General features: G+C 56.2%; 11 protein-coding genes and 1 pseudogene across 26 annotated transcripts; 6 read left to right on the top strand and 6 right to left on the bottom strand.

The window, feature by feature from the left end:
- Positions 1 to 2,838: 2,838 nt before the first annotated feature.
- Positions 2,839 to 43,641, bottom strand: ARHGEF10L (Rho guanine nucleotide exchange factor 10 like). 5 transcript variants are annotated; one of them, XM_054517137.1, is made up of 28 exons: positions 42,908 to 43,641; positions 37,257 to 37,317; positions 34,469 to 34,711; positions 33,608 to 33,635; positions 32,953 to 33,038; positions 32,688 to 32,771; positions 31,278 to 31,456; positions 29,779 to 29,895; positions 27,869 to 27,977; positions 24,128 to 24,234; positions 22,629 to 22,706; positions 22,375 to 22,554; positions 20,837 to 20,953; positions 20,645 to 20,737; positions 19,653 to 19,826; positions 18,384 to 18,529; positions 17,001 to 17,188; positions 16,027 to 16,142; positions 15,220 to 15,347; positions 14,271 to 14,371; positions 12,818 to 12,939; positions 11,891 to 11,977; positions 11,187 to 11,407; positions 9,754 to 9,908; positions 6,762 to 6,904; positions 6,035 to 6,209; positions 4,576 to 4,698; positions 2,839 to 3,796 (listed from the first exon to the last, which is right to left on the bottom strand). In XM_054517137.1, the coding sequence occupies exons 2-28, from the start codon at positions 37,282 to 37,284 to the stop codon at positions 3,306 to 3,308; spliced, it is 3,819 nt and encodes a 1,272-aa protein (XP_054373112.1). In that variant the 5' UTR covers positions 37,285 to 37,317; positions 42,908 to 43,641; the 3' UTR covers positions 2,839 to 3,305. The 5 variants fall into 5 exon arrangements, with proteins under 5 accessions (XP_054373112.1, XP_054373111.1, XP_036252096.1 ...); XM_054517136.1 differs by lacking the exon at positions 42,908 to 43,641 and adding an exon at positions 40,846 to 41,033; XM_036396203.2 differs by lacking the exons at positions 37,257 to 37,317; positions 42,908 to 43,641 and adding an exon at positions 40,846 to 41,039.
- A 5,430-nt stretch (positions 43,642 to 49,071) lies between these two features.
- RCC2 (regulator of chromosome condensation 2) lies at positions 49,072 to 78,988 on the top strand. Of its 5 annotated transcripts, none has more exons than XM_036396235.2 (14): positions 49,072 to 51,756; positions 56,268 to 56,342; positions 58,158 to 58,471; positions 60,974 to 61,067; positions 64,025 to 64,168; positions 66,636 to 66,767; positions 67,896 to 67,984; positions 68,988 to 69,102; positions 70,679 to 70,845; positions 71,863 to 72,043; positions 74,285 to 74,390; positions 74,478 to 74,550; positions 75,585 to 75,662; positions 78,036 to 78,349. In XM_036396235.2, exons 3-14 carry the CDS (start codon positions 58,160 to 58,162, stop codon positions 78,138 to 78,140), a joined length of 1,596 nt encoding a protein of 531 aa, XP_036252128.1. In that variant the 5' UTR covers positions 49,072 to 51,756; positions 56,268 to 56,342; positions 58,158 to 58,159; the 3' UTR covers positions 78,141 to 78,349. The 5 variants fall into 5 exon arrangements, with proteins under 5 accessions (XP_036252128.1, XP_036252124.1, XP_054373118.1 ...); XM_036396231.2 differs by lacking the exon at positions 49,072 to 51,756 and adding an exon at positions 55,647 to 56,073; XM_054517143.1 differs by lacking the exons at positions 49,072 to 51,756; positions 78,036 to 78,349 and adding exons at positions 55,647 to 56,073; positions 77,742 to 77,795.
- LOC118694912 (protein-arginine deiminase type-1-like) lies at positions 78,324 to 93,412 on the bottom strand. Its single transcript, XM_036396230.2, has 16 exons — positions 93,171 to 93,412; positions 89,182 to 89,362; positions 87,903 to 87,975; positions 87,493 to 87,554; positions 86,843 to 86,960; positions 85,699 to 85,824; positions 85,279 to 85,457; positions 84,632 to 84,732; positions 84,442 to 84,553; positions 84,255 to 84,362; positions 83,469 to 83,617; positions 82,397 to 82,541; positions 82,217 to 82,310; positions 81,897 to 81,976; positions 81,129 to 81,257; positions 78,324 to 80,316 (listed from the first exon to the last, which is right to left on the bottom strand). Exons 1-16 carry the CDS (start codon positions 93,260 to 93,262, stop codon positions 80,083 to 80,085), a joined length of 1,983 nt encoding a protein of 660 aa, XP_036252123.1. The 5' UTR covers positions 93,263 to 93,412; the 3' UTR covers positions 78,324 to 80,082.
- A 1,244-nt stretch (positions 93,413 to 94,656) lies between these two features.
- LOC118694970 (protein-arginine deiminase type-1-like) lies at positions 94,657 to 108,829 on the bottom strand. The gene is made up of 16 exons (XM_036396328.1): positions 108,738 to 108,829; positions 105,970 to 106,144; positions 105,026 to 105,095; positions 103,557 to 103,630; positions 102,674 to 102,791; positions 102,471 to 102,596; positions 101,471 to 101,646; positions 101,288 to 101,391; positions 100,628 to 100,751; positions 99,779 to 99,886; positions 99,545 to 99,696; positions 96,612 to 96,756; positions 95,991 to 96,084; positions 95,500 to 95,579; positions 94,970 to 95,095; positions 94,657 to 94,890 (listed from the first exon to the last, which is right to left on the bottom strand). Exons 1-16 carry the CDS (start codon positions 108,827 to 108,829, stop codon positions 94,657 to 94,659), a joined length of 1,998 nt encoding a protein of 665 aa, XP_036252221.1.
- A 4,848-nt stretch (positions 108,830 to 113,677) lies between these two features.
- LOC118694907 (protein-arginine deiminase type-2-like) lies at positions 113,678 to 126,470 on the top strand. Its single transcript, XM_036396226.2, has 16 exons — positions 113,678 to 114,025; positions 115,812 to 115,998; positions 116,077 to 116,146; positions 116,296 to 116,357; positions 116,436 to 116,553; positions 117,110 to 117,235; positions 119,410 to 119,588; positions 119,765 to 119,868; positions 120,026 to 120,137; positions 120,210 to 120,317; positions 122,633 to 122,784; positions 123,141 to 123,285; positions 124,059 to 124,152; positions 125,008 to 125,093; positions 125,214 to 125,342; positions 126,126 to 126,470. Exons 1-16 carry the CDS (start codon positions 113,919 to 113,921, stop codon positions 126,357 to 126,359), a joined length of 2,013 nt encoding a protein of 670 aa, XP_036252119.1. The 5' UTR covers positions 113,678 to 113,918; the 3' UTR covers positions 126,360 to 126,470.
- Positions 126,471 to 127,686: 1,216 nt separating this feature from the next.
- On the top strand, positions 127,687 to 146,821 carry SDHB (succinate dehydrogenase complex iron sulfur subunit B). The gene is made up of 8 exons (XM_036396227.1): positions 127,687 to 127,770; positions 131,314 to 131,438; positions 133,569 to 133,654; positions 138,216 to 138,352; positions 138,718 to 138,834; positions 141,666 to 141,767; positions 142,937 to 143,059; positions 146,611 to 146,821. Exons 1-8 carry the CDS (start codon positions 127,696 to 127,698, stop codon positions 146,686 to 146,688), a joined length of 843 nt encoding a protein of 280 aa, XP_036252120.1. The 5' UTR covers positions 127,687 to 127,695; the 3' UTR covers positions 146,689 to 146,821.
- A 1,693-nt stretch (positions 146,822 to 148,514) lies between these two features.
- On the top strand, positions 148,515 to 173,640 carry ATP13A2 (ATPase cation transporting 13A2). Of its 4 annotated transcripts, none has more exons than XM_054517156.1 (29): positions 148,515 to 148,534; positions 154,449 to 154,522; positions 155,419 to 155,586; positions 156,773 to 156,831; positions 157,135 to 157,243; positions 157,332 to 157,411; positions 158,515 to 158,592; positions 159,119 to 159,188; positions 159,842 to 159,976; positions 160,152 to 160,218; positions 162,131 to 162,262; positions 163,311 to 163,466; positions 163,558 to 163,668; positions 163,784 to 163,830; positions 163,917 to 164,105; positions 164,713 to 164,919; positions 165,613 to 165,729; positions 165,840 to 165,996; positions 166,386 to 166,506; positions 166,700 to 166,824; positions 167,429 to 167,589; positions 168,644 to 168,754; positions 169,164 to 169,243; positions 169,716 to 169,868; positions 170,184 to 170,280; positions 170,807 to 171,030; positions 171,699 to 171,850; positions 172,101 to 172,273; positions 172,383 to 173,640. In XM_054517156.1, the coding sequence occupies exons 1-29, from the start codon at positions 148,525 to 148,527 to the stop codon at positions 172,551 to 172,553; spliced, it is 3,534 nt and encodes a 1,177-aa protein (XP_054373131.1). In that variant the 5' UTR covers positions 148,515 to 148,524; the 3' UTR covers positions 172,554 to 173,640. The 4 variants fall into 4 exon arrangements, with proteins under 4 accessions (XP_054373131.1, XP_036252211.1, XP_036252209.1 ...); XM_036396318.1 differs by having other exon boundaries at positions 157,329 to 157,411; positions 168,653 to 168,754; XM_036396316.1 differs by having other exon boundaries at positions 157,329 to 157,411.
- LOC129046924 (uncharacterized) lies at positions 151,346 to 152,690 on the top strand (annotated as a pseudogene).
- Positions 173,641 to 179,748: 6,108 nt separating the features above from the next.
- On the top strand, positions 179,749 to 184,859 carry MFAP2 (microfibril associated protein 2). Its single transcript, XM_036396322.2, has 8 exons — positions 179,749 to 179,834; positions 181,863 to 181,949; positions 182,944 to 182,970; positions 183,060 to 183,146; positions 183,806 to 183,847; positions 184,006 to 184,093; positions 184,192 to 184,265; positions 184,649 to 184,859. The coding sequence occupies exons 1-8, from the start codon at positions 179,798 to 179,800 to the stop codon at positions 184,750 to 184,752; spliced, it is 546 nt and encodes a 181-aa protein (XP_036252215.1). The 5' UTR covers positions 179,749 to 179,797; the 3' UTR covers positions 184,753 to 184,859.
- Positions 184,860 to 186,193: 1,334 nt separating this feature from the next.
- On the bottom strand, positions 186,194 to 211,998 carry CROCC (ciliary rootlet coiled-coil, rootletin). 4 transcript variants are annotated; one of them, XM_036396239.1, is made up of 34 exons: positions 211,889 to 211,998; positions 208,997 to 209,136; positions 207,644 to 207,823; positions 207,482 to 207,565; positions 207,315 to 207,406; positions 206,927 to 207,092; positions 206,188 to 206,294; positions 205,905 to 206,111; positions 205,143 to 205,239; positions 204,974 to 205,069; positions 204,483 to 204,647; positions 204,149 to 204,327; positions 202,314 to 202,475; positions 201,794 to 201,938; positions 200,707 to 201,072; positions 200,253 to 200,446; positions 200,006 to 200,133; positions 199,092 to 199,243; positions 198,406 to 198,507; positions 197,954 to 198,088; positions 196,778 to 196,909; positions 196,466 to 196,704; positions 195,663 to 195,822; positions 195,415 to 195,582; positions 194,593 to 194,911; positions 193,755 to 193,876; positions 193,555 to 193,675; positions 190,876 to 191,027; positions 189,595 to 189,777; positions 188,994 to 189,146; positions 188,400 to 188,618; positions 187,978 to 188,112; positions 187,211 to 187,321; positions 186,194 to 186,821 (listed from the first exon to the last, which is right to left on the bottom strand). In XM_036396239.1, the coding sequence occupies exons 2-34, from the start codon at positions 209,129 to 209,131 to the stop codon at positions 186,771 to 186,773; spliced, it is 5,157 nt and encodes a 1,718-aa protein (XP_036252132.1). In that variant the 5' UTR covers positions 209,132 to 209,136; positions 211,889 to 211,998; the 3' UTR covers positions 186,194 to 186,770. The 4 variants fall into 4 exon arrangements, with proteins under 4 accessions (XP_036252132.1, XP_054373121.1, XP_036252133.2 ...); XM_054517146.1 differs by lacking the exon at positions 211,889 to 211,998 and adding an exon at positions 211,750 to 211,794; XM_036396240.2 differs by lacking the exon at positions 211,889 to 211,998 and having other exon boundaries at positions 207,315 to 207,379; positions 208,997 to 209,639.
- Positions 211,999 to 212,052: 54 nt separating this feature from the next.
- On the bottom strand, positions 212,053 to 216,702 carry NECAP2 (NECAP endocytosis associated 2). The gene is made up of 8 exons (XM_036396241.1): positions 216,560 to 216,702; positions 215,611 to 215,711; positions 215,427 to 215,531; positions 214,538 to 214,619; positions 213,895 to 214,003; positions 213,382 to 213,544; positions 213,187 to 213,262; positions 212,053 to 212,892 (listed from the first exon to the last, which is right to left on the bottom strand). Exons 1-8 carry the CDS (start codon positions 216,658 to 216,660, stop codon positions 212,844 to 212,846), a joined length of 786 nt encoding a protein of 261 aa, XP_036252134.1. The 5' UTR covers positions 216,661 to 216,702; the 3' UTR covers positions 212,053 to 212,843.
- Positions 216,703 to 217,562: 860 nt separating this feature from the next.
- On the bottom strand, positions 217,563 to 234,064 carry SZRD1 (SUZ RNA binding domain containing 1). 2 transcript variants are annotated; one of them, XM_036396372.1, is made up of 4 exons: positions 233,966 to 234,064; positions 223,188 to 223,237; positions 220,951 to 221,205; positions 217,563 to 219,552 (listed from the first exon to the last, which is right to left on the bottom strand). In XM_036396372.1, exons 1-4 carry the CDS (start codon positions 234,014 to 234,016, stop codon positions 219,450 to 219,452), a joined length of 459 nt encoding a protein of 152 aa, XP_036252265.1. In that variant the 5' UTR covers positions 234,017 to 234,064; the 3' UTR covers positions 217,563 to 219,449. The 2 variants fall into 2 exon arrangements, with proteins under 2 accessions (XP_036252265.1, XP_036252266.1); XM_036396373.1 differs by having other exon boundaries at positions 220,951 to 221,202.
- Positions 234,065 to 236,508: the final 2,444 nt, after the last annotated feature.

Raw genomic sequence — 236,508 nt, 5'->3', positions numbered from 1 at the left:
AGATTCCAGAGCCCAAATCCGGCAGGAGAAGGAGGGGGAAGGCGAAGCCATCAGCGTTTCCAAGTGGTTCCTTCAAACCCAGCGCAGGGAACACAAATCCGGCTGTAATTAATCCCATTATCTTGGGAAGAGGGAGTTGCAGAGCGCTGAGAGGGTTGTCAAAAACCAGGAATCCGGCCGGGATAAGCCTCTGGGGGAGTTTAAGCTTGGACAGGCACCAGCTCTAAGCTGGTTTTGGGGGAGATGGGAGTGACAGGGAAATAAAGACAAGAGGACTCCAGCCTGGAGCAGGAAAATCCAGGAATGATTAATCCATCTCCCTTTTCCTTAAGGAATGAGATGAAAATAACCCAAAAAAGGCCTCAGCAGCAGCAGCTCCATTGAATTCCCTGCAAAGCCCAAGCCAGCGGGCAGGAGTGGGATGGAATGTGGGATAGCCAATGGAATGTGGGTTGTCCGATGGAATAAGGGATGTCCGATGGAATGTGGGATAGCCAATGGAATTAGAGATGTCCAATAAAATGTGGGATGTCCAATGGAATGCGGAACGTCCGTGTGTCTCCAACCCAAGGATCCGCATCCTGCCCCGCGGAGCTGCTCCACATCCAAAAGATCCTTCAGGAGAGAAATTTTGGGGCAGGAAAGGCTTTTCCAGCAAGCCCAGGAGATGAGGTTGGATTCCAGAGCTGGAGCAGGATCTGGAATGTTCCCAGCTCCCTCAGCTTCTCCCCTTGGCACCCTTTGCTGGCAGAGCCAATTCCCAGGAAGAGCAGGGAACAATGATCCCTGATTGAGGCAGCTGCCTCGGATCCGGAAACTTGGAAAACTCTTCCCAGCAGCTCCAGATCCCAGGAACAAAACCCGGAGCATTCCATGTCCATCTTTTCCATTCCCAGTTCCCACCAGCACACAGATGGAGTCAGAGAGGCGTTCACATGGAAGTGCTTCCTTGGGAAGAGCAGCCAGGAGGAAAACCCTTGGAATTTCCTCTGCATCCCAGGAGAGCACGGACAGCTGGGGTGAGTTGGGATGAGTGGGACAGGGACCTCCTCAGCAGGGACTGGAAAACTTGGGAAGGGCAAATCCTGCTCAAGGAAGGGGAAAAACTCACCTGAGGGCAAAATACTCCTGGATTTCTCCCCTGAAATTGCCTCTGCTCCCTAGGAACCCATACTGGAAATCCTGGGAATGTTTTCCAAATGGGATGAGCCCCCACAAGCCCCAGACACTCCGGTTTCCAACCTCTCCTTGTATGGAAGCTACACAAGTTCTTCCATAGCCCATTCTGGGGGTGAAATATTCCCAGATTTCTCCCCTAAAATTGGCTCTGCTCCCTATTTACCCATACTGGAAATCCAGGGAAGGTTTTCCAAATGGATGAGCCCCCACGAGTCGCAGATTCCAGCCCCTCCTTGCATGGAAGGCAGGGAAGCTCTGCCCACCTTGGGGGGGAAATATTTCTGGATTTCTCCTCTCAAATTGGCTTTGCTTCCTGTAAACCCACACTGGAAATCCGGGGAAGGTTTTCCAAAGGGGATGAGCCCACACAAGTCATGGACACTCCAACCTCTCCGTGCGTGGGAAGTATGGAATTACTCCTCCTTGCATGGAACACCTAGAAGCTCTGCCCACCTTAGGGGTGAAATATTCCTGGATTTCTCCCCTAGAATTTGCTCTCCTCTCTATCTGCCCACATTGAAATCCTGGGAAGTTTTTCCAGAGGGGATGAGCCCTCACGAGTCCCATTTCCAAGCTCTCATCCCATGGAATTCCCAGGAGGCGCTGCCGCCTGCAGAGCTCGTCAATCAGCCCCGAATGCAGCCAACGTTGATTATTTTTAGCCAGGGCCGCTGCGGTGTTTGTGCGCAGGAATCAGACCATGAAATCCCTGGATCCGGAGCATTCCCAGCTCTCCGGCGCCCGGAGCAGCTGAGCCGTGCCGGGGTGAGGCACCAAAAGCCTCCGAGTGTCACTCGATGCCACCTGATGTCCCCAAGGCGGGCGGCGCAGCCGGTGTCGAACACGGGAGCCCCGGGGCAGGCAGGAGCGGGGCCTGCCCTGGAATCAACCCCCTGACCCCAATTCCCACCTGGAATGGGAAATGTGGGAAAAGCAGCGCTGGCCTCGGACAATCCGGCTCGGTGCCTGGCTCAGAGGGAGTGGGAGCAGCAAATCCCCTTTTCTTTGGGATCGTTTCAGCCCCTGGAGCTGGATCGGCCCCGCGGGGACTGCGGCTGCTCTGTGGATTCCAAGGATGCAGCAAGGGTTGGGACAAGGAGAGGGGAATATCCCTGAGAGGGTTGGGATAAGGACGGAATATCCCTGAGAAGGCTGGGATGAGGTTGGATGGAATATCCCCGAGAGGGTTGGGATGAAGATGGAATATCCATCAGCAGCTCCCATTCCAGGGCTCGGGAATATCCATCCCATGACTGGGATGCTCCCCATGGAATTCCTGTTACAGGCGGGAATGGATCCAGTCCCAGGATGAGTTCCCGACTCCCTGGGCTGGGATTTTTCCGGTACCGATGGAGAGGGCTGAAGTAGAGGAAGGAGGGATAGATTTTCCCTCCATCCCACCCCATTCCTAGTGGGATAAGAGGAAATTTTGGGGGTTTTTACCTGATTTTTAGGATGTGCAGCTCCAGGAGGGTGCATCAGAATTCCAGAATTCCAGGATGGGACTGAATCATCCAGAAGCTCATCCCATTCCATTGGAACCTGCATTCCCAGGCTGCTCCAAGCCCCATCCTGGAGCATTCCCAGGGAAGCAGAACCCTTGGAATGCTGCTCCCAAATCCCAGAAAAGCCCCGAAGCCACAAACCAAGGAAACCACGGCCATTCCTATGGGATTTATTTCCACGCTCCCCCTGTTTTCCTTTCCTCGGGAAGCCGAGCGGGCTCAGCTCCCAAATCCAGGGGATTTCAGTATGGAAGATCCTCAAATTCCCAGTCGGGAACAGGAGCGGATATTGCAGCTGGAGCCGCTTTTTCGGGAGCTGCTCCTGCTCTTCCCGGCATTCCCAATATATACAGATTCCTTCTTTTTACAGGTAATAATTTACATCCTATTTATAATCCAGGGATTTCTATCTCTAGGGATTACCCACACACACACACACACACGCAGGGAAACCAGGAAAACCCCGCCGCTCCCAACTCCAGATCCGCTGGATCTGGTGGAGAATCCCGCGTTTTTCCCAGTTTTTTTTTTTCCTCGCAGCGGCCCAAGCGCCCAGGGCGGCGCCGCTCCCGGGAATTCGGGGGACTCCTGAGGTAGGAAATTGGGGAATTCCGGGCGGGCTCAGAGCGCCAGCGGGAGCTGCCAGATGAGCAGGGAGCTGTCGGCAGCTCCGGAGCGGCGCGCGGATTCTGCCCGGAAATCCCGGTACCCGCGGCCTCCGGAGACGATGGCCACGGAGGAGATTTCCTTGCGGGAAGAATCCCGGGAGCAGGGCCGGCTCCGCACCCACACGTCGGGATCGTCGGCCAGCTCGTAGATGGATCCGTCCTCCTCGGCGTGTCCCGGCGTTCCCGGCGTTCCTGGTGCCGCTTCCCGCACGGAGAGCAGCTGGCCGGGCAGGTGCGCCGTGGAGCGCAGCCGGTATTGTAACAAAATCCCTTTTTTCCGCATTTCCCGCGGCTGGAGCCCCTCCGGATCCGGGGATTTCTCCTCCTCGGCCTCGTCGGGCTCGTCCTGCTCGGCCCGGAGGGCGTCGGGGGCCAAAGTGCTCAGAGCCAGCGCCAGGAACTGCACGGGGCCGGCGTGGCCGTTCAGGGACACCATCCCCTTCCCTGGAAAACAGCGGGATCGGCTCGGAACGGGAACAGAAACAGCGGGATCGGGATGGGAATGAGTCTGGGAATGGGCTGGGAATGGGCCAGAAATGGGCTGGGAACAGAAACAGCGGGATGAGAACAGAAACAGCGGGATTGGGATGGGAACGGGAATGGAAAGAGCAGGATGGGAACAGAAACAGCAGGATTGGGATGGGAATGAGTCTGGGAATGAGACTGGGAATGGGCCAGGAACAGAAAACAGAGGAATCAGGGTGGGAATGAGCCCAGGAATAGGCTGGGAATAGGAACAGTGGAATTTGGATGGGAATGAGCTGAGAATAAGATGGGAATAAACTGGGAATGGGATGGGAATGGAAACAATGGGATTGGGATGGGAACAAACTGGGAACAAGCTGGAAATGGGCTGGGATCAGGCTGGGAATGGCACTGTTTTTTGGGAATGGGTGCTGTTTTTTGCTAACAAAGCCATTTTTTGGGAACAACGCTGTTTTTTGGGAATGGTGCTGGTTTTTGGGAATGCCACCGTTTTTTGGGAACAACGCCAGTTTTTGGAACAATGCTGGTTTTTAGGAACGGCACTGCTCTTTGGGAATGGCGATGTTTTTTGGGAACGGCGATGTTTTTTGGGAACAAATCCATTTTTTGGGAATGGTGCTGTTTTTTGGGAACGCCGCTGGTTTTTGGGAACGGGCGCTGTGTTTTGGGAACAGCGCCGTTTCTCCGGGACTGGTGCTGTTTCTCCAGGAATGTCGCCGCTTTCCCGGGAAGCTCACCGGTGATTTTCGGGATGCCCTCCAGGCGTGGCACGGGCAGCAGGACGATGATTCCCAGATCCGTGCCCACCCAGAGCGAGCCCTGGCACAGCAGGAGGCTGGTGACGCGCACGAGCTTCTGCCCTGCAGCGGGAAAAGCCGGGAAAAGCCAGGATCAGGGAAAACCCCACGGCCCAACTCCCGGCCGGCCGCGGGGTTTCTGTAGGGATCGGCCTCGGGAAGATCCCGGCAGATCCGCGCCCAGAGGGGAGCGCTGGGAATAGAAAGGAATGAAGAGAGGGAAAAGAAGAAGTGGGAGAAAAGCGAGACTCCAGCAGGAAATGGGGATTTTATGGGAAGGAGTCAGCGGGAGTTGGGAAAGCAATAAATCCAGGGAAAGAGGTAAATCCAGGGAAAGGTTATCTCAGGGAAAGAGAGAAATCCACGGAAAGATGAGTCCAAGGAAAGCGATTGATCCGGAGAAATCGATAAATCCACAGCGCTGTGGCTCATGGAGGAGCTGCCACATTCCAAAGGGTTTGGGAGCAGGAGTTCAAATGGATCTAATCCCAACATTCCTGCCCAGGAATGCAGGGATGGGAAGGATATCAGGAGATCGGGATATCAGGACATGCCCAGAAAAAGAGGGAAAAGGGGAAAAACTAAGGAATTACACAAGTCTGGTGCTCGGAACTATTGAAGGGATTATGGAGCTGTGGAGTGGGAATGTGGCTGGGATAACCGGAGTGGGACAGGGATGGGGGACGTGGATGGGATCATGGAACAAATTTGGGATCCAGGGACAAGATCATGGGACAAAGTCAGGATCCAGGGCTGGGATCATGGGACACAATTCCTGCCCAGCTCCATCCCTGCCCTGTTCCTTGGGAAAGCTGTGGATCCTGGTGGGACCCCCTGGGGTGCCCCATTCCTTGATTCCCCTTGGATCCTTTAATTAATCCCCCTCATTAGCTGTTAATTAGGATCCCACTGGGCAGCGGGAAGGTCCCATTCCCTAATTCCCTATGGATTCATAAATTAATTCCCACCCCTCGTTAGCGCCGATTTGGCTCTCACTGGGCAGCAGGGTGGTCCCATTTCCTGATTCCTCATGGATCCATTAATTAATTGCCCTAATCAATCATTAACTGCTCACCAGGCAGCAGCAGGGTGGTCCCATTCCCTGATTCCCCCATGATCATTAATTAACGACCCTAATCAATGGCTAATTGCTCACCGGGCAGGAGCAGGGTGGTCCCATTCCCTGATTCCCCCATGATCACTAATTAATTGCCCTAATCAATGGCTAATTGCTCACCGGGCAGCAGCAGGGTGGTCCCATTCCCTGATTCCCCCATGATCACTAATTAATTGCCCTAATCAATGGCTAATTGCTCACCGGGCAGCAGCAGGGTGGTCCCATTCCCTGATTCCCCCATGATCACTAATTAATTGCCCTAATCAATGGCTAATTGCTCACCGGGCAGCAGCAGGGTGGTCCTGGTGGCCACGTTGATCTCCTGCAGGTGCTCCTGGGTCTCGGTGTGGAACAGGCGGATGGAGGAGCCCTCGGCAAAGGCCATCCAGACCCCGCTGCCCGCCCGCACCATCAGCGTCACCGCGGCCGCGGGGTCGGGGTGCGCCTCGAAACAGTGCTGGGGGATTCCCAACATTCCCGGGATTACCAATATTCCCAACATTCCCAGAATTCCCAGAATTCCTGCTCTGGGAGCACAGAGCTCCACCGGGAATTCAGCTCCCAGCCCTCCCCGCCAGAATCCAGCCCCACTCCAAGCTCCTTCCAGGGCATTTTCCCATTCCTCTTCCCACTCCCGTTTCCCTTCCCATTCCTGTTCCTGTTCCCATTCCCACTCCCATTCTTCTTCCTGTTCCCATTCCCATAACCATTGCTGATCCCATTCCTGTTCCCACTCCCATTCCCCTTCCCATTCCCACTGTTCCCCTGTTCCCGTTCCCATTCCCACTCCCATTCTTCTTCCTCTTCCTGTTCCCATTCCCAATCCCATTCCTGTACCTGTTCCCATTCCTGTTTCCATCCCCATTCCCACTCTTCTTCCTCTTCCTGTTCCTGTTCCCATTCCCATTCCCGTTTCCATTCCCATTCCCATTCCTGATCCCATTCCCGCTGTTCCCTATCCCCACCCCTATCCCCCCCGTTCCCGCTCCCGTTCCCGCTGTTCCCGTACCTGGCTCTGCAGCTCGGGTGTCCCCAGGACGCTGACGAGGTTCTGGGAGCTGGCCCAGAGCGACTCCTCCAGCACCAGCAGCGCCCGCACGGGGCCCGGCCCCACCCGGAGCGTCCGCACCGAGCCCGCGTCCCATAAACCCTCTGGGAACGGGATCAGCGGGAATGGGGTCAGGAATGGGGTCAGGAATGGGGTCAGGAATGGGCCCAACCCCACCCGGAGCGTCCGCACCAAGCCCGCGTCCCATAAACCCTCTGGGAACGGGATCAGCGGGAATGGGGTCAGGAATGGGGTAACGGGGAATGGGAAAACATGGAATGGGAAAACATGGAACAGGATAATGGCAAGAGAATAGAGGGAATGGGATAACGGGGAATGGGATAATGAGGAACAGGATAACTGAATAGGATAATGGGGAATAGGATAACAGGGAATGGGATAATGGGGAATAGGATAACAGGGAATGGGATAATGGAATGGGGTACCAGGGAATGGGGAACGGGATAACAACAGGGCACGGGATAACGGGGATTGGGATAAGAGGGAACGGGATAACAGGAAAAACACAGAACGCTCAGCACACATGGAACAGGGTAACAGAAAACAGGGAATGCTGAGCACACGTGGAATGGGATAACAGGTAAAAGGGAAAACAGGGAATGCTGAGCACACGTGGAATGGGATAACAGGGAAAACAGGGAATGCTGAGCACACATGGAATGGGATAACAGGGAAAAGGGAAAACAGGGAATGCTGAGCACACGTGGAATGGGATAACAGGGAAAACAGGGAATGCTGAGCACACGTGGAATGGGATAACAGGGAAAAGGGAAAACAGGGAACTCGGCACAGCCGGGAAGCTCCAGGTGCGGCTGAGCTCCCCCAGGAGTCACCAGGAGGGTCGTTCCCACCTCCCAGCATTCCTAAAATTCCCTTTTCCCACCACACATGGCACTGGAGCAGGGAAGGAGCCGCCACCTCCACCCTGAGGGCTCCTTGGAAAAGCCCAAATTCCATTTTTTTAAACAGATTTGCTCTGGAAGGGCCACTCCAGGCCCAATCCCGAGGATCCGGGAGCAGCTGGATCAGGATGAATCCAAGGCCAGAGGCTTGGATTCATCCCGATTGTCACGTTCCTTCTTTTTATTCCCAATCCATGTTTTTGTATCCAAACCCTCAGATCCCAGGAATCTGGAGCCTTTGGATGCTCCAAGCCCTGCTCCCAGCATATCCCAATTTCCAGGGAAAAGGAGTGATTCCAGGGAAGCTCATTCCTCCCAAAAAAGTCAGGATGAGGTTAAGAACTGCCCCCCGTGGCTGCTGTTTAATCAATTAAAATTAATTAGATCCCTTTAATTGGCTCCCAGCATCGCCACCATTTGGGAGAGGGGATTGGCACAATCCCAAAAATCTGAGTTTAGGGGGATTGGGTGGCTCGGGATTGAGCCAGGTGCTGCTTCCTGCAGCTTTTCCTGGAGAAAACCCGGAACTGTGTCCGAAAATTCCGCCGGATTCCTGGCTCTCCCCAACCCCCTAGTGATGAAAACAAGGAACTTCCCAACCCAGGAATTCCTGCAGAAGAGGGATCACAGCAGGATGGGACCTCAGCCTGAGCCAAATCCTGGGAAAGTTACCCCAAAATCCAGGGAATAAAGGGAATTTTCCACCCGGGGGGGTTGGGGGGGACCAATGCCATTTCCAGCCCTAACACTGGGAATTTTGGGAAGGCAAAAATTCCCATTCCTTGTGATCCCACCCTAGATCTTGCAGCAGCCCCTCCCCAGGACCATTTCCCCAAGGTTTTCCCCCAAAACAAGTTTGTTTGGATCCACCATGGGAAAATGGGATTTTCCTGCTCTGGGGCTGCCAAGGGAAGGGGAAAATACTGGGAAAACCAAGGAAAAATGGGGATTTATCCAAAATGGGAAATCCTAAATCAGATTTATACAGAGGAGACATCCTAAATGGGAATTTATCCCAGTCCCAACAGGATATCCTAAATATTGATCCTAAATATGGATTCATCCCCATGGGATATCCTAAACAGAGATTTATTCTAAACAGGGATTTATCCTGATGGGATATCCTAAATATGGATCCCAAATAGGAATTTATCCTGATGGAATATCCTAAATGGGGATTTATCCTAAACAGGGATTCATCCCAATTCCAATGGGCTTACATGGGGATTTATCCTAAATGGGGATTTATCTTGATGGGATATCCTAAATATGGATATTAAATAGGAATTTATCCCAATGGGACCCCCTAAATTGGGATTTATCCTGATGGGATATCATAAGTGGGGATTTACCCCAATCCCAACAGGATATCCTAAATATCAATCCTAAATATGGATTCATCCCCATGGGATATCCTAAAGGGGGATTTATCCTAAACAGGGATTTATCCCAATCCCAACAGGATATGCTACAGGGGAATTTATCCTAAAGAGGGATTCATTCATCCCAATCCTGACAGGATATCCCAAACACGGATCCATCCCAATCCCGATGGGAAATCCCAAACATGGATCCATCCCAATCCTGATGGGATATCCCAAACAGGGATTCATCCCAATCCCAATAGGATATCTTAAAGAGGGATTGATCCTAAAGGGGGATTTATCCTAAAGGGGGACTTATCCCAAAGGGGGATTGAACCCAATCCCGACAGGCTATCCCAAATGGGGATTGATCCCAATCCCAATGGGATATCCTAAAGAGGGATTCATCCCAATCCATGTGGGATATCCTAAAGGAAGATTTATCCTAAAGAGGGATTTATCCCAATCCCAATAGGATATCCTAAAGGGGGATTTATTCTAAAGGGGGATTTAGCCCAATCCCGACAGGCTATTCCAAACGGGGATCCATCCCAATCCCAGGGTATCCTAAACGGGGATTCATCCTACAGGGGGATCCATCCCAATCCGGACGGGATTTCCTGAGCAGGACCCACCCCGTTCCCGTGGGGCGTTCCCAGCGCTCACCGTGGTTGCGGGGGAAGGCGGCGACGCTGCCGTCCTGCAGCCCGGCCAGCAGGAATGCGGGGCTGTTCCGCAGGCACAGCACGGGCACCGCGCCCGGCACGCGGCAGCGCTGCAGCACCGGCGTCCCCGCCGCCACCGCGCCGAACACCAGCAGGCTGCGCGACAGCGGCACCGTCAGCGGCAGCAGCGGCATCATCATCATCATCGGCATCATCAGCATCATCATCATCAGCATCATCCATATCATCATCATCCACATCATCATCAGCATCATCATCATCAGCATCATCAGCATCATCAGCATCATCATCAGCATCATCATCACCCGCATCAGCATCATCATCATCAGCATCATCGGCATCATCGGCATCATTGGCATCATCATTGGCATCATCATCATCACCCGCATCAGCATCATCATCATCGGCATCATCGGCATCATCAGCATCATCAGCATCATCAGCATCCGCATCATCATCATCATCAGCATCATCATCATCATCATCATCATCATCATCGGCATCATCAGCATCCGCATCATCATCATCATCATCATCAGCATCATCATCATCAGGATCATCATCCGCATCATCAGCATCCCCATCATCATCATCATCATCAGCATCATCCATATCATCATCATCCACATCATCATCAGCATCATCGGCATCATCAGCATCATCATCGGCATCATCGGGATCATTGGCATAATTGGGATCATTGGGATCATTGGGATTGGCCGCAGAGCACGGGCAGGGACAGCGGGGTTGGGATAATTGGGATCAGGATCAACCCCGCCGAGCAGGAAGAGAATGGGATCGGGATCATCGGGATTGGCCCCAGAGTACGGGGAGAGAACAGATCAGGATCGGCCCCGCAGCATGGGGAGAGAATGGGATCATAGGGATCATAGGGATCATGAGGATCAGGATTGGCCCCGGAGTACGGGGAGAGAACAGGATCGGGATTGGGATTGGCCCCAAAATACATGGAGAGAAGGGGATTGGGATCGGCCCCGCATCGCCAGGACAGAACGGGATCAGGATCATCAGGATCGGGATTGGCCCCAGAGTATGGGGAGAGAAGGGGATCGGGATCGGCCCCACAGCGCTGGGAGACAGTGGGATCAGGGCTGGGATTTGGGATCAACCCTGGAGCGTGGGCAGGGATCGGGATCGGGATCAGCCCTGGAGCACAGGGAGAGAGCGGGGTCAGGGCTGGGATTTGGGATCAGGATTGGTCCTGCAGCACCAGCAGAGGGTGGGAGCAGGATCAGGAATGGCCCCGGAGCACAGGGGAGAGAATGGGATCGGGATCGGGATCAGCCCCAGAGTGCAGGGAGGGAGCAGGGTGGGAGCTGGGATCTGGGATCGGGCCTGGGATTTGGGATGGGAGCCGGGATTTGGGATGAGGGCTGGGGTTCGGGATCTCACCTCCCGTCCTGCAGCCCCAGGCACACTGCGGGGTGGGGGGCGTTGGGGGTCGGGTCCGGGGCCATTCCCTGCTCCGCGGGATCCTCGGGATGCGGCTCCGGGATGAATTCCATGCACAGCACCGGGGCCGGCACCGGGAAGGATTTGACGGTTCGGGGCACGGAGCGGTTCAGGGAGAAGATCTCCACCTGCCCCCCTGCCCCCTCCTGCCCCCCTCCCACCTGGGGAAAAGTGGGAAAAGTGGGAATGAGCATCCCGGGATTCCAACAGAGCCGTCCCAAATCCCAGTCCCAGAACCAAAACCCCAAATAATCCCAAATCCCGGGATCCATTGGTGTTGTGCTCACCCAGAGATCTCCACCTTCCCTCCTGCCCCCCTCCCACCTGTGGGGCAGGAAAACCAGGAATGAGTATTCCAGGATTCCAGCCAGAGCCATCCTAAATCCCAAATAACCCCAAATCACCCCAAATCTTGGGATCCATTGGAGTTTTCCTCACCCAGAGATCCCCACCTGTCCCCCCACCTCCTCCTGCCCCTCTCCCACCATCAGGAAAAACAGGAATGAGCATCCCTGGGAAGAGGATTCCGGCCAGAGCCATCCCCAAATTTGGGATTTTCCAAATCCCAAACCCCAAATCCCCAAATAACCCCAAACCCCAAATAAACCCCAAATCCCAACCCCGGTATTCCGGGCTGTGCTCACCCACAGGAAGCCCTGGGGCAGGGAGGTGCTGACAGCCGAGAACCCCAGGAGCGAGGAATGGACGGGATTGTGCACGGCAGCTCCGAGCTGTGGGAACCAAAATATTGGGATTGGGACCCGGCCCGGCCGCAATTCCCCAATTTCTCCCTTGCAATGCTCCAATTCCTGCCTTTCCACTATGGGATTTGTACCTTTCTGCCCCGAAATCATGGATAGGAAGGGAAAGGGGATGGAGAACCCAAATCACCCCAAGCAGGCAGGGGATCAGTGGGAACCCCAAAATTCAGGATCCGGCTGCCATTCCCAGTTTTCCTTCTTAGATTCCATCAATTCCTTCCTTTTCCAGCCACTCCACTGTGGGATTTGTGCTCTTCCACCCCAAAATCATGAATATGAAAGGAAAGGGGATGGAGAACCCAAATCATCCCAAACTTGCAGAGGATCAGTGGGAACCCCAAAACTTGGGATCCAACTGCCATTCCCAACTTTGCCCCTTGGAATGCCCCAATTCCTGCCTTTTCCAGCCCCTCCACTGTGGGATTTATGGGATTTGTGCTTTTCTGCTCCAAAATCATGGATATGAAGGGAAAGGGGATGGAGAACCCAAATCACCGCAAGCAGGCAGAATGTCAGCACATTCTCCAAAATTTGGGATCCAGCTGCCATTCCCAACTTTCCCCCTTAGATTCCATCAATTCCTGCCTTTTCCAGCCTCTCCAGACTGGGATTTGTGCCTTTCCCAGCTGGATTCGGGATTTTCCATCCCCTCCAGGATGGGATTTGTGCCTTTCCTGCCTGGATTTGGGGTTTTCCATCCCCTCCAGGGTGGGATTTGTGCCTTTCCCAGACGGATTTGGGGTTTTCCATCCCCTCCAGGGTGGGATTCGTGCCCTTCCCGGCCGGATCCGGGGTTTTTCCGGCTCTCACCTGCAGATCCAAGGCTTTGGAGGAGAAGGCTGGAATGTGGCAGGACAGGATGGGGCACCAGAAGGGCGCTCGGCTCTTCCTGTCCTCGTCGGGGCAGAGCCAGCCCGGCTGGTTCTCATCCCCTGTGGAAAACCGGGAGCGCCGGGATCACCCCCACCCCAAACTCCCCCTCTGGGATCCATCCCCACCCCAACCCACCGCTTTCCATGGATTTGGGATGTGCCTCATCCCCTTCTCAGAATCATTGCAGTGTGGAGGGGGAAAAAATCCCAAAAAACCAAATTTATGGGAAGAAGTTTCATCGTAAGGCATTCCCTGACATCAGGTTGGGATGGGGGTTCTGGCTTGTGGGTATGGGATTATCCAACCTCAAAAAGCTTCCAAACCTTCTCCAAAACCTTCCCAACCTCCTTCGAAACCTCCCAGATCTCTCAAATCTCCCCAACCTTTTCCAAAACCTCCCAAACCTTCTCCAAAAACTTCCAAAAACCTTCTCCCAAACCTCCTCCAGAACCTCCCCAACCTCCTCAAAAAGTTCCCAAACCTTTCCCAGGACCTCCCAAACCTTCCCCAGAATCTCCCCAAACCTCCTCCAGAAGTTGCCCAAAACCTTCCCAAGATTGTCCAAAGCCTCCCAAAACTTCCCCAGAACACCCAAGCCTTCCCCAAACCTCGCAAACTTTTCCCAAAAACCTCCCCAAGCTTCTCAGAACCTCCCCACAACCTTCTCCAGAACTTCCCCCAAAACCTTCTCCAGAACCTCCCCAACATTCCCCAAACCTCCCCAAAACCTCCCAAACCTCCAGAACCTCCCCAACCTTCTCAGAACCTCCCTAAAACCTTCACCACAAGCTTCCCCAAAGCCTCCCAAGCCCTCTCCAGAACCTCCCCAAACCTCCAGAACCCTCCCAACATCCCCCAAACTTCTCCAAACTTTCTCCAGAACCTCCCCAAGTCTCTGGAACCTCCCCAACATCCCCCAAATTTTTCCAAACCTTCTCCAGAACCTCCCCAACACTCCCCGAACTTTTCCAAGCCTTCTCCAAAAACCTTCCAAACCTTTTCCAGAACCTCCCCAACCTTCCCAGAAAATTCCCAAACCTTCTCCCCAAGCTTCCCCAAAGCCTCCCAAGCCCTCTCCAGAACCTCCCCAAATCTCCAGAACCTCCCCAACATCCCCCAAACTTTTCCAAACCTTCTCCAGAACCTCCCCAACGTTCCCCAAACTTTTCCAAACCTTCTCCAGAACCTCCCCAACATTCCCCAAACTTTTCCAAACCTTCTCCAGAACCTCCCCAACATTCCCCAAACTTTTCCAAACCTTCTCCAGAACCTCCCCAACCTTCCCAGAAAATTCCCAAACCTTCTCCCCAAGCTTCCCCAAAGCCTCCCCGTTCTCCTCCCTCCCCTGGCTCCCGGTTTCCCCCGGGGTTTCGGGCAGAGCGGGACTCACGCAGGCCGATCTTGGCCAGGTGCAGCCGGTTCACCCAGGAGATCTTGCTCAGGGGGCTGGGGGTGATGAACACCACCATGACACTGATGGGGCGCCCCGACCTGCGGGCACGGCGGCCTTCAGCCTCATCTTCATCCCCACCCCCATCATCCCCATCCTCCTCATCTTCATCCTCCTCCTCACCATTGTTATCTTCATCCCCATCATCCTCCTCATCTTCATCCTCACCCCCATTATCCCCATCATTGTTATCCTCATCCCCACCATCCTCCTCTTCATCATCATCTTCATCCTCATCCCCATCATCCTCCTCCTCATCATCTTCATCCTCCTCCTCACCATCGTTATCCTCATCCCCATCACCTTCCTCCTCCTCATCTTCATCCTCCTCCTCACCATTGTTTATCCTCATCCCCATCATCCTCTTCCTCATCTTCATCCTCATCCCCATCATCTTCATCCTCCTCCCTCCTCACCATCACTCTCATCCCCATCATTCTCCTCCTCGTCATCTTCCTCCTCCTCTTCCTCATTCTCCTCATCCTCTTCACCTTCATCCTGCTCTTCTTCCTCCTCATCCTCCTCCTTTCTCCTCTTCCTCCTCCTCTTCCTTATCCTCATCTTCCTCATCATCATCCTCATCCCCATCATCCTCCTCCTCACTGTCATTATCCTCATCATCTTCTCCCTCATCCCCATCATCCTCCTCCCCATCATCTTCCTCATCATCCTCCTCATCATCTTCCTCCTGCTCTTTTTCCTCCTCCACCTCCTCCTTTCTCCTCTCCCTCATCCCCATCTTCCTCATCCTCTTCTTCCTCATCATCATCCTCATCATCTTCATCCTGCTCTTCATCCTCCTTATCCTCCTCTCTCTCTTCTTCTTCCTCACCCTCACCCTCATCCTCCTCCTCCTCCTCCTCCTCCATATCCCACATTCCCGCCTCACTTGTCGGGTTTCCCGGGCAGCAGCAGCCGCAGCCGGCACTTGTTGGCCGAGTGGATCTCTTCCTCCTTGACCTTCATCATCCTCTGCAGGGCCAGGCACCAGTCCTGTGCCACCGTCATGTTCAGGTTCTGGAGAACACCAGGAACGGTTCCTCAGAGCCGGGACCAGCCCGGATCCCGCCCGGAAGAGCTGCGGCAGTTCCCGGGAATGCGACGATTCCTGGGAATGCGGCGATTCCTGGAAGCGCAGCACTTCCCAGGAATGCAGCGGTTCCCAGGAATGCGGCAGTTCCCAGGAATGCGGCGGTTCCCGGGAATGCGGCGGTTCCCGGGAATGCGGCGGTTCCTGGGAATGCGGGCGGTTCCCAGGAGCACAGCAGTTCCCAGGAGCACAGTGGTTCCCAGAAATGCAGAATGCAGCAGCTCCTGGGAGCGCAGCGGTTCCCAGGAATGCGGGCAGTTCCCAGGAATGAGGCAGTTCCCGGGAGCACAGCGGCTCCCGGGAGCGCAGCGGTTCCCGGGAATGCGGCGGTTCCCAGGAATGCAGCGGTTCCCAGGAATGCAGCGGTTCCCGGGAGCACAGCGGTTCCCAGGAATGCGGCGGTTCCCGGGAATGCAGGCGGTTCCCGGGAGTGCAGCGGTTCCCAGGAATGCAGCGGTTCCCGGGAATGCAGCGGTTCCCAGGAATGCAGGCGGTTCCCGGGAATGCAGGCGGCTCCCGGGAGCACAGCGGTTCCCGGGAATGCGGCGGTTCCCGGGAATGCGGCGGTTCCCGGGAATGCAGCGGTTCCCAGGAATGCGGCAGTACCTGGTAGGTGCCGTGCAGGGTGCTGACGAGCAGCGTGATCTGCTCCACCACCGCCAGATCCTTCTGCAGGTCCTGCAGCTCCTGGAAGAGCCGCGGGGGGCCCAGGTAGACCTTATCTTCGGGGAGAAAAACCGGGATTTCAGCACACGGAGCGCCACGGGATCCACCAGGCTGGAGAAGATCCGAGATGGAGCCCAGCCCGTGACCCAACACCACCAGGGACGGCCCCAAGAGCCGCGGGGTCCAACATCTCCATGGATGGGGACTCCCGGAGTGGTGAAATCCCCCGGATCCAGCCCAGGGAGGTTCTCCTGCCAGGAATGAGGCTGGAGTGCCACATCCGTGACTGCATCACCTCCCAGAGTGGCGAAATCTGCCTAAAATCCCCCAAATCCCAGCCCGGGGAGGCTCTCCTACTGGGAATGAGACTGGAGCTCCACATCTGTGACTCCACCACCTCCCAGAGCAGTGGAATCCCCTAAAACCCCCCAAATCCCCTAAAACCCCCCAAATCACATCCCACCAAGGTCATCCCACCAGGAATGAGGCCCTGACCATCTCCCAGAATGGTGAAATCCCCTAAAACCCCCCAGATCCCTGCCCAGGGAGGTTCTCCCATCAGGAATGAGGCCCCGAGTGCTGCACTGGTGACTCCACCACCCCTCAGATGGGTAAAATGCCCTAGAACACCCCAGATCCCCTACAACGCCCCCAGATCCCCGCCCAGGCAGGCTGTCCCACCAGGAACGAGGCCCCAAGTGCTGCACTGGTGACTCCACCACCCCTCAGATGGGTGAAATCCCCTAGAACACCCCCCAAATCCCCTACAACGCCCCCAAATCCCCTACAACGCCCCCAGATCCCCGCCCAGGCTGTCCCACCAGGGGCGAGGCCCCGGGTGCTGCACTGGTGACTCCAGCGCCCCTCAGAGGGGCGAGAGCCCCCGAGCCCCCCAGGTGCCCCCGGGAGCTCACTGTGGGCGGCCTGGCCGGCGGGCGCGTGCCGGCGCTGGCCGGCGTTGGCCGCGGCCACGGCGCTGTCCTTGTCACCGGCGCCGCTCTCCTGGCCCACCTCCACCACCTGCACCTGCGGGAGGGCCGTGCTCCACTTCAGCACGTACTTGGGGCCCAGCGGCACCAGGCTGCTGATTTCCAGCTGGCCTCTGCCAAGGCAAGAATTCCAGGTCAAGGAAATCCCGGATTTTCCCAAAATTCATGGGTTTTCCCAAGAAACACCCCCCTCCCCCGTTTTTTTTCTCCCCCACAAAAATATGCGTCCTGCAAGCTGAGCGCCCCACGCCATGCAGGAACCCCAGAATGTGGGGCCGCTGATTTCCAGCCGGCCTCTGCCAAGGCAAGAATTCCAAGTCAACCCCCCCACCCTGGATTTTCCCAAAAACCATGGATTTCCCCCCAGAAAAGGCATCCCGCAGAACGAGCACCCCACACCGTGCAGGAACCCCCAAAGCTGGGGCACACAACACAGCACAGCACACCTGGCACCTACCCTGCAGGCACTGGCCTGGAGAGGGGAAAAAGGGGGGATTCAGTGGGATTTTGGGAATTTCGTGAGGTTTTCCCAGTTGGCAGCATCAAATCCCGCCAACTCCACCCCATTCCCAAATCCAACAGCAGCTCTGAGACCCCACAGCAGCAGGGAGGGAGACAGGCCAAAGGTGGGTAGGCAAACCCCAAACTTGATGGGATCTCCCAAGAAAACCAAACTCAATGGGGATCCCCCCCAAAAACCCCAAACTCAATGGGATTCCCCCCAAAAACCCCAAACTCAATGGGAATTCTCCCAAAAAAACCAAACTCAATGGGAATTCTCCCAAAAACCCTAAACATAATGTGATTTCCCCCAAAAACCCCAAACTCAATGGGAATTCTCCCAAAAACCCTAGACTTAATGTGATTTTCCCCAAAAACCTCAGACTGGGTAGGATCCCCCCTTAAAAACCCCAAACTCAATGGGATTCCCCTAAAAACCCCAAATTTGATGGGACTCCCCCGCAAAAACCTCAAACCCAATGGGAATTCTCCCAAAAACCCCAACTCAATGGGGATCCCCCCCAGACACCCCAAACTCGATGGGATTTCCCACAAAAAGGAGGAGGAGGAGGAGGAGAAGGAGAAGGAGAAGGAGAAGGAGAAGGAGAAGGAGAAGGAGAAGGAGAAGGAGAAGGAGAAGGAGAAGGAGAAGGAGAAGGAGAAGGAGAAGGAGGAGGAGGAGGAGGACGAGGAGGAAAACAAGGATGAGGAGGAGGAAGGTGAGGATGACAAGGAGGAGGAAGAGGAGGATGGGGATGTGCTGAGATCTCCCGAGGGTTCTGGGGTCGGGAGGTGCCCCGCACGTACTTGAAGTTGACGTTGGCGCAGACCAGGAGGTCGCTGAGCAGGAACACCTTCCTCTCCTTGGACTTGAGCAGCTGCCCGCGGTCCCCGTACACCGTCTCGGTCAGCGTCTCGCACAGCAGCAGCTGCCGCTGCCCCGAGCTCAGCAGCTGCAGGACCACTCCCAGATGGTGACTCCAGGCTGGAGATGCCACCTCGGAGTGGCCAATCCCACCACGGAGTCGGAATCGTCAATTCCCAGCATTGTCAAAAAATAAAGCGGCTCCAAGAGGTCCCCAGCTTCCCGCAGAACCTCGCACAACCTTCTCCAGAACCTCACGAAAAACATCTCCAGAACCTCTGCAAAACTTTCTCAAGAACGTCTCTAAACCTTCTCCACCACTCCCCAGAATGTCTCCAGAAGGTCCCCAACCTTCTCTAGAACCTCCCAAAACCTTCTCCAAGAGCTCCCAAAACGTTCTCCAAAAGCTCCCCATCTCCTCCAGAATCTCCCCAATCCTTCTCCATATCCTCCCAAAAACCTTCTCCAGAGCCTCCCAAAGAACATCTCCAGATCCTCCCAAAAACCTCCTCCAAAAGCTCCCAAACCTCCTTCAGAACCTCCCAGAAACCTTCTCCAGAACCTGAAGACTCCACACATGGAGTGGGAGCATCCAAATCCAAATTCCTCGGGGAGGAATTCCCAAATTCCACCCTCGAGGCTTGGTTTGGATCAAGATCCTCAGGGAGCAAACAGGGATCCTGCTTCCCAAAAAACCCCAGTGTGGGGAGGGAGCCACAAATCCCACCCAGCAGCTCCAAACCCTGCTGAGGATCAGGATGAGGAGGAGGAGGAAGAAGAGGAGGAGGAGGAGGAAGAAGAGGAGGAAGAGGAGGAAAGGAAGAAGATGAGGAGGAGGAGGAGAAGGAGAAGGAGGAGGAGGAAGATGAGGAGGAAGAGGAGGAGGAGGAGGAGGAGAAGGAGGAGGAGGAAGATGAGGAGGAAGAGGAGGAGGAGGAGGAGGAAGAAGAGGAGGAGGAGGAAGAAAAAGAAGATGAGGAAGATGAGATGAGGACAAGGAGGACAAGGAGAATGAGGACGAGGAGGACGAGGAGGACAAGGAGGATGACGATGTGGGTGAGGAGGAGGATGAGGAGGATGAAGAAAAGGAGGATGAGGAAACTGAGGTGAGGACGAGGAGAATGAGGACGAGGAGGACAAGGAGCATAAGGCTGAGGATGAAGGCGAGCCGGAGGATGAGGATGAAGATGAAGGTGATGAGGAGCCCCCACCTTGTTGAAGCTGCTGCGGTCGCTGATGCTCTTGCTGAGCTGCTGCATCTCGGCCACCTGGTCGGCCAAGCGCTTCTGCTCGTTGAGCTTCTCGGCCAGCGTCTCCAGCTCGGTCAGCGCCAGCTGCAGCGACAGGCGGTCGGCGTGGCCACGCGGGGTGTTCTTCAGCATGTCCTGGGACACGGAAACACCGGGAATGGCCCTGAGGAACCACCACGGCAACGCTTACGGAGCCTCCCACACCGAGGTCTGGAGGATGATCCTTGGGTGGATACAAAAAATCCAAGCAGGGCGCCCACTCCAAAGCGTGTCTCTGTCATGCAGCCTCCAAAAAGGTGCTTCTCCAGAACCTCCCAAAAACCTTCTCCAGAACCTCCCCAGTCCTTGTCCAGAACCTCTTCAAAACCTTCTCCAGAACCTCCGCAAAACCTTCTCCAGAACCTCCGCAAAACCTTCTCCAGAACCTCCCCAGTCCTTGTCCAGAACCTCCTCAAAACCTTCTCCAGAATCTCCCCAGTCCTTGTCCAGAACCTCCAAAAACCTTCTCCAGAACTTCCTCAAAACCTTTTCTAGAATCTCTGCAACCTTGCCCAAAACCTCTCCGAAACCTTCTCCAGAACCTCCCCAAAACCTCCTCCAAAAGCTCCCCAAGACCTTTTCCAGAACCTCCAAAAACCTTCTCCAAGAGCTCCCCAAAATCTTCTCCTAAAGTTCCCCAAGACCTTCTCCAGAGCCTCCCCAAAGTCCTCCAGAACCTCCCTTCTCTCACCTGCAGAAAGATGGACTGAGGGAACTGGGAGCACTTTGGGCACCTCCAAAGTCAAAGCTTAGGAGATGATCCTTGGGATGGATCCAAAAATCAATAAAAATCCAAAAACATCCAAAAAAACTGGCATTGTCCTGCAGCACCCAAACACCTGCATCTCCAGAACCTCCCTAAAACCTTCTCCAAAAGCTCCCAAACGTCCTCCGGAACCTCTCCCTCGTCTCACCTGCAGGAGGAGGATGAACTGAGGGAACCTCTGGATGGGCTTCACCATCAGCCCATAGAGCGTGACGCGGTCGGCGCTGGCCATCTGCCGCTTCTGCCGGGGGAAAATGCCACAAAAACGGGTGATTTTTGGGAAAATGCCATAAAAAGGGGATTTTTGGGAAAAGCGGAGCCGCGGAGGGGCCGCGCTGACCTTGAGGAAGTCCAGGAAGGCAGGCTTGGTCAGACAGGCCTTCTTGATCAGGGACATGGCCGTGGTGAAGTTGTTGACGTAGTCGCTGTAGACGTCCAGCACCATGGACTTGGAGAACTGGGAGAGGATGGGAGAGCGGGAATGGCGTGGGGCTTCCCAAAAATGGCATGGGGCTTCCCAAAAATGGCATGGGGCCTCCCAAAAAACAGGGTGGGGCTTCCCAAAAAACAGGGTGGGCAAGGTGCTGGGGCTGTCCCACCACTCCAATCCTCCACCCATCCCTGGTGGGATCCCAAGGGGTGTTTGGGGCTGATTCCTGGTTTTTCTTCCTACTGAGGTCACAAGTCCGGCACCATGGATTTGGAGAACTGGGAAAGGACGGGAGAGTGGGAATGGTGTGGGGCTTCCCAAAAAATGGGAATTTGTGGAATGCTGGGGGTGTGGCATCACTCCGATCCGTCACCCATTCCCTGGTGGGATCCCAAGAAAAGTCTGGTGGTGATTCCCAGTTTTTTATCCTACCAAGGCCATGAGTCAAGCACCTTCGACTTGGGAGAACAGGGAGAGGACAGGACACTGGGAATGAGGTGGGGATTCCCAAAAAACGGGCTGGGCAAAGCGTAGGGGGCATCCCAATTTGGGCTCCATCACTCCACCCATCCCTGGTGGGATCCCAAGGGATTTTGGGGGTGATTCCCGACTGATGAGATCCCAGGGGGGTTTTGGGGGCAATTACCGATCTCTAATGGGATCCCTGGGGAGGTCTGGGGGTGATTCCCAGTCTCTGATCCCAGAGGGGTTTTGGGGTAAATTCCCAATCTTTGGGGAGGATTGGGGATGATTCCCAGTCTCTGATCCCGGGGAGATTTTGGGGGCAATTCCCGGTTTTTGATAGGACCCCAGCAGGATTTGGGGCCATTCCTGGCTTTTGCTGGGACCCCAGGGGAATTCTGGGACTATTCCTGGTTTTTTATGAGATCCCAGAGGAGGCTGTGGGGAGATTCCCAATCTCTGATCTCAGGGGGATTTTGGAGGCTATTCCCAGTTTTTGTTGGGATCCCAGGGGGATTTAGGGCCATTCCCAGTTTTTGCTGGGATCCCAGCAGGGACTGGAGCCGTTCCTGGCTTTTGCTGGGACCCCAGCAGGATTTGGAGCCATTCCCAGTCTTTGCCAGGACACCAGCAGGGACTGGGGCTATTCCTGTTTTTGCTGGGACCCCAGCAGGATTTGAGGCCATTCCTGGCGTTTGCTGGGATCCCAGAGGAATTTTGGGGCTGTTTCTAGATTTTTATGAGATCCCAGAGGAGGTTTGGGGGTGATTCCCAATCTCTGATCTCAGGGGGATTTTGGAGGCCATTCCTGGTTTCTGCTGGGACCCCAGCAGGATCTGGGGCCATTCCTGGGTTTTGCTGGGACCCCAGGGGTACCTGGGGCCATTCCCAGTTTTTGCTGGGACCCCAGCAGGATCTGGGGCCATTCCCAGTTTTTTGCTGTGATCCCAGCGGGGTTTGGGGCCGTTGTTCCCATGTCCCCGCACCGAGGCCACGAAGAGGTCCCCGATCTTCTCGTTGGAGTCCCACTCGGCCACGCGCGAGGCCAGGGCGATCTGGAACATGGAGTGGCACTGCAGGATCTCCTTCAGCCGGAAGAACACCAGCTGGCACTTGCGGGCGCTCAGCACCTTGGGCTCCATCTCCAGCAGCGGGTTCCGGTAATCCTGCGGGAATTGCGGCGCTGGGATCGCGGGAGCCGCGCCGGGGGATCCCCGTCCCGCCCCGGCCGGGCCCCCACCTGCAGGATGCGCTTCAGGGAGTCCACGTAGCTGCGCTCGCTCTGCACGATGGAGCCCAGGATGTGCCGCCGGAGCACCTGCGGGGCACCACAACGGCTCCTGATCCCAAAATCCCCAATCCCGGAAGAGGGGAAAGGCAGGAACAGCCCTGATCCCAAAATCCCCAATCCCAGAATTGGGGAAAGGCAGGAACAGCCCTGATCCCACAGTCCCAAATCCCAGGACTGGGGAAATGCAGGCACAGCCCTGATCCCAAAATCCCAAATCCTGATGTAATGGGAAAGGCAGGCACAGACCTGATCCCAAAATCCTCAGTCCTGGGACTGCGGAAATGCAAGAACAGCCCTGATCTGACAATTCCCAATCCTGGGATCAGGGAAATGCAGGAACAGCCCTGATCCCAAAATCCCCAATCCCAGGACCAGGGAAATGCAGGAACAGCCATAATCCCAAAATCCCCAATCCTGGAACAGGGGAAATGCAGGAACAGCCCTGATCCCAAAATCCCCAATCCCAGGACCAGGGAAATGCAGGAACAGCCCTGATCCCAAAATCCCCAATCCTGGAACAGGGGAAATGCAGGAACAGCCCTGATCCCAAAATCCCCAATCCCAGGACCAGGGAAATGCAGGAACAGCCATAATCCCAAAATCCCCAATCCCAGGACCAGGGAAATGCAGGAACAGCCATAATCCCAAAATCCCAAATCCCAGGACCAGAGAAATGCAGGGACAGCCCTGATCCCAAAATCTCAGAAGAGGGGAAAGGCAGGCCCAGCCTGTGGGGCTCAGCCGCGATCCCCCAGCCCCAAATCCCAGGAAAAGGGAACCAGCCCCAGCCCTGCGGAAGCGCTGACTCAGCAGCGCCGTTCCTGCTGACTCGGCATTTCCCTGTTGCTCAATCACGGGGCCCGGGGGACGCTGGGACCCCCCCAGATCCCGGGAAAGCCCCCCTGCCCCAATCCCGGGAAAGCCCCAGTCCCCAGAGATTCTGGGAAAGCCCTGATCCCAATCCTAGGAAAGCCCCGATCCCAGGTCCCAGGAAAGCCCTGATCTCAGGAAAGCCGTGATCTCAATCTCAGGAAAGCCCAAATCCCAGTAAATCCCCAATCCCAGATCCCAGGAAATACCCAATCCCGGGAAAGCCCTAATCCCAATCCCAGGGAAGCCCCGATCCCAATCCCAAGGAAACTCTGATCCCAGGAAAGCCCTGATCCCAGATCCTGGGAAAGCCCTGATCCCAGATCCCAGGAAAGCCCCAAACCCAGGAAAGCCCCAATCCCAGATCCCAGGAAAGCCCCGATCCCGATCCCAGGCAAGCCCCAATCCCAGGCAAGCCCCGATCCCGATCCCAGGCAAGCCCCAATCCCGGGAAAGCCCCGATCCCGATCCCAGGCAAGCCCCAATCCCGGGAAAGCCCCCAGTCCCAGGCAAGCCCCGATCCCGATCCCAGGCAAGCCCCGATGCCGGGCAGGCCCCGGCCGCGGGCGATCCCGGACCTGCTGCGGGCTCAGCCCCTCGGGCGCGGGGCCCAGCTCGGGCGGGGGGTGCCTCATGTCGGACACGGTGACCTCCAGGAACCCGGTGTCCTCCTCCTCCGAGTCCCCTGCGGCACGGGAACACCAAAAACCCCAAACTGACCCAAACTGACCCAAACTGAGCCTTCCGGGGCCGGAGGCGCAGCCCCGCTCCTGCCGGTATTCCCGGTATCCCAGAGCGGTCACCCGACACCGGGATGAGCCGGGCAGGAGCGGGGATGGGACCGGGAGGGGACAGGGAGGGTCCCCATCCCAAAAATCCGCCCGGGAACAGCGGGAACAGCGCCTCGTCCTCACTCCAAGACAACGGGAAACGAGAAAAGGAGCCGGGAAAAGTGGGAAGTTCCGCAATGGGGACCAGGACAGCGCCACGGGGAGGGGACAGGGAGGGTCCCCATCCCAAAAATCGACCCGGGAACAGCGGGAACAGCGGGAACAGCGGGAACCGTGCCTCGTCCTCGCTCCGAGACACCGGGAAACGGGAAAAGGAGCCGGGAGAAGGAGCCGGGAGCGCAGGAAAAGCGGGAGGCGCCGGAGCGGGCGGCCCTTACCCGAGGCCGAAGCAGCCGAGGAGGAGGAGGGAGAGCGAGCCAAGGAAAGCTCGGGATGAGCCAAAGAAAACGTGGGATGGGAGCGCGGCCGTCGCCTCCACATGGCCGCGGCCCCATCCCGGGCCAGAAATCCCGGGAAGGGGAAGGGCTGGGGGAGAGAAGGAGGAAGGGAAGGGAGGAAGGGAGGGAAGGGCTGCGGGGACCTTTTCCTTCCCTAATTTCGGCTCCTCCTCCCCGGGGATGCTCTCCCGGCACTGCCGCGCCCCAAAGCCGCGCTGGCCATGCGGGAACGGCGGGACCGATCCCATGGGAACGGCGGGAACGGCAGGACACACACAGCCGATCCCATCCCATGGGAAGCTGCAGGAAAGCCGGGAACACACAGCCAATCCCATGGAAATGCGGGGAACGCACAGCCGATCCCACGGGAATGCCGGGACACCACACATTCCCCATGGGAATGCTCTGGGAATGCCAGGAACACTCAGCGAATCCCATGGGAGCGCCGGGAACACACAGAGCTCATCCCATGGAAAGCTGCAGAAATGCCGGGAACACGCACAGCTGATCCCATGGGAATGCTCTGGGAATGCCAGGAACACACAGCAGATCCCATGGAAAGCTGCAGAAATGCCGGGAACACGCACAGCCGATCCCATGGGAATGCTGGGAATACACGCAGCCGATGCCATGGGAATGCTCCGGGAATGCTGGGGACACACGCGGCCGATCCCCCGGGAAGCTCCAGGCGCTGGGATCCAGCGGGATCGATCCTACCTCCCTCCCCTGGATCCTACCTGCCCCGGGCTGCTCCAGGGAAACCCGGGAGCTCCGGCGGGAGCGCGGCGGCTTCTCCGCCTCGGCCGCGCTCCTCCTGCGCTCCCCGTCCCCTGCGGGACAGGGAAAGGCCCCGGGAATTGGGAATTCAGGGGAAAACCCACAGGGAAAACCCCAGGACAGCCCCGGTGCTGCTGGGGGGGGGGGGCGGCTGTTTGATCCCAAAAACGGGAGGAGAGAATTGGAGTTTGCAAGGAGTGGGAAGAGCCCGAGGAAAGCTTCAAATGTAGGGAATAATCCAGGAAAATGGGAAAGGGGAGCAGGATGGGGATTCCCTAAAAACCGCCCTCTCCAAGGGCTTTGCTGGGCTGTGGGGTTTGGGTTTCCTGCTCTCCATTCCCTACGGGACAGGGAAGAGTCAGGAAAACCCCCCCTGGGAACTGGGAATTTAGGGAAAAATCCAAGGGAAACCCCCTGGGAACTGGGATTTAGGGAAAAATCCTTAGGGAAACTCCCTGGGAATTGGGAGTTCAGGAGAAAAATCCTGAGGGAAAAACCCGAGAAAAGACCCTGAGGAATTGGGAATTCAGGGGGGAAATCCTGAAGGAAAAATCCAGTGAAAACCTCCTGGGAATTGGGAATTCAGGGAAAAATTCCTGAAGGAAAAAATCCCATGAAAACTTCCTGGGAATTGGGAATTCAGGGGGAAAATCCTGAGGGGGAAATCCAAGGGAAACCCCCTTGGAATTGGGAATTCAGGGAAAAAAATCCTGAAGGAAAAATCTAAGGGAAACCCCAGTGCTGCTGGGTGGAGTGGCTGTTTTATCCCAAATGGAAAAAGGGAGCGAGCTGTGAGTGGGAACAAAGGAAACCTCCAAATACAAGGAATAATCCAGGAAAAAACTGGGAAAGGTGAGAGGGATCAGGATTCCCAAAATCCGCCTTCTCCAATGGCTTCTCCCAGCTCCAGGTTTGGTTTTCCCACTCCCCATCTCCTGTGGGACAAGGCTGGGTCAGGAAAAGTCCCAGGAATTGGGAATTCAGAGGAAAAAGTCCTGAAGGGAAAAAATCCTGAAGGAAAAATCCACAGGAAAGCCCCTGGGAATTGGGGATTCAGGGAAAGAAATCCTGAAGGAAAAATCCATGGGGAATCTCTGGAAATTGGGAATTCAGGGGGGAAAATCCTGAAGGAAAAATCCACAGGAAAGCCCCTGGGAATTGGGGATTCAGGGAAAGAAATCCTGAGGGAAAAACCCCTGAGGAAGTGGGAATTCAGGGGGAAAAATACTGAAAGAAAAATCCACGGGAAATCTCCCGGGAATTGGGAATTTGGGGGGAAAATCCTAAGGGAAAAACCCAAGAAAAAACCCCAAGGAATTGGGAATTCAGGGAAATAATTCTTAAGGAAAAATCCACAGGAAAGGCCCTGGGAATTGGGAATTCAAGGGGAAAATCTTGAAAGAAAATCCATGGGAAACCCTGTGGGAATTGGGAATTCAGGGAAAGAAATCCTGGAGGGACAAAATCCTGAAGGAAAAACACAAGGACCAGCCGGGTGCTGCCGGTTTATCCCTGAAGGATAAAAGGAGGGAGCTGGAGCCTGCAGAGATCCTGGGAAGCTCCAGAGCCATGGAATGAGGCGGGAGAAGGGGAAGGAGGTTCTGGCGGGATGGGATTCCTGGTTCCATGGGGATGAGATCCCCAGGATTCCAGAGGAATGGGATATCTGCGGTTCTCTGGGGATGGCATCTCCTGGTTCTGTGGGGATGGGATCCCCAGGATTCCAGAGGAATGGGATCTCTGGTTCCAGAGGAATGGGATTCCTGGGTTTCTGTAGGGATAGGATCTCCAGTTCCCTGGGGATGGGATCCCTGGGGTTCCATAGGGATGGGGCTCCCAGAGGTTCCCTGGGGATGCGATCCAAGAGGTTCCCCTGGGGATGAGATCCCCTGGTTCCAGAGGGATGAGATTCCTGGGGTTCTGTAGGGATGGGATCTCCAGTTCCCTGGGAATGGGATCCCGGAGGTTCTGGCGGGATGGGATTGCCTGGGGATGGGATCTTGGAGGTTCCCTGGGGATGGGGTTCCCAGTTCCACAGGGATGGGATTCCTTGGGGATGGGATCCCTGGTTCCATAGAGATGGGATTCCTGCGGTCCATAAGGATGGGACCCCCTGGTTCCAGAGGGATGGGATTCCCTGGGGATTGGGTTCCCTGGGGATGGGATCCTGGGGGTTCCCTGAGGATGGGATCCAGTGTTCCCTAGGGATGGGATCCCTGTGGTTCTATGGGGATCGGGTTCCCTGAGGATGGGGTCCGGGGTTCCCTGGGGATGGGATCTGGGGTTCCCTGGGGCTGGGTTCCCGGTGCCTCACCTGCGCCGTCGCGGCGCTGCAGGAAGGTGACCCTGCGCAGCACCGCCATGCGCGTGCGCTCCAGCCCGTCCTTGGTGCCGCTGCGCGCCGCCCGCATCAGCTGCGACACCTGCAACGGGAAGGGGATCCGGGATCACTGCAGGGAGCAGCCTGGGGAGCAGCTCAGGGATCAGCTCAGGGATCATTGCAGGGATCAGCTCAGGGATCATCACTGGGATCACAGGGAGCACCAGGATCACAGGGATCAGTGGGATCATCACTGGGATCGCAGGGATCAGCACAGGGATCATCAGGATCATCACAGGGATCGCAAGGATCACCAAGATCATCGCTGGGATCACAAGGATCATCACTGGGATCAGCAGGGTTCACCAGAATCATCACCGAGATCACTGGGACTGCAGGGATCACTGCAGGGATCTCAGGGATCAACAGGATCACTGGGATCATCACTGGGATTACAGGTGTCACCAGGATCTCAGGGATCACAAGGCTCAATGGGATCATCACAGGGATCAGCGGGATCACAGGGATCATCACTGGCATTGCAGGGATCCCAAGGATCACAGGGGTCACTGGAATCTCAGGGATCACAGGGATCAGCGGGATGATCACTGGGATCACAGGGATCATCACAGGGATCACCGGGATCATCACAAAGACCACAGGGATCATCAGGATAACAGGGATAGGATAAGACCGCCAGGATCACAGGGATAACAGGAATAACAGGAATAACAGGGATCAGAGGCATAACAAGGAAAACAGGGATCTGAGGGATCATCACCGGGATCTCAGGGATCATCACAGGGATCAGCACAGGGACCTCAGGGATCAGGAAGGCCCAGGATCCCTCCCGGATCCAGCCCCTCAGGAAGATCCCTGGAGCGCCAGTCCCTGTTTTCCCAGCTGGGAGCAGGAGGCACAGGGCCAGGGCTCCGGGATCCCCCTGGATCCCCCCGGATCCTTGGGATCCCCCATGGATTGCAGCAGCCGGAGCGGGGTCGTGCGGCGCAGCCAAGCGGGGCCGGGCAGGGAAAGGGGGATCGGCCTTTCCCACCCCAAATCCGGGGGTTTCACCCCGGATCTGAGAGTTCTGCCCCAAATCCCAGCGTTTCTAACCTAAATCCCAGTGTTGCACCCCAAATCTGACAGTTCTACACTAAATCACAATGTTGTACCTCAAACCTAACAGCTCTACCCCAAATCCCAGCAGTTCCACCCCATGGAATACCAGCTGGGATGGGATGGGATGGGGTGGAAAAGGCTCAGCCCTGAGGTTCCACAATTCCCAAAATTCTCCTTCCTGAATTCTCCTTCCTGAATTCCTGAATTTCTTCTTGAATTCCTGAATTCCTTCCCTTGTAAATTCCTTCAGGAAGTCCTTCCTGAATTCCTGAACTCATCATTTTCTTCCTGAATTTCTTCCTGAACTCCTTCCCAAATTCCTGAATTCTTTCCCACATTCCTGAACTCATCATTTTCTTCCTGAATTCCTTCCTGAATTCCTGAACTCCTGATTTTCTTTCTGAATTTCTTCCTGAATTCCTTCCCGAACTCTTGAACTCATCATTTTCTTCCCGAATTCCTGAACTCATCATTTTCTTCCTGAACTCCTTCCCAAATTCCTGAATTTTTTCCTGAATTCCTGAACTCATCATTTACTTCCTGAATTCCTGAACTCGTGATTTTCTTCCTGAACTCGTTCCTGGATCCCTGAATCCCTGAATTCCAATGTCCCGGGAAGCCCCAGGAGCCCCTGGACACGAGCAGAGCACCCCAGCAGCTCCAGGCTGATTTTCTGGGACAGGAACGGGACGGGCCCAGCCTGGATCCATTCCAGGAGGGAATTTTATCCCCCCCCAGGCCGGGGGTTTGGGGAATTTCGGGATGCGGGTCGGGGTCGGTACCTTCCAATCGGATTTGTGCTTCAGCTCCTGCATTTCCTTCCCCCCAACTCTCAGAGCCAGGAGCTCCCGCTTAGTCCTGGCGCATTTTTCCTTGAGTTTATGGAGGTCTGGAGAGAGCTGAGCCCAAAGCAAAGCGGGAGAGCAGCAGAGCAGAGATCCCAGGAAGCAGCAAATGCAAAAAAACAGGAGAGATCATCCCAAAGGAGCAGGGAATGGCGGCGGCAGCCCGGAATTCCGGCTGGGAGCAGGCGGGGAGCGCAGGAGCAGCGGGGAAAGGCTCAGAAATGGGAGGAATCATCCCAAAAATCCTGAAATGCCATCTGGGATGGAGCAGGGGGTGCAGCAGGAGCAGGGAAAGGCAGAGAGAGGCTCAAAAACAGGAGAAATGACCCCGGAATTCTGTCTGGGATGGAGCAAGGAATGCAGCAGGAGCAGGGAAAGGCTCTAAAACAGGAGAAATGACCCCGGAATTCTGGCTGGGATGGAGCAGGGAATGCAACAGGAGCAGGGAAAGCAGCACAGATCAGGCAACAGCATCCTGGAATTCCAGCTGGGATGGAGCAGGGAATGCAGGAACAGCAGGGAAAGGCTCAAAAATGAAAGAAATCATTCCAAAAATCCCATCTCGGAGCAAGCAGGGAGGGCAGAAGCAGGGAAAGACAGGGAGAGGATCAAAACCAGGAGGAATCATCCCAAAAATCCTGAAATTCCAGCTGGAAGCGAGCAGGGAATGCAGGAGCAGCAGAGAGAGGCTCAGAAACGGGAGAAATCATCCTGGAATTCTGGCTGGGATGGAGCAGGGAATGCAGCAAAGGGAAAGGCAGGGAGAGCCCCAAAAGCCAGAGAAATCATCCCAAAAATCCCGGAATTCCAGCTGGGATGGACAGCCCCAAAAGCAGGAGGAATCATCCCAAAGCAGCAGGAACAGGCAGCAGAATCCCAAAATTCCATCTGGGATTTAGCAGGGAGTGCAGCAGGAGCAGGGAAAGGCAGGGAGAGGCTCCAGCAGGGGGAAAACTGAAAGGGAAAGAGGAAACCGGAAAGAAAATTCCAGGAAAAACGCAGCAGTATCTGTGGGATGCTCTGGTGCCTCCACGCCGGAGAATTCTGGGAAAAGCCGGGATGAGGATTCCAAAGTGATGGATGAGTGTTCCAAAGGGATGGATAGATGTTCCAAAGGGATGGATGAGTGTTCCAAGGGACGGATGAGTGTTCCAAAGGGATGGATAAGTGGTCCAAGGGATGGATTAAGATTCCAAAGGGATGGATGAGTGTTCCAAAGGGATGGATGAGTGGTCCAAGGGATGGATGAAGATTCCAAGGGGATGGATGAGGGTTCCAAAGGGATGGATGAAGATTCCAAGGGATGGATGAGGGTTCCAAAGGGATGGATGAGGATTCCAAAGAGATGGATGAGGGTTCCAAAGGGATGGATGAGGATTCCAGAGGGATGGATGAGGATTCCAAGGGAAGGAGGAGGATTCCAGAGGGATGGGTACCTTGGGCTGGAATGCCGCGCGGAGCTTGGCCGGCTCCGCGTCCCGCCGGGATTCCGGCCGGGATTCCTCTCCGGACTCTCCCTCGCTGTAGCTCTCGAACTCGCTGGAGCTCCAGCCCAGGTCCTGCCCCAGGCGTGTCCCCTCCCCGCGCTGCACCTCGGCGTAGATCAGCCCCGCGCCTGCCGGCCGGGAGTCCCCAGTGCATCCCCATTCCCACCCATTCCCAGTGCATCCCCATTCCCAGTGCACCCCCATTCCCACCCATTCCCACTGCATCCCCATTCCCAGTCCACCCCCATTCCCACCCATTCCCAGTGCACCCCCATTCCCAGTGCATCCCCATTCCCAGTGCACCCCCATTCCCACCCATTCCCAGTGCATCCCCATTCCCAGTGCATCCCCATTCCCAGTGCACCCCCATTCCCACCCATTCCCAGTGCACCCCCATTCCCAGTGCATCCCCATCCCCACCCATTCCCAGTACATCCCCATTCCCAGTGCATCCCCATTCCCAATGCATCCCCATTCCCAGTGCATCCCCATTCCCACCCATTCCCAGTGCACCCCCATTCCCAGTGCACCCCCATTCCCACCCATTCCCAATGCATCCCCATTCCGGGTGCATCCCCATTCCCAGTGCACCCCCATTCCCACCCATTCCCACTGCATCCCCATTCCCGCCCATTCCCAATGCACCCCCATTCCCACCCCATTCCCAGTGCATCCCCATTCCCACTCCATTCCATTCCATTCCCATTCCCACTCTATTCCCATCCCCGCCCCATTTCCATCCCCGCTCCATTCCCATCCCTGCTCTACTCCCACTCCATTCCCATTCCATCCACACTCCATTCTCATTCCATTCCTGCTCCATTCCCATTCCATCCACACTCCATTCCCATTCCATTCCTGCTCCATTCCCATTCAATTCCCACTCCATTCCCATTCCGTTCCCATTCCTGCTCCACTCCCATTCCCACTTTTCCTGCTCCATTCTCGATCCATTCCCGCTTTTCCCTGTGCTCCCAAGCCATGGGAATTCTGGGCTTTGACTGTTTGGAAGGGAGTTGGGATGCATGGATGGATCCAGGGGGGATTGATCCCCTGTGAGTGACAGGAATGAGAGGAATAGAGGAAGGGGAATGAGGAAGGAAGGAGAGGAAGGAGAATTTTGGGAATTGGGGAATCCTAGTGCAGAACTCCAGAATTCCCATTCTCTGGAACCCTCAGGGTCCTGCAGCCCTCTGGGAGCAGCTCCATCCCCCAGATCCCGGGATTTCCCTGGTTATTCCCACCCACAGCCTCCTGGAGGATGGGACTCTCCTTCTTGACAGAAAATGGGATGGGGGCCCCTGGAAAACCAGGAAGAGGCAGCTCCCTGCTGGAAAAGCAGGAAGAGCGTTCCCGTACCGTCCTGATCCACATCCAGGCCCTCGCAGGGAACATCGTCGTAGATGACCTCGTCCTCCACCTCTGGGAAGGAGAAACGCTCCCCTGGGAACACCAGGATCGGGATTGGGATTGGGATCAGCAGCCCAGGACCCCAACGAGGCGCAGAAACATTCCCGAGCCCACCAGGGGTTATCCCGAGGGTTAATCCCAGGGGTTATCCCAAGGGTTAATCCCAGGGGTTATCCCGAGGGTTATCCCGGGGGTTATCCCAGCCTTTCCCCACCTCTACAGATGCTCTCCCTCTTCCAGGTACGGGTCCGGATCTGGGAATCTCCTCCGGCTTCGCCATTGCTCACCTGTGCCGGGATCCTGCGGGAACATTCCAGGGAAAAAAAATCCCTCAGGATCGGGGGAAAACCCCCTGGGATCGGGGGCTCCCAAAGCTCCCGCCCGCTGTCACCCCCATTCCCACCACAGGAACAAAATAAGGAATTTTTTTTTTAAAGGAATTTCCCCCCCATCTGCTCCTTGGGATCCCAGGATTTAGGGTCATCCCAGGTTTTTAGGGCTGTTCTGCCAACACGCTCAGGGATGATGGAAAAGATCCCAAAATCCCAGAGTTCTCCTGTCAGAGCCCTTTGAAATGCAGGGAAGTTGGGGGAAACTGAGGCACGGCAGCAGCTGCGACATCAAACGGAGGGGACAGATCCCAAAGATCCATCAGGGGACCCAAAATCCCACCAGAACTCCCGGAATTCCCACCAAAACCTCCTGACACCCCCCAAAATCCCAGGAAACTCCCTGGAAATCCAGGAAACTCCCTGGAAATCCCACCAGAACCCCAAAACTCCTAGGAAATGCCACTAAATGCCCCAAATCCCACCAGAACCCCCAAAATTCCCTGGAAATCCCACTAAATGCCCCCAAATCCCACTCACCCTTCCTGGGTCTCCGGCTCCAGCCCTTCTGCGGGGAAGGAAAGCAAAGAGAAACAGTGTCGGCACCCCGGGATGTACCGGGAATACCGGGATTGAGCAGGAATTCCACATGGGAATACCAGGGATGAGCAGAAATTCCCCACCAGGAATGAGCAGGAATTCCATACTGGCAATACTGGGAATTCCACACTGGGAATACTGGGAATTCCATACCAGGAATAAGCAGGAATTCCACACTGGGAATGGCCAAGAATTCCCCACCGGGAATGAGCAGGAATTCCATACTGGGAATGATCAGGAATTCCACATGGGAATACGGGGAACTCTGTACCAGGAATAAACCAGGAATTCCACACTGGGAATACTGGGAATTCCACACCGGGAATACCAGGAACTCCATACCAGGAATAAGCAGGAATTTCATACTGGGAATGAGTGGGAATTCCATGCTGGCAATACTGGGAATTCCACATGGGAATACCGGGAATTCCATACCAGGAATAAACAGGAATTCCACATGGGAATACTGGGAATTCCACACTGGGTATGACCAGGAATTCCACATGGGATTACTGGGAACTCCATACCAGGAATAAGCAGGAATTTCATACTGGGAATGAGGGGGAATTCCACACTGGGAATGAGGGGGAATTCCACACTGGGAATTCTACACCGGGAATGAACAGGAATTCCACAGGGGAATACCGGGAACTCCATACCAGGAATAAGCAGGAATTTCATACTGGGAATGAGTGGGAATTCCACACCGGGAATGAGCGGGAATTCCACACCAGGAATACCGGGAATTCCGCAAGGGAATACTGGGAATTCCACACCAGGAGTGCCAGGAATGCTCCTCACCAGAGCTGGGTGGGCGCCGCCGGCGCGGGGGCGCCTGGAGAGCGACGTCAGCACCGGGATCGGCTCCGGGATCGGCTCCGGGATCAGGGCAGGGATCAGGGCAGGGATCAGGGCAGGGATCAGCTCCCGAATCCGAGTCCTCGTCCTCCCCCTCCTCCTCCTCCTCCTCCTCGCTGTCCTCGAAGTCGAAGGCCTGGCCCAGCTCCTCCATCCCCGCGGGGCCGGGGGGATCCGGGGGAGATCCTGCGCGGGAACGGGCACGGAAAACATGGAATGGGGCACGGGAGAGTGGGAAACGGGGATGGGGTGGGGAAAGGGAGGGGATGGAAAAGGAGGATGGAGGAAAAAAAAGGGATGGATGGAAAAAAAGGGATAGGTGGAAAAAAAGGGATGGAGGAAAAAAAGGGATGGAGATGGGAGATGAGAAGGGAGATGGAGACAAAGAAGGGAAAAGGAGGATGCAGGAGATGGAAGAGATGGAAAAAGGAAATGGAGGAAAAGGGGGTGGAGATGGAAAAGGGGATGGAGACAAAGTGGGAGGGAGAAGGGGGATGGAGGTGGAGGAAGAGGAGGAGGAGGATGAAGGGAAAGGGGAGGGAGGAGATAGAGGAGGGAGATGGAGGAAGAGAAGGGAAAAAAAATAGATGGAGGAGGAGAATGGGGATGGAGAAAACCAGGAAAGAGGGATGGAAATGGAGGATGGAAAAGGGGATGGAGGAGGAAAAGGGAGGAAAAGGGGATGGAGGAGATGGAGGGGAATGGGGCAGAGTTTGAGGGGGAAAAGGGGATGGAGGAAGAGGAGGAAGGAGGGGATGGAGATGGAGGGGGCAAAGTGGATGGAGGGGGAGGAAAATGAGAAGGGGGATGGAGACAGAGGAGGGAGAAAAAAAGGGGATGGAGCGGGAGAATGGGGAGGGAAAATCCAGGGAAGGGGGATGGAAGTGGACGATGGAAAAGGGGAAGGGATGGAGGAGGGAAAGGGGGATTGGCACCATGGACTCCAGGGCAGAAGCCCCCATTTTACTGGGACCCCTTTGTATCCCTGGCCTGTTCGGTGCCCCTGAGCGGCCGCTCAATCCAACACTGCACAGGAGCGGCGATCGAGGAGACCCCTCGGGGCGAGCGTCTCCCCAGGAAAGCGGCTTCTTCCCAACCCATCGGCTTCTTCCCAACCCATCGGCTTCTTCCCAACCCATCGGCTTCTTCCCGACCCATCGGCTTCTTCCCGACCCATCGGCTTCTTCCCGATGCCATCGGCTTCTTCCCAACCCATCGGCTTCTTCCGACCCCATCGGCTTCTTCCCAACCCATCGGCTTCTTCCCGACCCATCGGCTTCTTCCCAACCCATCGGCTTCTTCCGACCCCATTGGCTTCTTCCCGATGCCATCGGCTTCTTCCAACCCATCGGCTTCTTCCCGACCCATCGGCCTCTTCCCGACCCATCGGCTTCTTCCAACCCATCGGCTTCTTCCCAACCCATCGGCTTCTTCCCGATGCCATCGGCTTCTTTCCGACCCCATCGGCTTCTTCCCGACCCATCGGCTTCTTCCCAACCCATCGGCTTCTTCCGACCCCATCGGCTTCTTCCCGACCCATCGGCTTCTTCCCGACCCATCGGCTTCTTCCGACCCCATCGGCTTCTTCCCAACCCATCGGCTTCTTCCGACCCATCTGCTTCTTCCGACCCCATCGGCTTCTTCCAACCCATCGGCTTCTTCCCAACCCATCGGCTTCTTCCAACCCATCGGCTTCTTCCCGATGCCATCGGCTTCTTCCGACCCCATCGGCTTCTTCCCGATGCCATCGGCTTCTTCCCAACCCATCGGCTTCTTCCCAACCCATCGGCTTCTTCCCGATGCCATCGGCTTCTTCCCAACCCATCGGCTTCTTCCCAACCCATCGGCTTCTTCCCGACCCATCGGCTTCTTCCGACCCCATCGGCTTCTTCCGACCCCATCGTGCGGATTCTCGGCCGTTTGTTCACAATTCCTCCTCTCTGCCTCCCTAACACCTCCCAGACCAACGCACAGGGAAGCTCCTCCAGCCTCCCCCCTCTCTCTGGCCAGGCTGTGACACCCACAGGGAATGGAGGGAAAGGGAGGGAAGGGGGAGGAAAAGGGGAGGGAAGGGAACGGACACTGGGAATGGAGGGAGGGAAGCAGAGAACCAGGGAACAGGGAAACAGGGGAACAGGGAAACAGGGAAACAGGGAATCAGGGAAACAGGGGAAATAGGAAAATAGGGGAACAGGGAACCAGGGAAATAGGGGAACAGGGAAATAGGGAATCAGGGAATCAGGGAAAGAGGGAAACAGGGAAACAGGGAAATAGAGAATCAGGGAACCAGGGAAAGAGGGAATCAGGGAAATAGGGAAACGGGGAATCAGGGAAATAGGGGAACAGGGAAATAGGGAATCAGGAAATGAGGGAAATAGGGAATCAGGGAAATCAGGCAACCACAGAAACAGGGACAGGGAAATGGGGAATCAGGGAAATGGGGAAAGAGGGAATCAGAGAAATAGGGAATCAGGGAACAGGGAAATAGGGAATCAGGGAATCAGGGAGGCAGGGAAATAGGGAACAGGGAATCGGGGAACCAGGGACAGAGAACAGGACCAGCAGCCCCCAGGATCCAAGATCCCTCCGTGTTTTCCCAACCCTGAGAGGCTCCAGCTGGGAATCAGGGATACCCTGGGTGCTGCTCCCTCCTTCCCATCCCGGCCTGGCTGCCTCAAAATTCCCAAAATCCCCAAAAATCCCAAACTGTGGAAGCCGAGGCTGACAGTACCTACTGCAGGCGGGGGGGGCGAGGCCATGGCGGGGGGGGCTCAGCTGCTCCAGGGGCGTTCCTGTGGAAAACAGGGAAAAAGGGTTGGGAAAGGGGGGAAAAAGGGTTGGGAAAGGGGGGAAAAAGGGTTGGGAAAGGGGGGGGGGAAAGGGTTGGGAAAAAGGGTTGGGAAAAAGGGTTGGGAAAGGGGGAAGAGGGTTGGGAAAGGGGGGAAAAGCATTGGGAAAGGGGGGAAAAGCGTTGGGAAAGGGGGGAAAAGCATTGGGAAAAAGGGTTGGGAAAGGGGAAAAGGGTTGCAAAAGGGGAAAAAGGGTTGGAAAAGGGGGAAAAGGGTTTGGAAAGGGGGAAAAAGAGTTGGGAAAGGGGGGAAAAGGGTTGGGAAAGGATTGGGAGAGAGGGAAAAGGGTTGGGTAAGGGGAGAAGGGTTGGAAAAGGGGGAAAGGGGGAAAAAGCATTGGGAAAGGGGGAAAAAAGGTTGGGAAAGGGGGATCAGCCCCAATCCCAGCCCTGGAAAGGACCAGGAGGCTCCAGCAGGATGGATCCAACTCAGGCTCCAGCTGGGACAGGGAGCTGGGAACGGCTCAGGGAGAATTTATCCCGGGAATTGTGGATGCTGCTCCCAGGGAAGGGCGGGAAGTGGCAGAATCCGTGTGGGATCGATGCAGGGATCGATGGAGCATCCGCCCCGAAAGCCGAGAGCGCCTGGAGGGCACCGGGAAGGGCAGCAAGGACGGAGCCTTGGGATGGTCCCAAGGGATGATCCCGGGAAAGGTTGGGATCTTCCCTCCTGGAATTCTTTTCCTGTAGTGGGAACCTCTCCTGGGTCATCCAACCTGGGAATTTTCCCTCTGGATGCGACGCCAAGCGAGCCAGAAATCCAGGAGAGGAATCCACCGAAAAAAAGGAGATCAATCCACAAAAACTGGGAGAAGAATCTCCCAAAAAACCCAGATGAATCCAGAAAAAAAAACAAGAGATCAATCCACAAAAAAAAAAAAAGGGAGAAGAATTTCCAAAATCCCAGGAGAAGAATACCCAAAAAACCAGGAGAAGAATGCCCAAAAACTGGGAGGAAAAATCCCCAAAAAAGCCTGATGAACCCGCAAAAACTGAGGAGATCAATCCCCAAAAACCAGGAGATGAATCCACAAAAAAACCAAGAGATCAATCCACAAAAAAACGGGAGATGAATCCCCAAAAACCAGGACAAGAATTTCCAAAATCCCAGCAGAAGAATCCAGAAAAACCAGGGGAAGAATCCCCCAAACCCCAGGGAAGTTCCGGAGCCGGAGGTTCCTGGGACACCGAGAATTCCCAGTTTCTGCAGCTCCAGAAAAAGCCCCAAAGTTGGGAATCCTCAGGAAAAACAACCCCGGGATTGGGATCAGGATTGGGATCCAGCCCCTTCCCGCTCCGGGTCCCTCTCCCAGCGGGAATCGCGGCCCATCCCAAATTTATCCAGGGAAAAGGTCACTCCCGTTTGGAGCGCTGAGCTCAGCCCAGCCCAGCCCGGATTTATCCCAGGCCTCCAAAATAATCCTGGGATTGGGATGGATCCAAGGGAAAAAGGGATTTTTCCCAGAGTGTTCTGCACAGTCAGGAGTGGGAACATCCCGGGAGCAAAACGGATCCCATGGGATGAGGAAAAATGGGATCTGTGGGAATGCACAGGGAGAGGAAGAGTGGGAAGCGGGAAAATCCAGGGGTGGGGGATGGGAACGGGGAATGGAGATTCCCAGGAGCTGCTGGGGATCCATGGAAATGAAGTAGGAGAGGAAAACTGGGAAGCGGGAGTCCATGGAAATACATCGGGAGAGGAAAATGAGGATTCAGGATAATCCAGGGATGTGGGGATGGGGAATCATCCCTGGGGATGTGGAGTTTTGGGAGCTGCAAGGGATCCATGGAAATGAATCAGGAGAGGAAAAATGGGAAGCGGGATCCATGGGAATGAAGTGGGCCAGGAAAAAGGGGATGCAGGAGAATCCAAGGATGCTGGGACGGGAAGATCCCTGGGAATGGAGATTCCCAAGGAGGCGCAGCCCCGGGAGCAGCGGGATCCAAACCCCGGCCCGGCCTGGCCTCTCCCATCCCAGGGTATTTTTATCCTGGGATATTTTTATCCCTGGCACCAGAGCTGCTGCCTGGGGGAGACACTGATGGATCCGCCCTGGGATCATCCAGGGACCATCCCACGGATCCAGATCCACCCTGGGATCATCCAGGGACCATCCCAGGGATCCAGATCCACCCCGGGATCATCCAGGGACCATCCCAGGGATCCAGATCCACCCCGGGATCATCCAGGGACCATCCCAGGGATCCAGATCCATCCCAGGGATCATCCCAAGGCTCTGGATCCATCTCAGGATCATCCTGAGCCCTTCCCGTGGATCTGGATCCACCCTGGGATCATCCCACGGGTCCAGATCTGCCCTGGGATCCTCTCAGGGATCCGGATCCATCCCAGGATCATCCCATGGATCTGGATTGATCCCGCTTGGATTGGATCAGGGATTGGGAACACTGGGGGGAAATCCAGGATCCACCCCAGCAGGGAATCTGGGATCCATCCCAGCAGGAAATTCGGGATCCATCCCAGTGGGATTTGCCGGGAATCGGCTCCAACCTGCTGCTGATCCCAGGAATAAATAACCAGGAATGAATAACTAGGAAAAAATAAATAATCATCTTCCCTAAAATCCCCTTTATCTTCCCCAAATTCCCCTTCATTTGGTCCCAAAAATTCCCTTTATTTTTCCCCCAAATTCCTTTTATTTACCAAAAAAAATTCCTTTCATTTGTCCCAAAATCCCCTTTATTTGTCCCAAAATTCCCTTTATTTTTGTTACCGACGGGAATTCCCATTCCTGGCTTTTTGGGAGTTTTAAATCCAATCCTTCGAGAAAATCTGGGAATTTTCGAGCGGGAATAACAGCAGGAAGGGCTGGGACAGTGGGGAGGGGAGAGCTCATCCCAATGGGAAAACCTCTGGATATCGGGATTTGGGGTGGGAATGGGGATTTGGGGGTGGGAATGGGGACTTCCAGGTGGATCCGTGGATTTGGGGGTGGATCCAGGGATTTCCGGCTGGATCCATGGATTTGGGGTGGGAATGGGGATTTCTGGGTGGATCCATGGATTTGGGAGTGGATGCAGGGATTTATGGATGGGAATGGGGATTTCCAGGTGGATCCAGGGATTTAGGGCTGGGTCCAGGGATTTGGGGCTGGATCCAGAGATCTGGGGATGGACCCAGGGATCTGGGGCTGGGTCCAGGGATCTGGGGCTGGATCCCGGGATTTGGGGCTGGATCCCGGGATCTGGGGCTGGATCCCGGGATTTGGGGCTGGATCCCGGGATTTGGGGCTGGATCCAGGGATCTGGGGCTGGATCCCGGGATTTGGGGCTGGATCCAGGGATCTGAGGCTGGATCCCGGGATTTGGGGCTGGCTTTTTGGGAAGCAGGGGCGGCAGGAAAAGCGGGGGTGGCTGGGGCAGAGGGCAGCCGGGAGAATCCCTGGAAGCTCGGGGCTGGGCTGGGATCCCGGGCGGATCCCGGGATTTGGGGGGCCGGGAATGCGCTGACCTGGGCAGGCCGCGGCCGCCGCTCGGTGTCCGCATGGGCCGCGGGCCGGGAATGGCCGCTCCCGGCGGGATCCGCTGCCCGCGGGGTCCCGGGATCCTCCCGGGGCTCTCCCGGCTCCCGGGGCTGGGCCCGCGATTCCCAAATCCCGGCGGGAGCGCCGGGCCCGGCCCGGAGCCGCGTCCAGCGGAGCGAGGGATGCCGGGATTTGGGAATCATCGCCTTCCCTCCTCCCCTTCCTCCTCCTCCTCCTCCTCCTCCTCCTTTCCTGCCTTTCCTCTTCCTGCTCTTCCCGCTTTTCCTGCTTTTCCTCCTCCCGCTTCTCCTGCTTTTCCTGCTCCTCTTTTTCTTCCTTTTCCTCCTCCTCTTCCTTTTCCTGCTCCTCCTTTTCCTGCTTCTTCTGCTTTTCCTTCTCCTCTTTTTCCTCCTTTCCTCCTCCTTTCCCAGCTTCTCCTTTTCCTTCTCTTCCCTTTCCAGCTTTTCCTCTTTTTCCTCCTTTTCCTTTTCCTTCTTTTCCTGCCTTTCCCACTTTTCCAGGTTTTGGGAGGGAAAACCTTTCCCGGATTATTTCTGGGAAGCAGCAAAAGCGTGCATGGGGCTTTCTGAATTAAAGGAAATTTTCCTGGCTTTTTTTTTTTTTTTTTTTTTTTTTTTTTTTGGGAATTAAAGTGATTTTTCCTGATTTTTCCTATTTTTTTTTTATTCTGACAATTAAAGTGATTTTTTTTCTGGAGCTTTTTATCCTGGGATTAAAGTGAATTTATTTTTTTCTTTTTCCTGGGAATTAAGAGTGCTTTTCCTGGAGCTTTTTCCAGGGATTTAAAGTAATTTTTCTGGAGTTTTTTTTTCCTGGAAATAAAGTGAATTTTCCTAGTTTATTGTTTGTTTGCTTGGGGGGGAGTTTGGGTTTGTTTTTTTTCCCCAGAGATTAAAGTGATTTTTCTGGAGGTTTTTTCCGGGATTAAAGTGATTTTCCTGGGAATTAAAGTGATTTTCCGGGGGTTTTATCCTGGGATTTACAGTGATTTTTCCTGGGATTTACAGCAAATTTTCCTGGCATTTACAGTTGTTATTTTTCCCCAGATTTACACCGATTTTACAGGAGTTTTTTGGGAATTAAAGTGAATTTTCTGGAGTTTTTTCCTGGGAATTACAGCTATTTTCCTGGAGGCTTTTTTGGTTTTGTTTGTTTTAATTAAAGTGATTTTTGGGAATTACAGTGATTTTCCCAGGTTTTTCCAGACCTTATTTCCAACCCTCCTGTCCCAGCCCAGACCTGGGGATGCCTCCTGGGATGTGGGAATGCTGATCCCAAAAATCCCCCTCTGGAGCGGCCGTGGGGAGCAGAGCACAGCTGGGGTTTGGGATGAGCCCGAATTTCGGGGTGGCTCCAACCCCTTGGAAAAATCCTGGAATTCCAGACCTTGGATCCTCCATCTCCCAAGGGGATCAGCCTTAGGATCCAACCCTTGCCCGGTGCTTTTTTGGGGTTTTCTTGGGATCCGACCCTTTCCCGCAGGTTTTTTGGGATCCAACCCTTTCCCACTTTTTTTTTGGGGGGGGGATCCAGCCCTTTCCCGCAGTTATTTTCTTAGGATCCAACCCTTTCCCACAGGGTTTTTTTGGGGGATCCAACCCTTTCCTCCAGCTTTATGGGGCAAATCCAACCCTTTCCCACTGCTTGGGTTTCTTTTGGGATCCAACCCTTTCCCACTGCTTGGGTTTCTTTTGGGATCCAACCCTTTCCCACAGGTGGTTTTTTTTTTGGGATCCAACCCTTTCCCACAGGTGTTTTCTTGGGATCCAACCCCTTCCCACAGGGTTTTTTTGGGATCCAACCCTTTCCTGCAGCTTTTTGGGGCAGATCCAACCCTTTCCTGCAGTTCTTATTTTTCAGATCCAGCCCTTTCCCACAGGTGTTTTTTTGGACCCAACCATTTCCTGGTTGGTTTTTTGGGATCAGGGATGCACACAGCCCAAATCCGCCCCTCCAGACCCCCCCCCGGGCGCGCATTCCCGACCCATTCCCGGTTTTCCAGCCTCCCCCATCCCAAAAGAAGCTCACCTGGGCTGGGAGAAGCGGGAGCGCGCCGGGAATTTCCCCGCGGAGCGGCCGCGGCCGGGCCGGGCTCGGGCGGGGCCGGGCGGGAGCGGGGCCGGGCTCCAGCCGAGCCTGAAATTCCAGAGGATCATTCCAGGGGATCGGCCGGGCGTGCGGGGAGCCGCGGATCCGCGCCGGGAAGGGATCCGGGCTGGGATCGGGGATGGGGAATTCACCGGGAATGGATCCGGGCTGGGATTGGGGATGGGGAATCCACTGGGAAGGGATCCGGGCTGGGATTGGGGATGGGGAATTCACTGGGAAGGGATCCGGGCTGGGATCTGGGATGGGGAATTCACTGGGAAGGGATCCGAGCTGGGATTGGGGATGGGGAATTCACTGGGAAGGGATCCGAGCTGGGATTGGGGATGGGGAATTCACTGGGAAGGGATCCGGGCTGGGATTGGGGATGGGGAATCCACCGGGAATGGATCCGGGCTGGGATTGGGGATGGGGAATTCACTGGGAAGGGATCCGGGCTGGGATTGGGGATGGGGAATTCACTGGGAATTGTCCAAGCTGGGGTTTTGGGATGGGGAATTCACTGGGAATTGTCCAACTGGGATTGTGGCATGGGGAATCCACTGGGAAAGGGATCCAAGCTGGGATTGGGGATGGAGAATTCACTGGGAAGGGATCCGGGCTGGGATCGGGGATGGGGAATCCACCAGGAATGATCCAAGCTGGGATTTGGGATGGGGAATTCACCGGGAATTGTCCAAGCTGGGGTTTTGGGATGGGGAATTCACTGGGAAGGGATCCGAGCTGGGGTTTGGGATGGGGAATCCACCGGGAATTGTCCAACTGGGATTGTGGGATGGGGAATCCACTGGGAAAGGGATCCAAGCTGGGGTTTTGGGATGGAGAATCCACTGGGAAGGGATCCGAGCTGGGATTTGGGATGGGGAATTCACCGGGAATTATCCACCATGGGGTTTTGGAATGGGGAATTCACTGGGAATTGTCCAGCTGGGATTTTGGGATGGGGAATTCACCGGGAATTATCCACCCGGGGATTTTGGGATGGGGAATTCACTGGGAATGATCCACCCTGGGGTTTCTGATGGGGAATCCACTGGGAAGTGATCTGAGCTGGGATTTTGGGATGGGGAATTCACCGGGAAATGATCTGAGCTGGGATTGTGGGATGGGGAAATCACTGGGAATTGTCCAGCTGAGATTTTGGGATAGAGAATTCAGCAGGAATTATCCAAATTGGGATTTCTGATGGGGAATTCATGGGAATTGTCCAACTGGGACTTGGAGATGGAGAATTCACCAGTAATTATCCAGCCTGCAATTTTTGATGGGGAATTCACTGGGAACTTTCCAGCTGGGATTTTGGGATGGGGAATTAATGGGAATTGTCCAACCCGGGATTTTGGGATGAGGAATTCACAGGAATTATCCAGATGGGATTTCTGGATAAGAAATTCATGGGAATTATCCAGCCTGGGATTTCTGGATGTGGGAATTCACTGGGAATTATCCAGCTGGGATTTCTGGATATAGGATCCCCCCCCCCAGAGCAGCTCCGTGACCAGGGTGGGGCAGAACCAGGAAATGATCCCAAAAATCCTCAGGAGCGACTTTTCCAGGGGTTTTCCAGGCAGGTCAGGGGGGGTTGATGGCTCCTGGCTTGGGGAAAAATTCCCAAAAAGTTCAGCAAGGTGGGTTGGATCAGCCTGGAAAAATTGAGGATGGAGAGCTTGGAATGGGGTCAGGCCACAGGGGTTGGATCTGGCCCATGGATCCTGGATCCAGGGAAAATTTGGGATGCAGAGCCTGGGATCAGATCCAGGAAAAATCTGGGCATGGAGAGCTTGGAATGGGGTCAGGTCAGAGGGGTGAGATCCCAGATCCAGGGAAAACTGGGAATTCTCAGGCCAGGATGGGTCACAGGGGTGGGATCCACCCATGGATCCTGGATCCATGGAATGCTGGGAATGGGATCCCATTGGGAATTGGGCCCCAGGGGCCGGATCCCACCAGTGGATCCTGGAATTCCCTGGGACGCTGGGAACAGAGTCCCCGGGATGAGATCCTGGAATTCCCTGGGATGTTGGGATGTGGAATTTCCTGGCATGTTGGGAATGGGGAAATCCCAGGGATGCTGGGAACAGGGTCCCAGGGCTGGGATCCTGGAGTTCCCCAGGATTTTGGGAAGGGGGAGTTTTCTGGGATGTTGGGAATGAGGAATTCCTGGGATGCTGGGATTTGGAATTTTCTGGGATGTTGGGAATGAGGAATTCCTGGGATGTTGGGAATGGGGTCCCCGGGCTGGGATCCCAGAACTCCCCGAGACGTTGGGATTTGGAACTCCCGGGATTTTGGGTTCCCATCCCTGCCCAGCCCCCCCTCCCTCTTCCCTGGGAGCCAACCCATGCAGATGAATGCAAATGTATGCAAATGAGGGGCGGGGACCGCCCGGACCGGTCTGGGCGGGATCCGGGCGGAGCCGGGATGGGAAACACGGGAAACAAACACGGGAAACACGGGAAGCATCCGGGCGGGACCGGGCGGGACCGGGCGGGACCGGGCGGACCCCGAGCTCGGGCCCGGATTCGCCCCCGGCCCCGCTCGGCCCCGCTCGGCTCCCCCCGGACCCCGCTCGGCCCCGCTCGGCTCCGCTCGGCCCCGCTCGGCTCCCCCCGGCCCCGCTCGGCCTCGCTCGGCCCCGCCCGGCCCCGCTCGGCCCCGCTCGGCTCCCCCCGGCCCCGCTCGGCCCCGCTCGGCTCCGCTCGGCCCCGCTCGGCTCCGCCCGGCCCCGCTCGGCCCCGCTCGGCCCCGCTCGGCTCCGCCCGGCCCCGCTCGGCCCCGCTCGGCCCCGCTCGGCCCCGCTCGGCCCCGTTCGTTGCGGGGCTTGTGCGGAATCCCCGCCGAACCCGTCTGGGTGCTCCGGCTCCAGTGCTGATGTTTGTCCGTGTGAATCTGCGTTCACACATCCTCATTTCTGTGCATTTTGTACCTTTGCGTCTGTATTTATAGTTCCATGTTCCTGTATGTGCTTCCCGTTATATTCACATTAATAGGTGCACTCTGTTTATATGCGTTGATTGATTTCAATGTTTATATGTATACATTTTATATTTATAATTTATATTTTCTATTCCTACTTATACTGTTATATTTATAATTTATATTTGTATTTTGTTGGTGTTTATATTTGTATTTGTGTTCGTGTTCAAATTCAAGTTTAGCTTTGTATTTTGATATTTATACTTACCTGTATATGTTTATATCCTATATTTATATTTACGTTTGTATTTTATATTCTCTATTTATATTTTATATTCCTATTTATACTTACTGTTATATTTACATTTGTACTTGTATTCCTGTTAATATTCAAATTCATCTTTGTATTTTATGTTTATACTCACATATATAAGATTATTATTTATATTTATAGATTATGTTCCTATTTACACTCACGGTTAAATTTTCATTTGTATTTGTGTTTATATTCAAATTTATCTTTCTATTTTTATTTTTAATTTAAGCTTATATTCATATCAACACTCATATTTATATTTATTTTAAAATTTATATTTACAACTTTACATTTATCTTAAAGATTCTACTTATTGTTGGTGTTCATGTTTATCTATTATTCTATATTTTTGTTATACTTCTGGTTTATATTTCTATTTCTGCTTTCTTATTTATATTCACACTTTTATTTATATTAACTTTCATATTTATATTTGTATTTCCATTTCTATTCCTGTTTAACATTCACGTTTCCATTTCTATTTTAAAATTCATGTTTACAGCTTTACATTCCTTTTGAACTTTCTACTTCTATACTTATTTCTATTTAAATATGTCAATATTCAAATTTCCTCATTTAAATACCCATTTTAATTAATCCTTCCAGCCCATCCAGAACTTTCCCTTGCACATTTATTAACACTAATCATGACTATTAATTAGCCATGCTAATGAGGCAGGGAATGGTCTCCATTCCCAGAAATACCGGGATTTTCCCAGGAATCCGGCACGGGAGGCTGCCCCTGCTGCATCCCTTTCCCAGGAATATCCCAGTTTTTCCAGGGATTTTGGGATTATTCTTCAGTTAAACACTGGGATTTTCACAGGAATCCATGGAATTCTGGCATCATTCCCACCTTTCCCAGGAATATCCCAGCTTTCCCAGGGATTTTGGGAATATTCTCTAATTAAACACTGGGATTTTCACAGAAATCCCTGGAATTCTGCATCATTCCCACCTTTCCCATGAGCATCCCAGTTTTTCCAGGGATTTTGGGATTATTCTCAAGTTAAACACCGGGATTTTTGCAGAAATCCATGGAATTCTGGCATCATTCCCACCTTTCCCAAAGAACATCCCAGCTTTTCCAAAGGATTTTGGGAGTGGTTTTGAATTGAACAGCAGGATTTGGACAGAAATCCATGGAATTTACCAGAATCATTCCCACCTTTCTAAAGGAATATCCCAGTTTTCCCAGGGATTTTGGGAATATTCTCTAATTAAACACCGGGATTTGGACAGGAATCCATGGAATTGTGGGGCTTTAATGGCATCATTCCCACCTTTCCCAGGAATATCCCAGTTTTTCCAGGGATTTTGGGAATATTCTCGAGTTAAACACCGGGATTTTCACAGAAATCCATGGAATTCTGGCACCATTCCCACCTTTCCCAGGAATATCCCAGTTTTTCCAGGGATTTTGGGAATATCCTTGAGTTAAACACCGGGATTTGGACAGGAATCCGTGGAATTCTGCATCATTCCCACCTTTCCCATGAGCATCCCAGTTTTTCCAGGGATTTTGGGAATATCCTTGAGTTAAACACCATGGAATCCATGGAATTCTGGCATCATTCCCACCTTTCCCAGGAATATCCCAGTTTTTCCAGGGATTTTGGGAATATTCTCTAATTAAACACCAGGATTTGGACAGAAATCCATGGAATTCTGGCATCATTCCCACCTTTCCCATCAGCATCCCAGTTTTTCCAAGGGTTTTGGGAATATTCTCGAGTTAAACACCGGGATTTTTGCAGAAATCCATGGAATTGGGGCACTTTAATTGCATCATTCCCACCCTTCCCAGGGAACATCCCAGTTTTTCCAAGGGTTTTGGGAATATTCTCGAGTTAAACACTGGGATTTGGACAGAAATCCGTGGAATTCTGCATCATTCCCACCTTTCCCAGGAATATCCCAGTTTTCCCAGGGGGTTTGGGATTGTTCTCTAATTAAACACCGGGATTTGGACAGGAATCCATGGAATTCTGGCATCATTCCCACCTTTCCCAGGAATATCCCAGTTTTTCCAGGGATTTTGGGAATATCCTTGAGTTAAACACCGGGATTTGGACAGGAATCCATGGAATTTACCAGAATCATTCCCACCTTTCTAAAGGAATATCCCAGCTTTCCCAAGGGGTTTGGGATTATTCTCTAATTAAACACTGGGATTTTCACAGAAATCCATGGAATTCTGGCACCATTCCCACCTTTCCCATCAGCATCCCAGTTTTTCCAGGGATTTTGGGAATATTCTCAAGTTAAACACCGGGATTTTTGCAGAAATCCATGGAATTCTGGCATCATTCCCACCCTTCCCAGGGAACATCCCAACTTTTCCAGGGATTTTGGGAATATCCTTGAGTTAAACACCGGGATTTGGACAGAAATCCATGGAATTCTGGCATCATTCCCACCTTTCCCAGGAATATCCCAGTTTTTCCAGGGATTTTGGGAATATTCTTCAGTTAAACACCGGGATTTTCACAGAAATCCATGGAATTCTGGCATCATTCCCACCCTTCCCAGGGAACATCCCAACTTTTCCAGAGGATTTGGGATTATTCTCTAATTAAACACCGGGATTTGGACAGGAATCCATGGAATTCTGGATCATTCCCACCCTTCCCAAGGAACATCCCAGCTTTTCCAAAGGGTTTTGGCATTATTTTGGAGTTGAACACCTGGATTTGGATAGAAATCCATGGAATTGTGGGGCTGGCGCTGCTCCAGGGATGCCCTTTCCTGCCATCATCCCTGGAACGTTTCGGAGCAACTTTTCCGAGGAATATCCCAACTTTTCCAAAGGATTTTGGAATGTTTATTAACTAAACACCGGGATTTGGATAGAAACCCATGGAATTGTGGGGCTTTCATTGCATCATTCCCACCTTTCCCAAGGAATATCCCAACTTTTCCAGAGGATTTTGGGACATTGAACACCTGGAATTTGGCCCTGGAGCTCCCTTTTCCTCCATCATTCCCTGGAAATCCCCGGAGCCCCTTTCCCAAGGGGTTTTTCGGAAGTTGAGTGGATCCAGAATTCCAGCTCAGCCCTTGTGAATCCTTCCTGGGAAATTCCCAGCAAATTCCCAGCAAAACCCTACAAATTCCCAGGCAATTCCCGGTCAATTCCCAGCCAGGCCTTGGATCCATCCCATCCCAAACTAAATCCCAGGAAAATCCCATTTGTGTCACCTGGAGCCTCTGCAGTTCTTGGGAAACCTCTGGAGCTGCAGCCTGGCTGGAAAAGGAGCCAGGGAAGGGCCTGGCGTGGATCCCATCCCTGAATCCCACGGATCCCACGGATCCCATCCCTGAATCCCATGGATCCCATCCCTGAATCCCACGGATCCCATGGATCCCATCCCTGAATCCCATGGATCCCATCCCTGAATCCCATGGATCCCATGGATCCCATCCCTGAATCCCACAGATCCCATCCCTGAATCCCACGGATCCCATCCCTGAATCCCATGGATCCCATCCCTGAATCCCATGAATCCCACAGATCCCATCCCTGAATCCCATGGATCCCGTGGATCCCATCCCTGAATCCCACGGATCCCATCCCTGAATCCCATGGATCCCGTGGATCCCATCCCTGAATCCCACAGATCCCATCCCTGAATCCCATGGATCCCACGGATCCCATCCCTGAATCCCACGGATCCCATCCCTGAATCCCATGGATCCCACGGATCCCATCCCTGAATCCCACGGATCCCATCCCTGAATCCCATGGATCCCATGGATCCCATCCCTGAATCCCATGGATCCCATCCCTGAATCCCACAGATCCCATGGATCCCATCCCTGAATCCCATGGATCCCATCCCTGAATCCCATGGATCCCATGGATCCCATCCCTGAATCCCATGGATCCCATCCCTGAATCCCATGGATCCCATGGATCCCATCCCTGAATCCCACGGATCCCATGGATCCCATCCCTGAATCCCATGGATCCCATCCCTGAATCCCACAGATCCCATGGATCCCATCCCTGAATCCCATGGATCCCATCCCTGAATCCCATGGATCCCATGGATCCCATCCCTGAATCCCATGGATCCCATCCCTGAATCCCATGGATCCCATGGATCCCATGGATCCCATCCCTGAATCCCACGGATCCCATGGATCCCATCCCTAAATCCCACGAATCCCACGGATCCCATCCCTGAATCCCACAGATCCCATCCCTGAATCCCACGGATCCCATCCCTGAATCCCATGGATCCTGCTCCTGATCCAAGCCCTCATTCCCAGGCTGCTCCCAAGGTTTGCCTCTTTCCAAGATTTCCGCGCAGAAAAAAATCCCCCTTTCCCAAAGATTCCCATCCCTGGGATGCAAATCCCTGAATCCCAGAGACCCCAATCCCATGGATATCCCAAATCCCCTTTCCCAGAGACCCCAATCCCATGGATATCCCAAATCCCTGAATCCCAAAGATCCCAATCCCATGGATATCCCAAATCCCTGAATCCTAGTGACCCCAATCCCATGGATATCCCAAATCCCTGAATCCCAGAGATCCCAATCCCATGGATATCCCAAATTCCCTTTCCCAGGGACCCCAATCCCATGTATATCCCAAATCCCTGAATCCCAGAGACCCCAATCCCATGGATATCCCAAATCCCCTTTCCCAGAGACCCCAATCCCATGGATATCCCAAATCCCTGAATCCCAGAGACCCCAATCCCATGGATATCCCAAATTCCCTTGCCCAGTGATCCCAATCCCATGGATATCCCAAATTCCCTTTCCCAGAGACCCCAATCCCATGGATATCCCAAATCCCTGAATCCCAGAGATCCCAATCCCATGGATATCCCAAATTCCCCTTCCCATAGATCCCAATCCCATGGATATCCCAAATCCCTGAATCCCAGAGATCCCAATCCCATGGATATCCCAAATTCCCTGTCCCAGAGACCCCAATCCTATGGATATCCCATCCAGGGATACAAATCCCCTTTCCCGGAGATCCCAATCCCATGGATATCCCAAATCCCTGAGTCCCAGAGACCCCAATCCCATGGGTATCCCAAATTCCCTTTCCCAGTGATCCCAATCCCATGGATATCCCAAATTCCCTTTCCCAGTGACATGGCATCCCCAATGCCATGGATATCCCAAATCCCTGAATCCCAGCGATCCCAATTCCATGGATATCCCAAATTCTCTTTCCCAGAGACCCCAATCCCATGGATATCCCAAATCCCCTTTCCCAGAGACCCCAATCCCATGGATATCCCAAATCCCAGCCCGGGAAGCTCCGGGGTTATCCCGGGTCAGCCGTTCCCGTTCCCGCTCCCTCGGAGCCGCAGCAATTCCAGTTTTTCCGTCTCCGGTCAAACCGGTTCCAGCCCGGCCTGTCCCGGCCTGCCCCGACATTCCCGGCTCCCTATAAATCCCGGCCGGGCCTTTTGGGGGAAAATCCCCTTTTTAGGGATCCCGTTCCCATGGAAAGGCTGGAAAATCCCTGAGCCGGCCCCGCTTCCCTCGGAGCGTTCCCGGGATAATTCCGTGAGTAAGGAATTCACCTGGGGGGGGTTGAACCCTTTTTTCCCTTCTTTCCAAAGATTTTTGGGGATTTTGGGGCTTTTCCATCATTATTCCAAAGGTTCGGGGCCCATCCCAAAACTGCAATAAATTGAGGAATGGCCCAAATTTATCCCAGTGAAATATCCCAAATTTATCCCAGTGAAATATCCCAAATTTATCCCAACCTTTTCCAAATTTAATCCCAAATTTATCCCAGTGAAACATCCCAAATTTCATCCAAATTTTCCCAAATTTCTCCCAGCGAAAGAGCCCAAATCTTCCAGATTTAATCCCAATTATCCCAAATTTAATCCCACATTTATCCCAGTGAAATATTACAAATTTATCCCAGTAAAGATCCCAAATTGTCCAAATTTAGTCCCAATTATCCCAAACTTACCCCAGCGAAATATCCCAAATTTATCCCAGCGAAATATCCCAAATTTATCCCAAACCTCCCAAATTTTTTACAGCAAAATATTCCAAATTTATCCCAAATATCCCAAATTTATTACAGCAAAATATTCCAAATTTACCCCAGTCAAATATCCCAAATTTATCCCAAATATCCCAAATTTATTACAGCAAAATATTCCAAATTTACCACAGCAAAATATCCCAAATTTATCCCAAATATCCCAAATTTTTACAGCAAAATATTCCAAATTTATCCCAAACATCCCAAATTTATTACAGCAAAATATTCCAAATTTACCCCAGTCAAATATCCCAAATATCCCAAATTTATTACAGCAAAAAATTCCAAATTTACCCCAGTGAAATATCCCAAATTTATCCCAAATATCCCAAATTTTTTACAGCAAAATATTCCAAATTTATTACAGCAAAATATTCCAAATTTATCCCAAATATCCCAAATTTATTACAGCAAAATATTCCAAATTTACCCCAGTCAAATATCCCAAATTTATCCCAAATATCCCAAATTTTTTACAGCAAAATATTCCAAATTTATTACAGCAAAATATTCCAAATTTATCCCAAATATCCCAAATTTATTACAGCAAAATATTCCAAATTTACCTCAGTCAAATATCCCAAATTTATCCCAAATTTATCCCAAATTTATTACAGCAAAATATTCCAAATTTACCCCAGTCAAATATCCCAAATTTATCCCAAATTTATCCCAAATTTATTACAGCAAAATATTCCAAATTTATCCCAAACATCCCAAATTTTTACAGCAAAATATTCCAAATTTATCCCAAACCTCCCAAATTATTTATGATTTTTTTGGGGAACAAACTCTATGGAATCCCTGCATTTATTATTTATGATTTTTTGGGATAGAAACCCCACAGAATCCTTACATTTATGATTTTTTAGGAACAAACCTTATGGAATCTGTGCATTTATTATTTATGGGTTTTCTGGGGTAGAAACCCTATGGAATCCCTGCATTTAGGATTTTTTGGGAACAAACCCCATGGAATCAGTGTATTTATTATTTATGATTTTTTGGGGATTAAACCCCATGGAATCCGTGCCTTTATGATTTTTTTGGAACACATCCTATGGAATCCATACATTTATTATTTTTGGGAACAAATCCCCATGAAATCTGTGCATTTATTATTTATTATTTTGGGGGGAACATTTATTATTTATGATTTTGTTGGGGTAGAAACCCTATGGAATCCCTGCATTTATTATTTTTTTTGGGAACAAACCCCATGGAATCTGTGCATTTATTATTTATTATTTATTATTTATTATTTATTATTTATTATTTATTATTTATTATTTATTATTTATTATTTATTATTTATTTTTTTTTGGGAACAAACCCCATGGAATCTGTGCATTTATTATTTATCATTTATTACTTATTATTTATTATTTATCATTTATTATTTATTATTTATTATTTATTATTTATTATTTATTATTTATTATTTATTATTTATTATTTATTATTTTTTGGGGTAGAAACCCCATGGAATCAGTGCATTTATTCTTTATTCTTTATTCTTTATTCTTTATTCTTTATTATTTTTTGGGGTAGAAACCCCGTGGAATCAGTGCATTTCTTATTTCTTATTTCTTATTTCTTATTTCTTATTTCTTATTTCTTATTTCTTATTTCTTATTTCTTATTCATTATTTATTTTTTTTGGGGGGGGTAGAAACCCCGTGGAATCAGTGCATTTATTATTTATTATTTATTATTTATTATTTATTTATTATTTATTATTTATTATTTATTATTTATTATTTATTTATTATTCATTATTTATTATTTATTATTTATTGGGGTAGAAACCCCGTGGAATCAGTGCATTTATTATTTATTATTTATTATTCATTATTTATTATTTATTATTTTTGGGGGTAGGAACCCCATGGAATCAGCGCATTTCTTATTTCTTATTTCTTATTTATTATTTATTATTCATTATTTATTATTTATTATATTTTGGGGGTAGAAACCCCGTGGAATCTGTGCATTTCTTATTTCTTATTTCTTATTTCTTATTTCTTATTTCTTATTTCTTATTTTTTATTATTTATTATTTTTGGGGGTAGAAACCCCCTGGAATCTGTGCATTTCTTATTTCTTATTTCTTATTTCTTATTTCTTATTTCTTATTTATTATTTATTATTTATTATTTATTATTTTTTTGGGGTAGAAACCCCGTGGAATCAGCGTATTTATTATTTATTATTTATTATTTATTATTTATTATTTATTATTTATTATTTATTATTTATTATTTTTGGGGGTAGAAACCCCATGGAATCTGTGCATTTATTATTTATCATTTATTATTTATTATTTATTATTTATTATTTTGGGGGTAGAAACCCCATGGAATCAGTGCATTTATTATTTATTATTTATTATTTATTATTTATTATTTATTATTTATTATTTATTATTTATTATTTATTATTTATTATATTTTGGGGTAGAAACCCCATGGAATCAGTGCATTTCTTATTTCTTATTTCTTATTTCTTATTTCTTATTTCTTATTTCTTATTTCTTATTCATTATTTATTATTTATTATTTTTTGGGGGGTAGAAACCCCGTGGAATCAGTGCATTTCTTATTTCTTATTTCTTATTTCTTATTTCTTATTTATTATATTATTATTTATTATTTATTATTTATTATTTATTATTTATTATTCATTATTCATTATTCATTATTCATTATTTATTATTTATTATTTTTTATTTTTGGGGTAGAAACCCCATGGAATCAGCGCATTTATTATTTATTATTTATTATTTATTATTTATTATTTGTTATTTTTTGGGGTAGGAACCCCATGGAATCAGCGCATTTATTATTTATTATTTATTATTTTTTGGGGTAGAAACCCCATGAAATCAGCGCATTTATTATTTATTATTTATTATTTATTATTTATTATTTATTATTATATTATTTATTATTTATTATTTATTATTTATTATTCATTATTCATTATTTATTATTTATTAATTATTTATTATTTATTATTTATTCTTTTTGGGGGTAGAAACCCCGTGGAATCAGTACATTTATTATTTCTTATTTATTATTCATTATTTCTTTTTTTTTTTTGGGGGGGGGGGTAGGAACCCCATGGAATCAGCGCATTTATTATTTATTATTTATTATTTATTATTCATTATTCATTATTTTTTATTTTTTATTTTTTGGGGTAGAAACCCATGGAATCAGCGCATTTATTATATATTATATATTATATATTATATATTATATATTATATATTATATATTATATATTATATATTATATATTATATATTATATATTATATATTATATATTATATATTATATATTATATACTATTCATTATTTATTATTTTTGAGGTAGGAACCCCATGAAATCAGCGCATTTATTATTTACGCTATTTTGGCATAGAAACCCCACAGCCTCCATTCATTCACCATTTCTTGGGAACAAACCCCACGGAATCCATGCATTAACCCCTTACCACCAACACCCTAAACCCCCTTTTCCTCAGGCGGGGCGGGCAAAAAAAACTTAAAAAAACTTAAAAAATTAAAAAATTTTAAAAATCCCATTTCCCTCTCCTAAACTCCCAAATCTTTCCCAAAAAAAACCGCGGAGGGCGGGCAGGACGCGGGGATGCGGGGCTGGCCCGGAGTCTTCCAGCCCTAAAGATGGAGCTGCTCGGCTCGGGGCCGCTCCCTCCGCGATCCGGGCTCTTCTCCCTTTCCCCCTTTTCCTGCCCATCCATGTGGTTCTGTTTTGTATTGTCCCGCTCGGCCGCGCTCCCCGCTTCCAGGGGATTCGGTGGGTGGGGATTTGAGGAGGGGAAAAAGAAAAAAAGAGAAAAACGAGAGAGAAAAAAGGGGAGAAAGGAGGAAAAAAAAAAAAAAACCCAAAAAAAAAAACAACGAGGAGGAGGGGAAAAAAGCGAGGAAAAAAAAAAAAACCACCCGAAATTACCTTTTTTTTTTTTTTTTTTTTCTCTTTTCCTGCAACAGGAACCGCCACCAAAAATAGTGCAAAGGCCCCGCGCCGCCGCTTTCTTTATGCTGCACCTCTCGCCCTAAAATCAGGTTTGGAATTGGGGGGGTTCAAAAAGTGGGATTTGAGGGGGGAGGGGGAGAGGGATTTGGGGGTGGGGGGGCGGAAAAATGGTTTAAAAAAAAAAAAAAGGCCCCCCCAAAAAAAAAAGAAAAAAAAAAAAGGCGGATCCACGTGGTGCGAGGGGGGCAGACAGAGATCCCATTGTTCCAGGGAAATCTGGGAATGGGAGCGCGGGGGGGCGGCGGGATGGACACGGGGGAGACCCCCGGGGGGGCCCTGCCCCCTCCCCAATCCACAGAATCGCCCCCACCCCAAAATCCAGCGGCAGCGCCCCGAGAGCGCCGGGGCTTTGGGGTTTTGGGGGTTCCAGGCGGTTTGGGGTGGGGATAAAGGAGGGGGGACCCCAAAACCCCCCCGGTGCTCCCCTTGCCCCGCGATCCCCTTTGTGTCCGGGTCGTTTGCCTGCCCCGGATCCCCTTTGCGAGCCCCCCGGCACCCCAAAACCCCCCGGGACCCTCCTGTGCACCCCCAAAACTCCCCGCGACCCCCGTGTGCTCCCCTTTGCACTTTCCAGCTCCCCCTCTTCCTGACCCCCTTTCCAAATCCCTTTTCCAGACCCTTTTCCCACCCCCCTCTCTCCCCCCAGCCCGGGGGTCCCTTCTCTCCCCTCTCCCCGTGTCCCCCCCATCCCATGTCCCCCAAATCCTCCCATGTGCCCTGGTCCCATGTCCCCCAAATCCCCTCGTTTTCCCCTTCCCATGTGCCCAGATCGCATTTGTCCCATCCCATGTCCCCCAAATCCCCCATGTCCCCTCACTGGGGGTCACCCTTGTCCCCATGTGCCCCCAAATCCCCCATGTCCCCTCACTGCGGGTCACCCTTGTCCCCATGTGCCCCCAAATCTCCCATGTCCCTTGGCTGGGGGTCACCCTTGTCCCCCCAAACCTCCCCATGTCCCCTCACTGCGGGTCACCCTTGTCCCCCACATCCCCCCAGTCTCCCCACACTGGGGGTCCCCCCATGTGCCCCTCTCTGTCCCCATCCCAGGTCCCCCCATATCACCCCCACAGGGGTCCCCCATTTCTCTCCCGTTTGTCCCTGTCACCGGGGTCCTACCTTTTATTCCCCCATGGCCACCATGGTGGGTCCCCCTTTTCCCCTCACCCCGTATCCCCCTTCTCCCCTCCAGCTGGGGTCCCTTCTGTCCCCACACCGTGTCCCCCTGTCCCCCTGCATCCCCTCCATGTCCCGCTCACGGGGGTCTCCCCTTTCTGCCCCCATCCTGTCTCCCCTCATATCCCGCCCATCTCCCCTCATCCCATGTCCCCCAAATCTCCCATCTTCCCTCACCCCCTGTCCCCCTGTGTCCCCATCTCCCCTCACCCCATGTCCACCAGATCCCTCATCTCCCCTCACCCCTTGTCCCCCCATGTCCCCTCACCCCGTGTCCCCTCTCATCCCCTCCGCGCTCCCCCCACAGCGGCTCCCGCTCTGTCCCCATTTCCCCTCCCTGTCCCCCCTCACCCCATTTCCCCCTCACCCCACATCCCCCATTTCCCCTCTCTGTCTCCATCTCCCCTCACTGTCCCCCCTCACCCCATTTCCCCTCACAGTCCCCCCTCACCCCATTTTCCCCTCACTGCGTCCCCTCTGTCCCCGTTTCCCCTCACTGTCTCCCCTCACGTCGTGTCCCCATCTCCCCTCACCGCGTGTCCCGGTGTCTGTGGGTGTCTGTCTGTGTGTGTGTCGGTGTCTGTCTGTGTGTGACTGTCAGTCCTGTCCGTGTGTCGCTGTCTGTGTGTCCGTGTGTCGCTGTCGGTGCGGCGGCTGACGCGGTCCCGCAGCCATGCCCCGCAGGAAGGCGGCGGGGCCGCCCTGGGACGCTGCGGGCCCGGGCCCTCAGGGCGGCGGGCGGCGGCGGCCGGGCCCTCAGGGCGGCGGGCGGCGGCGGCCCCGGCCCAGCGGCGGCAGCAGCGGCGGCAGCAGCGAGGAGGAGGCGCCCCGGGAGCGGCGGCCGCGGGACGGCAGCCCCGGGGCCCGCAGGCCCGGCAGGCCCGGCGGGGCGGCGGCGGCAGCGGCGGCGGCGGGGCCCGGAGGCCCCGGGGCCCGCGGGCAGAGCGTGGTGATCTGCGAGCCCGAGCACAGCAAGGAGCGCATCGTGAGCTCGGGGGGGAGGGCGGCAGCACCCCCGGGACCCTGGTGTACCCCCCGTGCCCTATTGTGCCCCATGAGACACCCCCGCTGTGTCCCTATTGTGCTCCATTACACACCCCCGCTGTGACCCCATTGTGCCCCATGAGACATCCCCGCTGTGCCCCCATTGTGCCCCATGAGACACCCCCACTGTGTCCCTATTGTGCCCCATACTAGCCCCTACTGTGCCCCATTACACACCCCCACTGTGCCCCCATTGTGCCCCTTTATACACCCGCACTGTGTTCCTGTTGTGCCGCATGAGACACCCCCAGTGTCTCCATTGTGCCCCATTGCACACCCTCACTGCACCCCTTGGACCTACTGTGCCCCCATTGTGCCCCTTTATACACCCCCACTGTGCCCCATTACACACCCCCCACTGCACCCCTTGCACTCCCTGTGCCCCTATTGTGCCCCTTTATACACCCCCACTGTGCCCCCATTGTGCCCCATTACACACCCCCACTGTGCCCCCATTGTGCTCCATGACACACCCCCGCTGTGACCCTATTGTGCCCCATGAGACACCCCCGCTGTGACCCTATTGTGCCCCATGAGACACCCCCACTGTGTCCCTATAGTGCCCCATGAGACACCCCCACTGTGCCCCCATTGTGCCCCATGAGACACCCCCGCTGTGTTCCTCTTGTGCCCCATGAGACACCCCCACTGTGTCCCTATTGTGCCCCATACTAGCCCCTACTGTGCCCCATTACACACCCCCACTGTGCCCCCATTGTGCCCCTTTATACACCCCCACTGTGTTCCTGTTGTGCCGCATGAGACACCCCCAGTGTCTCCATTGTGCCCCATTGCACACCCTCACTGCACCCCTTGGACCTACTGTGCCCCTATTGTGCCCCTTTATACACCCCCACTGTGCCCCCACTGTGCCCCATTACACACCCCCCACTGCACCCCTTGCACTCCCTGTGCCCCTATTGTGCCCCTTTATACACCCCCACTGTGCCCCCCTTGTACCTAATGTTCCACCCCTAATACACCCCAAACCCCACTGCAGCCCCTGACCCCCATCCCGCCCCACTGCACCCCAAATTCCATCCCATTGCACCCCAAACCCCACTGCAGCCCCTGACCCCCATCCCGCCCCACTGCACCCTAAATTCCATCCCATTGCACCCCAAACCCCACTGCAGCCCCTGACCCCCATCCCGCCCCACCGCAGCCCTTTCAGCACCCCATTATTGCCCCCATGTCCCTGCTGTCCCCATGTCCCTGCTGGCTCTGTCCCCAGTGTCCCCCACATCCCCTCTGCACCCCCAATGTCCCCTGTGTCCCCCACACTCCCAATGTCCCCTGTGTCCCCCACAATGCCATGTCCCCTGTGTCCTCTACATCCCCAATGTCCCCCATGTCCTCCCCAGCCCTGCTGCTCCTTCTGTCCCCATGTCCCTGTCCCAGATGACCCCAAGGTCCCTCACATTCCCCACATCTTCCCCCCTTGCTGATGTCCCCGATGTCCCATGTCCCTCCCATCCCCAATGTTCCCAGGTCCCCACATCCCTGATGTCTCCAATATCCCCCACAATGTCCCCAATATCCCCCATGTCCCCCACATCCCTGATGTCCCACAATGTCCCCTGTGTCCCCAGCATCCCACTCACCCCCAAAGTCTTCCATGTCCTCCCATTCCTGATGTCCCCGTGTCCCCTGTGTCCCCCTGTCCCTGATGTCCCCCTGTCCCCCATATCCCTGATGTCCCTGTGTCCCAATGTCCCTGATGTCCCCCTGTCCCTGATGTCCCCGTATCCCCCATGTCCCTGTGTCCACATGTCACGATGTCCCTGTGTCCCTCTGTCCCTGATGTGCCCATGTCCCCAGTGTCCCTCATGTCCCCCATGTCCCTGATGTCCCCATGTCCCTGATGTCCCCTTGATGTCCCCATGTCCCCTGATGTCCCCATGTCCCTGATGTCCCCCATGTCCCTGATGTCCCCTGATGTCCCTTGATGTCCCCTGATGTCCCCTGATGTCCCTGATGTCCCCCATGTCTCCTGATGTCCCTGATGTCCCCTGATGTCCCCTGATGTCCCCCATGTCCCTGATGTCCGCTGATGTCCCCATGTCCCTGATGTCCCCATGTCCCTGATGTCCCCTGATGTCCCCTGATGTCCCTGATGTCCCCCATGTCTCCTGATGTCCCCATGTCCCTGATGTCCCCCATGTCCCCTGATGTCCCCTGATGTCCCTGATGTCCCTGATGTCCCCATGTCCCCTGATGTCCCCATGTCCCCTGATGTCCCCTGATGTCCCTGATGTCTCCTGATGTCCCCTGATGTCCCCTGATGTCCCCTGATGTCCCTGATGTCCCCATGTCCCTGATGTCCCCTGATGTCCCTGATGTCCCCTGATGTCCCCTGATGTCCCCATGTCCCTGATGTCCCCTGATGTCCCCTGATGTCCCCATGTCCCTGATGTCCCCTGATGTCCCCGTGTCCCCACAGAAGCTCGAGGGCTCCAAGAGCCGGGGGCAGCTCCTGATCTTCGGTGCTACCAACTGGGACCTGATTGGCCGCAAGGAGGTGCCCAAGCAGCAGGGTAGGGCTGGCTCATTAACTAATGAACTGGTTAATTAGTCATTAATGAACCACGTGGGGCAGGGTAGGGCTGGCTAATTAACTGGTTAGTTAGTCATTAATGAGCGGTGTGGGGCAGGGGAGGGCTGGTTAATTAATGGCTGTTAATTAGTCATTAATGAATGGTTTGGGGCAGGGTAGGGGCTCATTAATGGCTGGGATTAATTGGTATTAATTAGTAATCAATTAATGGTTTGGGGCAGGGCAGGGGCTCATTAATAGCTGATTACTTTGGGTTAATTAGTAATCAATGAACGGTTTGGGACAGGGTAGGGCCACATTAATGGCTGAGATTAATTGGTATTGATTTGAGGTTAATTAGTAATTAAGAAATGTTTTGGGGCAGGGTAGAGGTCCTTAATAGACAATTAATTAATTGGTATCAGTAATCAATGAAGGGTTTGGGGCAGGGTAGGGGCTCACTAATGGCTGTGATTAATTTGTATTAATTAGTAATCAATGAACATTTTGGGACAGGGTAGGGGCTTGTTAATGGCTGATCAATTAATTAGTTGGTATTAATTAGTACTCAATGAACATTTTGGGACAGGATAGGGGCTCACTAATGTCTGTGATTAATTGGTATTAATTAGTAATCAGTGAATGTTTCGGGGCAGGGTAAGGCCTCATTAAGGGGTGATTATTGCTATTAATTATGTATTGGGGCAGAGCAGGGCCCTCATTCTTGGCGGTGTGATTAATTAATGTTAATTTGTAATTAATGACCTTGAGTGGCATCTCGCACTTTGGGCCAGAATTTGGGGTGCCCTGGGTGTCCAGCAGAGCCAAATTAGGGCTTTGGTTGTTTCTGATGCATTTATAGTTCATTAATTTTACTGATTGTTTTTATGTAGTTCTAATTAGTTAATCAATCAATTAACTGGGGGAGGAGCCTCAGTTTCACCCCTTAATTGGAGCAGGTTTGAGGGGGCACCAGCTCTGCTGCAAAGCCAAATTTTGCTTATTTTGGATGCATTTATAGTTCCTCAATTGATCTCTTTCTTTTCATGTGTTTCTATTTAATTGATATTAATATCTAATTAATTTTTAAAGCTGGTTAATTAGGGAGGAGACACAGATTGATGCAATAATTTGGGGTGCACCAGACCTGTGGCAAAGGAAAATGAAAACTCGGTTTAGTTGGAATCTTTTACAGTCCATTCATTTTCCTGATTATTTTTATCTATTTCTAATTAATTATTTTCATTAATTACTGGGGAGGAGCCACAGTTTCACCCCTTAATTGGGGCAGGTTTGAGGGGCACCAGCTCTGCCAAATTAAGCCTCTGCTTCATTTTCAGCTCACTAATTATATCCTTCTTTTCAGGGGACCTATTTAATTAATATTAAAAATTCGTATTTAAATTAATTAATGTTTAAAATTAACAAGCTGGGGGCGGAGTCACAGTTTCAGGTTTTAATTTGGGCCCAAATTTGGGAGGCTCCAGCTCTGCTGCGGAGCCTCTGCTCGTTAGGGATGCGTGGAAAGTTCATTAACGCGTCCGCTCTCAGCTTCATTAATTAATAACTCGTTAATTGGGGCAGGTTTGGGGTGCCCCGGCCCTGCTGTGCCCCTCCCCTGTGGGTGTGTCCCCATTTCCTCGCTCTGTCCCCAAATCCACCCTCGATCCCTGAGGGAATCCTGGAGATTGTCCCAGCGATTTTCCCAGATGATTTTCCCGGTATTCCCAGATTTCCCAGATGATTTTTTGGAATGATTTTCCTGGATTTTCCCTGATCATTTTCCTAGATTTTCCTGAATATTCCTGAATGATTTTCCTGGATTTCCCCAGTATTCCCAGATGATTTTCCTAGTTGATTTTCCTGGATTTTCCTGGATTACTTTCCTAGATTTTCCCAGTATTCCCAGATTATTTTCCTGGTTAGTTTTCCCAGAATTTCCTGGATTCTTTTCCTGGGTGATTGTCCTGGATTTTCCAGGATGATTTTCCCAGATTTTCCTGGATGATTTTCCCAGATTTTCCTGGGTTTTCCAGGATGATTTTCCCAGGTGATTTTCCTGAATTTTCCCAGATTTTCACAGATAATTTTCCTAGTTGATTTTCCTGGATTATTTTCCTAGATTTTCCCGATGTTCCCAGATGATTTTCCTGGTTGATTTTCCCAGATTTTCCCGGATTATTTTCTCAGAATTTCCTGGATTATTTTCTCAGAATTTCCTGGATTTTCCTGGATTATTTTCCTGGATGGTTGTCCTGGATTTTCCCAGATAATTTTCCCAGGTTTTCCAGGATGGTTTTCCCAGGTTTTCCTGGATTTTCCAGGATAATTTTCCCAGATTTTCCTGTATTATTTTCCTGGATATTTTCCCACATGATTTTCCTGGCTGATTTTCCCAGATGTTTCTATATTATTTATTATTTTCCTGGATTTTCCCAGATGATTTTCCTGATTTTTCCTGGATTTTCCTGGTTGATTTTCCCAGTATTCCCAGATGATTTTTATGGCAAATTTTCCCAGATTTTTCCAGATTATTTTCCTGGGTTTTCTAGGATAATTTTCCCAGATTTTCCTGTATTATTTTCCTGAATTTTCCCAAATGATTTTCCTGGATTTTCCCAGACGATTTTCCTGAATTTTCCCAGATTTTCCCAGATGATTTTCCCAGATGATTTTCCTGGATTTTCCCAGATTATTTTCCCAGTATTCCCAGATGATTTTTCTGGATATTCCCAGATGATTTTCCTGGATTTTCCCGGATTATTTTCCCGGTATTCCCAGATGATTTTCCCGGATGATTTTCCCGGATTTTCTCGAATGATTTTCCTGGATTATTTTCTGGCATTTTCCCGTACTATTTTCCCAGATTGTTCTTTTCCCGGCTGCTTTTCCCATCCCGCTCTTTTCCCAGCCGCGTTTCCGGGCGCTGATCCCGCGCTCGTTCCCGGTGTTTTCCAGCGGCGTACCGGAACCTGGGCCAGAACCTGTGGGGGCCTCACCGCTACGGGAGCCTGGGGGGGCTGCGCGTGCGCTCGGTGGTGTCGGGGCCCTGCGCCGCCCACAGCCTCCTGATCACGGCCGAGGGCAAGCTCTGGAGCTGGGGTGAGCAGGAGCCATCCCGGGAACCCGGCTGGGATTGTGGGATCCATCCCGGGAACCCCCCTGGGAGAGCGGGATCCATCCCGGGAACCCGGCTGGGAGAGCGGGATCCATCCCGGGAACCCGGCTGGGATAATGGGATCCATCCTGGGAACCCGGCTGGGATAATGGGATCCATCCTGGGAACCCCCCTGGGAGAGCGGGATCCATCCTGGGAACCCGGCTGGGAGAGTGGGATCCATCCCGGGAACCCGGCTGGGAGAGCGGGATCCATCCCGGGAACCCGGGTGGGATAATGGGATCCATCCTGGGAACCTGGCTGGGATTGTGGGATCCATCCCGGGAACCTGGCTGGGATAATGGGATCCATCCCGGGAACCCCCCTGGGAGAGCGGGATCCATCCCGGGAACCCGGCTGGGATTGTGGGATCCATCCGGGGAGCCTGGCTGGGAGAGTGGGATCCATCCTGGGAACCCGGCTGGGATAGTGGGATCCATCACGGGAACCCCCCTGGAATAGTGGGATCCATCCCGGGAACCTGGCTGGGATAATGGGATCCATCCCGGGAACCCGGCTGGGATAATGGGATCCATCACGGGAACCCCCCTGGGATAGTGGGATCCATCCCGGGAACCTGGCTGGGATAATGGGATCCATCCCGGAAACCTGGCTGGGATAATGGGATCCATCCTGGGAACCCGGCTGGGATAGTGGGATCCATCCTGGGAACCCAGCTGGGATAATGGGATCCATCCCGAGAACCCCCCTAGGAGAGCAAGATCCATCCAGGGAACCTGGCTGGGATAATGGGATCCATCTGGAGAACCTGGCTGGGATAATGGGATCCATCTGGAGAACCTCCCTGGGATAATGGGGTCAGCTAGGGAACCTCCCCGGGATAGCAGGATCCATCTTGGGAACCAGGCTGGGATAATGGGATCCATCTAGGGAACCCCCCCAGGAGAGCAGGATCCATCCAGGGAACCCCCCTGGGATAATGGGGTCAGCTGGGGAACCCCCCTGGGAGAGCGGGATCCATCCCGGGAACCCTCCCAAGATAATGGGGTCAGCCGGGGAACCTCCTTGGGGTGGTGGGATCCATCCCCAAAACCAGGCTGGGATAATGGGATCCATCCTGGGAACCCCCCTGGCATAGTGGGATCCATCCCGGGAACCAGGCTGGGAGAGTGGGATCCATCCTGGGAACCCCCCCAGGATAATGGGGTCAGCTGGGGAACCCCCTTGGGATAGCAGGATCAGCCTGGGAACATCCCTGGGATAATGGAATCCATCCTGGGAACCAGGCTGGGATAATGGGATCCATCTAGAGAACCCCCCAGGAGAGCGGGATCCATCCCGGGAACCCCCCTGGGATAATGGGGTCAGCTGGGGAATCTCCCTGGGATAGTGGGATCAGCCTGGGAACCAAACTGGGAGAGCGGGATCCATCCTGGGAACTGGGCTGGGATAGTGGGATCCATCCTGAGAACCAGGCTGGGATAATGGGATCCATCCTGGGAACCAGGCTGGGATAATGGGATCTGTACTGGGAACCAGGCCGGGATAATGGGATCCATCCAGGGAGCTGGGCTGGGATAATGGGATCCATCCTGGGAACCAGGCTGGGATAATGGGATCCATCCTGGGAACCAGGCTGGGATAATGGGATCCATCCAGGGAGCTGGGCTAGGATAATGGGATCCATCCTGGGAAGCAGGCTGGGAGAGCGGGTACCCCCCTGGGAACTGGGCTGGGATAATGGGATCCATCCCAGGAACTGGGCTGGGATAATGGGATCTGTACTGGGAACCAGGCTGGGAGAGCGGGATCCATCCCAGGAACTGGGCTGGGATAATGGGATCTGTACCGGGAACCCCCCTGGGAGAGCGGGGTCATTGGGAACCCCTGGGACAGCGGGATCAGCCAGAAACCCCTGGGATTCCGGGATCAAAGGAAACCCCCCTGGGATTCCAGGATCAAAGGAAACCCCCCTGGGATAACGGGATCAGAGGGAACCCTTGGGATTCTGGGATCAGGGGAAACCCCAGGGGTAGCGGGACCAGCGGGAACTCCCCTGGGATTCCCGGATCAGAGGGAACGCCTGGGATAACGGGATCAAAGGAAACCCCCCTGGGATTCCGGGATTAGAGGGAACCCCTGGGATTCCACGATCAAAGGAAACTCCCCTGGTATTCTGGGATCAGAGGGAACCCCAGGGGTAGCGGGACCAGCGGGAACCCCCCTGGGATTCCGGGATCAGAGGGAACCCCCCTGGGATAACGGGATCAGAGGGAACCCCCCTGGGATAACGGGATCAGAGGGAGCCCCTGTGATTCCAGGATCAAAGGAAACTCCCCTGGTATTCCGGGATCAGGGGAAACCCCAGGGGTAGCGGGACCAGCGGGAACCCCCCTGGGATTCCGGGATCAGAGGGAGCCCCTGTGACTCCGGGGTTTTGGGATCCCGCAGGGCGGAACGAGAAGGGGCAGCTGGGCCACGGGGACACGAAGCGCGTGGAGGCGCCGCGGCCGATCGAGGCCCTGGGCAGCGAGGCCATCGTGGCGGCCGCCTGCGGCCGGAACCACACCCTGGCACTGACCGGTACCGACCGGGACATGGGGCTGGATCCGGGAAACGGCCCTGGATCCGGGAAACGGGGCCCTGGATCCGGGAAACGGGGCCCTGGATCCGGGAAACGGGGCTGGATCCGGGAAACAGCCCTGGATCCAGGAAACGGGGCCCTGGATCCGGGAAATGAGGCCCTGGATCTGGGGAATGGGGCCCTGGATCCGGGAAATGGGGCTGGATCCTGGGAAACGGGGCCCTGGATCCGGGAAACGGGGCTGGATCCGGGAAATGGGGCCCTGGATCCCGGGAAACGGGGCCCTGGATCCGGGAAATGGGGCCCTGGATCCCGGGAAACGGGGCTGGATACTGGGGACATGGGGCTGGATCCTGGGAAACGGGGCCCTGGATCCCGGGAAACGGGGCCCTGGATCCTGGGAAATGGGGCTGGATCCCAGGAAACGGGGCCCTGGATCCCGGGAAACGGCCCTGGATCCTGGGGACATGGGGCTGGATCCCGGGGAAATGGGGCTGGATCCTGAGATATGGGCCCCAGGGAAACAGGGCTGGATCCCCGGAAATGGGGCTGGATCCTGGAAAATGGCCCTGGATCCTGGGGAAATGGGACTGGATCCTGGGGAAATGGGGCTGGATCCTGGGGAAATGGGGCTGGATCCTGGGGAAACGGGGCTGGATCCTGGAAAATGGGGCTGGATCCCGGGACACGGCCCTGGATCCTGGGGAACGGGGCTGGATCCTGGAAACTGGGGCAGATCCCAGGAAACTGCACTGAATCCCAGGAAATGGCCCGATCCTGCCCCATCCCGGGAAACTCCTCTGATCCTGGGAAAGCTGCACCAAATCCACTCCTTTCCTGGGAATACTGCCCCAAATCCTCCCCTTTCACCCCCGAAATCCACCCTTTTTGTCTCAAATCCACCCCTTTTTCCCAAAAATCTGGGAAAACTGCCCCTAAATCTGCCCATTTTGCTCCAAATTCTGGGATAACTGCCCCAAAATCATCCCTTTTTTCCCCCCAAATCCACCCCTTTTCCTTCAAAATCCGCCCCTTTTCCCCCCAAATCTGCTCCTTTTGCCCCCGAATTCTGGGAGAACGGTCCCAAAATCCCAGTTTTCCCCCCAGAATTCCCGTTTTCCCCGCAGAGAGCGGCTCCGTGTTCGCCTTTGGGGAGAACAAGCTGGGCCAGCTGGGGCTGGGGAACCAGACGGACGCCGTGCCCAGCCCCACCCAGGTACGGACCCCGAACCCGGGATTTGGGGCAAATCCGGGGATTTGGGGGCTTTTAGTGACAAATTCCCTAAAAAACCCCTCAGGGTGCACAATTCCCTCCCAGCCAGGAGCCGTTCCCAGGTGCGGTGGGGAGAGGAAAAACCAGGATTTGGAAATAAATTTTTGAGGATTTTAGGGATTTTCTGATGGAAGTTCTTTTTTTTTTTTTTTTTCCTGTTTCCCAAATTTTTTGATCCTGTTTTACCAGCTTTTCCTGCAGGTCAGGGGTTTCCCAATGGAAAATTCCCCTTTTTTCCTTTTTCCTGCGTTTTGTCATCCAGTTTTTCCTGCTTTTCCTGCTGATCAAGGATTTCCCATGGAAATTCTCCTTTCCCCACATTTCTCTGATCCTGTTTTTCCTGCTTTTCCCATGTTTTTCTGGTCCCTTTTTACCTGCTCTTCCCATGTCCTTGATCCCATTTTTCCTGCCAATCAGGAATTTCCCATGGAAATTCCCCATTTTTCCCTTTTTCCTGGCCTTTCTGATCCCATTTCCAGCTTTTCCTGCATTTCTGATCCTTTCCTGGCATTTCTGATCCATTTTCCAGCTTTTTCTGATCCCATTTTCCCGGCTTTTCCTGTGTCTCTGATCCCCATTTTTCCTGGCTTTTCTGATCCCATTTTCCCGGCTTTTCCTGTGTCTCTGATCCCCATTTTTCCTGGCTTTTCTGATCCCATTTTCCCAGCTTTTCCCATGTTTCTGATCCCCCTTTTCCCCTTTTTCCAGGTTTTTCTGATCCCATTTTCCCGGCTTTTCCTGTGTTTCTGATCCCCATTTTCCCCTTTTTCCAGCTTTTCCTGATCCCATTTTCCCGGGTTTTCCTGTGTTTCTAATCCCCATTTTTCCCCTTCTCCCGCGTTTCTGATCCCATTTTCCCGTTTTTTCTGATCCCCTTTTCCCATTTTCCCGGTTTTTCTGATCCCGTTTTCCCGGATTTCCTGACCCCATTCCCGGTTTTTCCCAGATCCTGTACAATGGGCAGCCGATCTCCAAGCTGGGCTGCGGGGCCGAGTTCAGCATGGTCATGGACTGCAAGGGGAACCTGTATTCCTTCGGGTGCCCCGAGTACGGCCAGCTGGGTACGGCATTTGGGATCATCCCATGGGAATGGGATCACCCCGTGGGAGTGGGACTTGGGATCGTCCCATGGGAATGGGATCACCCCATGGGAACCTGTATTCCTTCAAGTGTCCCAAGTATGGCCAGCTGGGTACGGGATTTGGGATCTATGGGATCACCCTGTGGGATCACCCCATGGGAACCTGTATTCCTTCGGGTGACCCGAGTACGGCCAGCTGGGTACAGGATTTGGGATCTATGGGATCATCCCATGGGATCACCGCATGGGAACCTGTATTCCTTTGGGTGTATTCCGAGTACGGCCAGCTGGGTTCGGGATTTAGGATCCATGGGAATGGGATCACCCCGTGGGGATGGGATCACCCCATAGTAATGGGATTTGGGATCATCCCATGGGAATGGGATCACCCCATGGGAACCTGTATTCCTTTGGGTGCCCCGAGTATGGCCAGCTGGGTTCGGGATTTGGGATCCATGGGATCACCCCGTGGGAATGGGATCACCCCATAGTAATGGGATTTGAGATCATCCTGTGGGAATGGGATCACCCCATGGGATCACCCCATGGGAACCTGTATTCCTTCGGGTGTCCCAAGTATGGCCAGCTGGGTATGGGATTTGGGATCCATGGGATTACCCCATGGGATCATCCCATGGGAATGGGATTTGGGATCATCCCATGGGAATCTCTATTCCTTCGGGTGGCCGGAGTATGGCCAGCTGGGTATGGGATTTGGGATCCATGGGATCACCCCATGGGAATGGGACCATCCCATGGGAATGGGATTTGAGACCATCCCATGGGAATGGGATCACCCTATGGGATCACCCCATGGGAACCTGTATTCCTTCGGGTGTCCCGAGTACAGCCAGCTGGGTGTGGGATTTGGGATCCATGGGATCACCCCATGGGAATGGGATTTGGGATCACCCCATGGGAACCTGTATTCCTTTGGGTGGCCGGAGTATGGCCAGCTGGGTACAGGATTTGGAATCATTCCATGGAATCATCCAGTGGGATTAGGGCTGGTTTGGGATCATCCCATGGGATTGGGGTGGTTCGGGATGACTCCATGAGATCGGGGCAGTTCGGGATGACCCTGTGGGATTGGGGCAGTTCAGGATCACCCTGTGGGGTCAGGGCTGTTCAGGATCACCTCACTGGATTGGGGTGGTTCAGCATGACCCCGCAGGATGGGGCAGTTCGGGATCACCCTGTGGGATCGGGGCAGTTCAGGATCACCCTGCGGGATCGGGGCAGTTTGGGATCACCCTGTGGGATCGGGGCAGTTTGGGATCACCCTGCGGGATCGGGATGACCCTGCGGGATCAGGGCAGTTCAGGATCACCCTGCGGGATCGGGGCAGTTTGGGATGACCCTGCGGGATCGGGATGACCCTGTGGGATTAGGGCAGTTCGGGATCACCCTGCGGGATCGGGATGACCCTGTGGGATTAGGGCAGTTCAGGATGACCCTGCGGGATCGGGGCGGTTTGGGGTGACCCCATGGGATCAGGGCACTCCGGGATGACCCCGCAGGACGCTCAGGCTGGCTGTGCCCCGTTCCCGTTGCAGGCCACAATTCCGACGGGAAGTTCATCGCGCGGGCGCAGCGCATCGAGTACGACTGCGAGCTGCTGCCGCGGCGCGTGGCGCTGTTCGTGGAGCGCACCAAGGACGGGCAGGTGCTGCCCGTGCCCAACGTCGTGGTCAGGGACGTGGCCTGCGGGGCCAACCACACGGTACGGGAATGTGGGAATGTGGGATAATGGGATTGGGATAATGGGAATGGGTCAGGGACGTGGCCTGCGGGGCCAACCACACGGTACGGGAATGTAGGAATGTGGGATAATGGGATTGGGATAATGGGAATGGGTCAGGGACGTGGCCTGCGGGGCCAACCACACGGTATGGGAATGTGGGAATGTGGGATTGGGATAATGGGAATGGGTCAGGGACGTGGCCTGCGGGGCCAACCACACGGTATGGGAGTGTGGGAATGCGGGATAATGGGAATGGGTCAGGGATATGGCCTGCAGGGCCAACCACACGGTATGGGAATGTGGGAATGTGGGAATGTGGGATTGGGATAATGGGAATGGGTCAGGGATGTGGCCTGCAGGGCCAACCACACGGTACAGGAATGTGGGATTGGGATAATGGGATTGGGATAATGGGATTTGGGAATGGGAATGGGAATGGTTGCAGGAATGAGAGAGCAGGAATGGGACTGGGAGAAGGAGAATGGAAAGAAGAAGACAGGAACGGGAGAGGGCAGCTCTCAGCCCCTGCTCCCCCATCCCAGCTGGGGCTGCATTCCCAGGAATGTATTTTCCTGGGATTTGGGATTTGGGATCTCTGAAGCCCTGCTCCCTCCCTCCATCCCAGCTGGTGCTGGATTCCCAGAAGAGTGTCTTCTCCTGGGATTTGGGATCTGGGATTTGGGATCTCTGAGGCTGTTTTCCCTGTCACAGCTGGTGCTGGATTCCCAGAATTGTGTCTTTTTCTGGGGTTTGGGATTTGAGGTTTGGGGTTTGGGATTTGGGATCTCTGAGGCTGTTTTCCCCATCCCAGCTGGTGCTGGATTCCCAGAAGCGCGTGCTCTCCTGGGATTTGGGATCTGGGATTAGGGGTTTGGGATTTGGGATCTCTGAGGCTGTTTTCCCCGTCCCAGCTGGTGCTGGATTCCCAGAAGCGCGTGTTCTCCTGGGGTTTGGGATCTGGGATTTGGGATCTCTGAGGCTGTTTTCCTGTCCCAGCTGGTGCTGGATTCCCAGAAGCGCGTGTTCTCCTGGGGCTTTGGTGGCTACGGGCGCCTGGGCCACGCGGAGCAGAAGGACGAGATGGTTCCCAGGCTGGTGAAGCTCTTCGACTTCCCGGGACGCGGCGCCGCCCAGATCTACGCGGGATACACCTGCTCCTTCGCCGTCAGCGAGACCGGTGGGACACGGGTCTGGGAATGCCGGGGGGTGGCAGCGAGATGGGTGGGATACGGGATACGGGATCTGGGAATGCTGTGGGGGATGGTGGTGAGACGGGTGGGATACAGGATTTGGGATATGGGAATGCTGTGGGGAATGGCAGCGAGACAGGTGGTGTTTGGGATACGGGATCTGGGAATGCTGTGGGGGATGGCAGCGAGACAGGTGGTGTTTGGGATCTGGGAATGCTGGGGGGGTGGCAGTGAGATGGGTGGGATATGGGATTTGGGAATGCTGGGGAGGATGGCAGCGAGATGAGTGGGATACGGGATATGGGAATGCCGGGGGGATGGCAGTGAGATGAGTGGGATACGGGATTTGGGATATGGGAATGCTGAGGGGGAATGGCAGTGAGATGGGTGGGATATGGGATCTGGGATATGGGAATTCTGGGGAGGAATGGCAGTGAGATGGGTGGGATTTGGGATACGGGATTTGGGATCTGGGAATGCTGTGGGGGATTGCAGTGAGATGGGTGGGATACGGGATTTGGGATCTGGGAATGCTGTGGGGGATAGCAGTGAGATGGGTGGGATACAGGATTTGGGAAGGCTGCAGGGGATGGCAGCGAGATGGGTGGGATATGGGATTTGGGATATGGGAATGCTGCAGGGGATAGGAGTGAGATGGGTGGGATTTGAGATTTGGGAATGCTGGGGGGGTGGCAGTGAGATGGGTGGGATATGGGATTTGGGATATGGGAATGCTGCAGGGGATAGCAGTGAGATGGGTGGGATTTGAGATTTGGGAATGCTGGGGAGGATGGCAGCGAGATGAGTGGGATACGGGATATGGGAATGCCGGGGGGATGGCAGTGAGATGAGTGGGATAAGGGATAGGGGATTTGGGAATGCTGTGGGGGATGGCAGTGAGATGGGTGGGATTTGGGATCTGGGATATGGGAATGCTGGGGAGGAATGGCAGTGAGATGGGTGGGATTTGGGATACGGGATTTGGGATCTGGGAATGCTGTGGGGGATAGCAGTGAGATGGGTGGGATACGGGATTTGGGATCTGGGAATGCTGTGGGGGATAGCAGTGAGATGGGTGGGATACAGGATTTGGGAAGGCTGCAGGGGATGGCAGCGAGATGGGTGGGATATGGGATTTGGGATTTGGGAATGCTGCAGGGGATAGCAGTGAGATGGGTGGGATTTGAGATTTGGGAAGGCTGGGGAGGATGGCAGCAAAATGGGTGGGATACGGGATTTGGGATATGGGAATGCCGGGGGATGGCAGTGGGATGGGTGGGATATGGGATCTGGGATATGGGAATGCTGCGGGAGCATGAGATGGGTGGGGTTTGGGATACGGGATATGGGAATGCTGCGGGGGATAGCAGTGGGATGGGGGGGATTTGAGATTTGGGAATGCTGGGGAGGATGGCAGTGAGATGGGTGGGATTTGGGATACGGGATAATGGGAATGCCAGGGGGATGGCAGTGAGATGGGTGGGATTCAGGATTTGGAATTCAGGATTTGGGAATGCCGGGCGTGATGGCAGCGAGATGGATGGGATACGGGATCTGGGACTTGGGAATTCTGGGAGGGATGGCAGCAAGACAGATGGGATTCAGGATTTGGGAATGCTGGGGGGGATGGCAGTGAGACGGGTGGGGATCTGGGATTTGGGAGTGCTAAGGGGAGATGGCAGGAAGATGGGTGGGAATGCAGGGTCTGGGATTTGGGAATGCTGGGGGAGATGGCAGCGGGACAGGTTGGATTTCCAGGATCTCGGCATTTGGGAATGCCAGGGAAGCCTTCAGCAGGACAGGTGGGAACTGGGATTTGGGATTTGGGAATGCTGGGGGACAGCTGTCAGTGGGACAAGTGGGATTCCCAGGATCCCAGGATTTGGGAATGCTGAGGGAGACAGGTGGGAATGCCAGGATCGTGGGATTTGGGAATGCTGGGAGAAAGGTGGACTGACAGGTGGGATTCCAGGGATGCAGGATTCAGGAATGCTGGGCAGGCTGTGGGATTCCCAGGATCCTGAGATCTGGGAATGCCAGGGGAGCTGTGGCCTGACAGCTGGGATCCCAGGGATCTCAGGATTTGGGAATTCTGGGGGGAGCTGTTACCTGACCGGTGGGATTCCCAGGATTTGGGCATTCTGGGATCTGTACCCAGACAGGTGGGATTCTTGGGATCCCTGACAGTTGGGATTCCTGGGATTTGGGAATTCCGGGCTCCCTTGCAGGTGGATTGTTCTTCTGGGGCGCCACCAACACCTCCCGGGAATCCACCATGTACCCCAAGGCCGTGCAGGATCTGTGCGGGTGGAAGATCCGCAGCCTGGCCTGCGGGTGAGCGCTGTCCCGGGAATTCCCGACCCCAGTCCCGGGATTTGGGGCCCTGGGACACTCAGGGATCAGGGATTGCCTCCCTTGCAGGAAGAGCTCCGTCATCGTGGCGGCCGACGAGAGCACCATCAGCTGGGGGCCCTCGCCCACCTTCGGGGAGCTGGTACTGAATGACACCCCAAAAAAACCCCAAATAAACCCCAAATGACACCCCAAATAAAACCCTAAAAACCCCAAATAAAACCCCAAAAACACCAACCTCTGACACCCCAAACCCACTGTCAGCTGGGGACCCTCACCCACCTTCAGGGAGCTGGTACTGAATGACACCCCAAATAAACCCCAAATAAACCCCAAATGACACCCCAAATAAAACCCCAAATCCCCCAAACTGACACTCCAAACCCACTGTCAGCTGGAGGCCCTCACCCACCTTTGGGGAGCTGGTACTGACACCCCTAATAAAACCCCAAAAAAACCCCAAATAAAACCCCCAAAACCCCAACCTCTGACACCCCAAACCCACCATCAGCTGGGGGCCCTCACCCACCTTTAGGGAGCTGGTACCGACACCTAAAAAACCCCAAATAAAACCCTAAATACCCCAAGGATCCCCAAACTGACACCCCAAATCCCCCAAACTGGCACCCCAAACCCACCATCAGCTGGGGACCCTCACCCCCTTCAGGGAGCTGGTACTGAGTGACACCCCTAATAAAACCCCAAATGACACCCCAAAAACCCCAAACCCACCATCAGTTGGGGGCCCTCACCCACCTTCAGGGAGCTGGTACCAACACCCCAAAACCCCAAAATGACACCCTAAATCCCCCAAACAGTCACCTCAAATACCCCTGGGAACCCAGACGGACACCCCAAATCCCCTCAAACCCTGGGGCCCGGCCCCTCTGCCCCACTGAGTGTTCCCTGTCCATTGGGTGTTCCCACAGGGCTATGGGGACCACAAATCCCCCAAAGGGACACCCCAAAACCCCAAATCCTCCAAACCCCGGGGCCTTACTGAGCATTCCTGTCCATGGGATGTTCCCACAGGGATATGGGGACCACAAACCCAAATCCCCCAAACCCCACTGAGTGTTCCCTGTCCATGGGGTGTTCCCACAGGGATATGGGGACCACAAACCCAAATCCCCCAAACCCCACTGAGTGTTCCCTGTCCATGGGGTGTTCCCACAGGGATATGGGGACCACAAACCCAAATCGTCCACGGCGGCGCAGGAGGTGAAAACCCTGGATGGGATCTACACCGAGCAGGTGAGGGGACCCCACAGCGCTTGGGGATGCACAGGGGGGCTCATCCCATCTGTGGGGTGAGGGAAGGGACATACAGGGAATCATTTGGGGTGGCTGAGGCTGTGTGAGCTCATCACGCCTGTGGGGTGAGGGAGGGAGCACCTGGATCCCCCTAAAATGAACGGGGGCACTGAGACCCTACACAGCTCATCCCACCTGTGGGGTGAGGGAGGGGACATACAGGGAATCATTTGGGGTGGCTGAGGCTGTGTGAGCTCATCACACCCATGGGGTGGTGGAGAGGGGCACCTGCATTCCCCTCAAATAATTTGGGGTGGCTGAGGCCGTGCCCAGCTCACCCCACCTGTGGGGCCCTTCCCCTAAAATGAACGGGGACACTGAGACCCTACACAGCTCATCCCACCTGTGGGGCCCTTCCCCTAAAATGAACGGGGACACTGAGACCATGCACAGCTCATCCCACCTGTGGGGTGAGGGAGAGAGCACCTGAATCCCCTAAAATAAACAGGGGGGGCTCATGGCACCCATGGGGGTGATGGAGAGAGGATACAGGTGCCCATTCCCTAAAATAATTTGGGGTGGCTGAGGCTGTGTGAGTTCATCACCCCCATGGGGTGGTGGAGAGGGGCACCTGCATTCCCCTCAAATAATTTGGGGTGGCTGAGGCCGTGCCCAGCTCATCAGACCCCTGGGGTGAGGGAGGGGCACATGGGGGCTGTTCCCTAAATGAACAAGGTGCTGAGGCCTTGAACAAATCATGGCACCCATGGATGAGGGAGGGGGCACCTATGGGGCCCTCCCCTAAAACAATTTGGGGTGGCTGAGACTCCACACAGCTCGTCACACCCCTGGGGACCCTCCCCTTGGATAAACCCAGAGGCTGAGGCCGTGCCCAACTCAGGACACTCGTGGGGTGGTGGAGAGAGGGCACGTGAGGGCTGTTCTCTAAATTAAACAGGGAAACTGAGGCCATTCCCTAAAATAACAGGGAAACTGAGGCTGTGCACAGCTCATCACATCCATGGGGTCATGGAGAGGGCACATGGGGCCATTCCCTGAAATAAACAGAGACACTGGGGCCATTCCCTAAAATAAACAGGGAAACTGGGGCCATACACAACTCATCACATCCATGGGGTCATGGAGAGGGCACATGGAGCTGTTCCCTAAAATAAACAGGGAAAATGAAGCCGTGCCCAGCTCGTGACACCCATGGGGCCCTCCCCTAAAACAAACAGGGCAGTGAGGCTGTACCCAGCCCATCACACCTGTGGGGTGATGCAGGGAGGGCGCCAGGAGCTGTTCCCTAAAATAAACGGGGAATAAACTGAGGCTGTGCACAACTCATCACATCCATGGGGCCCTCCCCTAAAACAAACACGGAAACTGAGGCCGTGCACAGCTCGTGACACCCATGGGTGCTGTGTGTGAATCCCCTTTAAATAAACCCAGGCCATGCACAACTCATGGCACCAGGGTCCATTCCCTAAAATAAACAAGGACACTGGGGCCGTGCCCAGCCCATCACACCGGGGTCCATTCCCTAAAATAAACAGGGACACTGGGGCTGTGCCCAGCCCATCACACCGGGGTCCATTCCCTAAAATAAACAGGGACACTGGGGCTGTGCCCAGCCTGTGACTCCCGAGGGTGCCCTGCAGGGGGTGCAGGGCCCTTCCCTAAAACTCCCTTGGGATGCTCCAGCCCATCCTGGATCCCAGCAGGCGGGAGGGATCCCTGGGAAGGCTCCGGGTCCCCTCAGCTCCCCTTTCCCTTTTCCATGGGCAATGTCCACTCCTGGGTGACCCCAGTTCCATTCCCAGTTCCACGGCGCTCCCACTCCCAGCCGCCCCATTCCCAGTTCCCTGGGCTATTCCCATTCCCAGCTGATCCATTCCCATTCCAGGTGGCCTTGGGCTATTTCCAGCTGACCCTTTCCCATTCCCATTCCAGGTGGCCTGGCCATGGGCTATTCCCATTCCCAGGTGACCCATTCCCATTCCTGTTCCCATTCCCATTCCCGTTCCAGGTGGCCATGGCCTATTCCCACTCCCATTCCTGCTCCCTTTCCCATTCCAGGTGGCCATGGGCTATTCCCACTCCTATTCCTGTTCCTGACCCATTTCCATTCCTGCTCCCTTTCCCATTCCAGGTGTCCATGGGCTATTCCCATTCCCAGCTGACCCATTCCCATTCCTGTTCCAGGTGGCCATGGGTTATTCCCAATCCCATTCCTGCTCCCTTTCCCATTCCAGGCAGCCATGGGCTATTCCCATTCCCAGCTGACCCATTCCCATTCCTGCTCCTTTTCCCATTCCAGGTGGCCATGGGCTATTCCCATTCCCAGCTGACCCATTCCCATTCCCGTTCCAGGTGGCCATGGGCTATTCCCACTCTCTGGTGATCGCCCGGGACGAGTCGGAGGCGGAGCAGGAGAAGCTGCGGAAGCTCCCGGAGTACAACCCCCGCACCCTCTGAGGGGCCCCGATCCCGATCCCAATCCCAATCCCGCTTCTCCATCCCGCCCGCCGTGCTCCCTCCCCGCTCCCGCACTCCCAGCCCTCGGGGGGGTCATTCCCACCCCCACTCCCGGCTTTTGGAATTCCCGACCGCAGCCGGGCCTTCCGGCACGTCCCGCCCCGGGTTTTGTAGGGTCTGGCCTTGAATTATTTTTTATTTTATTTGTATTTTTCCGCAGCTTTTTTTTACTGTTTCCCATTTTTCCAGCCCCGAATCTCTGCAGCTGCCGGCTCGGGATAATTTTGGGGATCTGATCCCAGCTTGGGATCCCTTTAGGGATCTGGGATCCCTAAAGAGCAGCTGCCAACACCTGGTTTTCCCCCTATATTCCCATATTTTTTCCCAATATTCCCATTTTTTTGCTGGTTTTCCCTACTCTGGGTGCTACAGTTTTTGGGATTTCCCCCCTCCCACCCCTCCAGCATCCGCAGGGATCCCGGATCCCATCCCAGCAGCATTCCCGGGCTCCCCACCCTCACCCACCCCGGGGACATCTCAGGGATCATGAGGGGAGTCCCAAAGGAATTTTTTTCCCGGGAATTCGGGTTTTTTTTCCTTCTGGCGGATGGTTTGGCCCGGGATCAGCCGGAATTCCCACATTCCCAGTTCCCTCCGTGCCAGGTCACTGTGCTGGAATCTCGAGGTGCCTTCAGGAGCAGAGCCTGGCTCTGCCCCGCGCCATTCCCGCTCCCTTCGGGCCGTTTTTAGGGATTCTCCTGGATTTTTCCATGGATTTTTGCTCCTTCCCATCTCCCCCGGGGCGGCGCTCGGGGAGTTTGCAGTAAAAAAAAATGGGTTTTGGTCAATTTTTGGGATCGGGGGTCGTTTTCCAGGGGGTTTGGAGAGAGGAGATCCCGGCCGGGGGGAGCAGCCGGCAGGAAAATCCCAAATCCTGCTTTTTTAGCAGTGTTTAGGATTTGGGGGTGGAAATCGCCAAAACCCCACTTGGAGTCCCAAAAGCTGTGGGCTGTGGAGGTCATTCCTACATTCCAGAGGGGCAATTCCCACATTCCCAGGGAATTCCCAGATTTGGGAAGGATCCAGGAGGCTCATTCCTGCATTCCCGGGGAATTCTCAGCTCAGGAAGGATCCTCAGGGGTCATTCCCAAGGGGTCATTCCCAGGGAATTCCCAGGTTCAGGTAGGATCTGGGGGTGCCATTCCCACATTCCTGAGAGTCATTCCCACATTCCTATGGGGCCATTCCCACATTCCTGGGGAATTCCCAGCTCGGGAAGGCTCCAGGAGGGGCCGGGGGAGCTGCTGGACCCAGGCCAGAGGAGGCTCCAGGGGGATCAGGGGGATGGAGCAGCTCTGCTGGGAGAGCTGGGAATGCTCACCTGGAGAGGAGAAGCTCCAGGGAGAGCTCAGAGCCATTCCAGGGCCTGAAGGGGCTCCAGGAGAGCTGGAGAGGGACTGGGGACAGGGGATGGAGGGACAGGACACAGGGAATGGCTTCAGCCTAAAGAGGGACAGTTTGTATTGGGATGTTTGGGATAAATCCTTCCCTGAGAGGATGGGAAGCGGCTGGGATGGAATTCCCAGAGCAGCTGTGGCTGCCCTTGGATCCCTGGAGGTGCCCAAGGCCAGGCTGGACACTGGGACTTGGAGTCACCTGGGACAGTGGGAGGTGTCCCTGCCCCTGGGAATGGATGAGCTTGAGGGTCCCTCCATCCCAAGATTCCGTAATTCCCTGATCCCATGTGGGTTTTGGCACCGGGATGGCGGTTCCAGAGCCCCACCCCATTCCCCACCAGTTTAACCAGTCCAGCGTTCTCCCAGTGCCAGGAGAGCCCCGCAGAGCGGCCGCAACCCGGATTTATTTCCACCACCGAAGGCACTTGGCAGGGACAGGGCGGGGACTGGGACAGGAGGGGACACGGAGGGGACACGGAGCCACCTCAGGGCACCACGTGCCACCACTTGAAGGCGAAGGGCTTGCGGCGCACGTTGGTGCCGCAGTGAACCTCGCCCAGCAGGACGTGGTAGGAGAAGAAGTCGTCGATGAAGGTGCAGGAGAGGCCCAGCGGCTCCAGCAGCTCCCGCACGCGCTGCTCCAGGCAGCAGCGCCCGCCCACCACGGGCCCGAAGGGCTTGGGGATGCCCAGGTGCCGGCCCAGCACCAGCATGTTCACCTGGAGCAGCACGGGGATCCAGCAGGGAGCGGCCAGGGACGCCCCCATCCCATCGGGGCACATCCCAACCCCATCCGGGCACATCCCGGCCCCAATCCCATCAGGGAACATCCCAACCCCATCAGGGAACATCCCAACCCCATCCAGGCACATCCCAGCCCCATCGGGGCACATCCCAACCTCATCCAGGCACATCCCAGCCCCAATCCCATCAGGGGACATTCTGGCCCCAACCCCATCGGGGCACATCCCAACCCCATCAGGGCACATCCCGGCCCCAATCCCATCAGGGGACATCCCTACCCCATCCGGGCACATCCCAACCCCATCAGGGCACATCCCGGCCCCAATCCCATCCGGGCACATCCCAGCCCCAATCCCATCAGGGAACATCCCAATCCCATCAGGGCACACCCCGGCCCCGATCCATCAGGGGACATTCTGGCCCCAATCCCATCCGGGCACATCCTGATCCCATCAGGGCACATCCCAGCCCAGGGACATCCCGGCCCTGATCCCACCCTGGGGAAACCTCGATCCCATCAGGGAACATCCCAGCCCCAATCCTGGCTCGGGGACATCCCAACCTGACCCCAACCCTGATCCCATCAGGGAACATCCCGGCCCTGATCTCAACCCCAGTCCCACCCCAGGGAGCGTCCCAGCCCAGGAAATCCCCAATCCCATCAGGGAACATCCCGGCCCCGATCCAGACCCCGATCCCACCAGGGAACATCCCAGCCCCAACCCTGGCCCCGATCCCATCAGGGAATATCCCGATCCCGGCCCGGGGAGGTCAGGGGTGCCGCTACCATGTCCGGGAAGAAGGCCTCAGCATCCGAGTCGGCGTTGCTCTGGAAGAGCTGCGGGATGTCCAGGATGTCCGGCTCGGCCAGGCCCAGCGAGCGCTTCAGGATGTCCCGGTTCCAGCTGATGCAGCTCTGGGAGCCACCAGGGAGGGAGGGTCAGCGGGAGAGGGACAGCAGGATGGGGAGATGGAGGGACAAAAGGATGGAGAAATGGAGGGACAAAGTGGGGGAAAAGGGATGGAGGAACAAGGAGATGGACAATGGGATGGAAGGACAAGGAGATGGACATTGGGATAGGGAGATGGAGGGAGGAAGGCATGGGGAGAGAGGGATGGGGAGATGGAGGGACAAAGGGAGGGAAAGAGGGACAGAGGGATGGACGTCAGGATGGGCAGGCGGCTGGAGGGAGGGAGGGAGGGATGGAAGAGTGGGCAGAGAGGTGGATGGATGGATGGAGGGATGGATGATGGATGGATGGATGGATGGATGATGGAGGGATGGATGGATGGATGGATGGATGGATGGATGGATGGATGGATGGATGGATGGATGGATGGATGGATGGATGGATGGAGGGATGGATCCATAGAGGGAGGGATGGATGGAAGGTTGGACAGAGAGAGGAATGGACACAAGGAGGGACAGAGCAGTGGGGAGATGGATGGAGAGGAGGGTGGTGATGGAGGATGGGTGGAGGGATGGAAGGGAGGAAAGAGGTTTGGGGGACACGGAGGGAGCGATGGTTTGGAGCCTCCTGCTCCCCATCCTCACCTGGGCGTAGTCATTGAACTTGCGGAGCTCCTCGTCAGCCAGGATCTCGTTTATGGTCGGCTTGGGCACCCTGTCCAGCCCTGCCGAGAGGGAGCCAGGCTGGAATTCTGCCCCAGCTCAGCCAGGCTCAGACTCCAGCTCTGACCCCAGAGCTCCATCCCAACCCAGCAATCCAACCCCTGCAGCTTTTATTAATTAATTAATTAATTAATCAATTCTGCTCCGTTCTGCCCCCACATCCCAGCCGGCTTTTCCCCATCACATTTTGCAGGAAAAAGGGGAATCAAACCCACGGATCCCCATTGCCCGTCCTGCCCTACCCTGGAACATCACGGCCTCGCCGAACCCCTCCTCCTGCTTCTCCTTCAGGAGCTGGTAGCAGGCGCTGGGGCTGGCCAGGAGCAGCCGGAATCCCTGCGCGGGAGGAAGAGGAAGAGGAGGAGGTTGGGGAAGGCTCTGAGGGTCTCATCCTGCTTTTTCCCACTCCCGGGACCCGTTACCTTCCGGTCGGGCGCGGGGACGAAGCTCAGGAACTCATCCACGTGCCCGACGTTGAGCCAGTCCGAGAAGAGCTCCACGGGCGCCTGCACCTTCTGGGCCACCAGGAAATCCCGCACGGCCTTGGCCATCCTGCGGCCGCCCACCCTGGGGGAGCGCCGCGGGTTGGGGCGAGGCTCCGCTCGGAACCGACCCCAAACGGGGCTGGGAAATCCTGGGTTTGGGGTTTTCCCTGATCCGCTTGGAGCCGACCCCAAACGGGGCCGGGAAATCCTGGTTTTGAGGTTTTCCTGCTCCGCTCAGAGCCGACCCCAAATAGGGCTGGGAAATCCTGGTTATGGGGTTTTCCCTGATCCTCTTGGAGCCGACCCCAAATAGGGCTGGGAAATCCTGGTTATGGGGTTTTCCTGATCCTCTTGGAGCTGACCCCAAATAGGGCTGGGAAATCCTGGTTATGGGGTTTTCCCTGATCCTCTTGGAGCTGACCCCAAGCAGGCCTGGGAAATCCTGGGTTTGGGGTTTTCCCTGATCCTCTTGGACCCCAAACAGGGCTGGGAAATCCTGGTTATGGGGTTTTCCTGATCCTCTTGGAGCTGACCCCAAATAGGGCTGGGAAATCCTGGTTATGGGGTTTTCCTGATCCTCTTGGAGCTGACCCCAAACAGGGCTGGTAAATCCTGTTTTTGGGGTTTTCCTGCTCCGCTCGGAGCTGACCCCAAACGGGGCCGGTGTTGCGGTGTGATGTGCCAGCCTGTCTCAGCCATCCCGGTTCCTTCCCCAGGTGTGCCAATCACCTCTCCCTTCCTCTCCCTTCCCCTCCCTTGCCCCCTTGCTGAGCGCTGTCCGTCAATCCTGGCATTCCAGCAAGGTCGTGGTGTGATTGGCAGGGTTCAAAAGATGCCCCTCAGCCCTGGGGGCATTGGGCCATGCAGGTGTCATTTGTCCCCTGAGCCTTTCCCCCCTCACCCGGCTGGTGGGATCCCTGCCCCTTCCCTCCCCCTCTCCCCGGGGTTAAAAGACGCAGAACCAGGCCGGGAGATCCCGGGTTTGGGGTTTGTCCTGCTCCCGGCTCACCTGGGGAAGCTGCTGCCGATCAGGATGCGCCCCAAGGGGTACTCCTTGCCCTGCACCGTCACGGGCGGGCTCACCTCCAAATTCCCGAAGGAATCCAGGCTGGAACTGCCCTCTGGAGCCTGCCGGGCCACGTAGCCAAAATCAGGGCCCTGGGTGGTGGGAAAATGGGAGAAAGTGGTTAAAAAAATGCAGCTGTCAGCACTAAATCCTCTATGCTGGAGCATCCCACCCCAAAAATGCAGGAGATAAAGGGATTTATCCGTTTTTAAAGGGATTTATCCCAGTTTTTCGGGGATTTATCCCAGTTTTTCAAGGGATTTATCCCAGTTTTTGAAGGGATTTATCCCAGGTTTTGAAGGGATTTTTCCTAGGTTTTAGGGGATTTATCCCAGTTTTTCAAGGGATTTATCCCAGTTTTTAGGGGATTTATCCCAGGTTTTGAAGGGATTTTTCCTAGGTTTTAGGGGATTTATCCCAGTTTTTTAAGGGATTTATCCCAGTTTTTAGGGCATTTATCCCAATTTCTAGGGGATTTATCCCGGTTACTAAAGGCATCTATCCCAGTTTTTTAGGGGATTTATCCCAGTTTTTTAGGGGATTTATCCCAGGTTTTGAAGGGATTTTTCCTAGTTTTTAGGGGATTTATCCCAGTTTTAGGGGATTTATCCCAGTTTTTAAAGGGATCTATCCCAGTTTTTAGGGGATTTATCCCATTTTTTAAAGGGATTTATCCCAGTTTTTAGGGGGTTGCCAAGCTGGGCAAGGCAGGAGGAAGGGGCTGGATACCAGGATGCTCCTGACGGGAAAATCCTTCAGGCCACGGTCCCGGGGCGAGTCGAAGACCACGGGGAGGGTCTTGTGGGGGGCTTGGATGTAGCCGAACTCCACCTCATCCTGGAGGAGGGATGGAGAATTTTGGGACCCCTCCCAGCACTGCTGCGGCGAGGAGGGGCCGGGCAGACCCTGCTCCCACCTGGATCCAGCGGTCCTGCTGGTTCTGCGGCGCCGGGCACACGGTCAGCGGCACCTGCGCCCGCTCGGCCAGCGCGCCCACGGCCGCCACAAACTCCTCGTTCTTGTCCACGCTGGGGGCAAAACGGGAAAATCGGGATTTGGGAGTGGATCCGGCGGCGGGAAGGGGGGGAGCACCCAGCAGCACCCACCTGCAGACAAAGACCTCGAGCGGCGCCGCCGTGTTGGGCGTCATGATCCAGGGAGCCACGCGGAACACCACGGTGTCCGTGAAGATCGGAGACTGGAGGCCCTGGGGTGGTGGGGATGGAGTTTGGGATCTGACCCCGCTGTCCCAACCCACCCTGGGATGGCAGGGACGGAGTTTGGGATCTGTCCCCGTTGTCCCACCCCTCCTGGCAAGGTGGGGATGGAGTTTGGGATCTGTCCTCCCCGTCCCAACCCACCTTGGGATGGCAGGAATGGAGTTTGGGATCTGTCCCCACTGTGCCATTCCCTCCTGGGGAGGAAAACTTGAGGGAAAAGTGGGGGAATGGGAGTTCTGGGTGGTGGTAGAAAGGCAAAACTGAGGGGAAATTTGGGGTTCTGGGATGGTGGGGATGGAGTTTGGGATCTGTCCCCATTGTCCCACCCCCCCAGCATGGCGGGGATGGAGTTTGGGGTCTGTCCCCGCTGTTCCAGCCCCCTCAGGATGGAACACTTGAGGGAAAAGTGGGAGAATGGGAGTTCTGGGTGGTGGTAGAAAGGGAAAATTGAGGGGGAAAATGAGAAAATGGGGGTTCTGGGATGGTGGGGATGGAGTTTGGGATCTGTCCCCGCTGTCCCACCCCAGCCAGACCTTCTCAGGGCTCTCGAGCAGGGTGACGTGCAGGGACACGAGGCCTGAGAAGGCCACGTCGGGGAAGGCCAGGCCCTCCACGTAGAAGACGCTCTCGTGCTGGTGCCGGCTGGGCCGCACGGTGTAGGCCAGCTTGGAGCCCCCCAGGACGGGCTTGAACATCTCCAGCTCCACATGGTCTGCGGGACACGGACACCTCAAAGCCAAACCCCAGCCCCGTTCCCACAGCGCTCCCCCTTGGTCCCTAAAGCCGCCCCAAACCCCGCCTGGATCAGCTCAACCGCGCCCGGGGCGTTGGAGAAGCAGCGCAAGGATTTGGGGTTGATCCCGGTGAGCAGAGGGGTCTGTGTCCCCAAATTGCCCCAAATTCCCCCAAATTCCCCCAAATCCCCCCAAATCCCCCCAAATCCGGGCACTCACTGCCCCCGTAGAAAACCCTGATCTTGTCGGCATCGCCGAAGTCCAGGTGCAGCAGCAGGCGGTGCCCAGCGAAGGTGGCGCAGGGCCCGCGCGTCCTCAGCACCAACTGCGCCATGTCCTGCAGGTCTGGGGAACCACCACGGCTCAGGGAAAATTGGGGGGAAAAGGGAAAATTGGGGGGAAAAGGGAAAACCAGGGAAAAGGGGAAAACTGAGGGAGAAGGGGGAAGCCAGGGGGGAACCCAAGGAGAAGGGGAAAACTGAAGGAGAAGGGGAAAACCGAAGGGAAAGGGGAAAATTGAGAGAAAAGAGGGAGAAACTGAGGGAAAAGGGAAAATTGGGGGAAAAAGGGAAAACCTGGGGAAAAGGGGGAAACCGAGGGGAAAGGGGGAAACCAGGGGAAAACTGAGGGAAACCGAGGGGAAAAGGGAAACCAGGGGAAAAGGGGGAAACCAGGGGAAAACTGAGGGAGAAGGAGGAAACCCAGGGATAAGTGGAAAACTGAGGGAGAAGGGGAAAACTGAAGGAAAAGAGAGAAACTGAGGGAAAAGGGGGAAGCTGAGGGAAAAGGGAAAAAACTGAGGGAAAAGGGAAAACCAGGGGAAAAGGAGGAAACTGAGGGAAAAGGGGGAAACTCAGGGAAAAGGGAAACAGAAAAGGGGGAAACTGAGGGAAAAGGGAAAAATTGGGGGAAAAGGGTGAAACCAGGGGAAAAGAAGGGAACTGAGGGAAAAGGGGGAAACTGAAGAGAAAGGGTAAAACTGAGGGGAAAGGGGGAAAATTGGGGGAAAATTGGGAAACTCAGGGAGAAGGGGAAAGTCGAGGGAAAAAGGGGGAAAACTAGGGGAGAAGTGGGAAAATTAGGGGTTCTGGCCTGGGGTAAGGAGAGAAAACTGAGGGAGAAGTGAGAGAAAATTGAGGGAAAAGTGGGAGAATGGGGGTCCTGGGCTGTGGCAGGGAGGGAAAATTGAGGGGAAAGTGGGAAAGTGGCAGGTTCTGGGCTGTGGAAGAAAGGGGAAATTGAGGGAAAAGTGGGAAAATTTGGGCTCTGGCTGCGTTAGGAATGGAAAATTGAGGAGAAATTGGGAAAATTCAGGGAAAAGGGCAGGGAAAAGTGGGATATGGGGGCTCGGGGCTGTCAGGACCGTTGTAGGAGCGCACGGCGCTGTCCTCGTTGTCCAGGCCCTCGGCGCCGGGGTCGTCGCGGTCGCAGTTGACGAGGAGCACGGCCCCGTGGCCATCGGGGCCCCACGTCCAGCTGGCCTGGGGGACACGGAGCAGGGCCGGCTCAGTCAGGAATCCCCAATCCCATCAGGGTCTGGGGGGTCAGCTGGGAATTCCCAATCCCATCAGAGTCTGGGGTTTAGCCAGGAATCCCCAATCCCATCAGAGTCTGGGGGCTCATCCAGGAATCCCCAATCCCTTTGGGATCTGGGGGTCAGCTGGGAATTCCCAATCCCATTTGGATCTGGGGCTCAGCCAATTCCCAATCCCATCAGGGTCTGGGGCTCAGCCAGGAATTCCCAATCCCATTGAGATCTGAGTTTCAGCTGAGAATTCCCAATCTCATCGGGGCCTGGGGGCTCATCCAGGAATTCCCAATCCCATCAGGGTCTGGGAGTCAGCTGGGAATTCCCAATCCCATTGGGATCTGAGCTTCAGCTGAGAATTCCCAATCCCATGAGGGCCCAGGGGCTCAGGGCCTGGGGCTCAGCCATGAATTCCCAATCCCATTGGGGTTTGAGGCTCATCCAGGAATTCCCAATCCCGCGGTGTTCCCGGCCCCTCTGGATACCTTGTCCAGCAGCGTCCGGCTCACGGCCCCGCTGCGGGTGACGTCAGCGTCCAGTGACACCTCTGTGGGACAGGGATGAGATGGGAAAAGGGGAAACCCCGGGAAGGGGGGTTCAGGAAGGGTGGTTGGGGAATGGGGTTTGGGGAATGGGAATTGGGGAATGGGAATTGGGAATGGGGAGTTTGGGAATGGGGGTTCAAGAATGGGGGTTTGGGGAATGAGGGTTGGGGAATGGGGGTTCGGGAATGGGGTTTGGGAATGGGGGTTTGGGAAGGAGATTTGGGAATGGGGGTTCAGGAATGGGGGTTGAGAAATGGGTGTTTAGGAATGAGGATTTAGGAATGGGAGTTGGGGAATGAGGATTTGGGAATGGGGTCTGGGGAATGGGGTTTGGGGCCGTCCCCCCTTACCCACGCAGGTGAGGTAGAGCACGGCCCGGCCCACGGGAACCCCCCCGTCCTCACGGAAATAGGAAATCCTGACCTGCAACGAGGAGCGGGGCTGGCACCGAGACAGCCAGGCGGGATCCCGGGATCCACTGGGAATTCCAACACCCAGAGGGGATCCCAGCACCCAGCAAGAATCCTGGTATCCAGAGGAATCCTAGGATCCAGCAGGCATCCCAACACCCAACAGGAATCCCAGGATCCAGCAGGAATCCCAGGATCCAGTGGGAATCCCAACACCGAGCATGATCCCAGGATCCAGCGGGAATCCCAACACCCATCGGGAATACTGGGGTCCAGCGGGAATCCCAACACCCAACAGGATCCAGCAGGAATCCCAATACCCAGCAGAATCCTGGAATCCAGCAGGGAATCCCAACATCCAGCAGGATCCAGCAGGAATCCCAATACCCATCATAATCCCAGGATCCAGCGGGAATCCCGACACCCAGCAGGATCCCAGGATCCAGCAGGAATCCCAACATCCATCATAATCTCAGGATCCAGCAGGAATCCCGACACCCATCATAATCCCAGGATCCAGCAGGAATCCCAACACCCATCACGATCCCAGGATCCAGCAGGAATCCCAACATTCATCAGGAATCCTGGGATCCAGCAGGAATCCCATCAGCCATCACGATCCCAGGATCCAGCGGGAATCCCGACACCCATCATGATCCCAGGATCCAGGAGGAATCCCAACACCCAACAGGATCCAGCAGGCATCCCAACACCCAACAGGATCCAGCAGGAATCCCAACACCCAACAGGATCCAGCAGGCATCCCAACACCCAACAGGATCCAGCAGGAATCCCAACACCCAACAGGATCCAGCAGGCATCCCAACACCCATCATAATCCTGGGATCCAGCAGGAATCCCAACACCCAGCAGGATCCAGCAGGAATCCCAACACCCATCATGATCCCAGGATCCAGCAGGAATCCCGACACCCATCATAATCCTGGGATCCAGCAGGAATCTCAACACCCATCATGATCCCGAGATCCAGCAGGAATCCCAACACCCAACAGGATCCAGCAGGAATCCCAACACCCATCATAATCCCGGGATCCAGCAGGAATCCCAACACCCAACAGGATCCAGTGGGAATCCTGACACCCATCACGATCCCAGGATCCAGCGGGAATCCCAACACCCATCACGATCCCGGGATCCAGCGTGAATCCCGTCACCCATCCCGGCCCCCAGCGCGTGTCCCACGGGAATCCCGTCCCACCTTCTCGTCCCCCGCCTCCCTGCTGGGGCGCTCCATGGCCAGCAGCAGCTCGGGCCGGGGGCCCAGGGGCCAGCGCCCGACGCTCGAGGGCAGCTTCACGCTCCGGGCCTCGTGCAGCACCCACAGCTTCACCCCCGCCGAGCCCTGGGCCTGGAACGAGGCGGCGCCGCGCGGGGCCGAGCTGCAACGGGAGCGGGGTCAGGACAGCGGGAACGGTGCCGGGAGCCGGGCTGGGCTCACACCGTCCCGGGAAACGCCACCTCCGCCAGGGCTGCGGTGTGGAACTGGGTGAAACCTTCCCAAGGGAACAAATCCCGGGGTTCGGAATATCAGCGAGCCATGGGAAATTCAAATACTCCCGGGAAACCTCAGCCAGGGCTGGGATGTGGAATTGAGGTGAAACCTTCCCAAGGGAACAAATCCTGGGGTTTGGAATATAAACGAGGCATGGGAAATTAAAATATTCCTGGAAAATTCAAATACTCTCAGAAAATTTAAATATTCCAGGAAAATGCAATCTCAGCAAGGGCTGGGATGTGGAATTGAGGTGAAACCTTCCCAAGGGAACAAATCCTGGGGTTTGGAATATAAACGAGGCATGGGAAATTAAACTATTCCTGGAAAATTCAAATATTCCTGGAAAATTCAAATACTCCCAGAAAATTCAAATACTCTCAGAAAATTCAAATATTCCAAGAAATTGCAATCTCAGCAAGGGCTGGGATGTGGAATTGGGGCAAAACCTTCTAAAGGGAACAAATCCCAGGGTTTGGGATATCAACAAGTCATGGAAAATTCAAATATTCCTGGAAGATTCAAGTATTCCTGGAAAACGCAACCTCAGCAAGGGCTGGGATGCAGAATTGGGGTAAAACCTTCTAAAGGGAACAAATCCTGGGGTTCGGAATATCAGTGAGTCCTGGGAAATTCAAGTATTCCTGGAAAATGCCATTTCAGCGCAGGCTGAGATGTGAAATTCTGGTAAACCCTTCGATATGGGAAAATCCTGGAATTCTGAATATCAAAGAGTTCTGGAAGTGCAAATATTCCTGGGAAATGCAATTTCAACAAGGTCTGCAATGTGGAATTGGGGTAAATCCTTCAACGGGGAATGAATCCTGAGGTTTGGAATATCAATGAGTCATGGAAAATTCAAATATTCCTGGAAAATGTGATTTCAACAAGGGCTGAGATACGAAATTGGAATAAATCCTTCGATGGGGAAAAAAAATCCTGCAATTTAGAACAGCAATAAATCATTGAAAATGCAAATAATCCTGGAAAACGTGAAGGCAACAAGTGCTGAGATGTGAATCCCTGAGAAACCCTTTAATACAAACAAACCCTGAAATTTAGAACAGCAACAGGTCCTGGAAAAATGGAATTAATCCTGAAAAATACAACAGCAGCAAGCGCTGCAAGATGAAATGGGGATAAATAATTCAGAGTGGAAAGAATCCTGCAGCAAATCCTGCAAAGTGGAATTGCATGGATTCCCGGGATGGGCACAAATCCTGGAATTGCATGGATTCCCTGGATGGGCACAAATCCCGGAATTGCACGGATTCACTGGATATGAACAAGTCCTGCAGCCTGGGATTGCATGGATTCCCTGGATGGGCACAAATCCCCCAAAACGTGCGGGCAGCCGCTCCTGGAAGAGGCAATTCCCGCAAATCCCCAAAGGCGATTAAAGCAAATCCCGCCCGAGGCTGCGAACCCGGGGCGAGGCGGCGGCGCCAACCCGGCGGCAGGAATCCCTGAAAATCCCCAAATCCGGGGATATTCCGGGTGCAAAGTGCGCCTGGGAATAAACGGGAATGGGCGGGAATGAAGCCCATGGAAAGAACCGCAGGAATCCCTGAAAAACCCCAAATCCAGGGATATTCTGGGTGCAAAGTGCACCTGGGAATAAACGGGAATAGGTGGGAATGAGCCCCAGGGAAAGAACCGCAGGAATCCCTGAAAAACCCAAAATCCAGGGATATTCCGGGTGCAAAGTGCGCCTGGGAATAAACGGGAATAGGTGGGAATGAAGTCTGCAGAAAGAACCGCAGGAATTCCTCAAAAAACCCCAAATCCGGGGATATTCCGAGTGCAAAGCGTGCATGGGAATAAACGGGAATAGGTGGGAATGAAGTCTGCAGAAAGAACCGCAGGAATTCCTCAAAAAAACCCCAAATCCAGGGATATTCCGGGTGCAAAGCGCACCTGGGAATAAACAGGAATAGGTGGGAATGAATCCCACGGAAAGAACCTTAGGAATCCCTCAAAAAAAACCAAATCCAGGAATATTCCGAGTGCAAAGCGTGCATGGGAATAAACGGGAATAGGTGGGAATGAGTCCCAGGGGAAGAACCACAGGAATACCTAAAAATCCCCAAATCCGGGGATATTCCGAGTGCAAAGCCTGCCTGGGAATAAACAGGAATAGGTGGGAATGAAGTCTGCAAAAAGGACCGCAGGAATCCCTGAAAAAACCCAAATCCAGGGATATTCAGGGTGCAAAGCGCACATGGGAATAAACGGGAATAGGCGGGAATGAATCCCACGGAAAGAACCTTAGGAATCCCTCAAAAAAAACCAAATCCAGGGATATTCCGAGTGCAAAGCGCACCTGGGAATAAACGGGAATAGGTGGGAATGAAGTCTGCAGAAAGAACCGCAGGAATTCCTCAAAAAAACCCAAATCCAGGGATAGTCTGGGTGCAAAGCGCGCATGGGAATAAACGGGAATAGGTGGGAATGAATCCCACGGAAAGAACCTTAGGAATCCCTCAAAAAAACCCCAAATCCGGAGATATTCCGGGTGCACAGCGCACCTGGGAATAAACGGGAAAGAACCGCAGGGGTCGCTCCGAAATGCCCCAAATCCGGGGATATCCCCGGTGCAAAGAGCGGCCCGTCCCACCATGGGAAACGGGAATAAACGGGAATAAATCCCACAAAAATAACCGCAGGAATCGCTCCGAAAAGCCCCAAATCCTGGAATAAAACCCGCGAACCTCCCGAGGGCAGCGGGGACGGGACCGGGCCGCGATGCGATCGATGCCGGCGCTGCCCGGGGGGGGTTCGGGCACGGATCTCCCCAGAATCGGCATTTGCGATGGGGAAGTTTCCCCCACCGGCATTTCCGAGCGCTGCCGGGCAGGCCGGAGCCCGTCCCGCCCCGCCCCGCTCCGGAGGCCGCGGGCGACGGGCCCGGAGCGGAGCCCGGAGAAGGAAACGCGGCTCCGTGCCCGGGAATGGGAAAATCCCAGCCCGGGGCAGCGCAGGGAACGGCAGCGAGCCCCGGGCCCCGAGCGGGGAGAAAAACCCCGGGGCTGCTGCGGAGAGAGAGCCGGAGCCGGGCCGGGGGCTCGCTCTCTGCCTGCCCCCCGAAAGTCGGAAATGTTTCTCATCTCATCCCGCCGGGGTTTTTGGCGTTAAAACCCCAAAAAGGGCTTGTGGCACCCCAAAAGGGGCAAAATCCCGCTGGGAATGCTGCGGTCCCGCTGATGCGGAGGTGTTTGGAGTGTCTGTGAGGGACAGAGGGATGGACAGAGGGATGGACAGATGGACAGTGGGATGGACAAGAGGGATGGACACTGGGATGGACAGAGGGATGGACAGAGGGATGGACGGCAGGATGGACAGAGGGACAGCGGGGATGGACTGTGGGGTGGACAGAGGGATGGACACAGGGATAGACGCTGGGAAAGGACAGAGGGATGGACAGAGGGATGGAGAGAGGGAATGGACACAGGGAAAGGGCGCTGGGAACAGACAGTAGGGATGGACAGAGGGAAGAGGCAATGGGGTGGACACTGGGAATGGACACTGGGAAGGGGCACGGGGAATCCCACCCCTCACCCCTCCCCGCTCCCGGGACAGCATCCCCTGGGAAAAGCCCCCGGGGCAGCAGCACCGCCCCCGCCCCACCGCGCGCTATTTTCGGGCTTTGGTTAATGGGATCAAGGGGGAAAAGCGGATTTGTGCCCCGCGCTCACCCGCACACGTCCAGGGCCAGCTCGGTGCCCAGCACGCACACGGCGCTGCCGGGGCGCTGCGTGGACAGCTGGACACGGCGCTGCTGCGCCATCGCGGCCGCCCCGGGCACCCTCGGGTGCCGCGCCCGGCGGCCGCGGGGGATTTATAAAGCCGGGCTGCTGGGAGGGGATCAGCCAAAGCCCGGCCTGATCCCACCCCCGGGCTGGCTGTGCGCGGGTCCGGCCGCGCTCCCGGCGATCGGAGCGGGGGGAAGCGGCCCGGGACGCCCACGGGATGTTCGGGGCTCCGGGGGGCTCCGGGGGGGGGTCCGGGCTCCGGCCAGCACCGAGGGACGCGGGGGGAGCGCTCCCCGTCCGGCCCACGCCGTGAAATATTCACCGCGACACCCGAGCCGTGCTGGGGCCGCGCCAGCGCCGGGCCCGGCCGGGTTTGATTTCTCCTTCTGCTGAAAGGTTCCATTTGTTCGGCCGGGACAAAGCGCTGGAATTCTCCCTCCGGGGCGGGCGCTCGCCCGGCTCCGCGGGGCGCTGCCACCTGCGCTGGGGACAGCGGACCCCCGGCGGCTTTAATCGCCTTTGTTTTAATTAAAGCCCCGGCTGCGCGTGGGAGCCCAGAGCGCTTTGTCCCCGCAGCTGTTCCCAAACCCCCTCCCCGCCGTCACGCGCGGCCCGGATTTAATGTCGCTCCTCGGGGCCCGGGAATATCAGCAGGGACACAGCCCCGGGGGATGGGGCTGGAAATGGGCTTAGAAATCCGCTTTGGGGGCAAAAAGAGGGCGGGGGACGGGGATGTGTGGGAGCATCCCCTCGCGGGTTCTCCAGCGCCGCAGGTGCAGCTGCACCTCAGAAACGCTGCCAGGAGAGCAAATTGCCCAAAATAAGCGTGTCCGGCCCCAGAACGGCAGCGGGGCTGTGCGGGGCCGGGCCGTGCCCGGGGCACTGGGCGGGTTTCGGTTCCGGGCCGGTGCCAGGCGGTGCGAGGCGGGTGCCAGGCGGGCACCGGGAAGTGTCGCGCTCCGGTGGAGACGAAGAGTGGAGGAAATTCCCTCCTGGAGAAGGCGTGAAAAGGTCCCGAGGAGGGCAGGAGGGGTTCCTGCAGCCTGAGAACCAGGTTCCACAGTAGGAAGCGATTTTTTGGCCAAAACAGGGAATTTTGGGGGTGCCATCAGCTGCAAAGCCACGGGCGGGGACTCCGTGACCCCGCGGCCGTGGGATGGGGCCCTCACCCCTCAGAGCAGCCTCTCCACCCCCGCTGTCCCCACAGCCCCAGACCAAAACCCCGTGCCCAAAACCAGGCTCCACATGACATCTTCACGCCGGGAGCAGAAGAAGGAAAGACGAGAGACGGGGAAGCGCTGCCCCCTCAGTGTCCGTGAAGCTTTATTGGCCAAACCCGAGCTGTTGGTGCTTTTCCGGCGCAGGAAATGCACCTTTCCCCCGGGCTGCAGGAAATGCACCTTCCCCTGCAGGACCCGGCCCAGGGGGCTCAGGGCACCACGTGCCACCACTTGAAGGCGAAGGGCTTGCGGCGCACGTTGGTGCCGCAGTGGACATCCCCCGACAGGACGTGGTAGGAGAAGAAGTCGTCGATGAAGGTGCAGGAGAGGCCCAGCGGCTCCAGCAGCTCCCGCACGCGCTGCTCCAGGCAGCAGCGCCCGCCCACCACGGGCCCGAAGGGCTTGGGGATGCCCAGGTGCCGGCCCAGCACCAGCATGTTCACCTGGAGCAGTACGGGGATCCAGCAGGGAGCGATCCCGGGGGATTGGGATCGGGGCAGGGTTGTGGGGTCGGGGTCTCACCATGTCTGGGAACAGCGCGTCGGCGCGGGAGTTGGTCAGGATGAAGAGCTGCGGGATGTCCACGATGTCCTGCTCGCTCAGCCCCAGCTCCTGCTTCAGCAGGTCGCGGTTCCAGTCGATGCAGCGCTGTGGGAAAGACCCAGAACTGCCATCCCAGCCCTCCACATCCCACCCACAGGCCCTGCTGGATCCTGCCGGAATCCCACCCCGTCCCTGCGCACAACCTCCCACCCCATTCCCATCCCAACCTCCCATCCCCATCCCTTCCCCATCCCATCCCCATCCCATCCCATCCCATCCCATCCCATCCCATCCCATCCCATCCCATCCCATCCCATCCCATCCCCATCCCATCCCCATCCCATCCCATCCCATCCCCATCCCTTCCCCATCCCATCCTCTCCCTGTCCCTCGGCTCATCTCCCTCTCCTCGGCCCCTCTGGGCACTCCAGCCATTCCCCAGGACCCCAAATCCCATCCCTGCACCCCGGAACCCCCTGGAATGAGGAGGGGGAGCCCCCAGGTCCCACCTGCACGTGGCGGTTGTCGCTGCGCAGGGACTCGTCCGCCAGGATCTCATCAATGCTCTTCTTCTCACTGCCCTTCAGCCCTGGGGCGTGGGAGCAGTCAGGGACAGAGGGATGGACAGAGGGATGGACAGTGGGATGGACACTGGGAATGGACAGCAGGACGGACACTGGGATGGACAGAGGGATGGACACTGGGAATGGACAGCAGGACAGACACTGGGATGGACAGAGGGATGGACACTGGGAATGGACAGCAGGACAGAAGACACCGCAATGGACAGAGGGATGGGCACTGGGATGGACAGTGGGATAAAAAGTGGGGTGGACAGCGGGATAGACAGAGGGATGGACATTGTAGACAGAGGGATGGACATTGGGAATGGACAGAGGGATGGACAGCAGGAGGGACAGCAGGATGGACACTGGGAATGGATACTTGGAAGGGACAGCAGGAATGCCGTTCCCTAGGGATGGCCTCAGCCAGCCCTCACCTATGAACTGCGTGGCCTCCCCGTGGCCCTGCTGCTGCTTCTCCTTGAAGAGTTTGTAGCAGGCGTTGGGACTGGCCAGGAGCAGCCGGAATCCCTGCGGGACAGAGCCCGGGGGTCACCCCTGGTGTGGGGATAAAACACCCCAGAGTCCGGCTGGGAGGCACCACGGCCATCCCAAACCCAGCCCTGGGGCCATGGGATGGCCATGGAGATCCCAAACCCAGCCCTGGGGCTATGAGATGCTCATGGAGATTCTCAAACCCAGCCCCAGGGCCACGGGATGGCCACAGAGATCCCAAATCCATCCCTGGGGCCATGGGATGCCCAGAGCAATCCCAAATCCATCCCTGGGGCCATGGGATGCCCAGAGCAATCCCAAATCCATCCCTGGGGCCATGGGATGCCCAGAGCAATCCCAAATCCATCCCTGGGGCTATGAGATGCCCACACCAATCCCAAATCCATCCCTGGGCCATGAGATCCTCATGCCAATCCCAAACCCATCCCCCTGAGCCACCCCAAAGGGTCTCCATTCCCCAGAGCCCCCGGAAGGACAAACAGCTGGCAAAGGGGATTTTTGGGGTGCTGTGAAGAGCCCTGGGCAGGCTCTGGGGTCGGCACCTTCCTGTCCAGGGCAGGGACGAAGGTGAGGAACTCATCCACGTGGCCCACGCTGAGCCACTCCGAGTAGACCTCGAGCGGCGCCTGCACCGTCTGCGCGAAGAGGAAATCCCGCACGGCGCGGCACATCCTGCGCCCGGCCATCCTGCGGGACAGCTGGGGTGGGCACCGCTCCTGCCCCAAAACCCCGCCCCAAAACCCTGCCCCAAAACACGCTCCCCGCCCCAAAACCCGCTCCCCAAAACCTGTGTCCCTCCCCAAAACCCCTGCCCCAAAACCTGCTCCCTGCCCCAAAATCCCCTCCCCAAAACCCTACCCCAAAACCTGCTCCCCGCCCCAAAACCCCACCCCAAAACCCTACCCCAAAACCTGCTCCCCGCCCCAAAACCCCTGCCCCAAAATCCCCTCCCCAAAACCCTGCCCCAAAACCCCTGCCCCAAAATCCCCTCCCCAAAACCCGCTTCCCAAAACCTGCTCCCTGCCCCAAAACCCCTGCCCCAAAATCCACTCCCCGCCCCAAAACCCACTCCCCAAAATCTCCTCCCTGCCCCAAAACCCCCTCCCCAAAACCTGCCCCAAAACCCACTCTCTGCCCCAAAACTCACTCCTCTCCCTAAAACCTGCTCCTCACCCCAAAACCCCCTCCCCAAAACCCACTCCCCACCCCAAAACCCATTCCCTAAAATCTTCTCCCTGCCCACCCCAAAACCCCCTGCCCAAGCCTGCTCCTGATCACCCCAGGGCTCATTTTTGTCCTGTTTTTCAGGGAAAATGGCCCAAGATACATTATAGACATCCATGTATTTAAATACATGTAATAATATAAATTATACATTGTTCTGCTTTAATATAGATTTATCTGCCTGATGCTCTGATTATGTATCATTATGTCTGTTATATATTAATATAGTCCTGTGTTATATGTCAAGTGTGGTAATATATATGTGTTACATAAATATATATTGCTAAATCCCTATCGTATATAAATATATCAAAATAAATACTCATTACTAGATCCCTATATAATATAAATACATACTGCTAAATCCCTAGATTGTATAAATATATCAACATAAATATATATTGTTAAATCCATATCTTATATAAATATATATGCTAAATCCCTATCTTATATAAATATATATTACTAGATCCATATCTTATATAAATATATCAACATAACTCTCTGTGTTTTAGATAAATACATCAATATATTCCTATTATATATAGTGTTAATAATACATGTTATATAAATATATACTGCTAAATTCATATATTATATAAATATATATTGCTAAATTCCTATAATATATAAATATGTATTACTAGATCCCTCATATTACATAAATATATGAACATATCTCTCTGTATTTTAGATAAATACATCTATATATCCCTATATTATATATACATGTTAACATATACATGTCATAGAAATATATACTGCTAAATCTCTATATTATTTAAATATATATTTTTAAACCCATATATTATATAAATATATATTACTAAATCCCTATCTTACATAAATATATCAATGTGTCTCCCTGTATTTTATTGATAAATACACCGATATATCCCTATATTATGTATAAAGGGTATAAATGTACACATTATATAAATATATGTTGCTAAATCCCTATAAATATATCAGTACAAATATATATTACTAGATCCCTAATATTACTTAAATATATCAATGTGTCTCCCTGTATTTTGGATAAATACATCGATATATCCCTATAAAGTGTGTAAATGTATACATTATATAAATATATATTGCTAAATCCCTATAAATATATAAGTACAAATATATATTATTAGATCCCTAATATTCCATAAATATATCAGTGTATCTCCCTGTATCTTGGATAAATACATTGATATATCCCCTCATTTTTCATAAACACATCTCCAGGCCGGATCTATCCATAGGGATGGGATCATTCCATGCCCGGTTCCACTCGGACACCTCTGGGATGAGTTTTTCCCATCCCTGTGATTCCCAAATCCCGCCTCACTTTGGCGTGAGGGCCAAGTTTTCTTAGACAGAGCGGGCTGGGAAGGCGTTAATTAAATTCCCGGTAATGAGGGACAGTTCGGGCCCCAGTGGGGGCTGGGAAAATCCCATTTCCCTGCATTTCCTTTCCTCTGGAAGCAGCGCGAGCCCCGGGCTGGGACGGGAGCGTCCCGTGGGGGTTTTTTGGGATGGAGCAGGCGGGGTCGGGAGCGGGTGTTGTTTTTCCCGGAAAATGCCCTCCTTTGTGGAGGCTTGGCAGAGAGCTTTGTTCACCGCCTGCCCTGGACACAACAACCCCGGTTATTCGGGATTTCACGGGCACAACAACCCCCGGTTATTCGGGATTTCACGGGCACAACAACCCCGGTTATTCGGGATTTCACGGGCACAACAACCCCGGTTATTCGGGATTTCATGGGCACAACAACCCCCGGTTATTCGGGATTTCATGGGCACAAGAAGCCCCGGTTATTTGGGATTTCACCCTGTCCTGGGCTCCCCTGCTCCTCTCCCAAAGAAGAAACTCAGCCCGGGTGTGTGGGGTTGGGGAAAAAGGGGTAAAAACAGGGAAAGGGGGGAAAGGGGGGAAAGAGAAAAAGGGAAAAAGGGAAAATGGAAAAACAGGAAAAAGGCAGCTGGGTTTTGTGAGGGTGGGAGGAGCAGCCATGGGGTTTGCCTGTAAAATCTGGGATTTTATGGGCATCGGGACCAGGTTTTTTTCTCCGAGATATTCCCGAGGGAGGGTTTTGGGATCTCCCAAGGGATGATTTTGGGATCTCCGAGGGAGAGTTTTGGGACGTCCCAAGGAGAGTTTTGGGATGTCCCGAGGAGAGTTTTGGGATGTCCCGAGGAGGGTTTTGGGATGTCCCAAGGAGGGTTTTGGGATGTCCCGAGGAGGGTTTTGGGCGCTCACCAGGGCAGGGGGCTGCCGATGAGGATCCGCCCCAGCGGGTACTCCTTGCCCCGCACCGTCACCGGCGGGCTCACATCCAGGTTCCCGAAGGAATCCAGGCTGGTCACGCTCTTCCCGGGGGGCTCCCGGGTCACGTAGCCAAAATCCGGGCCCTGGGAAAGAGGGAAGAGGTGCCAAGGACCTCCCGTGAGGGAATTTTGGGGGGAAAAAGGGGGATTTCAAAGCAAGGCACACCAGGATCTTCTTAAAAGCGAAATCCTTCAGGCCTCTGTTCCTGGGAGAGTCGAAGACCACAGGGAAGGTTTTGTGTGGAGCGTCCACGTAGCCAAACTCCAGCTCATCCTGTGGGAAGGAGACAAGGAGGAGGAGAAGGAGGAGGAGGAAGGCTCCCGGGGGTGATAGGAATCTCCACCAGGGATGTGGGGAGGGTGGGGCAGGAAATGGGGCGAGCCGGGCAGAGCCCAGCCTAAACCATCGGGAAGGCTCCTGCCCGGCCCTCCCGGGGTGACACCACAGCCACGGTGTCCCCCTGGGGTCCCCCTGGCACTGGGACACTCCTGCACAGCCCCACAGGGTGACACTTTCAATGGGGTGCCCTTGTACAATGAGGTCGCTCTGGAGGTGTCCCTTGGGTCCCTCTTTCAAAGCACCACGGGGATCCTTCTGCAAAAGGGACCCCCTTGCAATGTCCCACAGGGTCCCTTTTGCAGCAGGGACCCCCTGTGATGTCCCATGGGGTCCTTCTTGCAATGGGGTCACCTTCAAAAGCCCCACGGGGTCCCTTTTGCAATAGGGTCCCTTTTGCAATGTCCCATGGTGTCCCTTTTGCAATGTCCCCACAGGGTCCCCTCCCTCACTGGGGTCCCCCCTGCAGTGGGGTCCCTCCTGCACAGCCCCACGGGGTCCCTGTCGCGGTGCCCCTCTGTGTCCCTGGTGCCAGCCAGGGCTCCCAGGCCATTGTCCCCATCCACGCCATCCCGGCAGCATTCCCTGTGCCTCAGTGCCCGCTCCCTGGCCCATCCCCTGGCATTCCAGGAGCTGCCCAAGCCACGCGGGGGCTCTCCTGTTCCCGGGTGAGCTGACCTGGATCCAGCGGTCGCTGCGCGAGTCCTGCTCCGAGCACACGGTCAGTTTGCAGTTGGCTTTCCGCAGCAGCGCCCGCAGCCCCTCCAGGAAGGCCTCGTTGGAATCCGAGCCCTGCTTGATGCTGTGGGGGACAGAGAGGGACCAGGGCTGCGAGGGGGATCATGGGGAGACCCCAAAACCCCAACCCCGCAGCTCGTTCCTCAATCCTGAACACCCTGGGCAACATTCCTGCATGGGGATGGAGCTGGAGAGGGAACTCCAGCCTTTGTGGGAATGGAGCTGGAGAGGGAATCCGAGCCTTTGTGGGATTGGAGATGGAGAGGGAACTCCAGCCTTTCCCCTGGAATTCAAACACCCCAGGCAGCATTCCTGCATGGAATTGGACCTGGAGATGTTCTTCCAGCATTTCTCCTTGAGATTTAAATGCCCTGGGCAACATTCCTGCATGGGAATGGACCTGGAGAGGGAACTCCAGCCCTTCTCCTTGGGATGGAAATGACTCCCACAGCAGCAGCTGGCTCCCTTCCCAAACATTCCCAGCTAGGAATGCCTTAACCTGGCTCACCTAGGGCCCCACACAGCCAGGAAGGGTGGGAACTCCTCCCTGGTGAGTGCCCCAGGGCAGGGGACACCCCTGTCCATGGACACCCCTCCTACCTGCAGACAAACACCTCCAGGGGCTGTTGGGTGTTGGGCGTCATGATCCAGGGCGCCACGCGGAACACCACGGTGTCCGTGAAGATCGGCGTGCCCGGCGAGTCCTGGTGGAGCCAAAACAGAGTCTGGAACCTCCACCACAGGGGGTTTGCTAGGGGAGGGGTGGGGCCGACCCCCCCGTACCTTATGGGGCACCTCCAGCAGGCTGGCGCTGAAGGACACGAGGCCACTGAAGCCCCTGTCGGGGAACGCCAGCCCCTCCACGTAGAAGGTGCTGTCCCCGTGGCCAGCGTGGTCCAGGACGTAGGAGAGCTTGTCTGGGCCCAGCACAGGCTTGTAGAGCGGGTAGGCATCACCACCTGGGGAATCCCAAACCCAGCAGCCTGGAGAATCCCAAACCCAGCAGCCTGAAGAACCCTGGATTCCCACCCCAAACTCAGCAGCTTGGAGAACCCCGGATCCCCACCCTGAGTTCAGCAGCCTGGAGAACCCCGGATTCCCACCCCAAACTCAGCCTGGAGAACCCCAGATTTCCACTGCAAACTCAGCAACCTGGAGAACCCCGGATTCCCACCCCAAACTCAGCCTGGAGAACCCCAGATTCCCAGAGCCTGCCCACAGGGGGACACGCCAGCAGGAGGAGGCTGGTGCCCAAGGGTGGCAGAAGAGCCTCCACCTCCTCCTTCTCCTCCTCCTCCTCCTCCCTGGGGAACACGCTTGATCTTCCCGGGACAAAGAGGGCTCCGTCCCCTCGGGTCCAGCCCTTTCAAGGTGCGTGGCTCCGGCTGAGGATCCCTAATGACACCCTTGGCTCCCCGGACCTGATTTTCGGCGCGGAGCTGCCGGGGATCCAACCGTTCAAAGGCGAAGGGCGCTGCCCAACGGGATGGGCTGCTTGGCTGCTTGGCTCCCTGCCCGAGCCAAAACAGTGCCGGGAGCCACGTGGGGCTTCCCGCGCCATGGGAATGTCAAAATTCCAGCCCCCGTTGGGAAAAGCCTCTTTGGAGCCTTCTCCCCCTTGGTTTTTCCCATACAGCCCTGCCCTGTGAAACAGCAGAAGAGCTTTGGGGGTAAAAGGGTGATTACAGCAAATAGGGGCACCCCAATGAACAAAAACCTGTGGGGCTGGCTGGCTTTGGGGTCCCGCAGGGCTGCTGGGGCAGGGGGAGGCAGAGGCACTCACGGACGGCGTGGAACACCCGCACTTTGTCCGCGTCGCTCTCGGGGACGTGCAGCACCACCGGGTACTCGGCGAAGATGGCGCTGGGGCCCTCGGTCCGCAGCAGCATCACCGACATGTCCTGGAGGTCTGGGGGACACAGGGGACATGGAGGGAGGGGATGGCAGCGGGGAAGCCCCCGGGTGCCCCTCGGGGTCGCAGCCCACCTGCTGGTGTCCGTATGTCTGCCTGGCCGCTGTCCGTGCCCCCCGTGCCGGGGCTGTCCCGGTCACAGTTGACCAACAGCACGGCCCCTTGTCCGTCCGGGCCCCACGTCCACTTGGCCTGGAGGAGAAGCACCGAGAGGGGACAGGAGCAGGATTTCCCCCATGCTGGGCCAAGGAAAGCCACGGGCTTGGAGGAGAACCCAACCACGCCACGAGGAAACACCAGCGCCGCTCCAACCACCCCATCCCAACGGCAGCTCCAGCAGGGCCTGCACGGGCTGCTCCGAGATTTTATCTCCCAGCCAGGCTGGAAGTGCCTCCAGCCTCGCCTGGACACGGCTGCAGAACTTCTGGAAGCTCAGCCCATCTTGATACCAACTTGCACCGCCGATCAGGCTGCGGTTAATTAGCCCGGCTGATCTGTGGTTAATTAGCCCAGCTTGAGGGCCTGGGCACAGGCAGATGTGTGGCCAAAGGGGGAAATCTCCTGCTGTTTGCTCAACGCATTCAACAGCAGCTTTGGGGCCCAAAAAGGAAAAGAAAAAGAGAAAGGAGATGGAATAGAAAGGGAGGAAAAAGGGAAGAGAAATGGAGGAAAAAAGGGAGAAAGAAGGGAGAAAGAAGGGAGAAAGAAAGAAGGGGAAAGAAGGGAAGAAAAAGCTGAGAGTTTTCTCCTACAAGATCCTCAGGGCCAGGCTGTAGCTGCAGGTGGTTTTGGCGTGGAATAGGAAAATAAATCCTTTTCCTGCTCAATTAGTAGGCTGAGGATCTGCCGGGCTGTTTGCCCTCACAGAGACACCACCCAGGTCCCTGTCCCCCCTGGAGATTTTCCAGGACGAGGCTGGGGATGGATCCGCCCTCCCAGGACGCTCTCCTCACTCACCTTGTCCTTGTCCTTGTCCTTGCCCTTGCTCTTCACTCGGCCGCTGCGGCTCCAGTCCACGTCCAGGGACACCTCTGGAACAGCGAGAGGGAAGGAAGCCACGGGCAGGGGACGAGCTCTTGGGGCCATTTTGGGCTCTCCTTGGCACCGTGACCCCACACCAACCCCACCTCACTCTCCCGAAGCTGCTCCAGACCCAACAGAACAGGAGAAGAAAATCCAACCCAACGGCTTTGCCATGACTTTCCCTCTTTGATCTCCAGCTGTCTCCTCTCATTGTGGTTCCCCCCAGCAGGGACATCCCCACTTCATGGCAGATTTTATTTTTTCATAGCATTTTTTATGTTTTCATGTCATATTTTATGTTTTCATGTCAGATTTTAGGTTTTCATAGCATTTTTTCATGGCAGATTTTGTTGTCATGCAATTTTCTTATGTTGTCATGGCAGATTTTATGCTTTCATGGCAGATTTTATGTTTCCTTGGCATTTTTTATGTTTTCACCCATTTCCTATTGACTGTCCTGTTTTCCATGAAGCCAAAACACGGTGGAGGCACAAAAATGTGTTTTCACTGTGGTTGAGCAAACACCCAAATAATTTCTAGGAAATCTGAGAATTTCCTCACAGAGCTCTTCTTGCCCCAAATTTCTGCCTCTGGTGCAGAGATTTACCGGTGACCTCATCCAAACCCTACCTCAACCCTAACCCAAAAACTCCTCCAGATGGGACACACAAAGTGTGGAAAACACAGGGATTGAGTCAGAGATTGTTCTCCTTGGGGCAGAGAGGACAACGTGGAAAAGCCAGGAGGGAAACTCCAAATCCAACCAAGAGAAGAAGATTTGGAAGGCAAAATCTCTGTGGCCAGTGGTGGCCCCAGTTGGCTCCAGTGAGGCCCATCGGCCACGGGACATGGGAAACCTTCAGCCTCTCCAGGGGCAATTTTGGGAGGCGTAGGCACGACTTGAGGACACAGGTCAGACTGTCATGTGAACGCTTCAGAAAATCCCAAATTTAGGGTAATTAATCCATCCAAGTGGAGACTTCTGCACCCAGACTGGTTGTCTAGACTCCCTTTGTAGTCAGCAGGGGAGAGCAGGCATTTGGAGGGGATGATTCACCTCACCCTAAACTCCTGAAATAGGTCAGGCACCGCTTCGGTGCCGATCCCTCTCCCCTGGTGCTGGCTGGAGCTGGGTGAGGAGATCTCCCATGGATCCTCTTCTCCCGAGGAACCACCTCAGCACAGGAGGATGCTCTTGGGTGGGGACACGGCCCAGCCTCTGTCTCTCCCACACCATATAAGGCAATGTTTAATTAATCATGGTTTAATTATTTCCCTCTTGCTCGTCAGCATCGGTGAACACCCAAACCTTTATTGCCTGTGGCCCCCACGGAATTCTGGCCTCGTGGATCCAGCCAGATCCCAAGAGACCAGGAATTCCTGGAGCCTTGGTGGGCACCTACCGACGCAGGTGAGGTACAGCCAGGCCACCGCCAGCTCGCGGCCCTCACGGTCGTAGTAGGAGATCTTCACCTGCAGAGACATCCCCACACCGTGACCCACATCCCACCAGGCTGGCGGGACCTCCATCCCCACACCGTGACCCACATCCCACTGGGCCACCATGATCTCCATCCCCACACCATGACCCACATCCCACCAGGCTGGCGGGATCTCCATCCCCACACCATGACCCACATCCCACCAGGCTGGCGGGATCTCCATCCCCACACCGTGACCCACACCCCACTGGGCTGGTGGGATCTCCATCCCCACACCGTGACCCACATCCCACTGGGCCACCATGATCTCCATCCCCACACCGTGACCCACACCCCACTGGGCTGGTGGGATCTCCATCCCCACACCGTGACCCACATCCCACTGGGCCACCATGATCTCCATCCCCACACCATGACCCACATCCCACCAGGCTGGCGGGATCTCCATCCCCACATCCCACTGGGCTGGTGGGATCTCTGCCCTCCTGGGATCATGGAATGAGCTGGGAAGAGCCCCATAAGGATCACTGCTCCAACCCCCGCCTGCCCACCCATACGGGCCCTGGGAGGTCCATCCCAGCTGTTCTCCATTAATCACAGTTCATTGGAACCCTCTGTGCCATCTTCAGCACAAAATCAGGCACGGAAAATGTCAGAATTGGTGCATTTTTTGCTGCCTGGCACCGACTTTTGCAACCCCTGTGATGTTGTCGTTGGGGCACCAAGTGGGACCTTCTCCTTCTGGGTTTCATTTCGCGTCAGTGCCAATTACACAACTCTGTTCAAGCTTTCACCATGACAAACCACCCTGCTGTCAGCGTAACTCAGAAGTCCTTGAGTTTTCCTAGGAATGTCACTCATTTCCCCCAGTTTGGCCACATGAACAGCACGTAGGACATCCTGACCTGGTTGTCATCGACGGTCCTGCTGGTGACATCGATGGTCACCACCACCTCGATGTCGGGATCCAGGGGCCACCGGGCGTCCAGGCTGGGCTTTGTGGCGGGGCTGTGGATCATGTGCACCGTCACTGCCGGCGTGGCGTGCACGTCAAAGGACGCGGCACCTCTCGGGGTGGACCTGGAATGGAGCAACCTCGGGTCAGAGACCACGGGAGCCAAGTCCCCGAACCTGGAATTAAACCCAGCCACGAGTGGGCGGGAGGGGCCCCGAGACCATCCCTGGGTGATGAAATGGTCCCTGGAGTTCCACACGTGGGACCTCTGTGGCGGCGTTGGGCAAGCCCAGCTCCCGCTGCAGCTCCGGCACGTCCGGCCGTGGTTTATCCCACATCCAACCTCCCTCTGCAACCATGAGAAATTCCCTGGATTTCAGCGTCCTGTGACAAAACCCCAACTGGGGAAGAGCCAGGAGGATTGTCATGCCAACCACGCACGGAGCTGGGTGTTGTGGGACCATCCCGTGACCTGAGGGATGCTGGGGCTGGAGCAGAGCCTGGATCCGGGCAGGCAGCACCCGCGCCCGGCTCCGTGACATCCTCGGGAGCCTTTGAAGTGCTGCTCCCTGCTCATTACAGCCCCGGCCGCTCCATCCCGGCAGCCCTGACCTGCTCCCGCTCCCCTGGCTGCGTCCCAGGGGGAACCGGGTGGGAACTTGGGCAGCGAGAACATAAAAACCACAACATCAAAACCCCGCCACGGCAGGGATTTATCCCCGGTGTTGTTCTTGGCGCGGCGTCCCCGGTGCCTCCAGCAGATTGTGAGGAGATTAGGGCATTCCATGGGCTTGGCATCCCCATCTGGAACACCCCATGAAGATGTGGATCCAGGAAATGCTGGATCCCATCCCAACGACGCACAAAGCCGTGGATCCAGAGGGATGCTGGCTCCCATCCCAAACACCCCACAAAGCTGTGGATCTGGGGGATGCTGGATCCCATCCCAAATACCCTGCGAAGCCATGGACCCACAGATTTGGGGCTCTTTGCTGTGGGTTTGTGGCCCTCCCACCTCAGCAGCGCTGCCCGATTCCCAACGAGCTCCACATTCTGCCCAAAGCAGCCCAAAACTGATGCATCCATCACTAAATTCCCCCCAGCCAGTGCTCCCCATGAATAAAATTATTCCATTTTTCAGCTGGACGAGCTTCCATCATCTGCTGTTTGGGGCCATGGCTCAAATTTGTTACCAAGAAGCCAAATTACCCCATTTGGGCTCCATAGGTTTAAATTGGACTGAGAGGGCTCCAAGTCCAAAAGCAGGACAAAAAATTGCAGATAATGGTTTTTCTACATTCCCGTCTGCATGAGGGGGGAAACGAGGCTGTTTTAGGGGATGGTGGCACATCCTGGCTCGGCTCCAGTGCTCCATCCCAATAATTGCCGGGATGCGATGCTGACCAGGCGGGCCTGCGTTCTCTGTCATTATAAATGTGATTTATTAAATAATGACACTGTGGCAGCAGGGCAGGGACAGCTCCCTATCTGCCCAATAAAGCCACCCCATATTTAATTCTGCAAAAATCCCTTTTCCTGACACTGCCCGTGTACGGCCGCTGCTAAATTTTTTCTGCCTGAGCCACACATTTTATTCCTCCTCCCGTTTTAGCTCCAAGTTGCACATCTTAAATTGCTCTTGCCCAATGTTCTTAGAGCCAGAAATAGACCCGGGCTTAGCTTAGCTGGGGTGTGCTTGGGCTTTGCCTCCAAACCATCCTGGCCCGGCTCCGCTGCAATGCCTTGAGCCAACATTCCACCTTTGGATGAGCTCCCTGTGGGATATTGTCCCCAAAAATGAGCTCCTTGTGGGACATCATCCCCTAAAACACACACAGTGGGACATCATCCCCTAAAAAAAACCTTGGATGAGCTCCCCATGGACATCATCCCCCAAAGCACACCCAGCTCTGGAGGGACCTGTCCCTCCAAACCCTTGGGTGAACTCCTGACAAGCTCTGAGTCCCTCACCACCCGTTCCTCCTCCAAACCCATCCCAAAGCCCTGCAGCTCTGTGGAACATGCCAGGATGCCATGATGCTGGGCAAACCCATCCCAAATCCCTGGCCCAGGATGCCCCAATGCTGATCAAACCTATCCCAAATCCCAGCCCAGGATGCTCCAATCCCAATCAAACCCATCCCAAATCCCTTGCCCAGGATGCCCCAATCCCAATCAAACCCATCCCAAATCCCCAGTCCAGGATGCCCCAATGCTGATCAAACCTATCCCAAATCCCTGGTCCAGAATACCCCAATCCTGATCAAACCCATCCCAAATCCCAGCCTAGGGTGCCCCAATCCCCATCAAACCCATCCCAAATCCCTTGCCCAGAATACCCCAATCCAAATCAAACCCATCCCAAATCCCAGCCCAGGGTGCCCCAATCCAATCAAACCCATCCCAAATCCCTTGCCCAGGATGCCCCAATCCCAATCAAACCCATCCCAAATCCCTTGCCCAGGATGCCCCAATCCCAATCAAATCCATCCCAAATCCCTGGCTGGAATACCCCAATCCCAATCAAACCCATCCCAAATCCCAGCCCAGGATGCCCCAATCCCCATCAAACCCATCCCAAATCCCTTGCCCAGGGTGCCCCAATCCCCATCAAACCCATCCCAAATCCCAGCCCAGGATGCCCCAATCCCAATCAAACCCATCCCAAATCCCAGCAGCTCCACGGAGCACACCGGGCTGCCCCATGCCCGGCCTTACCGGCGCGTGTCCAGGAAGACCTCGGTGCCCAGCACGCAGACGCCGCGGGCGGCGTGGCTGGTGGACATGGGCACGACGTGACGCGGGGCCATGGCGAGCCGGGCACGGCCGCATGGGCAGGGAGCTCCGCCGGCTGTGCCGGGAAACCAGCAGGACTGGATTAAAAGGCTCGGGAGGAAACTCCTCCTTCCCGGGATGACGGGGTTCGGCCGGGGGACCCTGGTTCCACCTCCATCCCGAGATGGAGCTGATAGGGCAGCCCTGGGGCGGCTCCAGGGGATGCTGCAGGTGACAGCCAGCCCTGCTGGATGCTCCTCAGCGAGGGTTTGGGTTTATTCCCCTCTTTTTGTTCCTCCCCAGCACCATCTCAAGCCCTGCAGCTCATGCATTAAACATTCCCACTCCCCCGGCAGCACAGGTGGTTGTTTGGGGTTATTACAATGCTGTCATTAAAACCGGGCATTTTCTTTAAAACACCCCAAATTTTCCAGCCGGCCTCTCTGGGCCGGGTGAGTCACAGCCCCAGCTGCAGCAGCAGGGCCATGCCTGAGTACAGCTGAACAAAAGGAAATGTTTGCTCAGGCCGGTCCTTCCCATCCCAACCATCCCAAGGACGGGAGGGACAGGCAGGGAGAACTGGTTATGGGGCAGGCGGGGAAGGGGAAAACACCAACAGCCAACAACCAGAGACTTCCCAAGGAAACTCAACCTCCTCCGTGTCTCACTTGGACCTCGAGCTCCAGGGGAACGGAGGTTTCCAGGCCGAGGTCCTACGGGAAGGATCCCCTTTGCTGGAAGCTGTACCACAGATATCCATCACTCTCCAGGCCATCCCATCCCAGAGGATTTGCCTGCCTGGGAGCGGGGAAACCTGGCTGGAGAGGGAGGGAGGGAGGGAGCCCTGCCTGCTCCAGAGGGTCCCTTTTATTTTACTTTATAAATATTACTATATTTTAAAACTTTAAATTTTAAGTTTCCTACTCTGTGATATTATACACTTTTAATTAACTATACACTCATAATCTTAGTGTTATTAAATTTTGGAAGCTTTCTTTTCAGCTTTAGGTTAAATGCAGTGTTTCCTTGAGTTAGAGTTTGTAGTACAAAAGTTTAAAGGTCTCAGCATCTAGAATTCCAACGGTTCATCCTCAGGGAATGGGGTGGGATGTGTTTGGGACAGGGAATGGGAAGGATGGGATGTATTGGGAATGGGGAATGGGAAGGTCAGGATGTGTTTGGGACAGGGAATAGGAAGGAGAGGGCTGGGAAGGGCCAAACCCCCGTGGGGAGCAGCAGGAAAAGGCCCAGGGGAGCCGGGCAGGGCTCAAGGAGCCCGGGCCAGCACTGCACTGAGCTGCACATCCTCAGCTGCCAGAGCAGGGAATTCCCTGTGGGATCAAACTGCTGGGATGAGCCCAGCCAGGCTCCAGGAATGGGATCTGGGAAAGGGCTCCCTCCCATTTAAACTGCAGCAACCACCCCCAGCTCTGTGTCTCATACCCCAGAACAGCTTCAGGAATTAGAGGGGCCCAGAGGAGCCGCCAGGATGCTCCAGCAGGGAATGCTGGTGGCATTTCCAGGCTCTCCCAGGCCTCACTCGCTGGAGATTTTGGATAAAATCCCATTTTCCACAGCTCAGCACCACCCAAACTCCTGCTGGGAATGGTGTTGGCTCTCCAGGCCTTCCTGGAAGCACAAGCCCTGGTGGATCCCTGGACTGGGAGCTGGAATGGTGGAGTGGCCCCAGAGGGGCGGGCTCCCCACTGGAGGCTGCTGGTTGCACTGGTTTATACTGGGCAGGGGCTGTGCCCCGAGCCTGCTCGGCTGGTTTGGGCCGAGGGATGGACAGGAACACACCTGGGGCTGTACGGGAGCACACCTGGGGCTGGGACAGCGGGATTGGGGCACTCTGGGGAGGGCAGCTCAGCAGGAGCTGGGACCTCAGTGCTCCCCAAAATCCAGCGGGATTGCACCCCTGGGCACGGAGGGCCCAAACCTTCCGGGGCCGGGTGGGTTTTGCAGCTCAGTCCCAGCCCGTTCTGAGCCGCCGCGGATCTCGCCCAGCCCCAAGCTCCGGCAGGGTTTGGGCGGAACCTGCGCTCCCTCCTCTTCCTCCTGCAGCTGCCATCGGCTCCGACGGGCCGTGCTCGGGGACAGCAGGGTTTGGAGCCACCCGGCCCGGCTGGAGCTCAGCGCTTCTCCCTAATTACAGCCTGTCCTGGGAAAGTGGCACATGACAGACGGATCCCGCCTGTCCATCACACCAGGGAGCTTGGGCAGCCTGCTCTGGGGGTGCCTTTGGCTTTGCCCCAAACCCAGACTCTGTCCTTCCCCAGTCCCAGCCACTTTCCCCAATCCCAGGCTCTTTCTTGCCCCAATTCCAGTTTTCCCCCAATCCCAGCCTCTTTTCCCCAACCCCAACCTCTTTCCTTCCCCAGGCCCAGCCCCTTTTCCCCAATCCCCTTTTCCCCCATCCCAGGCTCTTTCTTGCCCCAATTCCAGTTTTCCCCCAATCCCAGCCCCTTTTCCCCAATCCCAGCCTCTTTTCCCCAATCCCAGCTCCTTTTCCCCAATCCCAGCTCCTTTTCCCCAATCCCAGCCCCTTTTCCCCAATCCCAGTCCATCCCAAGCCCCCCGAACGCCCCCAGGAACAGTCGGATCCCTCCGGGGCGTTGCTCCTCGCCCATCCTGCAGCACCACTCTGCCAAGGAAAGTTCGATAATCTCTCTAAGCCGATAATTACAGCTTGTTAATTACAGCTGGTTAATTACCCTGCATGCAGAATTGCAGGCAGGAACCTTTACGAGCCGTGTCAGCCTAATTACCTGAGCCGGGCGAGACATCGAACCAGTTATCAAACCCCGCCGGGCTCGGCAGGGCTTGAGGCTCCTGAAGGGTTTCTTTAGAGTTTCCTTTACGGTTTCTTTAGATTTTTTAGGGTTTCTTTAGGGTTTTTTTTAGATTTCTTTAGGGGTTTTTTTGGCTGAAGCATCCCCCATCCCGTCTGGGAGCCAGGGAAAAAGAGCAGGAGGCAGATTCGGGGGCGGGAAAAAATTCTGGGAAAACCCAGAATTTGGGTTGGTGTGGAGCGTGGAAAACACTCGGAATGCCCAAGCACCCCAAAACTCGCTCCGTCCCTTCCTCTGCCCCAAACCAAGGCGGTTGCACGCAGGGAGGCTCCGGAGCTGCTGATCCCAGAGCGAAGCGTCCTGGAAAAGCAGAAGAGCGAAAAGCCCCAGCCCTGCCCCGGCTCTGCCCCAGCGCCTCCATCCCGAATTCCCGAATTCCCGAATCCCGGGCAGGAGCGGGCAGCGCCCGGCCTGGCACGGGCACCTGTTGGCACCTCCCGAAGGCGAAAGGTCAGCCCGGAGCGCTGCGGGGAACGTTCCCCTCCCACCCCCGGAATTCCGAGCCTGCAGCGCGGAGCCGGAACGACCCCCGGGCACCCGGAGTGAGCAAATCCCCGAGCTCCAGCTCCGGGAAAACCTCGGGAATGGAGAGCGGGGGCCGCTCCCAAGCTCCGGGCTGGCATCTGCTCCCAGCTCCTGGGAATTCGGGCGGGCAGCGCTGTCCCGGCAGAGGGAGGTTCGGGCACAGAAGCTCCCGGTCCGGTCTGGGCGTTAAAAACCCCCGGGAATCCTCGGAGCGCCTCGGGATTCACCGGGAAACCGCGAGACAGATCCAGGGATAAACCGGGATCCCTCCGGCTCCCGGTACAGCCGCGGGACAAATCCACGGGAAAACCGAATTCCAATGAAATGATCCCAAATCCAGTGGAAATTGTCTCGATTAACTCCGATTCCCTGTTTTCCCAGCCCTGAACTTCCCAGCTCCTGGCCCGGATGCTCATCCGGGATATTCTGTAGCACAATCCTGGAAATATTTGGGCTGGAAGGGCTTTAAATCCCATCCCATTCCCCTCTTTCCATGGGGAGATTCCAGGGGGAGGATGATCCCTGAAAAATCCAGGAATATCCATTCCCCAGCCCTTCCCACCCCTCAATTCCAATGGAAATGATCCCAATTCCAATGATAATTATCTCAATTTAGATCAGATTCCCACGTGGAGCTAGCCCTGAACGTCCCAGCTTCTGGCCTGAATATCCATCCAGGATATTCCCCAGCACAATCCCAGAATGATTTGGGCTGGAAGGGCTTTAAATCCCACACCATTCTCTGTTTTTCCATGGGGCAATGGCAGCGTGGGGGATGATCCCTATGAATCCCAGGGACTTCCATTGCCGTGGAGGGAAGCTGGGGCTGGAAAAGGGAAGCCCGAGAGGGATGGAAAGAAGGAACATCCTCCTGAGCTCTGCTGCTGCTCGCTAATTGCTTGTGGCTTCCAGAATCTGGGGCAGCAGTTTTTGCTGGAAAATGAATATTTAGCTGGGTGTTCACAAACGATGCAAACCCCGCGTGGGCGGGAACCGCTCCTGACGCGCTCCGGAGCGGCCCGGGGGGAACAAACCAGCTCCGAGCTCCCTTCCGCAGCCACTGCTCCCAGCTTCCCTTTGAAAATGAGCAGGGAAAAAAAAAAAAAAAAAAAAAAAAAGGAGAGTTCTGCTCTTGCCTCAGGGCTGGGAAAGCGGGAGCACGCAGGGATTTTCCCTAGAGAGCAGAAGGAGAGGGTGAAGTGCACCCCAGGGATGCGGCCAGATCCCAAAATGCCGCAAATCCACGTTGGGGATCCCAGGCTGGGGTCAGGGAGGTGAGGAGGGACCGGGAGCTGGGGACAGCTGGGGGAGCTCCTTGCCCAGGGCTGGGGCCAGCTGCCCTCCCTCCCTGTCCATCTCTGTCCATCTCTCCCTGTCCATCCCTGTCCATCCCTGCCCTCCCACCCTGTCCATCCCTGCCCTCCCACCCTGTCCATCCCTCCCTCCCTGTCCATCTCTGTCCATCCTCCCCTGTCCATCCCCGTCCATCTCTGTCCATCCTCCCCGTCCATCTCTGTCCATCCTCCCCTGTCCATCCCTGTCCATCTCTGTCCATCCTCCCCTGTCCCTCCCTCCCCCGGATCACTTTCAGAGGTCTCACAGGTCCAGCCCAGCCGCCCCCTCGCTCCCATTGCCATCCCAGCCCCGCCAGCCCCGCGAGGAGGAGGAGGGCGGCCGGGCCGGGGGAAGGAGCAGCAGCGGCCGCGAGGGCTCCGCGGGGCAGCTCCCGGGGCCGGTGCCGGTGCCCATGGCCGGGGAGATGCCGGGGGAGCCCCGCACGCTGCGGCTGCAGCACGGGAACCGCATCGAGGCCCTGTGCGTGCTGGGCGGCCACGTCCGCGCCGACGTCTTCGGGTGAGAGGGACCCCAAAACTTCCCTTCCTCCTCCTCCTCCTGCTGCTCCACCTTCCCCCTGCTTTTCCTCCTGCAAATTCCTGCTCCTCGTTTCTCCTCCTGCTTTCCCAAACCCCAGAGCTGCTGGGCAGCCACATCCACACCAATGCCCATGGTGAGAGGGACCCCCACAAAACCTCCTTTCCTCCTCCTCCTCCTCCTCCTCCTCCTCCACCACCTTTCTGCTCACCTTTCAACCCTGTTTTTCCCTCTGAGAATCCCTGCTCCTCATCTTGCCTCCTACAAATCCCTGCTCCTCCTTTTTCCTCCTGCTTTCCAAAACCCCAGAGCTGCTGGGCAGCCACATCCACACCAATGCCCATATGTGAGAGGGACCCCCAAAATTTCCTTTCCTCCTCCACCTTTCTCATTGCTTTTCCCCTTGTTTTTCCCTCTGGGAATCCCTGCTCCTCCTTTTTCCTCCTGCTTTCCCAAACCCCAGAGCTTCTGGGGCAGCCACACTGATGTCCATAGATGAGTGGGACCCCCAAAACTTCCTCTCCCCCTCCACCTTCACCTTCCTCCTCACCTTTCCCTCCTGTTTATCCCTCTGGGAATCCCTGCTTTTTTGTTTTCCCTTCTGCTTTCCCAAACCCACAGCCCCGACACCGTTTTGATGCAATTTGTGGGCAAAACCCTCCCTGGGCTTTGCAGAGCTGCACGAACCCCTGGAAAGCTTTGAGCACCCCTGTATTTACCCCAGCCCAGGGTGGGTCTGACCCGCTGGGCTCAGCAGATCCAGGGGCACCTCAGGGAGGTGAGGAGAGCAGAGAGATGAGCAAGAGCCTGGGGAGGGACTGCAAAGTAAGGGAAGAACATGAAACCTCTTGACCAAAACCTTGGGAAAGTGGGAAATCCCCACAGCGCCAACCCCGCTTCCCTAAAACAAACCCAACACTGAACTTCAGGATAATTGTTCCCCCCAAGGGAAAAAGAAGGTGAAAAGCTCATTCCAGGCTCAATTCTGGTTGCTGCTGCTGTTGCAAATCCCAGCCTCGACAGTCAAGCCAAGCAGTGCAGCTCCAGCTCCCCTGGCACCTCTCCAGGCCAAATCCCTTCCCAGCGGGATCCCCAGATCCAAGAAACCAGGAAACCAAACCAGTTTTTCCATGTGTAATTAAAAGCAATTGAAGGATTTAAGGAACACCCAGGCAGGAGCAAAGGAGCGCTCGGATTTCCTCCCCCCTCGCCAAGGGTGCGGGTTTGGTGGGACCGGCGGCATCCGAGAAACCTGATCAACGCGAGGTCTCGGGTGTCGGGGCAAAGAGCCCAAAAATAATAACCTGGAAAGGCAGGGAAATTCAGGAAAAGGAGAGGGGAAGAGCAAGGGCACATTGGACTGGGAGCAGGGCAGCACTGGCAGCTTTGGGGCTGGATGAAATCCCCCAAAATGAGAGTTTCCCATGGAAGAGCCTCTCGGGGGATGGCCGCGGTGTTTTGAGGAGCTGTTAAACACCATGCTGGAAAATGAACCGGGATTTCTCCATGGAAGTGAGAACCCAGGCTGGTCGGGATTATTACAGATCCTTATCCACAGCGATGGCTGCAAACCCTCACGGGGCTAAGCCGGGCCTAAACCCAGGTAAATTCCAGTTCCCAGGCAGGAGCAGGGCAGGAAGGTGCCGGTGGTGAGCGTGGAGACGCCGGCGTGTCCGGTCTTGGCCGCGCTCAGGGCAGTGGAATGAATCCCGGTGGGAACGCCGCGCTGGCCCTGCACATCCCTGAGAATTCCGGGTGTTTCTGGCAGGGCGGCCCCCGCCGGGGCCGTGGCCTTTGGCGTGAAGCACACGGAAGGGGTCAGCGTGGACGTGCTGTTCCGCGGCCGCGCCGAGCCCGAGGCCGTGTCCAGCACCGGCGCGCGGTGGCCGCTGGAGGAGGGGACGGTGCTGAGGTTCAGCATGAGCCGGGCCAGCTCCGAGGTCAACGACAACAAGGTGAGGAGAGGGATCCCCGGAGCGGGACCTCCATGGAGGGAGAACATCCTGCCCCAATGCAGGGTTTGGGGTTTGCAGGTCACCGTCAGCTTTTACGCAGAGGGAGGGAAGCCCATCAACCAAGCCGGGGTGTTCCTCACTGGCGTCGGTGAGTCCGGAGCTCCGGGAGTCCATCCCTGTCCCCTCATGTCTGGAGGAGGGCAGGGCTGGGGACCGCAAACCCAGATCTGCTGGCTCTGGGGGTTTGGCACCCGATCCCCTCGCCGTGCCTGGGATGAGGCAGCTCTGTCCCCCCAGGGATCTCCCTGGATGTGGACGCGGATCGGGATGGAGTGGTGGAAAGGAACAGCCCCAACAAGGTACCCGGCCTCCCCCATCCACAGAAAATCCATGGGCTTGGTGGGTCCTGAGCCCGCTGAGCCCCAGGGGTGCTTTAGGCAAGCTGGGCCTGGGGACCAGAGGGACACGGGGCCATCCTGCTGGTCAGCTGTGACAAGGAGTTCCCCTTCATCCCGCCCTCCGACTGCGACAGCGAGCAGGTGTTCAACAAGGAAGGTAACGGCTCCCCAAATGCCCTGTCCCCAAAATCCCCATCGCCCCCTCTCTGTGACCTTTCCTGGGAGGGACCCAGCCCAGGACCCAGCCCAGGACCCAGCCCAGGACCCAGCTGCTCCCCACCAGCTGCTGAGCAAGCTTCCCACGTGGGAATTTCGGTGGAATTAACGCCACGCCAACCCACTGGAGCCGGGCAGGGCACGGCAGCCGGTCCGGGGAAGGGCTGAGGTTCCAGGGCTGGCACGGCGCGGGCCGGGGATGCTCCACACAGGTGAGAGGAGTGCGGGGTGAGGCGCGAGGCCGGCAGCCAGGGATCCACCCACCCATTCCTGGAAAACCCAACCCACGCGGAGCCGGGCCCGGCGGCGCTCCGAGGTCACGGCCCAGCCGTGCCAGGGAGGGCAGGGAGAAGGGATGGGAAAAGGGCATCTGGGTCACAGCCCACGAGGCACCAGCTCTGGTTTGCCAGGGTGCCTGGGCTGGTGTCTCGGGAAGGAGATCCAAACCCCAGAGGGAACATGGAGACCCCCACCCGATTTGCTTCGTTTCCCCCCAGATTTGCTGGACATGGCTCAGATGGTGCTGAGGACAGAGGGGCCCCAGCGCCTCCCCCGGGGCTATGAAATCGTCCTCTCCATTTCTGTCAGTGACGCCGACAAAGTTGGGGTCTTCCATGTGCAGAGTAAGGCCTTCCTCGCCTCCTGCTCTGCCTCTTCCTCTTCCTCCTCTGCCCTTCCTCTCCCCCTTTCTCCTTTTCCTCTTTTTCCTCTTCCTCCTTCTCCTCTTCCCCTTCTTTCTCTCCCCCTTCCTTTTCTGCCCCTTCTTCCTCTGCCCCATCTTCCTTTTCTCCTTTTCTCCTTTTCTCCTTTTCTCCTTTTCTCCTTTTCTCCTTTTCTCCTTTTCTCCTTTTCTCCTTTTCTCCTTTTCTCCTTTTCTCCTTTTCTCCTTTTCTCCTTTTCTCCCTTTCTCCTTTTCTCCTTTTCTCCTTTTCCCCTTCTTCCTCTTCTTCCTCTTCCCCTCTTCCCCTTCCTTCCTTTCCTCCTCTTCCTTTTCCTCCTTTTCCCCTGCTTTGTCTCCCCTTTCCTCCTCTTCTTTGATGATTTTGAGGTCCCCACAAGCCCTTTCCTTCCCATCTCTGACCTTGTCCTCTCCACGCTCCTCAGACCACGTCCCCAGTACCTCTTCCCCTTCTTTCCCCCATTTTCCCCACATTTTTCCCTCTTTTCATCCTGTGGAAAACTCTGGGGATGGACAAGCAGAGGGAGGGGGACACAAAGGCACACAGCAAAGGGGTGGCAGCAAGCAGCCCAGTGTGGGTTTAAGAAAAGGAGGATTTAAACATAAATAACATTTGTTTGGCTCCCCGAGACCTGAAATCCTGAGCTGTGGGAGCTGGGAAGTGAAAATGGTGAAAGAGAAGCTGCTTTTGGCTCATTTCCCTCCCACTGGGTGAGTTCAGCTCCATCTCCCAGCTCCCAGGAGAGCCCGGGGACGTGAGGCCGTCCCTGCCCAGGCAGCTCCAGCTGCTGGCTCTGTTTTGGGGTAAAAAGAGGGAGAATAAATCTCAGGAAGTGCTGGGAAACAGAGCCCACTGCTGCAAACTTCACATGGTTTCTTTCTTTTTTTCTCTGTTTTTAAATTATTTCTCTTTTTGGTTCCTGCCTCCTCAGTGTTTCTTACTCCTGGTGGGTTAAACAAAGAGGGGGTAAAGAGATAAATTGGGATGGTTTTTCAGAAAATGGAATAATTTCCATTAAAAATAAGGATAGATAAACAAAGTGTGATGTTTTCGGAAAATGGAATCATTCCCATTGCCAGCAGGGCTGGGGTGTTGAAGTGGGGGTCTCCCAGCTGCTTTACCCATGCTGGCAGCACACTCCAGAGCACACCCCTCCTCATTCCTCACTGTGGCACCGGGATTTATTTTCTGGGAATGAAATCCCTCACCCAGCCAGGAATGTGCCATTGTGGAGCTCAGGCTCGTCCCTCCATGGAGGGAGAGTTTGGGGCACTGTCCTCCTGTGGAGGAGCAGAAACTCCATGAGAACCCTTCCCAAGGCTGCTCCACCCAAGGAAAGGCTGAGACATTTTCCCTCATCCCTCCTGTCCATGACAAAATTCCAAGCCCCTCAACTCCTGCTTCAAGGTGCCTCTCACAGCTGGATCTCCTCTGAGATCTGAGGGATCTGATCCCAGCCATCCCCCAGAAATGCACCCCAAAAATGCACAGGGAGCCTCAGGGAAAGCTGTGCTCCCTCTACCCCAGTGTCTCCAGACTGGGTTTAAAAAGGGAATTTCTGAGGGGAAGCAGAAAAAAGCTCACTTTTCCTGGCCTGTATATTTGGGTTATCCCCATGGAAACCCAGCCCTGTCTCCTCGGGCACAGCAGGAGTGTTGGAGTTCCTTGCCTGAGGAAACAAACAGGCAGGAATCCCGAGGAAAGAGGCAGGAATCCCAAGGAAACAAAAAGGCGGGAATCCTGAAGAAAGAGGCAGGAATCCTGAGGAAACAGGCGGGAATCCCGAGGAAAGAAGCGGGAATCCTCAGGAAAGAGGCAGGAATCCCGAGGAAACAAAGAGGTAGGAATCCCAAGCAAAGAGGCTTGAATCCCAAAGAAACAGGCAGGAATCCTGAGGAAACAGGCAGGAATCCCTAGGAAAGAGGCAGGAATCCCAAGGAAATAAGCTGGAATCCCGAGAAAACAAACAGGCGGAATCCTGAGGAAAGAGGCTTGAATCCCAAGGAAAGAGGTGGGAATCCTGAGGAAAGAGGCAGGAATCCCGAGGAAACAGGCGGGAATCCCCAGGAAACAGGCGGGAATCCCGATAAACCTGCGGCTTTCCTGTTTTCCCGCAGATCCCTTCTTCGGGCAGCGCTACGTGCAGGTGCTGGGCCGCAGGAAGCTGTTCCACGCCGTGCCCTACCCCGGCGGGGCCGCCGAGCTCCACTTCTTCGTGGAGGGGCTGCGCTTCCCCGACGAGACCTTCTCGGGGCTGGTGTCCATCCACCTCAGCCTCCTGGAGCCACTGACCGAGGTCAGGAACTCCGGGAACTCCTGGGAATGGGGCAGAGGGGAGGCTGCACCCAGCAGATTGGGATAGTGCCAGAACGGAGGGTGATCCCATTAACCGATCCCAAAAATGGCCCCAGGGGAGGGTGTTTGGGGGGAATGGTGTGGGGAATGTCCCTGATTTCTGCTTGGCTCCCTCAGGGCATCCCTCACTCGCCGATCTTCACGGACACCGTGGTGTTCCGGGTGGCACCGTGGATCATGACCCCCAACACCCTGGCCCCAGTGAACCTCTTGGTGTTCAGGTACAGGCGGTGCTTCCCCAGCCCCACCAGCCCTGGGGATGGGCTGGGAACGGGGAATTTCCATCCTTTCCATCCTTTCCATCCTTTCCATCCTTTCCATCCTTTCCATCCTTTCCATCCTTTCCATCCTTTCCATCCTTTCCATCCTTTCCTCCAGCATGAAGGACAACTACCTGTTCACCAAGGAGATCCAGAGCCTGGTGGCCAAGGCCGGCTGCAAGCTGAAGGTTTGCTTCGGCTACATCAACCGCGGGGACCGCTGGATGCAGGTAGGGGGGCTCCAAAAACCGGGAAAACCCTTCCCTGCTGGTGCCCCAGGTGGGATTTCCTCTCTTCCCCAGGATGAGATCGAGCTGGGCTACACCCAGGCTCCCCACAAGAGCTTCCCAGTGGTGCTGGACTCCCCTCGGGAGAGAGGGATGGAGCAACTCCCCATCAAGGAGCTGCTGGTGAGGGAAGGTTCCCTGTGTTCCTGGCATTCCCTGAGGAGCAGCTCCCAGGGGTCATGCCCAGCCCACGTTCCCATTTCCCAAATCCTCCTTGCCCTCGGCTCCGTGTATGGAATTGCCTGGAAAATGAGAGCAGAGCAGCTCCACATGGAGATTCCCTCCCACCCAGCCCCAGCCTCACCCCCTCATTCCTCCCCCAGCCTCACCCAATCCCAGCCCTCCGGGAAACCTCTGACCCAGGGGGAAAGGAGGAGCTGGCACCCCTGGGAGTGAAAGGCTCCAGCCGAGCTCTGGGATGGGATTTCTGCCCCTCGAGCATCCCAGGACAGGCTGCTCTTTCCTTTCCTCTCAGTGCCTGGTAATACCTGGCACCTTCCAAGCAGGAGAGGGAAGGGAAGCAGGAGAGGGTCAGTTTACTTCTTCGGAGGAGAAGGGGATGCAGCCAGCGCCAAGAACATCCCTGTGGGCTCCTTGGCTGAGGAAAAGGGCCAGGGCAAGTCTGGGATGGGGCGTTTGGGGAGAGCCCAGCATGGAAAAAAGCTGGATTGGGTGATCCCTTGGAGATACCACACTGGGGAAGGGCAGAACACCCCAGGCAGCCACGGAGTCACTGTCCCCAACTCCCGGATGGGTGCTGGAGCAGCCTCAGCCCTGGCAGGAACAGGAGACAAGGACAAATCCCAGCTTTTGTCCCTTTGGAGAAGGCTGGGGGCTTTGGGGAACGCTGAAATCCATCGTTTCTCATGCCTGGCATGGGAACATCCAGTCCTGGATTCATCCAGCGAATCCGCCAAGCAGACGTGGGGATCTGCCCTCTTTAGGAATTGCTCTGCCTCATATTTAGGGCAGCAATTTCAGCCTTGGGAGCTGCTAACACATTATCCTCCAATTTCTGCTTTGAAGCCTGCCCTAATCCCCAGCCCGACCTTTCCAATCTCATTTTCCAGCTAGGAATACTTAGCCCAACGCCATGGGCACGGGTCAAGCCCTGAGCCCCTGGAAGCCCATGCCAGGGAAAAAGGAGACGGGAGGGAATTATCCCCTCAAAATCAGTGTGGAACTGATAGGACTTGGATGTGACCCGCAAACCTGGGATGAACCAGAGCCCTGACAGTTGAAACCAGGCGGGCTCCGTGGTTTTATTAAACTGAAATTAGTCAGGAGCAGGTGGTTGGTGCTCAGGCTCTCCCTTAGAACCCAGAGAAAAAGGGATCTGATCCCGGCCATCCCCCAAAATGCACCCCAAAACCACACAGGGAGCCTCAAGGAAAGCTGTGCTCCCTCTGCCCCAGTGTCTCCAAACACCCTGGGTTTAAAATGGGAATTTCTGAGCGGAAGCACCCCCAGCTCTCCCTGCTCACTTTTCCTGACCTGTATATTTGGGTTATCCCCATGGAAACCCAGCCCTGATAAGTGACTGGGATTTAACTCAAACCTCACGGACACCTGATCTCACCCCAGGGGCTGCTGTGCACTCCGGGCCTGTGTCGACTCCAACTGGAGAGCGGGCAAAGTTGGATTTTGGTCCCATCCCTGCAGGCTTTGCCCTGTTTTTAACACTCCCTCGGGCTTTGGCACACAGAGCCCAGTGCTAATTACCCCTGCACACACAGCTCCTCCAATCCCAGATACGGTAAATCCTGGAAATCAGGCCTTAAGTGGGATTTAAGTGCCGTGCAGCCCTCGGGGTGGCTCTTAGCCCAGGGAAGAGTCACCCTCAGGGGCTGGAGTTCACCTCCCTCCCAGAGCCAGCCAGGAACTTGGCTCAGGGCTGCTTGATTAGCTTAATGTGGACACTTAAACCTTAGCTTAATGTGAACATTTAAACCTTGGCTAGAGAGAACAGAGAAGATCTGGCCTGGCTTAATGTAGACACTTAAAACTTGGCTGGGGAGAACAGAGGAGATCTGGTCCTGCTCAATGTGGACAATTAAACCTTGGCTTAATGTGGACATTTAAACCTTGGCTGTGAGAGAACAGAGGAGATCTGGTCCTGCTTAATGTGGACATTTAAACCTTGGTTTAATGTAGACATTTAAACCTTGGCTGTTAGAGAACCGAGGAGATCTGGTCTTGCTTAATGGGGACACTGCAACCTTGGCTGTAGGATGAGAGGAGATCTGGCCCTGGCTCCAGGCCTGTGCTCTGCTCCTGGGTTGTCCCAATTATTCCTGCAGCTCCATTATCCCGAGAGCTTTCTCCTGTCCCCTTTCCTGTCCCCTTTCCTGTCCCCTCGCCATCGCTGTCCTCGCCCACCCCACAGGAGGATCACACCACGGGAGCAGTGGGGACTCAGGGCATTTCCTTTTTCCCAGGGCCCCAGTTTCGGCTATGTGCACAAGGAGCCCCTCTTCGAGGCCGTGGCCAGCCTGGACTCCTTTGGGAACGTGGAGGTCAGCCCGCCCGTGTCCGTGGCTGGCAAGGAGTATCCCTTGGGAAGGATCCTCATCGGCAGCAGCTTCCCCGCGTAAGAGAGGGGGAAACGCAGATTTGGGAAAAACATGGATTTGGGAGCAGAGCCTCAACAAGAGCTCTGAAACACCACCAAAATTGAGGCAATGGGTCAATCAGACACTGCCTGAGCAGGGTGGGGGCTCCCAGCTCCTCCACCTCAGAGGCAATTTATATCCAGGCAGATGTTGATGGGACTGTCCCCCCAGTCCGAGTTTCCAGGCAGATATTTATGGGAATACCCCTCAATCCAAGAATCCAGGCAGATGTTGATGGGAATGTCCCCTCAGTCTGAGTGTCCAGGCAGATGTTGATGGGAATGTCCCCTCAGTCTGAGTGTCCAGGCAGATGTTGATGGGAATTCTCCCCCAGATCCGCGGGCCGCAGGAAGACCAGGCTGGTGCGGGATTTCCTCTACGCCCAGTGCGTCCAGGCCCCCGTGGAGCTCTACTCTGACTGGCTGGCTGTGGGCAATGTCAACGAGTTTGTCAACTTTGTCCCCACCTCTGACAAAAAGGTACCCCCAGACCCCCCGTGCTGCCCCAGGGTTCCTCCTTTGCGACACCGATCCCACTGGGAAAACCCCAGAACTCCTTCCTTTGGCACCCCCAGCCAGTGTTTGCTTGGGTTTCGTTCCCCACCCCAAAATGAGGGATCTGAGCATAAAAAAACGGGATTTGCTGGGCTATTAATGAATGCAAATAGAAGGGAAAAGATGCCTGCAAAGGTATCCAAGAAATTCCACCCTTAAGATTTCCGGGGGTTTGCAGCGGCTCAGCATCTCCCAGAGGTTTTCAGAACTTTTCTCTTCCCTCTCTTATGGCTTTTCCTGCTTCTGACATGGATCTTTCCCTCAGGGAAACCGAGCCTTGACCAGGATGGTACCAAAAACCAAAAGGAATATTTATATCCCACATGTTTTCAGAACACTTCTCTTCCCTCTATCATGGTTTTCTCTGCTTCTGATGTGGATTTTTCCCTCAGGGAAACCAAGCCTTGACCAGGAGGGCTCAAAAAAAAGGAATATTTATGCCCACATGTTCGCAGATCATTTCTCTTCACTCTATCATGGCTTTGGCTGCCTCTCACATAAATTTTTCCCTCAGGGAAATCGAGCCTTGACCTGGGTGGTTCAAAAAAGGAATATTTAGGCCCACAAACCCTCCCCGGGTTAAACGAGGCACTAGATAACAGCAAAGACTCCCAATTTTAAGAGTTTCAGCTTGAGTTTTGCAGAAGTGATTCCTGGGGCACTGCAGGGCTGCAGCTGACCCTGCCGTGTTCCCGCAGCGATTCCGGATGCTGCTGGCCAGCCCGGCCGCCTGCTACCGGCTCTTCCGCGAGAAGCAGAAGGAGGGACAGGGAGAAGCCACCATGTTCAAAGGCAAGGCGACAGCACTCGGTGGCACAGCCGGGGCCACGCGGGGACATTTCCCCGCTGGGTGTCCTTCAGCAGGATGCCTGCCCGCCGCCCCCAGCCTCCTCCAGCCCTATTTCGGGAAAGCGAGTGGGATGGGAGGGATAAGGGCCTCCGCGTAGAGGGGATGTTTGCTGCCAGGGATGGAGCCTCTGGAAATGCCAGCAGAGCTCCAGCACGGAGCGGGACAACTGGCAGCTCTTGTGTGCCCCCAGATTAGCAGCATTGTGATTTTGATCCCTGACGGGGTTGGGAGAAGGTCTCCGTATCTCCAAGGATATGGAGCTCCAGCACAGAGCAGGACAACTGGCAGCTCTCCTGTCCAGATTAGAAATGGATTTTTTCCATTTCATTGTGGTTTTGACCCCTGATGAGGTTGGGAGAAGGTCTCCATATCTCCAAGGACATGGAGCTCCAGCATGGAGCAGGACAGCTGGCAGCTCTCATGTCGCCCTAGATTAGAACGGTGTTTTTTCCCTTTCATTGTGGTTTTGATCCATGACAGTGTTGGGAGAAGGTCTCTGTATCTCCAAGGGTTCCTCTGGTGGGAGCCTGGCTGTCCCCAGAGCAGGGGTGACCCCATGGGAGGGGGACGCTCTGGAGAAATCCAGCAGATTCCCCTGGGCAGGAGGATGAATGACAGGACATGTCCAATGCTCTTTCCAATGGGCAGAGATTTCCTTCTGTCAGCTTCCCAAGCTTTCACCCCAGCCTCAGGAAATTGGGATTTGGGGCTTTTTGGGCTTTCTCTGTCTCTTTACCTCACCTCAAGCCAGGCTCCTGCCAGCGCTGCTTCATTTTGAGGGCGTTTTGCGTGTTTAGGGTACTTGGGGACAGACACCAAGCGCATGACCATAAACAAGGTGCTGTCCAATGATGTCCTGGCGCAGCAGAACCAGTACGTGCAGGTAATCCCCACACTCCGGGTCACAGCCCCCATTTCTGGCAGGGACTGCCCTGGTGTGGCACAAACCCCACTGGGAGTGGTGGAATTTGGGCCCCTCTCTGCTCTGCTCCGTCCCCTGCAGCGCTGCATCGACTGGAACAGGGATATCCTCAAGAAGGAGCTGGGCTTGCTGGAGGAGGACATCATCGACCTGCCGGCCCTCTTCAAGCTGGACAAGCAGGGAAAAGCTGTTCCCTACTTCCCCAACACGGTAAGGGCGGGGGGGTCCTGCCCTTGGCTCCTCCCCAAAAAACAGCTCCGTCAGCCAGGACGAGTCCCCAAAGTTCTCCTGAAAAAGAAAAATCAGCTGTCTAGAAAAGGGAAATATCTCCAGGATAAACACGGGTCTAACACAGCTCGGTGGTTTTGGGGTTTTGAGGCAAAATCCTTTCAAAACAGTGAAACTGCAAGCTGAGAGGCGCGTTTTCCCCAAAGTTTTCCCAAAAAACCCCCCCAGCTGTCTAGCAAAAGCAAATATATCCAGGCAGGCACGGATAAACATAGGTCTAACACAGCTTAGTGGCTTTGTGATGCTTGCAGTGGGGTTTTTTTAAAAAGTGGTGAAATTGCAAGGGGTGAGGCATGTTTTAATGATAAAAAAGGGAGAATTCTATTGGATTTGGAATCCTGAGGGAGGGCAGCTGCAAAAAGTGGTACTGAGGAGGGTGATCAGTGTCTTTCCTTTGGCTTCATCCGTCCCAACACTGCTGGTGTCAGCCTGCAGGTCACCATGATCATGCTGGCCAGGGACCTGGGCATCCCCAAGCCCTTCAGTGTCACCCATTCTGATACCAATGTGCCCTTGGTGTCACCTGCAGGTCACCATGATCGTGCTGGGCAGGGACCTGGGCATCCCCAAGCCCTTCAGTGTCACCCATTCTAATGCTGCTGTCCCCTGGTGTCACCCCATAGGTCACCATGATTGACCTGGGCATCCCCAAGCATTTCAGTGTCACCCATTCCAATACCAATGTGCCCTTGGTGTCACCTGCAGGTCACCATGATCGTGCTGGGCAGGGACCTGGGCATCCCCAAGCCATTTGGGCCGGTGGCGGGCGGCGAGTGCTGCCTGGAGCGGCGGATCCGAGCGCTGCTGGAGCCGCTGGGGCTGTGCTGCCGCTTCCTGGAGGACGTGTCCTCGTACCACGGCAGCCTGGGCGAGGTGCACTGCGGCACCAACGTCCAGCGCCGGCCCTTCGCCTTCCAGTGGTGGCACTTCGCGCCGTAGCCAGGCCTCTTCTTCATCTTCTTCCTCCTCTTCCTCCTCCTTCTCCCTCCACCTTTGCCCCCAGTGTGTGTTGCTTGCGATTCCCTTAATAAATGAATTTGCTGTGAGGAAAAAGTTGGGGAATTAAATAACTGAATAACTAATAATTAATTATTAATTAATAATTCCGTTGGGAATCACTGGGAGGGAAAGAGAGGGCGTGCTCAAAGAGGTGGGGGAGTTACCAAAATCCTGCAAAATTGTCTCTACCACTGTTTTTGTGGTGTTGGCAAGTCAGGCATTTTATTTAAACTCAGCCAGGGTTTGTGTGTGGCTGACAGAGCTCCAGCCTCCACACCAATACAAAATGTTTTCATTTATCTACACATCTTTAACAAAGAAATCAGTGGTCATAGGTTCTAATAACGCTCTTCATTCTGTCCACTATTGGTTATTGATTTCTCACTCTTCATGTTAAGCTGGGCCACATTCTTCAGTTCTTTTATCATCCTTTTCTTGTCTGGGAATCCTCAGATTTTCAGGCTTCAATCTCCTCTGTACCTTCTTCTTGTTCCAGTGTCCTTAAAGGTCCATAAATTTGAGATCCCAGATGCCCAGTCTTCAAATCCCTTTGGCTTAATTGAAGCTTGTCGGGGTTAGCTTTAACAAACTCAAGATTTCAGTGATTTAATGATCAGAACAGAAGTATGAGCCTGTGAAGTTAACTTGTGCTGGCTAAAAGTGAGGACTGCTTACAAGTAATCATAACAATTAATTAAAAACTAATTAGGAAAGTTACATCATTCCCAAGGGGGGCATTTTTTTGGCAGGGGCTGCCCAGGGAGTTTTGGAGTGCCCATCCCTGGAGGTGTCCAAGGAGGGCCTGGGTGTGGCACTCAGTGCTCTGGGCTGGGGACAAGGTGGGGATTAGCCACAGCTTGGACTTGAAGCTCCTGGAGAGACCTTGGAGGGCTTTTCCCACCTTAATGTCTCTGGGACTCTTTGCTTTCCAGCACCCACCATTTACCCCATTGGTGTTGGGGCAGGTCCACTTGAGGCAGGGGGTAGTAACACAGCTACCTCCATGCAAAACAACGATGCTGGGAATTAACGGAGAGAAAACAAGGGAGATTTAGGAAAGAAAAAAGGGGGATTTAGGAAAGAAAACCAGGAATTTAGGAAAGAAAAGGGGGTTTGGGGCATCCTGCCCCCGTCCCACAGGGCGCGCCACACCCAACATGGCGCCTCTCCTGAGGGCGCCGCCACACTCAAAATGGCGGGCGCACCTTCCCGTCAGCGCAGCAACATGGCGGCGGCGGGAGCGCTTCCGGGGCGGGCGGAACTGCGCAGCGCCAAGATGGCGGCGGCCGCGGTCGGAGTCTCCTTGAGGCGCGGAGTCCCCGCACGGCTCCTGAGGGCTGGGCCGCGGACGGTGAGGGGCCGGGGCGGCCGCGGGGGCTGGCAATGGAGCGGGGGGAGGCGTGACAGAGGCGGCCGGGGGCTGCAGGGGTCCGGGATGGGGGTGGAAGAGAAGGGCGGTGAGCTGAGGGGGAGAGGGAGCTGTGGGGAGGGAGCTGGAGCTGGAGTTTGGGGTCTGGAATTGGAGTGTGGGGTCTGGAGCTGGAGTGCGGGGTCTGGAGGTGGATTTTGGGGGAATTAGGGATGGACAGGAGGGCAGACCTGGGGAAGGGGCTGGGGGCAGGAGGAGGTGAGGCAAAAGGGGGGAAGGAGCTGTGGGGAGGGGGCTGGAGTGCATCTGTGGGGTCTGGAAGGGAGAATTGGGGAGGGGAAGGGTGGGAGAGGGGGTGTGTGGGGTGTGGAAGGGGCTGTGCAGGAATTGGGGTGGGCAGGGGGAACAGTTTCAGAGGGCTCGGGGTGGGGCTGGAGGGGGACTGGGATGTGGTAAAATCTGGGAAGAGTGGATGGGAAAATGGGGTGGGGTGCGAGGGAATGGGGTCTGTGGGATTTGGGAATAGGGTCAGTGGCAGAGGGGATGTGGGGTTTGCGAAGGAATAGGGTCAGTGGGAGAAGGGAGGGGGCTGGAAGGGGTCTGTGGGATTTGGGAGAGGGGAGGAGAAGCGGGAGAAGGGGATGGAGGGAGGGGGCAGGAGAGATCCAAGAGGAAGTGAAATAGGGGAAAAAGGGCAGGGCTGAGGGCAGAGAGCAGCTGGGTGTGGGAAGGGTTTGGGGGATATAGAGGACAACAGGAAATTTGAGGAGTTGTTCAGGAAAAGGTTGGGAAGAGCAGTGGGAACAGGAGTGTGGAGTGATTCTGGGAGAGGGGAGCAGGGAAGGGAAGTGGAGCCCTGGAAAAGGCTGGGAAGAGCAGTGGGAACATTCCAGGAGAAGGTTGGGGAGAGCACTCGAGGAAAAAATGGGGATGAGCTGTGGGAACGTTCCAGGAAAAGGTTGGCAAGAGCAGTGGGAACATTCCAGGAGAAGGTTGGGGAGAGCACTCCAGGAAAAAATGGGGATGAGCTGTGGGAACATTGCAGGAAAAGGTTGGGAAGAGCAGTGGGAACATTCCAGGAAAAGGTTGGGAAGAGCTGGAGGAACATTGCAGGAAAAGGTTGGGAAGAGCAGTGGGAACATTGCAGGAAAAGGTTGGGAAGAGCTGGAGGAACATTCCAGGAAAAGGTTGGGAAGAGCAGTGGGAACATTGCAGGAAAAGGTTGGGAAGAGCTGTGGGAACATTCCAGGAAAAGGTTGGGAAGAGCAGTGGGAACATTCCAGGAAAAGGTTGGGAAGAGCAGTGGGAACATTGCAGGAAAAGGCTGGGAAGAGCAGTGGGAACATTGCAGGAAAAGGTTGGGAAGAGCTGGGAGAGCACTCCAGGAAAAGGTTGGGAAGAGCAGTGGGAACATTGCAGGAAAAGGTTGGGAAGAGCTGGGAGAGTACTCCAGGAAAAGGTTGGGAAGAGCAGTGGGAACATTGCAGGAAAAGGTTGGGAAGAGCAGGGGGAGCAGGGCCGAGGGTGATCCCAGCAAGAACAGGATGTGCTTGGGAATTCTGGAACAACTGGGCAGGGAGAGCCTCTGGGATTTGATGGATCCAGGAGCAGCTTGAGGTTGGAATATCGCTCTGGATCCTGGCAGGGGGAGCCCCAGTATATGTTTATATAAAACTTAAAAAATGTATATAAAAATACTTATAACTTTTCTATATATATATAAATATGTAAATATAAAAATCTCTATGTAAATGTATGTATCTGTAATTTTTATGGCTTTATATTTATCTACAAATATATTAATATAATGTGTGTATATACATTTATCTACAGACATTATACATAAAATACTTCTATATAAGTAATGTATATAAAACCTGTGCATAAAGATATATAGATGTAAAATATAATTATATTATTGCAATTACACATACAACCCAATGTACAAATACTTACAATTTACAAACACATCTATAAATACGTGTAATTTATAGACATACATAGAATATATTAATTTCTTCCATATGAAATGCATTGTTTATATGTACATATATATGTGTATGTATATATATAAATACAAATATGATGTGTTCTACATAATGTGTAATATACACTGTATAAATAAATACATAGACTATCATTTTAAACACAATATATAAATAAAGTCAGCATGTAATTATGTCAGTATAATGACAGTCAGTAGAAAATACAAATGCATACATATAATTTATAAACACATACATATAATTTACAAATAAAATACACCATAAACGATGTGCACATGTGTGTGCACATATATATGCATGTTTGTGCCTATATATTTATATATAAATATATCATATACAATGTGTGATATAATCTATGTAATGCAATATATAATATATAAATGCATACAGTATAATAATAATAATAATGTGACTACATGCAGCATACAGTATACACATATATATCCACAAGTAATTCCAAACATATATATCATTTTTATATGTATAGGTGTGTGTAAATATATACGTAGTTGTTATCTTTTTAAATATTTTTTTAATGTATGTGTGTATATATATATTTATTTAATTTTTTTTTTATATATACACACATATCCATCTCTATATCTCTTCCTGGATCCCTCCTGGTGGGATCTGAGGCTGTTTTTCCCTGGATCTGAGGCTGTTTTTCCCTGGATCCAGGATGGGATCTGAGGCTGTTTTTCCCCGGATCTGAGGCTGTTTTTCACTGGATCTGAGGCTGTTTTTCCCTGGATCTGAGGCTGTTTTTCCCCAGATCCAGGGTGGGATCTGAGGCTGTTTTTCCCCGGATCTGGGATGGGATCTGAGGCTGTTTTTCCCTGGATCTGAGGCTGTTTTTCCCTGGATCCAGGATGGGATCTGAGGCTGTTTTTCCCCGGATCTGAGGCTGTTTTTCACTGGATCTGAGGCTGTTTTTCCCTGGATCTGAGGCTGTTTTTCCCCAGATCCAGGGTGGGATCTGAGGCTGTTTTTCCCCGGATCTGGGATGGGATCTGGGATGGGATCTGAGGCTGTTTTTCCCTGGATCTGAGGCTGTTTTTCCCTGGATCTGAGGCTGTTTTCCCCTGGATCTAGGATGGGATCTGAGGCTGTTTTTCCCTGGATCTGGGATGGGATCTGGGATGGGATCTGAGGCTGTTTTTCCCTGGATCTGAGGCTGTTTTTCCCTGGATCCAGGGTGGGATCTGGGATGGGATCTGAGGCTGTTTTTCCCTGGATCTGAGGCTGTTTTTCCCTGGATCTGGGATGGGATCTGAGGCTGTTTTTCCCTGGATCCAGGATGGGATCTGAGGCTGTTTTTCCCTGGATCCAGGGTGGGATCTGAGGCTGTTTTTCCCTGGATCTGGGATGGGATCTGAGGCTGTTTTTCCCTGGATCTGAGGCTGTTTTTCCCTGGATCCAGGGTGGGATCTGAGGCTGTTTTTCCCTGGATCTGAGGCTGTTTTTCCCTGGATCTGAGGCTGTTTTTCCCTGGATCTGAGGCTGTTTTTCCCGGATCCAGGTGCTCCGGCAGGCGCAGACGGCGGCGGCGGCTCCGCGGCTGAAGAAATTCGCCATCTACAGATGGGACCCCGACAAGGCCGGGGACAAACCCCGCATGCAGACCTACGAGGTGGACCTGAACAAGTGGGTGTCCCTTGGGAATGGGGCTGGGGGGCAATCCCAGCTCCAGGGAATGGCTGGGAAGGGGCTGCTCACCCCTGGCACAGAGCAGCTCCTTGTGGGCACAGCCACCATGGGCGTCATCCCAGGAAAAAGTGGATTTAAGCAGATTTTCCATGGGAAACAGCAGACACAGGCACCATGGATGTTATCCCAGGAAAAAGCAGATTTTCCATAGGCATTGTGGGTATTATCCCAGGAAAAAGTGGATTTAAGCAGATTTTCCACAGGAAACAGCAGATTTTCCACAGGCACCGTGGGTGTTATCCCAGGAAAACACAGATTTAAGCAAATTTTCCACAGGATAAAGCAGATTTTCCATAGGCACTGTGGGTGTTATCCCAGGAAAACACAGATTTTCCACAGGAAAAAGCAGGTTTTCCACATTTCTGGACCATCTCTGGGATGGGTTACAGAGGTGCTGGTGGCTTTAATAAACTTGATTTATTTGGGAAGTTTGGGGACTGCCACAGAAGAGGGAGAGCAGCTTTTCCCAAGGCCTGGTGGTGGCCTGGCAGGTGTCAGGAGCAGTGACAGGGGATGGGGTTTGAACTGAAAGAGGAGAGGTTTGGGTGGCATGCTGGGAAGGAGAATTCTTCTGTGTGTGAGGTTTAGATGGAATATTGGAAAGGAATTCTTCCCCATGAGGCTGGCACAGAATTCCCAGGGAAGCTGTGGAAGTATCCCAGGCCAGGCTGGATGGGGCTTGGAGCCACCTGGGGTCGAGGAAGGTGTCCCTGCCCCTGGGAATGGGATGGGAAGGTCCCTCCAGCCCAGCCCCTTCTGGGATTGTGCATTCTGGAAGGGAATTCCATGTGCAGCTCACAATTCCCAGGGAGAGAAGGTGGGAGCTCTATCCACCCTTGCCATGGCTGTGGCATCTCAGAGCAGCTCCTGCTTCCCTGGGATCCTGGGAAGGGGCTCAGAAACCTCCCTGTGGATGCTGGGCCTGGATTTCCCTGAGCTGCTCCAGAGGGATCCATCCCAGACCCTTCCCGAGGGATCCACTCCAAACCATTCCCAAGGGCTCCTCTGGAGGGATCCATCCCAAAGCCTTCCCAGGAAGCTCCTCCAGTGGAATGCACCCCAAACCCTTCCTGAGGGATCCACCCCAAACCCTTCCCAAGGGCTCCTCCAGAGGAATCCACCCTAGACCCTTCCAGGAGCTCCTCCAGAGAGATCCACCCCAAACCCTTCCCAAGGGCTTCTCCAGAAGGATTCACCCCAGACCCTTCCCAGGAGCCCCTTCAGTGGAACCCACCCCAAACCCTTCCCACGGGCTCCTCAAAAAGGATCCACCCCAAACCCTTCCCAAGGGCTCCTCCAGAGGAATCCACCCCAAACCCTTCCTGAGGGATCCACCCCAGACCCTTCCCAGGAGCTCCTCCAGTGGAATCCACCCCAAACCCTTCCCAAGAGATCCATCCCAAAACCTTCCCAAGAGCTCCTCCAGTGGAATCTACCCCAAACGCTTCCCAAGGCCTTCTCCAGAAGGATTCACCCCAGACCCTTCCCAGGAGCCCCTTCAGTGGAACCCACCCCAAACCCTTCCCAAGGGCTCCTCAAAAAGGATCCACCCCAAACCCTTCCTTAGGGATCCACCCCAAACCCTTCCAGAGGGATCCACCCCAGACCCTTCCCATGGGCTCCTCCAGTGGAATCCACCCCAAACCCTTCCAGTGGAATCCACCCCAAATGCTTCCAGGAGCTGCCACTCCCACCCAGCCCTACTCAAACCCCACAGGAGCCACAGCTTCGGTTTTGGGGTGGCTTTGCCCCAGTGAACAATGCCTGGGTGGTGCCCTGGGTGTAAAATGACAGAAATTGTCCCCCAGTGTTTGTCCTGTGTCCCTCGTGACTCACAGGGCCAGGCAGGGCTGTCACAACCTGACCCTGAGGAGAGGTCACTCAGTGGTCACAAGAGTCTGACCCACCCTGCCCCTGGGCTGCCCTGCTGCTCAGAGATCCCTGTTTGATCCCTGGGATTCACACAGAATTCATGGGAATTGTTAAAAACCCTTTTAGGTGCTGCTGAGTGTGGGTGCAGGGGTCAGGCCCTGCACTGGGGGCTCTGATTTGGGATTTGTGCCACAGGTGTGGGCCCATGGTGCTCGATGCCCTGATCAAGATCAAGAACGAGATGGACTCCACGCTGACCTTCCGCAGGTCCTGCAGGGAGGGTAAGGACAGCACATTCCCACCTGGAATGGCCTTGGAGTGCTGTGTGTGCTGAGTGTGGGAGCCCCAGGCAGCTCAGAACCCCTCCCCTCACATCCCTGGGGATAAAACACCCGAGTGAGCCAGGGAGGAAAACTGCTCTGAACCCCTCTCCTGCACCTGTGGGGGTAAAACACCCAAATAAACCAGGGAGTAAAACTGCTCTGAACCCCTCTCCTGCACCTGTGGGGATAAAACACCCAAATAAACCAGGGAGGAAAACTGCTCTGAACCCCTCTCCTCCACCCGTGGGGATAAAACACCCAAATAAACCAGGGAGGAAAACTGCTCTGAACCCCTCTCCTGCACCCCTGGGGATGGAATACCCGAGTGAGCCAGGGAGTAAAACTGCTCTGAACCCCTCTCCTGCACCTGTGGGGATAAAACACCAAGGTGTGAAACTCCTCAGAACCTCTCCTCTTTCACCCATGGGGATAAAGCACCCAAATAAACCAGGGACTAAAACTGCTCAGAACCCCTCTCCTCACACTTCTGGGGATAAAACACCAAGGAGTAAAACTCCTCAGAACCTCTCCTCTTTCACCCATGGGGATAAAACACCCAAATAAACCAGGGAGTAAAACTGCTCAGAACCCCTCTCCTCACACTTCTGGGGATAAAACAGCTGAGTGACCCAAGAAGTAAAACTCTCCTCCACCCATGGGGATAAAACCAAGTGAACCAAGGAATAAAACTCAGAACCCCTCTCCTCCCACTGTGGGATGAAACACCTGAGTGAACCAAGGAGTAAAACTACTCAGAACTCCCTCCTCCCATCTCTGGGGATAAAACACCAAGGAGTAAAACTCCTCAGAACCCCTCCTCTCACTTCTGGGGATAAAACACCCAAATGAACCAGGGAGTAAAACTCTTCAGAACCCCTCCCACCCGTGGGGACGAAATACCCGAGTGAACCAAGGAGTAGAACTGCTCAGAACTCCCTCCTCCCATCTCTGGGGATAAAACATCCAAGTTAACCAGGGAGTAAAACTCCTCAGAACCCCTCTCCTCCACCCACGGGGATAAAACACCAAGGAGTAAAACTCCTCAGAACCCCTCCTCTCACACCCCTGGGGATAAAACACCAAGGAGTAAAACTCCTCAGAACCCCTCCTCTCACACCCCTGGGGATAAAACACCAAGGAGTAAAACTCCTCAGAACCCCTCCTCTCACACCCCTGGGGATAAAACACCAAGGAGTAAAACTCCTCAGAACCCCTCCTCTCACACCCCTGGGGATAAAACACCCGAGTGAACCAAGGAGTAAAACTGCTCAGAACTGCCTCCTCCAACCCATGGGGATAAAACACCCAAATGAACCAGGGAGTAAAGCTGGAGTTGGTGCTCCCAGGGTGTAATGACACAGTTGTGAGCTGCCAGCTCCAGTAATTCCTTCCACAGCTCCCAGTTGTTCCAGTTTCTCTCCCAGTCTGGTTCTTCTGCTGCCTCCCAGTGCGTGGGGAGATCAGGGAGAGATTCCAGCAGCGAGGCTGAGAGGGCAGGGCTGGAGTGGGAGCAGTGGGGGCTGTGCCAGTGCTGCTGTGGGAATCAGACTGGGTGAACTGGGAGAGAGCACTGGGGACTTCGAGGAACAGCTCCAGGAATCTTCTCCTTGGCCCTTTGGCCGAGGGCAGGGGTGGATTGAGGAAAAGGGCACCGGTGATTTGGGGTTGTGGCTGCTCCCAGATCTGGTTTGGGGCTGCTCACAGACTTCCCCTGGGAAAAACTCCTGAGTCACGGGTCACACTGGGCTGTGGGAGTGCATTCCTGGCTGGAATGGCTCTGGATTTAGGGTCCTGCTGGGCTCTGGGAGTGCATTCCAGGCTGGGATGGCTCTGGATTTAGGGTCACACTGGGCTGTGGGAGTGCATTCCTGGCTGGAATGACTGGGTTCTGGATTTAGGGTCCTGCTGGGCTGTGGGAGTGCATTCCAGGCTGGAGTAACTGGATTTAGGGTCGTGCTGAGCTATGTGAGTGCATTCCAGGCTGGGATGGCTCTGGATTTAGGGTCACACTGGGCTGTGGGAGTGCATTCCTGGCTGGAATGGCTCTGGATTTAGGGTCACACTGGGCTGTGGGAGTGCATTCCTGGCTGGGATGGCTCTGGATTTAGGGTCACACTGGGCTGTGGGGTTGCATTCCAGGCTGGAATAACTCTGGATTTTGGGTTTTGCTGAGCTATGTGAGTGCATTCCAGGCTGGGATGACTCTGGATTTTGGTCCTGCTGAGCAGTGGGGTTGCATTCCAGGCTGGGATGACTCTGCATTACCGAGGTGGGTCTGCAGGCAGGGGCAGTCTCAGGGCAGGCAGTGCCTGGGGCTGTTTTGTCTGGGGTGGGAATGGAAAGCAGCACTCCTGAGGCACCTTTTCCTCTGGAATCTGCACGACAGGGCAGGAATTCCACACGGGCTGGGGCTCCCAGACAGCCACAACTCTTGCCCTGAATATTTTCCCTGCACAGGACGGGTTTTCAGGCTGGGCTGGTTCCATCCTGCCCCTCTGTGGCTCCCCCAGTCCCACATTCCTGCTGCAGGCCCTGCTCCCCTCCCAGCTGGCTGGAAAATGCCTGGGAGCCTTTCTGCAGTGGGAGGAACCTCGTGGCAGTCCAGGGACACCCTCAGAGGGGTCATTTCAATCCCCAACATTTCATTGTTGGGCTATTTTTGTGCCCCTGCTGCCTCCTGTCACCTTTGGGAGGGCAGTTTGTGCCCTGGGAATGGGCACGAGGGGAGGGGGGAATGGGGTTACATTCCTGAATTTCAGGGATGATTTGGGGCATTTTATTCCCCTTCTGTGAGGAGAGGCTGTGGGAGCTGGGCCTGTTTGTTGCAGAGATGGGGAGGCTGGGAGGGGATCCCATCAATCCCTATAAATATTTCCAGGGGGTGCCAGGGGATGGTGCCAGACCCTTCCCAGTGGTGCCCAGAGACAGGACAAGGAGCAGCAGCCACAAATTAAAACACTAAAATTCCATTAAAACACAAAAATTCCTGCTGAACCTTTGGGAAAAAAAAAAAAAAAAGTTCTTTTCCTGGAGTGGAATTCCAGCTCCCACTTTTAGAGGGAAAAAGGGTGGAGTGAGGTTTGTGAGTTTGCTGTCACTTGGATCCATCCTGTGACCTCCAAGGCTGTGAAAGGAAGGGCAGTGTCAGCCTGGATTCAGGTTTTAGGGGGAAAAAGAGATGCTGAGCACCTCCTCTGACTGCTAATCCCACGAGTAGCTGCTTTACTCCAGCTTGGATCCATCCTGTGACCTCCCAGCACAGAAAGGAAGGACAAGACCAGGCTCAGTCGGGGCTTTTAGGGGCAAAAAAGGTTGGACAGAGCCCAGGGAGGTCCCAAACCCCCCTGGACACATTCCAGTGCCACCTCACCTGCTCCAGGGCTGGGCTGGAAGATTCCCAGAGGTCCCTCCCATCCCTGCCAGCCCTGGGATTCTCTGGCTGAGGAGGCTGCAGCAGTTCCCCATGTTTTAATGCCGTTTTTGGTTGTGGTTTTGATTTTTTTTATTTATTTCATGCCTCTCTCGGCTCCCACCTCGTGCCCCAAACCCGAGAGCAGAGCTGGATGTTCTCCCCTCCCCAAATCACACCCAAGCCCCCCTCATTTGCTGCTGGGGAAGGAGCTGCCCCATGGAAAAAGGGGTTTTGGTGCTGATGAAAGCAGCTCCCATGTTTGATCCCTGCTGAAGTTAAAAAACTTTCAGCCCCAGTGGTGAATTCTGATCTTCTCCTCATTTGGGGCATTTGTGGGATGGATGAAGACCCTGGTGGAGTGGGAGGAGTTTTTTTGGGAATCTGGTGGATTGGGAAGAGGTTTTCCAGGACAGGTGAGGACACTCATAGAACAAGAAGGAGTTTTTTGGGGATGGGTGAGGCCTCTGGAGGAGCAGCAGGAGGCTTTTCCAGAACCTGTGACGAGGTTTTCTGGGACGGGTGAGGACCCTGGTGTGGTGAGAAGAGATTTTTTGGGATTTGTGTGGGTCCCAGCAGGTTGGGAAGAGCCTTTCCAGGAGGTTTTCTGGGACAGGTGAGGACACTGATAGAACAAGAAGGGTTTTTGGGGATGGGTGAGGCTGATAGAGTGGTGTGAGGCCACTCTAGGGGAGTGTCAAGAGGCTTTTCCAGAACCTGTGACGAGGTTTTCTGGGGTTGGTGAGGACCCTGGTGTGGTGAGAAGAGATTTTTTGGGGTTAATGTGGATCCCAGAAGGTTGGGAAAAGCCTTTCCATGAGGTTTTCTGGGACAGGTGAGGACCCTGGTGTGGTGAGAAGAGACTTTCTGGTGTTTGTGTGGATCCCAGAAGGTTGGGAAGAGCCTTTCCAGGAGGTTTTCTGGGACAGGTGGGGACCCCGGTGGGTTGGGAAGGGGTTTTCCAAGACCCTGTCAGGTTGGGAAGAGTTTTTTTTTTGGGATCCTGGTGGATTGGGAAGAGCCAAGCAGAGTTTCCCCCGGACAACCCAGGGGGATTTTTTGGGGGCCAGGAGGGAGAATCCCACGCTTGGCTCTGCTTTTCCCCCTCAGGGATCTGCGGCTCCTGTGCCATGAACATCGCCGGGGGCAACACCCTGGCCTGCATCAAAAAAATCGACAGTGACCTCAGCAAAGTCACCAAAATCTACCCCCTGCCCCACATGTACGTGGTGAAGGACCTGGTCCCGGTGAGTGCAGGGCTGGCATTGGCCAGGGGACAGCCTGGGCTGGGCGCAGGGCGTGGCAGCTGCCACCAGGGCCCGGTGTCACTTGGGTGGGTCCCAGTGACTCAATGTGTGCTGGCCTGGAATGTGGCAGCTTTGGGGAGGGAATGGCACCTCCTGCTCGGGTGCTGAGGTGTGAATTGGAGGTGAAGCTGTGCCAGGAGGGGATTTAGGTGGGATTTTGGGAAGAGGCTGTGCCCCCGAGGGTGGGGCTGAAGGGAGGGGTCAGGGCCCTACGGCGTGGACAGCGGGGGTGGGATTTGGGGGTGGGGATATTCCCTGATTCTCCTCAGCCCCATAACCAGATCCCTGTGCTTTTCCTGCCCCAGGACCTGAGTAACTTCTATGCCCAGTACAAATCCATCGAGCCCTACCTGAAGAAGAAGGACGAGTCCAAGGAGGGCAAGCAGCAGTACCTGCAGTCCATAGAGGACCGCCAGAAACTGGTCAGAACTGCAGCTGCAGTGCTCAAACCCTCCCAGAGCAGCCCAGGGTCACAGCTGAGCCCTCAGCCCCCTCCCAGTCCCACACCCCATCCCACAGGGTGGGACACAGCCCCACAGCTCAGCACAGGGAGCTGGGCTTGCCAGGGGGGCTCTGATCCCATTGCCCCCCATCCCATTCCCCTGTGGAATTCCTGCTGCTGGGAGCACTCTGCGGGCTCCAGGCTGGAGCATTCCAGTGGGGAGAGGGTGTCTGGCTGTGCTCCCACCTCGCTGGGCTTTTGCAGCATGGAAGGCTCCTGGGAGAAGCTCAAGTGCAAGATTTGGGGTGTCTGTCTTGAGCAGGGGGGATTTTGAGGGGAAGTTTTTTGAGGGTGGAGGAGGAACAGCTCTTTACAAGGCTGATGGTGTGGCCAAGGCTGGATTTCCATGGCTGCCACAGGGATTAGGGGTTTTTCCTCTGAGCTGCCAGGATGGATCCATCGTTCCAGGATTCCGAGCTCAGCCTGTCCCTGCTCCACTGGGGAGGCACCAAATCCCCATTTTGGGAGGGAGAGGTGGATGTGGGCAGCAGGAAGGGAGGCTGAGCAGAGGGGTTCAGGGAAACACTGCAGGTGTCTGCAAGCTGACATCCCATAATAATAGCCCCTGGTGTGACACCCGAGCAGCCCCAGGGCTGGACAGGCTGCAGGAACCTCTGTCCAGAGGCAGCACTTGCAGCTTCTCTGATCCCTGTGAGCTCTGAAGGGACTTTCCCTGCCCTGGGAGTCCCCTCCTCAGCCAGGTGGGAACAAGGAAACTCAAAAGCCCCACCTGGAAAACGGCTCTTGATCCCTCTGCTGGAATTCCTCTCCCTTTGGGATCAGCCTGTGTGCAGGAGAATCTTGGATTTGGCTGAAAAATTCCTTTAAATCCTCGATCCTTTGGAGAGGTGCGGTTAAAAATGAGATTTGGAGTGAGGAGAGGGAGCTCTGCCCTCGGGGCTGGCAGCTCTTCCCAAAGGCTTGTTAGGAGCTGCTGGGAATTCTGGCACCAGGAATCTCCCTGAACTCAAACTTTTATCCCAAAATAACTTTCAGGAATGTGAATTAAGCCAGGTTGGGCTCTGTCTCTGTCTGGGAGAAGTTGCTGGGCCAAGGGAGGCTTGAGGGACCCTGAGCTCCTCAGTTTCCTGTCCAGGATGAGAAATCAGCTCCTCATCCCAGCAGGAATGAGCAGAACTGCCTGGATCACTTCCACATAGAACTCAGCTCCTCCTGTGCCTGGAATAAACCTGCCCATAAAAACAGGGAAGTGATCCAGGGGGGGAAACGATCCAGGACGTGCCAGGTGCCCTCAAGGACAGGCTGCACCCAGGGCTGCCAGGCAGACTCTGCCCTCCCTTCCTGCTCAGCACACCTGGGATTGTCCACTGGGGACAAATCCCTGCCTGTCCTGGCTGGGATGGGCTGGGAGGAGCTGGGAGTGCAGGGGAGCCAAGGTGGGAGAGCCCAAGGTGGGAGTGCAGGAGAGTCTGAGGTGGGAGTGCAGGAACCCAAGAAGTGCAGGGGAACCAAGGTGGGAGTGCAGGGGAACCAAGGTGGGAGTGCAGGAGAGCCCAAATTGGGAGTGCAGAACCAGGGTGGGAGTGCAGGAACCTGAGATGGGAGTGCAAGAGAGCCCTGGGAGTGCAGGGGAACCAAGGTGGGAGAGCAGGAGCCCATGGGAGGAGTGCAGGAGCCCAAGGCAGGGGTGCAGGAGAACCCAGCAGCTCCCCTTTCCTCTCCAGGCCCCTTTTCCTTCCCCTGCTGCCCCAGATCCTGGTTCATTGTGTGGCTCCTGGAACCATGGAATGAATACCCTGAGCTGGAAGGGGGCCACAAGGAGCCTGGGGGGCCCACAAGGACCTTGGAGGGACCACAAGGAGCCTGGGGGGACCACAAGGACCTTGGAGGGACCACAAGGACCATGGAGGGACCACAAGGACCATGGGGGGACCACAAGGACCTTGGAGGGACCACAAGGACCCTGGAGGGACCACAAGGACCCTGGGGGGACCACGAGGACCCTGGGGGAACCACAAGGACCATGGGGGGACCACAAGGACCCTGGGGGGACCACGAGGACCCTGGGGGAACCACAAGGACCATGGGGGGACCACAAGGACCCTGGGGGGACCACGAGGACCCTGGGGGAACCACAAGGACCATGGGGGGACCACAAGGACCCTGGGGGGACCACGAGGACCCTGGGGGGACCACGAGGACCATGGGGGGGACCACAAGGACCATGGGGGGACCACAAGGAACATGTGGGGACCACAAGGACCCTGGGGGGGCCACAGGGACCATGGGGGGGACCACAAGGACCATGGAGGGACCACAAGGAGCCTGGAGGGACCACAAGGACCATGTGGGGACCACGAGGACCCTGGGAGGACCAGGAGGACCATGGGGGGACCACAAGGACCATGGGGGGACCACAAGGACCATGGGGGGGACCACAAGGACCATGGAGGGACCACAAGGACCATGGGGGGACCACAAGGAACATGGAGGGACCCTGGGGGGACCACAAGGACCATGTGGGGACCACGAGGACCATGGGGGGACCACGAGGACCCTGGGGGGACCACAAGGAACATGGGGGGACCACAAGGACCATGGGGGGACCACAAGGACCATGGGGGGACCACAAGGACCATGTGGGGCAGCTCCTGGCCCCGGTCTGGGAGGGTCAGGATTGTTCCCCTCAGGAATTGCTGCCTCACACAGGAGCTGCTCCGTGGGGACAGGGGTGGATCCCCTGTGTCACCAGCCCCGTGGTGACAGCGTGCCGTGTCCCCTCCCTCGCAGGACGGGCTCTACGAGTGCATCCTGTGTGCCTGCTGCAGCACCAGCTGTCCCAGCTACTGGTGGAACGGGGACAAGTACCTGGGCCCCGCCGTGCTCATGCAGGTGAGGACAGACACTTTGTCACCTGCCAGTGTCACCTGCCAGCGTCACCTGCCAGCGTCAGTGTCACCTGGCCGGTGTTGGTGCCTTGGAGTGGCTGCCTAGAGCAGAGGCCACGCAGGGTTAAGAGGATGAAGTGAGTGTTTATTAAAGGCTTCAGTAGGCACACCTTGGGCAGTCAGAAACCTCTGAGGCTACACCCACAATGGACGATGGTCACGAGTTTTTCAGACAATTAAAAATTTTTAACCCCATTTGCATATCAGGGGTTCATGCTCCAATTACAGCTTCAGGTGATGAAGTCATTTACCCCCAGTTTGCTGCCCCCCAGCTCATTTTGTTTGTACTTTTTGGGGCCTGAAGCTGGAGGGGGTCCTTGAGTTTCAGGCCCAGAGGAATTGTTGTGTCTGAGCAGAATGGGAGAACAGCAGCTGGCACTGTGTGGAGTGTGGAGTTGGGCACTAATGCAGCACAGGATCTGAGAAATACAGAACAGAAAATCCTCAGGCATCAATGTCACCAGCCTGGTCCCAGCAGTGTCCCAGCAGTGTCCCAGCAGTGTCCCTGTCCCAGCAGTGTCCCTGTCCCAGCAGTGTCCCAGCAGTGTCCCAGCAGTGTCCCTGTCCCAGCAGTGTCCCAGCAGTGTCCCTGTCCCCAGCAGTGTCCCAGCAGTGTCCCAGCAGTGTCCCTGTCCCAGCAGTGTCCCAGCAGTGTCCCTGTCCCCAGCAGTGTCCCAGCAGTGTCCCAGCAGTGTCCCTGTCCCTGTCCCAGCAGTGTCCCAGCAGTGTCCCAGCAGTGTCCCCATCCCCAGCAGTGTCCCAGCAGTGTCCCAGCAGTGTCCCCGTCCCCAGCAGTGTCCCAGCAGTGTCCCAGCAGTGTCCCTGTCCCAGCAGTGTCCCTGTCCCCAGCAGTGTCCCAGCAGTGTCCCAGCAGTGTCCCAGTCCCAGCAGTGTCCCAGCAGTGTCCCCATCCCCAGCAGTGTCCCAGCAGTGTCCCTGTCCCCAGCAGTGTCCCTGTCCCTGTCCCAGCCGTGTCCCTGTCCCCAGCAGTGTCCCAGCAGTGTCCCTGTCCCCAGCAGTGTCCCAGCAGTGTCCCCATCCCCAGCAGTGTCCCAGCAGTGTCCCAGCAGTGTCCCTGTCCCAGCAGTGTCCCAGCAGTGTCCCTGTCCCCAGGCTTACCGCTGGATGATCGATTCCCGGGATGAGTTCACGGAGGAGCGCCTGGCGCAGCTGCAGGACCCGTTCTCGCTGTACCGCTGCCACACCATCATGAACTGCACCCGCACCTGCCCCAAGGTACGGGGGACAGCAGGGACATGGGGGGACACAGGGGGGACAACGGGTCACGGCCTGGCTTGGAGGGACATGGGGCATGGGGGATAGGGGCTGGCATGGAGGGGACATGGCCTGGCATGGGGGGACACAGGGCACAGCATGGAGGTGACATAAGGGGACACAGCCTGGCATGGAGGAGACATGGGGCATGGCCTGGCTGGGAGGGAGGGGACACAAGTCACTGGGGCAGTGTCACACCCTGGCATGGAGGGGACATGGAGCACAGCGTGGCATGGAGGGGACACGGGGCATGGGCTGGCACAGGGGGACACAGCCTGGCATGGGGGGGACACAGGGCACAGCCTGGCATGTAGGGCACACAAGTCACCGGGGCAGTGTCACAGCCTGGCATGGAGGGGACACAGGACATGGGCTGGCACAGCCTGGCATGGAGGAGACATGGGGCATGGCCTGGCAGGGAGGGGACACGAGTCACTGGAGCAGTGTCACACCCTGGCATGGGGGGACATGGAGCACAGCGTGGCATGGGTGGACACAGGGCATGGGGCACAGCCTGGCACGGAGGAGACACGGGGCACAGCCTGGCATGGAGGGGACACAGGGCATGGGGCACAGCCTGGCATGTGTGGACACAGGGCATGGGGCACAGCCTGGCATGGAGGGGACACGGGGCACAGCCTGGCATGGAGGGGACACGGGGCACAGCCTGGCATGGAGGGAGCAGTCAGGTCACAGTGGCAGTGCCAGCCCTGCCATGGCACCAGGACATTGTGCTGGCCCCCAGCCAGGCCTGGGCACTGCCAGGGATCAGGGACAGCCACAGCCTCTGGGAATTCCATCCCAGGGCCTCTCCTCCCTCACAGGGAAGGTTTATCCCAATTTCCCACCCAAAGCAGCACGGGGACTCCTGGAGTGGTTTGGGTTGGAAAGGACCTTAAAGTTCCTCTCACCCCATGGCAGGGACGCCCTCCACTGTCCCAGGGTGCTCCTGCAGCCCCATCCAAGCTGGCCTTGGACACCTCCTGGGCTGGAGCAGCCACAGCTGCTCTGGGAGCTCCATCCCAGGGCCTCTCCTCCCTCACAGGGAGGGATTTACCCCAATATCCCAGCCAGACCTCCCCTCTGTCACTTCAAACCACGTCCCCTTGAGCTGTCACTGCCTGTCCCCATCCCTCCTTTTCCCAGCTCCCCCTGAGCTGCAGCAAGGCCACACTGAGGTCTCCCCATCCCTTTTCCATCTCTTTTCTGGAATTCCTGATGGTTTCCATAGGAAAAGATCCTTTCAGGTCCCAGTTTTCCCCAGACTTCCCTGTTTTGGGGACACTCAGAGCTCCCAGCAGAGCCAGTGCTGGGTTCAGCTTTTCCTCCTCTGACCCCAGGATTTGGGAGCAGGGCCTGCCAGGAGAGCTTCAGGGAATTTCTGAGCTCTCCAGGGAATTTCTGAGCACTCCAGGGAATTTCTGAGCTCTCCAGGGAATTTCTGAGCACTCAGGGAATTTCTGAGCTCTCCAGGGAATTTCTGAGCACTCCAGGGAATTTCTGAGCACTCAGGGAATTTCTAAGCTCTCCAGGGAATTTCTGAGCTCTCCAGGGAATTTCTGAGCACTCCAGGGAATTTCTAAGCTCTCCAGGGAATTTCTGAGCACTCCAGGGAATTTCTGAGCATTCCAGGGAATTTCTGAGCTCTCCAGGGAATTTCTGAGCATTCCAGGGAATTTCTGAGCTCTCCAGGGAATTTCTGAGCACTCAGGGAATTTCTGAGCTCTCCAGGGAATTTCTGAGCACTCAGGGAATTTCTGAGCTCTCCAGGGAATTTCTGAGCCCTTCCTGTGCAGAACAGAGGGAGCTTTCCCAGTGTAGCTGTGCCTCTCCCCAGCCTCACTGCTCCCTGTCAGGGCTCGACCCCAGAGCTTTCATCATCCCAGAGCAGGAAAACCCCACAGCCCTGGAGTCAGGCTGTTCCCAGGCTGCCTCTGGAAATCCAGACACCCATAAAAACCTGGAATTCTGTCCTGAATCTCCCTTTGATCCCCATCAAAGCCCAGCTCCCAGGGACAGTTTGGCTCCAGGGGCAGGAGGGGAGCTCCAGCTCCGTGTCCTGCTCCAGGCTGGGCTCTTCCCAGGGAAACTGAGGCTGGGATGGGCCAGAGCTGCACCTGGACCCCCTGGAATTCCCACTCTGCCCGAAAACTGAGGCTGGGATGGGCCTGGACCCTCTGGAATTCCCAGTTTGTCCCCAAACTGAGGCTGGGATGGGCCAGAGCTGCACTTGGACCCTCTGGAATTCCCAGCCTGGCTGGAGTCAGAGCTGGCCCAGGTGTCCTGAGCCTCCCTGGGCTGGAAAGGAGGGTTCATGTCAGGGATTTTTAGGGAAAAAATGTATTGAGGAGCTCCTGTAACAAATATTTTAATGAGTAGCAGCACATTTGTGAATTTGCTACAGTTTAAATCTGTCCTGCAGTCTCCCAGCACAGAAAGGAAGGACAATATCAGCCAAATTCCAGCTTTCAGGGGATAAAAAAAGTGGGGGTAGCAGCAGATTTGGGAGTTTGCTGTCACTTGGATCCATCCTGTGACCTCCCAGGGGTTGGAAGGAAGGACAGAATCAGCTCAACTCCAGCTTTTAGGGAAAAAAGGGATGCTGAGCACCTGCTCGGTGCAGAGAGGAAGGACAATATCAGCTGAATTCCAGGGTTTGGGGGAAAAAACGTGGAGTAGCTGCAGATTTGGGAGTTTGCTGTCACTTTGAGGTCACATCCAGCCTGTGACCTCCCAGGGTTTGAAAGGAAGGAGAATATCTGGCTGAACTCCAGGGGTTTTTTGGCAAAATGGGGTGCTGAGCACCTCCTGGACCAAGTATTTCTATGAGTTAACAACTCATTTGTGATTTTATTGTGGTTTGAATCCCACCTGTGACCTCCCAGTGTTTATAGGAAGGACAGAACCAGCTCAACTCCAGGTTTTAGGGGGAGAAGAGGTGGGGTAGCAGCAGATTTGTGAGTTTGCTGTGGCTTGGGTCCATCCTGTGACCTCCCAGCTTTTAAAAAGTGACAGAACCAGCTGAATCCCAGCTTTTTTTGGGGGGGGAAAAAGGTGGAATAACAACAGATTTGGGAGTTTATTACAACTGTAACCCATCCTGTGACCTGCTGGGGTTTGAAAGGAAAGAGAGTTCCAGGTTTTGGGGGAAAAAAAGGTGGAACAGCAACAGGTTTGGGAGTTCAGTAGGGGATGAGGAGGAGGGAAGGGAGGAGAAGGAGGAAGAAGGAAGGTTTGGGAAGGGAAGGGAAGGTTTGGGAAGGGAAGGTTTGGGAAGGTTTGGGAAGGTTTGGGAAGGGAAGGTTTGGGAAGGGAAGGGAAGGGAAGGGAAGGGAAGGGAAGGGAAGGGAAGGGAAGGGAAGGGAAGGGAAGGGAAGGGAAGGGAAGGGAAGGGAAGGGAAGGGAAGGGAAGGGAAGGGAAGGGAAGGGAAGGGAAGGGAAGGGAAGGGAAGGGAAGGGAAGGGAAGGGAGGTGCTGCAGCCCCCCCAGGCTCTGAGCAGCCTCTCCCACAGGGGCTGAACCCTGGCAAAGCCATCGCTGAGATCAAGAAGATGATGGCGACCTACAAGCAGAAGGCAGCGACTGCCTGAGGGCTGAGTGACCCTGGAGTGACCCTGGAGTGACCCTGGAGTGACCCCAGAGTGACCCCGGAGTGACCCCAGAGTGACCCTCACACCTGTGCCAGGGTTACCTGTGCACCTGCAATAAAGGCTGTAAAGAACAGCTCAGGCTCCATCCTTTATTATTCATTTATTACTCATTTATCATTCATTTATTAATTCCCCTTCATGGAGTGTTTTCCCAGCCCAGAGCTCCCAGGGCTGGGAGGGTCTGGGAATCCTGGGATTGGCTGGGAACAGGGAATGGGGGAGGGATCCTGAGCCTGAAATCCCAAAACTGAGGGTTTGGAGCTCCCAGGAGACAGGATGGGGACAGATCCACCAGGAGCAAGTCTGGTTTGTATTCCTGATTTCTTCTCCAAATCCCAGGAAAATGGGATTTTTTTAGGGATGAATCCTTTTCTTCTCAATGATATTTTAACCTCCAGATCCCAGTTCCTCCAGGAGTAAGGTGTTCTCTTCCCACCCCATGGGACCCTGGTTTGTATTCTTGATTTTTAGTCCAAATCCTAAGAAAATGGGAATTGTTTTTAGGGATGAATCCTTCTCTCTGATATTTTTACCTCCAGATCTCAGATCCACCAGGAACAAGGTGTTCTGTTCCCACCCCCTGGGACCCTGGTTTGTATTCCTGATTTCTACTCCAAATCCCAGGAAAATGGGATTTTTTAGGGGTGAATCTTCCTCTTTACTCCAAAACAAGTGCATTTTGTTTACCTCTAGATCCATCAGGAGCAAGGTGTTCTATTCCCAACACCATGGGACCCTGATTTGTATTTCTGATTTTTAGTCCAAATCCTAAGAAAATGGGAATTGTTTTTAGGGGTGGATCTTCTTGTGTCTGATATTTTTGCCTCCAGTTCCACCAGGAGCGAGGTGTTCTCTTCCCAACCCTGTGGGACCCTGGTTGGTATTCCTGATTTCTACTCCAAATCCCAGGAAAATGGGATTTTTTAGAGGTGGATCTTCTGTTTTTTCCCTGCTATTTTCACCAGCAGCTTTCTCCAGGTTGGGATGTTTGGAGCAGCTCCTGGGGCTGAGGGAAAGGAGGAGCTCCAGCTTTGCTGGTGAATTCAGTTTTGGTCTGAATTATTCAAACCTCCCAGAAATGGGATGCTGCTCCTGCAGGGTCACAGGGACACCGCTCCTGGGGTGTCACACCCCGGGTTTGGGGTGCAGACTCCAATTCCCAGGATCCCTTGGGGTGCCACACCTGTTTTTGGGGTGCGGACTCCATTTCCAACATCTCCTGGGTGTCACACCTGTTTTGGGGTGCGAACTCCAATTCCCAGCATCCCTTGGGGTGCCACACCTGTTTTGGGGTGCGAACTCCAATTCCCAGCATCCCCTGGGGTGCCATACTTGGTTTTGGAGTGCAGACTCCAATTCCCAGCATCCCCCGGGTGCCACACCTGTTTTTGGGGTGCGGACTCCATTCCCAACATCCCCTGGGTGTCACACCTGTTTTGGGGGTGCAGACTCCAATTCCCAGGATCCCTTGGGGTGCCACACCCTATTTTTGGGGTGCGGACTCCATTTCCCAGCATCCCCTGGGGTTCCACACCTGTTTTGGAGTGCAGACTCCAATTCCCAGCATCCCCGGGGGTGCCACACCCTATTTTTGGGGTGGAGACTCCAATTCCCAGCATCCCCCGGGGTTCCACACCTGTTTTGGGGTGCGGACTCCAATTCCCAGCATCCCCTGGGGTTCCACACCTGTTTTGGGGTGCAGACTCCAATTCCCAGCATCCCCCGGGGTTCCGGCCCCGCCCTTTCCGGCGGCGCGCGGGGCCGCGGGGCTGCACCATGAGCTCAGGTCAGGAACCGGCACCGGGACCGGGACCGGGATCGGGATCGGGATCCGGGAATGGGATCGGGATCGGGATCGGGATCGGGAATGGGATGAGGGGTGGGGGTCAGGGACCGGGACCCCCCCCGCGTGCCCGGAGCCCCCCGAACCCCAAAGCGCCGCCGGGGGCTCCGGGGCCGCTCCAGCCCAGCCCGGGGGGGCGGGACCCGCGAGGCTCCACTGCCATTTATTCCCATTTATTCCCATTTATTCCCGTTTATTCCCATTTATTCCTATGTGTTCCCATTTATTCCCGTTTATTCCTATTTATTCCCATGTATTTCCATTTATTCCCATTGATTTCGCTTTATTATTTTGCCTTTCTTCTAAAATTTTGCTTTTTAAATTTCTCTCATTATGCTTTATTTATTTTTTAAATTTTGCTTTATTCTGTTACCATTTTTTTTAATTCTGCAGTTTTATTTTGCTTTAATTCTCTTTATTATTCTGCTTTATTTCACTTAATTTTATTTTGCTTTTTTGCTTCCTTGTTTTGCTTTCTTTTGTGGCTTGTTTTTTTACTTTCACTTTTTAATTTTACATTTGGCATCATTATTTTGCTGTAGTTTTGTTTCCTAGCTTTGCTTTTCTGCTTTTTAGCTGTGCTTTATTTTGCGTTTTCCTTTACTTTGTTTTTTCACTTCATTTTTCTTTATTATTTTCCTTTATTTTGGTTTTTCATTTTAATTTTTCTCCTTTTTTAACTCCAATTTTGCTTTTTATCTTTTGCTTATTTCACTTTTTAAATTCCATTTCTCTTTTATTTCACTTTATTTTGCTTTTTTATTTTGTTCCGTTTCTCTTTTATTTCGCTTTATTGAGCTCCACTTCCCTTTTTTGTTTTGCTTCACTTCCCTTTTTATTTGGCTTTATTTACGTATTTTATTTCGCTTTATTTCCCGTTTTTATCCCACTTTCTTTCCCGGCCCCTCTCCCATCCTGGGACCTCCTGGCTCCGCATCCCTCGGGAATTCCGGCCCTGGGAGCGCAGCCATGGATCCGAGGGGAAGGAATTGTGGGCAGGGCTGTGGGGTGCTCCAAACCCCAAACTCTCCAAATCCTCCAAACCCCAAACTCACAAAACCCCCCAAATCTCCAAATCCCAAACCCCTCAAATCCTAAACTGTCCAAATCCCAAACTCCCCAACCCCTCCTACCCCCCAAAATTTCCAAACCCCAAATCATCCAAATCCTTCAAACCCCAAACTCTCCAAACCCCAAATTCCCAAAACCCTCTAAACTCCAAAATCCCCAAACCTCTCAAACCCCAAACTGTCCAAACCCCAAAACTCCCAAACCCTCCAAACCCCAGACTCTCCAAACCTGCCAAAGCCTCCAAACCCCAAAACCCCCAAACCCTCCAAACTGTCCAAACTACAAACTCTCCAAACCCCAAAACCCCCAACCCCTCCTAACCCTCCAAACCCCAAATCTCCAAACCCCAAAGCCTCCAAACCCCAGACTCCAAACCCCTCAAACTCCGAATCCCTCAAACCCCAAACCATCTGAATCCTTCAAACCCCAAGGCCCCCCAAACTCCCCAAGCCCCAAACCCCTCAAACTCTCCAAAACCCAATTCCCTCAGGCCCCAAACCCCACCCCAGATCCCCTCGGCCCTCCCAGAGCCGTTTCCCGCGGGTGGATCCCACCCAGAATTCGGGAACGCTCCCGTCCCTCTGCCATGGGGATCGTGGAGAACAGGCTGGGGTTTGGAGTTGGAAGGAGCCATCGCCCCTCGGATCCCATCCCAGAGTGATCCCAGGGTTTTTATCATGGATGAACGACAGAACCTGGTGCAGGGTGGGAAAGGGCACCCGGGGTTCTGGATCCTTCCAGTTCTCCCAGCCGGGATTCCCGTTCCCGGGAATGCGGGAGCGGCGCTGCCGAGCGACCTTCGCTCCTTTCCTGCCCCGTTCCTGCTGGGACATTTCCTCCAGGCAGAGCAGCGGGACAGGGAAGGGCAGGGGGGACGTCCCTGGGTGCTCTGGGAGTTCCATCCCTGTGGTGATCCCACTCAGATCCCCTGGGATCCCCCTCGCCCACCCCAATCCCAATCCCAATCCGCAGCCGAGCAGCACTTGGGGGTCCAAGCTCGCCCTTTTCTCCCTGAGTTCCTGATTTAAGGGTTGCTGGAGATGTTCCCCCCCAGTTCCTCACTTCCCATTGGGAATGCCAGAAGTGCAGCCCCTCTTCCTAAGGGGGGAGGAGCCCTCATTTACCCAGAACTGGGGGAAATGTGGGGTTGGGGTGTGAACCCGCTGTTTTCCTGCTCACACCGCGGTGTTCCCCAAGCCGGGATGTTCCTGGCACTTCTCTCCAGACTGGCAGCTGGGTTTGGGTGCCAGGGAGGATCCCCATGTGCCAGAAGGGTTGGAATGCTGGAATCTCACTGGCACGTGGCACAGCCCCGCTCCTCACAGAGGAGCTCTCCAAAAACCCAAACCACAACCGGTGCAGTTGAACCTGGGGCTGCTGGGAATTCCCAGGAATTTGCTTCTCAGCTGTCTCAAGGGTTTGATGCCTGAGCGTGGATTTCCCAGCACTGGGAAGTCCCAATCCTGGTTTTCCACATCCCCACCTTGGATCAGACCCGTCTCAGCCTTTGTTCCTCCAGCCTTGGGCTGTTTTTCCAGGAGGACGAGACCACCTGGTCAGATGGGTTTGCTCTGGTGGCATGGGATCGGCGTGTAGGATCCATGGGAAGGGCAGCACGTCCCTCTCCAGCTGGGATTGGTGTGTAGGATCCATGGGAAGGGCCCCACATGCCTGTCCAGATTGGATCAGTTCCTGTGGGATCCATGGGAAGGGCAGCATGTCCCTGTCCAGCAGGGATTGGTGTGTGGGATCCATGGGAAGGGCAGGAGAATCACCAGGATCTCAGCCCGACCCTGCCCTCAGCCGTGGGATCTCCCATCCCGGAGCCGAAGGCTCTGGAAGATCCTCCTGGGTTCAGTCTCACCCTCCATGACCCAAACACTTCCTTACGTTGTCTCTCTTTCCCAGATTTTGCCTTATCCTGATTTTCCATGTCCCCATCTCCCTGAGTTGGCCTTGCCAACCCCATCCCATCAACCTCAGTGGTTGGAACAGAACTTCCTTGGATGGAGCTTCCTGATACTGTGGGCAGCTTCCAGCCTGGATGGATGGATGGATGGATGGATGGATGGATGGATGGATGGATGGATGGATGGATGGATGGAGGCATGGATGGATGGAGGCATGGATGGAGGCATGGATGGAGGGACAGATGGATGGTGCTGCCCAGATACCATCCAGCAGGAGCCATGGGAGCAGCAGGAGGTCTCCAGGCCCCCTTGGGGTTTGTTTGCTTCCTGAAAGGGAGGGAAGGGCCAGGGCTGCCCAGGGAAGCTGATGGAGAAGTCTCCAGGAGCAGCATCCGTCTGTTTTCCATGTGCACCTCCTCTGGGGAGGGGGCTGTGACTCGGATCCAAATCCTGGCATTCCCAGCTGATCCCCAGCCAGGCCTTGGATCCCGATCCCATCCTGGCTTCCGGCTCTGTGCTCTGGAGTCCAAGGGTTCACCCCCCTGCCAGGATGTGCAGCGACTGTGGGAGCATCCAGAGCAGCCTCTTCCCAAATTTCCACCCGAGAGGACAGGGCGGGGCCTGGTCTCGGAGCCAGAGAGCTGCAGGGAAGGCCAGGTGGGATTTTGGCCGTGTACATCCATCATCAGTGCGGGATCTTGGCTCCCATCTTCCCCGGAGCAGCCAGGCCGGTGCATCCTGACCCCTCTCCGGGATTCCAGCCTCTCCTGGCCCTTATCCTCCTCCTAATCCCTGATTTAGCGGCGGAGAGGGAAGCAGAGAGCGGAGCTCTGTGCAGGGCTCCGGGGAAATTCCCGGGATGCGGAGGCGGAGAAGGGACATCCAGGAGCCCCCGCGCTGTGTTTGCCGACAAGGAGTGGCCTCGGTGCCGGGATTGCGGCGGCAGCGCGGCCGCTCCGCTCGGGACCTGCCCGGCCACGGCCGCGGGGGCACCGGGGATGGCGGCGCCGCCGGTCCCAGCCCGGCCGATCCCATCCCGAGCCCATCCTGACTGATCCCAGCCCGACCGATCCCATCCTGACTCATCCCATCTCAGCCGGTCCCTCCCATCCCGATCCCATCCTTTCCGACCCCATCCCGACCGATTCCATCCTGACCGATCCCACCTTTCCCGATCCCATCCTGACCCATTCCATCTCAGCCGATCCCTCCCATCCCGATCCCATCCTTTCTGACCCCATCCCGACCGATCCCACCCTTCCCGACCCCTTCCCGGCCGATCCCCCCCGTACCGGGAGCGGCTCCGCGGGCGCTCCCGGCAGGATGAGGCGGGGTGAGTCTGAGCCGGGGCTTCTCCTCACCTGCCGAGCTTTGGGAACAGCCGGGATGGGAGCGGGAGGGGAGGAATTCAGCGGGGACGGGGCTGGAATCCCCCAGAACGGGACTGGAATCCCCCGGAACGGGGCTGTGCGCGGCCGCTTGGTTCCTCCCAAGGATTTGTTGCTTTAGGATCAAGAAAAGCCGGGATAGTTCCGTTCAGGAGAGGGGCAGGCCGGGGTTTCCCATTGCCCAGGGGCTCTGGGAAGGGAACTGGGCTGATTTGGATGTTGGATGCTTTCCCCGCCTCCTGCAGATACCGGGAAAGTCCTTGTGCATGACCCCCCCGCCCTGTCCTTTGTCCTGCCCTTGGGAAGGGCAGCACTCCCGGTGTCCCTGCAGCTGGAATTCCTGCTTTTTGCAGAATTTGAGGCTGGCACTGGGGACGGCTGGCACTGGGGACAGCTGACCCCTCCCTTCCTTTTCTTGGCTCCTGGGACAGCTTTTGTTTTACTGAACCGTCCCTCAGGCTCATCCCCCAGTTCCCACCCTCCAAATTTATCCCGTGGGGCAGCACCAGCTGTGGGAGCTGGAGATGGATCCCCCCCACCAAGATCACCAAAACCAGGGAATGGTTTTAATGAATGGCTTCTCTCCCCTGCAGAGGAGCTTTGGGGTGGGCAGGGAGCAGCAGGAATCCAGCCAGGGCGGTTTTTCCAGTGTAAATCCTTGAGCTGGTCCCTGTGCCCTCCTGGAAACCCAACCCTGGCTCAGGCAGGAAATATCCACGTGTTCCAGGAGTGGGAACAGCTCCCAGCTCCGTGCTTGTGCCACGTGTTGCCTCCCCACTGCTGCTCTGAGATCCCAGCCTTGGGAATGCTGTGATCATAATCCATCCTGGATTTAGGGAATGAGCAGGCTCAGTGACTTGTGATCCATCCTGGATTTAGGGAATGAGCAGGCTCAGTGACTTGTGATCCATCCTGGATTTAGGGAATGAGCAGGCTCAGTGATTTGTGATCCATCCTGGATTTAGGGAATGAGCAGGCTCAGTGATTTGTGATCCATCCTGGATTTAGGGAATGAGCAGGTTCAGCTTCAGACACAGAGGATAGTTGAGATCCCACCTGGGAGGATCCCAGGGATGATTCCTAATCCCAATTTCCAAGGCTGGGCTTTGGGGTGCAGCAGAGCCCGACAGGAATTGGAGCATGGTTAAAACTGGGAAATGCCAATTTTTTGGCGGCTAAGAGCAAACCCAGGGAGCAAACAAGGAGCAAACAAGCTGGAAAAGTGGCAGGGAGAGCTGGCCTGGCTCCGGCCCAGCCCTGCTCCCTTCCCGTGCCCGCGGAGCTCCTGGGATAACGCCAGAAATCCCGGGACTGCTCCGGCGTCGTCCCCGTGACCGTCACGTGCCCGGGAGGATGAGGGGGCAGCGATCCCGGCTGGATGGGCCAGGAGCCACCACCTCCTCCCGGGGCTGGCATCGCCGGGAGCACAGCCCCAGGGCTGACCAGCCCCTCTGCTGACCCTTCTCCGTGTTTCTGGTGGATTTGCAGACAGCAGCCGGCTGCTGGGGGCCCGGCGCCCGGGCTACGGGACGCTGCAGCCGGACACCGACCCGGCCCACATGGTAGGTCCGGTCTGGGGGGTCTCCCACACCCATCCCGGGGCTTCCCACACCTCCAGGTGCTGCTTTTCCAGCCCCTTGGGTTTCCCTGCCTGGGGCTCGGTCACGCCAGGATTTTGGGAGTTGAGGGTTTGATGGTTGGTAATCGATTTTAGCTGATTTTATGTCTGAGCAGCCAGGTGCAGGTGGTTGATTCCCAGTGATTCCCGGTGATTGATTCCTGGTGATTCCCAATGATTGATTCCCAGTGATTCCTGGTTATCCCCAGTGATTGATTCCCAGTGATTGATTCCCAGTGATCAATTCCCAGTAATCCCCAGTGGTTGATCCCCAGTGGTTGATCCCCAGTGATCCATTCCCAGTGATTCCCCAAAGATTGATCCCCGGTGATTGATTCCCAGTGATCCCCAGTGATTGGTCCCCAGTGGTCGATTCCCAGTGACTGATCCCCAGTGACTGATCCCCAGTGATTCCCAGTTATTCCCAGTGATTGATCCGCAGTGATTGATCCGCAGTGATTGATTCCCAGTGATCCCCAGTGATCAATTCCCAGTAATCCCCAGTGGTTGATCCCCAGTGGTTGATCCCCAGTGATCAATCTCCAGTGATCAAAAAAATTTGCTCCCCAGTGATTTATTCGCAGTGCTCAATCCCCAGTGATTGATTCCCCAGTGCTCAATCCCCAGTGATCCCCAGTGATCAATTCCCAGTGATCTCCAGTGCTCAATCCCCAGTGATCAATTCCCAGTGATCTCCAGTGCTCAATCCCCAGTGATCAATTCCCAGTGATCCCCAGTGACTGATCCCCAGTGATCAATTCCCAGTGACCCCCAGTGACTGATCCCCAGTGCTCGATCCCCAGTGATCCCCGTTGATGCCCGGCGTTCCCCTCTCCCCAGGAGGTGACGGGCTACCAGCGCCGGCCCTGGCGGGTGCTGCTGTGCCACGCGGGCTCCGTGCTGAGCGCGGGGCTGCTCCTGCTGCTCTTCCACTGGAAGCCCAGCCTGGAGGTGCAGGCCAAGTGCCAGCCCTGCGCCCTGGGCCAGGCGGACTGGGTCATCATCAGGGTGAGTCCCACGGGATCCCGGCCGGCGTTCCCAGCCTGGGAGTCTGGGAGTGAGTCTGGGGTGGGGTTCTGGGAGTCTGGATTGGATTCTCTGGGTCTGGGGTGGAGTTCTGGGAGTCTGGACTGGATTCTGTGGGTCTGAGTTTGAATTCTGTGGGTCTGAGGTTGAATTCTGTAGGTCTGAGGTTGGATCTGCAGATCCACGGTTGATTCTGTGGATCGGGAGTTGGATTCTGTGGGTCTGGGGTTGGATTGTGTGGATTGGGAGCTAGATTCTGTGGGTCTGGGGTTGGATTGTGTGGATTGGGAGCTAGATTCTGTGGGTCTGAGGTCAGATTCTGTGGCTGGGGTTGGATTCTGTGGATCCGGAGCTGGGCTCTGTGGATCCAGGGTTGGATTCTGTGGGTCTGGATTTGGATTCTGTGGATCCGGGGTTGGATTCTGTGGATCCGGGGTTGGATTCTGTGGGTCTGGGGTTGGATTCTGTGGATCTGAGGTTAGATTTTGTGGATCCTGGGTTGATTCTGTGGATTGGGAGTTAGATTTTGTGGCTCAGGGGGTGGATTTTGTGGATCTGAGATTGGATTCTGTTGGTGTGGGGTTGGATTATGTGGGTCCAGGCTGGATTCTGTGGATCCAGAGTTGGATTCCGTGGGTCTGGGGTTGGATTCTGTGGATTGGGAATTGGATTCCGTGGGTCTGGGGTTGGGTTCTCTTGGGTCTGGGATTGGATTCTGTGGATCCAGGTTTGGGCTCTGTGGATACAGGGTTGGGTTTTCTTAGTCTGGGTTTGGGCTCTGTGGACTGGGAGTTGGATTCTATGGATCAGGGGGTGGATTCTGTGGATCCAGGGTTGGTCTCTGCCCCAAGTTCCCAACAGGACCCTGTAAATGTTCTCTTTCCTTGTCCTCCTGCCTGTGTCTGGCATCTTCTCTCCTCAAGCACCAGATTATTCCAGGAATTTATTATCATTATAATTCCTAGAATTGTCCCATTCCAGGAATCATTATTATTCCTAAAATAACTCCACGTTTCCCCCTTCCATCCCAGCCTGCCCAGCTTGGAACTTCTCTTCATTGTCCCCAAACCTCATCCCCTACCTGGGATAGGTGGCCAGGGCCTTCCTGGGTTCTGGAAGGAGCTGGGAACACTCCGGGCATTCCCAGTCCCCCATCCCTGTGTTTCAGGACCGTTTTGGGCAGTGCTTCACCACCAAGGTGCTGACGGAGCCGCTGGGCGAGGCCAGGTGAGCCAGGCTCTGTCCATGAGGGATCCGGAGCCACTCCTGGCCCTGGGGAGGGTGACTGAGCCCCAGTGTCCCCGAGGGAGGGTGACTGAGCCTGGGTGTCCCTGAGGGAGGGTGACAGGCCAGGGTGAGCCCAGGTGTCCCCTGGCCCTGAGGGAGGGTGGCAGGCCATGGCTGAGCCCCAATGTCCCTGAGGGAGGGTGGCTGAGCCCGAGTGTCCCTGAGGGAGGGTGGCAGGCCAGGCTGAGCCCTGATGTCCCTGAGGGAGGGTGGCAGGCCAGGCTGAGCCCAGTTCCCCCACAGCCTGGAGCAGCACCCCGGGGCCCAGCCGGAGCGCAGGAGCAGCGTGGCCGTGGCAGTGCCGGACGAGGAGGAGAGCCGTGACACCGTGCGGCTGCACGACAAGGATGAGGTGACACCGGCACCTTCCCCACCCCCAGGCCCTCTCCCTGTCCCCGGACACCCCACTCATGGCTCGTTTTCCTGTCCCTTTCCAGCAGAAGAACCTCCTGAGGTATTACCTGTTCCAGGGAATGCGCTACGTGTGGCTGGAGCGGCGGCAGGCCTTCTGCAGGGTCAGGTACTGCCAGAATCCGGCATTCCTGCTCCCTCAGTTCCCTCAGGATCCTCCTGAATCCCAGCATTCCTGCTCCCTCAGGATCCTCCTGGATCCCAGCATTCCTGCTCCCTCAGGATCCTCCTGGATCCCAGCATTCCTGCTCCCTCTGGATCCTCCTGGATCCTCCTGGATCCTGGTATTCCCAGCTCCCTGAGCTCTCTCAGGACCCTCCTGGATCCCAGCATTCCCAACATTCCTGAGCTCTCTCAGGACCCTCCTGGATCCCAGCATTCCCAACATTCCTGAGCTCTCTCAGGACCCTCCTGGATCCCGGCATTCCCAGCTCCCTAAGGACCCTCCTGCCCGTGGCATCCCCAGCACTGCCTGTCCCTTGGTGCCTTTTTGGGGCTCCCTAAAAACAGAGGCCAGGCCAAATTAAGGGAATAAAATCACTTTTATTGATTTTTGAAGGCCTTCAGTTGAGGCACTTTGGGCAGTCAGAAGCCCCTCTGGGGCTACTCCCAAAAATGGACCACAGCTCACGGGTTTTCACACTTTGATAACTTTGGTTCATTTGCATGTTGGGGGTTAATCCTCCAATTACAGCTTCAGGTAATGAAGTCATTCACCCCACGTTTGCTCCCCCAGCTCCCTATTGTTTAATCTCTGGGGGCCTGAGGCAGTGAGGTGTCCTTGACTGCCAGGCCTGGAGAGGAATTGTTGTGTCTGCCCCAAACGGGAGAACAGCAGCTGGCACTGCGGGTGGGGTTTGGAGTTACACACTAAAGAACTGCAGGGTCACAAATACGTGGAAAATACAAAAGCTCAAACCCTGAGGCATCACCCTCAGCACTCCCCGGCCTCGGGAGCCATCCCTGGTGCCCTCGGGGTGCTCCCGGACACGGGGAACCGGCCGGGGCGGTTTGGCAGGGCCGGATGCTCCCAGCTCTCGGACTGTGCCCCTTTTGTTGCCTTCCCTTGGCAGCCGTGGGCTGCAGAGAGGCCAAGGAAAAGGGCACTTTCCCTTTCCAAAGGGGTGGGTTTGTCCCGAGCCCTTGGCTGTGCTGTTTGTTCCGCCCTCCCCGCTGGGTCTGACTCTCTCCCTGTTTTTCTTTGCTGCCCAGCGTCCTGGACGAGGGCTGGAGCTGCGCAGAGCTGCACCTGTGCCAGGCCGGGCTGGACCAGCAGGAGCACAGCGCCAGGTGGGGGCTGGCAGCTTCCTGGGGCTTTTCCAGGGAACAGGAAATCCTGGAGCCTCAGACCCCCAAGTGCCGGGCGGGATGGAATTACTGGGATTGGCTTCTCTGCATAACCCAGCTCCTCCTGGGGGTCTGGGCAGCACAAGGGGCCCTTGGGCTGGAAATGCGGCTTTTCCCAAGGAAGAAATTCCTTCCCTCTCTTTTCCCAAGGGTGAAATTCCTTCCCTTTCTTTTCCCAAGGATAAAGTACCTTCCCACTCTTTTCTCAAGGATCAAATTCTCCTTTCCCAAGGATGAAATTCCTTCCCTCTCTTTTCCCAAAGTTAAAATTCCTTCCCTTTCCCAAGGATCAAACTCCTTCCCTCTCTTTTCCCAAAGATCGAACTCCTTCTTTCTTTTCCCAAGGATAGAACTCTTTCCCTCTCCTTTCCCAAGGATAAAACTCCTTCCCTTTCCTTTCCCAAGGATAAAGTTCCTTCTCTCTCCTTTCCCAAGGATAAAATTCCCTCGCTGTCCTTCCCCCCCTCAGGAGGAAGATCTACGGCCCCAACCTCATCGAGGTGCCCGTCAAGTCCTACGCCAGGCTCCTGGTGGAGGAGGTGGGTTCCTGGCTGGGCTTCCCAAGCAGATTTTCCCAGGACAGATCCCTCCCCTGCTCCCTGTCCCTCTCTGGAAGTGCTTCCCAGCCCTTGGGAAGGGAGGAGAGGATTTGGGGAGAAGGTAGAGTCATGGAGGGGACTCTTCCTGACCCTCTGTGTGCAGATAGGAGCAGCCCCCAGGGATTGTGGAGGTGATTGAGCATCCTTGGGAGCAGCATCCATAGGGAGTTCCAGGGGGATGGAGGGTTTGGGGGCTGCCAGCCCCTGGGAAGGGCTGGGTTCTCCTCTGCATCCAGGAGCCTGGAAGGCTCATGATGGGCTGGAGGAAGCCTTTCCTCCTCCAAGGAGCCTGGAGAAGTTCCTGCCACCTGGAAATCCCATACTGGGCTGGGGGAAGATCTCCCCACCCCAAGGAGCCTGGAAATCCCATACTGGGCTGGGGGAAGCTCTTCCCACTTCCAGGAGCCTGGAAATCCCATGATGGGCTGGGGAAGGTTCTCCCACCCCGAGGATCCTGGAAATCCCATGATGGGCTGGGGAAGGTTCTCCCACCCCGAGGATCCTGGAAATCCCATGATGGGCTGGGGAAGGTTCTCCCACCCCAAGGAGGTCTCCCAGTGAGCTCCCAGAGCTGTTTTTTCTCCTTGTTGCAGGTGCTCAACCCCTTCTACCTGTTCCAAGTGCTCAGCATGGTGCTGTGGGTGTGTGATGCCTATTACTACTACGCCGCCTGCATCTTCCTCATCTCCACCTTCTCACTGGGGCTGTCCCTCTACGAGACGCGCAAGGTGGGTGGGGACAGCTCCTCTGGGGCCACAGCCCCACGGAACAGCCCTGCTCCCGGTGGGGACAGCCCTCTCCCAGCTCTCCCTGTCCTCCATCCCTGCTTCCAAGCCCCTCAGCCCGTTTTTAGGGATGTTTTCCCGTGTTTTGGGTGGATTCTGACCACTGCCTCCCTCCCAGCAAAGCACCACACTGCGGAACATGGCCAGGATGTCCATGGGGGTCCAGGTCCGGCGGCCTGGAGGAGGTGAGAGGGAGGATTTTTGGGATGGTGGTTGGGATGACGTGTCCTTTGGGATCCTGGTTCTACACCAAAGTAGTGTTGGGATAGGTGGGAATGATGTTGGGACACACCAGAATAATGTTATTGTACATGGGAATAACGTTATGAGACACCAGAGTAATGTTGGGATGTGTGGGAATAATGTTGGGATGCATGGGAATAATGTTATGATATACAGGAATAATGTTGGGATACACAGGAATAATGTTATTATACATGGGAATAATGTTACTATACATGGGAATGATGTTATGAGACACCAGAGTAATGTTGGGATGTGCAGGAATAGTGTTGGGATACACAGGAATAATATTGTGATATATGGGAATAATGTTGTGATATATGGGAATAACCTTATGATATATGGGATTAATGTTATGAGATATGGGAATAATGCTATTATACATGGGAATAATGTTATGAAACACCAGAGTAGTATTGGGATATGTGGGAATAGTATTGGGACACACAGGAACAATGTTATGATACACAGGAATAATGCTGGGATACACAGGAATAATGTTGGGATACACAGGAATAATGTTGGGATACATAGAAATAATGTTATGATATATGGGAATAATGTTATTATACATGGGAATAACGTTATTATACATGAGAATAATGCTGGGATACACAGGAATAATCTTATGAGACACTGGAATAATTTTGGGGTCCAATTAGTGAAAGGTACCTCTGCCCAAATGAAGATGCAGACAAGACCATATTCCAAAGCCAATATGGATTTAATTTAACAGGGAATTTCAGGGAAAGAGAGAGAGAAATTGATTACAAGGATAATCCCCCCATGAATCCCTGCCCTCTCCCAGCAGCCCTTTTCCTCCTGCTCTTCCTGGTGCTGGGAATCCCTGGGGTTCCCCTGGTGTTTCCGTTTGTCACACAGCCCAAACCCTGGCTGTCCACAGGTGTTTGTGCCATTCCCAGTGCTCAGGGTGGCTGGGAATTCTGGTCTGGAGCAGCTGTTCCCAGCCCTGGCACCTCCCTGCTGGGAATTCTGGTCTGGATCAGCTCTCCCTAGGCCTGGCACCTCCCTGCTGGGAATTCTGGTCTGGAGCAGCTCTCCCTAGGCCTGGCACCTCCCTGCTGGGAATTCTGGTCTGGATCAGCTCTCCCTAGGCCTGGATCTCAATTTACCACCTCCAGGGAATTAACCCCTTCCTGTTTGCTGCCTTATGCCATGGGGATTCCTTCCCTGGTGCCTGGAGATGAATGCCCCAATTCCCCAGGCCCTGAGGGGGTTCTCCAGGTGTCAGGAGATGAATGCCCCAATTCCCCAGGCCCTGAGGGGGTTCTCCAGGTGTCAGGAGATGAATGCCCCAATTCCCCAATCCCTGAGGGAGTTCTCCAGGTGCCTGGAGACGAGTGACTCCATTCCCCAATCCCTGAGCAGGTTCTCCAGGTGTCAGGAGACGAGTGCCCCAATTCCCCAATCCCTGAGCAGGTTCTCCAGGTGTCAGGAGATGAGTGCCCCATTCCCCAGGCCCTGAGTGAGTTCTCCAGGTGCCTGGAGACAAGTGACTCCATTCCCCAGTCCCTGAGGGGGTTCTCCAGGTGCCTGGAGATGAATGCCCCATTCCCCAGTCCCTGGGTGGGTTCTCCAGGTTTCTGGAGATGAATGCCCCATTCCCCAAACCCTGAGCAGGTTCTCCAGGTTTCAGGAGATGAATGCCCCATTCCCCAATCCCTGAGCGTGTTCTCCAGGTTTCAGGAGATGAATGCCCCATTCCCCAATCCCTGAGCGGGTTCTCCAGGTTTCTGGAGATGAATTCCCCATTCCCCAAACCCTGAGCGGGTTCTCCAGGTTTCAGGAGATGAGTGCCCCGTTCCCCAGGCCCTGAGCAGCATTGTTTTCCAGAGGAGCTGGTGGTCAGCTCGGCAGAGCTGGTGCCTGGGGACTGCATCCGGCTGCCGGCGGCCGGGGCGCTGCTGCCGTGCGACGCGGCGCTGCTGAGCGGGGAGTGCATGGTCAACGAGAGCCTGCTGACCGGTGAGAGCCCTCCCTGCACACCGGGTGCCTGCCTGCTCAGCGGCCAGACTGGGCTAGGAGGATAAAGTGGGTGTTTATTGAAGGCCTTCCATGGATACACCTTGGGCAGTTCTCGGGTTGCTGTTGATAATTGCTGCCCTGAGATGTGCAGGATGTCTCTGTTTCAGCCTGTGCAACTGCAGAACGAGTCTGGACTCCTCACTTTTTGGTCTTGAGGTTGTTTATTAATTCTTATCTATAAAATTTTCTTTCTGCCCAGCCGAGATCTGCTCTGCAGGGCAGCCACAGGCACTCTTTGTGTTGTCCTTTTATACTACAAACTACATATAACATATTGACACTTAATTCCCAATACCTATCACCTGTGTTAGACAGTGCACTTCTACTCTAAACCAATCCCAAAGTGCCAACATCACTGCAGAAAATGGAGAGCAAGAAGAAGGAGAAAGGCTGGACACGCCCAAGTTCCTCCATCTTGTCCCCATAACCCCCATACCAAAAATCCTAAAATCTACATTTTCACCCTGTGATCATTTTGTTATTACACTGTTCAAACCTCTGTGACTTTCATGTCCTCATACAAATTTGGCAACTTGCTCCAGGGGTCACAATCAAATCCCCAGGTGTTCTGGGCTGTGTGCCAGGGTCTCTGAGCCCCCCAACGGGGTCCTTGGCAACTCTGGACACCCGGACGGATGCACTGAGTTCTGACAGGCAGTCAGAAACCCCTGAGGCTACACCCAAAATGGACGATGGTCACGAGTTTTTCAGACAATTATAAATTTTTAACCTCATTTGCATATCAGGGGTTCATGCTCCAATTACAGTTTCAGGTGATGAAGTCATTTACCCCCAGTTTGCTGCCCCCCAGCTCATTTTGTTTGTACTTTTTGGGGCCTGAAGCTGGAGGGGGTCCCAGCAGTGTCCCCGTCCCACCAGTGTCCCTGTCCCCAGCAGTGTCCCAGTCCCAGCAGTGTCCCCAGCAGTGTCCCTGGCTGGCCCCTGACCCCCCTGGGGTGACAGTCCCCCCCTGGAATGTTCTGGGCAGGGGAGAGCGTGCCGGTGATGAAGACGCCGCTGCCGGCGGGCGGAGCCGCGTACTGCCCCGAGGAGCACCGGCGGCACACGCTGTTCTGCGGGACACAGATCATCCAGGCCAAGGCCTACGTGGGCGGGGAGGTGCTGGCCGTGGTCACCCGCACAGGTGAGGGCATGGGGGATAATCCAGGATGAATCCCAGGTTAAATCCGTGCCCTTGGGAGCGGTGCCATGGTGACCTCCTGCCTGTCCCACAGGGTTCTGCACAGCCAAGGGGGACCTCATCAGCTCCATCCTCTACCCCAAACCCGTGAGCTTCAAGTTCTACAAGGATGCTGTGAAGTTTGTTCTGTTCCTCGCCATCCTGGGTAGGTGTGGGTATGGAGGCACATCCTGGAGCAGCCAGATTCCTTGGAATGGAATTCCATTCCAGCTCCCCGCTGTGCCCTGCTTTGTCACCGAGCCCCTTCTCCCCCTGCACAGCTCTCATCGGCACCTTGTACAGCATCCTCATCCTGATCAGGAACCAGGTAGGGCTGGTGGAGCGAGCGGGAGAGCCTGCAGGGATCCATCAGGGGAGGGATGCCCACCCCTGTTCCTCCTCCTCCCCTCCCAGGTCCCGGTGGGACAAATCATCATCCGCGCCCTGGACCTGGTCACCGTCATTGTGCCGCCAGCGCTGCCGGCCGCCATGACCGTGGGCACCATCTACGCCCAGAACCGGCTGAAAAAACAGGGAATCTTCTGCATCAGCCCCCCGCGGATCAACCTGTGCGGGAAGATCCGCCTGGTGTGCTTCGACAAGGTGAGGCGGATCATAAAGCCTCGGTCTTGATCTTATTATCAAGCGGTGCAAGGATGGTCCGGGAGCCCAGTCCCTCTGGGAGACAGAGTGCCCGAATGCCCAGTTAGCTCGGGGCCGTGCGGCAGGCTGCCCTTTAGCAGGCTTGGTGATTGTCAGCTCTTTAGTGATTATCAGCTCTCTTAGATCTCAGCTCTTTGCTGGCTTGCTAGGGTGCCCTTGGCTGAGGGTGCAGCAGACGCGAGAGAGGAGAAGGAGAGGTCCTGGTGTTCCACAGCGATGGTTTATTGGGGAGACTGTGAAGGGTCGAGCAACAGCTCTTCTTCTGTCGAATGGGATAAAACAGCCCCTTTTTATAGGGTGTAGGGGGATCCAAACTTGTCCAATAGTAAGGGTTAGGTGTAGTGGCCTATGAGGTTACAAAGATAAGGCTAAGGGGCGGAGGGTCAGAAACAGGAGCGTATTTTGCTGTCTTATCATGACTCAGCAGCTCCTACTGTTAAGTCTCAATCCTCCATGGAGCTTTCCCAAGCTCTATGGGGTCTGCTACAGAGGCAGGTGGGCAGGGTGGGTGCCAGGGCTGCCCGGACCCACCGCGCTGTGCCCGCAGACTGGGACGCTGACCCAGGAGGGGCTGGATGTGTGGGGCGTGGTGCCCCTGGAGCAGCAACGCTTCCTGCCCATCGTGCACGAGCCCCGCTGCCTGCCCGCCGGCGCCCTGCTCTACGCCCTGGCCACCTGCCACGCCGTGTCACCGCTGCGGGGACAGCTCGTCGGGGACCCCGTGGACATCAAAATGCTGGAATCCACGGGCTGGGTGAGGCGGGTGTCGCCGGCCGGGGGCTGTGAGCAAATCACGAACGGGACGGGGCTGCTGTGGAACTGCCTTGAGCTGTTTTATTTTCCAGCATCAGCCTCATTACATGGTTATGACAATGGGAAGATGCCAGCAGCTCACATCCCAGGCAGCAGACCCAGAACTTAATGTTACAACTTACTTTAAAAGTTTTTTGACCAATCACACAAAGCAAAAGCATATTGACAGTAGTTCTATCCAATCACTATAATCACTATCCAACCACATGTACCTGTGGTTAAAACAATGCTTGCTTGTTTCGAATACAATACCTACTTGTAAGCTTTAAAACACAACATACAGAGCTCCATTATTAAGCTTCAACCTTCCTAATATCTTGCTAGATAAACTTTTCTGTAGTTTAGAGAGTTATTCTAGACAAGTGTTAATACACAGATCATTGTTCTATTTGTCCTTGCTTTTCTACTGTTTAAATAATTTTTCTGCTGACCTATCTCATGGCTGCTGCTTAGCTCTAATCACAGTTCCACTGCCTCTAAAGCCTGCCTTTTGCAGCTTTCCCAAAACCCTCTAATTTTGTAGATTCCCACAATGGGGGCTGCAGGGCTGGAGAGGGAGGCATTGGGAATCTCAACAGTTCTGGACCCTCTGTGGGTGGATGAGCTCATCAGGGTTTTGCCCTCTCGATTTCAGCGCCTGGAGATGATGGAGGAGGAGGAGGAAGGGGAGCTCCCGGCATTCCAGCAGTTTGAGATGAAGGTCTTGGCCGTGGTGAAACCTCCGCCAGAGGAGGAGCAACCTCGGGACAGGGTAACCCCATGGAACAGCTCCCCACCCTCCTGCCTCCTGGAGGGGTTCCTGCCTCCTGGAGGGGTTCCTGCCTCCTGGAGGAAGGCCCTGATCCCACCCACTCTCCACAGAGGCACCAGGCCCCCCTGGGGATCCTGCGGCGTTTCCCGTTCTCCTCCTCCCTCCAGAGAATGAGCGTCCTGGTCAAGCTGCCCGGGGAGGCCTCGGCCCACGCCTACGTCAAGGGCGCCCCGGAGATGGTGGCCAGTCTGTGCAGGAAGGAAACTGGTTGGTACTGGGAGGTGGGCTCACCCCCCCCAGTCCCGCTGGCTGCATCCCTGAGGCTCATCCCCCAGGGAATTATCCTCAGGAACGCTGTGGGGCAGCTCCCAAAGGCTTTGGGGTGGCTCCAGCCACAGGAGGGAACGGAAACAGGAGCCAGAAGATGGGGAATGGGGTTGGGGGCTTCCTCCAGCCCATGCAGGGATCTCCAGGCTCTATGGGGTGGGGAGAGCTTCCCCCAGCCCAGGATGGGATCTCCAGGCTCTATGGGGTGGGGAGAGCTTCCTCCAGCCCATGCAGGGATCTCCAGGCTCTATGGGGTGGGGAGAGCTTCCCCCAGCCCAGGATGGGATCTCCAGGCTCCCTCAGGAGCTGTTCTGGCCTCGCTTTTCCAGTGCCCCCGGATTTCTCCCAGATGCTCCGGCACTACACCACCGACGGGTTCCGGGTCCTGGCTCTGGCCTGCAAACCCCTGGGCACGGTGGCCACCTTTGAGGAGGCCCTGCAGCTCCCCAGGTTGGTGCCAGCTCTCCCTCTCTCCATCTCCTCACTCTCTCCTGGCATTTCCTGGGATGCCCTGCAAGGAATTCATCCCTAATCCATATGGAAGGAATTCCTGGCTGGTTCCCAGATGGATTTTAGCTGCTCACACCCCTTGATCCTCTGTGCTGGTTTTGGAGGTGATGAAAGGCTCCTTGTCTCTCACCAGGGACTCTGTGGAGAGTGGCCTGAACTTCCTGGGGTTCCTGGTCATGAAGAATGTCCTGAAGCCAGAGTCTGCCCCGGTGATCCAGCTGCTGAGGAGCGCCAACATCCGCCCCGTCATGGTGACAGGTGGCCCTGGAGGGAGCAGCACACGGGGCTCGGGGAGGGACGGCACGCAGACAGTCCTGGGCAGTGTGCAGGGGGAAAGGGCTTTCACACCAAGAATTCCACCCCAGGAATTCCACCAGGAACCCTACCCCAGGAATTCCACCCCAGGAACCCCACCAGGAACCCCAGCATGACCCCCAGCAGGAATCTGTGCCTGGACCAGCTGTGGGGGCACCACGAGCACTCCTGGCTCCTGGCTCTGTGCATCCCTGCCCTCAGGATGCACGATCCACTGCAAGGCTCAGGGCGTGGATGTGTTTTGGGTGGAAGAACTCATTGTTCTGCTGTCCATCCCCTAAATATTTCTGTGTTTGAAATCCCACATTCCATGCCTAATGCAGGGGGTGTAGGGTCACCTCTGGGTGTTTTCCAGGCAGGAGAACAGGGGTTGAACCCACATTTCTTTGGGGCAGGGCAGGCGGGAGGTTTTGCAGGAAAGAAGAGGGAAGCGAAGCCACCCACATGGCTGCGGTGGCCGGGAGAGGGGACATGGCAGCTTGGAGCTGCTCCTCTTGGCCTGGACATCCCAAAACCTCCTTGCTGATGGCCCACGTGTCCCTGGCAGGGGACAACATGCTGACAGCCATGAACGTGGCGCGGGGGTGCCGCATGGTGGAGCCCAGGGAGGGCGTGATCTTCGTCACAGCCTCGCCACCCGGCCACGACAAACCCGCCGCCCTCAAGTTCGTCCTGGCTGAGCATTCCCAAGGAGAGGAACAGCCCGAGGTGAGAGCCCAGGACACCTTTTGGGTGCTCAAACTGCCCAGGCACCCTGCAGGGCTTGGTTTTTTGTGGAATCACAGAATTTCAGTGTGGTTTGGGTTGGAGGGACCTTAGAGCTCATCCCATCCCACAGGCAGGGACAATTTCCATCATCCCGGGGTGCTCCAAGCCCTGTTCAGCCTGGCCTTGGACACTTCCAGGGATCCAGGGGCAGCCACAGCTGCTCTGGGCACCTGTGCCAGGGCCTCCCCACCCTCACAGGGAGGAATTTCTTCCCAATATCTAAGAAATGGAGTCCCTCAAATCCGGCTTTCTCCGCAATCCTGGAATCCCAGAATGGGTTGGGTTGGGAAGGACCTCAAAGCTTGTCCCATTTCATGGGCAGGGACACCTTCCACTATCCCAGGGTGCTCCAGCCTGGCCCTGAGCCCTCCCAGGGATGGGAAGGGATTTTCCATCATCGTTATCCTTGGAGGCAATTAAGGCAGTGATCCTGCTCCTCATAAACCCATCCTTCAGGAGAGGTTCAGCTGCTCCTGCCTTTCCCTGGAGCACATCCAGGGATCCAGGCTGGAATGGCATCTCCAAACAACCTTCCCATGGGTGCTGCCAGATCCTGCTCCCAGCTGGGCGTGGAGGGCTGGGCTGCCCCCCAGACAGCCCCACTGGTGTGCCTGGAATTGGGATTTCAGGGAGCCTTTCCCACTGCTCCAGGTCTGGCATGGAGATCTCAGTCAGCCCAGGCCTGCACCCTAAACAGCCCCACTGGGAATTGGGATTTTGGGGAGCCATTCCCTGCTGCTCCAGCCTGGGCATGAAGGGCTGGGTCAGCCCAGCCTTGTACCCCAAACAGCCCCACTGGGAATTGGGATTTTGGGAGCCATTCCTGCTGCTCCAGGCTGGGTGTGGAAGGGCTGGGTCAGCCCAGCCCTGCACCCCAAACAGCCCCACTGGGAATTGGGATTTTGGGAGCCATTCCTGCTGCTCCAGGCGGGTCCTGGCTCGGCCCGGGGGCCCTGCAGGGATTGGGGCTGGAGCTGGAGCTGTTTCCTGGCAGGGCCTGCAGCAGCGGGACGGCTCCTCCCTCCCACCCCGGCACTGCCACTTTGCCCTCAACGGGAAATCCTTCCAGGTGGTCTGCGAGCACTTCTCCGAGCTGCTGCCCAGGGTGAGTCAGGCAGGGAGCCCCCAGGGGCCTTGGGGAACCCTCCAGTGCCACTGGGAACCTTCCAGTGCCACTGGAAACCTTCCAACTTTTGACCTCTTTGGGATTTCCCACAGTGGCCCCACAGCTCCAAACCAGAGCTTCCTGAGATTCCTAGGGACATTCCCAGTTCCCTGCTGGACATTCCCAGTTCCCTGCTGGACATTGCCAGTTCTCTGCCCAGTTGAACATTCCCGGTTCCCAGCTGGACATTCCCAGTTCCCATCTGGACATTCCCATTTCCCTGCTGGACATTCCCAATTCCCTGCCCAGTTGAACATCCCCAGTTCCCTGCTGGACATTCCCAGTTCCCAGCTGGACATTCCCAGTTCCCTGTCCCCTGGGAATACTGATGGATCCTCTCTGTTGGCAGATCCTGCTCCGGGCCACCGTGTTTGCCCGCATGCTGCCCGAGCAGAAGACCCAGCTGGTGTGCAGCCTGCAGGAGCTCAAGTAAGGCCCAGGGGCTGGATCCCAGGGGATGGATCCTGGAATTTGGGGTGGGCAGTGTCGGGAGACACCTCAAACATCACCTGGTGGCACCCATGCTGTGGGCAGGGACACCTGACCAGGTCCAGCCTGGAACGGGGCATCCACAGCTTCTCTGGGCTGAGCCAGGGATTTTCCCCATTCCCTGAGGAATGTGGGGTCCCTTCCCCATTCCCTGAGGAATTTGGGGTCCCTTCCCCATTCCCTGAGGAATGTGGGATCCCTTTCCTGTGTTCCCTGAGAAATGAGGGCTCCCTTTCCCACTCCCTGAGGAATGTGGGGTCCCTTTCCTGTATTCCCTGAGGAACATGGGGTCCCTTTGCTAAATTCCCTGAGGAATGTGGAGTCCCTTACCTGTGTTTCCCTGAGGAATGAGGGCTCCCTTTCCCCATTCCCTGAGGAATTTGGGCTCCCTTGCCCATTCCCTTTCCCGCAGTTACTGCGTGGGGATGTGTGGGGACGGTGCCAATGACTGCGGGGCGCTGCGGGCGGCCGACGTCGGCATCTCCCTGTCCGAGGCCGAGGCGTCGGTGGCCTCGCCCTTCACCTCCCGCGTGGCCACCATCGAGTGCGTGCCCAGGGTCATCCGGTGAGCAGGAGAATCCCGGGAATGCGGGGGAATCCCGGGAATGCGGGGGAATCCTGGGAGTGCCACCGGTCCCGGGGTCCCAGAGAGGGCCGGTCCCGGAGAGGGCTGGCCCTGGCCGGTGGTTAGACTGGGAGGGACTGGGAGGGACCTGGGAGGGGACTGGGACAAAATGGGAGGGATTGGGGGAACTGGGGGGGCTGGGAGGGGATTTGGGGTTACTGGTTTATACTGGTTCGGGGCTTTTCGTTACTGGTTTAGGGTGCCCATTGCTGACCATTGGGTGCCCATTTGGTGACGCCATATTCCCCCCACCAGGGAGGGCCGGTGCTCCTTGGTCACCTCCTTCGGGGTCTTCAAGTACATGGCCCTGTACAGCCTGGTCCAGTTCGTGTCCGTGCTCCTGCTCTACACCGTGAGTCCCACCCCGAATCCCTGCTTTTCTCAGAATTCCTGGGGCACCGATGCCTTTTGTGGCTGCCTAAAAACAGAGCCAGAGAAAATTAATGGAATAAAAAGCAGGTGTATTTATTGAAGGGCCCTCAGGTACATTTTGGGCAGACAAACCCCCCCAGGGGCCACACCCAAAAATGGACCACAGCTCACGGGTTTTCACACTTTTATAACTTTGGTCCATGTGCATGTTGGGGGTTAATCCTCCAATTATAGCTTCAGGTAATGAAGTCATTTACCCCAAGTTTGCTCCCCCAGCTCCATTTTGTGTAATCTCTCAGGGCCTGAGGCAGTGAGGTGTCCTTGAGGAATTGGAGAGGAATTGTTGTGTCTGCCCCAAACGGGAGAACAGCAGCTGGCACTGCGGGTGGGGTTTGGAGTTACACACTAAAGAACTGCAGGGTCACAAATACGCGGAAAATATAAAAACTAAAACCCTGAGGCATCAGCTCCACTGGGTCTGAGCCTGTCCCTTCCCTCCTCCCCAGATCAACACCAACCTGAGTGATTTCCAGTTCCTGTTCTTCGACCTGGTGATCACCACCACGGTGGCCGTGCTGATGGGGCGCACGGGGCCGGCGCCGGCGCTGGGCGTGCGGCGGCCGCAGGGAGCCCTGATCAGCGGGCTGGTGCTGGGCAGCCTCCTGCTGCAGACAGCCCTGCTCATCACCGTGCAGGTCCTCAGCTACTTCATCACCGTCTCACAGAGCTGGTGAGGGCCCCAGATCCGGGAATCGTGGGATTCAGGGTTGGAAAAGGTCATTGAGTTCAACTGCCAGCCCCTGTTTGCCACTAAACCCCAAGTGCCAGGTCCATGGGGTTTTTGGACACTTCCAGGGGTGGTGATTCCATCCTCCCATGGACAGGCTGTTCCAGTGCTTTGCAGCCCTTCCCATGAGGAAATCTTTCCCAATATCCCACTTGAACCTGCCCTGGTTTCCTGAGAGTTTGGTGGTGGGGACAGCACTGAGGTTGTGGCAAAGCCCAGGGTGTGTCCTGGGATTTGGGATCTGGCAGCAGACAGGGAACCATGGAATACCCTCAGCTGAAAGGGATCATTTGGTCAAGCCCCTGGCCCTGCCCAGACACCCCAACAATCCCAGCCTGTCCTGGAGCTCTGGCAACCCCAGGGCCGGGACCATTCCCTGGGGAGCCTGGGCAGTGCCCAGCACCCTCTGGGGAAGAGCCTTTCCTGATCTCCAACCCAAACCCCCCTGGCCCAGCTCCCATTCCCAAGGGATCTATCCCTGGTCCCAGAATAGAGGTTGGAGCTGCCCCTGCTCTTCCCAAAGTTGTAACTGATGGAGAACAAGGGGTGGTGCCCAGCCCCCCTTGGCCTCTCTGCTGACCCTGTCCCCTGTCCCCTGTCCCCTGGCCCAGGTATGTGCCCCTGAACAGCACGGTGACAGCGCCCCAGAACCTGCCCAACTACGAGAACACCGTCCTGTTCTGTGTCACCGGCTTCCAGTACCTCATCCTGGCCGTGGCCATGTCCAAGGGCTACCCCTTCCGGGAGCCACTCTACACCAACGGTGAGGACACGGGGACACCCTCGGGGACACCCATGGGGACACACACAGGGTCACCCACGGGGACACCCATGGGGACACCCTGGGGACACCCACGAGAACACCCATGGAGACACCCACAGGGCACACACAGGGACACCCACAAGACACCCATGGGGCAGACACAGGGGCACCCACAGGGACACCCATAGGGACACCAAGAGCCACCAGCCCTCCCTCCCCTGCCCCTCACCCTGCCCCCTCTCGCCCCCAGTGCTCTTCCTGCTCGTCCTCATCCTGCTCTTTGGCCTGATGATCTGGCTGACCCTGTACCCGCTGGGCTTCCCCAAATCCCTGCTGAAGCTCCAGCACATCGAGGATTTCAATTTCAAGCTGCTCCTCTTGGGCATCGCCGCCCTCAACTTCTTTGCTGCCTTCGTGCTGGAGGTGGGTCAGGGGGGGCTTTGGGACAGGGCATCCCCCTGGAGCTTCCCCAGGTGGGCACGGGGCTCTCCTGTCCTCCCCCAACCCCGTTTCCCTCCTGCTCTGGCCCCAGACCGCCCTGGATCACGGCTTGCTCGGCTGCTTCCGACGGCTGCGCCGGAAAAAAGCCTCCAAGAAGCTTTTCAAGAGGCTGGAGAAGGAGCTGAGCCAGCAGCAGCCGGCCTGGCCACCCCTGGACCAGCCCCTGTTTGCCACACCCAGGATGTCCCTGGCCGTGAGATAGCAGTGCCAGCTGTGCCTCTGCCCCAGCCCTCGGACACTTCCTTAATTTATTTATCCCGGAAAAAGCAGGGATGCAGCGGGCGGGATCCCTCAGCATCACAGATGGGAATCCCACAGTGATCTCGTGGGCACGGTGATCCCATGGCCATGGTGATCCCAGGGCCACACTGAGCCCACAGCCACACCAGAGCCCACAGCCATGGTGATCCCAGGGCCACACAGAGACCACAGTCACCCTGATCCCACAGCCATGGTGATCCCATGGCCACATTGAGCCCACAGCCATGGTGATCCCAGGGCCACACTGAATCCCTGGCCACACTTATCCTATGGCCACACTGATCCCATGGCCACCTTGATCCAATGGCCACACCGAGCCCACAGCCCCACTGCTCCCACAGCCATGCTGATCCCATGGCCACACTGAATCCCTGGCCACACTTATCCTGTGGCCACACTGATCCCATGGCCACACTGAATCCCTGGCCCCATTTATCCTATGGCCATGCTGATCCTGTGGCCACACTGATCCCATGGCCATGCTGATCCCACAGCCCCACTGATCCCATGGCCGCAGCCCAGAGGAGCAGGAGGTGGAGGAGGAACGGGCAAGAAGATCCAGAGGAGGAGGAGGAGGAGGAGGAGGATCCAGCATGGCTCTTCCTCCAGGACTCCCCCCACTCCCATGCTGGCCACTGGGGCCAGTTGGGCCTCTCTTGGCCTGCCCAGGCCACCAAGAAGGGGGTCCCTGATGTCCCCAGCACCGCCAGGAAGGGGGTTCCTGATGCCCCAGCACCCCCAGCTGTGTCACTGTGAAGCCCCAGTCCCCTCTAGATGTGTAGGGAGTTTACAGTCCCCGTTCCCAGCTTGCCGAGGCTGCTGCTCCATCCCCAGCACCTGGGCCCCTTCTCCGCTCGGAATGCTCGGGCAGAGCACCTCTGCTTGGGGATGGGACCTCTGTAGCATTACAGACCCCACAAATTCTCTATTTTTTAACTCTTCCCCGTCGGGAAGGCGACGGTGCCGCTCGTGGGCTCCGGACGGGGCTGTCACGGGTCTTGTCCAATAAATTAACACTTATTTTCTTGGCTGTTTGTCCGTGCTGCCCGCTGGGGGTGGGTTTGGGGTGGCACGGGTGAGTATCCCTTGGATGGACACTCAGGATGGATACTCAGTGGAGCAGGAGGAGGTTTCGGGGTCGCCTCGTTCCCAGGCAGGCTGGGAAACACTCGGCTCGATGCTCGAAAGCAGGGCCTGGAGCCAGGGATGACACCGCTGGGATTCCTGCAGCCCAAACTGGCCTGGACAACCTCTCTCCAGCTGGAATTTCCTAGAAAATAACAATAATCGCTGGAAAAGCCCAGGTGTCCTGGCTGAGACTCCGAAACCTCGCTCCATCCACCGAGGAAAAGCCGGGAGGCAGAGACGCCGCATCCCACGGGGAAGGAGCAGCTCCCCGAGGGTCTGTGCTGCTCCAGCCCCTCCCGGGCTTTTCCAGCTGCCTCCCAGCATCCCGGGCTGCTTCCTGCAGGGATTCGCTTCCACGGAAAGTCTGAACCCCCTCCGAGCGCCGGCGGCGCCTCCCTGCCCTGGGGAGCTGGGATTAGGTCAGGAAATGAGGCACAAGCAGAGGTAAGAGGTTTCCTGATTTCCTGAAGGCCCGGCCAAGGCTGCGGTTGTTAACCCAGGCTTCCCGAGCCTGGAAAAACCCTCCCCGCTCCGAGCCCTCGGGATTTGTGCCCGTTCCTGGCAGCGTCCAAAGCAGAGGCACCCGGGAGCCGCTTCCCTTTGGAATTTCCGAGCGCTCCGGGACGTTTGCCTTGGATGGGCCGGGAGGGTGTTCCCGGCCCCGGGGGTGGGAAAGTTCATTTAATTATTGACAGGCAGCTCCTGCCCCCCGATGGAGCTGAGCAGGGCTGGGATGGGCACAGTGCTGCACTTGGGGGCTGGTAGAAGCTCGGTGGGAGCAGCTGAGGTGGTTTTGGGGTCCTTTGGGTGGTTTTAGGGATCCTTTGTGTGGTTTTGGGGTCCTTTGGGTGGTTTTAGCCATCCTTCATCCTGGAAATTGAGGTGTTTTGGGGTCCTTTAGGTGGTTTTAGGGATCCTTTGTGTGGTTTTGGGGTCCTTTGGGAGGTTTTTACCCATCCTTCAGCCTGGAAAACCAGCGGAGAGGAGATGGGAGCACCTTCCAGCCCCATCTTCCTCTCATCCTGCTCTGAAAATCCCTTTTTTCCTGCATTTTGCAGCTCTCAGAGCCTGTCCCGGTGCTCAGCCCTCGGCACAATCCAGCGTGGGCTGCTGGGAATCCAATCCCACGGGAGAAAATCTCCTCTGCTCACCCCCATTCCCGTCTCCAGAGACCTCCTCCCTCCACCCCAGTGCCCTCCCTCCTCTCCTTTCCTGAGTTTTTCACCCCAAACGCGCAGGATTCACCCCCAGCTCTGGTTCTGTGTCCCTGCCGAGCTCTGGGGGTTTGAGGTCATCCCGATCCCGCCGGGATCCTCCTCCAGGAGCGGGGAAAGGGGCCCCACGCCGGCCCCGGGGGCTGCAGAGCCTCCGGCAGCCCCGGCCTGGGTGGGGAAAGCGGGATTCGGGTGATCTGGGTCCTTTTCCAGCCCCATCCCAGGACAAATCCGCCGCGGGGCCGCAGCATCCTCGCTGCTGGCGGGGATCGGAATCCACCCCTGGATCGGGAGCGGTGCTGTGATCCCAGGATCCCAAATTTTGGGGGTGCAGTGATTTATTTTTTTTTTTTTTCCCAAGAGCTGACGAGGTGGCAGAAAAATCCTCGGAGCTGCTCCTTCCATCCCTCCCTCCCTCCCTGCAGCCCCACAAACCCCGGCCCGCTCCGCGCGGGATCCTCCCCCCTCCTCGCTTTTCCATGGATTTAAAACTCATCCCGCGGGGGAAAAAAACCCCAAAAACAACAGAGCACCCCGTCCCCGGCGCCCCTGGCAGCGGTGCGGTCTCACGGGTGGGTATTTGGGGTTGTTTGGGGGTTTTCCCGGCTTTCCCCCTCCCAGGCAGCGCGGGAGGAGGAAGGGGCCGGCTCAGGTGTGGCTTTAGGACCCAGCGGATCCCCCGTGCTGGAGGTAGGAGGTTTTTTGGGTTTTTTTTTTTTTTGTTTTTTCGGACTCTCATTTCAAGAGTTTTGGGGAAGCAGAGAGAGGAGACCGAGGCGAGGGCAGAGCCGGCACTCACTGGTAAGGACCAGGCGAGGGAAACCCCCCCCAATTCCCAGGAATTCCGGGAACCCCCCCCACCAGCAGCAAACGGGGCTGAACCCCCATTTTGGGAACTTTGTGAAATCATCTTAAAAACTCCATCGGTTAAGAGCTTGGAAAAGTTGTTTTCAGCTTTTTAACCTCACAAAGACAAATCCCCTTGATTGTTGGGGGGCTGAAGGAACGGCAGCCGGGGGGGGGCGGAGGGGCCCTTCTGTGAGGCCTGACAGTTACTGGAGATTTTTAACCACTTCCAAAAAGTCTAAAAATACCCTAAAGCCTGGAGGAAGCCGTGGGTTTGTTGGTTGGTTTTGTTGTTTTTTTTTTTCTTTTCCATCCTGGAAAGAGATTGTAGAAAATGGATCTTTTATTCTAATTTATTTTTTGGGGGGGACGGGCCTTTTCCCTGAGGAAAAGGTGATGTGTGAAAACAGGGATGGGGGCACCAAGTTCCTTACCTCTGTCGGGGGCCAAAAAAATTGGAATCCTTTAACATTCCCTTTGTTCTCCTATTCTCTGGCAACGGGAGAGCTCAAAAAAAAAAAAAAGAAAAAGAAAAAGAAAAAAAGAAAAAAGAAAGAAAGAAAAAAAAAGGAAAAGAAAGGAAAGGAAAATGGGGGGGAAAAAAGAAAAGCTGAGGGAGGGGGGAAATGCTGGGGGAAGGTGGGGTTTAGCAGAATGAAAGGGACTGTGGTGTTCTTTCTCCGGGGTTGATTGTTCCCAGATGTGCAGTTGCAAAAACATCTGGCGCGGTCGGAGCCGCCGGACCCCTGCACGGAGGGAGCGGAGCCTGGGGAAGGGAAGGGAAGGGGGAACAGCGGGGCCCTCCCGGCGGGGAGCGGCCGGGCCGGGGGGACGGGGCTGGAGGCGGCTTCATCCCCTCCTCGGTGGCCTTGGTGAAGGGATGATGTCGTGGGGATGTCGTGGGGATGTCGTGGGGATGTCGTGGGGATGTCGGCGTCGCTCCGGGGTCTCCGTCGGGAGCAGCCGCTGGCGTCGCCGTCGGGGCAGACGTGACCCGACTGTCCCCGTCCCGCGGCCAAACCCTGCGAGCTCCGGCCAAGATTGGGGGAAATTCAGGGAATTGGAGCTCGGGAGAAGCTGTGCAGGCTGGAAACGGGGCTGGCAGGGAGGGCACTGTGGAGCCGTGTCCTTGGGAGGGTGGGAGGATGGCAGGGGATGGTTCCAGAGGGGGTGTCTGTCCCTCCATCTGTCCATCCGTCCATGGATCCATGCCTTCATCCATCATCCATCCATCCATCATCCATGCCTTCATCCATCCATCCATGGATCCATGCCTTCATCCATCATCCATCCATCCATCCATCCATCCATCCATGGATCCATGCCTTCATCCATCCGTCCATCCATCCATCCATCCATCCATCCATCCATCCATCCATCCATCCATCCATCCATCATCCATGCCTTCATCCATCCATCCATGGATCCATGCCTTCATCCATCATCCATCCATCCATCCATGGATCCATGCCTCCATCCATCCATCCATCCATCCATCCATCCATCCATCCATCCATCCATCCATCCATCCATCCATCCATCCATCCACCCATCCATCCATCCATCCATCCATCCATCCATCTATCCACCCATCCATCCATCCATCCATCCATCCATCCATCCATCCATCCATCCATCCATCCATCCATCCCTCCCTCCCTCCCTGCTGGGATGCCGGCTCTGGTGTCCCATGGGATCCTGGCACCTGCAGAGCCAGCAGAGCTCGGGATGGGCTCCCCCAGGCCCCCTCCCCATCCCCGGGTGCTGTCCCAGACCCCAGCTCTGCCAGCCTGGCAAAGCCTCCGGTCCCTTTAATCCCGGGACATTCCAGGGCGGCTCCTGGGCCGTGGGGAGCAGACAGGGCCTGTCCCACCGAGGCACAGCCGGGGCTGAGTGTGCTGATCCAGCCCGGCTGGGACCGGCTCCGTGGATTCCCAAAGCCAGGAGGGTCTGGAGTCAGCACCTCCAGCAGCTCCTGGAATGGGGAGGAGGAGGAGGTTCCCATGGGATGAGCTCTGTGGGGAAGGGGCTGCAGGACGTGGTCCTGAGGGTGCCCTGATGGTGCTGGAGAGGACCTGGGGATCAGAGGGTGCAGGACAAGGGCCCTGGAAGGTGCCTTCAGTCACTGGGGTGGCTGGGAAATGGGACTTTGGGCATGGAGAGGGATGGGATCCCTGGAAGGTGCAGAATGGGATCCCTGGAGGATCCCAAATTCTGGTGCAGGATGTGACCCCTGGAAGATCCCACACTCTGGAACTGGTGCAAGATGGGATCCCTGGAAGATCCCACTCTGAATCTAGTGTGGGATGGGATCCCTGGAAGGTTCAGGATGGGATCCCTGGAGGATCCCACATTGGAGCAGGATGGGAACCCTGGAGGATCCCACATTGGAGCAGGATGGGAACCCTGGAGGATCCCACACTCTGGAGCTGGATGGGATCCCTGGAAGGTTCAGATGTGATCCGAGGAGGATCCCACCCTCCAGAGCCGCTCCCTGCCGGGGTCTGGGCTGGGAAGCTCTCCCGGCACGGGGGGTTGATGTTCCCGCTCCGCAGGGATGAGATTCAAAGGGCTCCTCCCCCCCGTGCCTCAGTTTCCCCGCTCCGGCAGCAGAGCCGGGATCGCCCGGGGAGGATCTCCCCACCCGAGCACCGGGAATGCCAGTGGGATTCATCCTCAAACCCTTTCCCCTGGATTTCAGAGGAGTTTTGGGGGAGAATTTCTCTTTTTCCCTCGATTTTCCCCCTGGAGCTGGCTGGGGATGGGGGAAGGGCTGCCGGCATTCCTGGCGGCTCCCGGCCTTGGCCCCTCGTCCCGCCGGGAGCAGCAGGCTTGGAAAACGCCGGGAAGCGCCCGAGGCCACCAAACCCCACGGGATTCCTCTCAAAATCCGGGATTTTCTCCTCAAATCCCCACGTTCCTTTGGATTTAGGGGATGCCTGAGCTAATGCAGCAATTCCCCAAAACAATTCCTCACCCAAGGAATTGGAAACCTCGGGAAAGGAGCCCCAAATTTCCATTCTGGGAGGTCTGGGCCTCTCCTCCTACACCCCGGGAGTGATCCTGACATCCTGGGAATGATCCCAGATCCTGGGAGTGATCCCGGGAATGATCCCAACATCCTGAGAGTGATCCCAACATCCCGGGAGTGATCCAAACATTCCAGGAGTGATCTCGACATCTGGGAGTGATCCTGGAAGCAATCCCAACATCTTGGGAATGATCCTGGCAGTGATCATTCCGACATCCCAGGAATTATCCCGACATCCCAGGAATTATCCCAGATTCTGGCAGTAATCCCGACTCGCCAGTATTGATCCCGACATCCCAGGAATGATCCTGGGAGCGATCCCACATCCTGGCGTTTCTCCTCCCCACTCTGCCCGCGGGATATTCTGGGGTTTGGTCCTTGCAAATCCCCTGGGAATGGGCGGGAAGCATTTTTGGGGAAATTCTTTGATTTCTGAAGACTGGGAGGGGGAGGATGTTTTTGGAGCCAGCTCCCGGGGACACTCGGGATGGGGCAGTGTCCCTGCGTGTCCCTGCGTGTCCCTTGGTATCCCTGAGTGTCCCCGTGTGTCCCTGCGTGTCCCTGTGCATCCCTGCGTGTCCCTGAGTGTCCCTGAGTGTCCCTGAGTGTCCCCGTGTGCCCCTGCGCATCCCTGAGTGTCCCTGAGTGTCCCTGTGTGTCCCTGCATGTCTTGAGTGTCCCTGCGTGTCCCTGCGTGTCCCTGCGTGTCCCTGCGTGTCCCTGTGCATCCCTGTGTGTCCCTGCGTGTCCCTGTGTGTCCCTGCGTGTCCCTGTGCATCCCTGCGTGTCCCTGCGTGTCCCTGTGTGTCCCTGCGTGTCCCTGCATGTCCCTGCGTGTCCCTGCATGTCCCTGTGTGTCCCTGTGTGTCCCTGCGTGTCCCCTCCCTCTGAATTCCCTCTGTTCACACCCAGACTCCTCCGGCTGCATCCCGGCCGCGCTCCCGCCCTTTTCCGTATTCCAGCAGGATGAGAGCGGCGGAGCTCCTGGTGCTGTGTCTGCCAGGTGAGTCCCCAGCCCCAGGTGCCACCCCCGAACCCCCAGCACCGTTTGGATCATCCCAATCCACATTTTCTAGCTCCACTTTTACCCGTTTTCCTCATTTTTAAACACCAAGACACAACTGGAGGGTCCAAACTCTCATTTTCAGGATCTAAACCCCATTTCTAGAGAGAAAAACCTAAATTTTTTGTGCCCCTAGCCTCATTTTTGCATCCCAAAACTTCATTTTTATGCTCCAAATCCTAATTTTTAGGTCCCAAACCCTCATTTTTAGATCCCAAACCCTCATTTTTGTGTCCCAAAACCTCATATTAACATCCCTAAACCTCAGTTTTAAGTCTCAAATCTTCACTTTTGGAGCCCAAAACTCTGATTCTGTGGTTGAAAACCTCATTTTTTATGGTGCAAACCCTCATTTTTAAGTCCCAAGTGCCCTTTCAGAGGTCTAAAAGTTCATCTTAATGCCCCAAATCACATTTTTAAGGCCCAAAGTCTGGTTTTGAAAGTCCAAAGCCTCTGATTTAGAGGCCGAAGTTTTGTTTATGGACCCAAATGCTCAATGGTCTGGCCCAAAGCCTCATTTTTACCTTCCAGAATCTCATTCCGTGGATCGAAGCCTCCAAAAAATGCATTTTTAGGGTGCAAAGTGTTAATTTTTGGTACTAAAGCATCACTGGAGGGATGATCAGGAGGTGGCCACAACTCCCAGTGATTTTTGGGTGGCTGCGCCATCGCTCATTCCCCGTTACTCCCCAAAGTTCCCCCAAATCCCACTTTGGGCTCATCTTTAGGCTGGGAATGGCTCTGAGCCGGCACCAAGTGAGTGGGGACATGGAGGTGGCACAAAATGGGACAAAATCCAGAGAAATGGGGTTTATAACCCCGTGGGCTGGCAGAGGGGATGGCAGCGAGCAGGGAGGGGAGCCAGGAGAGGTTTGGGTGAAAGGGGCTGCACACAAAGGGGGGGACACAGGGAAACATCTCGGGGTGAGGGAAGGGGGCCGGAGCCTCAAACCCTGTCCCGGCAGCATTCCCGGGGTGCTCCTGGGGACATGGAGGGATGGAGCAGAGGGATAGAGCGTGGGCTCAGCTGAGCCCCATTCCCGGCATTCCAATCCCTTCCCCAGGATGCCGGCCCCTTCCTGGAGATTCCAATCCCTTCCCGGGGATTCCGGTCCTTTCCTGGGATTCCAATCCCTTCCCAGGGATTCCAATCTCTTCCCAGGGATCCCCATCCTTTCCCATGGATTCCAATCCCTTTCCAGGGATTCCCATCCCTTCCCGGGGATTCCCATAATTTCCTGGGGATTCCAATCCCTTCCTGGAGATTCCAATCCTTTCCCAGGGATTCCAAACCCTTCCTGAGGATTCCGGCCCCTTCCCGGGTATTCCAATCCCTTCCCAGGGATTCCGGTCCCTCTGACTCTTCCACGCTGGATTTGGAGCCGTTTCCCTTGGATCCACAGCCCTGAGGACAGAGGGGTGGGATTGGAGATGGTGGGAGCAGGGATCAGGCTGGGGGTGTCTGTGGGAACCCCAAATCCTGGGCAGGGGGTGTCTGTGGGATTGGGGGGATGGTGGGAGCAGGGAACCCCAAATTCCTGGGCTGGGGGTGCTGTGGGAATCCCAGATCCCAGTTTGGGGTGTCCATGGGAATCCCAGATCCTGGTTTGGGGTTTCCATGGGAATCCCAGATCCCAGTTTGGGGTGTCCATGGGAATCCCAGATCCTGGTTTGGGGTTTCCATGGGAATCCCAGATCCCGGTTTGGGGTTTCCATGGGAATCCCAGACCCAGTTTGGGGTGTCCATGGGAATCCCAGATCCCGGTTTGGGGTGTCCATGGGAATCCCAGATCCCGGTTTGGGGTGTCCATGTGAATCCCAGATCCCTGTTTGGGGTGTCCATGGGAATCCCAGATCCCGGTTTGGGGTGTCCATGGGAATCCCAGATCCCGGTTTGGGGTGTCCATGGGAATCCCAGATCCCGGTTTGGGGTGCTGTGCCCCCGCTGAGCCCAGCCCTGTCCCGCAGCGCTCCTGGTGCAGGGACAGTTCAGCAGGTTCGAGGGCATCACCTACCCCGAGCCGGTCCAGTACTCCCAGTACGACCAGCAGGCAGGTGAGAGCCCCGCCCCTTCTGTCCCTCTCCCGGACAGACAGACACGCACCCTCTGATCCGGACAGACAGACACCCTCTGATCCGGACAGACAGACACCCATCCGTCTGATCCAGACTGACGGACACCCACCCTCTGATCCGGACAGACAGACACCCATCCCTCTGATCCGGACAGACAGACACCCACCCTCTGATCCAGACTGACGGACACCCACCCTCTGATCCGGACAGACAGACACCCACCCTCTGATCCGGACAGACAGACACCCACCCTCTGATCTGGGCAGACAGACACCCTCTGATCCGGACAGACAGACACCCATCCCTCTGATCTGGGCAGACAGACACCCACCCTCTGATCCGGACAGACACCCATCCCTCTGATCCGGACAGACAGACACCCATCCCTCTGATCCGGACAGACCCCCATCCCTCTGATCCCTCCCTCTTGTGCTCCGTCCTTTTCCTCCACCTCTGGAATTCCCAGCCTTCCCAGCTCCTCCCTGTGCTCTCACTGACAATTCTTTATTAAACCTTCATCCAATTCCTCATTAACCTTTTATCCAATTCCTTTTTAAACCTTTATCCTTTATTAACCTGTTATCCAATTCCTTATCCAATTATTTATTAACCCTTTATCCAATACTTTATCAACCCTTTATCCAATTCTTTATTAACCTTTATCTAATACTTTATTAACCCTTTATCTAATACTTTATTAACCCTTTATCCAATTATTTCTTAACCCTTCATCCAATTCTTTATTAAACCTTTATCCAACTATTTATTAGAACTTTATCCAATCATTTTTTGAACCTTCATCCATCCCCAATCCCCACCTGTGGGAAGTGGCCCAGGCTCATCCCTGGAGGGGCTGGAGGGATTTTTCCTGACCCACCAGGGAATTCCAGGGATCTCATTTCCCTCTCCCAGTCCCCACGGGATGAGCTCTCTCCCCAGACCCTCCCTCAGCCTGTTTCTGTTTTATCCCCAGAAATTCAGGATTACTACGACTACCACGGTGAGTGTTTCCTGCTGGGATACTGGGGAGGGGGGGAGATCAGGATTTGGGGATTTGGGGATGTCCCTGCACTGGGTCTGTCCCTGCAGATGTCACCCCCCGAGCCCCGGAGGAGCAGTTCCGGTACCAATCCCAGCAGCAATCCCAGCAGGAAACTGTGCCAGCCCCGACCCCAGGTGGGTGACAGCCCCCAGGGATGGGTGACAGCCCCCAAAGTGGGTGACAGCCCCCAGGGATGGGTGACAGCCCCCAGGGATGGGTGACAGCCCTGCAGGAAGGGTGGCAGCTTTCAGGATGGGTCACAGCCCCCAAAGTGGGTGACAATCCCCAGAGTGGGTGACAGCCCCTGGGGTGGGTGACAGCCCCTCCAGGACAGGTGACAGCCCTGAAGGAAGGGTGACAGCCCCGAGGGTGGGTGACAGCCCCCAGGGTGGGTGACAGCCCCCCCAAGCCCCCCAGTCCCGGGTCTCTCTGTCCCTTCCCTGCCCCCCCAGCCCAGCTGTGCCCCCCAGAGCAGCCAGTGGGTGCCAAGGGTGCTCCAGGGAAGGGGCGAGGAGACACTTCTGCCTCATCCTGAAATTCCCTCTCCTGTGCCCCTGTCCCCTTTTCCCTGTCCCCCTGTCCCATTCCCTGTCCCCCTGTCCCATTCCCTGTCCCCCTGTTCCCGGTCCCCTTGTTCCTCTCTCCCCATCTCCTGTCCCCTGTCCCCCTGTCCCATTCCCTGTCCCTCTGTCCCATTCCCTGTCCCATTCCCTGTCTCCTTTTCCCTGTCCCCTGTCCCCTCTCCCCCCGTCCCTCTGTCCCCTGTCCCATTCTCTGTCCCCTGTCCCCTCAGCTGCGGTGCCCGAGACGGAGCCCACGGAGCCGGGACCGCTCGGTGAGTGCCGATCCCATTCCCGTTCCCTGTGCCGGGCTCCGACCGGAGCGGGGCTGTGCCACCGGGGGGGGACAGTGGGGGCTCGGGAAGGCGACAGTCGGGGCTGGGGGAATCGCCGGGTGAGGAATTGCCGGGCATTGCCGGTTCCCTGCCCGCAGACTGCCGGGAGGAGCAGTACCCCTGCACCCGGCTCTACTCCGTGCACAAGCCCTGCAAGCAGTGCCTGAACGAGATCTGCTTCTACAGGTGCGTGAGGGAGGGGAAACATCCCTGATCCCTCTGATCCGGGCTTTTGGGAACCCTTCCTCTTTACATCCCCATCCTTTCTATCCCAAAATTTCCAGCCTCCGCCGGGTTTATGTCATTAACAAGGAGATCTGCGTCCGCACCGTGTGCGCCCACGAGGAGCTGCTGCGAGGTGAGCGAGAAACCGGCACCGTCCCCATCCCAGTCACGATTTTCCCCATAATTCCGGGGAGGGAAAATCCCGCGGGACCCCCGGAGCAGAGCGGGGTGGGGCTGTGCGGTGGGGCCGGGGTGTGCCCCGATGGGGCGGGGGTCCCTCCCTGCTCCGGGGGTCTCGGGAGCTTTGGTCCCGCGGGATTTTGGGATGGGGCCGGGGTGTGGGATGGGGCCGGGGTGTGCCCCGATGGGGCGGGGATCCCTCGCTGCTCCCAAAGCTCCCGAGACCCCCGGAGCAGAGCGGGGTCGCCTGTGCGGTGGGGCCGGACTGGGGGGCTCCCCTCGCTGCTCTCCCGGAGTTCTCCCGATTATCCCGGGATAATCCCTCGCTCCCCGCAGCCGACCTGTGCCGGGACAAGTTCTCCAAGTGCGGGGTGATGGCCACGAGCGGCCTGTGCCAGACCGTGGGCGCGTCCTGCGCCCGCAGCTGCGGCGGCTGCTGAGCCCCGGCCCCGCTCCGGACCCGCCCCGCGCCGCTGCAGCTCCCGTGCATGAACGAGCAGCTCCCCGAAACCCCGGGATCCCCTTTTTCTTTGTGCACATAATAATTAAATCGGGGGGGTTTGTTATTGCTGTGCCTTTCTCTGTTCCGCGGGAGGGGGAGCCCCGGAGGGTCCCGCAGAGAGCGGAGGGGTCCTGCGGCTCCCGGCTCCTTCCTTCGGGGTTATTCCAAATTTCTGGGTTCCTGTTCCCTTCCTTTGGGGTTATTCCAAATTTCTGGCCTCCTGGCTCCTTCCTCTGAGGTTATTCCCAACTTCTGAGTTCCCGGCGCCTTCCTTTGGGATTATTCCCGATGTTTGGGCTCCTGGCTCCTTCCTTTGGGGTTATTCCCAACTTCTGGGTTCCCGTCTCCTTCCTTTGGGGTTATTCCAAATTTCTGGCCTCCTGGCTCCTTCCTTTGGGGTTATTCCCGACTTCTGGGTTCCCGGCGCCTTCCTTTGGGATTATTCCCAATTTCTGGACTCCTGGCTTCTTCCTTTAGGGTTTATTCCATATTTTTGGGCTCCCAGCTCCTTCCTTTGGGGTCATTCCCAATTTCTGGGCTTCTGGCTCCTTCCTTTGGGATTATTCCCGATTTTTGGGCTCCCGACTCCTTCCGTTGGGGTTATTGCTGATTTTTGGACTCTTGGCTCCTTCCTTTGGAGTTATTCCCAATCTGGGGGGGGTTCTGACAATTTGAACAATTCCCAGTGCTGCACACAGGGTGTAGGATGATTTGGGGTGTTTAGGGGGCTTTGGGGTGTAAAATGGTCGGTTTTAGGGTGGCATTTGGGGGATGTAGGGGCTCATTTTGGGGCCTGCAGGAAGATGTGCAGTATGGAAATGTTTGGGGTAAGGTCTGGATCACTTACAGACAGTCAAGGGGTTTGGGGTGGGTTTGGGGTGTTGCCCAGTTCCCCTATAGAGGGTGGTGGGTGAGGTCTCACAGTGAATTTCCCCTCTCTAGGATGAATTTCTCCTCTGTAGGTTGAATTTCCCTTCTATAAGGTGCATTCCCCCCTATAGGATGAATTTCCCCTCTATAGGGTGTATTTCCCCTCTGTAAGGTGAATTTCCCCTCTATAGGGTGTATTTTTCATCTGTAGGGTGAATCTCCCCTCTATAAGGTGAATTTCCCCTTTATAGGGTGAATTTCCCCCCAAAGCTTCTCTCTCATCTATAGGGTGCAGCTTTATCCGCACCATTATTTGCTGTTTATTACGATTTCTTATCCTTTACTCTTCATTATTAATTATCATTATTGGGTTTTAATTATTGCTTATTTCTATTTATTGTTCATTATTCTTATTATTCATTATTATTTAGGGACCTCATTCAACCCAGCCCAAATTTGGGCATTCCCAAAATGCCAACTTCCCCCAAAAAATCCCTCAGAACTCCCAGTTTGATTTTCCATGTTTATTCTGGCTGGGACTGGGAGGGGGTCAGAGCCACCACCTCCCTTCCCATGGCTTTCCCACCCTCGGGAGCACCAGTAAAAACCCCCATTCCCAAAAATTCCATATAAAAACCCTGCTAGTTCCTAAAAAAATTCCTTCAAAACCAGAAATCCTGGGAGTTTTTTGTTAGAAAAAGGGGAAAAATTAGGATGGGGTGAGGGCAGGGCTTGGAAGGCTGGAGGGGAATAAATCAGTTGGGTCTTCTGGGGCTAAAACAAGGGACTATTCCCCATTTTTCCATTAAAAACTGCAACAGGAAAATGAGTAAACCATCCATGAGGTCCCAGATTGTATCAAAAATAGACAAATTTTGTTGGCTGGTGGGAAAAGTGCAGCTTTTTCCTGGAGAAAAGGGAACGAGGAGACAAAAATCACTGTGGGATTGGAGCACAGGGATGGGGCTGGATCCCCCTCACCCCTGAGCGGAGCTGCTGTGGATTTTGGGATCGGGCATGGGGATGGATCCTCCCATCCCGCAGCTGTGCCGGTCCCTGCGGATGTCCCGGAATTCCCGGAATTCCCTAAGTTCCGGTGGGATGTCGCTGCAGCTCCTGCTCCTTGAGCAGCGCGATCTGCAGGAGGGAGGGAGGGGAGGGGAGGCTGTGGGGCCGGGCTGTGTCCCCGTGTCCCTGCGGGCCGTGTTCCCCGGGCTGTCCCTGTGTCCCCCAGGCCGTGTCCCCAGGCTGTCCCCGTGTCCCTGCGGGCCGTGTTCCCCGGGCTGTCCCTGTGTCCCCCAGGCCGTGTTCCCCGGGCTGTCCCTGTGTCCCCCAGGCCGTGTCCCCGTGTCCCTCTGGGCTGTCTCCCCCGGGATGTCTCCGTGTCCCTCCGGGCTGTGTCCCTGTGTCCCCTGGGACTGTGTCCCCATCTTCCCTGGTCTTCCCCAGGCTGTCCCCGTGTCCCTGCGGGCTGTGTCCCCCAGGCTGTGTCCCTGTGTCCCCGGGCTGTCCCTGTGTCCCCTCACCTGCTCCTCCAGGCTTCCGCGGCCGAGCCGGAGCCGCTCCAGCTCCCGCTGCAGCTCCGTGGGTGCCTCAGGGAGCGGCCGGGCCCGGAGCTCCAGCGCCGACACCTGAGCCTGTGGGGAGGGGTGCCCGGCACCCCGGGATGGGCACTGCCTGCACAGGCACCCCGGGATGGGCACTGCCTGCACGGGCACCCCGGGATGGGCACTGCCTGCACAGGCACCCCGGGATGGGCACTGCCTGCACGGGCACCCCAGAACAGCCCGGAGCCAGAGCCAGCACCAGCACCAACAGCAACACCAACACCCAGTGGCAACACCAACACCAGCACCAGCACCAGCACCAACACCAGCACCAACACCAGCACCAACACCAGCACCAACACCAACACCAGCACCAGCACCAACACCAGCACCAACACCAGCACCAACACCAGCACCAACACCAACACCAGCACCAACACCAACACCAGCACCAGCACCACCTCCCTGGTGTGGCCAGTGCCAACACCTCCCTGCTCCTGGAACGAACCCAGCCCCTTCCCAGCACCGGGACCATTCCTGTTGGGATGAGCCCGGCCCCATCCCAGCACCAGCACCAGGCTCGTCCCCATCAGGATGAGCTCCCGAAGAGCAGCCCCAGCCCATGGATCAGCCCCAGCCCCATCCCATGGATCAGGATCAGCCCCAATCCATGGATCAGCCCTAGCCCATGGATCAGGATTGGCCCCATCCCCTGGATCGGGCTCGGCCCCGGCCCCGGGACCCACCCGCAGCACCTGGATGCGTTTCCGAGCCTCCTCCAGCTCCCGCTCGGCCGAGCCCGCGGGGGGATCCGGCCCCGCCCGGAGATCCGGCCCTGCCGGGAGCTGCGCGGGTCCAGCCTGGCCGGGAGGGTCCCGCTCCTGCCCGGACACACAGATAAATATTTATTAAAGTATGTGTAATAGATAGAAAAATACAGATAAACCCAAATAGGGTTTTATATATATATATATATATATATATATATATATATATATATATGTGGCAATAGATCAATTATCTAACATAGTATCAGATCACTAGATATGATGATATAGGTATGAGATGATAATTAGATCATTAATTAGCCCATAAAGGTGCAGGGCTCTATGGGGGATCCACAGTCTGGGGTCAAAGGTCAGCGAATTTGGGGTGCGGCCCCGCTCACCTCCTGCTGCCGGTCCTGGGAGGGCTCCGGTGGCATTCCCGGCTCCCGCGGCATTCCCAGATCCCAGAGCATTCCCTGTTCCCGCGGCATTCCCAGATCCCGGAGCATTCCCGGCTCCCGCAGCATTCCCAGCTCCCGCTGCTCCCGCAGCTGCTCCCGCAGCATTCCCTTCTCCCGCCGTGCCTCCGCCAGCGCCCGCCGCGCCTCCTCCAGCCCCTCCTGGGACACCGGGGGACAGCGGGACAGCCCCGTGACACCCGGGGACACCCCCGGGACAGCCCCGGGACAGCCCCGGGACAGCAGGGACTGGCAGGGGGCTGGGGGGGACTGGGAATGGGTCCAGGGAGAACTGGGACAGGATTCAGGGGAACCGGGGGAGCTGGGAGGGGGCTCAGGGGGAAGAGGGAGGAGTTCCAGTGGGAACGGAGGGGACCGGGAGTGTTCAGGGCAAATGGGAGCACTGGGAGGGGTTCAGAGGGAACTGGGAGTAGTGGGAGGGGGTTTAGGGAGGGCTGGGAGGGGGCTCACAGAGAATGAGGGGACAGGGAAGGGGCTCGGGATGAGCTGGGGGCACCGGGAGGGGTTCGGTCCCACCTGGAGCAGCCTCCGGTCCGTCTCGCCCGCGGCCAGCGCGTTCTGGAGCTGCAGGAGCCGCTCGTGGAGCGGGGACCCGGCCGGAGCCTCCCCCTTGGAGCCGCTCCCCGACGGAACCGGGAACGGCCCCGAGCGGGACTCGGCCTGAGCCAGCTGTGCCCAAACGGGAACGGAGAGTGGGGAACTGGGGGAACTGGGAGGGGACACTGGGGGAACTGGGAGGGGCGCCAGGGGGAACTGGAGGGGCTGGGAAGGGATACATGGAGAACTGGGGGGACGGGGTAGGTGTTCAGGAGCAGAGGAATTGGGAAGGGATTTGGGGAGAACTGGGCGACTGAGAGGGGTTTTGGGGGAACTGGGGACAACTGGGATGGGATCCAGGGGGAACTCGGGGGAACTGGGAGTGGGTTCAATAGGAACTGTGGGACTGGGACGGGGCTCAGGGGAAACTGGGGGGACTGTGGGGACTGGGTGGGTTCAGTGGGAGCTGAGGGACTGGGAAGTGCTTCAGGAGGCGCTGGGAGGGCGCTCAGGGGGGAACCGTGGGAGCGGATCCATGGGAAGCCAGCGGAGCCCCTGGAACCCGGCGGGATCGCGGTACCTGCGTGCGGAGCTGCTCCGCTCGCTCCCGCGCCTCCCGCGCCTCCGCGTCCCGCTCGGCCAGAGCCCGCCGGGCCCGGCCCAGCTCCGCCTCCAGCGCCCGCCGCTGCAGCTCCAGCCGGGCGCTGCGGCTCTCGCACAGCTCCAGCCTCTGCCGGGCCTCCTCCAGCTCGCCCAGCTTCTCCTGGAGCCGCCGGAATGCGGGCGTGGAGCCGGGATGTGCCGGGCACGCCGCCGTGCCCACTCGGGCTGCCTGACACTCCCCACGGGGCTGCCCGGCATTCCCACCGGGATTATCCCACATTCCCATATGGATTATCCCACATTCCTGCCTGGATTGTCCAACATTCCCTCCTGGACTGCCCCAGCATTCCCGCCTGGACTGCTCGGTATTCCCACCTGGATTATCCCACATTCCCACCTGGACTGCCCCCCAATCTCCAGTTGGACTCCCCCATTCCCACCCAACTCCCTCGTTCCTCCCTGGCCCCCCATTCCCCCCCTGACCCCATTACCCCCGGCCCCGTTCCCCCCAGCCCCATTCCCACCCGACTCCCTCGTTCCCCCCTGACCCCCAGTTCCTCTGGCCCTGCTCCCCCGTTCCTGTTCCCGTTCCCATTCCCGCTCCCATTCCCATTCCCTTTCCCGCTCCCGTTCCCGTTCCCTTTCCCATTCCCGTTCCCGTTCCTGTTCCCGGCCCCGTTCCCATTCCCATTCCCATTCCCATTCCCGTTCCCGTCCCCGTCCCCGTTCCCATTCCTGTTCCCGTTCCCATTCCCATTCCCGTCCCCATCCCTGTTCCCATTCCCGTCCCCATCCCCGTCCCCGTTCCCGTCCCCATTCCCATTCCCGTTCCCATTCCCGTTCCCTTTCCCGTTCCCGTTCCCGTCCCCATCCCCGTCCCCATCCCCGTCCCCGTTCCCGTTCCCTTTCCCGTCCCCATCCCCGTCCCTGTTCCCATCCCCGTTCCCGTCCCCATCCCCGTCCCCGTTCCCGTCCCCGTTCCCGTTCCCGTTCCCGTCCCCATTCCCGTTCCCGTCCCCGTCCCCGTTCCCGTCCCCGTTCCCGTTCCCGTTCCCGTCCCCATTCCCGTTCCCGTCCCCGTCCCCGTTCCCGTCCCCGTCCCCATTCCCGTCCCCGTCCCCGTTCCCGTTCCCGTCCCCGTCCCCATTCCCGTCCCCGTCCCCGTCCCCGTTCCCGTCCCCGTCCCCATTCCCGTTCCCATCCCCGTCCCCATCCCCGTCCCCGTCCCCGTCCCCGTTCCCGTCCCCGTTCCCGTTACCTGTCCCGCCCGCCGCTCCCTCTCTGCCGCTCTCATCCCGCTCTCCAGGGCGCTCAGGCGCTCCCGCAGCCCCCGGCATTCCCGCTGCGAGCGCCGCAGGGTCTCATCCTGCAGCAGCAGCGACGCGCGGGCCCCGCTCAGCTCCCGCCGCCCTGCGGGGTTTGGGGGGTGCAGAGGGGTTTTAATGGGGTTTGTAGGGGTGCAGAGGGGTTTTATTGGGGTTTATGGGGATGGAAGGGGATTTTAATGGGGTTTGGGGGGCGGCAAGGGGGTTTTACTGGGGTTTGTGGGGGTGAAAAGGGGTTTTAATGGGATTTGTGGGGGTGCACTGGGGCGTTACTGGAGTTTTACTGGGGTTTGTGGGGGTGCAAGGGGGTCTTAATGGGGTTTGTGGGGATGGAAAGCGGAATTTAATGGGGTTTGTGGAGGTGCAGTGTGGTTTTACTGGGGTTTTACTGAGGTTTGTGGGGCTGCACTGGGGTTTTACTGGGGTTTGTGGGGGTGCAGAGGGGTTTTACTGGGGTTTATGGGGATGGAAGGGGGTTTGTGGGGGTGCAGTGGGGTTTAACTGGGGTTTTGCTGGGGTTTGTGGGGGTGCAAGGGGGTTTTAATGAGGTTTTACTGGGGTTTATAGGGATGGAAGGGGGTTTTACTGGGGTTTGTGGGGTGTTAGTGGGGGTGCAAGGGGATTTAATGGAATTTGTGAGGGTGCAAATGGGTTTTACTGAGGTTTTGCCGGGGTGCAGAGGGGTTTTATTGTGGTTTGTGGGGGTGCAGAGGGGTTTTACTGGGGTTAATGGGGATGGAAGGGGGTTTTACTGGGGTTTGTGGGGTGTTACTGGGGTTTGTGGGTGTGCAGTGGGGTTTTACTGGGGTTTTACTGGGGTTTCTGGAGGCGCAGAGGGGTTTTATTGGGGTTTGTTGGCATGCAGAGGGGTTTTACTGGGATTTATGGAGATGGAAAGGGGTTTTACTGGGGTTTTGCTGGGGTTTGTGGGGGTACAGAGGGGCTTTATTGGGATTTTTGGGGGTGCAGAGAGGTTTTACTGGGGTTTGTGGGGGTGCAGAGAGCTTTTATTGGGATTTGTAGGGGTGCAAGGGAGTTTTAACGGGGTTTATGGGGAATGCAGAGAGGTTTTACTGGGGTTTGTGGGGTGCAGTGGGGTTTTACTGGGGATTATGGTGTTGCAATGGGGTTTTACTGGGGTTTATTTGGTTTATGGGACTCGCAGAGGGGTTTATCAGAGTTTATGGGGGATGCTGGGGGGTTACTGGGGCTTATTGGGGTTCATGGGGGATGCAGGAGGGTTTTATTGGGGTTTATGGGAATTGCAGAGGGACTTATGGGGTATGCTGGGGGTTACTGGGATTTATGGGGGGTTACTGGGATTTTTGGGGGTGCAGAGCGGTTTATTGGGGTTCATGGGGGATGCAGGGGGGTTACTGGGATTGATGGGTCTTTACTGGGGTTTAGGGGGGGCAGAGGGGTTTTACTGGGGTTTAGGGGGGTTTATTGGGTTTAAAGGGACACTGCAGGAGGTGACTGGGGTTTACTGGGATTTAAGGGGGATGCACTGGGATTTAAGGGGGATGCACAAGGATTTGACCAATTTTCCTGGGTTTCCAGGGGATTCACTGGGGAGTTTCCCAGTTCTGCTGAGGTTTATGGGGAATGCAAAGGGGTTTTACCCATTTCATTGGGATTTACAGAATTTTCACAGGGGGTTCCCAGTTTTACTGGGGTTTCTGAGAGATTCAGGGGGGGTTTACCCACTTTATTGGGATTTATGGCATTTGCTCAGGGCATTTCCCAGTTTTCTTGGGGTGGTCGTGGGATGCAGGGAGGTGTTACCAGTTTTATTGGGGCTTTATGGGGGTTTTATTGGAATTTATGGGGGACAGACTGGGAGGGGTTACTGGGTTCACTGGGATTTAAGAGGGACACACAGGGATTTTAACCCTTTGTTGGCATTTATGGAGACTGCACAGGGAGTTCACCAGTTTTACTGCAGTTTATGGGGAATTTTTTAATGGGTTATTTTTTTTTTACTACTATTTTTTAATGTTTTGGATCTTTAATTTAATTTTATTGGGATTTCTGCAGTTTGCACAAGGTTTTTTCAGCTGTTTCATTGGGGTTTACAGGAAATACACAGGGGATTTACCAGTTTTACTGGGATTTACATGGGGTGCAGACAGGTTCTGCCCCACTTTATTGGGATTTATGGAGTTTGCACAGGGGGTTTTACCAATTTTACTGGGTTTTGTGGAGTTTACCAGTTTAACTGGTATTTACATGGGATCCATAGGGGAGTTTAGCAGTTCCAGTGGGATTTATGGGCATCCATGAGGGTTTTACCAGTTCCACTGGGATGTGTGGGGGATGCAGAGGGCTTTTACAAGGGTAAAGGGTTTAAAACCCATTTTATTAGGGTTAGAAGGATATATGGAATTATTCACCACTTTGTACTGGTGTTTAAAGGACGCACAGAAGGGTTTTACTGGGCTTTACTGGGATTTATGAGCTTTCCCACCAGGATTTTGGAGGAAATCCCGAGGAGCATCCTCTGCTCTGAGCTTCACCCCCCTCCCTGTGCCTCAGTTTCCCTCCGAGCTCCCGCTGGCTGTGGCGGCTCCAGCAGCCACCAGACCACCCCGAATCCCCAAAATCCCCATCACCTTGCTCGCTCTCGTCCAGCAGTTTCTGGAGCCGCTGCGCTCGGGCCCCGGCGCTGTCCCGCTCCGCCTCCGCCTCCGCCAGGCGCCGGCCCAGGCTGCCCAGCTGCCCCCGGAGCTCCTCCTGCCGGGAACGGGGGCTGGGATCGGGCCGGGAAGGGCCCTGCGGGGACAACGGGGACGGCAGGGACAGGGACACGCACCCGCTCCCGCTGCGCGTCCTGCAGCTCCCGCAGGAATTCCCGCAGCGCCGCCCGCAGCGCCTCGGGATCGGCCTCGGGATCCGGGACGGAGCCGGGGCTGCCCGAACCCTCCGGGCCCCCGCCTGGGGGGACAAACAGGGGTGGCAGGGGGACACCAGGGAGCCTGGCAGGAGGGGATGGAGCAGCGGGGGACACCAGGGGGGCAGGGGATGGAAAAATGTGGGGATGCAGGGGATGGAGTGAAAGGGACCCCGGGGTACAGGGGGTGGAATAACGGAGTTTGGGGGGATCCAGGGATGCAGGGATGGAAAAACGGGGTTTGGGAGATCCCTGGGATGCAGGAGATTAAATAATGGGGTTTGGGGGAATCAAGGGACACAGGAGATGGAATAATGGGGTCTGGGAGATCCCTGGGATGCAGGAGATAGAATAATGGCTTTTGGGGGGATCCAGGGATGCAGGGATGGAATAATGGGGTTTGGGAGAATCCAGGGATGAAGGGGATGGAATAATGGAGACTGGGAGACCCTTAGGATGCGGGGGACGGAGCAATGGGAGACCCCCAGGATGCAGGGATGGAATAATGGGGTTTGGGAAGATCCAGGGGTGCAGGAGATGGAATAATGGGGTTTGGGAGACCCCTGGGATGCAGAGGATGGAGCAATGGGAGACCCTGGGATGCAGGGATGGAATAATGGGGTTTGGGGGGATCCAGGGATGCAGGGATGGAATAACAGGGTTGGGAGACCCCCAGGATGCAGGGGCCGGAGCACCGGTGTGTTGGAGACCCCCAGGGCTGGATCAAGGGCTGCCACTTCCCTTCCCCGAGGCCGCTCACCCTTGGCCCTGGCCACGGCCACGGTGCGGCGCAGGGTGGCCTGGAGGCCGCCCAGGCGGGACTCGGTGGCCCTGCGCTGCTCCTCGCCGCGGGCCAGCTCCGCCTCCAGCCCCTGCGCCCGGCCCTGCGCCGCGCTCAGCCGCAGCCCCAGCTCGGCCACCTCGGCCCGCGCCGCCTCCACCTTGAGCTGCAGGTTCCGAGCGTCCGCCAGCAGCTTCTTCTCATTGCCCCGCGCCTCCTCCAGGCTGCGGGACAGCTCCTGTTCCCGCCGCCGGAACTCCTGCTCCGCCGCCGCCAGGCGCTGCTGCAGCTGCTGCAGCTGAGGGGGCGACAGCGGACAGGGGAAGGGTGGGTGGGAGGGATGGGAGCGGGGGATGGAGCAGTGGGGGACCCCAGAGAGGTGGGGGATGGAGCAATGGGAACCCCAGGTATGCTGGGGATGGAGCAGTGGGGTCACTGGGAATCCCAGGGATGCAGGGGATGGAGCAATGGGAACCACAGGAATGCAGGGGATGGAGCAATGGGGTCACAGGGAACGCCAGGAATGCAGGAGATGGAGCAATGGGGCAATGGGAACCCCAGGGATGCAGGGGATGGAGCAATGGGAACCACAGGGATGCAGGGGATGGAGCAATGGGAACACCCAGGAACACAGGATACCACGGTGATGGCAATGACTGGGGACAGCAGGCACCAAGCTATGGCCTGAGGGGACAGGGACAGCTCCAGACCCACAGGACAGCCGGCTATGGGGGCACAGGGGCACTCTGGGATGTGGGACACCCACAGCGGGTTCTTGGGGACCTTTGGGGACGGCCTCACCTCCTTCCTGGCAGCCTCGGTGCCGGCCTCGCTCTCGGCCACTTTCTGCCTGAGCCCCGAGGCCTCGCGGCGGCTGCGCTGCTCCCGCTGCTCCTCCAGGGCCACCCGCGCCTGCAGCTCCCCCAGCTCCCGGCCCCGCCGGCTGTTCTCGCTGTCCAGCTCCTTCACCTGCCCGCGAGGGCACCAGCGGTTCGGGGACACGCCGAGGCTCAGTGCCACCCCGTGTCCCCGGGCTGCCCGTCCCTGACCTGGCGGCGCAGCTCCTGCAGCTCCCGGCGGCTCTCCAGGCGGGCGCGCTCCAGCCCCCGCAGCGCCGCCCGCAGCTCCGACACCTCCCGCTCGGCCGCCGCCCGCGCCGCCTCCAGCAGCGCCAGACGCTGCTCCTTGTCCTCCCCGGAGCGCTTCAGGCTGCGGGCAGCGGGGGCTGGCAGCGCCCGGGGGGGCAGCACGCCCCCGGGCCCAGCCGTGCCCCAGCCGTGCCCAGCACGGGTGTCCCCCCAGCCCCAAATTTCCATCATCTTGTCCCGAGCGTGCTCCCGACCTGGAGCACCGCCCCATCCCAACCCGGGCATCCCCTGAGCGTCCCAACACCGCCCCCATCCCAGGCATCGCCCTCCGGGGTGGGGATCACCCCTGTAACTCCCAACTCCTGCCTTCCTTCATCCTGAGCATCTCCCAGGTCCTGTTTTCCCTCATCCCGAGCATCACCCAACTTGTGCTTCCCTCATCCCAAGCATCTCCCAACTCCTGCATCTCCCAGCTCCTGAATCTCCCAATCTGTGCTTCCCCTCATCCTGAGCATCACCCAACTCCTATTTTCCCTCATCCCAAGCATCTCCCACATCCTGCATCTCCCAACTCCTGCATCTCCCAACTCCTGTTTTTCCCTCATCCCAAGCATCTCCCACCTCCTGCATCTCCCAACTCCTGCATCTCCCAGCTTGGACATTCCCTTACCCCGAGCATCCCCCCAACTCTGAGCATCCCCCCAGCCCCGAGCAGCCCCTCCAAGGCCCTGCATCCCCCGGTGAGGCCATCCCGCGTTCCCGACCTGATGCGCTCTCCCTCGGCGCGCCGCAGGGCCGCCCGCAGCTCCTCGTTGGAGCGCTGCAGCGCCTCCTTCTCGCGGGCCGCATCGCCCAGCGCCCGCCGCGCCTCCTGCGCCCGCCGCCGCTCGGTGTCGCGGCCCTCGCGGCTGTCCCGGGCCTCTCGCTGCGCCTCCAGCAGCTCCCGCCGCGCCGCCGCCCGCGCCTCGGCCCCCGCCCGCAGCTGCGCCCGCGCCTCCTCCGCCTGCCCGGAGGGGGAACTCCAGCGATTTGGGGGTTTCAGGGGGGCGGGAAGGGGTTTTTGGGGGGCGGTTCACCTCCCGCAGGGCGCTGTCCCGCTGCTTGGCCGCCGCTGCCGCTTGGTCCCGGAGCGTCCTCGCCTCCCGCTCGTGGCTCAGCGCCGCCTCCTCCGCCCGCGCCCGCAGCGAGCGCAGCTCCGCGGCCAAGGCCTGAGGGGCACGGGGGCACCCTGAGAGCCCCTTCCCTCCTTCGGGGGTCCCGGGGGCCGGCGGGGTCCCGGAGAGTGGGGACAATGGGGATGGGGTACCGGAGACGGGGGGGTAATGGGGATGGGGTGCAGAGAGAGGAGGAACAGTGGGGTTGGGGTCCCGGAGAGAGGTGGGGGCAATGGGGATGGGTCCCAGAAAGAGGCGGGGACAATGAGGATGGGGTCCTGGAATGAGGGAGGGCAATGGGGATGGGGTCCCAGAGACAGGGGGGCAGTGGTGTTGGGGTCTCAGAGATAGGGGAACAGTGGGGTTGGGGTCTCAGAGACAGGGGAACAGTGGGGATGGGGTCTCAGAGATAGGGGGACAGTAGGGATGGATCCCAGGGGTTGGGGGCGGGCAATGGGGATGGATCCCAAAAAGAGAGGGTGACAATGAGGATGGGGTCCCAGAGAGAGGGGGGGGCAATGGAATGGGTCCTGGAAAGGGGGGGGGACAGTGGGGATGGGGTTCTGGAGAGGGGGGGCAATGGAGATGGGTCCCAAAAAGAGGGAGGGCAATGGAATAGGTCCTAGAAAAGGGGGGACAATGGGGATGGGGCCCCAGAGACAGGGGGACAGTGGGGATGGGGTCCCAGAAACAGGGGGCAGTAGGGGTGGTGCAGGGATGGGGTGAGGGGGTTCAGGTACCACAGCTGAGCCCCATTCCTGCAGAAGATGGGGGGTGAAGTTGGGGGGCTGCAAGAAAAGGGAGGAGGGTCTTGCAATGGTGGGGGTGAGGCTCAAGCTGGGGGGGGCAATGGGGGGGTACCCAGGAATGGGGGGATGCAATGGGGGGGGGCACAGGGGATATTCAAACAGGAGGGGCTGCAGTGGGGGATGCCCAGGAATTGGGGGGTGACAAGGGGACACCCAGGCATGGGTGGCTGCAGGAGCAGGGGACACTTTGGCAATGGGGGTTGCAAAGAGAGGAGACACCTGGGCAGAGGGGCTGGAAGTGGGGGCTCTGTGCCACCCTGGGGGGGTTCTGGGAGCCCCCCAAACCCACCTGCTCCTTCTCCTGGTGGCCCGTGACCTCTCGCCGCCGCTGCTCCAGCTCAGCTGTGGCCTCGTCCAGGCTCTGCTGGAGCCCTGCCAGTGTCCCTGCCAGGGCCACCCGCTCCTCCTCCTGAAGTGCCAGAGCCTGGGGACATCGAGGGTGGCACAGGGCTGGGGGACATCGGGGGTGGCACAGGGCTGAAGGGACATGGAGCTGGCACAAGCACAGGGGGACATCGAGGCTGGGGGACATCGGGGTGGCACAGGGCTGGGAGACATTGGGGGTGGCACAGGGACAGGGGGACATCAAGGCTGGGGAACATTGGGGGTGGCACAGGGCTAGGGGGACACTGGGGGTGGCACAGGAACAGGGGGACATCGAGGCTGGGGGACAGGGGAGTGGCACAGGGCTGGGGGGACATCAGAGGTGCCACAGGGACAGGGGGACATCAGGGCCACCACCTGCTGCTTCTCGCTCTGGCGCTGCTGCCGCACTGCCGCCAGATCGGCCACCAGCTCCTCGTGCTCCTGCACCAGCCGGCCCCGCTCAGCCTCCAGCTCCTCCTGCCAGCCCCAAAATCACCAGTGAGCCCCAAAAATCACCAGCAGACCCCAAAAATCACCAGCAAACCACAAAAATCACCAGTGAAGCCAAACAATCCCGCACCCTGAGCATCGTGCCCCACCAATCAGTGGGAATGTCAGAAATCAAGGTTGCCCTCCAAAAATCACCACTGTGCCCTCAACAATCAGCATGTGCATCAAAAATCAGCTCTGCGCCCCAAAAATCTACATTTCACCCCAAAAATCACCACTGAGCCCCAAAACACATTTCACCCCAGAACCCAATAACCCACAGTGGTTATTTCACCCCAAAAATAACCACTGTGCCCTGAACAGTCAACACGTGCATCAAAAATCAGCTCTGCGCCCCAAAAAGCTACATTTCACCCCAAAACCCAACATTTCACCCCAATAACCAACATTGTTCCCCAACAATCACCCTTAAAACCCCCAAAATCACCATCACACCCAAAAAATCACCATCACACCCTAAAAGCCTCCACCACAGCACCCCAAAACCCCAGCGCCGTGCCCCAAATCCCTGCCGCAGCCCAAACCCTCGTCCCCCCATGCCCCGTGCGCACCTTCTCGCGCTGGAGCTGCTCCAGCTGCTCCCGGTGGGCGTCGCGGGCGCTCTGCAGTGCCGCTGTCACCGCGGCCGCCTCGGCCACCGCCACCGCCTGGCGCCGCTCCCGCAGCTCCTGCGCCCGCTCCCGCCGCGCCACGCCCAGCTCCGCTGGGGGACACGGGGACAGCGCGGTCATGGGGACAGCCTCGGTCATGGGGACATCCCCAATCATGGGGACACTGGACCATGGGACACCCCTAAGTCATGGGGACATCCCCAGTCATGGGGACAACCCAGTGATGGGGACACCTCCAGTCATGGGCACATCTCAGTCATGGGGACACTGCATAATGGAACACCCCTAAGTCATGGGGACACCCCTCAGTCATGGGGACAACCCAGTGATGGGGACACCTACAGTGATGGGGACACCCCCAGTGATGGGCACACTCCCAGTCATGGGGACACTGCAGAATGGAACACCCCTGAGTCATGGGGACACCCCAGAGCTAATGGGGACCCACCAGTCATTGGGGACAACCCCAGTCAGTGGGGACACCCTGTCATGAGGACACCCCCCCATCAGTGGGGACACCCCCATGTCGTGGAGACACCCCCTGTCAATGGGGAGAAGAGGATGGAGCCAAGGATGAGGATGGGGATGGACAGGGATGAGGATGGGGTGATGGATGGAGATGGACGGTGAAGATGGAGATGGACGAGGATGAAGATGTGTATAACAGATACTGTGGATGGGTATGGATGGTGAAGATGGGGATGGATGGGGATGAATATGAGGATGGGGATGGATGGGATGAGGATAAGGATGAAGATGGGGATGGATAGGATGAAGATGAAGATGGGGATGGATGGGTGGGAGCTGGGCATGGCCAGGCCAATGGGACACACGGGTGGCCAGGACCCCCTCACCTTCCAGCGCCTCCTTGGCCTGGGCCAGTGTCCGGCCTTGGGTCTCCAGCTGCTGATTGCGGGCCTGGAGCTGGGCCAGCTCCTGCTGCAGCTGGAACACTGCGCTCTCCAGCCCCTCCTTCTCTGATCTGTGGGACACCAGGCACGGGGCTGGGCACGGGGCTGGGCACGGGGCTGGGGACAGGGCTGGGCACGGGGCTGGGCACGGGGCTGGACCCTCCCCGGCACCCCCTGAGCCCGGCCCCACCTGAGCCCGGCGGCCTCGCGGTGGCGGTGCCGCTCCTGGCGCTGGGCAGCCGCGAGCTGCACGGCCAGCCCGGCCCCGTCCTGGGCCAGCGCCGCCTGGGTCCGGCCCAGCCGCTCCTGCTCCGCCCGGAGCCGCTCCTGCTCCGCCCGCGCCCGCGCCAGCGCCTCGCCCGCCGCGCTCTGCTCCTGCACCGCCTGCGGCACACCGGGGACACCAGGGACAGCTCAGGGACCGCCAGTTATCGCACGCCCCCTCCCAGTTACCCTTGGCACCCTCCCCACCCCTCCCAGTTACCCCAGACACTCTCCCCACCTCTCCCAGTTACCCCTGACACCCTCCCAGTGGCCCCATGCCCCTTTCCTACCGCTCCCAGTTACCCTTGGCCCCCTCCCCACCGCTCCCAGTTACCCTTGGCCCCCTCCCCACCGCTCCCAGTTGCCCCCGCGGTGCCCACCTGGCCCAGGCTGTGGCGCAGCCGCTCGTGGACCCCGCGCAGCTCCCGCAGCTCCTCCCGCAGCCCCCGCCCGTCGTCCCGGGGGTCTCCCCGTGGCCGCTCCAGGTCCCGCCGCTCGCTGCCGGGCCGGGGGCCGCTCTCCAGCCGTGTCCGCAGCAGCGCCAGCTCCCGGCACAGCTCCCGGCTGCGCAGCCGGCCCCGCTCCCGCTCCTGCTCCAGCAGCTCCAGCCGCCGGCCCAGCTCCGCCTTGTCCCGGGCCAGCCCGGCCGCCAGCTCGCTGGTCTTGGCCAGCGCGTCCCGCAGCCGCGACTCCTCCGCCTCCGCCGCCCGCCGGGCCTCCGCCAGCTCCCCGCAGCTGCCCTGCGCCTGCCAGCGGGCACCGGCTGGCACCGGGGGCACGGCGGGACGGGGGGACGGGGGCAGGGGGAGCACCTGGGGCATGGGGGGCACGGGGGCCATACGGGGCTTGGGGAGCAGCTGGGGCACAGGGGGCACAGGGAGCACCTGGGGCATGGGGGGCACGGGGGGGGCACCTGGGGCTCGGGGAGCACCTGGTGCATGGGGGGACACCTGGGGCTCACTTGGAGTTTGGGGAGTACCTGGGGCATGGAGGGCACAGGGGGCATCTGGGGCTTGGGGAGTACCTGGGGCACAGGGGGCACAGGGAGTACGTGGGGAATGGGGGTCATGGGGGGCATCTTGGGCTTGGGGAGTACCTGGGGCATAGGGGGCACCTGGGGTATGTGGGGACACCTGTGGTATGTGGGGACACCTGTGGATGTGGCTGCACCCACGGCAGGCCTGGCACTCCTGGGGCAGGGGGACACCTGGGGCTCACTTGGGGCTTGGGGAGCACCTGGGGCATGGGGGGCACGGGGGGCATCTGGGGCTTGGGGAGCATCTGGGGCATAGGGGGCACTTGGGGACACCTGGGGTATGTGGGGCTACCTGTGGAACCGGGCCATGGGGCTGCACCCAGGGCAGGGCTGGCACTCCTGGGGATACATCCACAGGGATTCACCTGTACCCATGGGAATGCCCCTGTACCCGTGCCTGGCCCCGCTGTGGGGCGGGTCCCAGTGCCCACCTTGCCCAGGGCCTCTTCCAGCGCCTCCTGCTCGCCCCGGGCCAGCTCCACCTCCAGCAGCGCCCGGCTCAGCTCCTCCCGCGCCTCCAGCAGCTCCTGCTGCGCCCGCGCCCGCTGCGCCTCCAGCTCCTGCACCTGCTGCTGGCTGTGCGGGGACAGCACAGACTGACTGTGCCCACCTGTGCCCACCTGTGCCCTCCTGTACCCTCCTGAACCCTCCTGTACCCCCCTGCACACGCACCTGTGCCCCCTGTACACCCACCTGTGCCCACCTGTGCCCACCTGCATCCACCATAGGTAGGTCCTGGGGGTGCTGTACCCTCCAGCACCTGCCTATGTGCACCTGTATGCACCTGAGCTCATGTGCACCCACCTACGCCCACCTGTGCCCACCTACATCCACCTGTGTCCACCAAAGCCACCTGTGCTCATCTGAACCCTCTTGTACACCTTCTACCCACCCAGACCCCACACCCACCTGTGTCCCCACCTGCACCTGCCCGTGCCCGCCCGTGCCCACCTGTGCTGCAGCTGCTCGTGGGCAGCCTGGGCGTCACGGGCAGCCTGGTCCCGGCAGTCCTGCAGGCTCTCGCTGCGGCGCCGCAGCTGCTCCCGCTCCTGCTGCAGGGCCCCCGCCCGCTGCTGCTCCTCCGCCAGCGCCGCCTCTGCGCGGCACAGCTCCCTGCGGACACACGGACACACGGACACACGGACATGGACACACGGACATGGGCTCATGGACATGGACACGTGGATACACAGACACACAGACACATGGGCACAGCTCCCTGCGGACACACGGACATGGACACACGGACATGGGCTCATGGACATGGACACACGGACATGGACACATGGACATGGACACATGGATACACAGACACACAGACACATGGGCACAGCTCCCTGCGGACACACGGACACGGACACATGGACATGGACACATGGATACACAGACACACAGACACATGGGCACAGCTCCCTGCGGACACACGGACATGGACACACGGACATGGGCTCATGGACATGGACACGTGGATACACAGACACACAGACACATGAGCACAGCTCCCTGCGGACACACGGACACGGACACATGGACATGGACACATGGATACACAGACACACAGACACATGGGCACAGCTCCCTGCGGACACACGGACATGGACACACGGACATGGGCTCATGGACATGGACACATGGATACACAGACACACAGACACATGGGCACAGCTCCCTGCGGACACACGGACACGGACACACGGACACGGGCTCATGGATACACAGACACATGGGCACAGCTCCCTGCGGACACACGGACACGGACACACGGACATGGACACATGGATACACAGACACACAGACACATGGGCACAGCTCCCTGCGGACACACGGACACGGACACACGGACATGGACACATGGACATGGACACGTGGATACACAGACACATGGGCACAGCTCCCTGCAGACACACGGACATGGACACACGGACATGGGCTCATGGACATGGACACATGGATACACAGACACACAGACACATGGGCACAGCTCCCTGCGGACACACGGACACGGACACACGGACATGGACACATGGACATGGACACGTGGATACACAGACACATGGGCACAGCTCCCTGCGGACACACGGACATGGACACACGGACATGGGCTCATGGACATGGACACATGGATACACAGACACACAGACACATGGGCACAGCTCCCTGCGGACACACGGACACGGACACACGGGCACGGACACACAGACACGGGCTCATGGATACACGGACACATGGGCACAGCTCCCTGCGGACACACGGACATGGACACACGGACAAGGGCTCATGCATACATGGATACATGTACACACGGACACAGGGACACATGGACATGCAGACACAGGGGCACACAGACACATGGACACACAGACACACGGACACGTGGGTACACGGACACATGGACACAGGGGCATACAGGCACATGGGCACATGGACACATGGACACACGGACACATGGGCACATGGACACACAGACACATGGATACATGGACACATGGGCACACGGATACACAGGCACAGGGACCCATGGACACACAGGCACACAGGCACATGGACACATAGGCACAGGGACAGATGGACACGGGCACACAGACACACGGACATGGGCATGGGCCCACAGACACGGGAACAGGGACACACAGGCACGCATACACACAGGCACATGGACACACAGACACACAGACAGACAGGCACAGGGACACACGGATGCACAGGGACAGACGGACATTAGGGACAGACACATGGACACACAGGGACAGACAGCCGCACACGCAGGACAGACAGAGGGGCGGTACCTGCGCAGCCCCTCGGCCTGGGCCCGCAGCTGAAGCCCCTCCCGCTGCGCCTCCTCCTGCGCCCGCCGGCAGCTCCCGGCCTCGGCTCCCAGCTGCTCCAGCCGCTGCTCCAGCATTCCCAGCTCCCGCCGCAGGCTCCCGGCTGCCTCCCGGCCCGCCTCCGCCTGGCTCCGGGCCTCCTGGGGGCCAGCCTTGATCAGATCCCATCCTTGTCCCCATCCTTCCCATACCCATCCCCATCCCAAACCCCATTCCCGTTCCCATCCCCATCCCCATCCCCATCCCCATTCCCATCCCCATCCCTGTCTCCATCCTCCTCCTCCTCCCAGCTCACCTGCAGCTGGAGCTGGCGCCGGCTCAGGGCTGCGTGGACGGCGGCGGCGGCGGCGCTGGCAGAGAGGCTGCGGAGAGGGGACACAGCAGGACACGGAGGGGACACGGGGGGACATGGGAGGGACACGGCAGGCGCAGGGGACTCGGGGTCATCTGCCAGCACCGCCTGTTCCCGGGAAAATCCAGGGGAAAGTGAGGCAGGGAAGGGAATGAAGTCAGTGAAAGGGAGAACCAAGGTGAGGAAGAGGAGAGGGAGTCCAGGAAGGGGAAACTGAGGTGGGAAATGGGAAATCAAGTCAAATAAGGGGGAAAGGGAAACTGAAGCAGGGAGGGGAAAACTGAATCAGGGAGAGGGGAAACTGAATAAGGAAATACAAAAATGAGTCAAGGAAGGGGGCACTGGGACAGGGAGGGGACACTGAGGCAGGGAGGGGACACTGAGGCAGGGAGAGGCCCCTCCTGGCTGTGGGTGGCCCCGGGGTGTCCCAGCACCTGGGTGATCTCGTGCAGCGTCCGGCGCAGCAGCTCCAGCTCGGAGCGCAGAGCCTGCACCTGCTCCGGCGTCGGCTCCCGGGCACGCGCGGCCTCCTGTGAGCCCCGGGATGGGATCAGGCTGGGAATGACCGACCTGCATCCCCAAACCCCCGCACCCTGCACCCACCAGCTCCCGCAGCTGCAGCGTCAGCGCTTCCACCGCCCGCTCCTTCTCCTCGTCCTCACTCCGGCGCCGCTCCAGGGCCGCCGTCAGCTCCGCCAGCCTGGCCAGGACACAGCCGGCATCAAACATCCAGAACCCAGCATCCAGCATCCAGCATCCAACATCCAACATCCACCATCCAACATCCAGCATCCAATATTCAACATCCACCATCCAACATGCAACATCCAGAACCCAGCATCCAACATCCAACATCCAACATCCACCATCCAGCATCCAGCATCCAGCATCCAACATCCAACATCCAGAACCCAGCATCCAACATCCAGCATCCAACATCCAGAACCCAGCATCCAACATCCACCATCCAACATCCAGCATCCAGCATCCAGCATCCAGCATCCAGCATCCACCATCCAACATCCAGCATCCAGCATCCAGCATCCAGCATCCAGCATTCCTGCCTCACATCCCTTCCCATCTGTGCCACAGCCTCAAAACCTTCCCCACAAAACATCTCCTATGGCCCCATGAGGGTGCATCCTCCCCATCCTGCACCTCCTGCATCCCCTGGTGCCCCCATACCCCTCCTGATGCTCCTGCACCCCTCCTGGTGCTCCTGCACCCCTCCTGCACCCCTCCTGGCATTCCTGCATCCCTCCCGGTGCTCCTGCTTCCCTCTGACTCACTCCCTCCCCATCCCGTACCACATCCCCTGCACTTCCATTCCTCCCCTCGCCCACCAGGTGCCCCCATGCCCCGTACCTGGCTGCCAGGGTGTTTTTCTCCAGCTCTGCGTCCCGCGCCCGCGCCGCCAGCTGTTCCTGCAACTGCTCCAGGCGCAGCTCCTGCCGCTCCCGGGCCGCCCCCGCCTGGCTCTCGGCCAGCCGCAGGTTGGCGGCCAGGTGCAGGCAGGCGGCGTGGGCAGCGCGGCCCGTCCGCGACACCTCGTGGCCCAGCTCCGACAGGTCCCTGCGCGGGCGGGAGGAGCGGGGTGGGACCCCCAGGGACCCCCGGAGGGAGGGATCCCGCCCCGGGCCCCGCTGACCTCTCGGTGGTGGCTTTCATCTCCCCGAAGTGGCGCCTGAAGGCCACCAGCTGCCGCCAGAGGGTCAGGAGCCGGCTGTGCTCGTTGCTGAAGTAGGTGTTGAAGGACTGGGGGGCGACGGAGCGAGATCAGGGATCCACCACGGTCCCCAAATTCCCAAATATCCGTCCTGGCCACACCCATCACCCCCACAGTCCTCCACAGCCCCACCCCAACTCCTGGGGCCTGGAGAGGGGTGGGGGGGGTGACACGTCCCTGCCTCAGGTCCCCTTCCCATCACATCCCCCAAATTCTTCTCCATGCAACATCCCCCATGACCCCACATCCCTGCCAGGGTCCTGTGTAACTGTCCCTGACACATCCCTGCATCCCCCTGCCTCATCTCCCTTTCCCATCCATGTCACATCCCCAAATTCTTCTCCATGGAACATCACCCATGGCCCCACGTGCCCCACATTGTCCCTGACACACCCACCTGCCTCATCTCCATTTCCCATCCCAAATCCTTCCCCACAGAACATCCCCCCGGCCCTGCATCCCTCCTCAGTGACCCCACATCTGCCTTGCATCCTCTTCCCAAAACATCTCCCCCCATACTCCCCAAACTCTGCTCTTTGCAGCATCCCCCACGACCCCACACCCCTCTCCATGATCCCCCATCCCCTGATCCCCCTGCCTCACACCCCTCTCCCCGCTGCTGCTCCCGGGTGTCCCCTGTCCCCTCCCGGGTGTCCCCCACCTCCTCCTCCCGCCTCCACTCCGCCTCCCGCTGCTCCAGCTCGTCCCTGGCCCGTGCCCAGTCCGCCGTGAGCTTCCGGATGTCCTCGCTCAGCGCCGCGTTGGCCAAGTTGGCCTGTTCCAGCTGCTCCCGCAGCATCGAGTTCACCTGCACCAGGCTGCTGCTCCTGGGATCGGGGATCACTGGGGTCAAAATCCCCCAGGAATCCTCACATTTCCCTTGGGATCCCACCCACCCCTGCTGCTCCTGGAATCCCAAGGAATCACCAGGCCCAGAATTCCCTGGGAATCCTCACATTCCCGCCCATCTCTGCTGCTCCTGGGATCCCAGGGGATCACCAGGGTCAGAATCCCCCAGGAATCCCCACCTCCCCCAGGATCCCCCCCACCTCTGCTGCTCCTCCTCCAGGCGGATCAGGGCGTTCTCCAGCTCGTTGCTGCTCTCCTCCTCGGGCTGGGAGCCGCTGGCATCCAGCTGGATCTGTGGGAACATCCCCCCGCTGGCCATCACCCTGATTTGGGATTTGGGGCAGGGCACCCCCAAAGCCTCCCTCACCGTCAGCCTCTCCTGCTCCAGCTCCGTCGCCTTCTCCAGCAGCTGCTGCTCCACTTCCCCACATTTCTTCTTATACTGCAACACCTGCGGGAGGGACGGGGGGGTGACACCCATGGAGGGTGTCCCCAAATTATCCCAGTGCCTCCCTGGGGAAGGATTTACCTTGGCTTGGAGCTTCTGCACCAGCTGGGCCTGGCGCTGCTGGCCCTCCTGGTAGGCCTGGAGCTTCCTCTTGTAGGCAGCCTGCTCCTCCTCCAGCAGCCTCCGCAGCTCGATGTTGTGCTGGGCCAGGCTCCGGCTCTCGGCCGCTTCCTCCGGCTCCAGCCGCAGGCTCTGCTCCAGCTGGGATCAGGGGAGCCCAGGCTGGCACCTCCACACCCCTGGGCATCTGCTGGCACCCCCACCCACACCCCTGGGCATCTGCTGGCACCCCCACCCACAGCCCTGAGCATCCTTTGGCCCAGGCTGGCACCCCCACACCCCTGGGCATCCCCCAGCCTCACTTCCAGGGTTCCCATGGCAAATCCCAGCCAGCTGAAGGCCTCAGTTCCCACATTCTCCCATTTCTCCATGCACAAGGAGGGGGTGAATGGGAAATTTTGGGGTTGTTTTTAAGGATAACTCAACCTCCAGTCTGTGGGGTCAGCAAAGCCCCTTCCCAGTTTGCACAGAGTGGGTGATGGATAAAGGATCCTTGGGTACAGGAGTGGAAACTTGCCTGGGGATATTTTCCTGATATTTGCTTTTATTTTGAATATTGAGGCACAAACCGAGGGATTCCTCCAGTATCCCACCAGTTTGGGGCGCACTCAGCACTGGGAGAGCCAAAGCCCTGTGGAATTCCTGGTTTCTAGGGCAAAGTGCTGGAAAACTGAAGGATTCCCACAGGGAGGGGCAGGGGGTTCCTTCCAAAATCCAGCAGGACAAATAAAACAGGGATGGGCAAGCCCTGGCAAGCCAGGACTGGCCTGGACAATTCCCACCACGGGGACACCACAGCTCCCCTGCCCCACACAGGGAATGCCAGGGCTGGAGCTGGCACTGCCCGGAATTTGGGGCTGAAAAGGGGATTTGGGGGGGCTGGCTGAGGGTGTTGTACTTGATGGCCAGCTCTGGAATTTGGGGTTAAAAAGGGGGATTTGGGGGGGCTCACTGAGGGTGTTGTATTTTATGGCCAGCTCTGGATTTTGGGGTTAAAAAGAGGGATTTGGGGTGGCTCACCCACTCACTGAGGGTATTGTACTTGATGGCCAGCTGTGGATTTTGGGGCTGAAAATGAGGATTTGGGGGGGCTGGCTGAGGGTGTTGTACTTGATGGCCAGCTCTGGAATTCGGGGTTAAAAAGGGGGATTTGGGGTGGCTCACACACTCGCTGAGGATGTTGTACTTGATGGCCAGCTGTGGATTTTGGGGTTAAAAAGGGGGATTTGGGGGGCTCACCCGCTCACTGAGGGCATTGTACTTGATGGCCAGCTGTGGATTTTGGGGTTAAAAAGGGGGATTTGGGGGGCTCACCCGCTCACTGAGGGCATTGTACTTGATGGCCAGCTCATCGCGCTCAGCCCGGCTCTGGGCCAGCAGGTCCTCAACGCGGGACAGCTCCTGCTGCAGGATCCTGTTCTCCTCCTGCAGGGACAGCAGCGAGGCCATGGCCCCTGTGGGATGGGATGGGAGAGAGGCAGGATGGGATCTGGGATCCAGGATGGGATCCAGGATGGGATCCAGCCCAGGACACAGCCAGGGCATCCTTTGCCACCATGAGCTGCTCTGCTCCCCTTGGGAAGGGGCTGAGCCCTCCCTGGGTGCAGCATTTGGATAAAGGATCCTCAGGGATAGGAACAACAACCTGCCTTGGGATCCTTCCCTGATATTTGCTTTGGTTTTAATAACCAGGCACAAACAGGGGGATTTCCACCAAAATCCCACCACCCCTCAATGTGAGTCTCCTCCAGCCCATGGGGAGTGTTCTGCCCCCTGGCCCAGCTGGAAATGCCACCTCCCACACTCAGACATTCCAAGGAATGCTGTTTGTGAGGGAAGAGCTGCTGGAAATGCACAAAGTTGTGGTCAAAAACCCACGGGAAGTTTGCAGTTGTGACTGCAAGGATGTTCAGATCCACGTTCACAATCACAAAACAGCCAGAGATTTGCAGCTGCAACCACAAAATGGCCAAAATCTGGAGTTTGGGATCACAAAGTGCTGCAGATCAACGGCTGTGATCCAAACCCACTTCATTTTGCAGCTGCAACATAAACCCTCTGTGTGTTTGGGATCACAAAATCAGGGCAGGTTTATAGCTGCAAGAGCAAAACTGCTGCAGAGTTGCAGCTATGATCCCAAAACTGCTGTAAATTCATGAGTGTGATCCCAAAACTGCTGCAGATTTCCAGTTACAATCCCAAAACATGCTGCAGATTTACAGTCACAACCAAAAAATCACTAAAAATTCATGACTGTGATCCCAAACCCACTGCAGATTTCCCCAAACTGTTGCAAATTTGTAGTTGACCCCAAACACTGTGTAAATTCATGTCTATGATCCCCAAACTGCTGTAAATTCATGTTTGTGATCCCAAAACTGCTGTAAATTAACGTTTGATTCCAGAACTGCTGCAGATTTTCAATTACAACACAAAAATGTTGCAGGTTTGTAACTGCAATCACAAAACTGACACAAAATTTGGATTTCTAATGCCAAAAACCTCTGCAAATTCATGTTTGTGATCCCAAAACCGCTGCCAGTTGATAGTTGTAATAATAAAACTGGCACAAACTTGCATTTGTGATCCCAAAACTGTTGTGAATTCCTATTTGTGATCCCAAAACTGCTGCAGATTTACAGCTGCAACCACAAAATCACTAAAAGTTTGTGTTTGTGATCCCAAACCCTGCTGCAGATTCACAGCTGCGATCCCCAAACCGCCGTAAAATCGCATTTGTGATCCCCAAACCACCATAAAATTGCATTTGCGATCCCCAAACCACCGTAAATTCTCATTTAAGATCCCAAACCGCGGCACTTTTCCATTCGCGGCCACAGACCCGCCCCGATTCTCCGCTGGGATCACGGAGCCGCCCCGATCCGCGATTTTCCCATCACAAACCCCCTTTGCCCTCCCAAAGCCGCTGCCCCAGCGCCATTCCCGACCCTATTCCCGACCCCGATCCCATTTCGGATCCCGATCCCATTCCCGACCCCGATCCCATTCCCGACCCCGATCCCATTCCCAGTCCCCATCCCATTCCCAGTCCCGATCCCATTCCCGATCCCGATCCCATTCCTATTCCCAATCCCATTGCCGGTCCCAATCCCATTCCCGGTGTCCATCCCATTCCCGACCCCGATCCCATTCCCGGTCCTATTCCCATTCCCGACCCCGATCCCATTCCCGGTCCTATTCCCATTCCCGGTCCCCATCCCACGCTCCCCGCGCCGGGGGGGACCCGGTGTCCCCACCTCAGCCCCGGGAGCACCTCCCGAGCCCCGGGCACCCCCTTGCCGCGGCCTCCTCGTCCCCCGGCCCCTTTTCCCGGGATTTGGGGCGGTTCGGGCTCGGTGCCCGCCCGCGGGAAGCGGATGCGGGGTCGGGATTAGCCCGAAATCCGCGTCCCCTCCCCGTGTGACGGCGGGAGCGGGGACCCTCCTCTTCCTGGAGGTCCCGACAGCGGCTCGGCCCCATCCTCCCCCAGCAGCCCCGCGGCATTCCCGGGCTCTGCCGACAAACGCACCCCGAGGCTCCGGGCGGGAGCAGGAGGAGGAAAAGGAAGGGGAACAGAGCCCAGCGCCAGCCCCCGGCGGCGGCCGTGCCCGGGGGCGTGGGGCGGTCCTTACCGGGACGGAGCCGCTCTCCAGGAGGGCCCCGGCCTTGAGCCTCGCGCTCCTTAAGCTCCTTAACCCCGGAGTTGGCTCCGGCAGGAAAAGCTCCGGGGTGGAGCGAGCCGGGGTTGCCAAGGGGTGAAGCGGCTTTAACATCCCCGGGATGCGGGGATGGCCCCGGGACCCCGGATCATCCCCCCCGCCGGAGCTTTAATTATCCCCCGCGTAATTAAAGACTTTCTGCCCCCACCCTAGTAGGGAAAAGTGGGCATAAATCCCCAAGCCGGGCCCCAAATCCCCCAGGACGGGGGCTGGAGGCGTCCCCGCCCCTGAAGCAAGGGATGGATGGGGTCCCGAGCCACGCTCCGGGCAGGAGGGGCTCACCGGGCCGCCCTGGCCTCGCCCCCCCGGCAGGGAAAGTGCCCTTTCTCCCGGAGAGCCGCAGATTACCCGGGCCGGGGAGCAGGCAGACGGGATTGAGGATTTACAGCGTCTTGGATGCCTCCAGCCCGGCGGGAGCTGCCTCCAATTGCACCCCCCAGCCCTTGTGTCCCAAACCCCCTCCTTTTCCCCTCATTTCCTCTCTTACCTTCCCCCTCCCGGTGTCCTTCCCAACAGAAACCACTGCTAAGCAACAGGTTCTGTTGTGCTCCGTGTCCAATCCCATTCCCTCGGCACCGGCAAGGAATGGGAATCACAAAAGCTCATCCTGGCTGCTCCGAGCCCGCCCAGGGGAAGAAAAAAATTCCAGTCTGGCATCAAAACCGTTTTATTGTTCAATCAGAAGCGTTACATTCTCACCTGGGTTCGCTGCCAGGCCCAGAGGAAAGCTCTGAAAGCAAAATGCCCATTATCCAGTGGGAAATGGAAAGGAAAATCCAAAGGGTTGGATAAAAATAAATGGGATTTCATACTTGGAAAAGCCTTAATATAAATAGGTAAGAAAATATTTATTTGTTTCAAGAGGGATCTCAACCCCAGCTCTGTCCAAGAGCTTGGCTCCATTCTGTCCTTAATAAAATGTCCATGGAAATGAGTAAAAAATCGTGTCTTCAAAAGAGAGGAGGAGAAAAACAAACTTCCCAGAGTAGGAAATGAGGAATTTCAGCATGGAAACGCCGGGATCAGGCTCCCCACATCCCAGTTAAGTGCTCAGAAAAAAATCCAGGTGGTGCTTGGCATCCTGGCAGGGAAAGGTTTGAGTGGATCCAGGAGGATGCTCCTTGCCCAGGGAAGGATCGATCCAGCCCAAAAGCATGAGCAGAAGGCAGAGGAATCTCTGAGGAGAATCTGAGCTCTCCCTCCTTACCAAGGAGAGGGAGGGACCTGATGGATTTTCCCAAGGGAGAAGCCTCCAAGGTCTCCCAGGATCCTGGGTGTGGAGTGTTTTAAGGCACGTGGCTGTTTCCTTCAGGCACTTATTCCAGCATTCTGGCACTGGGTGGGTTGAAGGGCAGGAGTGAGGTGTCCTGAGGCTGCTTCTTTGGTCCCATAGAATCCTAAGGATCCCAGCACCACGTGGGGAAAGGTGAGTGAAGGTGGGATCAGAACTGAACCCAGCCAGCGTTACCCTGAGCCTGGCTGGCAGTTGACCTAGAGAGAGGGAAAAACAGGGGAAAAAAGGGTGTTTAGAGATGGTAAAGGCATCCAGGGAGGAAAGTGGGCTGCAAATGGGTCATCCAGGAGCACCCCAAAACTCTCCTGGAGCAGCAGAGGAAGAAGTGCCCGTGGACCCAAACTCAGGGAATTGGCAGCACAGAGGCAGAACCGCTTCTGAACCCCAAAGCTGGGACTGGATGGAGCAGTGCCCCCACCCCAGTGGGGTTTTCCAGCAAAACCAGGCGGTTTTGGGGCATCCACCTCCCCCCAAATCCCTCTCCTGCTTACCCTGAAGCTTTGGCAAAGTCTCCCCAGACATCAGCAGCAGGAGCAGCAGTGGGCTGAGGCCAGGACAACAGGGAGTCTGTCAGAAAGTCAGGAAGAGAGGAAACAGAACAGCAGGAGTGATTTCCCACTCTCATTCCCAGCCTCCCCCCTTTGATGGATGAAGCAGCCCCTCAGGAGCTCTGGGTGAGCACAGACCTGTGATGGGGGTTCCTGGGAGCTGGGCAGGCGTGGAGAGCGGGGCCGGGCGCTCCCCAGAGCTGGATTTTCCTCCAGGGGGTGGTGGGAGCAAGCTCAGGCCCCCAGGCCCTGCAGGACGTGGCCTGGTGCTCCCTGTCCCTCCTTCTTTTTTCTTCATGTTCTGAAAGGAGAGCAGGAAGTTTGGGTGGGATCGCATTTAAATCCAGAGACAGAGTGTGAAAACCTTGGAAGACGAATTGTTTTAATTTGGGAATAAAATCCTGCACTGCTGTGATGTCCCACTGCTGGTGCACCCAAAGGGGTCACAGGAGGGGTGGATTTTACCCCAGATCCCACAGGCCTGGTTTTGGCAGCAGGAATTGATTGCACCACGACCCCTGCAAATCCCTGCAGGCAGCGTTATCCCCACGGGCTCTGCCCTGAGCCCATGCCCAGGGATTTTAGGGAGGAGCTGCTGCTTCCTCGTGGCACCCAAAGGAAAAGCTGGAATCAGCTGGGAAAGGCCCTCACAGCAATGTTGAGTTTGATGGTTTGTCCCTCCTTGAAGCCCAGATCCAGTTTGGGTCCCTGCTCCAGGTCCTGGGCCTGCCGGGCCAGCTCGCTCTGCTGCCTCACCCACCTGTGGGAATTAAATCCATGGAAAAGGAGACACAGCCCACCCCAGGCTCCCCCAGACAAATAAATCCTGCTGAGGACCATCCCTCTGTGGCAGCAGCTCTGCAAAGGTGTGAGCTGGGACCTCACCTGAGGGAGCACCCAGGGGAAGATTCCCAGCAGCGGCTGCTGGAGCCCCATGGATCCCCCAGCCAGCACCATGTCCATCCATTCCTCCCCAAAACCCCAAAATTCCAAAACCCCACCATCCCCAGCAGCTGGAGCAGCCCCTCAGGGCAGTCCCTTACAGCTGATACAGGAAGCAGAGGAAGTAAATTAGGGAATCTGGAGTGAGAATTTGGATGCCCAGTTTTGAACTTGGGAAGCCCAGTTTGGGACGCTGCTGATTCAGGCTGGGAAATCCTGGAGAGAGGAAGAGCTGCAAGTTCCCTCCTCTTCCCACCACAGCTGCCCAGCCCAGCTCCCACTTCTCCACCTCTACTGGAGGAGACCTGCCAAAAACAGAGCTGAGAGGACACAGGGAGAGGCACAAACTCACTTGAAGTGGTCCTGGAGGGCCACGTTGAAGTCAAAGGCATCTCCTCGGTCCACAAAGCCAACCCCGATGAACGCCCGGCGGCCTGGGCAGGGAGGAGGAGATTGGGATGGGATGGGATGGGATGGGATGGGACGGGATGGGATGGGATGGGATATCCCATTCTGCACAGCCCCATGCCTGGTGCTGCCTCCAGAGGGAGCTGGGACACTGGAGACTGAGCCACAGGACTGGGGATCACAGAATCCCAGAATGGTTTGGGTTGAAAGGACTGTAAATCTCATTCCATTCCATGGCCAGGGACACCTTCCAGTATCCCAGGTAGCTCCAAGCCCCTTCCAACCTTGGACACTGCCAGGGTAAAAAATCGGAAGCTTTTTACACAGGGATCCAGGGGCAGCCAGAGCTGCTCTGGGCACCCTGTGCCAGGGCCTGCCCACCCTCACAGGGAACAATTCCTAATTCCCAATATCCCATCCATCCCTGCCCTCTGGCAGTGGAAGCCATTCCCTGTGTCCTCCTGTCCCTCCAGCCCTTATCCCCACTTCCTCTCCAGCTCTCCTGGAGCCCCTTTAGGGACTGGAAGGCCACAATTAGGTCACTCCAGAGCCTTCCCTTCTCCAAAGGCATCTCCAGGTGTTTGACCTCGTTGGCTGCACAGTACAAACAGCTTTTTAATTAACTGGCAGCAGGGGGGTGTTCCTGCATCCTCCTGCCAACGCTGAGCAGCCAAACCCAAGAGTTTTTCTTCCTGGCCAAGGTCAGAGCCGTGGGAGGGAGGCAGCTCCTCCTTCTGCCCCCGTGCAGGGAACATTCCGCCATGGGAAGCAGGAATCCTTCCCGAGCAGGAGCAGCGAGGGCTCTGCGGGGTCCGCGGCTGTGCCGGACGCACCGTTCCCATCTTCGATCCGGATGACAAAGTATCGGCTGGAGTCCGTCACGCCCTCCACAGCGACCCCGGGGAACTGCTCCACAGGAGCCTGGGCAAAGAGCTCTCCTGGAACACAGCAAGGGGCCGGGTAACGCCGGGCCCAGCCCGCAGCGCTGCTCGCCCGGAGCCCCGCGATCCCCCTCACCCGAGCTCTTGTCCTCCAGCTTGATGAAGGCTGTGCTGCCCTTGGCCGTGATCCGCAGGCGGCCGCTCCAGGCCGGCTGGTCCAGCTGCCACTCCGCGGCCCTGGGGAGCAGGAGGGGAGCCTGAGCCCTGTGCCTCCCACAGCCCCCGTGCCGCCCACAGCCCCCGTACCATCCACAGCCCCTGTGCCATCCACAGCCCCCGTACCATCCACAGCCCTTGTATCGCCCACAGCCCCCGTGCCACCCACAGCCCCCGTGCCGCCCACAGCCCCCGTGCCGCCCACAGCCCCCGTACCATCCACAGCCCCCGTATCGCCCACAGCCCCCGTGCCATCCACAGCCCCCGTGCCATCCACAGCCCCCGTGCCATCCACAGCCCCTGTGCCATCCACAGCCCCCGTGCCGCCCACAGTCCCTGTGCTGTCCCGGGGCACCCATGGAGCTCCTCTGCCTGCTGGCAGGGCCAGGGTGGGCACAGTGGCGTTTGTCACAAAATGGCTCATTTCACCCCAAAACAGCTGCTGCGTTTGGGCAGGGAGCAGGCAAGAGCTGCGCGGGAGGTTTCGGTTCCCTTTCCGCGGAGTTTCCAGAGCCGAAGTTGCGTTAGGGACAGGCAGCTGTGGCAGGACGGGCTTGGGCTGGGGGTCACTGACGGGGTGGGAACCCCAAAACACACGGGGGGACGGAGACAGCCCGGTGGGGTGGGGATGGGGGCACAGACACCTCCTGAGGGAACCCACGGGGGCTGAGCTTTCACACCGAAGGGCTGAGATACCCCATGAGGGGCAGTTCTTCCTGCCCCACGAGGAGGGAGAGACCCCGAACACCTCTGGGAGCCACAAACCCCACACACCTCATGAGGAGCGGACCCCACAAACCCCGCAGGGAGGGGGCGAGCCCCCCCACGCCAGGAGGCGCTGACACCCCGCGGGCGAGCGCGGGCCCCACCTGTAGCCGCGGTTGGAGGCCCGCGGCGGTACCCGGTACACGAGCACTGCCGGCTTCACGCACAGCACCGACTCGTACTCCTCCTCCGCCTCCGCCGCCATCGCGGCCCCGCCGCCGCTGTGCCCCGCCGCCTCGATGGTACCTCGGGGATGCCTCGGTGGTGCCTCAGGCCGCCCAGGAGGGGGCGGAGAGAGGCGCTTCCGCACCCGCGGCGCCCCCTAGCGAGCAGGAGGACCCGGTGCAGGGCGCTGCGGGAACCGGTCCCAGTTTGCTGCGGGAACTGGAACCGGCTCTGGGCTCCGAGCCACGAAACGGACAGGTTTAACTGCTTTTATAAATCAAGTAATTTTATAAATTTATAAATCTATCTATTTCTATTATAGAGTTATATACTATATATTATAGTATTATATGTTCTATGATATATATATGATATGTAAAATGTATGTATTAGATACTGGGTTGTATAATATATATTATTATTATTATGTTTATTCTATATATTAATATTTCTATATTCTCTATTAACATTATATGTTGCATTATTTATTTTTTAAATAATTAGTTAAAAATCATCTGAATTCAAGGGAGCCAGGGGCTGTGGGAGCTGCCAGAGCTCCCGGATTCCTCACCCCAGGAAGTTCCAGCACCTTCTATGGACATTATGGAGCACGACACCTGGGGGGAGCCCAGCACAGAGCAACAAAATAATCACATTCGATTAAATGAGTTCAAGTAACTGATTTGCGTTTCTCCTCCAGGGAGAGGCAGCGCTCACATCCACACTTGGGATCCACATCTTCCCTTGGAGCACTGCCCTTCCCACCCTCTTCAGACCACTCCTCTCAACCACTCTAAAAATGGAGTAAAATCCCCTGGGTTTGGGTGAAATTATGGGCAAAAGCTCCCAGATTTTACCTTCCTGGCAGATTTTTACACACCTGCCACCACTAAGCCTCCCCTGGCAGACACGGGGATAAAAGGAGGGAGCCATAAAGCCGTGAAAAGTTTAAAGACATTTATTTAAAATACAATTTATAAAACGTTTTCTTTCCGGCGCACGTTTTTTTTGTTTTTTTGTTTTTTGGGGGGCAGAAACACGCGGGTACCGCGTCCATCCTCCCCCTCCTCGGGATGAAGGCGCTTCCCACAGGAACGCCGCCGAGCCCTGCCCGCGGGCGGGACGTGTCCTGGGCACCGTGTCCTGGCGCCGGGACGCAGCAGGAGCGGCCGGAGAAGGAGATTTCAGTGCTGGAAAAAGGGATTTCGGTGCCGGAGTTGGGATCTCGGTGCTGGCCACGGAGGAGGCAGCGATGTGGCACCAGAAATCCGGCAGATTTGGGAGGTTTTTGGCTATTCGATGCTATTTTTAGGAATAATTAAGGAAAGGCGCAGTGACTACAGTTATTGCTGACGGCCTTCTCCCTCCTGCTCCCTCCCGGAGCTCATCCCGGCCCCCAGGCTGAGGGGATGAGTGAGATCCCCCAAAAGTCCCCAGGATCCCAGGGGGAATCCTGGGGGAATCCCGTCCCACCCGGAACCAGCTGTGAGGAGCTGGTTAAGGTTCCGGGGGTTGGATACACAGGTAGTTTCTATTTTCCCGTTTCTGTGGGATTTCAGCCTCATTTCCACACAGGGCTTTTCGTGCACGTCAAGATTGGCTCGTTCCCCCTCGAACCCACTGAAGGCAGCACCCGGATGCAGGAATCCATCAGGAACCACCCAGGTCTCCAGGTCCTGGCCCTCCAGGAAGAGCATTTAGTGTTCATCCAATCCCTTGATATCGAGTGATCCTCAGCTTCATCCAGGGGGGGAACATCTCCATTCCTGGGGAGCAGCAGCCTCCCCGTCCTCTTCCCAGGAGCTGGAGCAGGACAATCCCTTCCCTGAAGCCTCGCTGCCTCCAGGGAGATGGGGGAATCATCCAGGCTTTCCCCAAGGCTGGTCTGGTTCCCAGGTCTGCCATTCCAGGAGAGCTTGTACCGTCCCTGCGCCGCCGGGCCGGCCCCTCGGGATATCCCACTGCCCGACGTCACAGCCGCAGCGGCGCCGCAGCCTCTCCTCCTCCTCCTCCTCACATCTCCCTAATTCTTCACCACCCGGCCCTCCGTGGCCAGACAGCAGGCATTTGCACGGGGTCACTCTGCATTCCCTTCTCCCCAAACACAAAAGAACCCAAAAAGGATGTGTTTTAAGCTTCTCCTCAAAGCCAGCAGGGAATCGGAGCCAAGCTTTAACAGGAGCAGGATGTGAACTGGGTCCGACTCCGAGGTACCTGGGGGTATCCAGGAGTTCGCTTCCATGGCAGTGGAAATGGAGAAGGAGAAACATGAGCTTGTCATCCCCAAGCCATCACATGCATGGAAATCCATTGGAATTCCCTTCGGAACACTCAGCTACCTCTCTGGATTCTAACAAATGGCTCAAACCCTTCCCACGCACTCCGCCGATCCAAGATACAGAAAACAAACAGTAAACCAAATAAAAGAACCTAAAATCCTTGGAAACAGAACTCGTTCTGGAAGTGATGAGGACAACATGTGCAGCTGGGGAGGCTTCCCATCTTTTTTTTTTTTTTTTTTTTTTTTTTTTCCTTAAATGCCAGGTTTGGAGTACAACAAACGTTATTGCTGGCGCTCGCTCCGACCCGAGTGGGACACGCACGACTCCCTGCGCCCGGCCGAGTCCGGCACGGCCCCTCGTGTCCCCCGGCCGCACGGGGGGACAGCCCTGCCGCAACGGCCGCTCACAGTGGGTGGAGAGGGGAGGTCACAGTGCGTGGGGCTGAAGGTCACAGTGGGCAGAGCAAAAGGGTCACAGTGCAAATCACCCCGGGAGGTCCCCTGGCCCGGGTCCGTGTGTCCGTGCCGGCGGAACGGCGCCTCCGCCTCTATCTGCGCTGCTTGAAGCCCTGCGAGCCATCGGGGCCCAGCGGCTGCCGGATCACATTGTTGGGCTGCCGGCTGTCCTCGGGCTGCGAGATCCGCGGCGGCCTGCGGGGACAGAGGGGGACAGCTGAGCCTGTGGGGCACTGCTGGGGCCTGTGGGGACACAGGGAACACAACTGAGCCTGCGGGGACACAACTGAGCCTGGGGGCACTGCTGGGGCCTGCGGGGACAGAGGGAACACAACTGAGCCTGCAGGGACATTGCTGGGGCCTGTGGGGAGAGAGGGAACAGAGCTGAGCCTGCGGGGACAGAGGGAACAGAGCTGAGCCTGCAGGGACAGAACTGAGCCTGCAGGGCACTGCTGGGACCTGCGGGGACAGAGGAACAGAACTGAGCCTGTGGGGACAGAGGGAACACAACTGAGCCTGGGGGCCTGCGGGGACAGAGGGAACAGAGCTCAACCTGCAGGGACAGAACTGAGCCTGTGGGGACAGAACTGAGCCTGCAGGGACAGAGGGAACAGAGCTGAGCCTTCAGGGACAGAACTGAGCCTGCGGGGACACTGCTGGGGCCTGCAGGGACAGAGGGGGACAGAACTGAGCCTGCGGGGCACTGCTGGGGCCTACGGGGACAGAGGGGGACAGAACTGAGCCTGCGGGGACACTGCTGGGGCCTGCAGGGACAGAGGAAACAGAGCTGAGCCTGAGGGGACAGAACTGAGCCTGCGGGGCACTGCTGGGGCCTGCGGGGACAGAGGGGGACAGAACTGAGCCTGCGGGGACACTGCTGGGGCCTACGGGGACACCGGAAGCAGGGACAGGCGAATGAGGTGTGGAATTCTGAATGAGGTGTGGAATTCCAAGTGCCTTGGGGAAACCCCTGCACCACAAGAATGCTGTCAGGTGCTCTGGGGTCCCCAGCACAGGAAGGACATGGAACAAGTCCCAAGGAGCCTGCCAAGGTGATCAGAGGGATGGAGCAGCTCTGCTGTGAGGAAAGGCTGGGGGAATTGGGATTGGTCAGCCTAGAACAGAGAACCTCTGGGGTGACCTAACTGGGGCCTTCCAGTGCCTGAAGGGGCCAACAGGAAAGATGGAGGGACTCTGGATGAGAGCCTGGGGGAATGGATTCCCACTGCCAAAGGGTAGGGATGGATTGGATATTGGGAAGAATTCCTCCCTGGCACAGGTCTCCCAGAGAAGCTGTGGCTGCCACTGGATGCCTGGAAGTGTTCCAAAGGCACACAGATGTGGCACAGGGACACATTTAATGGGGAACACAGCAGTGCCAGTCAATGGCTGGACTCTGTGATCCTGGAGGGCTCTTCCACCCTCAATGATTCCATGGTTTACGGCCTTACCAGGCACTTCCCTCACTCCCACCTAGCTGAGGCTCTAACAGAGCCCCCCTCTCTCTGTGCCAGCCCTGCTGCACTCCCCAAGCAGCCCACCCCCCCCTAATGCCAGACAGGAACTCCCCAGGCCCACGGGGGCTGCTCCCACCTGTCCAGGATGGGCTTCTCCTGCTCCTCCTCGGGGCTGGCGCTGCCCAGGATGCGTTTCCTGGCCTCGGCGTACTCGGCCTCGCGCTGTGCCAGCGATTTGACGGGGAAGGCGGGGCGGCTGGCGGGGTGGCTGCTGCTGAGCACGCCGTTGCTCGTGGGCCGCTTCAGGATGCGGATCTGCGGCGGCGGCCCCGCGGGAAGGCTGTCGTCCTGGATCACAATCGGCACTTTGGGAGGAGATTTGGACTTTCTGCTGTTTGGGAAAAAAACCCAAGGGGTTGGTGCTTGTTTGCTGCCCGGTGTCGCTATAGGACATGAAAAAACACAAGAGCACACTGCTGTTCTTAAGGTGAAGTGTCGCAGACATCTTTCATGAACAATCCTTTCCTAGGATTTTTCCTTGTGAGAAGCTGCAGTTTCAGCAACCAAAAATAAACAATGGTTATCTGCTGCTGTGGAATGCAACAGGTAAACCCATGATTGGTCTCCTGTGGGTGTTTGGATTTACTGACCACTCATGGCAGAGCTGGCTCTTGCTCTGAGACACAGATCTTTGTTATTCATTCTTGTCTATTCTTAGCTTAGCTAGCTTCTGAAGAAACCTTTTCCTTTCTATTTCTTTTTAGTATAGTCTTAATGTAACATATATCATAAAATAATAAATCAAGCCTTCTGATCATGGAGTCAACATTCTTGTCTCTTCTTCATCCTGAAAACCCTTGTGACCACAGTCACAGTGAAGGAAAAAGGGAAGTTTATTTTCTGACTCTAACATTTATAGTTTTCCAAGAGTGCCAGTGGATTGGAGGGTGGCAGTGCCACCTCTCCAATGACACTGGTCAAACCAACAGTTTATCAACTTTCTCTTCTTCTATATAAGAATGCAAAACAATGAGTTATTTACAAAAAGTGTGTGAGAAAGTTCACTACAAAAATGTCAACATTAAAAAGCTTAAAAAATCTTTAAAAACCAGAGTGACAGCTCAGCGTGTGAACTCCTCGTGCTCGGATGGCCTTCCTGTGATTAAGAGCAGCCTGGAATAATTAAAGGCCTTGTTATAGTTGTAACTCTAAAGAGGAGCAGTGGATTAGCTCAGAAAGAGATGGAAAATCAGTCCCTGCTGTGTGTGACACCATTAAACTCTGCTGAAGGAACGGGAACAGAGACTGCTCCTGTTCCTTCAGCAGAGCTTTACTGTGACCGTGTTCACAGGGGTCTCAGGTTGAGCCAAGAGACGAGGATCTGACTCTGTTTCAGAAGGTTTGATTTATTATTTTATGATATATATTACATTAAAACTATACTAAAAGAATAGAAGAAAGGATTTCCTCAGAAGGCTGGCTAAGAATAGGATAGGAAAGAATGATAACAAAGGCTTGTGGCTCAGACTCTCTGTCCAAGCCAGCTGACTGTGATTGGCCATTAATTAGAAACAACCACATGAGCCCAATCCCAGATGCACCTGTTGCATTCCACAGCAGCAGATAACCATTGGGTACATTTTGTTCCTGAGGCCTCTCAGCTTCTCGGGAGGAAAAATCCTAAGGAAAGGATTTTTCATAAAAGATGTCTGCGACACTTTACCATTTCTAGTAGAAGATATTGGTATAAGCACCTTGATTTCATTTCCTGCAAGGATTTCTAGGGCTCCTCTCACCAGGACACCCAGCCTGTCACTCCAACCCTGCCATTTCTCTCCTCAGAGCCAGCCTCGGCCCCAGCTCACCATCTGAATGTTTTACAGTCCCTTTTCTGCATGGAACTCCCAGAGGATAAATCCCATGTCTCTCTAATAATCAAAGGGGAAAAAACCCAACAACAAAGGACTCGTCAGCAACGATTAAAAAAGTTTCTGGTAGGAGAAAATAACACAGCCCTGCCCAGGCCCAAAGGAAGCAGGAAAAGAAATTCTCCCTGATGCAAGACACAGCTAGTCAGTCCAGAGCCAGGAGCTGGGATTACCTGACTCACCCATTTCTTCCCCTCTTTCTTTCTCACATGGCTTCCCCCAAGCTGGAGCTTCATCCAGTCTGGAGGAGCCGGCTCTGAAATCAGAGCACTCTCAGCTTTCTCCCGCGGCTCCAAAGGGCCACCTAGTGGCACGGAGACAGGGATTCCCTGGCTCTCAACCCCAACCCAGCGCTCCCCGCTCAGTCTGAAGCTGTTTCCCCACTGCTCCCACTCCCCAGGCCCTCAGCTGTCCCAACAGCACCTCAGGAAAATCAGGATTTTACCTTTCCTTCTGTGTGATCTTCAGCTTCTTTTCCAACCGTCTGTCTATTTCCTTGAAAAGAAGGAGAGAAAAGTAAAACCACAAAGTTTTTTATTAAAATGAAGACCAATCTCAGTTTGGAGGTCGGAGTTTGAGCCTGTCTGGGCACACACTTAATTTCAGTGTTCCAAATACCGATCTGTAAAGGGGGGAGGGAGTGTGTGGTTCCATCTGAGGATGACTTGGGAATCAAGAGGCAGAGAAAAGCAAAGCCACCATGGATAACCCATGAGAAAAGCAAACCACCAGGAATATTTTGCTGTAACCAGCAGCACACCCACAGCAGGCCGTGGATCCGGCACGGGGCGCTCATCGCTCATTTTAACCACCTCAGCTGGCAAAAAACCACCTGTGAGGGTAAAACCCCACAGAACCCACAGCAATTGCCCAGCAATTCCACAGCAAGGCACTCCTGGATCCAGGCAGGGATCAGGCCAAACCTGCTGGGCATTGGAGCAGCAGTGGCCACAGCCAGGGTGATCCAGGGAAGCTGAGCCCCGAGCCCAGAGCCCCGAGCCAGGGGCAGGGCTGGCCAGCAGGGCCACATTCCTGCCAGGAAAAGGCCCTGCCCTGCCCCACACGCACCAGGGAGCCTCCCTGGGCTGCTCCCTGCCTTTCCACACCTGCAGTCACCAGCGAGTCACCCATGGGCAGAGAGACGCGTTCATCACCCACAGAGCCGGGTCTGAGCATGTCAGCGCTGCCCGAGGCTGGCAGCCACCTCTGCCAAGCTGGCCAGGTGTTGCAACCAGAGCAATCACAGAGAAAACTCGGCTAAGGAGGAGGACAAAGCCAGGTTTCAACCCCCCTGCAGGCGACCTGCCCCAACCCCGCCGGTATTTTTAGATCCTCACAATTTTTAGATCCTCACGAAAGCTCCGAAGCAGCTTTTTGTGTTTGATTTAGTCACAAAGGAAGGGGGAAAACACTACCTGAGAGTGTCCTAGTTTAGCCAGCTGATAACTGGCACTACAGAAGGAAATTCCAAACTTGTGGCAGGAGGCAGCTGCTCTGCTTTGAGGCCTGGCTGCTTCCCCCTGCTGCCTGCAGGAACCACAGCGGGCACAGCTCGGGAAAGGAACGGGTTTGGACAGAAATTCCCTGACCTGTGAGCAGGGAAGGAGCACAAGTCACTACAAGATGCCAAACCACAGTGCTGGCTGTTGGTCATACAGGCCACGGCAGCCTCCACCTAGAAGGGAATAAATCATTTCAGGAAGATGAAAGGTGGGTGGGAGGTTGAGTTTCCTCACCCAAGCCTGTCCTGGGAGGTAACAAAACCAGGCAGAGCTTCACAAGGCAGAGCCTCCTGGGGAGGGCAAACACCTGCAGGCAGCTTCCTTCCTCTTCAAGGGGACTGGGAGGGAGGAAAGTCCCATTCCAGTGCTGCTCAGGAGGGAGGGAAATGTGTAAGAGCTGCCTCCTGCCCTCCCCAAAAGCAGTGGATATCCCAAAAGCAGAGGATGGAGATGCCGTGGAGCAGCTGGTGGCAAACAGCAGAAGCCAAATGAGGGGAAGGGGTTGGCTCCTCACTGAGCCAGCCCAGGTGTCGTCGTGGTCTTGAAACCACATTTTCAGCCTCCAGGAGTTCACCCAGGCCCTCCTGGAATATCCCCATTAAATACTTCAGCACACGGGGGAGAGAGACAGCAGGAAAACGGGGTGGAAAGGGGGGAAACACACTGAGGAGCTCCTCAAACCATTTCACTCCAAATAGAAACAGGGCTGCTGAGCCCTCAGCTGGGACTTTGGGACAGAGGGGTCACAAGCCACATGGCAGCCCTGGGGAAGGCTCTGCTCTACTGCCTCCTTCCCAGCAGAGGAGAGGTGGCCTGGCAAAAGTCACATTCCTGCATTGCTGGGGGCTCTGAGCTGAGCTCAGGGCTGTTCCTGCATTGCTGGGGGCTCTGAGCTGAGCTCAGGGCTGTTCCTGCACTGCTGGGGGCTCTGAGGCTGTTCCTGCACTGCTGGGGGCTCTGAGGCTGTTCCTGCATTGCTGGGGGCTCTGAGGCTGTTCCTGCACTGCTGGGGGCTCTGAGCTGAGCTCTGGGACTGTTCCTGCACTGCTGGGGGCTCTGAGCTGAGCTCAGGGCTGTTCCTGCACTGCTGGGGGCTCTGAGCTGAGCTCTGAGGCTGTTCCTGCACTGCTGGGGGCTCTGAGGCTGTTCCTGCACTGCTGGGGGCTCTGAGCTGAGCTCAGGACTGTTCCTGCACTGCTGGAGGCTCTGAGCTGAGCTCTGAGGCTGTTCCTGCACTTCTGCTGGCTCTGAGCTGAGCCCCAGGGTTGCACAGCCATGGTGTGACTGGGAGATGCTGCAATTGCAGGGTGTCACCTCCACCTCAGCACCTGAGAACAGGTGATTCATGGCATTGTCACCGAGCCCCAGCGCTGCCAGACAGCCCCACACGCTCCAACCACAGCCTGCAGCCTCCCCTGCTACAGAAAAATGAAGCCCTTTGCTCTGCTCAACACAAAAACTTATTCCAAGGAATCCTTCAAAACCTCCCCAACTCCTTCACAGCCTGTTTCACTTTTCCCACTCTGGAGCAGGTCACTTCCAGCAAAATTCTTGGTGCCTTCGTCTCCAAACCCCCAAAACTGGCAGTGGTCAGGGAGCAAACGCGTGGTCCTGGACCATAAACCAGTGCTGTGTGCTTGGGGAGCTCCTCACCAGGGATCACACGGGGTCATGGAGGCTGGAAAAGACCTTGGATCACTGAGCCCACCCTGTCCCCAGCCTGGTGAGTGCCACCTCCAGGGATGGGCACTCCAGACCTCCCTGGGCAGTTCCAAGGCCTGAGCCCCCTTTCCATGGGGAAACTCCTCCTGATGTCCACCCTGAGCTCCCCTGGCCCAGCCTGAGGCCGTTCCCTCTGCTCCTGTCCCTGTTCCCTGGAGCACAGCCCGGCCCCCCCGGCTGTCCCCTCCTGGCAGGAGCTGTGCAGAGCCACAAGGGCCCCCTGAGCCTCCTTTGCTCCAGGCTGAGCCCCTGCCCAGCTCCCTCAGCCCCTCCTGGGGCTCCAGCCCCTTCCCCAGCTCCATTCCCATCCCTGGACACGCTCCAGCCCCTCCAGGTCCTTCCTGAACTGAGGGGTCCAGGACTGGAGGTGCCTCAGCACAGGGGCCTGGCCCTGCCCTGGGCCTGTGCCCACACCAGCCTGGCACAGGGAGCAAAGCCAGGAGCAGTAAAATATCCCCTAAATTCCAGCCTCAGCAGCTGATGGGAGCACTGTGCTCCCTGCAGAACACGAGGCTTCCTCCACACGCAGGGACCTTGGCAGAATAACAGAAACCAACCCCTGACAGCAATGACACCCACCCCAACCACTGCAGGATCTACAGAATTCCTGGCACTGCTGAGGGGATTCCAGCTGCCTCCAGACATCCACTGAACTTTTGGGAAGGAAAAATCTCCTTTTGTGTTTAAACAGATGGCCAAAAGCAGCTCCCCACCTCACACACCTCTTGGTGTGTCAGAAATTGTGTTTTCTTCTAAACACAGGCACTGACTCTGCATTTTCCAGGCAGCTCAGTGCTCATTACTAGGATGTCTGGAATTGTAGGAATGGAGTGTTTGAACACCACGTGCAGACACAGCCCCAGCCCTGAGCAGCCTCACAGCTCGTGACAGGGATCACTGCACCAATTTAAAAGCAGAATCACCTTGGCAGTGCTCATTTTTAATTAAAATCAAATCCCTGCTGCTGCTCCTCATGGATCCATCCGTCTGCTGATGTCACCCCCTCTCCTCTGCTGTGTCACGCTGGCTGTCACCGTGTGGGTAAGGAGATAAAATTAGGAGCTGACTCTGAGGGCAAGTGCCAGAGGCACTACAAGCACCACAGGCATGAACTGTCTGCAGAGACAGCTGGATGGGGCATCTGAGGAGCTGGACAGGTCACTGTGGACAAACCCCAGGTGTCCTTCACCTGAGGGGGGCTCTTCCAGCTCCCCCTTCCCACACAAACTTATCTGCATCACCAAAAACCAAGCCTGCTTCACATCCCTGTGCAAAACCCCCTCCCCAAAGATTAGGAAGGAATCTCACCAGCCTATTTTTAGGGCTATTATTTGTGGATGCCAAACAGGACCCAAACAAACAGCCTGAAGAAGATTCTGTTCTCTGACATTTAGGCTGCATTTGTGGACAAGGACGTCATGGAAACTGAGCTCCAGCCCCACCACAGCCACCCTTCCTACCCCTACCCTGAGGAAAACAGCCAACAGGATCCATAGCCCCCCTTGGAATGCAGACATGGACCCCAGGACACGAAGCTGCTGCTCAGATCCCACATTCCTGTGGCGTGGTATCCCAAAGAGCCACCCAGCAATTCAGCTGACACCTTGGGGGTGCTCCTGGTGAGCTGGAGACTCTCAGCACCCCAGGAATGCATCCTTCAGGAAGGGACAGCCCTCCAGGGGATGGAGGCACATTCCCAGGCAAATCCAGAATATTGGGAAGCACAGGGGCCTGAGCCAGCCACGCTGCTGGCCAGAAACCTATTGGAAATACACATTTGGGAATACAGGCAGTGCCCTGGACACACACATTGTGAGCACTGTCCCCATCCCTGCCAGCAGGGACCCTCCAAGCACAGCAAACACTGGCAGCTCCCTCTGGCTGCTTTTCACCCCAAGGTGAGTGAGTGAGCTCCACTGAAGGTGTGAGGAAGGCAGAGACTTGGTGTCAATCACTTACACCAGGTGGTATCTCCCCTCTTGCTCCAAAAGTCCTCTGCAGAAATCCAGGGGAGATCCCTACTGGAGCACAGGGCAGCAGTCCTGGTGCTCTCCTGGATCTCTGGTAACATTCCAAAGCTCTGGAAAACCATTAACCACATTCTCTGCTGTATCTGCTCCCAGCACAACCTTCTACCCCTTCTCACCCCAATAACATGGAATGTCAAACCCCAGAACAAGTGAATTTCAGCTGGAGCTGGATCCTCCCAAAACCACAGCCTTGTCTGCTCCTCACAGCACCACTGGCTGCTCTGGCAATTCCTGACAAACTCCAAAGCCTGGCTGATGTTCCTTTCTTTAGGAAATAAAAGCAAGTTTTAAGATGTGAGGTCAGCAGAGCTGTTGATGGGGACCTGAACCTGGAACTGCTTCCCAAAACACCCTCAGGAAAGAACAGACGTGGGCAGTCCCTGATCTCCTCCTTACCCACCTATTTCTCTCCTCCAAAGCGAAATTAATCTATTAATTACTGCAACTCTCCAGTTCCTGAGGCTACTGGGGATCAGCCTGCTGCATTAATCAGTCCTCCCAGTCGCTCTGCCAGGCTCAGGCCTGGCAGTGGCAGCCCAGGACAGCCCCAGGGGTTTGTGTCTCCATGGCAGATCCTGCTCCTCAGCACCAGGCACTGAGGACACGGAGCATTTTTGGGAACAAGCCTGGCAGTGCCACAGGACATTCCCAGCACGGATTTTTAGGGCTGGGGGAAGCACTCAATGGGGCAGCAGCTCCTTCTCCCTTGCTGCAGAATCCCCAAACCAACCCTCACTTCCCCCTGTTCATTCCCAACCTCCAAACCTCCCATTTCTTACCAAAAACCTCCCTCTGCCCATGCAACACCAAGCAGCAGAAACAGAAACTTCCATTCCCAGTTTCAAGACTTTTTTGGATCTGTTACAGCACCTAAAGCAAACATTTGGTGAAAGTTTGCCCCAAATCTTTTTGATGTGAGAAGTCCAAATCCATCCTGGGCTCATGGCAGCAGGGGAGGGGGGATTCTGAGACCCTCAGTACCTGCAGAGCTGCCCCAGCCCTGGCCCAGCACAGGGAGGAGCTGGAGCTGCTGGAGGCTCCAGGGGGATCAGGGGGATGGAGCAGCTCTGCTGGGAGAGCTGGGAATGCTCACCTGGAGAGGAGAAGCTCCAGGGAGAGCTCAGAGCCATTCCAGGGCCTGAAGGGGCTCCAGGAGAGCTGGAGAGGGACTGGGGACAGGGGATGGAGGGACAGGACACAGGGAATGGCTTCTACTACCAGAGAGCAGGGATGGATGGGATATTGGGAATTAGGAATTGTTCTCTGTGAGGGTGGGCAGGCCCTGGCACAGGGTGCCCAGAGCAGCTCTGGATCCCTGGCAGTGCCCAAAGCCAGGCTGGACATTGGGGCTTGGAGCAGCCTGGGACACTGGAAGATGTCCCTGCCCGTGGCAGGACATGGAATGGGATGAGCTTTAAGGTCCCTGCAAACCACTCTGGGATTCCCTCACAGCCCTGACCCCAAAACCCAATTTTCCTCACGGACACAGCTCCTGCACAGCCCAACCTCGTCCGTGTGGCCTCTGCCCACAGCAGTCATTAGCACAGGGAGGTCACAGTGTCACACTCCAAGATATTTCCTTTCTGCCTGAACTTCAACCCCACTGAGCACCTCCAAGTGACAGGAGCTGACACCTTCAGATGCAGTGACCCAGAGCCTGGCAGGTGACACCCATGGCACCCTCACGTGGGACAGACAGGAGACATTCTGGCACCTCAGGTGCCCCGTCCTCCCTGAGCGCTGTGACACAAGCTGGGGACAGCCCCCAGGCCAGGCCAAAGTGCATTCCCAGCCTCTGGCTGCTCCATCCACCCAGAGTGGCCAATCACAGGACACAGGGCAGGTTCTCCCCTCCCAGGGACACAGCTGGGATCAGTGGGGACACTGGAGGGGCTGCAGGCAGCAGCTGGGAGCTCAGTCTGCAAACTCCAGGGGGAAAAAGACACACAAGGAGGTTAATTCCATGGGATTTTAACCTGTTTAGGATTGCCAGAGTAATGTTTGACCTGCAGGGAACCACAGAATGTCCTGAGCTGGAAGGGACCCACAGGGACCAAACCCAAGCCCTGGCCCTGCACAGACACCCCAACAATCCCAGCCTGTCCAAGCCCTCCTGGAGCTCTGGCAGCCCCAGGGCTGGGAGCATTCCCTGGGGAGCCTGGGCAGTGCCCAGCACCCTCTGGGGAAGAGCCTTTCCTGATCTCCAACCCAAACCCCCCTGGCCCAGCTCCAGCCCTTCCCTGGCTCCTGTCCCTGCTCACAGGCAGGGATCAGAGCTGTCTCCTCCCTTGGGATGAAACTGAAAGAGATTCTGACCTGAAATCAATGATTAAGACTCTGACGCACTCCAGTTTTAGCTGGCAAATGAGTAACCAATGAATCCACCTGCCAAGCACCAATTCCAAGCTGAGGATCACCCATGACCATGGATACACTCCAGTTTTGGAGCCCAGCTTCCCATCTAACATTTAATTATTGGTTTAGCCAGGCAAACAGGCCTGAGTGTCATCAACTGACCTCTCATTTGTGTTTGTCAGCTGGGCCACACAACACCACACAAAAACAAACCAGGAATTAAGGCTCATTAGTGTTTTCTGACCCAGACTGGCCTTTGAAGCCCTTCCCACCCTTACTCCTAAATCAGACTTTACTCACGGCCTGGTTTCCATCTGTAACTCCCCATTCCACAGACATTCCAGGGCTCTAATTGGACACCAGGGAGGTGACAATGACCCAGAGGACCCACGGAGCTCTGCTGCACCCTGTGGCCCTGGGACAGGGGCCCTGCCTGCCATGGTCACTCATGGGTGGCACATTCCCAAGGAGCTGCTCCGTGTCTGGGGCAGTCCCGATGGCACAAGAGCAAAACACAAACAGAGGCCATGCTGAACAACCAAACACCACCAGGATTTGTTCCACAGCTCCCTGACTGACCAAACCGAGCTGGCTTGGGTTTTTGGGGGTTTTCTTCAACCTAGTAAGATTTTCCTGGTGCCTGATTTGGGAGAGCTGCAAGAGAAAAATGAGGTGAATTTTAATTAGGAGGCCATGGGAACTCTGCTCAGCCCAGAGCTGCCTCTTGCTGACAAACCTTCCTTAAGGCCTTGAGCAGAAGTTCTCAGCCTCACCAAAAGCTAGAAACAAAAACCCCCAGAACTAAAAATCTGATGTATTTGCTTTCCCAAGGAACACCCTGTGGGTGGAATATTAAAAAATTACATGCTAGGACACAGATAATGTATCCCATAAAACCTACCATGGATCTCCTGCTGCATCTCTACCGTTCCCTCATGTGCTGAAGGGTCTAAAAAAATTAAATAACTCAGGCATCCAACAGTGGGAAGTATCAGCATCACAGAATCCTAGAATGGTTTGGGTTGGAAGGGACCTTAAAGCTCCCCCAGTGCCACCCCTGCCATGGGCAGGGACACTGTCCCCAATGTCCAGCCTGGCCTTGGGCACTGCCAGGGATCCAGGGGCAGCCACAGCTGCTCTGGGCACCCTGTGCCAGGGAACAATTCCTGCCCAATATCCCAGCTAACCCTGCCCATTCCCTGTGTCCTGTCACAGCAGGATGTGTTTGAGCTGCTCCCTGGTGTCTCTCTGCTCTGCTGCAGCCTCCTCCTGAGCACCAACCAGGACTGCCAAACCCTGTTCCTGTATGCTGGGATCCACCTCGTGCTGCCTTGCATGGAAGAAAATCACAGAATCAGGGAATGTCCTGAGCTGGAAGGGACCCACAGGGATCAAATCCAAGCCCTGGCCCTGCACAGACACCCCAACAATCCCAGCCTGTCCAAGCCCTCCTGGAGCTCTGGCAGCCCCAGGGCTGGGAGCATTCCCTGGGGAGCCTGGGCAGTGCCCAGCACCCTCTGGGGAAGAGCCTTTCCTGATCTCCAACCCAAACCCCCCTGGCCCAGCTCCAGCCCCTCCCTGGCTCCTGTCCCTGCTCACAGGCAGGGATCAGAGCTGTCCCTCAGGAGGAGCTGCAGCTGCTGCTGGTGCTACAGCAGAGCCTCCTCCTGCCCTCGCTGCTCTGTGCCCACCTGCTGCCTCCTGTGGCTGTGACTTTGGGACACCTGAACGTCCCCAGCTGCAGCAGCATCCATCAGGACCACAAGAACCATGGGACAAGGGGAGGTTGAGCTCTCCTGTGACCCATCCTGTCAGCATCCACTTCCTGCCGGCACCACCAGCAGCTCCAGGGCTCCTTCCTGCCAGGCACAGAGTGAGATCCCCTTCCTGACCCTCAGGGATGGCCCAGGGCAGCTCCTGCCCCTCTCCCAGCCTGCACAGGCACTTGCTTCCCACACCCCTCCAACTGCTCCTCAGGCATACAGAGCCTAACAACTGCAACAGCAGCTGCTCCTCCTGCCAGGCCTACAGGAGCAGCTGAGGGAGCTGGGAAGGGGCTCAGCCTGGAGAAGAGGAGGCTCAGGGGGGCCCTTGTGGCTCTGCACAGCTCCTGACAGGAGGGGACAGCCGGGGGGATCAGGCTCTGCTCCCAGGGAACAGGGACAGGAGCAGAGGGAACGGCCTCAGGCTGGGCCAGGGCAGGCTCAGGTTGGACACAAGGAGGAATTTCCCCATGGAAAGGGTGCTCAGGCCTTGGCAGAGGCTGCCCAGGGAGGTTTGGGGTTCCCATCTCTGGAGGTGTCCAAGGAAGGCCTGGAGCTGGCACTCAGTGCTCTGGGCTGGGGACAAGGTGAGGACTGGGCACAGGGAGGACTCAATGGTCCTGGAGGGCTTTTCCTACCCCAACGATTGTGTGATTCCCCAGGGAATCTCCCTGTTTTCCCTGCTCACCAGCACAAGCACCCCTGAGGTTACGAGCACAGCAGTTTGGACTGGAAATGGGTGTGAGAAAGGACAAGTGACAGGGATTTCTCCTTCTAAGGAAAAGCACCTGGGAGGTACCATCAGGAAGGACAAACTGGGAGGACGCTCCATGGCAGGATTGGAGCATCAGGACCATTTTAAACCATTACTCAAGGCCACAGTCATGGGCTCCCGAGGCTCCAGCCGTGTCCCTTCATGGAGCGCTGGAATTATCTCCGAGCCGGGCACGAGGGGCGGGCGAGCGGCTGCGCTGCCAGCCTGGCACCGGCCCCTCTCGGGCATTCAATTACAGGCTCTATTTTGCTCCCCTGGCTCTGGCCAGGTGTAACCCAATCCCTTGCCCACAGTGGCGTCCAGGCTCCTCGCCGAGGCCCCGTCCGGAGGTCCCGCTGCCCTCTGATCCCCCCGACCCCGAGGAACTCGCCACAAGCAGAGTTTGCCCGGCGGAGTTTCCCCTCGCTGCGAGCAGCGCGCCCGCCCACACTGCTGCTGAGGCAGGGCTGATCTGCGAGCACAGCACTCGCAGCCCTCGGGGTCCCCGAGCGTGACACACACGGTGCCCATCCAGCCCCGAAGCCGCTGCTGAAGCGGGGCCGAGCCCCAGGGGCCGGGCTGGGACTCTCCCCGTTCTGCGCGAGTGACGGAGCACGTTCCGATCGGGGGGAAAGGCCTTCGGGTGTGCGCCCGCTGCCCCCAGAGCCCGCCAGGGTCACCGCCATGCCGGGCTCGCACATTTTGGCTCTGCTCGCCCCTCCTGCTCCACCCCCCCGGCCAGCGGAGCTTCCCGCGGGGCTGGGCCGCGACCCCGCCGAGCCCCCGCGGCCGCAGCCCCGCCGCGCCGAGGGGGGTTTGGACACCGAGGAGCACACGGGGGGCCGGAGGACGGGCAGGGAGCCGCTCCGAGGAGGGACCTAAAGCGGGACCGAAGAACCGGCGAGCAGCGGGGCTGGGGGCAATCCGCAGCCCCCCGCGCCGAGCGAGGCCGCGGTCTCTTTAAGAGGCCTAGCAGCGCCGCGGTGCCACCGCGCCGCCGGACGCGTCCCGACGCCTCCTCAAGAAGCGCCGCGCTGCCTGCCCGCGCCCCCCCGGCGCCCCGGGCCCGCCATGCCGGCCCGCGCCGCCGCCCTCACCCCGCTGTCGGCCGCCTCCTCCCAGCTCTCCGCGACCTCCTCATCTTCCATTTTAATTCCCGTCCGCCGCCGGGCCCGCGCGCCCGCGCATGCGCGCGCCGCCCGCCGGCCCGCGCCCGGCAACGCACGCGCAGCGCGCGGAAAGGGCGGGAAGCGGCGGCGGGGCGGGGCCCCACAGCGCCCCCTGGCGGCCGGGAGGACCCGGCTCAGGGCGGGGCTTTGAGGCGTTTTCCTTTAATTTTTGTGTTTTCCTTAAATTTTGAGGTGTTTTCCCTCAGTTTGGGCGTGATTTCCTTTTGAGATATTTTCTCTTAATTTTGGTGTGTTTTCCCACAATTTTGAGGAGTTTTCCCTTAATTTTGATGTGTTTTTCCTTGATTTTGGTGTGCTTTCCACAATTTTGAGGAGTTTTCCCTTAATTTTGATGTGATTTTCCTTGATTTTGGTGTGCTTTCTCTTAATGTTCAGGCATTTTTGTTTGTTTTTCTATAGTTTTGTTTTCCCTTAAATTTTCGAGTCTTTTCTCTTAGTTTTAGGGTGTTTTCTCTTAATTTTGAGGCGTTTTCACCTAATTTTGGGTTATTGGACAAATCTCTCTCCAAATTTAAGTTATTTCAGCCACCAGTCCAGTCTCTGGTTCCTCCTGCAGATATCCAGGTGTCCGTGTGTCCTTCCAGCCAATTCGTGCCTCTTCATTTAAGCCTAAAGCTCATGGAGCACAAGGATCCGCTCCAGCCTTCAGAAACATCCAAAATTCCCCAAGTCCCCATAATTTCTTAAACCTTTCTCATTTATATCCAAAATATTCACCACTCCAATGTTCTCCTTTGAGAGATTGGGATTTGCATTTCTTTTTCATCCCTCAAAAATTAACTGCCCCTTCAGCACCCTAAAAACCCCACGATTTTCACACAGGGAGTTCGGGAACCTGCCCTTAAATCCTGAACTTTTCCCCAGATTCCCACCCAAGAGCCAGAGTTTGCCAGCAGATGGCGACTGGACTCCTAAAAACATCTCCAGCTAAAACAAATCCCTATCCCTGCGGTCTGCCCTTGAATCTGAGCCTCTCCCCTGCCAAGCCCAAAATTTGGGCATGAGACCTCCGGACGCCCCACAAGTGGATTTTGGGGGGCTGTTTATCCAAGGTGGAACTGTTGGAGGGGGTTTGGGGGTTGTGCAGTGCTCCATGGGCATTAAATCCTTGGATTTCAGCTCCTTTGGGTGGGATTTGGCGTTTCCCCTCCAGAAGTTGCAGCAGCCTGGGGCTGTTCCTGCCCGTGCTCTGGGGTTCTTCCAGAAGCAACAGGAGCTGAGTTTTCCAGCAGCCAGAGCCTGGCATGGTTGGCTCCATCCTTTCCAGCATTCCAGCGGCGTTCCCTGGGACGTTTCCTTCCATCCTGCTGTAAAAAATCCCCCTCCCAGCCATGTCTGACCCCGAGCACCCCAAAAAATCGGGTGGGATCCGTTGGAAATGAAGCATTGATGGCGGTGTCACACCCCAGGGGAGCTCAACTGCTGGGGGACAAACCCCAGATGTGTCCCTGGGTTATCCCAGTCCTGCACAGAGCACCTGGGACTCATCCCATGGCTCCTCCCGGGTTATCCCAGTCCTGGGACATCCTACAGCTCCTCCTGGGTTATCCCAGCCCTGCACAGGCCACATGGGACACCTCCTATGGCTCCTCCTGGGTTATTCCTGCCTTGCACGTGGCACCTGGGACATCCCATGGCTCATCCTGAGTTATTCCACAGAGCACCTGGGTCACATCCCACAGCTCCGCCCGGGTCATCCCTGCCCTGCACAAAGCACCTGGGACATCCATGGCTCCTCCCAGGTTATTCCAGCCTTACACAAGGCACCTGGAACATGCCATGGCTCCTCCTGGGTTATCCCAGCCCAGCACATGGCACCTGGGACATCCATGGCTCCTCCCCAGTTATCCCACAGAGTGCCTGGGTCACATCCCACAGCTCATCCCGGGTTATCCCAGCCCAGCACCGGCTCCTGGCCGTGGATCCCGGCTCTCCCTGAGGCTCCTGGAGCCCGCCCTCGGGCAGGGCGCGGGCCCGGGAGGCTGAGCGGGCTCCTCCGTGCGGGATGCGGGTCTGTGGGACAGACAGCGTGGCAGTGATCACCTCTTCCCCGGAGAATAATGTCCCCACACAACCCGCCACCGGGATCTGATGGTGAAACACAGCCCTGCACAGGGCTGCTTCCCATTGGAATGGGCTCCGCTCCCTCCCTTCCTCACTTCCATAGGAAGAGAGGCACCACAGTCCTGCGGGCACAGCCCACATCCCGCCTCCCTGCCGCGCCCTCAGGCGCTCCGGGTCTCTGAGGGTACACCGGGACATGGCGGGGCTGCAGCAGGCGCTGAGGGGCGCCCCTGCGGGCGGAGCAGGGCCCCGTGCCCCAGCTGCGCCTCACGGGGCTGTGGATGAGGGTGGGAAACCGGGAGGGAGCGGGACAAGGAACGGGACCCGCCCTGGCACCTCCGCCTCAGCGCCGACCTCCCCAACATGGCGGCCTCGCCCGCCCGCCT

Source organism: Molothrus ater, chromosome 23 (genome assembly GCF_012460135.2).
Source record: "Molothrus ater isolate BHLD 08-10-18 breed brown headed cowbird chromosome 23, BPBGC_Mater_1.1, whole genome shotgun sequence".
NCBI classification, from domain to species: Eukaryota; Metazoa; Chordata; class Aves; order Passeriformes; family Icteridae; genus Molothrus; species Molothrus ater.
This window is presented reverse-complemented; position numbering and strand designations above follow the sequence as displayed.

Excerpts from the sequence above, each read along its gene's own strand:
- RCC2 (XM_036396231.2), top strand. The coding sequence starts at position 55,941 with ATGGAGCTGCTCGGCTCGGGGCCGCTCCCTCCGCGATCCGGGCTCTTC. Across the intron at positions 64,169-66,635 it reads GGGCAAGCTCTGGAGCTGGG|GGCGGAACGAGAAGGGGCAG; the intron begins GTGAGCAGGAGC and ends GGGATCCCGCAG. Across the intron at positions 75,663-78,035 it reads ATGGGATCTACACCGAGCAG|GTGGCCATGGGCTATTCCCA; the intron begins GTGAGGGGACCC and ends TTCCCGTTCCAG.
- LOC118694907 (XM_036396226.2), top strand. The coding sequence starts at position 113,919 with ATGGCCGGGGAGATGCCGGGGGAGCCCCGCACGCTGCGGCTGCAGCAC. Across the intron at positions 114,026-115,811 it reads GTCCGCGCCGACGTCTTCGG|GGCGGCCCCCGCCGGGGCCG; the intron begins GTGAGAGGGACC and ends TGTTTCTGGCAG. Across the intron at positions 123,286-124,058 it reads TCCCCACCTCTGACAAAAAG|CGATTCCGGATGCTGCTGGC; the intron begins GTACCCCCAGAC and ends GTGTTCCCGCAG.
- LOC118694912 (XM_036396230.2), bottom strand. The coding sequence starts at position 93,262 with ATGGCGCAGCAGCGCCGTGTCCAGCTGTCCACGCAGCGCCCCGGCAGC. Across the intron at positions 85,825-86,842 it reads CGCCGTGCGCTCCTACAACG|ACCTGCAGGACATGGCGCAG; the intron begins GTCCTGACAGCC and ends GTGGTTCCCCAG. Across the intron at positions 84,554-84,631 it reads CTCGAGGTCTTTGTCTGCAG|CGTGGACAAGAACGAGGAGT; the intron begins GTGGGTGCTGCT and ends TTTTGCCCCCAG.
- NECAP2 (XM_036396241.1), bottom strand. The coding sequence starts at position 216,660 with ATGGCGGCGGAGGCGGAGGAGGAGTACGAGTCGGTGCTGTGCGTGAAG. Across the intron at positions 213,263-213,381 it reads CCCAGGAACCCCCATCACAG|ACTCCCTGTTGTCCTGGCCT; the intron begins GTCTGTGCTCAC and ends ACTTTCTGACAG. Across the intron at positions 212,893-213,186 it reads GACTTTGCCAAAGCTTCAGG|GTCAACTGCCAGCCAGGCTC; the intron begins GTAAGCAGGAGA and ends CCCTCTCTCTAG.
- ARHGEF10L (XM_054517137.1), bottom strand. The coding sequence starts at position 37,284 with ATGGCCTCGCCCCCCCCGCCTGCAGTAG. Across the intron at positions 32,772-32,952 it reads GAGGGAGAGCATCTGTAGAG|GGGAGCGTTTCTCCTTCCCA; the intron begins GTGGGGAAAGGC and ends TGGTGTTCCCAG. Across the intron at positions 6,905-9,753 it reads CGCCTTCCCCCGCAACCACG|AGGGTTTATGGGACGCGGGC; the intron begins GTGAGCGCTGGG and ends TCCCGTTCCCAG.
- ATP13A2 (XM_036396316.1), top strand. Across the intron at positions 164,920-165,612 it reads TGCTGGAATCCACGGGCTGG|CGCCTGGAGATGATGGAGGA; the intron begins GTGAGGCGGGTG and ends TCTCGATTTCAG. Across the intron at positions 169,869-170,183 it reads TGCGTGCCCAGGGTCATCCG|GGAGGGCCGGTGCTCCTTGG; the intron begins GTGAGCAGGAGA and ends TCCCCCCACCAG.
- SZRD1 (XM_036396372.1), bottom strand. The coding sequence starts at position 234,016 with ATGGAAGATGAGGAGGTCGCGGAGAGCTGGGAGGAGGCGGCCGACAGC. Across the intron at positions 221,206-223,187 it reads AAGATCACACAGAAGGAAAG|CAGAAAGTCCAAATCTCCTC; the intron begins GTAAAATCCTGA and ends TTTCCCAAACAG. Across the intron at positions 219,553-220,950 it reads GAGAAGCCCATCCTGGACAG|GCCGCCGCGGATCTCGCAGC; the intron begins GTGGGAGCAGCC and ends CTGTCCCCGCAG.
- MFAP2 (XM_036396322.2), top strand. The coding sequence starts at position 179,798 with ATGAGAGCGGCGGAGCTCCTGGTGCTGTGTCTGCCAG. Across the intron at positions 181,950-182,943 it reads CCAGTACGACCAGCAGGCAG|AAATTCAGGATTACTACGAC; the intron begins GTGAGAGCCCCG and ends TTTTATCCCCAG. Across the intron at positions 184,266-184,648 it reads CCACGAGGAGCTGCTGCGAG|CCGACCTGTGCCGGGACAAG; the intron begins GTGAGCGAGAAA and ends CGCTCCCCGCAG.
- LOC118694970 (XM_036396328.1), bottom strand. The coding sequence starts at position 108,829 with ATGGCCCCGCGTCACGTCGTGCCCATGTCCACCAGCCACGCCGCCCGC. Across the intron at positions 106,145-108,737 it reads GTCTTCCTGGACACGCGCCG|GTCCACCCCGAGAGGTGCCG; the intron begins GTAAGGCCGGGC and ends GCTCCATTCCAG. Across the intron at positions 99,887-100,627 it reads GCAGCGACCGCTGGATCCAG|GATGAGCTGGAGTTTGGCTA; the intron begins GTCAGCTCACCC and ends TCCTTCCCACAG.
- SDHB (XM_036396227.1), top strand. The coding sequence starts at position 127,696 with ATGGCGGCGGCCGCGGTCGGAGTCTCCTTGAGGCGCGGAGTCCCCGCA. Across the intron at positions 133,655-138,215 it reads CCGCAGGTCCTGCAGGGAGG|GGATCTGCGGCTCCTGTGCC; the intron begins GTAAGGACAGCA and ends TTTCCCCCTCAG. Across the intron at positions 141,768-142,936 it reads GCCCCGCCGTGCTCATGCAG|GCTTACCGCTGGATGATCGA; the intron begins GTGAGGACAGAC and ends CCCTGTCCCCAG.
- CROCC (XM_054517145.1), bottom strand. The coding sequence starts at position 209,227 with ATGCCCTGGCTGTGTCCTGGGCTGGATCCCATCCTGGATCCCATCCTG. Across the intron at positions 200,447-200,706 it reads TGCGCCACAGCCTGGGCCAG|GCGGTGCAGGAGCAGAGCGC; the intron begins GTGGGCACCGCG and ends GGTGTGCCGCAG. Across the intron at positions 199,244-200,005 it reads GGCCAAGGAGGCGCTGGAAG|CGGAGCTGGGCGTGGCGCGG; the intron begins GTGAGGGGGTCC and ends CGTGTCCCCCAG.